Raw genomic sequence first — 288,358 nt, 5'->3', positions numbered from 1 at the left:
AGGAGGCTAAAAATGTCCTGTTACTGGGCAGACTTCAGGCGCAGCTAACAGGAAGGTAGGACAAAGCACATGGTGAGCACATGGCAGCACATGGCAGACAAGATGGCTGCCAGAAATACAAAATGGCTTCTGCTAACGCTAACCCATTGCTGCTAATTCACGACACATCTATCTGTTTCTGTGTTTCAAATCGGCAGATCATTTAAATCAAACACTGGCTGCGGCCCTGCACAAGCAAGTAAACTGTGTGTCGTAACCCCCCCACAAAACATTAACATTGTATGTAAAGGTTGAGTATGAATACAATTTAATCTCCTAATAAAAATAATCTATGTAAACACCTGACCCACCCCTCTCCCCAACCCCAACCAATGTCCACCAAGAAAAATTCCAACCAATGTCCAGTGAATAATAAAACCCCAACGCCGAATTCCCACCCAAAAAAAAGGAATAAAAAAGAGGCAATCCAACAGGGTATTTCTTTGCTGGATTTGGCGGGCTCTGAGTTGCTTGTCCACTAGGACCTTTACCTGCTCCTGTAGGGGCTCCTCTAGGCGTGCCATTCTTGAATGCCCTACTAATGCATCCACAGGGGGGGCAGCAGTGTTGGATATAGTGCAGCAGCGGGTGGCTGCCTGACTGCGGCTCTGTACCACTGGAGGGGACTGGGCCTTGCTGGGGGCCTGGGGCATTGGAGGCGGTTGCAGCTGCTGCCGCCTCCTCCTCCTCCTCCGCCAAAACCACCAGCCACTGGTATTGGTTTGTATGGCCTCCAGCTTCTGGCACCGGGCCATGGCTGCTAACTCCTTCCTGTCCAGTTTAGATTTTCCTTTGGAAGGAGTAGACATATCAAGAAGAAAAAAAAGACTATTGTAACAATATACTCTTTGCAAAACAGTAAGGCAAATTAATTCTACACATAGTGGCACAGTAGCACTAGCAAACACAGTACATAGCATTTGTGGTATGTATCTATCCTCCCACTACCTCAGCCTCTAACGTTTGTGGGAGGTTCAGGCATCATACTAGCACCATGGTCTCGAGTACACAGTACTCCAGTCTTCTTCTTCTCTCTTATTTAGCAAAATTACGGAGCCTTGTTGAAGCCGGCATGCCAGATCAGTCATCTTGCACCCAAGACAAACATACTTGTGACGCAGACTCAAGTTAGTTTTATTTACTACTGTATGCAGGTGGGGAAGCTGATTACACACTAATCGTATTTTTCTATTACGGGTGGCACTGGCCATACTCTGTTACATCAAGGGAAACTGCTCAATTTCACTTTCACCTTGCCTTGACTACTACAAAAAGGCAGATGATTGTTATTGTTATTGTTATTGTTAACCGAAGCTTGTATTGCGCCACCGTCAGGTCTCTAGGCACTCATGACAGATGGAGGTAACTGATATCTGATCCAAATGATCATTGCTTATATATGGGACAACATGAGGTACTTTGCTTTGATTGAGTGTGTAAACAATAAACATGCAGCTGTAACAGTCGAAAATAAATTAACCTAGGTAGGGAGTGGGCCTTGGAGTCAGAGGAAGGCGCTTGATACCAACATACATACACAATATATATGCTGTGCTTGCAAACTACTGTGAGTCAAGGGTGTATTCTGAAAATACAACTTCATTCTGTTCTCCTTGACTTTGCTACTTTGGTGCGATTTCTTTTACATTCTCTTCAAACTAGTATTGAAGGATTCGCGGACCGTCTATTTATTATTTATGAACACTAATCCAGTGTTCCATTCCAATTCCAGAATACTAACTAAGCCTAAGTACCATCTGACCTAGGCCACTATTCCAGACGGGCCAATTGTTCACTAAGTCTACATTTCCATTTATTTTAGTCCTCAAAAATGCCTAGATGGGGGACACATGCATACATTTTTACATACACCAAATTGTTGGTTGGTTGCTGCTGATGTTCTGCTAGTGCTAAGCCTATTACCACTCACTAAACAAACTACAAAAGATTTTACTGAGGACTGGGGTAGGCAGCACTCAGCAGCACGTGACATAACAGAGGCTGCATTACTCAGACCGCTACAAAATTACCAACTAATACTAATAAGTAACCAAACCTATCTATCCACCACTATCTCTTTGTGACAGGAGGACAAAGGAAGGACTAGAGTCTCTCTAGCATTACCTAACTTAAGTTCTCTAAAGTAAACTTGCAAACAAGTAAGATTAGTAGTGCTCAGCACCTGTGGCATAACAATCACAGAAGATTTTTAAACATAATTTACCTGCAATGTAAGCAGCAACATTCTTGCTATTCGGAAAAAAATTGTATTTGCAGTATATATAACAGAGCAGAAGAACACCAAGCTTTAATATTAAATAGCTTCTCACCAAGCCCAGGGCCCCCAACTCCTAGCAGGTTTAGCAGGTCCTGCTCCCGGTCCAGGATATCGGACCACCAGTGCGACAGCTGGTTTGGGGTGCGCCGGACCCAGGCCTACCCCCTGCTGCCAGGGTTAAGGGGAGGTGGCGCTGCCCAAAAAAACGAAGTGCGGCCACCTCTGCCTCTCCAAATACGGCCCTTGCCTGCGCCCCTTTTAAGCTCCACCTTCCGCAAGGATGGCGGTCGCGGCTCTGGCTGCGTCTAAGCGCCTTGCCCTTTGCCATGGTTCTGGTACACGACTGGCGGAAAAGAAAAGGTAGGAATTAATAAAGTAAGGTAAAGAAAATATAAAAGCAAGTAATAGAAAAAGAGTGAAAAACAAAAACATTAGAAAGAAACTCAAAATATAGAATCAGGAAAATAGGGAGATAGATAATAAATAAAAAAGATTAAAAAAAAGTTTCCAGAAACATAGCATTGAAAAGATAGAGGGAGGATAGAAAAGAAGGCCCAGAACCATAGCAAAAAAATTAAATAATACTATAGCTGCGCCCGTTGCGACCGCATAGGCAAGTTCACATGATATCCCCCCGAGCACGCAAAAAGTGCCGTGAATATACAAAACGCGTCTTGAACAGGAAATACGCATCACGAACGGGTGGGAACATGCAATACTTATTCTGAACAGGAAATATACATCGCTAATGGGCGGGACAAGTGAAAAAAAGATGGCAGCGCCCATTGGTGACCGCATGGGCAAGTTCGCGAGATATTTCTCCCTGAGCATGCAAACAGCATCCCGAACGCGCAATACACATTCCCGAAGAGGAAAAACACATGCCCGCGGAATTCTGCATAGCTCTCAGATTTTTTTTACCACTTTGCGGAACTCTGCGTAGCGCGACTACGTAAACTTCGCCCAGGGTTACTCGACACATCACTCACCATGAACCGACAGGTAAATGCTGTCACCTCCAGCTGCCTCAACACACTCCACATCCTCAGCAAGACCTTCAAATGGATCCCACTGAGTCAAAAAAGATGGTCACCCACGCACTCATCACCAGCAGACCGGACTATGGAAACACCCGCCAGATTCGTCCTAGACATCACCAGGCAAGAACATATCAGCCAACACCTATATAGACTCCACTGTCCCCCCTTGGAGAAAAGAATCACCTTCAAGATCTTCACCCATGCCTATACAACAATGGGCCAAAATACCTCAACAACAAAATGAACTTTCAAGTACCCAAAAGAAACCTCCGATCCACCAACCTCGCTCTGGCCGAAACCCTGAGCATCCACAGAGCCAGAGCAGGCGGAAGATCCTTCTCCCAAATTGCAGCCAAGACCCGGAACGAGCTACCAGCAGACATCAGGCGCGCCCCACTCCCTGAACACCTTCAGAAAGACCCTGAAGACCTATCTCTTCTGCTAAGCAGATCTGCATCCCCCCTCCCCTCTCCCCAAGCGCCTTGAGACCCTCACGGGTGAGTAGTGTGTTTACAATCCCCCTGATCGATTGATTGATTGATTGAGATAAAATATACTTGTTGCTGTAGCTCATCTTTATATTGAGGCTCTAAAGCATCAGCAAAATGCCACCAACCACAAGCCTAAGCTTAGCCTTAGTGAAACCAGGAAGAGAGATGCCAACTGAGCAACATGACAGCACTAATGCTTACTATAAATTGGGCAACACCCAAGCACCATTCACCTACCACAGAAGAGTGATGGATGTTGGTTTAGTCAGGTGAATGTGACCGTGGGCCAGCTGTGGAGTTGATTAAGAGCTCAGGTTAAAGTTTGAGTCCACTTTGACCACCGTCCCTTGCATTTTCTTCTCAAAATGACAGTCATCGAAGCAGCATGCTGCCATGTAACTTAACTCTTGGATTTGGCCTATATGGTTGAATCTCCATTTTTATAGCTAAAAAATATATATAAACTTAGTTGCCCGCTATTTGAAGTCTATAAAATTGGGATACATCAAGGTCAAGCACTCCCATCTTGTTGAATAATACCCCATTGTGGAGGCAATTCACTCTTGAGGTTTGAACCTACTTAACCTCTTTATAGTCGAATGAGAGAGGAGATTGAGTGTGTCTACCCATTGACTTCAAGAGAATCCCAGGTTAGTTGCTGTCTTGTTTTTAAATAATTGTTTTAATTTTTTTATTGATGGTAAATTCCATTGTATGGTACATTACATTCTACACTTTTTTCAACTCTTTAGCCTCAAAAAAGCCACAGGAAATACAGCCACACAGGAGGCGAAACACATCTCGGATGAATGCAATATACCAACAGTACAAGTTACATATCTGAATCAGGCTTCTCTGCAAAAATATACAATGAAAAGCATACAATGGAATTTATCATCACTAAGGAAAAATGAAAAAATAAAAATAAAAACAAGACAAAAACGAATCTGTGTTTCTCTTTAACTCAATAGGTAGGCTCACTCAATCTCTTCGCTATTTTCAGTCTATAGTTGATGTTTAATTCTTCTTTCAGGAGAAATTTGCTTTATGCCTGATGTTGTATTTCCAGGTAGCAAGTCACTTTTTTCCCATCCTCTCACAAAGCTTTCCTTTCTGTCTCTGCTGAAAGGAGACCTATTTTAATTTACCGCTTGACGTATAAAGCCGCTCTAGCAATTTGCTAAACCACAGATGCAGACTTGTCCAAAAATACCTACTTCCTTTTCAAATACAAAATTACCAACAGTTTGATGGATTGTTTCATCTATCTTATCATTTTAACAAAATAGGGGTTATCCTTCTATCATGTGAAATATGGCCAAGAGAGTATAGCAAAGTTTACAAACTTTGCAACTTCATAATGCTGGGAAGTCTGTGACCTTTGCAACAAACCCAAGGATAGGGAATTGTCGGAATGCCAGGGGTAGCGGGGGTGACATCATAGATGCTTGACCCTAATGATATCCCAGAAAGTGACATTTGAGCTTTGATCCTGAATCTTCTCAGAAAGTCATGTCACATCAACTTAACCATGAACACATCAAAATAAATAGCGTTGCTGAAGTTGGATAATAACTGCATGCTTAGTATAACAACACACCACAGACAAATGTCTATTTTAGACACCATCTATAGAAAGGTTCCCCCATAATATGTCAAAGGAACATTTACTTACTTTGTAGTAGGACACCAAAGTGTGTTAGTCTGACATCTTTTAGGGGGACGGAGTGATGGGGGAAAGGTTTCTCTTCCCTATAAAACATTTTAAAAAAAGAATTGTGAATTTTAAAGCACAATTTTCGCAAACATTGAAAAGTCATTCATTAAAAAGTCCTTTCATGGTGTGCTGAGTTAAGATACCTGACAGGCCCATTAGTTGACCCCATTTTGTTTTTAAAGTCCTATGTCCTATGTGTGCCCCATATGTCAACAATTAGCTCCAATTTGAGCACCAGATTTTACATTACATACAAAATACCAGTGTCAGAGCTGTGCCAATACTGATGTCCATGTACCATGGGTGACCCTTATATCAAAGTTATGTCTAGTATGCCAGGGACAGCATTTTGACATGGATGTACCCCATACATATCTCACGGTTCTCCTCTTATATGCCAAAAATTCCCTCCAATGTGCCAGAGTCAGAATGTTTCCACAGGTGCTACCCATATTAAGATTTTTCTAAAGTATGCCATGATTTTTCAACAGTTGTTCCATGCCTCTGCCCCGACATCACTCTCACAACGCTCAATGGCTACAAGATCACACCAACAAACAAGGAGGAGGCATCACCATCATACACTAAACAAAAATCTTCTGCACCACCACCAATGTCAACACCACAACAATCTCTACTTCCAACTCTACACTGATGACAGAACAACCGTCAGTCACCCTCACCTACAGACCCCCAGGACCACGCATTGGTATCTGCAATGCCATCACCAACTTCATTGTCGCACTAGCCATCAAGTTCAAGCACTACATCTTCCTCGGAGACCGCAACTTCTACCTTGACGGCCCCACAGACACCAACTCTGCCAATCTCCTGAAATGCATGGGCAACATCAGCCTGACCCAGTTGGTCACTACCCGATACACAGAGCAAGACACACACTGGACCCAATTTTTATAGCCAGCTACAGAGTAAAATATGTCTATGCCACAGAACTCACCTGGACCGAATACTCCTTCATCCACTTCACCATCGCAGGATCACCATGCACCAGCACCCCCATTATCCCCTTACACAGCTGGAACAAAGTAAAAAAGCCCCAGTAGATGGATGCCCACAACACCACCCAGCCCGATCATGCAACTTACCTGAAACAACCAGTCTAGAACCTCACCACTTGGATCACCAGTGCCGCTGTACGAGTCACCCCCATCAAACTAGTCAAGACCTGTGGAGCCATCAAAGAAGCCATCTGGTACACGCCAATACTAAGAACAATGAAACAGCAGGAGAGAAGATGGCCCACTAGCAGAGACACCACAGACCAAACAAATTTAAAGTCAGCCCTCAAGAAATTCCACCAGTGGCTGAAAGACGTGGAAAAAGATGCCCTTATGACATGCATCGAAGCAAGCGTCAACCACACCAAGTAACTCTTCAGCCTCATCAGAGAGTTCTCCTGCCCTATGGCCACAAAACACATGATCCCACCCTCACAACAACTCTGCAGCGCTCTGGTGGACAACTTCCACAAAAAGATAGCCCAAATCTATAAGAACTTCGAGCCCCAACCCACTGACCTCCACATCCTCTTTATTCCAATAGAAGCCTCTCCTGACCAGCCACTTACCACTTAGGAACAGCTCACCACACAGACCACCACAGCTATCATGAACTCCATTTACTCAGGATCACCCACATACCCCTGCCCCCACCACCTCTTTAACCTTGGAGGCAAGGCTATCAGCCACCAACTCACCACAATCCTCAATGCATCCATTGGCACAACCTCTTTTTCCAACATGCAGGAGTCAGACTACTCCTCAAGCAACCCTCCATCAACCCCAACGAACTCCAGAAATTCAGCCTCATTTTGCTTCTCCATTTCCCCCTCCAAAGTTCTTGAGTAGCTCACTGAATACCTGGAGAGAAACAACCGGCTCAACACCTCCCAATCCAGTTTCCATGCCAACCACAGCACTGAGACCACCCTGATCGGCACCACTCAAGACATCTGTACCCTGCTCAGTAGAGGAGAATCAGTGGTCCTGATCCTCCTTGACCTCATCGCAGCATTCAACACAGTATCCTACCACACACTCATCAGGAGACTGCACCACTTCCGGATCCAGGAAGATGCCCGCAGATGGATTGCATTGTTCCGCATGGGTCAAACTCAGCGAATTTGCCGCCCTCCATTTGACTCAGAACCCAAGAGCACCATCTGATGCATCCTTCGGGGTTCATCCCTCAGCCACACCCTCTTCAACACCAACATGACACCTCTAGCTGACATCATCAGAACCCATGACATCAACATCATATACTATGGCAACGCCCAGCTCATCCTCTCGCTCTCAGCAGACCCCACCACCATGAAGACCAACTTACACAACTGCATGAAGAATGTCACTGACTGGATGAAGACCAACTGTCTGAAGATCAACACTGACAAAACCGAAGTGCTGATCTTCGACAACAATGCCTCCCCTTGGAACGACACCTGGTGTCCTGCCAAACTCGGAAAGACCATGCTTACAACTACAGCATCAACCTGGACAGCAAGCTCACCATGAAGCGACAGATCAATGTAGTCTCCTTTCTCCTGCTTTCACTCTCCTGCATGCTCTAAAGAAACTTCAGATGACTTCCAATTGACTCGAAGAAAACCATCACTCAAGCCCTAGTCACCAGATGGCTGGACTACGGCAACACACTGTGCACAGGAACCACCTCAAAACAAATGAAGACTAGAGATCACACAGAACTCATCAGCCAGACTAATCCTCAACCTGCCAAATAGACCCATATGATCCCACACCTTAGGACCTCCACTGGCTCCCATTCCAGAAAAGATGCACATTCAAGATATTTACACACACATACAAAGCCCTCCACAACCTAAGGCCAGCAAAAATCAACCACCGCCTGAACTTCCATAACTCATCCAGGAACCTTCATTCTGCCATCTTCATCCTCACACAGACACTGCGATCCCTCATAGCCACAGTAAAGGCTATTCTGTCTCCGCCATTGAAGTCCTGAAATGGCCTTTCCCTTCATCTCTGGACATCACTCTCACTGTAAGAATTAAGGAAGGGACTCAAGACCTGGCTTTTTGACTTGCTACCTAGCACATGCAAACCCTCACAGGTGATTATCAGCAATATGCAAATACTGAATGATTGATGCCAAAAGATAAACCAAGGAGCCTGCCAGGTCCAACAGGAGACTTGCGAGCATAGCAGCACATCCTCACTATTGCACACTTGCATTCACTTACTCACACTCAATCACTCACATTTTTGCTCGCTAATCTGAGCCCACTCACATTTATTTTCACTCAGTCTCTTGCATTCACTCTTACCCTGATTCATTTATTCACAATCTCTGTGGATTACTCTTACTCTGATTCACTTATACTTTCAACCTTGCTCACTTTTAGTCACACACACATTCCACATACAGACATACATGCTCACACATACACACGCACTTACACCCAAACTTACTCTCATCCACATTGCACACAGATAACTTATATTTAAATGTATTTTATTTTTCTAACCAAAGAAGCCAGTGAAGTGTACAGGAACAAGATACTGCAGCTCCACTTTTAATTACACTAATAGTGAATGATAGACTATTGTTCACTTTCAATGTAAAGTCACAATTACCAGAAAATAACGAGGTTATTGTGGAAAAAAGGGTAGGGCTGATGGCCTGTTTCAAGATTGCCCGGCGTTAACCGCCTCTATACCACTCTAGTTACCAAACAAAGAGGCAGGCACTGGAGACTGGAAGGCAGGAAACAGAAGTTTTTATTCCGACGGATCAGAACACATCAGATCAGACAACAAGGTATCGTCTCGAGGTGCTCTAACAGCCTCTCTGAGGTCTGGCCTCTTATACCCTGGTTTATGACGTGTGAGCATTCTTTATTGCATAAAAAACTCTGTGAACTCACAAAAAGACATCCCCGTAATCCTCGTGTCAGACCCACCCCCACATGTATCCACAATAGAGGTCCTCACCCTGCTGATAATAAGAGGGGGCTATCACGCAGCTGAGTGTTCCGCCGATTCTTAGGATGTGTGCGCCTGATCGTATCCCAGGGGGTGGGGAGGCCAGGATCAATAGTGGGCCCTTTGAAGAGGAGCGATTCCATACAATAGGGGGCAGTAAACTGTATCTCCCGGCTAGGCGAAGGCCTCGGACCTGTGTGGACAATCGGACTCGGGGAAGGGGTCATCAAAGGAGAGGTATTCATGCCGCATGGACAATCAAGCGTGGAGGGAGAGTTTACCAACAGAGGGGTATTCATGGAAGGAAAGGAGGTGTTGGTCAGGTGCGAGCGTGACTCCCAAGGACAGAGTCATGCAGAAGAAGAAGGTTTATGACTTGCCCATGTGAGGAAGGGGGGGGGAAAGCCAGGGTGCGCGGAGGATGCTCGCAGGGTCAGGGGAGCACGCTGGCGATCGATCGTGGACAGGGAGACCATGATACCTAAAATGGCTGTCGTGCATGTTGTACGTGGGTGACAAGCTGGCACAGATGATGTTCAGCTTGTGTATTAAAATTCCACAGTCCTCCCTTTTAACATATCTCGCCAACTTGTCAGTTCGGATTTATCCCCAAAAGGCCACGTATTTCTACTTCATAGAGGGGACTCATGCGCTCATTTCTGAAGTCCAAAGTCTTTGAGCACATACAGTTAGTAACGAGTGCACACAAGGATGGCAGGCATTGGATACTTAAGCAACACACACATAGTATCACAATCGGTATCAATAAAAAGGTAAACAACCTCCAACCCCAGTCCTTCAAAGTGTCCCAGAACCAGCTCCCAAGCGACCATCCTTCTTGTTCTTGGTGAACCTCCGAGGAAAGTCTGTGGAGGTGTTCAATTGCTTTGTAGACTGAGGGCGAGTTATCTGGCACGTAGGTGCAACAGCTAGATCCGATGATGCGGCATGCTCCTCCTCGATCGGCTAGAACCACATCTAGAACAAGGCGGTTTTGAAGGCCCACAAGGCGGACCGCCTGAAGTTCAGCCGTGTTGTTAGCGAGGATGCCAGCCGTGATGTTGATCGTTGTTTCTACTGCCTGGGTCAGGTGTCGGATAGCGCGATTGTTCGCCATCGGGCCCCACAGAGGAACAAGTCCCTTTGCTGCATCCAGGAACTGTGCTCCAGTGGAGTCGGCTTGTCCAATGTCATTTGCGCGCCTCTGCCGGTGATGGTTAGCAGAGGCTACATATGTGGGAGGGAGAACGAAGGCGATGTAGCAGGTACCCTTCCAACCTTTCAGGAGCCAGGTGTAAGCTTTGGTGCCACAAACAAAGTACATATTTGGAGAAGCAACAAAGGAAGGGGGATCAACTGAGTCCAATGTTCTGGTGATGCGGCAAGAACTGTGACCCACCAGCTGCGTTCCCCGGCCTTCGAGGCACACAAGACCTGTGACATTGATAACGGACAGGGCCACAGTCAGAGTGGCGGCAGTCTGTTTCTGCAGATGAGAGAAGGTGGGTCTAGCTGGATTGTGGAGCACTTGCACTTCAACACGTTCTTTGGCTGGGATGTTCATAAGAAAGGCGGCACCCGAGGGCACAGGACACAGGGGAGCAGAGGTCCTTCCTGTTTTGTTCAGCCAAAACCCATAGTAGAAGTGTGATACTGTCTGGCCGGAAGAGGCGTTGTCCTTGTGGCTCTCTTGCATGAGGATCAACCGGGCGAGGCAGGAGCCGTGAACTGAAAAAGGAGAAGGGATGAAGGGGATGGAGTGTCCAGTGGCATGCGGGAGCAACCCGCAGATCCAGCAGTTCGTGGCATTTGCAGCAAGGTTGTGTTGGTGCAACAGTTGCGCGAAGGAATTGTTCCAGAATTCCCTGCGCCTTTCTCGGAGCTGAGGCGACAGGGAGATCAGGTGATGCTCTTTCATGGGGGTCGGTTGTGCAGTGGACAGCAATGCCTGATGAGCGGGTGTGCTTTCCTCCAGAATCCAGAAGGAGGTCATGAGGAGGAGGCAGAAGAGGAAGACAATGAAGAGGGCGATTGTCTTTGATTTGTGCAAATTGTCAGTCTTTGGGTTTCTATAGTGGGTATTTCCGGTTGCTTCCATCGTCTTCTTATCTGGCGCTTCCATCATCTTCTTATCTGGCGCTTCCATCATCTTCAAGGTGCTCGGTAGCGGGCAGAACCACAGACTTCGTTTAGCTTCTCTCCGGGTAACCCTTAGTTGTGCTTAGGTCACCGTTCTGAGATTTAACTTAGTCCGTGGCCTACTTAGCCGAAGCTCCCTCCTTTCGACGCAGGAAATACCCTTCTCTGGATGGCACAGTGGGATCAGGGAATTTTGCAAGTTCAAGTGCCTCGGTATCGGGATAACAGTTTAATGCTGGCCGGTCTTTGTTCAGGAGCTCTTCTTGGGTGTTGACGTTTTCTGTCGTGGCCAGGGTCGGGGAGACCCTCCTGCAGTGGTGCGCGTGCAGCCAGTGCCTCTTCCCCTCCACTCGAAGCGCCGTCCGGGTGGTGATCAGTACTTGCCAGGGGCCCGTCCACCGGGGTTCCAGACTCTTGGCCCGTTGAAAGTTCCGGACTAAGACGTAGTCCCCCGGTTGGATGTCGTGGCCTGGGCCCCTGGAAGCATCGGGGATGGCCTGCTGCACCTGTTGATGAATGACAGACAACATTTTAGTTAACTTGCCCAAATAATCAGACAGTAGGACGTCCGGGACGTCATGAATGGAGGTGGGTTTGGGGGCAGTCCAGAGGTTCATCGGTCGCCCGAATACGACCTCGTAGGGGGTCAAATGGTGTTTGGTGGGAGTGGAGCGCATCGACAGCAATGCCAGTGGGAGGGCATCTGGCCACTTAAGTCCAGTGTTGGCCACTATTTTTGACAGTTTCAGCTTCAATGTGGCATTATGTCTCTCCACCAAACCGGCGGATTGGGGGTGGAAGACTGCATGAAATCTCTGCTTCACCCCCAACCCTTTCAAGATTAGTTGGATAACCTCAGCTATGAAGTGGGGGCCATTGTCGCTCCATAAAATTCAACAAAGGCCATAGCGAGGGAAAAACTCTTTCAGTAGTACTTTGGCAGTAGTCATGGCAGTGTTGTCACGGGTTGGATAGGCCTCTACCCATTTGCTGAAGGCACATACAATGACTAGTACATACTTCAAGCCTTGGCATCTCTCTAGCTGGATGTAATCCATCTGGAGGACCTCAAAGGGGTGATCGGGGATCCCAAACCCTCCCCGGGGCACCACAGTTCCTTTCCCGGGGCTGTGTTGCAAACAGATAAGGCACTGCTGGACCAGGCGTTTGGCTGAGTCGGGGATTTTGTCGTTGTACCAGACTTTGGAAATGAGTTCGATCATGGGTGCAGATCCTATGTGTGCGGGGGAATGTGCCATAGTCAGTATCGGGATCAGGTATGAGTCAGGCAGCAGCCATCTGTTTGCATCTTTTGTCCGCCAGCAGCCCTCATCGTCCTTCAAACCCACCCGTGCCCACTCGGTCAGTTCGTGAGGGGTGCTGGCCGACTGGATGTCTCTAATCATTTCCCTATCGTCAGTCCATTTCTCTGCTTGTGACCTGGTCACATACATGCGTGTCACCGTTTTATTCTCAGCTGTGGTTCGTGCAGTGATGTCGGCCAGTGCGTTCCCTTGTCCGACTAAGTCTGTCACCTTCTTGTGTGCCTGGCATTTGATCACCGCTAATCGTTTGGGGAGGAGAACTGCTTCAATCAAAGCAGAAACCAGATCTCCGTGAAGGATGGGTGTGCCATGGGACGTCAGGAATCCCCTTTCCCTCCACAGGAGCCCAAAATGGTGAACCACCCCGAAGGCATACTGGCTGTCCGTGTATATGTTCGCGGTGGTTCCTGTTGCTATGATGCAAGCTCGTGTGAGGGCTATCAGCTCTGCCGCCTGTGCAGATCGTTGTGTGATGCGGGCTGTCTCAACTATTGTTCGGGCTGTCGTTACCGCATAGACAGCTGAAGTGGTGCCATCTGGGAGTTTGATGCATGAGCCGTCTACCCATAGCTCTCCATCAGGGTCTGTAAAAGCAGTGTCTCGGAGGTCAACTCTACTCCTAGTCTGTTCATCCGTGAGGGTCACACAGTCGTGTATGGGAGGCACGTCGGGGTCATTTCCAGGCAGGGGCAACAGTGTGGCAGGATTCAAAGTCGTGCATCTCTTTAGTGTGATGTGGGGTGCAAGTAGCGTCAATTCGTACCCTGTCAGTCGTGCGCTAGTTAGGTGTTGAGTCTTGGTTTGGTTCAAAAGGGTGTCGACCGCATGGGGTACTAACACGGTGAGGGAGTTTGAAAGTACGATTCCCTCGCTCTGATGGATAGAGACAGCAGCGGCAGCTACTGCTCGAAGGCAGGCAGGCAAAGCTCTGGCTACAGGGTCAAGAGTGGCAGAGAAGTAGGCACAAGGGCGCTGCTTAGGACCGATAGACTGTGTTAGGACAGACAATACACACCCCTCCCTTTCGTGGGTGAAGAGGGAAAAGGGCTTGGAGTAATCCGGTGTTCCCAGGACGGGAGCCGAGCAAAGGGCATCCCGTAACTCCTTAAAGGATGCTTGACACTCAGGGGTCCAAGGAAGCGGGAAGGGGGCATCTTTGGCCAGCAAGGCAAGTAGGGGGTTTTACAATGAGGCTGAAATTTGGTAACCATTGTCTGCAAAAAGAGGTAAGGCCAACCAAAGAGCGGACTTGCTTTTGTGTTTTTGGGATGGGGGTGTCTAGGATGGTTTGGATTCGATCGGGCGTAAGTTTCCTCCCTTCTTTGGACAGGAGATGGCCTAGGTATGTCACTTGTGGCTGGCAGAACTGTAATTTCTTTTTGGAGACTTTGTGGCCATTTTCTGCGAGAAAGTGTAGGAGTTGGACAGTGGCTGTGATTGCAAGTGGGGTGGTGTCAGCCGCCAAAAGGATATCATCGACATATTGGATCAACACCACTCCATCTGGTAGCTGGACGGCGTCCAGCTGTCTTTTGAGTGCCTGGCTGTAAATGCTGGGACTTTCAGTGTACCCCTGGGGAGCTCTACAAAATCGGTACGAGCAGGATTTTAGGGTGAAGCCGAAGAGATAGCGGCTGTCTGGATGGATGGGCATAGAGATAAACGCATTTTTGAGATCAATAACAGTGAAGGTGGTGGCAGTGGACGGGATGAGGGTCAGAATGGTGGTGATGTCTGAGACTACGGGGTATTGGGGTACAACCACTTTGTTAATCTCTCGCAGGTCGATGATGAAGCGGTACGCTTTCTCATCTCCCTCGCCTTGCTTCTTAACAATGGCTAGGATAGGGCTGTTTCAGACATTGCTAACCACTTCTTCGACCACTCCTGCATCTACCAGAGACTGAATGATCGCTACCAGTGCCTTCTCGCCCTCGGGCGATATCCGATACTGTGGGAGTTTCGGGAGCATGGCGTCCTGTCTTACAGTTATATGAATGGGGTCAATCATCATTCGTCCCACATCAGAGTCATTTTTGGCCCATAGGTACGGGGGCAGGGAGTCGAGCAAGGACAGATCACAGTCAGTCAGGGAGTACATGTGTCGTGTTAAGCAAGATTTAGGCACGCTCGGGTTGTCGTGCAGGATGACTCGGACTCCATCTGGGGAACACCTGATAGTAGCTCGAAAATGTTTCAGCAAATCAATGCCCATAATGGCGTCAGGGGAGTTGGAGGAGAGCAAAAATGTCGTGGCAGTGGTATTGTTATCTAGGTCAAAGGAGATAGGTACGGACAGGGGGTTAGTGGAGGGCGTCCCATCGAAACCTATCGATGTAATGTGTGAGCCAGACAAGGGTGCCCTTGGAATCAGTCGTTTCGATAACACACTACGTGTCGCCCCAGGGTCTACCAAAAATGGAGACTCTGTACCCAGGACCTTAGCAGTGACGTAAGGACCTTGCTGGTCAACACAGAGCTCGACTGGATCCCTCCCTTGCCCCTGGCAGTCCTATGCAAAATCGGGGGCATTCTCACCATCAGATAGTTGATACTGGTTCTGTCTAGGACGGTCAAATGTGTTCGATCTCCCTGGTCTGTCATTGTTGGTGTCGTTTGTGTACCCTCGTCCTTGTCCCCTATTTCTCGGCCCACCCGCTACGTCCTTGGGGTCCCTATTTCTGTTCATCTCTAACAGAACCGGACACTTGGATTTCCAATGACCGAATCCTTTGCAGAAGGCACACTGGTCCCCGCTAATGTCTCTACGTCCAATGTGGGGTGTCGGGGTGTGGTCTTTGGGAGGTGGATTTCTAGGGGTGGTCGATTGGTACTTCCCCCTGTGGGGTTCCCGTCCGACCGCTATACCTTGTATCTGGGCTATCATCACCCTCTCTTTCAAATCTTTCTTCTTCTTCTCGGATGCCCTATCACTCTCATTCTTCTGGTGCTCGTAATACTGAGCCATCTGAAGGATAGCTGCGGGTTTGGAGGGCCCCCAACTACTCTCACTCGTCTGCAGCTTTTGGGAGACCTCTTGCGATAAACCCTTTACATAATTTTGCACAAACAGGTGTTGTCCGGTTGCGGTGGTCATGTCTTGGCCACTGTAGTCGGAGAACACTGTCTCGAATCGGGAGAAGTATTCCGATACATCTTCCTGGGGTTTCTGACGACAGGCCGTGACTACCGACCAATCTACCTTTTTCTCTGGGATCAGTGTCTTTATTTTCTGAACTAATTTGTCTGGGAGTTCTAATATGTCCTTTACTGGTTTCCTTCCGGGCTCTCGCTGTCTATCTAGCTCACTGAGTTGCTTCCAGGTATGTCCGAACAGATCCGTGTGGTCAGCCTTCCGGATTTGCTTCCACACGTCAGCTGGCAGGCATAACCCGAAAAACAAGTCAATGTCCGCTAAAGTCATTATCGTCGAACCCAAGGCTGTGCCTAATTCGGTATAGAATGCTGTCGGGTTCTTTCTTAAATCGGGCAGAGTTTGTCTAAAGGTTAAGATATCTTGTCGGTCCCATGGTTGGTAAACGCAATTGTACACAACCCTCCCCTTTGCATCCTCATGGTTAATATCGTCGTTTGTTCCCTGACCACGTGGCGGAACCCAGTAAGGGGCCGCCTCTCTGATGGGCATCATAGTGTTGGCTACTTCTACTGAGGACTCGGTTGTTTCAGGGACTGTAACCTTGACTTCTGGTTTCTGTTCCGTGAGGTGGCGGAAGACCTCAAGCATTTGCATGAAGAGGTCCGTCGCATCACGTTCAGTCCCATCTCCAACATCAATCTTTCTATATAGCGCTGTCAGTTTAGCGGGGCCCTTACTCTGGTACCTATCCTCATATGCGTTCAGGGTGTGGTAGCTGAATCGTAAAACGAAATGCCGTCTGTGGTTGTCGGCATGTGAATTATACATGTTCATTGTGTATTCTTCGCTCTCCTTCCGTTCTACTAGTGTCTTTGCTATTTTGTCAATCCCATCCCGCTCATCTTTACTCAACCTATTTGGTCTGGCTGGTGGTTGCTTGCTATCCTCGGGGTCATCTGGCGGTGTTGCTAATGTGGCTGGTGCGGAGGCCGTGAGGGCTGGTGCACTAGCGCTAAGGTCGCTCTCGTTCGCACTCAGGGCTTGCAGGTGTCGTTGGCAGGGGGCATATGGAGGGGGCATGTAGATGATTGGGGGACCTAGCAGTAACTCATCGTTCGCCCGTTGTTTGGAGGGCAATTCAGGGTAGAGCGTAGAGGGGGTCCTAACAGGACATTGACCTGTCAACCCTGATTCTTGTTTTTGTGTAGCTTCCTTTCTTTCTTTTATTTCTTCTTCTAGTTGCTTAGCGGCTAGGTGGCCTGCCTTTCGTAATTCTTTCCCTATTTTTGCTTCTTCTCTTTTTCTTCGTTGTTCCGTTTCTTTGCGCCACATGCCGATACTATTGAGCATAGTGGGCGTAGTCTTATTTTTCTGGAGCGCTATTTCTAATGTTTTTATATTATGATCATCAAAGGAACCTATCAGTGGCCACTGACTTTCGGGGTTCTTCTTTGTATATTTATGCCATAACTTAGTATAATATTTACAACAAGGGGTGGTGAGGGACAGAGTCTCTGAATTAAACAGAATACTCTCACCCAGTCAAGAGATCAGGGCTAGATCCAACACCGTTTTTTAGCTCACTGCACCATCCCAGTTTCAGAACCTGGCTGTATGCAAATTAGTCTGTTACTGTCCCAGTGCATGATGGGAACAGGGCAAACCAAACTACAAAAGCCAATTCTTACACTGGGAAGGAAACAAGCTACCGGGCACCGGTTTCTGGCATTTCAGCCGTCTTCTGCCCGGCTTGCTTGAATACTGATGGTGCAATGAGCAAGGGACTCACATCTGAGTATACCCTTCCACGCTTAGGGTAGACAAAAATATTACAACAAGGGGTGGTGAGGGACAGAGTCTCTGAATTAAACAGAATACTCTCACCCAGTCAAGAGATCAGGGCTAGATCCAACACCGTTTTTTAGCTCACTGCACCATCCCAGTTTCAGAACCTGGCTGTATGCAAATTAGTCTGTTACTGTCCCAGTGCATGATGGGAACAGGGCAAACCAAACTACAAAAGCCAATTCTTATACTGGGAAGGAAACAAGCTACCGGGGACCGGTTTCTGGCATTTCAGCCGTCTTCGGCTCGGCTTGCTTGAATCCTGATGGTGCAATGAGCAAGGGACTCACATCTGAGTAAACCCTTCCACGCTTAGGGTGGACAAAAATATTTACAACAAGGGGTGGTGAGGGACAGAGTCTCTGAATTAAACAGAATACTCTCACCCAGTCAAGAGATCAGGGCTAGATCCAACACCGTTTTTTAGCTCACTGCACCATCCCAGTTTCAGAACCTGGCTGTATGCAAATTAGTCTGTTACTGTCCCAGTGCATGATGGGAACAGGGCAAACCAAACTACAAAAGCCAATTCTTACACTGGGAAGGAAACATGCTACCGGGGACCGGTTTCTGGCATTTCAGCCGTCTTCGGCCCGGCTTGCTTGAATCCTGATGGTGCAATGAGCAAGGGACTCACATCTAAGTATACCCTTCCACGCTTAGGGTGGACAAAAATATTTACAACTAGGGGTGGTGAGGGACAGAGTCTCTGAATTAAACAGAATACTCTCACCCAGTCAAGAGATCAGAGCTAGATCCAACACCATTTTTTAGCTCACTGCACCATCCCAGTTTCAGAACCTGGCTGTATGCAAATTAGTCTGTTACTGTCCCAGTGCATGATGGGAACAGGGCAAACCAAACTACAAAAGCCAATTCTTACACTGGGAAGGAAACAAGCTACCGGGGACCGGTTTCTGGCATTTCAGCCGTCTTCGGCCCGGCTTGCTTGAATCCTGATGGTGCAATGAGCAAGGGACTCACATCTGAGTATACCCTTCCACGCTTAGGGTGGACAAAAATATTTACAACAAGGGGTGGTGAGGGACAGAGTCTCTGAATTAAACAGAATACTCTCACCCAGTCAAGAGATCAGGGCTAGATCCAACACTGTTTTTTAGCTCACTGCACCATCCCAGTTTGAGAACCTGGCTGTATGCAAATTAGTCTGTTACTGTCCCAGTGCATGATGGGAACAGGGCAAACCAAACTACAAAAGCCAATTCTTACACTGGGAAGGAAACAAGCTACCGGGGACCGGGTTCTGGCATTTCAGCCGTCTTCGGCCCGGCTTGCTTGAATCCTGATGGTGCAATGAGCAAGGGACTCACATCTGAGTATACCCTTCCACGCTTAGGGTGGACAAAAATATTTACAACAAGGGGTGGTGAGGGACAGAGTCTCTGAATTAAACAGAATACTCTCACCCAGTCAAGAGATCAGGGCTAGATCCAACACCGTTTTTTAGCTCACTGCACCATCCCAGTTTCAGAAACTGGCTGTATGCAAATTAGTCTGTTACTGTCCCAGTGCATGATGGGAACAGGGCAAACCAAACTACAAAAGCCAATTCTTACACTGGGAAGGAAACAAGCTACCGGGGACCGGTTTCTGGCATTTCAGCCGTCTTCGGCCCGGCTTGCTTGAATCCTGATGGTGCAATGAGCAAGGGACTCACATCTGAGTATACCCTTCCACGCTTAGGGTGGACAAAAATATTTACAACAAGGGGTGGTGAGGGACAGAGTCTCTGAATTAAACAGAATACTCTCACCCAGTCAAGAGATCAGGGCTAGATCCAACACCGTTTTTTAGCTCACTGCACCATCCCAGTTTCAGAACCTGGCTGTATGCTATAGGTGTGGCAGGGTATACTCAGACATGAGTCCCTTTCTCACTGCTCCATCAGGATTCAAGCAAGCCGGGACGAAGACGGCTGAAATGCCAGAAACCGGTCCCCGGTAGCTTGTCTCCTTTCTGGTGAAGAATTGGCTTGGTAGTTTAGTCTGCCCTGTTCCCATGATGCACTGGGCCAGGGACAGACTGATTTGCATATAGCCAGGTTCTGAGCAGGGATGGGGCAGTGAGATAAATAACGGTGATGGATCAAGCCCTGATCTTTGGACTGGGTAAGAGTGGTCTGTTTAACTCAGACACTCTGTTCATCACCACCCCCCTTTTCTAAATCGTTTTTGGCCACTATAGGTGTGGCAGGGTATACTCAGACATGAGTCCCTTTCTCACTGCTCCATCAGGATTCAAGCAAGCTGGGCCGAAGAAGGCTGAAATGCCAGAAACCGGTCCCCGGTAGCTTGTCTCCTTTCTGGTGAAGAATTGGCTTGGTAGTTTAGTCTGCCCTGTTCCCATGATGCACTGGGCCAGGGACAGACTGATTTGCATATAGCCAGGTTCTGAGCTGGGATGGGGCAGTGAGATAAATAACGGTGATGGATCAAGCCCTGATCTTTGGACTGGGTAAGAGTGGTCTGTTTAACTCAGACACTTTGTTCATCACCACCCCCCTTTTCTAAATAACTTAGTATAAGCTATAGCGACTAGTCCATGCTTAGTAAACATGTCCTTATTAGGGGTACCCTCCAGTGGAGCTGGATGGTTTATCTCTAATAAGCGGTCCGGGCTAAACAGGCTACCAATCAGTGGGGAGAAGATAGGCATGACGGCTTACAACGGGGACAAAGGTCTGCACTACTTATCTTATCACGGCGTGCAAAGACTAGACAGAATATTTCTATTCTCCGTTGTTTGCAGGCGGTGAATACCTCAAAAGAACCAATACCGAACACTAAATGTACAGTCAATCAAACAATCAGTGGGGAGAATAAGTAGGTACGACAGGTTAAAAGTTTGCGTTACCTACTTTTTCTCTACCTGCAGAGAGAGACCTTGTTCTTCCCTGTTTGCAGACAGAGAATCTCCAGACAACAATCCGCGAACAACAGTTCGGGAAAACAGTGGGGGAGGAAGATAGGCACGACGGATTACAACGGGGTCAAAAGTCTGCGTTACCTATCCTTCACTGCTTGCAAAGGGAGAGCCTGTTGTTTCTCCGTTTGCAGATGGTGAATCTCCAGAAGAACCAACAAAAGAGTAATACTAGTATTATCCAAATCAAACAATCATTTCGTAATTTTGTCGCGTTTACACGACCTTACCCGGACCGCATGGACAGTTTCCTATCTTCCGAATCCAGCGCCCGATCGTCCTCTATTCTTCGTGATGTTCGCGGCACTCCTGATGGTTCCCAGTCAGGACCGTAGATCACTCGAGAGAGGTCTGTTCAGAACTAGTGAAGTTCGGATGATCGGCTGTCAGACGAGGGTCTATCAGACAGGAGCTCTCCCGATCGTTGCAGTCGTTCACTCTGTCGTCGGGACCTCTCCCACTGGATCCACGTGTCGCTGATGGGCCCCACGCTTTGGGACGCCAATTGTGGAAAAAAGGGTAGGGCTGATGGCCTGTTTCAAGATTGCCCGGCGTTAACCGCCTCTATACCACTCTAGTTACCAAACAAAGAGGCAGGCGCTGGAGACTGGAAGGCAGGAAACAGAAGTTTTTATTCTGACGGATCAGAACACATCAGATCAGACAACAAGGTATTGTCTCGAGGTGCTCTAACAGCCTCTCTGAGGTCTGGCCTCTTATACCCTGGTTTATGACGTGTGAGCATTCTTTATTGCATAAAAAACTCTGTGAACTCACAAAAAGACATCCCCGTAATCCTTGTGTCAGACCCACCCCCACATGTATCCACAATAGAGGTCCTCACCCTGCTGATAATAAGAGGGGGCTATCACGCAGCTGAGTGTTCCGCCGATTCTTAGGATGTGTGCGCCTGATCGTATCCCAGGGGGTGGGGAGGCCAGGATCAATAGTGGGCCCTTTGAAGAGGAGCGATTCCATACAATAGGGGGCAGTAAACTGTATCTCCCGGCTAGGCGATGGCCTCGGACCTGTGTGGACAATCGGACTCGGGGGAAGGGGTCATCAAAGGAGAGGTATTCATGCCGCGTGGACAATCAAGCGTGGAGGGAGAGTTTACCAACAGAGGGGTATTCATGGAAGGAAAGGAGGTGTTGGTCAGGCGCGAGCGTGACTCCCAAGGACAGAGTCATGCAGAAGAAGAAGGTTTATGACTTGCCCATGTGAGGGAGGGGGGGGGGAAAGCCAGGGTGCGCGGAGGATGCTCGCAGAGTCAGGGGAGCACGCTGGCGATCGATCGTGGACAGGGAGACCATGATACCTAAAATGGCTGTCGTGCATGTTGTACGTGGGTGACAAGCTGGCGCAGATGATGTTCAGCTCGTGTATTAAAATTCCACATTGGAGTCTGACTGATAATGAGACACCCCTCTGGTCTTGGCAGTGGTTTTTCCACCTCTCAGGCCAGGGGTCAAACAGACAGTGTCAGGGGTCATATGGAGCAAACCAGAGATTGCAGCTGCGACCACTGGGAACTGTCCATGATAAATATTACTGTATGACATTTTTGCTGCAAATACGTTTTGAGAAAGAGAATTTTCTAACAAAAAAACTATTTTGTTGATTCTGCCAGTAATTTAAACCAAAAAATGCTAGTTTCGTAATGTTGGCAAAATTGCTGTCGTTTTAAAAATAATCTTCAAGAAGTGAGCAAATGGCAACTTCATAAACTGTATAGTTCCCTCTGTAGCACCATCACCAAGGAGAAAGGTTCAGGTCAAATTAATGGTGTCTGTGAAAACAATATTTAGGACTGGAAGAGAATCCCACAGATGGCCCACTTTAAGGAGAGTCCTGGGCCTCAGGCAGCTGAGCTCTTTCTCTAGGGATGTAGATTTTATCTTGCAATTTATATGAGACTTTATTATGCACGCCAAGCACCAGAACAAATCTAGGCCATCTGGACAAAAGCATATTGCAGTCGAAATGGCCGATTTTCCAAATCAGGCCATTCCGACCACAAAAAATTGTTTTTCATATGTCGAAAGCATAAATTGTGATTCGGAAAGCGCAAATTGTGATTTGGTAACATGCTACTGAATCACAATTTGTGTTTAGCAATTTGGTATCTGGAAGGGGCATATGTAGGGCGTCCCTTCCAAAAACCCAATTGCAGTGCTATGCATGAATGTTTTCCAACCAATTTATGGTTGTAAAACATAAATGTTTTACCGACATCTCAAAGGTGGTGGTAACCATTCGCAAATGAGATGGCAGCCTCAGGGTGCCTGTTCCCTTTGTGAATGTTGAAATAAATATTTTTGCTGAGTTGCCAGTGGTCTCTTCAACCACTCTCTGGTTTTTAAAAGTGAAACCTAAATTTTTAATTTCATTTTTTAAAAAGCGTCGTATTTTTTAAGGAAAACAGGCTATCTTTAAAAACAAAGGGGCATATTATCAAGGAACTGCGATAATGGGCTTCATAATACACCCTTGAGAATTCCAATAGAAGCCCATGTTCTGGTGGGAACATGGGCTTCTATTGGTATTCTCAAGGGTGTATTATCAAGCCCATTATCGCCAGTCTTCTGCCGCTAAAGCAGTGATAATTTTAACTCCGTTCCTTGATAATATGCCCCAAATTGCTTTAATAAAAATCAGTCACAGATGTGTGGTCAGCTGATTCCAGCAGGCTATCATCCCTGTGATGGCTGCAGTTCCTAATAGGTCACAAAATGCGCCTTACCTCATTAATATTCATGCGGTAGCTCAATTTGCGGCCCACTAGGAATCACTATTCAGGTTAATACGTTTTTCGTATAAAAGGAATTGCGAATTCCGAATTGCTATTCTGTAAGGAGCGCAATTAGGCACAAGGGAGGTGTGAAGGAAGGGAGAGTGATGGCGATTGACAGGTATGGGAAAATAGTGAGAAAGAGAGGGAAACAAATTGATTTGGAAATCCTACTTCCTGGATGGTTTTGTGTGGCTTGGATAGTATAAACTGATTCGAGTTCGTGAGGTAACAAGAGAAAGGCTGATCTCTAAATGCGTTTCAAGCTTAATTTGGAAGGACTTTAGGGTCGGGGCAACTTTGCACGAACAACATTTAATAAACATTGTTATATGCTGCAGAAATAATGAAAGTCGTCTACCTAAACCCGACAGAGAAACTGGCGAGGGAAGAGGTGTTGAAGATAATTGGAGTGGCTTGAGGGAATGTTAATAAAGAGGATATTCTAGGACATAGATGAAATGGCACACAAAGATTGCAACACAGTGGCATACAAGGCTGCTGTAACTGGGGTGCTCGAATAGGATATCTTGATAGGACAAAAGATGTCCAAATGTTGCAAATGCTGGGTCCTTGATTACAAGTGGGACGGAGCAGTGTTTCTGAATGGGATACCGCTCTGTTCAATTATGACATCTAATCAGATAGGGCAGCCAAATATTCCCCCAGGAAACTGAGAGAAGTGTAAGCGCAGATTGTTATCTGCAAGGGCCCTTTTCATTGGAAGTGGCTTCATTTTCATTAATATTTGATTTGGCTTCGGCTTAGGCCTCCATATTTTTCTCAAATATCAGAACTAGAAACATTAAAGTGTACTGATGAGTATATTGCAAAAATAGCGGGTGGTCCAATTCTTCTTGGACAACAATAAAATCCTACAACCTATGCACAAAAAGGTTTCATTCTATAAATTTACACAAAAAATAGCAATATCTAAATTACATGCGAAATTTATTACAGATAGTTTACATGCTAATATTATTCCATTTGTCTCCAGGGGGCATATTATCAATGGATTTATCTCCGCTCTTTTGGCTTTAAAAGCCAAGAAAGCGGAGATAAAATTATCTCCCTATCAGCAACAGGGTGCTAACACGCAAATTCGCATGTTGGCACCCTTTTTCTCTATGCTTCCCCTTCCATCTCTAATGAGATGCAAAGGGGGCGTTCCAGGGAAAAATAATATGAGAAATGTTGTTAAGCGACATTTCTCCTATTATCAAGGATTTCACTAACCCTGTTAATAATAAAAAAACAGCGCTAACTGCGGTTAGCACTGCTTTTTTTACACCTGGTATTTTCCTGACTTAGCCATGATATCCTATGGAAGGTGGATATCATGGCTATGTTTGTGAGCCCCTATCATCAAGCTAACGCCAAACTTTGAGAGATTATCGTTAGTTTTCCAGCGATAATCTCTCAATTGCAGTTAGCGTGAGGATTTTTATCACTTCTGAGATAAACCTTGCTAATAGCAAGTTATCTCTGCGATAATTTCCGGCGATGCTTAGCGTTAAAAAATTCGTTGCTAAGCATTGTTAGCGATAAATATCGCTTAACATTGGTAATAAGCCCCCTGGTGCGCAATATACCAACTATCTTCTCAGATGACGAAGAATTTAAAACCAATTTTAGTTATGTAGTTAATACATGCTCATTTAGCTAGATGGTCTGGAGCATTGAGACTGTATTAAAACATATAGAAAGAATCAAGGCTGAAATTGCTGAATTGTAAAACAAACTATTGGAAGATCAGAATGTTACAAATGCTAAGGATTGTCGAAAAAAGTTTTAAGGCAACAATTACAGAGTTGAGGCAGAGAAACATTGTTAAAGAACAGATAAATTACAGAAAAATATATGGAAGTACAGCAAGGAAGGCACCTATCTATATCTTAGAAAAGATTAACATAATCTATTGGTTTGTTCAGGGAGGGTTGTTAGTGCTAGTGAAAGCTTGGTATGAGGAACCCTTCTTGTAAGTTGGAAATGTAATATATTGTGTTTTGTTACAAAGAAAAGAGAGAACGAAATAGAAAAAGGTAAGCATCTTTTCTGAGAAAAAGTAAAGGTTCGTGGTTGGCACACCTTATTACTTTCAGTGATTTAAGTTACACACTTGGATTAGAATCGCAACAAAATTAGAAGCATATTATAAGTGACTCCTTCAGGAACACTTTGCTATATATGCGGCCAATTATAACAAGCAAAGTTTTTTCCAGCATCCATATTTTTTGTGTGTGGTAACATTGGCTCGATCTTACAGTCTGGAAAATGCAACTGGAAAAATTGCTTTAGGCTTGGGCCTAAGTGCAGCTGGTCGTGGCCCACGGCCCAACCACGCCACCTCCCATGCTACAGGGAAAGCAGAAATGCTCCCCCTTCCAAGCCACATCCAACCCTGCCTACGTGTCCCGATTCAGAGTTTCAAAGTGTACCATAATATTCAAAGCTACATTTTCCACAGTGCTAACCACAACTCCCATAGCAAATGCCTTGTGCTGTTTTAATTGCACGTGCACTACATTTGGAAAATCTACTGGTTGCAAAGGCACTATCCTCAATTTAGAAACACATATCACTTGATGCACACACTGTGTAAACTATATCAGATTTCTCAGTCTTATTATTTATACCTCTGTTAGACCTGTCCTAATTAGGGTGGTAATCTAAATTGTACTAGTGGACCTGCAGCACTGGATGTGCAACCCAAACATGTAGCCTTTCAAACCTTCTTCAGGACTTGGCCACTGCAGGGCCTGTGTGTGCAGTTTATTACCAATTGGACTTGGCATTTTAAAGCATCCAGCCAAGCACATAAGTGACCCTAAGATAGACTCTAAGTGACCCTAAGGGCAGGGTACAACGTAATTAAAGGCAGGACATGTAGGCTTAAGTTTTAAATGTCCTGGCAGTGACAAACCGCTAACTTTGTTTTTCACTGCTGGGAGGCCTACTCTTTCCATACACCTGCATTGGGAATTCCCTCATATATACTTTTAAGTAGTAATTACTGACCAAAAAGGAGTAGATTGCCTATGTTTTGTATGGCTGGAATAGTAATGATAAATCCTCATTAATAGTAAAGTTGGATTTAGCCCTACTATTTTTGAAATGCCACTTTTAAAAAGTGCAAAATAGTAGACATGTCTCTGCTCTTACCATTGCTCTGTGCGCCTGCAGCCTGCAACCTGCAACCAATACACTTCTGGCCTGGGTGACAGCTACACTGAGTGCATACTCTTTAGACAGCCACACAACAGGAAAGGCTGGGTGTTACGGGGTATACATCTGCATTCATCAGCATACTGATAGTCTAACTGGGCAGGGAGAGGGAGAAGTGATTCATACTTATATCTAAAGATGTTATGTTCTGTCCTCACACAAAGGACTGATGTACCCCCTACTGATGGTCTGGAGCCAGGGCTGGGCTGAAAGGGATCCTTGTACACTTCTGAAGGCTCTTCTGTAGTCACCCACTATATCAGAGGCACATCAGGGTATAAGTATTAGGGCTATGGCCTATCAAATCACTGCACTAATGGCCCTGGGGTAAAGGCTGCATGCTGAAGGTTTGCCATCTTGCTGGGCCTGATTATCCAGAGTTACTGCTTCCCTGCTTCACTGAGCTGCCCTGCTGACCTCTGCTGTGCTGGAGGACTAAAGGACTAACAACCCCAGAGTGACCTCAAGGGCTTTTTGTCTTCGCACCTGTTCTGCTCCAGTACTCAGAGACATTAAAGACCTCATAAGCAACTCTATCTTATACTGTCAGTGCAAGTGCTTTGTGTCCTGGTAGTGTGTTTAATGCCAGCATCATTCCTGAGCACGGAGCCCAGTGTTTATTTTCTGTTCTTGGCACCATTCTGAATCCTGCAAATAATGCACCCTAGGGAAGCTAAGATCTCTTCTTGTGAAGACTTGTTGTGCTGGGCTCAGTGCACCGTGTGAGGTTCTGCATGGTTGCTCAACTACACCTCCTGTGGGCTTCCCTGATTCCTGCTGCACTGAGAGAACTCCCCTCAATGTGGTTCTTTCAATGTGCAGGTGTATTGACAGAATACTGCACCACAAGCCTCGCTCAACCAGCGGCACCCAAACTGACTTTCAACTCCAGCCCTGGGAAACCTGAGCGTAGCACCATGCCGGGAGTTTGGGAGCAACGCCGGCGGCAGAATCTACAGGCACTCGGTAAGTACTCCAGACTCGGGTAGGCTCTGGCCACTAGCGGTTGTCCCAGCTCCGTAGCGAGTTATAACTGAGCTTTTCTTTGTTGGGCTGACTTCAGTGGTCCAGGCAGTTGTGCGGTGCTCCTACCCGCAATATTGTGTGCCTCCGGCTCAGCTGGGCCCTGACTCCCAGTGTTTGGCCCTAGCCTAGCATGCCTGTACAGACATACTTTAAACTTACCAACAAGCAAACACGAGCAGTACCTGTTTGGGTGCAGAGCTCCTTGCGGTAAACAGCCCAAGTCTCTCTAGTTTTTACTGATCCCCAGTGAAACCGTAAATCGTACAATAGAAACGCGATGGCTTCTAAGACTCTGATGTTTCACGTGGATCCAAAGACATTCATATAACCTAAAGAACCACCTTTTCCTTAAAACATTTCAAAAGCATTATCTCTAAATCGGAATTTTATTGCTTTTGGTCTAATTTTATAGACACCACACCAGTTTAGGAAAATATGTAATCCTTACAGTATCTGTTTAAATTCTGTTTGTTTTTTCTTTTCTTTTGAAACAACCAATAAAAAACTTTTGAATTGAAGAAAAGTATGTAATTTTTTCTAAACCAAACAAGACCATAACGACAAAAAAATCCACAATACAGTTATCAAGATATCCTTAGAAATAGGTTGTTCACTCAAATGAAGTTTGTAGCAACAAATAACTCCACCTGGAGTTATTACGATGTCATGACAGATGAAAACCTCAAAGTACGGCACCAACCCTGAAGTGCGCGGCGTCATGTGTGGAGTCAAGCAGACTCATAAAGGACACTACCTTGGAAACGATAAAAGCAAAGATGGTCCACGGCGTTGGGGAGGTGATGATTAGTTGGCACCGGGCAGCATCAGTTCCTTACGACCTCAGGGAGGTGAAGCCTCTGTGCCTTACTGCTTTGCAGGGGAGGTGAGATGTTGGTTCCTTACTGTGTTGGGGAGGTGACGTCACGGTGGTGTCAAGGTGTCAGTTCCTTATGACGGTGTGGTGTCGATAGATTCAGGAGTCACCCATGTTGATTATCGACTCTGGGTTGATGAAGCAACAGCATTGGTGAAGTTGGTGCTGTGATGCAAGTTGGGACGGTGCATCGTGAACATAATGAGCGGTGTCCTCGACTCCAGTGCAGACAGTGGCCTCGGTGACTGCTTTGGAGTCGATGCAGCATGGCGTCAGCAGGTATTGGACCTATAGTATAAGTCGGGTGGTGCGTTATCCTCTTCACGAGCAGTGCCCATGGCTGCGGTGCAGGTTACAGCGTCACTCGTCGGTGTTGCCTTTTCCTTCTGTGGAAGCTGAAACAAAAGATTCCCAGAAGGGATCTAAAGTTCTGGGGTCTGGGCCCCAATATTTATACTACAAAATCCTTTGTCTCTGGTGGCAGAGCCCTGCGCTCAGTCAAAACCAGTCCTGTCCTCTCTGGTGCAGCTTCCTGGCAGGAGGTGGAGACAGCATTGTGGAAGGCAGACAAGGCTCATTCAGGTGAAAGTAAATCTCCTCCCCCTACTTTAAATGCAGCCCAGATCTATTCAGCCCAGCCCTGACTCATCAGGCTCTCTGGGGTCACTGCACCTCCCCAGCCCCTGATACTCCAAACTCAGACAGTCAATCCACATCCCAGCAAAGGCAAACTACGTGGCTAAGCAAAAAAATACCTACTTTCTAAAAGTGGTATTTTCAAACACAGAATGTAAAATTCGTCCACACTAAAACATGCATTTTAACCCCATGGCTGCTAAGGCAATTCCCCTCCTGTGCTGGGATTTGCTATATTTCATTGTTTTATGACGAGCTGGGCTCGTCATCAGTGTATGAGGAGGCTACACCATGACGAGCCCAGCTCGTCATCAGTGTGGAAGGGGTTAACATTCTGAGTTCAGGCATAGAAAACTTTATTTTCCTACCTTGTTCCCAGGGGTTGTTAGGTTTATAAGATGATATAAGCAAACTCCCCATTCAATCCTATGGGGACAAATACCCTTTCAAATTGTGAAACATGAAATTGGCAGTATTTCACTACCAGGACCTGCCACACACATTAGGACATGTCCTACCTTTCACATACACTGCACCCTGCCCACTGAAGTACCCTCGGCCTATTTTAGGGGTGACTAACATGTAGGAAAAGCAAAGGTTAGGGCCTGGCAAGTGGGTGCACTTGCCAAGTTGACATGGCACCCCTAGACTGCTCACTGGCTCTGCAATGGAAGATGAGTCACATTTACAGGCTGCTTATGTGGGTGGCACAATCAGTACTGCAATCCCCCTAACAGCATCTGATTTACAGGCCCTGGGCACACACAGTGCACTGTACTAGGGACTGACTAGCAAATCAAATATGCCATTCATGGAAACACCAATCCATAACAATAATTAGGTTGAGCATTCGAACCTCTTGTATATACTTTAGCATACACTTATATGTTTATACTTTGTGGGCTCTGGAGATAAGCCCTAGGACTTGTCTGCTTCCGATTAGGGACTTTGTTTCTGTTCAACTGCCTCTATTTAACTGTCTTGAGAGAAAACAACCAGTAGAGGTCATTAAAATACCAGAATTGCTTTTTGCTGAGGGACTTTTTATTTTTCTGCCTACTGCCTCTATTTAACTTTCTTGACAGAAAACGACCAGCAGAGGATCAGTAAAATACCAGAATCACTTTAGCATTCTCTAGATTCCAATCCATAGAAATTGTCTTCCACGAGCACCCTTAGACAACAATATTTTTTTCAAATACTGTATTTTCAGTAATATGACTACTGAAGGCCCTACCATTTCCAACTGAAAGGCACTATTTCTCTACATGTGTTCCCATACCTGGCATGTCACAAAGTTTGGTGCTTACTTTCCCACCAAGTTAAAGAACAGTAGATGTTTCAGCACCCAGGCTAATGTGCTGCATAGCTAAATACATATAAGGTCCCAAAGGCGAGACTCATTGCATTTCAAATGCTTGTTTACAAAGGGAGCACTTGCACTTTGGCACTGAACACCAGTGGCAAAGTGCCAAAAGCATCTAGAGCAGCAAAACCGAGTCCAACACACAGCAAAAACAGAGGAGGTCAAGGCACAAAATACAGAGGAAACCCACCCAATGATGCCAGCTCTAACATTTGGCCGAAGCAGTGACTGTGTTTTGGTCACTTGTGGAGGGGCCATGTCGTGTGTATGCACATATTGCACTCATGGATCACAAGCTGCACACGGGCCATGTGCATGTATGTATTGCACTCATGAGGGCACAAGCTGCACGCAGGGCATCTGCATGTATGTATTGTACTCATGGGGGCACGAGCTGTGCACAGGGCGTTTGCATGTATGCATTGCACTCATTGGGGCACAAGCTGCATGTGGGCTCTCGGCATCTGATTTCGCCCTTGGGGCACAAGCTGCACGAGGGCTGTTTGCATATATTGCCCTCGTGAGGCATGACCTTTGTGCAGGGGGTGTGTGTGTATGTATTGAACTCATCGGTCATGAGCTGCACAAATGGCATCTGCGTGTATATATTGCACTCATGGGGCACAAACTGTTTCAGGGTGTGTACATGCATGCACTGCACTCATGAGGGCACTAGCTGCATGCATGTTGTGTGTGCATGAACTGCACTCATGGAGGCATGAGCTGCACGCAGGGCTTGTGTGTGCAGCTATTGGTCTCAAAAGGAACGAGCTGCAAGCAGGGCGTGTGCATTTATGTACTGCACTCATGGGGCACGAGCTGCACACAAGGCTTGTGCATTTATGTATTACACACACGGGGGCACTAGCCGCATGCAATCCGCCTCTGCCATACGTGGAAGGCAGTGCCCAGTGCAAGAAAATGCTGATACATTTGTGACAGCATACAAGTCCTGATGTTATTCAGATGTGCACATGCGTGGCAGCTGCAAGACCCGGGAAGAGAAAGTAAGAAGCTTTGGTAAGGCATCCGTTTTGCCCATGTGATGAATAATAAGGTGTTTTTATCAATCACCGTCCAGGACGAAGGTAAGAGCTCCCTTACAATTATCACAGGAGTGGAAAGAATGTGGTGCAGAAGCCAGAGCTGCTGATTTAAGAGCTGGGGATCCCGGTTGAGTCTTAGCAGAGCAATATCCTGTGATTCTGGGCAAAGTACTTAATCCCTCCCGGTGGTAAATTGGGCTGTATATAGGAGAGTAGGATCTGCTTCTTACAGATACCCCCACTTTTTGCCGATGTTTCACTGTTTTTGACTTAGACTGACTGGCATCCTGCTATTCAGGACCCCAGTCAAGCTGCTTTCTCCTCTAAATTGTACTTTAGGTACACTCCAGATTAGATACTGGGGTACCCTTATCAGTCCTTAGTATATGGTGCACTACGTACCTAGGGCATAGGTACCCCAGAGGCCTCCCAGGGGCTGCAGCATGAATCATGTCACCTCTGAGAGACCCTTCAAACTGACACCACAGGTCTGCTACTGCAGCCTGTGTAAGATTGTGCATGCACCCCTTACATAGATATAGGTTCACTATATCTATCCTATATCACTTGACAAGGGGCGTGACCCTTGACCCTGTCACCAGGCAGGTCGCTCCCCTCACTGCCACACAGCCCCACCTGTGTGCCCTGAGCCCGCTGCTGTCACTCGCATTGGTATTGTGCCCCGCATATCTTTCACTTCTTGAATTCTGCTCTGTCATTTATTTAGTAGTGTGTTTAGCACTACTGTGTTCTTTTACCTCTGTGCCCTCTACTTTGCCTTCTGTAACCCCCGCCCGCTCCCCTCTCGTTTTTCCCGCCTCTGCGTCCCCTGCGGCCTGCCCTCCTAATCTCCCATTTGCCGCCCGCTCCCGCCTCCCAGCTGCTCCTCCCTTCCACATCCCCTCATATGGAGGCCGCGCAGCGGTGAAGAGAGTGACCGTTGACCCTGTCACCAGGCAGGTCGCTCCCCTCGCCACCACACAGCCCCACCTGTATGCCCTCAGCCCACTGCAGCCGCTCGCATTGGTATTGTGCCCCGCATATCTTTGACTGCTTGAATTCTGCTCTGTCTCTGCTCTGTCATTTATTTAGTACTTTGTTTAGCACTACTGTGTTCTTTTACCTCTGTGCCCTCTACTTTGCCTTCTCTAAACCCTGCCCACTCCCCCCCCTCATTTTTCCCACCGCTGCGTCCCCTGCGGCCCCTCCACCCTGATCTCCCATTCGCTGCTGCCTCCCAGCTGCGCCTCCCTCGCACATCTCCTCATATGGAGGCCGCGCAGCGGACACGCTGCTGGCGTGCAACAGGCGTGCCTAAGGCAAGCCTGACTGCACCTGGTCTGCGCCCAGCGTCAGGACCCCTGGATCCCTGCGAACATCACAACACCCGCCTACGCTACGATTTCAACACCGTAAACGCACTCAACATCGGACGATCACGCACCTGCTGGCTGGCCGCCCCGAAGAGCACCCAAGGATTCTTCTCCTGCCAGAACTGCAGCTTCACCAGCATCCGGCCTGCCAACTAAGTGTGGGCTGAAAATCCGTTCCGCTCGTGGAATTTGCGAATTTGTGGCAATTTTGCGGTCCGCGAAATGCGTAAAACTGTAAAAAATTCGCAGGCTGGTGGATTTCTTTGCTTGGTCTCGCTTCAAAAATACAATCTCGCACACGCGGCGTTGACTTACCGTGATTCTGAGTTCGCCGAGTTGTTTTTCCTCCCGGTTTGCGTGCGCTGCGCCATTTTGGATCTGACTGCGTGATCCCATGAGACTTTTCGACTGCGAGTACATCATAGCAGCCCGCCATCTTGCACTGCGAGAGTTTGAGAATGCGACTACGTCATAAGGGCCCGCGATCACACATTGCAGGAGTAAACAATTGCGAACACGTAGATGCGACGCGCAGCTGACTTCTGGCGGGAGATTTGAACACCTTGCTTTCTCGAACTTGCAAAAATTGCAATTCTGCACAAGAAATCTACCCCAGGCAGAATAAACCTTCTGAAAATGATGAGTTGAATCAGAATACCTCTTCAGATTGACATTTGGATGCACTTTTTTGTGCAAGGAGTCCATTTTTGGGGGGGGGGTGGGAGGAAGGAAGTGCCCCAGAGTCTCCAACTTCCTGTTCTGTCCGGCAGGCTCCTCTCAGTGCTTTGTCCATGTCCTGGTCACTTTTCATTTGGATCTGGAGCTGGAAGGATTACTTTTTTTGGCTGCTGCTGGATGTGTTTAAGGACTTTACTTTAGATCACTTTTGGATTACTTTTGGATTTGAGATTTTACAAGTAAGTTGGTGTTGTTTGTTTGGGGCATTGCAGTTGCTGCAACTACAATTTTTAAACTTTTTCACAACTTTTAAAAACATATATTGTGGGTAGACACAGTATCCAGTAGGCCCAGGGTTAGTCATGGGTGCATGATACAACTGTTTCTGTGAGTTTTGGTGAATGTAAATATCATTTATGTCATGAACTTGAATAGCTCACTGTTATATGTGGATTTTTTTTTATTTTGGGGTGCGTGTAAAGCCACACTAGCCAGTAGGCCCAGGGGTAGTCAGTGGTGCATGGACCAAGTCTTTCTGTGGGGTGTCTTGAATTTAAACATCATTTAGGGCATTAATGGGATTGGATTGTGGTGATTTTTGTGTTTTTTTGATTTTTTGGGGTGTTGTTGGGGCCTGGCCATGTGGGTGGTTGCCATTTTGAGGCCTGGTCCAGGCAGGGCCTGGGCATGTGGGCGGGGTCTAGTGGCCATTTTCAAGCCAGGCAGTGTGTTTTTTGCCATAGGCCTGCACCCAGTCTGCCTTGCTTTCATCCATTATGCCCAGGCGTACTCAGTTGTGCATGGACCAAGGCTTTCTGTGGGGTGTCTTGAATTTAAACATCATTTAGGGCTTGGATGGCATTGGATTGTGGTGATTTTTGTGTGTTTTTCGATTTTTTGAGGTGTTGTTGGGGCCTGGCCATGTGGGTGGGGGCCATTTTGAGGCCTGGTCCCAGCAGGGCCTGGCCATGTGGGTTGGGTTCTAGGGGCATTTTGAAGCCAGGCAGTGTGCTTTGTGCCATAGGCCAGCACCCAGTCTGCCTCCTTTCATCCATTATGCCCAGGGGTACTCAGTGGTGCATGAAACAACTCTCTCTGTGTGGTCTCTCTTCTATTATTGTAAACATCCATTTTTGATTAGAAAAAATTGCAATTATTATTTTTGGTCTTTCCGTTTTTGGGTGTGTTGTAATATTAATAAATGCCTAGTTGCAAATATTAATTGAAGCACGACATATGCAACATTTATTTAACTCATGTTCCTCTGGCTTCCTTTGCTTTTAGGTGCACAAAGAGAACCACGAATCATTCTCATCATTTATCATCAGTGCCAGGAAGAATTCCTGCTGCGGTTTGTGCAGCACAACGTCACGTGACGTCACGTGTGGCCACAGACAACTCTGCAACTCGTGCAACTGAGGCCTGCTGTTCTGACATCTGAAGAAGATGGGCCCAAAGAAAGGTGGCCGTAGCTCCTCTACCAAGAAAGTTGCCGGTACAACTGCCAGTAAGAAGGAACAAAAGAAGCAAGTGGCGCCACTTACCAAGGAGACTCGTGTGACCAAGGACACTTTTTTTTGGCAAAAAAAAACTACTCCTGCAGCAGCGGTGTCCGCCGGGGACCAAGCTCAGCTTCATTGGTCTCACCACGCCAAGTTAGGTCCAAGGCCATGAGTGCCGCAGAGACAGCCACTTTAATTGCTCAATCACCATCGACCAGTGATGTTGGCCTTGACTCATCGCAAGAAAGTAGCATCCAATAAACGCAGGGTGTAACTCATCTGACAAGTGTTCAACCACAGCCGCAACGACAACCACAGGTGCAACAAGGAGAGGCGCAAGGAGAGGTGCAAGGAGTGGCTCAAGGAGTGGCGCAAGTAGAGGCGCAAGAAGAGGTGCAAGTAGAGGCGCAAGGAGTGGCGCAAGTAGAGGCGCGAGTAGAGGCGCAAGGAGTAGCGCAAGTAGAGGCACACATAGAGGTGCATTTAGAGGTGCATGGAGAGGCACATGGAGAGGCGCATGGAGAGGCGCATGGAGAGGCACAACTGCCCACAATGCTTGTTCCTCCAGAAGTAGGGGCACATCAGGAAATCGAGATTCAAGCGGAGGTATCATCCGAGCAAGCCACTCCTCCTCCTAATGATCCATTGTCTTCCAGATCCCCAGCAAGAAAAAGGTCAAGGAGGACTAGTACAAGTTCTTCTTCAAGCCCCCTTCCTTCTGATGATCTAGATCTTGATTGGAACTCACCAATGCAGTCTGAGAGGGAGGCACGCCATGAGCCGACAAAGGTAGCTAAGCCTAAAAGGAAGGTTCCCGCAAGGCTTTCACGTATGGGTGATGACGACGAACACGAAGTAGAAGTGGTGGATTTGGCTGCTGATGAACAGTCTGACAATGACGACCAAGTCATCACAGTCGTCACTCCAGCCCCAGCGGGCATGCAACAGACAGACATTTTTACCCTTTTCCAACATGCTGCTGAGCCGGATGTGGGCGGGTAAAGGTAACTTGTTGGTGTAACTACTACACCAACACTACCTATAGCTTCCATATTTTCTCGTCATCCAGCTCGACCTCCATGACCTCAAGTAGTGGTGCTGTAAGTGCACAACAGAGTCAAATTCAGCCACACCCATCCTCCACTTCATCTGGCAATAAAAGTAGCACCCCCACCACCACCAGAAATCTCCAGTCCCCAGTTTGGGACTTCTTTAGTATTAGCAAAAAGGCAGAAAACCTACTCATTTGTTCGATTTGTAAATCAACTATGGTACCGGAGGCCAGAGAGGTCATCTCAAAAAACACCACATTATCCAGTGGGAGGCGCACCTAAGTAACATCTGGAAAGCCAAAAGTACAAATCCAAATGTAGACATTGATATTGCATCTGATGACGAAGAGGAGCTGATCGTGCAGGGGGGAGGTGAACAACCGAGAGACATTTTTTCTGGTACAAACAGTACCCCTGGCAGCAGCACTGCAGTGGTAGCGCCCACACCATCCTCTACCCCAACAACATCAAGGAGGCAGTGTAGTCTGGTAGAGACACCAATGCGAAAAAGTACATCAATGAGCCTAACTGGGTTGAAGAGGTCTGGATCCTCCTCATCACATATGAAAAGGGTCCAGACCCCCATTAAAAGCATGTTTTGGTTGGAGATGCCATTTGAACGCAACCACCCAACGGCCAATCTTTATAATGCAATGCTGGCTAAAATGTTAGCGCTGGACCATCTCCCTTTTTCTTTCATGGAAGAGGTGGATTTTCGATAATTTGTGGCAACAGTCTGCCCTAAATGAAAGGTTCCTAGCCAGTCCTATTTTGCCAGCATTGCGGTTCCAACACTACATCAAGATGTGCTGAAGGTGATTGGGGCAGCTTTGCAGAAGAGTGCTGTTCACACTATCCACCTGACAACAGACATGTAGACCAGTTGCCAAGCCCTTGATTACATGTTCATCACTGCACACTGGTTCTCTTTTGCAGGGGTTTGAGACAAGATATCTGCAGGTGTTGACACTGCCACACTCTTTCAAGCTAGTCGGAAACATGCAACAGTAGCCATGTTTGCCATGGAGAAATCTCATACTGCAGTAAACATTTTGGAGGAGTTTAACAGAAAGGTATTTAAATGGCTGCATCCAAGAAAGCGCATGATTGGTTATTTTTCCATGGATAATGACAGTAATATAGTTAGGGCCATGAAGGATGGTGGCTATTTCAGAGTGCTGTGTTTGGCGCACAGTATTAACATTGTTGTTCAAGATTTCTTGAAAAAAGAAAACAAAGTCAGCAAGTTATTGACCACCTGCCGAATAATCTGCACACATTTCAGCCCTTTTTTAATGCCCGGAAGCAGCTGAGGATCATTCAACGTGGCCGTAGAGTGCCAGCCAGAGGACTCATCCAGGAGGTGGTCACACGTTGGAACTCAACCTTCTACATGCTTGAGTGTCTCTCTGAGCAGTGCTTGATAATCAATGAGTATGTCTTTGCACAGGGTTCTTCTATGGAAGACATGAGGCTGAGGTTCCGTGACAATTATAAGTGATGTTTTCGACTCGCACGAATATGGTCGAGTCTGGTATCTATGAACCGCAAATGACGAGTTTAGTAAGTGTGTGCAGTTTCGCTGTGCTAACTTAAACCGTTCGTTTGTTATGTGGGTTTTTCATCTGTACCCACGGGTTCCATCTTAGATACGGCATCCATTTTGTCTCTTGCCCTCAAGTAGCCAGCGAAAGGACGATGTCCGCTTCGCGACCCTGGGACTCCCAAAATATTTGCGGAAGACACATGTTCTTTGTAAGTGTCTTTATGACGAGGGGGATGATACTGTAAGGCAGATGGCCCCGCTCGAGGCTCATCTTGCTGTGTTGGTTTATTGTCTCAGCCGTGCATCTCATTAGGCACGTCCCTTTGATGCCTGTATCTCGTGTTTCCCGATACCTCCCCTTTTACACCCTTTCCGATCTCCCCACTGTCTCCATCTTCCTCTGCACCTGTCTTTGTTCCTATTTCGATCTGTTTTACTGCCGATTGGAATGCACTAATGTTGGGAAGATGGGTTTTTACAGTTGGGAACCGCCAAATGTTTCCGCACTTATGTTCCGGACCTTATGTGTATCAAAGTGACCAAAGCGACCCCTCTGGGGGATAATTATGGGAACCGGGTTGTAAACTTTTGTGTACCATGTTGTCCTATGGGTAAATTCTGTATAAAAGGAGCGATCCACAGAACCAATTTGAAGCAGTCTCCCCAAGTTGCACGTGTTGTACTTGTCGTGACTTCTGTATTCCCTGTAGTAAATAAACCTTGAATCTTTGACGCCGAAGGAAGTGTCCCGTGTCTCTGTCATTCGTACGCCGGAGCAGGTTACCCACGAAGGTTTCAGGTGTTGTGCCCTGGCACCGCTGGGTCCTAAAGAACCCAGTCCTTCAGTTGGCGCCCAACGTGGGGCTGCATCAGTGGTACCGGTCCAAGCCCGACGATCGTGAGGAACTTCGTGTGAAATCTCCGAGGGAAGGTGCACTCCGCTTCATCGATCCTGTTGTCGAAACAAGTGGCCCGAAGACTTTTCCCGCGAAGATTCCCGCCTCCTGACGGCTGGAACGGACTGCTGCCCTGACTGTAGACCTGTTTTGGCGCCTGGCGTAGACCTTGGTATAGCGAGACGATTGACGGGCCTTCCTGGAGACGCCATCGATCTTTGAGTTAAGTATTTGTGGGTCGCTCCCAGAGTTCTTGGTTGTTGACACTTTAGCAAGTGTTTTTGTTGTTGACGCTGTGTGAGTGTTTTTGTCGGTGACACTTTGCTAGCGTACTTTGTTGTGTTGTTTGACGACTGCAGCCGCCAAAAACCGAGGGTTTTTGCTCTTTGCTGGGACTTGGTAAACCCCGTAACCCTTGAAGTTTGTGAAACTCGGCTAGTGTGCAAGATGCCTGGTCGTAGTACTTTGTTCAGTTGTTTCAGACCTTGTGGTGTGGATTCCCGACTGGAGGACTCGTGTCCGATACCTCCGGTTGGAACTCCGACTTATGAACTGTACAGTAAACATGGGCTAGGCTCGATTACTTTTAATGAATACTGGATCAAATACACGAAGAAGGATGGTGACCTTCGCTGGCCACCACATGGTAGCTTCGAGGCCCCGATCTTAGATAATCTAGAGGTTAAATTGTTCGAAAGAAAGTCAAGGCCGGCCATGTTTGATGCCTTTCGGTTGTGGCGTAAAGAAGCCCGACAGAAAGAAATCAGACAGACTAAACGAAATCAGAGAGATAATGTTGCTACTATTGTAAAGAAAGCAGAGCAGTTTCAGCATGATAAGGAGGTTAAGGAAAAGGAAGTGTTTGACAGATTGCAGCGTATGACTATAGATAAATGTTATCCTACTTTGCCTACGGAGTCGGAAAAGAAGGAAGAGGCAGTTGAGGATCCTTTAATGTCCTATCTTATGAAATCGCCACCTCCGTATGTACAAGGTACCACAGTCCCTGTGGTTCCCCCTGTACCTGTTCCTGCACCTATTCTTCCTTTGCCTGTTCCTCAACCTGCACCCGTTCTTCCGACTGTTCCTGCTCCTTCGTCTGTTGCTATTCCTACTGCTCCTCCGCTTCCACATACTCCTGCTCACGCTACTGCTCCTGCTTTATTAACCCCTGCTGTTGTTTCTGTCTCTACTCCTTCACTTGTTAGTCCTGTGTCCTATACTTCTCCCTCTACTCGTAGTCGTAATTCTCCTCTTGCGGCTAGTTTCTTTCACTCGCTCGGACCTGTTCTTGGGTCCGCTGGTTCCGATGGTCCTCAGAGACGTAGTCAGCTTCCTGGTAATAGGGAACGAGCTTCGCTATATAATATGGCGGTGGGTTGGGTGATGCACCCCCTTAGAAATCCTCCTCGTGTTGTACTCGACACGTTTTGTCAATTCAATATACCAACCCAGAGATTTGTGTTCGAAGAAATGTGTAAGGTCAGTCGCGATCAGATATCGGCCGACGCACCTGACGAGGTGCTGACCGCTTTGTCTGATCTACAGCTTCAGTTCTCGGCTGGACTGATAGTGGACACCAATGTTCGACGCGCTGTTGAACGATTGTTGTCTTTCCGTCCCACTCCTATACCTCAAGCCTTGTTTGTTGAGGATGTCGAAAGACAGCCAGATGAGTCTGGTCAATTTCCTATGCGCGAAGTTCCTCCGGTTTGGATGCCACCTAATCCTAATGCTGCTCCTCCGACACTGGGGCATTTCCAGAGAGTATGGATACATCTCCCATGGAAACGCTCGGAAGTGTTACAGGTGAAGCAATCTTTGCCTGACCCTCGCAAAAATCCTACAGGGTATTACAAAGAATTATCGCAGCTCGTAGATGCTACGATAATGAATCTTGCTGACATCGATATGTTGTTTGGTAATGTCGTACCGCAACCGGTATGGGCTAAGATTCGTCAGGAAAACCATCCGAATGAATTGGGTGGTGCTTGGGCTGCCATTGTAGCGGCAGATTCCGGACAAACTGGTGGTGCTAAACCCGACCAGCTGATTGTTGATCTTCCTCAAAGGATAATCACGTTAATGAAAACTCTTATGCCAGCTATGAGGGTGAATTGGGACAAATTGTCAGCTTGTAAACAGAAAAAGGACGAGAGTGTCTCCGACTTCTTTACGAGGTTCGAGGAAGCATTCATCGACCATAGTGGACAGGATATGAGCACTGAGGGTGGTCAAAGGTTGTTCGTGGATAAATTTGTTTCGAACTTATTGCCCGATTTGAGCAATAAACTAAAGAATTCAGAAAGTGCATGGGCCGTTTCTACTTCAGCTCAGATATTGGCTACGGCACAATATTAAGAGAAAGAAGAGAGCGACCGTGCTGATAAAAAGACGAAAGAGCTTAAAACTAAAGTGCTGCTTCAGCAAGCGTATCCTCCACGTTCAAATCAGAATACTTCGCAACAAAATAGATCGCAGCCGCAATCGAACAGATTACAATCTCGTAATGACTCCTCTTCCCAAAGATCATCGTTGGGGTACAATCAATGTGCCTATTGTAGACAGGAGGGTCATATCAAATTCAATTGTCCTGTTCTGAACGAACGTAATAGTGGTAACTCATCTAGAGGAGGTCGTGGTGGTTCGCATCAGGCACCACGTGGTAGAGGTCGTGGTGCTCAGAATGATCGTTCAGATAATTCATCAAATTCCGATAATTGTTTTGATCAACGTGGATCGTCGCAAGGACGATCTGCGCAGTACAATGTAGACGATTATTACGTCGATCAGGGAACTGACGACAGTAATTACTAGGACAGCCATAGACAAGGAGAGGGAGTGGTATCAGTTCCGGTTGATCAGAGAGGGCCTTACGTCGCAGTTGCTACATCGGGCGTCGTTGAGCCTTTTCTGTTGGACACTGGTGCAGCGAAAAGTTCCATTAAGCATTCGAAACTCCCTGGCGCACCTTTGTCTGGCTTAGCAAATGTTTCCGTTGGATTCTCTGGCGCCCCCGTTAGCAATCCAGTTTCGCGCCCTTTGCCCCTTACTATTGGGCCTCGTGAGCTAGAAGCTCCGTTGATTTTAACCACGGGTTGTGGTGAAAATCTTTTGGGCCTGGATCTGCTTAAACGTTTGTATGTGACTTTGTATTGTTCTCCTGCGGGTGTAAAGCTTACGTTGGGAGAGAGGGTTGTCTCTCCCATGTACTTGTCTCTCGATAAGCTTCCACCGGAATTGAGTTCTCTTCCTGCGTCTTTGTGGGCAACAGGTCCCAACGATGTGGGCCTACTTGATATCTCACCTTATGTTGTTCAGTTGAAATCCAATGTGCGATTGCCACGTATTCCCCAATATCGTATCTCTCTTGATGGTGAACGAGCATTGTTAGCGATCATCTATGATTTGATCGAGAAAGATGTTATTGAGGAAACACGGGGAAACGTGTGCAACAGCCCTGTATTACCCATTCTAAAACGTACTGATCCTTCAAAACCACCTGTTTATCGTTTTGTTATCGATTTACGGGAGGTGAATAAAATTGTGATTCCTCAGTTCCCTGTTGTGCCTGACATCACGGCATTACTGACTCTGATTCCAGCTTCTGCATCGTGGTTTTCGGTGATTGACTTGAAGAATGCGTTCTTCAGCATCCCGATTGCAGAAGAGAGCAGAGACCTTTTCGGTTTCTCTCTTGGTGGACGCAGCTTCCGGTTCAAACGCGCTCCTCAGGGCTACTGTGAAAGTCCGTCGATTTACAGTCAAGCCTTGAAGGGTCAACTGGATGCGTTTAGGTTGCCGGCTGGTGCGGCCTTAATCCAATACGTCGATGACCTATTGGTAGCTGCATATACTCAGGACATTTGCAAAATTGCTACGGTATCGTTGCTGCAACATCTCTGTGAGTTAAATCACAAGGTGTCACCTTCTAAACTCCAATATTGTTGTCAAGAAGTAACCTATCTAGGTCACTTATTGTCAAAGGAGGGAAGACGGTTGACCCCAGAGAGAATTGCAGCAATTGCGCGAATGGCTGTGCCACAAACCCAAAGAGATGTGCGTGCCTTTCTAGGTATCACGTCGTACTGTAGGCAATGGATTCCAAATTTTTCATTGCTAGCGAAACCATTAGTGGCTCTTACGTGCAAGGATGTTTCAACTCCTTTACCATGGACGGATGATTGTCAGAAAAGTTTTTCTGAACTGCGTGATTCACTGTGTTCGGCTCCTGTGTTAGGTACTCCTGACTATAGCAAGCCGTTTACATTATATGTTCACGAGAGAGAAGGTTGTGCGTTGAGTGTCCTAACGCAACCTTTTGGCGGTAAGCAACGTCCATGTGCATATTTTTCCTCGACCTTGGACCCGGTAGCTAGAGCATTGCCGAGTTGTTTGAGAGCAACAGCGGCAGCCGCGGTCTCCATCCGACAATCAGCAGGATTGGTCATGGATAATATGCTTACGGTGATGGTTCCGCATGCAGTCGATACTCTTTAAATCGTACGAAAACTCAGCACTTGACGAGTGCGAGGTTGTCTGGGTACGAGTTGACGCTGTTGGCAAGCCACATTCAAATAAAACGTTGTAATGTCCTGAACCCGGCAACTTTGTTACCAATTAGCTCAGAGTCAGATGAAGTAACAGAACACGATTGTTATTTGAGGACAGAGGAGGAAACGAAAGGTCGAGTGGACCTTAAAAACACCCCATTGGAAGACCCAGATGGTACACTGTATGTGGATGGTTCATGTTTCAAGTTGCCGAATGGTGATGTGACTACTTCTTATGCTGTTGTAACGTTGAATACTGTTGTTGAGACTGCACGACTAAATCAGAATTCTGCTCAAGCTGCAGAGCTGATCGCTCTTACTAGAGCGTGTGTGTTAGCGAAAGGGAAACGTGTGAATGTGTTTACTGACAGCCAATATGCATTTGGCATCGCCCATAGTTTTGGACGTTTGTGGAGAGAGAGAGGTTTTCTAACGTCGCATGGTACGAAGATTCAGCATGGCCAGCTCGTGAATGATCTTTTGGATGCACTTACGTTGCCTAAGCAAGTTGCGATTGTTAAATGTAGTGCGCATCGTAAGGTGACGGATGATGTTGGTCGTGGAAATGCGGTTGCGGATGAGACTGCTAAGGAGACTGCCCGGAACCTTAGCACTCGAATGTATGTGACGAGTTCGGTTAGGTGGCCTACAGAGTCGAGTATGTGTGAAGACACTATCGAGAGTGTAAAGGCAATTCAGAATGAGGCCACAGAGACTGAAAAGACGAAGTGGAAAGAAAGTACGGGAAAGTTGGATGCGAATGGTTGTTGGATTGATTTGTCGGAACAGAAAAGATGGATGTTACCGGATGCGTATGTGCTGGCCGTTGTGACAATGGCGCATGGGTTAGCACATATTAGCGCGAAAGGTATTTGTAAGTTGCTGTCCCCTGTGTGGAAGAATGATGGTATTACGAAATGTGCTGAACGCTTGGTTAAGAATTGTATGGTATGTATGTTGTACAATCCTGGCAAGGGAACCCCAACTCCTCCTGGCAGTTTTGCTCCCCCTTCATGTCCCTTTGAGGTGATTCAATTGGACTTCATCCATATGGAGCGATGCAATAACCTGAAATACGTTTTAGTTGTGGTTTGCGCATTCTCCCGATGGATTGAGGCCTATCCTCTCAAAGACAATACTGCTTTGTCTACTGCGAAAATCCTACTGAAGGAATACTTTCCTCGGTACGGAATGCCTAGAATCGTGTGGTCAGATAACGGAAGTGAGTTTGTGGGGAGTGTGATGAAGAGTGTATGCAAGGGCCTTGGAATTAATCAGAAATTCCATAGCGCCAATCATCCCCAGTCAGCTGGTTTGGTTGAAGGGTATAACGGCACCCTTAAACTAAAACTAGCAAAGATTCAGGCTACGACTGGTCTCTCGTGGCCTGACGCTTTACCCTTAGCATTACTGTCAACCAGGGCGACTGTACACTCCCGAGTAGGGCTTAGTCCCTACGAAATAGTGTTCGGTCGTCCTGCGAATGTTTGGGGGGTTCCTAGGCCGGGTATTTTTTGTGATCTTGAGTATCCAATGTTGATCGATTATCTTCATGACTTGACTGCTAAACTGAGGTTAATTCACCAACAGGTTCACGAAGCATTGCCGACGCAGACGGAGGGTCCAGGCCACCAGCTCCAGCCCGGAGATTGGGTGGTGACGCGGAACTTTTCGCGCAAGACTAACTTGGACCCGAGGTTTACTGGACCCTACCAGGTCCTCCTTGCCACGAGAACTGCAGTTCGTCTTGAGGGGCGGAAGAATTGGGTGCACGCCACCCACACGAAGAAAGTCCCTATCCCGTTGCCAGCAGACTCGTGGGTGAGGAAAGGCATTGCATCAACTGAAACCGAAGGATTGCCGGCGTTTGTACCTTTCAGCGACGCACAACCTGTCGGAGAATCCTCAGTGCAGCAGAGAGACACTGTTGAACATTTGTCAGCAAAAGACTCAAGACCAGAACATTCAGCTGATCAACAGGACGTTGCCCCTTCAACGGATCCTTTGTTTGACGAACAGACACGTCCTGTGAAAACCCGATACTTTTTGTGATCCAGCACTAAAGACTAATAAAAGATCCTGTTCTGTCCCTTGATAATTGCATTATCCCGTTTTCCACGATCAGTCTAAACATTCGTATCATTGTAATTGTTTTGTACATATTCATTGAGCTTCGTTCCTTACACTTTTGCTTCCACAGCTGAGAGACATTGTTTTCGCATATATACACTTGTGAAATAAAGGCCGTAGGGCCGCGCGCGTACTTCCTTCTGGTTAGTAGGTCTTGACGCTAGGTTAAAGACCGTCGGTTCCTGGGAACTCCTAGGGATTGACTGTTGCTACACAGAACGAAGTGCGCCAAGAAACGTTGCGGACGGTCATAGGGAATGGCATTCTCGAAGCTGATGAACTTGGAAGAAGCTCAGGCCCATAGATTCAAGCTGCAGCAATTCAGTCGTACCAAATGTTTTATATTCCAAATATTCGTGTTGTTTTTGACTGTTTCTGCATTATTGGCGGGTGGGGTGTATTACACAATGTTTTACTTCTTACCTTCTGCTATACCTACTCCTACCCCTGACCCTAAACTTACCTCCACTGCATCTCCTCATTCTTTTCATATCTTACCTGAACACGAGCAGGCTAGACGTGCAGAATTCCGCAACAATTCCTTTATTCAGCTCCTTCATCAGCATCAGTTAGTGGTTAACACTACTAATTGTTGGGTGTGTGGGTTGATGCCACATACTACGGATAAGGGAATTCCATATCTGGTGTTACCGTATAGTTCCCAAGGGTTCGCTCGAGCATTTCAGACAATGTTTCGAAGCGCACTGGGTTTCCACCCCATTCGAGAGCCACGTTCCCCCTACTCTGGTCCTACCTCGTATCAAAAACCTTTGTCTATAGCAATAGAGGATTTAGATAGCGATATCTATGATCCCTCGCTTATTCCTGAAGAAGAGGTACAAGCCTATAGGGTCTTAAGTAGAGGCGAATATAGTGTGTTCACCAGTGAAAAGCAGCTTAAAAGCTCGCCTCCGATATGGGTCGTACCCCACATTGGTAATTTTTGTCTCATAGGTCGCGGCCGAAGATCGAAAGCCCGACTTGGAGAGAGTGCTTGCACTGAAAATTACATTCTGCCGATGGTCTCGTCCCCTGTGTTCCTGGCCGCCAAGGGTACATACTTTATCTGTCATGATCGTGCATATGCATGGTTGCCCTCTGACTTCATGGGCTCATGTTTCATCGCAAACTTGTTGCCTCCGACGTTTACTGTAGATGCAGATTATCACAAGACTAGAGTCGTGAGAGGCGTAATTAGCGAAGAGGATACTGCCGGTCAAGAGGCAGGAGACTTTTTGAAGGGTTTCCTCCCGTTTTGGGGACCTATGGTTAATAGTAGGAACCTGAGACAGTTGACTCGAGTGGTAGAATCGACAGCTAATATTACTGCCAGTGCCCTTGGTAATATCACCACTGAACTTCAGGCGGATAGACTTATGACGTTACAAAACCGTATGGTTTTAGACGTGATCTTAGCAGATCGAGGTGGGGTATGTAAGGTGATCCATTCGAGCTGCTGTATTTTCATTCCTGGTAATGCTCCGACTGTCTATCAAGCCATCTCGAAGTTGCATAAGATCTCCGAATCCATACACGTGGATGTAGGGGATTGGACGCTACTTGGGTGGTTTTGGGGCCTAATGTCGACTTGGGGTTGGAAGATTCTGATGATCATCGGAGTCGTTGTGGTGTTCCTGTTCACGTGTTGCCTTTGTGAGCAGTGCGGTCCTGCCTTATGTGGCCTCTGTGCTACAACGTGTATGAGACAGCCACCTGTTACCAAGGGGACTCGGTTGGACAGAGCTATGCTACAGCAACATCTCGATGGTCTGATGAATATCGAATATGATTCCGACTAGTGCTTGCCTACATGAGGGCAAAAAGAGCGTCTGAGGTTCCGTGACAATTATAAGTGATGTTTTCGACTCGCACGAATATGGTCGAGTCTGGTATCTATGAACCGCAAATGACGAGTTTAGTAAGTGTGTGCAGTTTCGCTGTGCTAACTTAAACCGTTCGTTTGTTATGTGGGTTTTTCATCTGTACCCACGGGTTCCATCTTAGATACGGCATCCATTTTGTCTCTTGCCCTCAAGTAGCCAGTGAACGGACGATGTCCGCTTCGCGACCCTGGGACTCCCAAGATATTTGCGGAAGACACATGTTCTTTGTAAGTGTCTTTATGACGAGGGGGATGATACTGTAAGGCAGATGGCCCCGCTCGAGGCTCATCTTGCTGTGTTGGTTTATTGTCTCAGCCGTGCATCTCATTAGGCACGTCCCTTTGATGCCTGTATCTCGTGTTTCCCGATACCTCCCCTTTTACACCCTTTCCGATCTCCCCACTGTCTCCATCTTCCTCTGCACCTGTCTTTGTTCCTATTTCGATCTGTTTTACTGCCGATTGGAATGCACTAATGTTGGGAAGATGGGTTTTTACAGTTGGGAACCGCCAAATGTTTCCGCACTTATGTTCCGGACCTTATGTGTATCAAAGTGACCAAAGCGACCCCTCTGGGGGATAATTATGGGAACCGGGTTGTAAACTTTTGTGTACCATGTTGTCCTATGGGTAAATTCTGTATAAAAGGAGCGATCCACAGAACCAATTTGAAGCAGTCTCCCCAAGTTGCACGTGTTGTACTTGTCGTGACTTCTGTATTCCCTGCAGTAAATAAACCTTGAATCTTTGACGCCGAAGGAAGTGTCCCGTGTCTCTGTCATTCGTACGCCGGAGCAGGTTACCCACGAAGGTTTCAGGTGTTGTGCCCTGGCACCGCTGGGTCTTAAAGAACCCAGTCCTTCAAGGCTAGAGTTGGAGGAATGGGACCTAGTTAAAAGCCTGACAGACATGCTTCGTCCTTTTGAGGTCTCCACGCGTGAAGTCAGCAGGGAGGACTGTACTTTGGGCAAAGCTATCCCATTGTTGCGCATGCTAGAGCACCAACTGAAGGCCGAGTCTTCAACTTTAAAAGATGATAGTGACAAGCAAGATGCATATCAGTTGGCGGAGAGCTTATTAACCCATCTAGTTGACAATGAAAGGCTTAACAAAATAAATACAGAACAACATTACATTTGTGCCACTATTGTGGATCCACGGTACAAAAAGGCACTGGCCAGCAAAGCATTCATTCCTTTTAATGAAGCAGATGTTTCAGAGTACAAACATTGGCTAGCTCTGTCAGCTACTCGGTTCGGAAAAGAGCTGCAGGAAATTGAAGGAACCAGCAGAGGTACTACTGAATCAGCAGGCCATCCGGCGTCAAGGTCCACTTCTGAGGCCGAAGGCAGTCACTTTCCCTCACAGCCATTACCGACACCAGCAACCATATCATCATCCTCACCTGCATCAGGCCCAGCCATAATATTGTCGGAAGCAGATTGGATAACTCATCAAGGGTTTGCTCGTTCCAGTGGTGATGCAAAGCCTCAGATGATACTCAAAGTTCAGCACACCTGGATGACCTTGAGTGGATGGTGCAGGCCTATCTGGATGACCCAACAGAGGTCTACATTGATCACAACCCATTGCTGTATTGGTATGGGAAAAGGGGTCAATGGCCACTGATCACTGGCTCTAAATTATTTGTCTTGCCCACTCGCAAGCTTGTCTTCTGAACGTGTTTTCAGTAATGCTGGTGCCATTGTACCTTCAAAAAGGACCCGCCTCTCGCCCAAAAATGTAGAGAGGTTAACAATGATCTAGATGAATCAGCACTTCATACCACCAGATTACAAAATACGTGAATCCACGCAGGAAGAAGAGGACACCGACTCAGGTGACAGAAGTTCTTCTCTGTTAGCTGACCTACTCCCGTCTCAATTCACAGAGTTTGAGGATGAGCTCACAACTCCTCCAGACTCCCCCTATCAATTTCCCTCAAGGCAGATGGCTGGATTACGCAGAATGAAGAAAGTGTAGCTTCGTAGACGAGTCTCCTCAAAAGAAGTGGGACTGGAATTACTGACTATATGCTGATTGCTGACAATTACTTCTAAAATTGACACGAGAGGCTGCCCCGTGGGCCTTCACTTTAAGAACAAGATGCGGACAAAAAGTGGAACAGGTAATGAATAATGAGATGGCATGCAGTGGACAGCACTGGCTGTCTGGCTCTGATGAAAGCAATTGCTTTTGTTTGTTGTGCATGAAACAAATCATATATCTTCTGTTATTATTTAATACTTTACACACTAAATGTAACTAAAGTCTACTCTGTTTTTTTACCTTGTTTATTTCAAATTGTACTTCTACTGCAGGGGCCACTACGTTGAATTTTTTAATATGCAAAATGTCCTTGAACTCACTGTGTGTGTAGACTGCGACTGCATGAACAACATTGAGTTTGCCAATATACCATGATGATGATGAGTCTTGATGATCAAAGTTACATAATATCTTTTTTCTTTATAGTCACTAACTGGGATGCATGGATCATCATGGTCGGTTTACGGAAGAACTATGGCCCTTTCGTGAGTGGCAAACAGGTAAACCAGTCAACAACAACTACAGCAGAACTAAACATGTCTGTCTAGTGGTGGAATGGAGTGGTCGAGCCAGTGTTGTGTTGTTATGCCAGAGTCCAGACAGCAGTTCAAGTAAAATAGCGGTTATGTGGCTTGCTGCATACACTTAGATATGCTTTGTCTGTCTGTGTCAAAGAGGTTTGCTACATCAGGTTGCTTTACTCAGTGGAGCCTGCCTAGACTGTCTGCATGGCCCTGGCCTGCTGTGTGCTAATTACTATCCTTGAAAAGAAGACTCAGAGTACGCACTTTAGAAATGATGCTTGTATGTAATACTCTTGCCTCTGAAATTGAACGTGTTATTTTTGCACTACACACCGTACCTTATATTTTTTTGCTCCGTGGTGTTTTTTAATATCACTTCCTGTTTTTCCATCAACAATTACAGGCCGGCTTTTACCCTGGGCGATGGGAAAAATTATTTCTCAAGCTTACTATTAGCGACCCGCAATTCCGCATCAGCCAGGCAGGCAGTGGACAGTGTGTCTGTCTGGTCACCAAGATTGATCGACGGAGCGTCAGATGGAATGGAGGAGTTCCTCGAATAAGAGGAATGGCTGGGTGCATGCAACTTCCCAAATTTAACAGGACAACTACAACATAGTTACAGTATACTCTTCACTTCTCCTTATCTTTTAAATGATGTTATTGTTGTGAACTTCTATGAGTGTAACTCTGTTCGTTTGTTTACTCTCTACTTCAAATTCATCCCTCCAGCTATTTGATAAGTTTCTTTGCTTTTTTTAAAACAAATGTAATATACTAATAAGTGTTTATTCTCTCTGAGGGCAGATAGGCAAGTGAAATTACTGCAGCCCTGTACTGTCAAATTGTTTCTTCATAGTTAATAAGTTGTAGTAAGTACTACTTTTCGGTTACCTAACCATCCATTTAGCAAACAACTTCTTGATATGCATGCAGTAGTGCACTTCCTTTATGTCCCTTAAAAGATTTATGCATATCTTCGTATCTAAAGAATTGTTTTTCTTCCTTTGTTGTTTGTCCATGCTGTATTTTTTTCCTCTCTCCACAAAACTTTCCCAAAAACTCCCATCCAATTTCCAAACCCTAACCCTCTTCCCCCGGGCTTTGTGGTTTTCCTTGAGGTGTAACTAAATGACAACAATAATTCCACACACTTGCTGGGAAGGATAACTTCAAAGCAACAGAAAATCAATTTCAAGGCTGGTGAAGGAATCCGAGGATACATACTTATTCTTATTCTGCTTGACACACACCCACCATGAGTATTTGCAAATCAAATCAGAATTTCATGTGCGTCATCAAGTGGATTGATCATCAACAACATCCTCCTCCTGCACGTGACAAATCGAATGCTTACGCTGCTGTGTCCTTCACCTTCAGTACTATTTCTTGTAGTAGCCATACTCCATGCAACTAATACTTATATTTTGAATACTTTAGCATTGCTTAGGCTACAATGTATGGCACTGTTCTTGTGTACTTTACTATCAACCATACTGTTCAAATGCTACGCTCAGGCCACTCAATGTTTCATTTCCTTTTTTTATATGCTGCTACTGCCAGTGTGTACCACTACCATTACTACTACCACCACAACGATGACATTTCATATGTCCTGGATTCCATAGCAAACCTTAATCACCATTTGCCATGCACCCAGCCCTGTGCCTAGCTCTATTCTCAAACACAAATCACAGGTAAGATAAGCATTTTGGGGGAGGAAGAATAATGGAATAGGAGGGGAGGAGAGACTGACGGTAGTACTAGTAAAGTAGTAGGACAATGGAATTTACTAACTCTGTCAGTGGCACTTTTGTACAAATGTAGGCGATTAGACAATTTGAATCAACCAGCCAGTTAAGTTTCAGGAGAACAAACATACAGTTAAGTTAACCCCCCGCCTCCCCCACAAAACAGTAAAAAAAAACGTGTATGCTATGTTTAAGTAGAGAAATAAATAATTATTGGAGCCCTAACAAAAATAAACTATCCCACAAGAAGACCCGACCTACCCCCTCCCTAACTCCAACCAATGTCCATGAATCAAATCAGTACCCAAAAGTCCAAAACCCCCAACGCCCAAATCCCACCCCCCCAAAAGACTTTAAAAAAGGGTCAAGGGACAGTCTCTCTACATCCGCCGGCGGTGTCCTTTGGCCAGGTGGTCACGTAACTCTCTCCGGAGGTCCTTGAGCAGTGCTTTCTGCCTCGCCACCTCCTGCTCAAGGTGGGACACTCTCAGGGTCAAGCGGTGCACACGACCCTTACACTTGCAGGTACTGTAGGGGGCAGCTGTTGTTTTTGCTGCTCTGCTGTGGCGGGTGGCTGCCGGACCGCGGCTCCGTACCACTGGAGGTTTGCGCTGGCAGTATAACCAGGGGCAGCGGAGGAGGATGCAGCTGTCGTGGATGTTGTTGTTGACTGAGACTGCGTGTCCTCCTCCTCCTGGGCCACCAGCCGCCGATATTCGGCGACAATTGCCTCCAGCTTCCGTTGCCGGGCCCGTCTAACCAACTTCTTCCTGGTTAGTTTAGAAGGAGTATCTATATGAAGAAAGAAAAACATACTCTAACCAATGCTCTTTAAGATTAACACAAAATAATTCAGCCGAAAGATGTGTCACAGTAGCAGTAGCAACTTGCAAGCACAGCACATAACATTTGTGGCATGTATCTATCTAACCTCCCAGTTCGTCGGCCTCTGCTATAACATTAGTGGGAGTTTCAGGAATTTTACTAACACCATATGGACTCACTACATTAGACTCAGACAGTACACCAGTCTTCTTCTCTCTTGTTTAGCGAAATTGGTACGTAAACTTGTGGAAGCCGGCATAATGCCAGCGCAGTCAACTTGCACCTGAAAAACAGATGCAAGCCATGGTGACACAGACTTGCGTTACTGTTACCAGTCCAGTACATGCAGGGGGTGAAGCTCTTACTTTTGTATTACGGGTGGCGCTGGTATACATGTTACAAGGGCTACTGCTCAATTAATTTAACTTTCACCCTGGCCTGCCCCTGACTACTACAAAAGGAAAATGAAGAAGATAATATGATCATCTATCCCTTCACAGGATATTTGCTTACATATGGGATGACTTTAGGTGCTTTGTTTTTGATTGACTGAACACCGATAGGCCACACATCAATGTCAATGACAGAGTTGTAAAAAAAAAATTAACAGAGGTAGTGAGAGGTGCCCGTAATCGCCGGATATATGCTGTGCTTGCAAACTACTGTTACTAGTCTTGGTAGTATTCTGAAAAATTACAACTTCTTTCCTCGGCTTTGCTACTCCGGCACGGAGGTGCAGTGTTACATGCTCTTCAAAGTAACACTCTTCATCCAGTGACCGTCTACTCTGTCTACATATACCTATGCTATCTATGAGGAAGATACCATCCCGGCATCCATCCATTCAAAGTAAATGTCAATCACTCTTCAGAATGTCTCAACTTGACAAACCTTACTTTTTCTCACCAAAACAACCTTTTTAATTTATTTTGTAAATCGCCATCCATGCATCCGTGCTTGACTTGCATTTGAATTTGAACCAAAGGATATATTGTGCACACATACAGTTTCTGTTTCACCCACCCAGGTAGTCCTCTTTTCTTTCTCCTTCCACCCATCCTTGCTTCAGCCTTCAACCGGCCAGGCATCAGATTCCCAGCCACCTCAGGCACCATTCCAAAACATGTATCATTCTTTGCCAGTCATTAATTTTAACTCGCTCGCCCTTCGTTACACCCTTCCTTCCCTTTTGGTTCATCCCATCCATCAAGTTCATCTCTGTTCTGACTTGGCTTCTCGATAAAACTGTCACAGCTGAGTGGAAGTCAAATTTAGAGGAGGCCATTGGTTACTGGTCAACTCCCGCCGCTAATGCTATTGCTAATGAGAAGTCAAGGATAACAACCTGGTTGACAACAACTTCGTTCTAAATTTGTAAGTCTTCTTAACAGTAAAGGGTACTTGTACTGTACAACATATACACCCCTGCAGAGAGCCCACTCTGCAATCTCAATAAGTAAGGAATATAATAGCTTACCACTGCCCGCCACTACCGTGGCACCCCCACAGCACTTCCTGCTGGCTGTGGCACCACATCCGCCCCTGGAGTGCCAACCTCCGCGCTGGCCCCAGCACTTGTGGATGGCTATGCCGATGGTGTTATGCCTAGAAAATACATTTAATATTTTTAGATGCCATATACACCACTCCCTATTTGTCTAGGAATAAAAAAATGTTACTAGTACTTCATAAACATATTTATTAACTTGTGACTCTCTAGTCTAAACTAAAATGTTCCCTTTCTTCAGGTAAGAGTGTTTTTTTATTCATGCTTAGCCATAAAATGTGATGCTACACTTTTTGGCACAACTGATGAATGCCTGCTTTTTAAAATGCACCTTTTTTCTCCTAACAGGCAGAAGCTTCCCTTCTATGAACAAGAGCAAGATCATGATTAGTCGGAGTCATCAACGATTCATCCCCACCAAGACTTTAAGTTCCAAACAGGTGAGGGCTCTCCCACAATTAATGTGTGAAATCAGCCACTTTTCAGTCGTTCACTGTTTATCTTTTATAAGTTGATTTTCATAAATGTTTTTATATAATGCACAATTTGAAATTTTACAGAGTACACACAGAGCTATTTGTTTTACTTCTAATAAAGCTTTAAAACTTACATAGACTCTGTGGTTTTTGGTCATGAGTGAGTGAGCGAAAGGGTTTGCAATTTTGCAATCATGAGTCCGTGAGTCTGAGAGGTCAGGACTCTGACTCAGTAGTCTTATGTTCTGGGTTGTATAATCATTGGGGATCATCGCTGCATTCGTGAGCTAAATAAGGACTCTGACACACTAGCTAGTCAGTAAGGAGATTAAGGGTTCAACTTCTGTTATGACCAAGGTATGTGGAAAGTCTAACTGCGCCTTTTATCACCAATGCCCTATTTCTTGTCCATAGTTCTGTATGTGCAGAATAGTCCCTGCAACAGTAGTAGTATGTCCTCCTATCAAATCAAAAAGTAAACCAGTATCTTATTCTTGGTGGCCATTGAAATGTTATTGTTGGGAATCGTCAAAGCATAAACATTTAGAAGACTTCAATAGACATTATGAACAACCCAGAGGACTACACTCAGTTCCTAGAGCTACTGCTGAATAGGAGTTTTGTTTAACATCTTTTGACAATTGTGCAAGCTTAGCTAGCTACACAGACAGACTAATAATACTCTAGTAGTAGCACAGACAGTCATAGTAGAGGCAGGATAAGAATTTAGAAACAGTCTACAAGAAGATCAAAGATGATTTAGGAAAAAATAGAATTTTGAGGAAAGTTTGGAATAAATAGGTGCTGTAAAAGATAGGGAAGTATAATTAATAATATTAACAGGAAAACTTACTAGGGCCAGCAGAGGAGCCCTCGGCGGACCTATCCTGACCTTCCTGTTGTTCCTGCTCCGCCGGTGCTGCTACCTCCTCCTCTGTCCTCTTGCCCCTGCGGGAGCTGATGTAGAACATGAAAGACACAAACATGGATGATTGTTGTCAACCAATTCGAACATTTAAAAAAAACAATAACAAAATATTTTGGGGAATAGACAACAATTGCACTAAATTTATTGACTTATCTGATGTGGTCTACTAGGATATTAGTATTGCTGGATTCGCGGACCGTCTAGTTGGACACGTCCTCTCTCCCGTGGATGGAGAGAAGAATTATTTTGAGCATATGTTTGTAAGAAACGTCATGTAATAATGAATTTAAAATTATTTTAACGTTATGAGAATACAAATTTGAGAGACATAAGTAATCCCAGTGTTGTGCAGAAATATTTACCCGTGTCACTATTGAACACTAGAAAAGTGAGATTAGTGTGTGGGCCCGTCGGTCACAAATAGAAAGTCAGTAACACAGAAAGGAATTCTTTTTGATACTGTTTGATACCCAGTCCTTTCTGGTTCTCTGGGAAACTCTCTTTTTTGAAAGCAGGAGGAGGAATCGCCATTGTCCACAGGAACACTCTCAAAATCTCGACAAACACCGACGACACCCTCAGCACCGCCGAACACCTGCACTTCCAGATCCACACTGACCCCAAAACCACCGTCAGAGGAACCCTCTTCTACAGACACCCCCGGACCCTGACCACAGTTCAGCGACTCCATCGCCGACTTCATCAGCACACACGCCCTTGCCTCCACGGGCTACAATCTCCTTGGGGACCTGAACTTCCACCTTGAGAACAACAAAGACTCCAACTCTTCAACCCTGATCGACAACCTCGCCGACTTAGGAATCAGACAACTCGTCACAGCACCCACCTACTCCACTGGCCACTCGCTGGACCCCATCTTCTCTGCAAGCCCCCACGTCTCCTTCAACCACACCACCGAACTCCATTGGATCGACCCTTGCTGCATCTACTTCACCTTCTGGAAGCCCACCACGCACCACCACGCTCAACAGATCCCCCACTGCTGCTGGAGCAAAGTCACCAAAGACCAGCTAACGCCCACCCTCGCCCGGAGCCCAGCTGCAGACCCGACCGACCCTTACGCCGCCACCTGCCTACTCAGACAGTGGATCGACAACTGCGCCAACACCCTTGCCCCGCTCAAGAAACCCTCCAACAGTCACACCAGAAGGAAAGCAAGCTGGTTCTATGAAGACCTCCAGGCCTCCAAGCAAACCAGCCGGAAGCTAGAGAAGACCTGGATCCGTGAGCGAACACCGGAAAGCCACTCAGCCCACAAGAACACCACCACCTCATCAGATCCGCCAAACGGGCCTCCTTCAAAGACCGCCTAGAAAACAATGCACACAACAGCAAAGAGCTCTTCAACATCGTGAAGGAACTCTCCAACCTCAGCTCCAACACCGCAAGAACGCAGACATCCACAACAGTTTCAACGCCGCGATTGCCCCAGCAACCACCGAGACACCTGCCCCCACGGCCACCACCCGCACCAACCGCCTGATCTCCTGGACCAACATTAACGACGACGACACCATCAAGATCATGAACTCCGTCCACCTCGGATCCCCGTCTGACCCATGCCCACACCACATTTTCTGGGAAATATTAAAGGGGTTCTGCCCACATCACCCTCCCATACCAGAGCGGGGGTCATCGAAAAGATAAGGAAAGTAGAAAAAATTGTATTAAGTGATAAATTTCACATTTAATATTTGGAACCAAGAAAAATTTAATTATCTTGTTCTTTACAGCTTAATGTAAACACATATAATTATACATAATTTGATATGGACATACAAGCGTATCACAAGAAAAAGTGGCACAAGAAATTAATCTGAGGGAAAACACATAACAAATTATACATATATACAACATCTATATACAACATATGCAATATACGAAGAACAGCGTACCCTAAGAAAGGCAATAGATACCTTTCTCAAAAATATATACACTCCCACTTATGAGTGATATAGATCAAAAAGGGAATCCTATTGGCGCCTGAGAAGAAAATTCTCTCACAAAACTAACTTAATGTAGGGCGCAAAAGGATAAAACAAAAAAAAATCAAGATAAGGGGACTCCTTCAACACAGAAATGTTGACGCAGTCGCGGTCGCGTTTCCGCCAGTGGTCTCTTTATGGCTTCATCAGGACATGGGTACTTGTAGGCAAACTATCGAAGAATACGCCACTCCCACAGAGGGAGGGCAAAGAGGCAAAAATCCTCTCACGCTAATGCCCAAGGTTCTACAGGGCAGTCACAGGCATGTAGTGTCCAATAATCCAAACGAATGGAGTGACAATTACGTCGAAATCGTAGCGCGGCAAAATATGGCAGTGCGAAGAAATTACGCTCCTACAGCTCCATCTACTGGAGTCACACTTGCACACAAAGCCGGAATCCAAAGTCCACCAGCAACCGACTCGTCAAGTTCATCTGCACATCTTCAACAAAGCCAGCACCACCATCGCCCTCCATCTCCAGAAAGCCATTGACATCTCCTTTAAGACAGCAAACTTTCCGGAGAGTTGAAAGCTTGCCAAGGTCAACGCTTTACTCAAGTAACCCAAGGCGGACCCCAGGGATCTCAAGAACTTCCGACCCATCTCCCTGCTCCTGTTTCTCGGCAAAAGTCATTGAGAAGGCTGTCAACAAACAACTGACCAGATTCCTAGAGGAGAACAGCATCCAGGACCCTTCCCAGTCTGGGTTCCGCAGAAACCATAGCACCGAAACTGCTCTCAGGACCCTGCTAGACAATGGGAAACCGCAGCCCTCATCCTCCTGGACCTGTCAGTCGCCTTCGACACGGTCTGCCACTGCACACTATGAAGACGCCTCCATAACCCCGGGATCCAAGAGAAGGCCCTGGACTGGACAACCTCCTTCCTCTCCGGCAGAACACAGAGTGTCCGCCTGCCCCCCTTCTGCTCCGAAGCCATTGAGAACATCTGCGGCATACCCCAGGGCTCATGCCTCAGCCCAACACTGTTCAACATCTACATGACACCGCTCACCCACATCGCCTGACTTCACAACCTCACCATAATCTCTTACGCCGATGACACCTAGCTGATCCTTTCCCTAACCAAAGACCTCCTCACCGCCAAAACCAACCTCCATGAAGGAATGAAGGCCGTCGCCGAATGGATGAGAAACCGCCAACTGAAACTGAACTCGGACAAGACAGAGGTCCTCAGAGGTCCTCATCCTCGAATCCACGCCCTCGGCCTGGGATGACTCCTGGTGGCTGACCGCACTAGGCACAGCTCCAATGCCCACCGACAACGCATGCAACTCTATCCATGACGAAGCAGGTCAACGCCGTCTCTTCCTCCTGCTTCAACACCCTCTGCATGCTCCACAGGATCTACAAGTGGATCCCCACCGAAACAAGAAGGACGGTCACCCAGGCCCTCGTCAGCTGCAGACTGGACTACGGAAACGCCTTCTACTCAGGAGCCTCTGCCAAACTCCTGAAACGGCTCCAACACATCCAGAGCACCTCTGCACACCTAATCCTCAACATCCCTCACCTCAGCCACATCACACCCCACCTGACATACCTGCACTGGCTCCCCGTCAGCAGAGGATAACCTTCAAGCTCCTCACCCAAGCACACAAAGCACTCCACAACACCAGACCAGCATACCTCAACAGCCGACTCAGCTTCTACAACCCCACCAGCCAGCTCCGCTGACCACATCCTCGCCACTGTCCCCCGCATCCAAGAAATGACCGGCGGTGGCAGATCATTCGTCCACCTCGCTGCCAAGACATGGAACACCCTCCCCATCCGCCTATGGCAGACCCAAGACATATTGATCTTCATAAGACTCCTCAAAACCTGGCTTTTTGAACAGTCAGCATCCACCCACCCCTTAGAGCCTTGAGACCCTCACGAGTAAGTAGTGTGCTTTACAAATGCTTTGATTGATTGATTGATTGATTGATTGATATCACTGCACATATAAACCTATCAGTCACCCCTATGGCAGGCATTATCAATCCTGAAGGCAGGGTGCCGGGTTTTATGTGACAGGGTGCTCCTGCATGAGCAGAGCCCCTCTGCAGCCTTTGGAACCTATTTTTCGGGGTTGTTTATGATGCAGCCAACCATATATATTTAAGTGAATAATAACCTTGCTGTAAATGCTGACTTTAAAACGACTGCTTGCAAACATGTTGTGTTTGGTTTTAAACACCTTGGAATCAAACCTCCCCACCAGTAACTGGCAGGGGAGGTATGATTACACCCTCCTAAAGGGACATATGCGATAGCAGGTACACCAGGTACCAGCTTTCTCGACCTGGGCATCGCAAAATGGATGCTGCCAGCCACAGACACAAGTCTGCCCTCGTGCTGCTGAGCCAAGCTCGAGCAGGGGAAGGGTGGAGAATAGGTTTCCTGTCACAGGGAGGTGTGACCACCTCCCAGACAGGATTTACTGTATTGGGGACTTGGTGGGTGCACTCTGAGAGTGCCTGACAGTCTGCACTGGGGGCACATTTGGTGTCCCTGTGCATAGTCCAGTTCAAACCGGTTGCAGGAGCCATTTGCTCCTGCTCTGGTGCAAAACTGGAAATAGGACATAGGACATAGAACATGACTGTAACCTCCTCTCTGTCCTGACTCTCCGCAGAGTTTGTCCCACCCCTTCCTAAGGTATAAAGTAGGAACCCTGATTACAGGACTTCAGATTTCACCTAGACTAAACTCTGCAAGCAGAAGCCAAGTACTTCGAGGATCTACACTACGCTGGATGACTGAAGAATCTCCCTTGGAGTAAAGGAGTTACTCCCCTGTGCTGCAGGCACCTTTAATGCATCTGATCTTCAAATGGATCCCTCCGATACGAGAAAAACCATCACCCAGGACCTCATCACCAGCAGACTCGACTACGGGAATGCCCTCTACTCAGGAACAACAGCGAAGCTCCTGAGACGACTTCAACGAATCCAGAACACCTCGGCACGACTGATCCTGTACGCCCCCCAAACGCAGCCACATCACACCCCACCTGAGAGGCCTGCACTGACTCCCCGTCAACAAGAGGATCACCTTCAAACTCCTCATCCACGTGCACAAAGCCCTACACAACACCCGACCCACATACCTCAACAACCGTCTCATCTTCCACACCCCCACCCGAAACCTCCGCTCCGCTAACCTCGCCCTCGCCACAGTTCCTCATATCCGGAAAACGACCGTTGGTGGCAGATCCTTCTGCTACCTCGCCGCCAAGACCTGGAACACTCTACCCACCAGCCTACGACAGACTCAGGACCTGCTGGCCTTCAGAAGACTCCTTAAGACCTGGCTCTTTGACCAGTAGCGGCCCCCCTCCCCCCAAGCGCCTTGAGACCTTCATGGGTATGTAGCGCGCTTTATAAATATAGTGATCGATTGATTGATTGATTGATTGATTGACTGGTTTGCATCTCCCAAGCTCCTGAGGACTCAGAAGATTTCTGCAACACAGGAGGTGGGTTCCCGAGCGTCCCTGAGGTCGATCTGCCCTCTTAGCAATTCTAAGACCAGTATCCCTGCAACCCGAACCCCTGTACACTGTGTACTTTTTCAGTAATGTATGCTTTTTGACAATCCTTGAGGCTGTGCTTTGGAATACATGTAGTCCTGACCCCTGGGCAGTAATTGCACTGAGGAATTCCGGCCTACACTCCACGAGTGTTCCTTGGGCTGGTATTTGGTGATTCAGCTTGAGGTCCCTTTGCGATCCCTGGTCTGTTGGCCTGTGGGTCCCTGTGAAGGTAACTCTGACTTCTGTTGGGCTTTTCTGGTTGCTTCAGACGCACCCTGACTCCCCATAGCTTGGAGAGTCTCCTGGACCTTGCTGGTTCACACCAGGCATGCTTTCCTCTGCCGGCATGGGTTGCACTTGCCAAGGCTTGTCAGTGTTCAATCAAGACACTGACTCCTAAACACTTGACATCCTTTGTGGAACAGCTCACCACTGGACTTTGTTTGTTGTTGAAGTCTCCTGTTCCCCGTGGCTGCAGAGTCAAGCTCCCCGTCATCTCACCTGAAGCACCCGACATCGGTGAGCATTCATCTACCAAGTCCCTGGTCACCCTGAAGTGACCCAAACTCTGTCCCCTCTGCTTTCAGGTCCTTCTTACCTCAGATCGTGGCTTGGATTCCACCAGACACTTTTCATCTTCCCGGCAGCAGCACTTCTTTGAGTCACGCCATTGAAAATGACGAAGGTTTCCAACATCACTTGACACCTATACACCCGAGTCCCCTGGGATAGGTGACATGGGTACTCCAGTACTCACAAGGGTGCTGGCCTTAGCACCTTCTATGTTCCAAAGGGTTTGCTTGAAGTCCTCTCCAAAGTGTCTTTAATCTTTCGTTTTCCAACCATGACTTTCTCATAGATTTGTACGGAGTTCGCGTCTGTGTTCTCACACTGCACCCGTCCTCCGTGGGTCCCCTGTGTAACTACTTTGGATGGTTCCTTGGGGTCCCAGCGATTCTACGTGCTCTAGGCACTGTGTCTAGTTAAGTCGTAGTACCACTTTCTGAGTATATCATTTAGTCTACCCCTGGAGCCCACTGTGTATTGTGCTATTTAGTGCCGTTCTAGTGATTTAATATTGTGTGCTTTGTGCTCTAACCTCATATAGAGGTTAGTAGAGAGTGTTTAGTAATAGATACATATATTTTATATATCTCTTGTGCCGTTCTCCTTTCATTTGGTTATTCATGAGGTTCTAATCTGGTAAAACAAGCTGCTTTACATTTTTTCGAGACTTAGCCTAAAGGCTGCTCCCCACAACTACCACTTGGATCGCTTTCTTTAAAGGCTGTCTTTGACCTAAATATCAATAAGGGTCGTTTGGACTGGTGCAAGGTGTCCACTTTAATTAGTGGACAGCATATACCAGGCCAACTACTCACAGTATATAACTCTGCTGCAAGCTGATAAAGCAGAAAGAGGTGAAACTTCATGAAAAGATAGTTGCACCATAGCAGATGTTACAAGTATTTCGGCTATAGGTAACAGATAAGAGAAGCAGATAGGGAACAAGCATTGGTAAATGCATGAAAAATATGCTTGCTACAGCCAATGGCAATTGAGGAAAAGTGGCAAGCACAGAAATCAATAAAAAGCCAGGAAAGAGAGGGGACAGGATGTTTATAATAAAAACAATGGATTTCACAAGCACAGCATAACCGCTGTGCAGGTGAAACCTAAAATTGATGAAGTCCAACATCCATGTGCTCACCCAGCCAAGTCAAAGTTTCATTAATCACTATGGCCATGTTCATTGTTGTGATCAAGCAGAAAAATGGGAGAGCCATCAGGAAAAGGATTTAAAATTTCCACAAAAATAAGCACCATAGTGTAAACATTTGTAGTGGTGTTCAATTGATTTACATCATATCAGATTCTCAGAGAAAATGGTGGAATCCATGTCCTTATTTAATCCAAGTTCTACTGTACGCAAGTACGAAATCCAATACGCCTCGCATTGCCTAAGTAAACCTTCCCTATCACCGCCCCAGGCATTTAGTGTTACAACATCAATCCCATGAAACTGGAAGGGGCATGCAGTGTCTCTATTGTATGTTGTTAGATTTGGGAGTCCTAGTTGGCAGAGGTAGGTACCTTTGACCAAGTAGGGACCCTTGCGTCTAGTAGGGAGTACACTCCTAAAATAACCCCTGCTCACCCCTTTGGTACCTTGGCACGAGCAGACAGGCTTATCTCAGAGGCAGTTTGTAAATCATTTGTGAACACATACAGTAACCCAGTGACAACACTAGAGATGGACACCACACAAGTTGTAGTATAAAAATAAGTAGTTGTATATAAACTTAATACAAGACCACAAACGACAAAAATCCACAATACTGTACTTCAAAAACTGTAGAAATAGCTTAGTTCTCTCTCTTTAGATGTAAAATGCGACAAATTGAGTTCAATGTACCTTTGGATGCCTAACGCTATACAATGAAACTGTTGCAGGGAAGGTGATGCGTCGGTTCCTTACACGCAGCAACGGTGATGTGTCTGGTCCACTCAGCTGAGTAGGGGATGCGTTAGTTCTTCACCGCGTGGAAAGGTGAAGCGTTGGTTTCTTACTGCGCTTCCTTTGCGATGCGACCAGCAGCGCCGTGATGCGAAAAAGATCTGATGCAATAAAGCAAAATGGCATCTTCCTCTTGATGCCCTGCATGCCCAACGGCCGTGTGGTGACTCAACGATTCCTCTGAGCCTCGATAGGCCCTGCAACATGCTTCTCCAGTGATGCGACGGCGTCTGCTGCAACGGCGACACTCTTCTCCAGTGATCCGATGACAGCAGCTGCAGCGGTGACACGCTTCTTCGTCTTGAGCCGTGCTTCCAGCTCCCAGCAACACGCAGTCTCTCAGCTCAACAGCAGGCACTTCAATTCTCAGCAAGGAAAGGCAGGGGAGCTGGTTGGTTTAGTCTGTTGTCCATGAGACTTCAGCAGGAGGCAAGCTCTATCTCAAGCCCTTGGAGATCTTTTAAAAGTTGAGTTGAAAGTAGCACAAAGTCTTTTCTCCTTTTTTTGGCAGTCAGACAACCACTGTAGGCCAATCCCCCAAACAGCACTCAGCTTAGGGATAGTCTCCTCCTCAGTTTCTCTAGTTCCTCTCCTCAGCAAAGGTTCTTCTTGTTTCCCAAAGTGATCTTAAGTTCCAGGGGTCCAAGTCCCCATATTTATACTAGCAAATCCAATGTCCTCTGAAGGCAGAGGGTCCTGTACCCAGTCCAAACCTGTTCTGTGCAGTCCTGGAGCACTTTGTTGACAAGACTCCTTCTTTCCTTTGACAGTGTGGGCCAGGGACATCAGTCGCACCACAGGAGGTGGAGCGAGGATTGTGGAAGGCAGGCAAAGCCCCATTCAGGGCCCAGGTGCACTCCTCCGATCCATCTAAATTAAGTATGGGTGAAATTTGCGAATTTGCGTTCCACGAATTCACGCGAAAGCGAACTCTCAATTCGCAAAATCCGCGAATTCATGCGAATTTGCGAATTAGGGTTTTTTTGCGTTTTCGCAAGGGTTTTTGCCAGTTCACGAGGGTTTTTTACAAGTTCGGGAACACAAACTTACTTGTGTGGTCGCAACGGTCGCGACCATGTTGTTTCCACATGTCCAGCCTGTTTGCGACCCTGTGGTTCATCGCGGCCACCCTCCGGTACATAACTGCCACCCTCTGGTTCACCACTGCCACCCTCTGGTTCATCACTATCACCCTCTTGTTCACCACTACCAACCTCTAGTTCATCACAGCACCCTCTGGTTCACCACGGCCACTCTCTGGTTCACCACTGTCACTCTCTGGTTCACCACTGTCACCCTCTGGTTCACCACTACCACCCTCTGGTTCACCACTGCCACCCTCTGGTTCATCACAGCACCCTCTGGTTTACCACTGTAGATTATGGGGGGAAAGCACACCTGCCCAGCCTCATCTAAGATGAATTAATTTGGAGCTGGTTAATGTGTCACTGAATTTGAGATTCAAGTCTGGCACCTGCTTGCTTAGCTGTAAGTGCTTCCTGTTACAGTTTTTTTTTTTTTTACAGGAGCATTGTGCCTAAGCATGGGCGAATTTTGCGAATTCGCGATCTGCAAATTTGCGGATTTGTGAATTCGCGATCCGCAAAATTGCGAATTTGTACGAATTTGCGGATTTTGTTTTTTTGCGTGTTTGCAGGGTTTTTTGCGTGTTCGCGGGGTTTTTTGCGTGTTCGCGGGGCTTTTTGCATCTTCGCGAGCCATAGCGAAGTTACCCATGCAGTCGTTTATGGGAGAGGGAGAGAGAAATAGATAGATAGATAGATAGATAGATAGATAGATAGATAGATAGATAGATAGATAGATAGATAGATAGATAGATAGATAGATAGATAGATAGATAGAAAGAGAGAGAAAGAGAGGGAAAGAGAGAGGGAGAGAGAGAACGAGAGAAAGAAAGAGAGGCCGGATCTCTGAAGGGCCAGATTCCTGAGTTGCCCCTACAGAACATACAGCATTTTATTTTTAGCAAAATGCATTTGAAAATTGTGCTGTAAAGGTTAGTTTAACCCCTCCTGACAAGTCAAAATCGGTGTATTTGCCATCCTCTCCCTTCTTCCTGTTTTTTATATCTGTAAGTGCTTCCTGATGAAGTTTAATTCCTTGGACAGGTGCCTCGTTGCCTACTTGTAACTATTCTCTGACCCTGCTTCAAGGGTCAGAGCAGGGTCAGAGAATAGTTGCAAGTAGGCAACGAGGCGCCAGGAAGCAATTAGCAGCAGGTGTCCAAGTTGAAGTTAATTTGTTTGTAACCCTTTTGTAAAAGGTTACAAAGAAATTAGGTTCAACTTTTGCACCTGCTGCTGTAACCCTTGCTTGGCTGAAAATTCGTCCCCGCTGAATCGCGGATTTTACCGCGATTTCGCGAGATTCGCGGATCGCGAAATCGCGGAAAATCCGCAAATTCGCCCGCGAAACGGATTTTACGCCCACCATTAATTGTGCCATACTCGTAACTATTCTCTGACCCTGCTTTGAGGGTCAGAGCAGGGTCAGAGAATAGTTGCAAGTAGGCAACTGAACTTTGGAGGGGCCCCTCAGGAAGCACTACAGGGAATGGTTACAAATTAGCTTGAACTTTTGCACCTGCTGAGTACTTTCAGTTTTGCAAAAAAAAAAATCTACAATTTCGCTAGATTCGCGGGGCGCGAATTCGCGCTAAATCGAACTCGCAATCCGCGAATTCGTGCAAATTAGTGGATTGGTTTTTGTTGTGTGTTCACATGGTTTTTTGCATCTTCGCAAATCGCTTGCAGCGCACCGACCGAGAAGTTACCCATGCGGTCGTACATGGGCGCGGCCATCTTGTGCCCGTGGCGTATTTCTGGTTCCGGGCGCTATTGGCAATCTCGCGTTGTGTGCGGCGCGCCATTACGAGTTCCCCTGTGTTTTTGCGTGCTCGCGGGGAAAATATCGCGCAAACTTACCCACGTGGTCCTCTATGGGCGCGGCCATCTTGTTTTTCATTCATTGCTATGGTTTTTGGGCATGCTACCTTTCTATCCATCTTACATCTTTGTAATTCTCTGTTTTTCTGAATTTTATTTTCTTTTTTTGCTTATTATCTATCTTTACAATTTCCTACATCTATATTTTGTGTTTTTTTTAACTTTTTGTTACTTTATTACCTACTTTATTTCTTTCGCCCATCTCTCTTATTTATTTTCACACTATTCTTCTTTCCTTTTTCTTGGGCCCAGGACCAGGGCAAAGGGAGCCGACAAGGGCAAGGAGAAGGGCCCAGCACCCCGTACCCGGCTCCCTTGCGGGCGTTTGAGGGGGTAGCAAGTCCAGGCCAGGGAGATCTTCTCTGCGGTGGAGGTGGCCGCCTTGATGGTTTTTGTCCAAGTCCACCTCCATAAGACCGTGAAAGCAGGGGGGCGGATTGATTCCGGTTACGGCCTCCGGGAGCGTCGCCAGCTGTGGGAGAAGGTGTGCCGGGTCATGTGGAAGGAGTCTGGCGTCCGGCGCACCTACCAGCAAGCAACGCACCAGTGGACTGACATCCTGGACCGGGAGCATGACATGCTCGACCTGCTTGGATTCAAGATCCCTGGCCTTGGTAAGTAGCTATTTAATAACTACTTTTTTTTCTTTTGCTCTGTTATAATGCTAATCTATTTTTTTCCTGAAGATTCGATTCGATGCTGATTTGATTACATTGCAGGTAAATTCATCTTTAAATAGCTTCTGTCATAGCAGGTGCTCGCCTGCTTATTGGCGTTTCTACTATGCTTACTTGTTTGCAACTTTTTACTCATTTGAGAGCATTACTGCGCATGGTAGAGACAGTAGACTCAAGTCTAGTCATTCTTTGTACTCCTGCTGCTGCCACTTTGAAGAGATAGTGGTGGATTGATACGTTGAGTATATTATTTATTACTTGTTATAGGACATTTGTTAGTGGTCTGCAATCATGATGACGGACTGTGTCTGTCACGCGACGTCTCGGGCTGCTGAGTGATGGCAGTCGTAGTAGAACCTTTTTGTTGTTGGTGTAGTTAGTGAGTAACATAACTTTCCTATTAGACGGTCTGCAAATCCTGCAATACTGTACTACTATACTCCTAGTTGACCAGATCAGATTCAATTTTTGTTAATTTGTTTCCCCAACATAATTTTAGATTGTGTTCAAAGAAATCAAATATTTCCAAAAACAATCATCCATGTTGATCAGTCGCAGATGTCTCTCTTGTTCGCTGCTGTGGGTCCAGCGATGGCTGGCGCCAAAGAAAGAAAGGACAGGTCTGTGTGGGATCTCCTACTGAAAGCCGCTGGGGACACGTCGGGCCCTGAGGTGGCGCCAGTGGGGGTCAGTTCGGACAGCGCCGTAACGAGGGAATTTCTGGAGTTTCTCTTTGCCTCTTAAAAGGAGGACATCTTGGCTGTCAAGACAGACCTGCAGGCGGATCTCTAAGTGGTAAGGCGCGATGTGGATGCAGCATGGGAACGCGTTGCAGCCTTAAAGACTCCACAGCAGCGAGGGATGAGGAGATTGCGATGCTTCCTCAGGAGGTCCTGAGACTACAGGAACACCACTTGGGTCTTCAAACGCACGCCGAAGATTTGGAGAATAGGTCGCGGAGGAACAAAATTTGCATCTGGGCGGTCCCTACGGGGCGCAGGGTGAGGACCTCGGGGATATGTGCAAGATCTTTTACGCACTATACTGGGCACTTCGCCGGATTCCTTCGTTAAGATTGACCAATGCCATCCATCGGGTTGGCCCCCCCGTCAGTTGAACCGTCCCCCGGCGGACTTCCTGATTTGCGTCCATAACTACACGGTGAAGGAGGAGATTCTCAAAGCGGCCCGTACCATTCAATCTCTCCATTTCAGGGATCATACTCAGCAGCTCTTCCAGGATCTGACGTCGAGCACGCTCCAGAAGAGAAAGTACTTTCGTCCAATAACAAATCATCTTCGCTCACAGAACATTTGTTATGCTTGGGGCCATTCTTTTTGCCTCATCTTTCGTTTCGACGGAAAGCTTATGCAGGTCCCTTGCATTTCTGAAGCTTGCAGAGTGCTGAAGTTATCCCCCGATGACCTCCCCTCCCCTCCGGATGCTGCGGCGCAGGTTTCACAACGCTCTCGAAACCGCGGCCCTCGGAACGCCTGGTCCAAGGGCCGTCTTCGCCCTGAAACGGCCACCATCCTCAAGGAGCTCTCTGCTGTTCTTTAAACCTTGGCAGGCGCAGAGGGGGACTAGCTGGATGCTAATGACTGAGGGTAATGTGCCTGCGGGTTTGTACCACTTTGGTGGGCCTGGGGCGGCAGACGGGAGACTTGGTTTTCCTGCTGTGGATGACTCTTACTCCCTTGGCAGTCTCCTCTGAATACTGCCCAACCTTCACTTTGGACTATGTGCTGTTTTGTTGTTCTGGGGTTTGTTCTTTTTGTTGTTTGGGGGTGGGTAGGGTCCTTCCTTTGGTGAGCTTTTTAACCATGCACACTGCGATATGCTCTAATTGTGAACACATACTCACTCTGTCCTTGCAGTTCCCAACTCCCTGTTTGGTCACCTGGGACTTAGCTATAGCGCCTAACGGTCTTTTCCTTCCTGATGGCAGTCAAGGTCGTTAGTTACAATGTCAAGGGCCTCAATAATCTCACTAAGAGGAAAGCTGTGTTATCTTTACTTGAGAACACACAGGCTGATGTGTGCCTACTTCAAGAGATGCACCTCCTTCACAGTGATACACACCGCATGCAACATAGAGCATTTCCGGTGCAAATCTGGTCCTCGGGGAAAAGGAAAATGGGAGGGGTGGCCATCTTAATTTCCACACATTTTAGAGGCTCAGTTGTGAGTACGATGGCAGAGATACTGGGGCGCTTACTTGCAGTGCGACTTCATTTAGGGTCCACCACTATCACACTAGCCTCCCTCTAGTCGCCCAATGACCATCAAGAGGATTTTCTGCTTAATGCCCTGGCTGAAGTGTTGCTCAGACCTGACTCCATGGTGGTGACTGGGGGGGGACCTGGACATGGTTATGGATTCACGGATAGACCGCTCTTGCTCAAGAACAGGCCGAGCAGGCACCCTATCGGGGGTGGGGAGGGCCTGTCTGGACGATTGTGGGATTAGAGATGCATAGCGGTGTTTGCATCCTGATGAAAGGGACTATACGTTCTACTCCGCGGCTCATAAGATGTATGCCCGACTGGACCACTTCCTTGTCACCCGAGCGGCATGGAACTGTACTCAGCCCTCCTCTATAGAAGCCTGATCTCTTTCGGACCATGCTCATATCACACTCACGCTATGTCTCCCGCACACACCATTGTCCTCCCCTTCATGGCACCTGCGGGACTCACTCCTGCGGTCCCCGTCTGTGGTGGAGGGTCTCCGCAGTACCTTGACGGATTACCTGAAGCTTAATGATGAAAGCTCCACTCCCCTGGCATCTGTGTGGGAGGCGCTTAAGTTGGTCACACGGGGAGCTCTTATCTCCAGGGCAACTTAAGATAATAAAATTAGGCACGAGAATCGTCATGAACTCGAGGGCCGGGTGAGGGAACTGGAAGCCATCCATAAGCGCACTGGTGCGGAATAGGAGGTGGGGAAGCCTGGGCTGGAATTGCTTAGGATTACTAACTATGAAACATATATTGACAAAAAGTAAAGATCTTTAGCCATATTTTGCTTTAGTGTATTTGAATCACGGATTGAATAGTTGTCTTTTTGCAATATTAGTTACTTGTGTTAAATTGGAATTATTGTGTCTTTATTTTTGACTGAAGACCACAATGAAATCTGTCTTAAATGTCATATGTGCAGAAATGTGATTTCATTTTTAAGAAACATAATTTTCTTTTCAACTATAAGTTAATTGTTTTATAGAAATAGGTTAATATTTAGCTAATAGGATCAGTTTAATTGTTTGTGTACACTTTAACAAAGGTATTTTTCAGCTGAACTGTGGGAAATAATTTCTGATATCGGATACTAAACCTTCTACTGATCTGTCAATTTTTAGGGATATGTTTGATGACCAAACCAGGAAAGGTTGAAGACCTTGGGTCAGCAATATATTGCTTAAAGATTAAGGATGTGACATATGACGTCAGAGATCATATTGCCTCTCATGTTTAGCAGCTGGTGTTCTTCAGTAGAAGCCTGAGGATCTATGTCTTCTTTCATCACCACCTGAGTCGGGAAGGTCGCGTTGGAAATACACTTTAAACATTGTTTATGTTATTGGAATTTTGTCATTTTAGGAGGAGGACAAAACAGCATCTTCACAGACCCTACATGTTGTCCTATTTATTTGGTAAAACGCACATTTAGATGATATTTGACCCTGAAACAAACAATGCTACTAATGCTCAGCAAGGGTGAACAGATGATGAAAGATGAGTCAGACCCTTTACTATTCTTAAAATGCACATGTTAAGAACAGCTTGGAATTATTCTGTTCTATGGTGTGATTGTTAAAATGTTAGCTTGGCTTTGATGATATATGGGTTTTGAGGAAGCAATCTCCACACGCTGGTTTATTTTATTCTCTAGAAAGATGGCCCTTGAATTGGTATCGAGTGAATAATTTAAGTCGAATTTAAGACATATATCTACAATAACAAGACCAACAGTCAGACAGAAAAGCATTCCTAATGATCCAGGGGAACAACTGGTGAGGAACTAAAAATGCAATATTGATAGGCATTGATCTTCCCCAGGTCTGGTCTGCCAATTTTAACAAGACAAACAGATGTCTACTGCATGAACATGACAATGTCTGTCTTATTAGCAGGTCATCCTTACAAGGAGTCTTATGAACCCCTTGCTATCATGCAGTTTCCATCGCTGTTTCATGGCACACCTAGCCCTACATGGGATGGTCCAGTCACAAGGGTATTTCCTATATGTTTAGGGACCCAGTGGGCTTAACTACTTATGCACATTTCACACCCAAACATGAGACGCCTGAAGCAGGAATGAATGTGACTGCAGCCAGTGGCAAGCCTGCTCCCTTGACTGAGGAATGAGAATAGGCGGGCGGCTCTGCGTGCTGAGCATCCTAATGAAGCTCAGAATAATGTACCTGCAAAAAGGAATACGCATCCATGTTTGGCATTTTTAACTGGGATCTTACTTGCCTTCTTTTGTTACTCCCGCATTTTATCAACAGGCACAATCTCTTGTATAATGAGGGCAAAAGAGGAGGAAGGCTGACTGAAGTCCGCACTGGTGAAGTGTGACCTTTTGTTCTAAAGGTCACTTGCAGCTGCAGCGGGAAACCATTCTTCTCTCACGCATTTCTTTCCCAATGTTTTGCGTTCCCTGCACAGTGATTGGATCAGTTGTCCATATTTTTCACAGCCTCCTGACGTTATTTTTCGATGCAATTTGAAATGCTGATTCCAACAACAGACTCGGTGAGAACTGCGGCAATCATTAGCCAGTAGAAATAAACCTGACATGATTGACACTTTGCAAAGAAAACTCTGCTTCCCCTGCAAACGACAAAGAAACAGGTTTATATTTGATTTCCGTGATTCTACTGTAAGCTTTATACGACATTAGCATGCCTGGCGTGGAAAAACATTAATTTGCACTTACTGGCTGGGGCAAAGAAACATTTTCCACCTGTTACTCTCCAACTGTAAGGCAAAATTGCACCATCACCAATGAAACATGCCTACTCAAGAAAGTCCGTGTAAGTGAGCGTAATGGGTCCAATGGCATGGAGAGCACAGGACTCACGTCTGGGCATACCCGTCCCACTCGGGGTGACAAATGAAAAGAACAATTGATGGACAGAATGATGAACAATATCAGACATTCATCCCTGGTGAGGGGTATACCCAGAAACCGGTCCCAGGAGGCTTGCTTCGGGTCCAGGGAAGACCTGAATTCAGCAGTTCAGGCTGGACTGTTCCCATGAGGATCAGGGTCAAGACTCATTTGCATATAGCTGTGTCTGAACTGGAGTGGCGAGTGAGCTAAAGAAGGATTCAGTCCAGATCTGTGATTGGTGTTGAGTGTCTGAAAAATGCCAGTGCTCCATCCATCATCGCCATGTGTTTGCTTTGTTCGCCCTAAGGTGGCAGGGTATGCCCAGATGTGGAGCTCTTGCTCACTGGATTCAAGCTAGCCTGGCTGATGAGGGTTGTTACCCTGAAACCGGTCCCAGGATGCTTGTTGCTGGTCCAGGGAAGACCAGGCTCGTCAGTTTGGTGGTCAAGACTGATTTGCATATAGCTGGGTTTGAACTGGGGTCGCAAAAGAGCTAAAGAATCATGATGGATTCAACGCAGATCTGTGACGGGGGTGAGTGTCTGTAAAGTTTCAGCTCTCTGTCCATCATCTTCTTGTGTTTCCTTTGTCTACATTGCTTTAGCACTTGACAAACAATGCCACAACAATGTTTTGAAGTATGCCATTCAGAACATGGTCACTTCAAAACCATTTCTTTTTGGATTTAGATATTTTCTGTCTGCAGGGGTCTGCTTTTGCCTGGCTGAGAGAGTCCTGTACATTTATGAGAAAGACTCTTCAAAATTCAAAACAGTGTATTTCTTTATACGTGGCCATAGCAACGCATTTCAGTTTAGTATATTGACTCTACTACTGCACTGAGGGAAAGTTAGAAGGGATTCTAATCATTCCTGGAACCGACCCTTTCTGCTGGGGCATAACAGATTTGTGGCTTCCTATACTAAACCAGTTTTTGTTGGCTTTTGGGATGCTGCATGCTTTACTGTTTCTATCTGGTGTTTAAAGTGCTTGTGCTTTCCCTTATAAGCAAGGACAAATTGGTTTACACCTAATTGGCACATTCAATTTCCCTATATGCCCCTAGTAAATGGTTCTAAATGCCTGTAAATTAAATGTTACAAACGGGCTGCAGCACTCATTGTGCCACCCACTAAAGTAGCACTGTAAAACATTTCTCAAACCTGTCAGTGCAGTCTGCAGTGCAATTTGAAAACTGTTATTTTATCCTGGCAAAACAACCTTTTGACAGGCTTAAACCAACCTTCATAATACTTATAAGTCACTCTAATGTAAGTCTTAAAAGCTCATAGGGCACGGTGTAGGGTATTTAAAAAGTAGGACAGGTGTACTTAGGTTTTACGTGCCCTCCCAAAGTTGTGTTTCACTGCAGCACGTTTAGCTCTCCTATAGAATAACACTTAGGCCTAGATGTAGGTAATAGCAAATTACCGAATGGTAAATACCGAATTTTACCGATTCGGTATTCACTATTCGGTAATTGCTATGTAGATAAAATATTCGGTAAAAATACCGAATCTGTAAGATTCGTTAATTACCGATTCTGTAATTACAGAATCAGTATTTGCCATTGATTCCTATGGGCCTTGAAGCCCATAGGAATCAATGGCAAATACCGATTCTGTAATTACAGAATCGGTAAACTTACCGAATTTGCAAGGGTGACAGGGTGTCACTTTGACACCCTGTTGCACCCCTGTTTCTGGCTTGTGTGCCATGTGACACACAGCCATGCCCTTAGGGCATGTCTGTGTGCCACATGGCACAGGTGTACATGCACAAATGTGCATGTACACTGGAATTCGTTATTTACCATGGAATAGTATTCCATGGTAAATAACGAATCGGTAAGGGCCTGTGGCACTGATTACAGTGCCACCTACATCTTGATTTACAGAATCGGTAAATTTACCGATTCGGTATTTTACAGATTCTGTTAATTTACCGAATCGGTAAATATACCAATTCTGTAAATAAAATGCCCCCTACATGCCAAATCCCATTTACCGGTCGGTAACGGCCGAAATCGGCCGTTACCGGCCGGTAAATGGCCACCTACATCTGGCCCCTAGTTACCTTATTACATTTAATAAGTAAAAACTTCAGTTTGGCAACAGCTAGAGGATTACTACTTTCACTCATGTGAACTCTAATTTGAAATCATCTTTAATGGTAAAGTCACATTTTAACTTACTATTTTGAAAGTGTATTTGAATAAAGTTGGCATTTTTATGCCTTAACCAAATGTGCCCTTCTGCTGGTGTCTAGGGTTAGATAACTGGCAATGGCTCCCCTGTGGTGTGCTGTGTATTAATTCCAGACAGGGGACAAAGGGGCCTATGGTGTGGAAGGGTGTTCCTCTCCTTAGCAGGATTGCCTGGGTGTTGTACAACGCCCTTCCTGAACTTCAAAGAGGGCTGTTCCAAGCTCCATTCTGACTTTACGAGATACCTGCCCTGTCACTGGCAAACTGAACCTTCACCTGGACCTGCCTCCCATTATTCCCCTAGACAGTTTGGAAAAACCAAGGGGAAAGGAGGACCTGACCAAACACAGTTTAGGGTTGGACCAAGGGGTTGTCACCTCCACACAGGCTGGCACGGGATATAAAAGACAAACCCTCAAGTCCTCTAATCAGAACACTCCTGGACCTGTGGAGTCACAGAAAAAGGTCTACCCTACAGTCCGATGCCTGAAGGAAGACTGGGCCTGATTTTCTTGAACCCACAAGTGACTCCAAGGTTCAATTAGTTGTCCTTGGGTTTCAGCTACAGGGAAACAACAAGCTTCCAGATGTCATTCATTCAACTGCCCAGCTGGCCAGTAGCAACTGGACCTGCCTGAACCCTGCTTCTGGCCTCTGATGGAGTGAGTCCATACACCCAGAGGAGCCCCACAGGTCCCGGAACCTAGGCTGTACTCCTCAAGCCCCAAAACTGCCCGAACCAGAGTTCAGGTGAAAAAAACTAGAGGTTCTGGTCTCTTTGCATCTAAAAGAACCATTCAAGTCCTTCGGGCAAACACATTGGGGAAACATCCTTTACAATGCAACTTTTACCACGCAGTGCCTTTATGACGCAACTTTTACAACGCAAACCATTACAACGCATTGCGCTGGGGGGGCGCTCTAGGATAGGGAATAGGTTTAATTTACTATCCAACACCTTCCCTACTATCCACGGGGACTGGAGTTGGAATAGTAAATTAAACTATTCACTATCCAGTGCCCCAAAGCACTATGCGTTGTAAAGGCATGCGTTGTAAAAACTGCGTTGTAAAGGCATGCGTGGTAAAAGCATGTGTTGTAATGTCATACATCCAAGACATTGTACTGAGGCCAGCACAGGATCTGCATCCATCTGACGATGCAGCCTTTTTGGAAACAGAGCCCAGACTTCACTGCCCAGAGCTCTTCACGTCGATACCTGCCCTACATTTCTCACCAACTTCAAGTTGCGATTGTTCACTTGCTTTGACAGCGCAAAGTGCCAACCGAGGCTGAAACGTAAGCAGGCCACCATCAACAAGCTTGTCTCCAGTTCCTACTTGCAGCTTGACCACCGATGACCTCATCCACAAGTGCTTCTAATTTGAAAACTGGGCTAAGTTAAAAATTAAACTTTCCACCGGGATGATTGTGGTCCCTGTAACCGGCTGGCACTCCATTGCAGTGAGTCTGAACATTTGTGCAGAGCACACACTAAACTGATGTATTTTAAGGTGCTCTCATGATATAATGAAAGAATGAAATGGAGACACTGGCAAAAACATACATGCCTAGGATCACACAACGTGGTCAAGTGGAACCCGGGATTGATGCAAGTTTACCTGGTTCCACAGTATCCAAGTCGGCCATGACACAACTATCTCTTTACTTTTTCTGTTTTAGATTGAAGTCTAATTATCTGTGTTTAATTCTTGAAGGCGCTCAATCAGTGCAATGTGTTAAATATATCCGGGCTATGCATGTTTCACAAGGAGTGATGATGGTAGGATGATGTTTTAATGCAAAGCTAAAATAAAAAGCAGAACACCCACCATTGCTCACCACATTGATACATTTTGCTCCACATAATTAAAAGGCTTCATTCATTGTCATTCATTCTTGAGTTAAGTCAATCACCCACTCCACAAACGTCCAACTATTCATTCATGTATTGAGACATGCAACCATGTCTCTAATCTCCATCCATCTGGTCAATGATTGGACAAGGTTCTACAATGAAAAATGTGTTGTGAAATGAACTATATTCGCTATTTTTTAAAAAGGTTTGTGAGAACCCCCCCCATGCCCTCCTGCTGTGGAGAGGATTGCTGCACTTGCTACACAAAGTATGATAGTCGGTCTGATTAAATTTGCCAAGCCTGGTTTTGGTTCCAGCCCAGGCCTGAAAGGGTCACTTCTCTCACCTGAGAAAGTTCATGTGGACAGGCATTACTATGGAAAAAAGAACATAGAAAGAAAAGGAAACATTTACAATGCCCCATGTAAACAGCAAAATCTGTGTATAAGGGACTACAAAAAGTATACATTATTTGTATTCTTTATTATTATTTCCTACATATGCTGCCTGTTAGAAATGGGTATCTCTAGTTGGCTGTGGCTGGCGCCTAGGTCCAAATAGGGATCCTTCTTCCTAAGTCAGAGGAAGGGGGCTTTACCCTTTGATAACCCCTGCTCAATCATTTGGTAACGTAGCACAAACTGACAGGCCTCTCTCAGAGTCAGTGTGTGAAGCATTGATGACCATACACAATAAGGCAGGGAAGACGCTACAAACGAACATCACATGCAGTTATAGAAAAATAGTTATCTTTATATAGACTGGACACAAGGCTTAAAAGCGCTCAATGAGCCACAATGTACATAATTACAGATTCATTTCAAAAGCAATGAAGGCACTTAAAAAGCGTGTGGAATGAACTTAGTTTGAGGCCGGGGTCCACGCGACCTGGTGGTGCACAATGTACCCGAGATTTAAAGGGGCACGGCTCGCAGCCTCACAAGGAAGCCGCAGTGATGACAGGTGGACTCACAGCTGCCACAGCTCCCAGCTGTAGCGTCATGCGCCGTGCACTCACAATAATCCTGGGATGGGGCTTAAAGGCAGGCACACAGCGGCACTCGCAGGTGGTAACAAGATCCACAAAGTGGGGACTAGTGCGGGCACTCAGCGGCACAGCTCCTCAGCTGTAGCGGCCCACATTAGCGAATGTGATGATTCTCGTAGGACAGCAAAGGCGGGCACTCAGCGGCACAGCCCCTCAGCTGCAGCAGTCCACAATAGTAAATGCAATTATTCTCGTAGGTTGGCAAATGAGGGCACTCAGCAGCACAGCTCATCAGCTGTAGCGGCCCACAATAGCGAATGCGATGATTTTTGTAGGACAGCACAAGCGGGCACTCAGCAGCACAGCTCATCAGTTGTAGCGGCCCACAATAGCTTTAGTGATGCTTTTGGTAACACAGGCAAATGCAGGCTCTCAGTGGCCACAGCACCTCAGCTTCAGAGGCCCACAATAGCGATCACAATGACTTTGGTAACAGAGACAAATGCGGGCTCTCATCAGCAACAGCTCCTCAGCTGCGGTGGGCCACAATAGCGATAACAATGACTTTGGTAACACAGGCAAATGCGGGCTCTCAGAGGCAACAGCTCCTCAGCTGCGGCGGTCCACAATGGCGATAACGATGCCTTTGGTAACCAGGGCCGGACTGAGACCAGCAACCAGCCCTGGCAGGTTGCTTCTCCACCGGCTCTGGTATTGGGAGGGGAGGGGGTTGTTACCCGCAAAGCACTGCAGTAGAACCCGAGGCTATGGAATTCTCAACAGAGGCCTCGCCTGCGAGTAGAATCCCCCTCACATAGGAATACGGCTGGCTGATGGGTGAAGTCTAATGTCCCTGAGTTTTCGGTAGGAGGCAAGCTCAAATCAGGTCCTTGGGAAGTTGCTTCAGCAAGAAGGATGAAAGTTTCAGAGTCCTTTCCCTCTAGTTAAACGGACAGAGGTTCGTCTTGATATCCAGAAGTAACACACCCTGTAGGGGTTTTAGTACAGTTCTTTATACCCCAAAAGTCTTTGTTCTCAAAGAGTCAAAAGTCACTGAACATAGCCAGAACCAGTTTGGTGTCGTCCTGGAGCACTTTGTTTACAAGGCTGCATACTGCCTTTCAGGAAGAGGGGGTCTACCATCAGATGCACAGTGGGATGTGGAGCCATCATTCACCTTGCCAGGCACAGCCCTGCTCAGATTAAAGGGTAACCCCTTCCCATACTTCACTGCAGATCTCTCTATTCAATCCAGGTTGGGCTCATCCTGCCCTGACCCTCCAAAACCAGACAGCCAATACACATAAAGTAGAGCAGGCTGGAAGGTTTAGGCAAGAAAATACCTACTTCCTAAAAGTGGTATTTTCAATCAACGAATATAAAAATAATCGTCACTAAAAGATGCACTTTAATAGTCGGAGATCAGAGATACTAAATTCGACTTTCCTGTCATGTTCCTTGGGTCAATTAGGATTATACCAATTCATAGAGTCAATTTACAATAGGGAGCATTTGCGCTGTGACACTGAATGGCAGTGGCACAGCGCCCAGAGCAACTAACACCAGCAAACACAGAGGGGACAAAAGCGAAAAAAGGAAGGGAGACCCATGCCAACGGTGCCAGGTCTAACACTGCCTATCTAAAACTCACTTTCAGTGTTCCAATAGTGCAGAAACAAGCTCTAAGAAAAAAGGTGCTTCATGTGTGCTAGAAAAAACAGAGGTTTAATGCAGATGCCATAGAATGTGTGAATGCTGTCACTTTTGACTGACCTGCATCTAGTTGGTGTTGTGGAATCTTTATACTTTTGCCCTAAAATCCAATAACAACTACATCATTGCTAAAGCTCTAGTGCGATCTTCATTACTTTATAATGACATTGTGTATGACTATTAACAATGCCACTTTCAGCATTACCATTTCCAGTAATGTCGGAGCAAAAATTGACCAAGCACTTGTGTCTCCTCCTCATGTGTGGTGTTCCACTCTGGCTCAAGTCTGATGCACAACCTGGCTAGTGCTTGCACGACTAGTGTTTGTCTGACTTGAACAGTGTTGTCATCAATGATGACATTTTAGATGTTGCAGTGATGTTATGGGGGATTATCATAGAACATATGGAGTGATGTACTGAGGGGGTACTTAGTAGTGCATGGTGATGGCTTGGGTTATAGTTACTTTAGAGCATGAGTTAGAGTTCCCTGAGGGAACTAGTACTACTGAATTTCAGTGGTTTTGTTAATTTGGAAAGGTATTGTTTAACTGACACATACCCCTCATCATTAGGCACCACCATGATCCTAAATTATAAACAAAAAGCCCTCACAAGGCATTAAGTCACTAACCTGTTTATCCTGCAAGGGATGCATGTCCTGGGCACTAACTCCATCTAAATAATGCTGTTTAATGTGCTCCTAATGGTTTGCATGTGTTTAGGTTTCCAGAGAAGTTCTGGCAGCTCAAGGCGGCAGAGAAGAACGTGGGGTAGATCGGTAACCCAAGTGTGGATTCTACTCAAGTGAGTTGAATAACAGCAAGCAGGTTCCTGAAGGTGGGCCCAGTAGAGTTACTGTTTTTTGTTTTTTTACATTGGTGGGGTACTTCTACACTATACTTCTTGCAGCCTCCACAACATTAAGAACAACGCTTGGTTGTGCCTCTGCCCCTTGTATGGACACCATCAAGCAAATACAAAAAATAAATAGTGCTTGCAGAGCATTATGGGGTACTCCTTTAAGGCCCAATCAATTAATATCCATTTTCTTATATTTTCACATTTTTGTGGGTGTTATGTGCCAACTGTGGAACCCACATGTTTCATTGCAGTTTGAGGGTCTTGAGGAGGAACCCCAGGGCCTCAGCAGCCCCAGACGGCTCCCCTGCTTGCACACATTGTATGTGCTGACAGGAGCTGGCATATTTTATTTATAGTTGGGGGCCATAGGGAGAGCCCAAGTGCCCCCACTGACCCGACCAGCTCCTTTTGTGGGACCCATCCTGTTTTTTAACTTGTTGGTGTACAATGTAGGGGGTGTTGTGAGCCTTAGGGTTTCTTTCCACAGCTACCGCAGCCCAACTGGCTCCCCTTGCAGGAGTCGTCCACTTTGTAAATTGTTTGTGGATGCCCAAGTGTTCACCCAGAACACCTACAATGTAGGGCACATTAGGGGCCGTAGGGGAAACTCCGAGACCCCCGTAGACTCAGCTGGCTCCGCAGCCAGCAACATACTCATTGTTGAGAGGAGCTGGCACATTTCCTTTTTCCCCATGCACCTTGGGAATTGGGTTCCCTTGGCTAAACAGAGGCAGGGTGTGTTTACACAGTGGTGAAGGGAGGGGACAAGGCCTGAGATGACTTGTGCAAACACGCCCTGTGGCACGTTTTAAGTCGGGGAAATAATTCTACTTCAATCTGGAGGGACCCTGGGGGCCAACAAACCCACCAGGTGCTTCCAGTAAGCGCCACTGTGCTGCATTACAGAGAGATGGTGCAGGCCATGCCCCTTTTTACACCTCTCTGCAATGGCGCTTACTGGACATACCTAGTGGGCTTATTTGCCCCTAGGGATCCTCAGGATTCAAGGGGACTTAATCTCCCAACTTAAAACGGCCACGGGCCGTGTTTGCACAGTTGGGAAGGAAGGGGACGGGGCCTGAGGTAACGTGTGCAAACACGCCCTAAGGCGCTTTTTAAGTTGGGAAAATAATTCCCCTTCAATCCTGAGGGCCCCTGGGGGCTAACTAGTCCACCAGTAAGTAATATGTTATTGCATATGGTTAGTTAAAACCTTTACAAAATTGGGTACTAAACAGTATACGAACTAGCTTTGGTTAAAATACATTTACACTCTTTAAAAAACAAGTTCTGTTTAAAAACAATATTACATCGTCTGCGGCCTGAGCCTCTCCTAACGTATCAGTCCTTCGGACTAGGTCTGCACCATTTTTTCAGTTTTCTGGATTAGGAGGCTCGCCTTCTGTAAGAATTTGGAGGCCCTACAGGCCGTTTGCAACTGGAAACTGTTCAGTGCTAACATAACAGCAGGCCTGCATGTTCTGATTTGATAAAAATGAAATATTTGTAATAGGTAGTAACGTCTCAGACTAGCCAATGATGGACAAATGCACAGAATGTGAGTCAGTGTTTCTTCCGAACGGCCACACAGTCTGCATAGCGATGTTGGCCATGTTTGCTTCCATGCTGGGGTCTGATCCTTTGTGATGTAGGTGCCCAGGCGTATGCGTAGGAGCATTTGTTGTGTGGACGGTGTTATATAGTTGACTAGGTATGGTTGTGGGGCACTTCTCTCATACGTGGCTAGCACCGTCCAGCCATGTTTTTTCTTTGCGAGGGCGGCTTTGTCAACAATCCTGGATTTTTGTTTTGCTGTACTGTTGGCTATTTTTTTGAAGGCCATGAAGGGGTGGTTTGTATTCCATGCCTCTCGCAAGTTAAGTTGTGTCAGTGCGTCGTCCAAAGATGTTTTCCATACGTTTTTTGCATTTGTTCGGTTGTTAATTTCGCACCAACAATGGCCCATCAGTGTGTCCTCACTTGCTGCCCTTAATTTCTAGCACATTTTTAGTATCCCGGCTTGCCTGACTTGATACTGGTTTAAAAGCCCGAATTCCAGGCATACTTGCGCTTGTGATACAGACCTCGGTATGTGAAAGATGTATTTGAACAGATTTGACTGTTGTAAGTTCAAGAAGTTTGCGTCTTTGCCTCTGAATAGCTCTGAACCATATCTAAGGGAAGGTAAAACTTTGCCTCAATCACTTTCAAGAGAAAAAGGTTGGATGGGCATTTCAATTTTGTTTTCAGTAACATTAGAGCAAACCGTAGTTTATTAGACTGCGCTTTTCTATGCAGTTGGTGAGTTTTTAGTGACCATCTTGAGTTGACCACTACCCCCAGGTACTTGTAAGAAGTACTTGACTCTATAGTGTTGCCCGCAATGTGCCATTTGAAGGGTTGCCGCCCTTGCCGGGATGTGAAGCAGACGATCTTTGTTTTATTGTAGTTAATTTGCAAGCCATTCGTGGAGATGTATTCATGCAATCTTGTGATGGAGCGTTGTAGACCAAAGGGGGTCTGGCTGCAGAGAACTATGTCGTTGACGTACTGTAAGCTCCTTATTTTGTATTGAACTTGCTTTGGCGGGTCCCTTTGTGTCTCAGCGATGCACTTGTCAAGGTCGGCGGTGAAGATGTTGAAATGGGTTGGGGCTAATATGCATCCCTGCTTCAGGCCGATTAGGGTGGGGATTATTTTTGTTGTTCTATCTCCATTGCCTAATTTGATCTTGACCCAGGTGGATGAGTATAGTTCTATTATTGCTCATAACAAGTTTGGAGGAGTGTCCCAATTGTCCATCTTTTGCCATAGGATCTCCCTTGGGACAGTGTCGAACACTGCCTTTAGGTCTACGAAACAGATGTACAATTTTGTTGACCTTTCCTTTGCTCTTTCGACGAGGAGGTTTAATGCTAGAAGATTACATGTGGTGTTGGTTCCGGGCCTAAACCCCGTCTGGGTGATTGGGAGGATATGTTTGGAACTAACCCAGTCTTCCAGATCTCTCAGGAGATTAGATGCATAAAATTTTGCATCCACGTCGATTAGTGCGATCAGCCTATAATTGGCTGGGTCTGTTCTTGCACCTGCTTTAAATATTGGGTGTAAAATGCTCCCTCTCCATGATGTAGGAATGTTTCCTGTTTGAAAGGCGTTGTTGAACAAGGGAGTGAGGTATTCCGCCCAAAAGGATTCGTCAAATTTGAAGAGGCCGTTTGGCAAACCGTTTGGGCCTGGCGCACCTTTTGACCTTCGTTTATTGATGACCATAAGAACTTGGGATGGCGTGATCCGATGTTCTTCGCAGTTTTGAGCCGCTTCTTGATTTTCATATTGTTGATACGAGAAATTATTTGGATCCCATGATTGAAGTTTGGTCTGTTGTGTTAGCTCCAAATGCTGGATCCAGTCTTCCTGTAGAATGTTTGAATTATTGTCTGTGCGGCTCCGTTTGTAACTTTGTTGATGTCTTCCCAAAATTTCCTGTTGTGTGATTTGCTTGATTCTAATAATTGTTGCCAAGTTTCTGTTTGTTGTTTTGATTTTTTTAGCCAAACGTCTTTTTTGTATTTTTGCCGTAGGTTGTAGATTTGACGCTTGGTGTCTCCACCCTTTATCATGCCATTTCTTGATAACTTTCTTATTTCTTGATTTAGAATCCTTTTTTTGCTCAGTATTGAGCCCAAGGGCGCCTGGAATGCCTTGCATGGTTTCATTTTGTTTGTGTGTGTTTGGTGGCCAAATCTTTCCGTTAGGGTGATGATGATCTTTACCCACTTGTCCTGAAGAGACGTTTGACTGTTCCCGGTAACCTCCGCATGCACTCTTTTCGCATGTGCCGTAATTTCTTCAGCATTCTTTCCGTTCCACTAGTCCACCAGGTGCTTCCAGTAAGTGCCACTGTGCTGCGTAGCAGAGAGGTGGTCCAGGTCGTGCCACTTTTTACACCTCTCTGCAACGCAGCTCTGTGGCGCTTACTGGAGGACCTAGTGAATTAGTTGGACCCTAGGGACCCTCAGGATTCAAATGAACCTAATCTCCCAACTTAAAACGGCCACAGGATGTATTTACACAGTGGTGAAGGGAGGAGACGGGGCCTGAGGTGACATGTGCAAACCCGGCATGTGGTGGGTTTTAAGTTGGGGAAACAATTCCCCTTCAATCCTGAGGGCACCGGGGGGGCCAACTAGCCCACCAGTTCTTCCAGTAAGCACCACTGCGCTGCGTTGCGGAGAGGTGGTCTAGGCCGTGCCCCTTTTTACACCTCTCTGCAAAGGCAGCTATGTGGCGCATACTGGAGGTACCTAGTGGGCTAGTTGGACCCTAGGGATCTTCAGGATTCATGGGGACTTAATCTCCCAAATTAAAACGGCCACTGGGCACGTTTACACAGTGGTGAATGGAGGGGACGGGGCCTGAGGTGACGTGTGCAAACATGCACTGTGGCACGTTTTAAGTTGGGGAAATAATTCCCCTTCAATCCTGAGCGACCCTGGGGGCCAACTAGCCCACCAGGTGCTTCCAGTAAGCGCCACTACGCTGCTTTGCAGAGACATGGATAGGCCGTGCCCCTTTTGACATCTCTGCAATGCAGCTCTCTGGAGCTTACTGGAGGTACCTAGTGGGCTAGTTGAATCCTAGGGACCCTCATGATTCAAGGGGACTTAATCTCCAAATTAAAACGTCCACAGAGTATGTTTGCACAGTGGTGAAGGGAGGGGACGGGGCCTGAGGTGACGTGTGCAAACATGCACTGTGACACATTTGAAGAGGTAGTTTTAATCCCCCTGCCCTATTATATACTAGGGGCTTACAGAGGAGGTCATGCTAATCACAGGGGGACCCCAACGCAAAGCGTTCCATAGTGTATCTAGGTGTTTCACTGTATTCTAAGTGTCTTTTAATATAGCACTGGATCTAGGACTGGTTAGTCATACTCAGTTACCACCAGAATCCATTTGAAAAAGTTGAGGGTACAGGATGATTTTGCAACAAGGCTTCTTTCTGCTCTTCTGTTTGTTCTCTCAGGACGTTTTCCTTCTTCCTGCACTTTTCTTCATCTTTGAGGACTTCCGTTGCTTCTTTCTGCATTTCTTTTTTTTCTTTCTGTGCGTTTTCCTTCTTTCTTCACATGTCCTATCTCTGTAGACATAGTTAGAAATTATCATTTAAAAAACCATTGAAATTCACTGAAAAAACCATAGGTTTCAGGAACGTTATACTTAGGAATTAGCATTTTAAAAAAAAAATTGAAATTCACTGAAAAAAACATAGGTTTCAGGGGCGTTATAGTTAGCTGGACATTTCACTCATACAAAACCATTGAAATTCCCCCGTTATAGTTAGTTCAGCTATCTATAACTCGCACACCCGCAATGCACTGCTGATGACGTCACATATTACATCACTCATGACATGGTCAGTGACATCACTCATGAAATCACTGATGACATGTCAAATGACATCACTGATGACATCATCCTTGTGATCGAGTGGCAGACCTCCTCTACCCTAATGTAACCTTTGATACACACATACAAAAATAGAAACTAAAATTTTCAAAACAATGAACAAACCAATACCAGTTACAACAACCTATTCAGTAATTCTAAGATCTACATACACATCCACTCATTCACCAACAGTCCTATATAGTCACTCATATATGTACTCACTCATCATATGGACAAGGCGCTGGAATGGATCATCTCCTTCCTCGACGGAAGAACACAGAGAGTCCGTCTACCACCGTACAAGTCAGAGGCCACCGATGTCATCTGCGGCGTCCCTCAAGGATCCTCTCTGAGCCCCACCCTCTTCAACGTCTACATGAGCCCCCTCGCGGCCATCGCACGGCAACACAACCTCAACATAATCTCCTACGCCGACGATACCCAGCTGATCCTCTCCCTGACCAACGACCCCGCCGCCGCAGAGCCAACCTACACGAAGGGATGAAAGACGTAGCCGAGTGGATGACGACCAGCCGCCTGAAGCTGAACTCGGACAAGACGGAGGTCCTCATCCTGGGCTCCTCACCCTCCGCCTGGGACGACTCCTGGTGGCCTCCCGCCCTGGGCACCGCACCCAAACCGACAGACCATGCACGCAACCTGGGCTGCATCCTGGACTCCTCCCTCTCCATGACCAGGCAAGTCAACGCCGTCTCCTCGGCGTGCTTCAACATCCTACGCATGCTACGGAAGATCTTCTGGTGGATCCCCACCGAGACCAGGAGGACCGTCACCCAGGCCCTCGTCACCAGCCGACTGGACTACGGCAACGCCCTCTAAGCCGGTACCACCGCCAAGCTCCAGAAGAGACTCCAGCGGATCCAGAACGCCTCAGCCAGACTCATCCTCGACATCCCACGAACCAGCCACATCTCAGAACATCTGAGAGACCTGCACTGGCTCCCCGTCAACAAAAGAATCACCTTCCGCCTCCTCACCCACGCACACAAAGCCCTACACGACCAAGGCCCGAGCTACCTCAACAGCCGAGTCAACTTCTACGCTCCCAAACGCCACCTCCGATCAGCCAACCTCGCCCTCGCCGCCGTCCCCCGCATCCGAAGAGCGACTACAGGAGGAAGGTCCTTCTCCTACCTGGCCGCCAAGACCTGGAACTCCCTCCCGACCGACCTGCGCCTGACCCAAGACCACCTCTCCTTCAGGAAGAAGCTGAAGACATGGCTGTTCGAGCAGTAGCGGCACCCCCCCACCCCCAGCGCCTTGAGACCCTACGGGTATGTAGTGCGCTCTATAAATGTCACTAATTGATTGATTGATGTACTCATACACCTATACATCCTGTTACACACCGCCACTCATCCATAAAGTTACTCACACACATACTCACTCATGCTAATAAAGAATCAAACATCCATTTACTTGCATATACAGCTATACACATACCACTACTCTTACTTCTACAGAAACGTACACATACTTACTCTCTTAAACAATCACCTATAGAAACACATACTTATTTATTCCAATCTCTCACTCTCACTCTCACATATACTCACTTATAGACATCAATACTCACATATACTAGTTTAAAACATATGTAGTTACTCATGAAGATACTATTGAGGCAGTCATTCACTCACTAACACACAAAATCTAATTTAAACGTGTACATTCAAACATTAGCTGTATACCATAAGGCTGTTTCAAGGTTTTACAAAAAAATTGGAAAATCTTGATGACAATAATCTTCAATTTCTCTTTTATCTCAATTACTCCTATTGTTTACTCATTTTAGTAGTTGAGGGCCAACTTCTGGCTTCTTAACTGAGGCTGTAAGTATTGTTCTTCCAAAACATAACACAGATCATATCAAAGTTTCAAATGTTCAACCAACAACTTTAATTTATCAAGATTGTAAGCTTTATGAAAAAATTCTAGCTACCAGATTATCATCTATAATTGATAATCTGATTCATATAGAACAAATTAGTTTCTTGAAAAACATATACTCTGGTATTAACACTAGGGGGGGCGATTACGATGTCGTCCGGAAACTCTTCAAACCAACATCTGTTTCGGAATCGCTTCTGACAGAATCGTGTTTTGCAAGTCCTCCCGACTGATTACGATACTTGAGGACATTATTTTATCGGAATAGCTTTGAATTCAATGGGAGCCTGTTTTTGGAATGAAAACACAGGCTCCCATTGATAAAAGAGGTGGTTAGGGAAAACCTTGTACCCTGCTTGCCACACTGTGCATGCATGGAAAGGGGGAGCTCATGGGTAACCCACTAGCCCGATTCAGAGAGCCCCTAAACTCAGATTCTGACAGATGATCCATGTCGGAACAACCGATTCGGAAAGGGTGTTCGAATCTGACATCCTAAACGTTTGCCTGGAAATGTGGCCCGTAGATCTCTGCAATTCGTCTCTGACCAACTTGGTTATTCCAAATGCCTTTTGGAACCAAGTCAAAAAGTCTGAACGGATTCCAGCCGTCATAATCGGTTGTTCGGAAAAGTGGCTGAGTGGTCAGAAAGGCGGGTTCCTAAGCATTTGGAGCTTTTCTGAATGACATCGTAATTGTTAATCCATGCTATTGAGGTTAGTCCATCTTTCTGACTCGCATCAGGCCTCCTGGCACTTGATGCTGAAAAAACATTTGATAAAGTCTATTTGCATTATTTATTTTGTCCCCTAATTACTGTCAATTGTGCTCGTTCATATAATATCAGCTCCCTATTCAGGCCCTTTTGCCAGGGTTTATATTAACATGGAATTTTCCAGCCCTTTTCACCTTTTTAAAGGCACTAGAGAAGGGTGTCCCGTATCACCATTGTTGTTTTTACTTGCTATTGTACCATTACTTTCAGCCATCGGGAATTCTAATGAAGTTCAAGCCTTACTATTAACAACGCGACCATTAAAACCTCAGCGTATGTAGACAATGTTCTCTTGTATATTCGTATTCTCGACTGCTCTATTTCCCCGCTCCTTAATTTAATACAAACCAACTCTCAAGTCTCAGAATACACATTAAAGACTAATAAAACAGAATGTTTTCCTTTGAATGTTCACTTTAACCTAGATATGCTTACCAACAATGAAATAATTTGGTAAAAACAAAAAATAATATTATGTATTCTATCCTCTCACTCTATTAAACAATCACTTACTTTGAATTGTGACCACATTCTTAACTACATTAAAGATAAATGTCACATTTGTTCTCCTCACATTTATCTCGGCGGGGGAAAATTGAATCTGTCACAATGGTTATTGTACCACAAACTCTTTACTTTTTATCAATGCTACCAACTGAATTACCTCTTCACTTTTATATTTTAAAAAATTGATAAACTCAGCTATACATGTATTTGGAATAATAAAACACCTCATTTAAGCTATAAAAATGTAAAACTTGCAAACATTAATGGGGATTAGGCTTGCAGAATTTTCTTAAATATCATAGAGCTTTTATTTGAAAACAAGAATCTTTTGGTTTAGTCATACTAACTTTAAATCACCCATGTGACTTCTTATTGAACAAGGATTGATCTCACCCTTTCCTTTACCTACATTAACTATGTCTAATTCTAACATATTACTAAAATCGTCTGCTATTCTCAGATCCACTAAACTAATTTTGCAAGATTTTGACTCTCTTTATCAATCTTGTATTTCAAATTCCTTGAAGCTATCAATGTGGTATAACCCATTAATTAAACGAAATCATACCACAACATTTGGCTATCTTTGATTAAAGCAGGTATTTTTTTACTTAAACGATATCTATCTTAGTAGCACACTTTTAACTTTTGCAGAATTGAAGCAATAGGTTTTTTACCTTCCTCTGAGAGTTATAAATAGGATGTTTTGTGCAATCCCATTCTTAATTAATTTCCTAGCTAACTACCTGAGATTATCACATCTGATTTAGACATTTACATTGGCTGTATACCATAAGGCTGTTTAATGGTTTTACAAACAAATTGAAAAATCCAGATGACAATAATCTTCAGTTTCTATATACCTTTTGAAACTATAAACTTCGCACATCTGTTTTCCTCGATACAAGGAAGAAAATATGAATGATTAATATCTCTGGTTGGCTTCCTGTCACTTTGTATCAAACCAACTTGTTTATTTTGTTTAATTGTTTATGAACTCCTTTCACATTATACACTTCAAAGTTTTACATTCTCCAAATTGTTGGCATTATAACCTGATTCCTGGCATTTTTTAAGACTCATTTTCTAAGAGCGCCCTATTCTTTTCAAATTTCTGAAAGAGGTCTGGGATATCCTTAGGAACATTTTTTAAATATCTGATAATCTCTCTTTTGACATCCTGATCTATTTCATTATCAACAACTATTTCAGACTTGCATATCAAATTATTGGATTTTTTGCTGTCTGCTGCTCAAAACTCAATCACCACAAACTGGAAAAATGCATCTTTATTATCAATGCATACAGGGTGGTCTTGCATAATTTTTCCTAGACGAAGAGACAATTTAACTCTTCTGGGTGTTGTTCCTGATACTTCTACCTAGCAACTGTTTTGGAAACTCATTGATGATTATATTGCAGTATATTCATAAGATATGTTATTATTATGTAGGTTATAGGTCTACATAAATTATTAGCTCTGCTATGTTTTTATTTTGTTAGTTTTTCCTGTTTTCTTTTTCCCCCTTTTTTCGATTCTTTTCAAATTTGGTATCTTATGCATCATTCTTTTTAAAGGTGTAATTCTCATATTACTCTCTATTTCATGGGTTAGAACCTATTATGTACAATTTTGATGCTCTTCTATGTATTGTCTTTTCATTGAAAATAAAAGTCAGTTAACTATTTTCAACACAAAAAATGCACCCACAGGCTGCAATGGCAGGCCTGATACATGTTTAACGGGCTGCTTAAGTGGGTGGCATGATCAATTCTGCTGCCCCACAATTAGCATACATTTACACCCCCTGTGCACATGTAGTACCACACTACTGAGGACCTACAAGTATATTAAATAAGCCGAATGGTTGTGAGTTTATTTAATCATGTTTTAAAGGGAGAGTACACATGATTTAGCACTGGTTAGCAGTGGTTAAGTGTGTGGAATTTTAAACCAAGCAAAAAGTAAGTCAGTAAAACAGGAGTGTTGAAGGCAAAAAGTTAGGCAAGAATCACAACAAGGATGCTAGGTCTAACAATGCTAGTGTCAGCTTAAAGTGCAGAAGCCACGTTTCAATGTTTTGTTTTGTAATATGGAATAGTACTAGGCATCACTCTGTAAAGTTAGCATCTTAAGGGGCTTGTGATACATCAGAACCCCATTCTTTGTACTGAACAAGTAAAGCAGAACCCCATGAATGGCACACACTATTGTGACACACTATTTTTCAGTGGCAACCCATTTCTGCTCTGCAGGCAGTAACCTTTGGCTGAAGAAGGCAGCTGAGTTTCCATAGGCCGGATCACTTTTCAGGGGCTTCTTCCTGGCAGTCAGGTATGGTAAATGGGAAAATAGTTAACCTCAAAGTTTCTGCAGTATCTGGTTAGGCCTAAGAACATCCTCATTTGGGTCTGAAGGAACCTCACAATCAAGTACTGCCTTTCTTTGCCTCCAATGGATGAATCATCCCATTCATTCTGCATTTGGTGCCTGATAAAGAGCAGAGTGAACTATCTGGCACTTCACAGCCTTGATGGCCGATGTAGCCCTCTGCATCCTGATCCGACCCTGCTCCAATTGGTTCCTTCAACAAACTGTGAAGACAGCAATGTGGCCACAAATGACCCCTCCCCACTAGACAACTCATGGTTGACCAGTCACAGGAAGGTGAAGGGAGTATTCATAATCCTGATAGGCACAACCTTCAACTGGTAGATGCCCTGCAGGGTAAAGAATGCAGGACTTTCCTTGGCACAAGTCCCCCAGGGTAATCTCTCAATAATCACTGGTCAAATCAAAGGTACTTAGGTAGTTGGCTGCACCCCATATGTCAAATCACTCATCATGATGGGGGACAGGGTGGATATCCATCATTGTGATGGTGTTCTTACCCTAAAAAAGCCGTACAAAAATAAAGTGCCTGGCAAAGATTACTGGTGCTAAGGTACCAGTACCACACTACTGATCCATGGCCTATCGAAGTGCTCAATCACTTTCAGGCCCAATATCTTGGCAACAGTAGCCTTGATACGACCCGTACCCCTGTGATATCCTGTAAATCTATCTTTTCACATGCAATCTATTCCTGTGTCCATTTTATGGACACAGGCAGAGCTAACCCTAGAGTAAATAGAGGTGGAAAAACTGCCCCGCTATCTCTCTGCAACACAAATGCTGCTCAGATCAAGGATGAGGATTACCCCATCTACTGAGCCATCTTTTTTATTGACATGAAACAGGTCCCTCTCCTTCCTGACTTCTTCTGCCATTGCCATGAGGCAGATTGCATAATCTCTCTGGAACAATCTTTGAGTTTCCAGTTTGATACCTGTACTAACCAAGTAGCTGACCACACAGATTCCTTTGTAGGGCCCACTTAATTTCATCTTTAATGCCCGAGGGTTTCAGCACTGAAACCTTCTGACATTTTTGATAGTCAGCTATTACTGCCTTCTTGCCATGCCAAGGTCCAGGGGGTCCCCTCAGCACAGCACTCAGACTTCAGAGCTCCTGATTGAGCCCCGAGGTCCCCCCCATGTGCCTTGCAGGGAGGCCCCCTCAAGTTTCCTAACTCCAATGGGTCCCACTTTCTCTTAACGGTCTCTGCTGGAGTTCCCATCATGAACTTGACAGCCTTTCTTAATTTAATCAATGTGTTAATGATTCATAATTGGTTATCTCTTCTTGCGTTGTTTTATCTTTACATATTCACCATGTATTTTGTGGCCTAATTATCTTATATTATTTCTACTCTTTTATTTCCTTATCTTCCTCGGCTCCATTCTCTCTTGTTTGCTGTTCTTGTTCTTGAGTACTAACAAGTCCAATTCAGTTTTTTTTTATCTCTTTTCATCTCATATCTGGCTTTTTGCCCTTGATCTGTTTCTGTGTTTCCTTCTACTTCTCACTACCTTTCCATCTTCTCTTCCTATGTATATTTTCTCTCTTTCTCTCCCTCTTTACCTGCTGCCCCTCCCCTTTTTTATCATCTCCATGAGTGACCATTTTATTTGTTCCCTTATGTATAAATGAATGTTAGTATATTCCCTGATTTTTAAGATTTGTGTGTTCTGTGTTTTTTGTTGTTTTATTCAGTTTGTCTTCAATGTGATCATTCCCCTATGCCTAAAACATTACCATGTTTAATGTTGTATTGTGAAACGTCAATGGGCTTGGCATCCTGTTAAGTGTCAAAAGGTACTTTCTCATTTATAAAAACTTAACTGTCAGCTTGCTTTTTAACAGGAACCTCACTGTAATGATGTTGAATCTCTTAAACTCAAACATCACTGGGAGGTCAGATTGTTTTTTCTCCAGCTGTTACGCGTGAAGGTGGCATTGCCATTTTGGGTCATAAGTCTCTGAAATTACAAATTGTATCAACTGAGACGAATATGAGTGGACGATGGGTAATACTTCATGCCACGGTCTATAATAAACCTGTCACCTTTTTTAATATATATAGATCAGTGAAACCTGACCCAGATTTTTGGCACAATATTAAACTAAAAATATCCTTAATCACTGATCCCAATATTATTGTTGCTGGAGACTTTAATAATCGGATTGACCCCTTTTCTGATAGAAAATCACACTGTAAATTTAAACCTGATGAAACACATCAAGCATTTCAATCTACTATTGCTTCTCGTCCACTCTATGATGCTTGGAGAAGCAGTAATCCTGATTGTTACAAATTCACATTCTTTTCCAATGTTCACCATACTATGTCTCGCATTGATTATGTATTGATTTCAAAAACTATTAGCCTCACTTTAATCTGCTGAGATTGGCTCTATTTTTATTTCTGACCATGCCTCAGTCTCAGTTTCTTTTGATTTATCTCTTGCCACTTCCAAACACAATAGGTGGAGATTTAACAACTCCCTCTTAGCGGATCAAACTTTTTTTTTAGAGGCTACTTCCTTTATACAGGAGTTTACTAAGTGACACCTCTATGCATAATAATTGAGATGCCTTCAAAGCCTCGTTTCAGACTTTTACCATCGCCTATACTGCTACAAAGAAAAAGTTATTAATACCTTTCTTCTCCTAATCATATTAAAACCCTTGAATATTCTTATTACACTTCCAAATTTCCTGCTCACCTCCGTAATCTAATTAAGGTTAAATCTGACCTAAATAAATTGGCCACAACCGATGCTTGTAATATTTTACTTAAAATAAAATCCAAATACCATGTGTGACAAAATAAAGTGGGTAAAATGCTGGCTAATTATTTAAATGTTCAATCAGAAAAGAAAGCCATTGGACCTATTTGTAATATTCCTACGAATACTTTCTTACACTCTGATTCAGACATTTTTAAGGTATTTGATTCCTATTACCATTCATTGTATATGGAAGACACCCATCCTACTCCAATCAATACACAATAATTTTTTGACGGTCTCCCTTCTCCCTGCTTGATTCCAGATTCCATGGCTCTTTTGGAAAAATATATAACTCTTCAGGAGATATTGGATGCAATTAAATCTTTTAAAAGAGCTAAGGCCAATGTTCCTGACGATTTTTCTATTGAACGTATTTCTTCCTTAAGGCTCCTTTCTCAAAGCTCTTATAGTACTTTTCCCCAAACCCGATATAGATCTCTCCCTATCTCAAAATTATCACTCAATCTCCTTAGTCAACTATGATTACAAAATCTTAGCAATTATTCTCTCTTCTAGATTGAAAGGGGGTATTCTCCTATGTATTAAACCTGATCAATCCAGTTTTCTTAAAGGTAGACTCTCCTCCAATAACGCTAGGACTCTCTCCAATATTATCATGCTGGGGAGGAACTACTCTGAACTGCCAGCCGCATTATCTCTCGATGCTGAAGAAACTTTTGACTTCATGAATTGGTAATTCATGTTCAAAACTCTCCAATGGTTTGGTTTTGGCCCCATATGTATGTCACTTATTCAATTATTATACTCTGACCCTCGTCCATGTGTGTTTGTCAATGGTCTTTTATCTCCTTATTTTAACTTACAAAGTGGTACACGACAAAGATGTTCCCTGTCTCCACTTTTATTTCTTTTATGTCATGAACCCTTTCTTGAACGCATTCGTAAAAACACGTTGATAACTGGCTTTCTCTGTAATTCCTGTGAAATTAAGTTATCTGCCTATGCAGATAACATCCTAATTTACCATTCAAAACAATCAACTTCTGTACCTCCTTTTTTTACAGGAGTTTGATTTATATTCTAAAGAATCTGGATACAAATAAAATTTCTCTAAAACTGAAGTTTTACCCTTAAACCCTTTATGTTACCAATTCATGTTTTCTGATACCAACTTCAAAAGCGGCGGACGGTCTTTCCGTCCGCCGCGGCACAGATGGCGGGCGGTAAACCCCCGGCAGGCCGGTGGTGGCTACCGTCGGCCTGGCGGGTGGGATCCGCCCTCCATCCTAATGGGCCTCCAAGTTCGGTTTTAAAAAATGTCTAATCATTACGAAAAGGCGAGGAATTGTCCGCTGAAAAGTTCATAGGCAATGTGTACGATTCTAAATCCAAATATTGTAGGCAAAGTTCTCATTGTTCTGTCAATCAAATAAATCAGCGATCTCAACGCTCCAATCTGACAGAAAGGTCAAAAGGTCCACTTTGTTCCCCCAGCTTTTCTCCCTACGCAAAGGAAACCCCATCTGCAGCCCAACAGCATCCTTCCTCAGCGCGGGTCAATGATCATGGAGAGCCGTGCTCTTGTGCTGCCTACGTGGACCTGCCCCTGGCGGAACCGCACTCTGGCTGCAAGAACTTCTGTTCCAAGAATGCAACTCAAGAAAGATAGCACCACCAATAAGATGTGTGCCTGTAGTCCTTGAAATGTCTTTTGTCACACAACGCTTTCTTCTCCTTCTCAAAACTTCCAATTAACAGGAATGAAAAAGCAAAGTAATGGAATGACGATCTCCAGATTCCTACCTATGCAACGAAGGGCTTCGTCCTTGATTCCTGACACCTATATGCACAATGTAGTCAAATGTCATTACATTTGTATATCAGAAAAATATAATGTATTGAGAATAAGCTGATTAAAAATATATGAAATAAAAACCTTCTGTGAGTCAATTCAAATAATACTCTTATAGATAAGACTATGTATCTCACAATATATTGTTTATACTTCCTTCTAAAACACATCTAAATATTCACTCACTTTTCAGAGATTATTTTAATATACATCAGTGCACACTAGTGCACATCTTATTCATCACAAATATATTGTATAGTGTAAACTGTAATTTGTTACAAATCCGTCACAAATTGTGTCTTGGTTTGGCCTCCAGGTTTGCTACCACATGACAGGTTAGGCAGGTTCAGCAGAAACTCTGTACATCGTGGCCCATTCCTGGTCGGTACAACAAAGTACCTGTCTTTGGTCTTTTTGGTGTCCAGGTACCCATCTTAGATCTCCTGATGGGCCAATGACAATGAGAAGTTTGCATGTTGTTGTGGGAGGACCAGTGTTATGCTGGTACTGGGTTTTGTGTCCATGGATGGTATGGTTTGTGTTGCAAAAATATTGTATCAAAAAGATCAATGACCAAATATCACCAAGGTGAGCATATTTAGATAAATATAGTTTTACTGAAATCCACATTTATATTCCCTAACAAATATATACATCTTGAAGGTACACACAATTTGGAGGTAATCATAATAAATCTATGTATAGCAATATATACTTGTCGGCATTTGGTTTCCATTATTCTTGCAACCTTATTCATATAGCACAATATTTCTGTGGTCAACATTTTGATATTTACTCAATTGACTCCTTGTACAGAAGCCCATTCTCCCAGTCGCACTGTGCCTGCTGACCACTTAAGTGCACCACCATATGTATGCCGACTAGAGTTGGGCACTCAACCTACGCCTGGCAGACGTTCACCTGGGGCACTCCTGCAGCTTTGCCACCATACTCAATCTGCTTCTAAAACCTTATTATTTTCTCTATATCGAGCAAGTTGGATGGGTACCCTGCTTCTTGCCATACTCTGCAACACACTACTGTCCCCAGATCCCTCATCCGTAGATGTTATGACAGCCTCCTCCATATGCTGATATGCAGCCTGTAACCATGTCAATACAGGGTATGCCATACAATCATAGTGGCCTCCAACCCAGGAGTTAACCCATACACAATCATGTTATTGGCCATCACATACAAAGCACCCTATTTCTCCACCATCTCTATGTCCCTATAGCTGTGTTGATAGTTCCAGTATCCGTCAGGGCAGAAACCTTCTTTCCATTGATACCCACTTCCTTTAGAAAGTACATGATGTTTTAGTGAATCTGCCTGTGTGCATCTGGGTTTCTTCCCAATATGTCTTAGTGACTAGGTGCCACCTGGCTCTCACTGGTATTCATCTTCATTGATAGCATTTCGCTTACCTGGAGCGTGGCTGACAGTGGGTCCTCAACTGGACTGTCCATTTTAACTGAGGCACCCAAAGGATTTTGCAACTTCAGTGGTGAGGGGGTCTGTTTTCTCTTTGTGGCTCTGACCAGGAATAAAATGACCCTCAAGATTCTGTCCTGGCGTGGAGGAACAGTAAACATCAAGGCCCTTCCCTTCTGCTTTGGAGTTGATATGCTACAGCACCTTTTTCATCCAGTAGGCTGACCATTTTTAGACCACAAAGAAAGTTTGAACGTATCATTTTCAGTCATATCAATTAAGTGCTGTCAGAATGGAATGGATCATTACTTCCTAAGCTGATTCAGCACCATCAACTTGATAAGGGTCTGGTAAATCTTCGCTTCCATCCCTCTCACCCACTCATTCCAAACATGCCTTCTATTGCACACCTTGTCCTAAAGTGGAACCTCCTGCACCATCTTTTTCTCACATAGTCTCTGAAGGTACTAAAGGTACCCAAACCTCCTAATCAGAATGCGCATCATGCACACAGGGTGTCATTCCCAGGCATCATTGCAGTGACCTCAGTTCCTTCCACATAGAGATTTCTTTATAAAGCATCTGCCTTGGGATTGTCATTAAAATCTTGCCTTGCATCCAATCACAAAACTGTGGCACAACACAGGATATCAGTGCTTGGCACATAAGGGAGTAGCCAGAAATATAACATACTTCCTATTTTGAACTACAGCTCTGTTGGCACCAAGTGAGCCTGACCCGTCTTAGAAGAGCTCTCTTGTCTTTAACATCAAAGCATCTATCCTTTCCTCCCTTCACCCATCTACCTAACCACTGATATCCACTATTTCACCTTTGTGTCATCGTTAATTATTTAATCCATCATTCAGTCTTTCCCTATTGCATCCGTCCACTAAGCCATCAATCCATCCACTCTGCCATCTACCGACCAACTTTGTCATTCATTCACACTCTCATCCATCCAACCACACTGCCATCTATCTATCAATCCACCCATCCACTCTTCTATTAACCCTCTGACATCTAGCCATCCTCTACTTTGCCATTAATCTATCCTCCCTGCCATCCATCATGTACTCTGCAATATCTTCATTCACTCTGGGATCTATCCATCTATTCACCCACTTTTTTATACATCCTCTTCCATCTATCCATCCAGACACCAATCCAGCCACTCTGCCACACATTCATTCATCCATACATCCATTGATCCACTCGTTCTCGCTGCCAATCATCAAGAAAACCATACATCATCATCTATCAATCCATTTTCTCTTTTCATCCATCCACTCTGCCATCCATGCACCCATCCATCCACTGTGCCACCCATTCACTTATCATTATACCACTGATACAGTCATCCACCCATTCACTCTGCCATCCTTTCACCTGTCTATCCACACCTATCCATCCATCCCTTTACTCTTCCATCCCTTTCACCAATCCATCCATCCATCATTCAACTCTGCCATCCTTTCACCTGTTCATCCACTTATCTATTCCTTTATCCTTTCACTCACTCATCTTTCTACCGACTTATTCATCCACCGACTCATACTTCCTTAGTTCCTTTCACACTTCCGTTAAATATTCCTCCCTTCTTTCCCTTTTTTGTTTACCCATCTTTCATTTGTCCCTGCTTCTGCATATTCTTTAAAAACGGAGCACAGGCTTTGTAGCATGTTTAGCAGGCAACCACTGAGGAGGTGAAAGCACCACAGGTCCTGAACAAGAAAATGATAGACAATTTCAAAAGGTTTGATTTCCTTACATTTTAGACCCTGTTTAAAATACTTTGCCAGTAGATATTATACATATTTTTGTTTCTGCCCAGATGCCAGGATGAGCGCTTTAGCAAGTAGGGCTTGGTAGGCATGGAGCTGTAATACACCCAACCTAGGCACATAAAGTTATTTTCATGAAAGGAAAGACTGGCAGAACTCAAAGAATGTTGATGCTAAATGGCGTAGTGCTTTACGTCTGTGGAGAATGCACAATGCACCAGGGTCTGACAATAAAACTATATTTCCCAGGAATTCCTTCCATCACATTGTTTGCAGATGCTGCAAAGATCTTGGATCAAACGGTGTACCTTTCCACATGTCTCACCGCACCCTAGAGACAGACAATTGTACTACAATGTTGGTTCAGCCAGGACCTTGACATTAGATTCGTGTATCTTCTTGGAGAATTTGGCTTTCACGGGAGATTACTGAAAGCTGTGGCGTAACAATAGCCCCTCCAGCTCTGCCGTATGAGGTGTGGAGGGAGGTGGGGCGAGCTCCAGGGGGTCCCCTCAAGCACCGCCGTGAGAGCTCCTCACTGGGTCCCGAGTGTGGGGTGGGGGGTTAGAGGGGGGCCTCCAGTTTCAGTACGGTACGCCGCTGACTGATAGTTTAGAACTCGGAGACATGTTCAGAAATCAAGTTGTGTTGGAATAAAATAAACTTTAAACTATTTTTAACATTTGATTTAACAAGTATAGATTGTTTACAAGAATACTGAGTTACTTCTCCTGTAAGAATAGAAAGAATTATCACACTAAAAGCTTTTTGAATGTTCATGATATGTACATGTGATTATGAACAAGGTAGAGTAGGTGTCCATCAAGCAGTGCATACATTCATTAGCTGATGGTCATAGGAGCCACAGAATATTGATGACTGCTGAACAGCTGCGATAACAAGTTTTCCTTTTTTTATTTTTTTTTTTTTTTTATTAGCAACACAAGAACCAACAGTATACAAAAATGAGTCAAACTAAAAGAAATAATCAAGACGTCTACAAGGTTAACGTTAGGTTGGCATTAGATCATTTGACAAATTTCTTGTTAGATCCAAACAAAATATATACATGTATACATGTATCTTGACACATATAAAACAGAAGACAATAGTGATCTAGATTAAACATGATTTTTTAAACTAAAATATGAGAGACCTCCAGATTTTATTGAATTTAGCTAGAGATTTGGTACCCCTAAGCCTAGCCAGCGCTAATTCCATACTATGAATTTCATTAAGGAGAGACCACCATTCCAATATATGTGGGGGATTAGGGGAGATCCAAGCGCGAGCAATTATAAATTTAGCACAAGTTACCATAATAGTAATTAAGGATTTGTGTTGGATATTCCTACCATTAGTGTCTAACATAACTAACGCAGAATCTTAGGGTGTATTCCCTAATTTCAGTGTTATTATAGTCTGAAAAGATGTCCAAAATTCTAAAAGTTTGGGGCAGGTGTAGAATATGTGCACCAAATCTGCTGCAACCAACGCACATTTGGGGCACTTAGTTTGTTCACTATATATGCTATTCGAGGCCCATTTGGTTATTCTTTCTGGGGTATGGTAAAGCATACAGGTTAATTTAAATTGCAGCAATCTTAAACTTGACGATGAGACCAAATTATTAATATTACGTAGAGATGAACTTATTACAGCCGGAGTAATATTGGTCCCTAACATCCTGCTCCACTTATCTGATATTATATTGCCGTCTATGTTTCTATAAGTGTTGAGAGATTTATAACAACCACTAAATAATGATTTAGTTTCCTGTGAATAGAAATTATCCCATATGCTTGAATAAGAAATATTCTTTAGTTTCATTTTTCGAGAAAAAAAGTCAAATAGCTGCAGGTACTTGAACTTCGTAGAGTCAGGGATATTATATAGTATTTTAAGTGTTTCAAAACTTAGGAGCCCTTGTGCTCCTTACAAATCCCCTAGTTTTTTTATTCAATGTGTTCCCCATATGTTAGTTAATCCATCGTTGAATATTCCCAGTAAGCCGGGGTTTCCCCACAAAATCAAATTATGATGGAAAAAATTCACGTTACAGAAGGCCTGGATATTACGCCAAATTTTAACTAGATCCCTCGCTATCTTAAAGCGAACTCTTTTGTAATAGTTGGGGTCATTAATTCTTCATAAGAACATTTTTGCATCTAGATCAAACATAAATGTAAGGAAATAAGGTTGCTTTTCTGTACCTTCAGAGTTAATTAAGTATCGTAAGCGTCCAACGAATGCTGCCCAGAAGTACAACTTAAAGTCCGGGAAGTTCAACCCTCCCATATCGATAGTGCCTTTTAATAATGTCATCGATCTGCGGGCTTTGCGATATCCACAAATGAAACTACTGAATACCCCGTCTAATTTTTAAAAAAAGGAATTGCATAATGCCAAGGGAATAGAACGAAAAAAGTACAGAAATTTAGGTAAAATTATCATACGAATCAAGTTGATTCTGCCAATGATATTTAATGAAAGTTTATGCCATTTTTTTTAGCAAAATTATAGTATTTTTAACTAGGTCATCGTAATTTAGTTTAATTAAATCCTTAATATTTGCAGATAGTTTAACCCCTAAGTAAGTAGCTGCCGAACACAGTCCAATAGTTAGTCCTTCTGGTTTGTAATTAGCAATTATTTGGGTTTTGTTTAGATTTAATTTATAGCCAGAGACGTCCCCAAATCTATTGGCTTCTAGTATGATGCCCTGCATCGCCTCACCGATATCGGTTGAATATATGGCGACGTTGTCAGCATAAGCTGTAAGATTCAATAAGTGAGGACCGAACTTAAAAGGGATAATGAGTGGTTGTATTGGTAAAGCATAAAGAAATGGTTCTATTGATAAGGCAAATAAGAGAGGTGATAGGGGACACCCCTGGCGGGTTCCCCGAGCTATACTAAATGAAGCTGATAATAGGCCAGCATAGCTGATCCTAGCCATGGGATTATCATACAGTGACTGTATCCAGTTCAGAAATGTGCCCCCAAAACCAAGACCAGTCATAACTAGCCACAGGTAATCCCACCCCACTCGGTCAAAAGCCTTTTCTGCGTCGAGCATAATCATACCGAGTGGGGTGGATTCCTTTTCATACATTATTTAGCTGATGGTCATAGGAGCCACAGAATATTGATGACTGCTGAACAGCTGCGATAACAAGTTAGTGAGAAACGAATCCTATTATCTCCAGCGAGGGCACATTAGTAAAGTTGAAGGTAGTTGCAGGGGGTTTATTCGATATCCATGAATAATTCAAACATGTTAGGCTTCAGTTTTAGAAATATCAGCTTCACTTTCAAAACACACAAAGCTAATTAGAGATACTGAAGCTATATATTCTATATTGTGAAGATTAAATATATTTTTGTCATGGATAATAGAAAACCAGCTGAGGTTAGGGTGACAATGGATGAGGTAGAGGAGGATCTAACACAAAGTATGGTAGGCAAGGCTCCGGGCCCTGATGGCGTACCGATTAATTTATTCAAACTTAATATCCATCCAGATGTTCCTGATTCCTGGTGCACTTCTATTATCATCCCTATATTTAAGAAAGGTAATCATGAAGATCCCAGTTGTCATAGACTAATTTTGTTGATCGATAAAACTGTCAGAATTTTGGGACAAGTAATTTACAACAGAATTCAGGAGTGGGCCCAAGCAGAATCTATTTGAAATTCCACTCAGCATTAACGCAGAAGCAAGATAGGGACAATTAGGCAATGTGCCTATTCTAACCTGATAATAGGTAAATTCACTGTTGCAAAACGTGTGCCTTTATACATGGCTTTCATAGACCTAAGCGCGACTTTAGAATGTGTGAATCGAACCAAATTATGGCACAAGGTGATGCTTATGGTGCTAGATGCCTCTCTTGTCTTATTTCTTGACTATCTACAAAGGAACATGAAAGCCAGAGTTAGATTAAAAGAAAATGGAAATGTGTCAAAGGATAGTGAGATTGGCATGGGAGTACCACAAGGGTGTGTGCTTGCTCCACTTGTATTCATATTATATATTAATCATTTGCACCCCACCATAGCTTTGATAACTAGTGATGTTCTAACTGTGAAAGAGAATCCCATACCCACACTTTTATATGTCGAAGACGCAGTGCTAATGGCTCGGATCCCCAAAGCATTACACCATTTAGTATCTTTGTTCACTGATTTTATGACCAATCTAGATCTTCGAACCAATTTACAAAATCCCATATTATGGCTTGTGATCCGCAGTGCATTCAACTGTCTAATATGTAAGTAGGTGGACACTCCCTAACTAGGGTCAAGACTTTCTTATGCCTTGGAATGATGTTTTCTGCTTCTGTAGATTGGTCACCTAATAGTGCACACATCAGAATACAATTTTCACAGGTGATTGGCTCGTTACTCTGTCTCTCCCAACCGAGTGGTGGGGGGCAAGTCAAAGCCATGTTGTTAATTTATAAATCTCAATGCATTCCCACTGCCACCAATGGTTCTGATATTTGGGGGATTGCAAAATGTGAAACATTACAAAATGAAGAAAATAGGTCACGTAGGAGACTCTAGGGAGTACCAATATCCTCCCCCCATATTATTTGCCACAAAGAATTATCTCTTCTGTATATAATTGATTTGATTAGAGTGAGGCCTTTGTTATTTTGGATATTCATTTGGAGTAGTGAGAAGGCTGTACTCACAAGAGAAATAATAACTGATTGTTTGTCTTGTGATAATGGCCTCTGAATTCAGTGGTTGGCATACATTAATTCTGAACTGAGAAAAAATTGGCATGCCAAGGGCTTTAAAAAAGACACACTTGTGCCCAGGTTTTCATAAAAGGGAAGTAGCCACAGCTTTTTATGAATCAGTGCAGGAAAGTCTCCTTAAACATTCAGAAAAAAAACCTAAAATCACAGACTATCTCTCTCAGTGTGTCTTCAAGGCACCTTCTGTGTATTTCTGACAGCCACTTGGGAGATGGGAACGTTCCTTGTTATTTAGATTTCGCGCTGACACTGAAATACTTGTTATGTTTCCCACTTTGGCATCAACCAATCTTGCTGCTATTCACTGCCCATGTGATAATAAGACTGGCCAAACTATGTCTCACTTTTTATTGTCCTGTAGATTTTATGAACTTTACACAAGACTATTTTTGGTTCCGCTTTTTAACCCGTTGCGTGCTAATGACGAGCTCAGCTCGTCATGTGGCACGGTTGAGCTGCACTCATGACGAGCTGAGCTCGTCACGGCTGTTGGAACGTTCGCACGCGGGGATAATTTCCCTGCTGTGCTGAATGTTCGAAAAATGGGTGTGGCCGTGACGAGCTCAGCTCGTCATGAGTGCAGCTCCACTGTGCCTCATGACGAGCTCAGCTCGTCACCAGCACGGTGGTGCCGCGCGCCCCCCCCCCCACCCCCGCACAGGAGGTGAAAAACACCCGCAGGGAAGGGGTTAAAAGGAAATATTGAGACACAAGGCAGTCTAGAGCTCTGTTCTCAGCCATCATTCAATTGGCTGACAGCTAAACATGTTTATATAGATTCATTCTTAAAACATGCTGTAAGGGCACGTGGCTCTTTACCTATTTAGCATGTTGATGCTATTTGTTTACTGTGTTTTATGATATTTAATGTGGTGTTAAAATCTTTCTTCGGTTACTAAATTGTTGACAAATGAATTTCGTTAATATGAAGGATCACTCCAAAACTGCCACTTTATCTTTTAATTAATTATTGCTATTTGTAGCCACCCTCTTGTTAGTACTTAATTATGTTTTAATATTACGTAATGTACATTATTCTATGTGTGATACTGTTATGGAAGGAAAACCTTCAGAATAAAGTGTTGATTGATTTAATTGATTGATTAATGCCACTATCTCTAGCAAGTGCACATTAGTAAAGTAGAAGGTAGTTGGAGAAGGTTTATTCGATATTCATGAATATTTAAAACTTCTTCTGCTTCAGTTTTAGAAATATCAGCTTCATTTTCAAAACACAGCTCATTGGAGATACTCAAGCTGTCTCTTCTATATTGTGAAGATTAAATGCCATGGCCTTATGACTTATTACTAGAGCTGCATTATTTTTCTTCAGATATCCACTTCGACTTACAGATACCATTGCAGAGTACATAAGAATGACTAGTCAGCATGAATATATCTCTGTTTTTTTCCGGTAAGTAGACAGAACATTGAGTTAGAAATGTTGACTTACACAAATATCAAGTTGGAAATATCGTGACAGAAATATGGACAGCAAGAATATTGTGGTCAAGAATATCGAATTTAAGGTAAGAAATATCATTTTCAAAAATATAGAAGTCATTAATATTGTTTGCAAAAATATAGTTGTTTAATATACTGATTTTTTTATTATTGTTATGTATTTTAGTCTATATTTTAAATGTATGTAATCTATTTTTTGTATAAGTATTGTTCATGTTTTTTAATATATGTGCTACATTTTTAGTAGCTAGCAATTTTATTTTAATTACATTTGTGTTTTTTTGTTTGGTGGAGGGTTGTGGGTTTATAGGGGAATAGGATGGAAAGTAAATATAATAAATTAAAGATTCTTTTTTATTTATTCATATTGATTTAATTTATATTTTATAGTGTTAATTGTGAGAAGTAATTTATTTGTAATTCATAATTAATACCATCGCTGCTGCAGCAATTCCCCTCCTGTGCTGCAGATCCTTCATTCCCATTGTTCATTACGAGCTCAGCCCGTCATCAGCACAGCTCAACCGTGCCTCATGACGAGCTGAGCTCGTCATGAGCATCGAAGGGGTTAAGTGGTTGTTAATTAATATTTATTAACTGGAAATCAATTATGGTAATTGTGTAATTTTTTTAGGTGCAGGTTGGGGGGTTTACAGGGGTAATTGATTGTAGATTAATTACGGAAATTGTGTAAATAATTTTAGGTGCGAGTTGTGGGGTTCATAGGGTAAAGTTTCGGAAGCAATTTATGTTTAATACATTTCCCTACTGTTGCACTGACTGGTGTGGGAATAGTATTTTTTACTCCTCTGCTATCCAACACTTCCCCTACTGTTGCACTGATTGGAGTGGGAATAGTAAATGTTATACCACCACTATCCAACACATTCCCTACTGGTCCATTCACTCGAGTGGGAATAATAATTGTTATCACTCTGCTATCCGACATTTACCCAACTGTTGCACTAACTGGAGGGGAAAATTAAAGTTTACATTTTTAAATAGTTTAATGTTTTAAATGATAATGGAATGTTTTTTAAATGAGATTTTCCATTATTGCCACATGTATATATATATTTTTTTACCAATCCTGGCAACGGCGACAGACAGGAACCGACTCCGTGAGATGACAATGAAGAGAAGTTTAATCCAACAACAACCTATATATCCACAAACTTCCCTCTAGGGGAACAAATGGAGTGCACTCACGGAAAAAGGCTTAATCAGCTTTAATTCAGTTCTCCGATTTACGAGCAAATACCACAAAATAAACCAACGCACTTCAGTCTCCCTGAGACCTTGGTCACGGTTCAACTGTGCGTTTTTTATGAGTCAATACATTTCAAATTCACAATTATGTGACTTCCTGTTTATTCAAACAGCTAAGCAATGTGCTTTAAACTGAACTAATCCATTAAGTTTTCATTAACTTCCTCCAATATATACAAATATGTATACATCATATACATCATATACATTGCAAATCGATAGCTATTGAGGCTTCGTTTCCCTTCAATCATACTACAATTGGATATTGAGTTGCGCTTACTCTCTCCAGTAGGTAAATGTTACTAACTTTCAATTCAGATTATAGTATCTTCTATTTTTTTCATTAACCTTTCCTGTTGATATTTAACAAAGGATACCTCGTTCTATTCATTGATGCACCTCAAATGCCCTCCTGTGTGGTTTTTTTTTCGCCATTTATTTTTCAATTGTGAACTACTCAATACTGACATGGTATAGCACAATGTGAAAAAAAAGTGTTACCAAAAACCCTCCACAAAAAAAATTAATTAATGCAGGTTAAAACAATTTCTTCTTTAGAAGCGTTCTAGTGGAATCTGTTCATTATAAATGAACAAACAGTTCTTCGCCCTCATTTAGGCCGTATGGAGTAAATATCCGCAATACCAGGAGTTGGCCTGATTCTCTCTGGTGCAGCTTTCTTTCCCTATTTCTGCCTTGTACATGTTGTTATACAGTATCAATTCCATAAAATTTCAGCAATTTCCAGTCACCGTTATGTTCCAGTTCCATATGCTTTGCCACTGCATTGCTGCTGTCCTTGTTGATGGTAGGCCTTACATGTTCTAAAGTAAGCATGGGCGAATTTTGCGAATTCGCGGTTCGCGAATTTGCATATTCACGAATTCGCAATCCGCAAAATCCGCGAACTCTCACGAATTTGTGGATTTTTTCTTTTTTTTTGTGTTCGCAAGGGTTTCTGCCAGTTCGCAAGGGTTTTGTACCAGTTCGCAATTGCGCGACTATGTTGTTTCTACGTCTGGTTCATCATCACAGGTTCACAGCACCCTCTGTTTCACCACTGCCACCCTCTGGTGCACCCATGCCACCCACTGGTACATCACTGCCACCCTCTGGTTCATCACTGTAGATTATGGGGGAAAATCAAGCACACCTGCCCTGCTTCAACTGACATGAATTAATTTGGGGTTGATTAATGTGTCACTGAATTTAAACTTCCAGTCTGGCACCTGCTTCCTTATCTGTAATTTGCTTTCTGTTGCAGTGCAATTTTTTTCACAGGACCTTTCTGGCCTACTTGTAGCCATTCTATGAGCCTGCTGTGAGGGTCAGAGCATGGTCATAGAATAGTTGCAAGTAGGCAACTGAACTCTGGAGGGGCCCCTCAGGAAGCACTACAGGGAATGGTTACTAATGATGAGTTTGAACTTTTGCACCGGCTGAGTGCTTTCAGTTTTGCAAACCTCGTTTGTCTGCAATTTCGCCGGATTCGCGTGGCGCAAATTTGCGCGAGATCGAATTTGGAAGCCGCAAATTCGTGCGAATATGCGATTTGTTTTGTTGCGGCGTGTTAGTTCGCAAGGTTTTGTGCGTTTTAGCGAGCCGCTTGTAGCGCAACGGCGCGAAGTTACCCTCGCGGTCGTTCATGGGCGCGGCCATCTTGTTTGCATGATGTATTTCCATTTCCGGGCGCGATGTGTAATCTCGCAAAGTGTGCGGCTCGCTAGTACAAGTTCGCCTGTGATCGCGAGGGAAATCTCGCTCAAACTTACCCACGCGGTCGTGAACGGGCGCGGCCATCTTGTTTCTCATTCATTGCTATGGTTCTGGGCATGCTTTCTGTATCCTCTCTGAATCTCTGCCATCCTTTGCTTGTTTGAAGATTTTTTTAATCTATTTTACTTATTATCTATCCCTCTATTTTTCTAGCTCTATATTTTTGTGTTTTCTGCTACTTTTGGTTAATTTTAAACTACTTTTTTAAACTCTTTTCTTTTCTTCTTCCCTATTCTATTTCTTCTTTATTATTTAGCTTCCTTTCTGCCTAGACCATGGTAAAGGGAGCCGGGAAGCATCCTGAGAAGGGGAAGGGTCCCGCACCCCGTGCCCGGCTCCCGTGCGGGTGTTTGAGGGGGGAGACAGTCACAGCCCAGGAGATCTTCAGCGCGGAGGAGGTGGCCGCACTAGTTTTTTATGTTCAGCGCCGCCTCCCAAGGACCATCATGGCAGGCGGCAAGATCGCTAGCGGGTACAGGATCCGGGAGCGCCGGAAGCAGTGGGAAAAGGTGTGCTGGGCCATGTACCAACACTCTCGGGTCCGGCGCACCTACAACCAGGCAACCCACCGTTGGACGGATCTCCTGGACCGGGAACGCGACTTGATCGACCTGCTCGGCCTTGAGATCCCCGGGCTTGGTGAGTAGTAGTAGCTATTTCTTCACTACTCTGCTTTCTCCTGCTCTGTGTGTTATTATGTTGCAAATTTTTGTTTTTTACCAAGAGCAATAATGCTGCTGATTACATTGTAGGTAAATTATATTTCAAAATCTTCTGTGCATTTCAGGTGCACTGCTCTCCTTCTCAATAGCCTTGCTACTATGCTTATTTGTTTTCGATGTTGTGTTCATTTCATTGGCCTGAGAAATTATGTATGAGTGCAGTTTAAAGAACTGCGTAATGCTAGACACTAAGGGTCATATTTTTAATTACCGGCGCATCCCTGCAAAGTAGCAGGGATGCACCAGTAATTGTGCGCCACGCCACCACCACCCATGGTGCGCCGTATTTACAATGCGGTGCACCAAGGGCCCAAAACGTCACTGAAGCGTTACGCATCTGTCCCCTAAAGGCGGTGCATTGCTGGAGTCGCGTCGCAACGATGGCGCAGCTCCAGCAATGCTCTGGGGTGCCCTATTCCCCAATGCTGCGTCAAGCCGTACGTCTGCTTCAAGCAGGCGCAGGGTTTGAGACACGCATCATTGTCCTAAAAGTGACTGATTGAAATCTTGCAGATTTCCCTCAGCCACATTTAGGATGCGTTCCTGCGCAGGAACGCCCCCTGACGCAGGGCTTTACAACGTGATGCATCTCCCATATGCGTCACGTTGTTAATATACGCCGCACCATGGCGCCTCTTTTGTTCTGCCGCTGCGTCACAAAAGTCACGCAACAATGGAGCAAAAGAGCCGCAAGGGTCTTCTAAATCTGCCCCTACGGACTCAAGTCCAGTCCTTCCTTTGTACACCTGGCAATAAGAAGAAATAGTGGTGGTGGATTAATAGTTTGAGTATTTTAATGACTGGTTAATGTAGTAGGAAACCTTTTAGTGTTGTCGCTGATCTGCAATCACAATGGACTTTGTCACTTCGCGTGCTGCGGACTGCTGCCTGCCAGTCCTAGGCGAACCTTTTTAGTAGTTTGTTTAGTGAGTTACATAACTTTCCAAGTCGACAGTCCGCAAATCAAGCAATACTAATATCGTAGTAGACCACATGAGATAGGTCAATATATCCCATGGAATAGTTGTCTATTTGCTATGTCGCCTAAATATTTTGTTATTGTTCTTTTGAAATGTTTGATTTGGTTGACAAATATCATCCATGTTTTCTGGTCTTTCTTTCTTTCATGTTGTATATCAGCTCCCCCCAGGGGCAAGAGGGCATTGGAGGAGGCTGTTGCTGCTGCTGAACAAGGCCAGGATCGGTCAGGCGAGGGCTCCTTTGCTGGCCCTGGTAAGTTTTAATTTTAATATAGAGTACCTATTTTTTCCTAGCGTTCCTCATTCGATTTTTTCTAAATCGTATTTGATCTTCTTGTAGACTGTATCTAAATTCTTATCCTGCCTCGACTATGACTCCCTGTGGTATTACTTGATTATTCTTATTAGTCTGTCTGTGTAGCTAACTAAGATTGCACAATTGGCAAAAGGTGTAAAATGAAACTCCCATTCTAGTCAGCAATAGCTCTATGCACTGAGTGCAGTCCTCTGGGATTGTCCATAATGTCTTTTCAAATCTTCTAAATGTTTATGCTTTGACAATTACCAACAATAAAAAGGTGAATGACCACCAAGAAAGAATAAGATACTACTTTACTTTTGGTTTGGATAGGAGGAAAATCCATGCTACTACTGTTGCAGGGACAAATCTGCAAAAAAAGAACTATGGACACTAAATAGTGCATTGTTTATCAATTATAATAGGCGCAGGTAGACTTTCCACATACCTCAGTGATATCAGACTTTGAAGAACTCTCAATCTCCTTACTAACTAGATAGTGTGGCAGAGTCATTTAGCTCCCGAATTCATCAATGATTGATCCCCAATGATGATTATCCAACGCAGGACCAGAGTACGGAGTCAGAGTCCAGAAGTGTCAGAGGCACGGACTCATGCTTGCAAATTGCAAAACCTTTTGCTCATTCACTCATGACCAAAAACCACAGTCTATTTAAGTTTTAAAGCTTTATTAAAAGTAAAAATATTTATTAAAATCAAGCTTGTCATAAAACATAAACAGTTGATTAAAAATGGAAAAGTGCTTATAGTGATTTATTTCACACATTTATTGTGGGCCAGCCGAGACCTCACCTGGTTTGAACTTTCATTATTCTTTTTGGTGCTGAATCATTGGTCCCTTCGTACTAGTTATGATGATGTGTTCTTAGAAGTGAAGCTTCTGTCTGTTATGAGAAAAATGGTGTGTGTTAAAAAGCAAGCATTCATCAGTTGTGCCAAAAAGTGCAGCAAGACAACTCCCTTCCCTAGAAAAAGGGACATTTTTACTTTAGAGAAGACAGTCACAAATTATTAGATTGGTTTCTGTATTCACATTTCTTCATTCCTAGACAAAATACTAGTGAGTGGTGTATGTCTATGAAATCTAACATTCTTAAATGTACTTTGTAGGTGGAACACCTGGTGCTGGGCCCAGCGCGGAGATGGAGGAGGAATGCTCTGGGGAGGAGGTGGTGGAAGTGCCGGACCAAACTGCTGTGCGGGTTGCCACGGTAGTGGCGGGCAGTGGTAAGCTCTTATATTCCTTACTTATTGAGCTAGCAGACTGCATAGTGTGCTCCCCGTGATAAAACGTAAGGTTTGTCCAGATGAGAGACATGAAGAAGAATGTTTGACATATAGTTTGAATGGATGGATGATGGAATCATGGTACTATCTGACTCTTAGATAGCATATGTGTATCTAGAGAGAGTAGACGGTCACTGGAGGAACTAAGTGTTACTTTGAAGAGCATGTAACACGGCACCCGCACGTCCGTCCCAGTGTAGGAAAGGCAAGGAAAAGAAGTTGTGATTTTGTCTGAATACTACCATGAATAGTAGCAGTAGTTTGTATTGCAAGCACAGCATATATCCGGCTTTTACGATGGCCACTCACTACCTCTGTTAATAAGTTTAGTAGAACTCGGTCATTCATGTGTGGATATATCACTGTTCACTCAATAAAAAGCAAAGCACCTAAAGTCATCCCATATGTAAGCAAATGCATACCATGTGCAGTGATAGATAATCAGATTATTTATCTTCTTCATTTTCCTTTTCTAGTATTCATTGGCACTGTAGGGTGAAAGTTAAATTAATTAAGCAGTAGCCCTTGTAACAGAGTATTCTCAGTGCCACCCACAATAGAAAAGTAAGAGCATCACCACCTGCATTTACTGGACTGGTACAGTAACACATCTCTGTCTCACTCATCATGACGGGTGTCTGTTTTTCTCGGGTGCAAGTTGACTGCGCTGGCATTATGCAGGCTTGCAGAAGTTAACATACCAATTTTGCTAAACAAGCGAGAAGAAGAAGAATAAGACTGGTGTACTGTCATAGTCGACTCAAATGGTATGAGTCCATAGTGCTCGTAGAATTGATTCCTTAAACTCCCACTAATGTTAGAGCAAGGATGAAGAAGTGGGAGGTTAGATAGATACTGGCCACAATAGTTATGTACTGCGCATGCAAGTTGCTAGTGCTACTGTGACACAACGTTCTGCTGAATCATTTTGTGTTAATCTTAAAGAGCATTGGTTACAGACTATGTATTTTTCTTTCTTCATATAGATGCTCCCTCCAAACCAACACGGAAGGAGCTGGCTTGACGGGCCCGGTAACGGAGGCTGGAGGCCACTGTCGCCGAATATCGGCGTCTGGTGGCCCAGGAGGAGGAGGACACGCAGAGTACGTCTACAACATCTACAGCGACACCTGCATCCTCCTCCGTGCTCCCTGGGTCAGCCAGTCAGCGCAGCAGGTCTCCAGCGGTACGGAGCCAGGGTACCGCAGGCACCCGCCACCACAGAGCAGCAAAGAAATCAGCTGCCCCCACAGCAGTTACAAAAAAAGGATGCACCGCCTTTCCCTGAGGGTCTCCTGAGGGTCTCCTACCTCGAGCAGGAGCTCATCAACACTAAAACCCTGCTCGAGACACTCCGCAAGGAGCATACCGACCTGGCCCGGAAAGTCAACAGCAGCAGCCAGCAGTAGGAGGAGACTGTCCCTTGCCCCTTTTTTAAAGACTTTTGAGGGGTGGGAATTGGGAGTTGGGTTTTTTGGACTTTTCACAGACATTTGTTGGGGTTAGGGAGTGGGGGTGGGTTGGGTCTTGCGGAAGATTATTTTTGTTAGGGATATAAATATACTTTAAACTTTATCTTAGCATACGTGTTTTTTCACTGCTTTTGAGGCTGGTGAGTGGGGGTTTAACAGTAAGTTTGTTTTCCTGAAACTTAAGTGGCATCTTGATTCAAGTTGTGTAATTAATTGCCCAAATGTTTTCAAAATTAGTGCCTCTCACAGAGTAAGTGAATTAAATAGTCCTCGGACTTTACTAGTACTAGCGTCAGTCTCTCGTCTCTCCTAATACTCCATTATACTTCCATCTTACCTCTAATTTGTGTTTGGAAATAGGGCTAGGCACAGGGCTGGCTGCACGTCAAATGGCAATTAAGGTTGGCAATCCTGGGCGGATGAAATGTCATCATTGCGGTGGTACTAGTGGTGTTACACAGTGGCAGTTGCAGCATCTGAAAAAAAAATGAAACCTTGCTTGTCCTTAACGTAGCATTAGAATGGTACAATAGAGAATAGCAGGTGACAGTACACTAGAACAGTGCCACAATGTAGCCTAACAAATGGTAAAGTATTGAAAGTATAACTAGTACTTGCGTTGAATTTCTTTGACATTGGCTACTACTACAAGAAATAGTACCGAAGGTGAAGGACACAGCAGCATAATAATTTGCCACGTCTAGGAGGAGGATGTTCTTGATGACCAATCAAGTTGATGGCACACATGAAAATCTGCTTTCATTTGCCAATAGTGACTGAGTGTCAAGCTGAGTAAGAATAGAATATATCCTCGGATTGCTTCACCAGCCTGTTGCTATGACCTTATCCTCCCCATCAAATGTGTGGAATTATTGCTGTCATTTAGTCACACATCAATCAAAACCACACTGCCCGGGGGAAAAGGGTTAGGGTTTGGAAAATGGATGGGAATGGGGGATTTTGGGAAAGTTTTGTTGAGAGGAAAAAAAAACACAGCATGGACAAACAATAATTGAAGATAAAGAAATCTTTGGGTACAAAGCTAACCATAAATCTTTTAAGTGACATAAAGGAAGTGCATGCACTACTGCATGCATGGTTACTGAAAATTAAGTAGTACTTTCGACATCTGTGAATGGAAGACTGAAACAGTACAGGGCTGCAGTACTAATTATGCGTTTTCACTTGCCGTACTCTGCACTCAGAGAAACACTTCTTACAATAAATTAGATTTAAAAAATAGCACAAGTAAAACCTATAGAATGGCTGTAGGGATGCATTTAGAAGCAGAGATCAAAGAAATGCAGAGTCACACTCATAGAAGTTCACAGCAATAACATTACTTAAAAGATAATTAGAAAAGAACAGATACTGTATCTGTATGTTGTTGTAGTTGTCCTGTTGAATTTGATAAGTTGCATGCATCAAACCATTCCTCTTATTAGCGGGACTCCCCATTCCAGCTGATGCTCCTACCATCAATGTTGGTGACCAGAAGACACCCTGTCCACTGCCTGCCTGGCGGATGCTGAATTGCGGCTCGCTTTTTTTTCCTATTGCACAGACTGAAACCCGGCCTATTGATGGAAAAACAGGAAGTGATATTAGAACACCACTGACAAATAAATATAAGGTATGTACGCTGTGTAGTGCAAAAAGTCACACTTTGAGTTTCCTAATAGACAGTACAATATTTTTGAAAGTGCGTACTCTGTCTGAGTCTCCTTTTGAAGGATAAATAATAATGGGCGAATTAATTTAGCGGATCTTTCCCCTCAAGCTAGGTGTACTGTAAACTGTTTTTAGAACAAAATTAGACCTTCCCAGCAGTGCTCCCAGACCCTTACTAAACCCAGTCGCAAAAATGTAGAAGACCCCCAATCAGATCTCAAAAAACAAGGTCTAGTAGGAAAATGGTGACAAAACGTACTTTGAAAGTAAAGTAGGGCCAAATCCCCCCTTAACCACCGTGGATTGTATTCAAACTACTTGCAAGCAAGCAAAAGTATCCATACCCAGCGTCGCTTCAAGACTCGCAAACCCCCCCACAAACAGCCCCCCGCCCAAACACATGCAATACAATACTGCTAACCCTAACGAGCCCAAAGTTAAGAATAGTGGCAAACGCTTTCTTTAACTAGGCCAAATCCCCCCTTTCCCACCATGGATTTTATTCAAACCACTTGCAACCAAGATTACACATTCCCACAAGTGCTGTAAGACCCCAGAACCCAGTTGCAAAAATCTAGAACACCCCCAAACACATGGAATACTGCTGCTAGTGCTAACCCTATTGAACCCTAAGTTACAAAAAATGCCGAAAGGCTTTTCAGTATGAATTTTGTCCAAACCACGTTTATCCGGTATTAGACCTTCCCAGCAATGCCCCAAGACCCGCCAACCCACCCGCAAAAAAGCACAACACCCCCAAACAGCCAAAAAGCAAAAATGGAAAATCTCATACTTACTATATTTTTTGGCCTTCTTTCAATTCTGTCCATACGCGCTTTGCAGCTAGGCCATAACTCCCGTTTTCCACCATGGATTTCCTGAAAAACAAATGCAGTAAAAATTAGACTGTTCCAGCAGTGCTCCCAGACCCCAAAACCCACCCACAAACACCCGGAAGCCCGCCAAACAGGCCCCCGAAAACATGATAGTGAGCAAAAAGGCAAAAACTTTTTCAAGTCTGATTTTCGCCAAACCACTTTTATCCGGTATTAGACCTTCCCAGCAATGACCCCAGATCCGTCAACTCACCCGCAAAGAACTAGAACACCCCCACAAGTGCAAAGTCTTTCTTCATTGGGCGTAATCCAGCCCTCTGCTTTGAGGGAAATAGGAGTCTGGAAGAGGAGCACCTCAAAGACAAGCAAGTCAGCAAAAACCCAAAAAAGATTTCGCTTCTGATTTTGTCCAAACCACTTTTATCCTGTATTAGACCTTCCCAGCAATGGCCCCAGAGCCGTCAACCCAGGCGAAAACAAGTAGAAGACCCCCAAACAGCCAGGAACCCCCCCAAAGAGCACCTCAAAGACAAGCAAGTCAGCAAAAACGCAAAAAAGATTTCGCCTCCGATTTTGTCCAAACCATTTTTATTCGGTATTAGACCTTCCCAGCAATGCCCCAAGACCTGCCAACCCACCCGCAAAAGAGCACAACACCCCCAAACAGCGAAAAAGCAAAAATGGAAAATCTCATACTTACAATATTTTTCGGCCTTCTGTCCAAACGCACTGTGCAGCTAGGTCATGACTCCACTTTTCCACTGTGGATGTCCTAGAAAACAAATGCAATCAACATTAGACTGTGCCAGCAGTGCTCCCAGACTCTAAAACCCACCCACAAACACCAGGAAGCCCCCCAAACAGGCCCCCGAAAACATGTTAGTGAGCAAAAAGGCAAAAACTTTTTCAAGTCTGATTTTCGCCAAACCACTTTTATCCGGTATTAGACCTTCCCAGCAATGACCCCAGATCCGTCAACTCACCCGCAAAGAACTAGAACACCCCCACAAGTGCAAAGTCTTTCTTCATTGGGCGTAATCCAGCCCTCTGCTTTGAGGGAAATAGGAGTCTGGAAGAGGAGCACCTCAAAGACAAGCAAGTCAGCAAAAACCCAAAAAAGATTTCGCTTCTGATTTTGTCCAAACCACTTTTATCCTGTATTAGACCTTCCCAGCAATGGCCCCAGAGCCGTCAACCCAGGCGAAAGCAAGTAGAAGACCCCCAAACAGCCAGGAACCCCCCCAAAGAGCACCTCAAAGACAAGCAAGTCAGCAAAAACGCAAAAAAGATTTCGCCTCCGATTTTGTCCAAACCATTTTTATTCGGTATTAGACCTTCCCAGCAATGCCCCAAGACCTGCCAACCCACCCGCAAAAGAGCACAACACCCCCAAACAGCGAAAAAGCAAAAATGGAAAATCTCATACTTACAATATTTTTCGACCTTCTGTCCAAACGCACTGTGCAGCTAGGTCATGACTCCACTTTTCCACTGTGGATGTCCTAGAAAACAAATGCAATCAACATTAGACTGTGCCAGCAGTGCTCCCAGACTCTAAAACCCACCCACAAACACCAGGAAGCCCCCCAAACAGGCCCCCGAAAACATGTTAGTGAGCAAAAAGGCAAAAACTTTTTCAAGTCTGATTTTCGCCAAACCACTTTTATCCAGTATTAGACCTTCCCATCAATGGCCCCAGAGCCGTCAACTCACCCGCAAAGAAGTAGAACACCCCCACAAGTGCAGAGTCTTTCTTCATTGGGCTTAATCCAGCCCTCCGCTTTGAAGGAAATAGGAGTCTGGAAGAGGAGGATAGAGGAGCATGTTCTTGTGAACCTGAGGAATGCAGACTGCGGCACCTTCAAATCAATAAGAAAATAAGTGAAGACAGTTCTGCTGATGGGCTTGTTTTTGTGATTAGGTGATTAAAGTTTTTATTTATATTGACTTTGCAAAACAAAGAAAGACATACACACAGGAATAAAAGTTAATAAGGACGAAAAAGAAAGTTATTGATTCATTGGCTCATTTTCAGGGCTCGGTGTCAGGGAAGAAGAGTTCGTCCTCATGCTCTGCGAATTCAGGCGGGAATAGGTCACCTAACAGAAAAGAAATTCCCTCATCTAAATTGGTGTCCTCCTCGTCTTCTTCCGGCGTGTATTCTCGTACTTTGTAATCTGGTGGTATGAGGTGCTGATTCATCTTGATCATTATTAACCTCTCCACATTTTTGGGCAAGAGGCGGGTCCTTTTGCAAGTTACAATGCCACCAGCAGCACTGCAGCACTGAAAACACATTCAGAAGACACGCTTGCGGGTGGGCAAGACAAGTAGTTTATAGCCAGGTTGGAGATCTCTGGCCACAATTCTTTTTTCCTATGCCAATACGCCAATGGGTCATCATGAACATAGACCTCTGTTGAGTCATTCAGATAGTCCTGCACCATCGACTCAAGGTTCTCCACGGTTCCTCCACTTCGCTTACTTTTTGCTGGGACCTTTTGAGAAGCAAACCCAAGCTCAGTTAGCCAATGCTCTTCTTCACACAATGTTACTGTTGTGTCTGGTGCAGATGATCCGGTTGCTGGTGTCTTTAACGGCTGAGAGGTCACTTCTGCCACAGGTGCAGAAGTGGATTCTTTTGACTCGGGATGGCCTGCTGATGCTGATGTACTGCCTTTTCCTTCAATTCCCTGCCGTTCTCTTTCAAACCGAGTGGCTGACACAGCTAGCCAATGTTTGTACTTTGTAACTTCTGCGTCATTAAAAGGAAAGAATACTCTGCCTGCCAGTGCCTTTTTGTACCGTGGATCGAGAATAGTAGCACAAATGTAATGCTGTTCTAAGTGGATCATTTGAAGACGTTCATCGCCAAATAGGCGCTGTAATAATTTCTCCGCCAAATCAAAAGCTTCTTGCTTTTCTTTGTCTTTTTGAAACATAGAAGACACCGCCTTCAGTTGGTGCTCTAGCATGCGCAACAATGGGATAGCTTTTCCCAAATTCAGTCCTCCCTGCTGACTGCACGTGTGAAGACCTCAAAAGGATGAAGCATGTCTGTCAGGCTTTTAACTAGCTCCCATTGCTCTGCATCTAGCCTCAGGTCCTTCATAGCTGTACTTAGTGTTAAGAAATACTGATCGACTACCGTAAACTGCTCATACAAACGCCCAAGCATGTAGAAGTTTGAGTTCCAACGTGTTACCACCTCCTGGATGAGTGCTTTCACTGGCAGTCGACATTCATGTAGCAGGCCCCTCAGATGGTTCAGGGCCTTAAAAGAATGGCTGAAATGTGTGCACATTCTTCGGTAAGTGGTCAGTAACTCGCACACTGGACTTTCTTCACTCAAGAATTTTTTAACAACCAGGTTTATACAGTGCGCCAAACACGGCACTCTGAAATATTTACCCAGTTCCATATCCTTAACTACATTGGCGCCATTATCCGTGGAAACATAACCAATCTTGCATTTTTTTGGGGACAGCCATTGAAAGACCTTTGTGTTAAACTCCTTCAAAATGTTTTCTCCTGTATGACTTGTCTCCATGCCAAACATGGCTAGTGTTGCATGTTTCCGAGCAGCTTTAAAAACGTTGTCCGGGTCAACACCTGCCCTTAGCTTTGCTGTAACTCCTGAAAAAGAGACCCAGCGATGCACATGTAATCAGTGCCTGCGCCACTGGTCCACATGTCTGTTGTCAGATGTATAGTGTGAACAGCACTCTTCTGCAAAGCTGCCCCAATCACCTCCAGCACATCTTTATGTAGTGCTGGAACCGCAACTCTGGAAAAATAGAACCGGCTAGGAACATTCAATTTAGGGCTGAGCGTTGCCACTAAGAAAACTAACCGCTTCCACAAAAGAAAAAGAGAGAAGGTCCAGAGCTAGCATTTTAGCCAGCTTAGTGTTATACAGACGCGTCAGTGGGTGGTTTCGTTCAAATGGCGCTTCTGAAAACAACATGCTTCTAATGGTGGGCTGGACCATGATTTTACGGGATGATGATGATGACTTCTTTGACCCAGTTACGCTCTGTGATGATGAACTTTTTCGCATTGGTGTCTCACTCTCTCCCACACTCTTAGTGTGGCTCACAGGGGGCGTGCTGCTGACAGGGGTACTGGGTGTAAGTGAAAAAATGTTTGACGCTTCTTCCTCCTCGTCATCATCAGATGAAACATCAATGTATACAGTTTGTTGACTTCCAATTTGGGCTTCCTTTCTCTCCTTTAAGTGCGCATGCCATTGGACAGTGTGCTGTCTCTCAAGATGACCTCTCTGGCCTCCGGTACCATAGTTGGTACCAAGCTTACCATGACTAACTGTAAGCTTACAAATGCTACAAATGGCAATGTTTTCCCTTGTTGTGCAAACACTACAGAAGTCCCAAACTGCGGACTTAAAATGTCTGTGGGGGGTGGAGGAGGCGATACTAGTGGTCATGCTGCTAATGCCAGAATAAGTGGAGGATGTGTGTTGCCGAACTTTACGACGTTGTGCACTTGCACCACCACTAATTGAGGTCTAGTTGGATGGAGGTCCCTTCTGGCGAGAAACAAATATGGAAGCGGTAGGTGGTGGTGTACTAGTTAACTCCAATGATGGTGTTCCCATTGCCTCCTCGTCGACAACATCACGCTCAGCAGCTTTTTGGGCTAGGGTAAAAATGTTTGTTTGCTGCATGCCCGCTGAGCCTGTAGTGGCGTTTATGATGACTGCGTCATCGTCGTGAGAGTCTTCATCAGCAGGAGTAGTATACGCCACTTCTTCTTCAGCATGACACTCCATAAGTACGAGAGTTTCGGGGACCTTCCTTTTACGCTTAGCTACCTTTGTCAGATCATGGTGTGCCTCACTCTCAGACGGCAGTGGTGGTTCCCAAGTTAGATCCATATCATCAGAAGGAACGGGGCTTGAAGAAGATGTAGACACCATCCTTGATCTTTTCCTTGCTAGGGATGTGGAAGACAATGAATGATCAGGAGGAGTGGCTTCCTCAAATGATAGCTCGGCTTGAATGTCGATTTCCTGATATGCCCCTACTTTGGGAGGAATAACTATTGTGGGCACTTGTGCCCCTCCATGCACCTCTGCTTGCGCATCTCCTTGCGCTGCTTCTCCTTCCACATGTACTTGGGCTTGTACTTGCACATGTGGTTGTTGTTGCGGCTGTGGTTGATGAGTTACAACAACCTGTGTTGATTGAGGGACATTGCTGCTACTTTCTTGCGATGAGCCAACATCACTGGTCGATGGGGATTGAACAACTATACTAAGTGCCTCTGCAGCACTCAAGGGCTTGGACTTAAGTTGGCATGGTGGTGGTGGCACTGAGCCCAATGGAGCTGGGGTGCTACTCCCAGCTTGGTCCCCAGCAGATCCCGCTGCTGCTGCAGGCGTACTTTTTTTTATTCCCAAAAAATGTGGCGGGCGGCACACCAGTCTCCTTGGTAAATTGCATCTTCTGCTCCTTACTGGCAACTTTCTTGCTAGAGGAGCTACGGGGAACTTTTTTGGGGGCTATCTTCTTCAGATGTCAGAACAGCAGGCCGCAGTTGCACGAGTTGCAGAGTGTTCTTGTCTGTGGCCACACCTGACATCGCGTGATGTTATGCTGCACACACACTGCAGGACTTCTTCCTGGCACTGGTGGTTCTCTTGTGCACCTAAAAGCAATGGAAGACAGAGGAACATCAGTTATACACCCCAAAAAGTCGAAAAACACATAGAAATCAGCACAATCCCATGCCATCCATGCCCTCAATGATGTTTAAATTCAAGACACCCCACAGAAAGTCTAGGCCCATGCACCATTGAGTACCCCTGGGCATAATGGATGAAAGCTAGGCAAAATGGGTGCAGGCCTGAGAACACTGCCTGCCTTCAAAATGGCCCCTTGCCCCCCAGCACATGGCCTGCCTGTACCAGCACTCAAAATGGCCCCTACCCACATGGCCAGTCCCAACAACACCCCCAAAAAGTCGAAAAACCCATAAAAAACAGCACAATCCCATGCCATCCATGCCCTCAATGATGTTTACAATAAAGAGACCCCACAGAAAGACTCAGTCCATGCACCACTCACTAGCCCTGGGCAAAAGGCCCCAACAGCAGCCAAAAAAATAGAAAAACACAGAAAAATCAGCACAATCCCATGCCATCCATGCCCTCATGATGTTTAAATTCAAGACACCCCACAGAAAGACTAGGCCCATGCACCACTCACTACCCCTGGGCATAATGGATGAAAGCTAGGCAAAATGGGTGCAGGCCTGAGAACACTGCCTGCCTTCAAAATGGCCCCTTGCCCCCCAGCACAAGGCCAGGGCCAGCCTGTACCAGCACTCAAAATGGCCCCCACCCACATGGCCAGTCCCAACAACACCCCCAAAAAGTAAAAAAACACATAAAAAACAGCACATCCCATGCCATCCATGCCCTCAATGATGTTTAAATTCAAGACACCCCACAGAAAGACTAGGCCCATGCACCACTCACTACCCCTGGGCAAAAAGCCCCAACAGCCGCCCAAAAAATCGAAAAACACAGAAAAATCAGCACAATCCCATGCCATCCATGCCCTCAATGATGTTTAAATTCAAGACACCCCACAGAAAGACTAGGCCCATGCACCACTCACTACCCCTGGGCAAAAAGCCCAAACAGCAGCCAAAAAAAATCGAAAAACACAGAAAAATCAGCACAATCCCATGCCATCCATGCCCTCATGATATTTAAATTCAAGACACCCCGCAGAAAGACTAGGCCCATGCACCACTCACTACCCCTGGGCATAATGGATGAAAGCTAGGCAAAATGGGTGGAGGCCTGAGAACACCGCCTGCCTTCAAAATGGCCCCTTGCCCCCCAGCACACGGCCAGGGCCTGCCTGTACCAGCACTCAAAATGGCCCCCACCCACATGGCCAGTCCCAACAACACCCCCAAAAAGTCGAAAAACACATAAAAAACAGGACAATCCCAAGCCATCCATGCCCTCAATGATGTTTACATTAAAGAGACCCCACAGAAAGACTCAGTCCATGCACCACTCACTAGCCCTGGGCAAAAGGCCCCAACAGCAGCCAAAAAAGTAGAAAAACACAGAAAAATCAGCACAATCCCATGCCATCCATGCCCTCAATGATGTTTAAATTCAAGACACCCAACAACAGAAAGACTAGGCCCATGCACCACTCACTACCCCTGGGCAAAAGGCCCCAACAGCAGCCAAAAAAATCAAAAAACACACACAAATCAGCACAATCCCATGCCATCCATGCCCTCAATGATGTTTAAATTCAAGACACCACACAGAAAGACTAGGCCCATGCACCACTCACTACCCCTGGGCAAAAGGCCCCAACAGCACCCAAAAAAATCGAAAAACACAGAAAAATCAGCACAATCTCATGCCATCCATGCGCTCCATGATGTTTAAATTCAAGACACCCCACAGAAAGACTAGACCCATGCACCACTAACTACCCCTGGGCATAATGGATGAAAGCTAGGCAAAATGGGTGCAGGCCTGGGAACACTGCCTGCATTCAAAATGGCCCCTTGCCCCCCAGCACTTGGCCAGGGCCTGACTGTACCAGCACTCAAAATGGCCCCCACCCACATGGCCAGTCCCCATCAACACCCCAAAAAATCAAAAAACACACAAAAATCACCACAATCCAATGCCATCCATGCCCTCCATGATGTTTACATTAAAGAGACCCCACAGAAAGACTCAGTCCATGCACCACTCACTAGCCCTGGGCAAAAGGCCCCAACAGCAGCCAAACAAATCGAAAAAAACACAAAAATCAGCATAATCCCATGCCATCCATGCCCTCAATGATGTTTAAATTCAAGACACCCCACAGAAAGACTAGGCCCATGCACACCTCACTACCCCTGGGCATAATGGATGAAAGCTTGGCAAAATGGGTGCTGGCCTGAGAACACTGCCTGTATTCAAAATGGCCCTTTGCCCCACAGCACATGGCCAGGGCCTGCCTGTACCAGCACTCAAAATGGCCCCCACCCACATGGCCAGTCCCCATCAACACCCCAAAAAATAAAAAAACACACAAAAATTACCACAATCCAATGCCATCCATGCCCTCCATGATGTTTACATTAAAGAGACCCCACAGAAAGACTCAGTCCATGCACCACTCACTAGCCCTGGGCAAAAGGCCCCAACAGCAGCCCAAAAAATCGAAAAACACACAAAAATAAGCACAATCCCATGCCATCCATGCCCTCAATGATGTTTAAATTCAAGACACCCCACAGAAAGACTAGGCCCATGCACCACTCACTACCCCTGGGCAAAAGGCCCCAACAGCAGCCAAAAAATCGAAAAACACACAAAAATCAGCACAATCCCATGCCATCCATGCCCTCCTTGATGTTTACATGAAAGAGACCCCACAGAAAGACTCAGTCCATGCACCACTCACTACCCCTGGGCAAAAGGCCTCAACAACAGCCCTGAAATCGAAAATTCCAAAATTGTAGTTGCAGCAACTGTAATGCCCCAAACAAACTTACTTGTGAAAAAAAGTGCAGGCAAATCTCAACCTGAGGAGATATTCTGATAAAAATCATAATTTTCAGAAGGTTTGTGCTGCTTGCTGGTGGATTTCTTGTGCAGAATTGCAAATTTTGCAATTTCGCGAGTGCGAGATTGTTGCTGCCCGCCGCATCTAAGTGTTCGCAATTGCAAACTCCCGCGATACGTGATAACGGCGTACTCTCACTGTGCAAGGTGGCAAGCCGCGATTACGTAATCGCGGTCGCCAAACTCCAGCGGGATCCCACAGCAAGATCCAAAATGGCGCAGCACACGCAAAATATCGTGAAAAACAAATCGGCAAACGCTGAATGACGGTAAGTGAACGCCGCGCGCCGCAATATTGTATCACCAAGCAAAAAAATCAGCTGCGTGCGAATTTGCGGATTTTCGGCAAATTCGAGAGTGTTCGCGGATTGCGAATGTACCGAAAATCTGCAAATTCCACGAGCGGAACGGATTTTACACCCATGCTTATTCTAAAGTACGTTTTTTTCAGTTCGCAGATTGTACTTCCGACATATTTTAGGGTACATGGGCACTCAATCACGTATACCACATATTGCGCTTTACATGTGACTAAGTTTTGGATTTTTTATGCTTTCTTGCTTGCCAATGTTACTGCTTTTGTGTTTTTCGCTATTTGACAAACTTTACAGTTGTGGCACTTCACGAAACCTGTTGTGCATAGCCATTGTCTTGTTTTCCTCGTTTCAATACAAAAATGGCAGTGTACTAGGGTATCCTTCAGATTTTTCGCCCTTCTGAATGTAACATTTGGATAATTGCCCATGATTGCTGCTAATATTGGGTCCAATTGTAATATTTTCCAATGCTTTTTCAAAATGTCTTTGATTTTTTTGGAGTCCTTCAAGTATGTCATTATTAGCTGGATAGTTTCAGGTTTTTTCTCGGGGGTTTTTAATTTGATAGTTTCCTCTCTTTCTTTCTGTTCAGATCTTACTTTACCCCTCTTTATCATTTCTGTTGAGTATCCTCTGCGTTTAAATCTTCGAGCAATCCACTCACAGTGTTTATTCCATTCTTCCTTATCAGAGCATATCCTACTAACTCTTAAGAATTCTCCGTATGGTATGGTATGGATCAGAGTATTTTGATGAAAGCTATTCGGATGCATTTATGCATTTGTTGCTGTCTTTTTTCAATGTAATGTTGTTTGGACTTTGCCTTCATTTATGTATATTTCAGTGTCTAAGAATGTCACCCTTTCCTGGCTGATATTATATGTGAACTTTAAGTTTATTTCAGACACATTCAGAATTTTAAAGTATTTCTCAAATTCTTCCTTTGTTTCGTCCCATATTATCAGAAGGTCGTCAATAAATCTCAACCAGATAACTGTTTATTTGATATATTCATCATTGTTTGAGTGCCAGGCAAGGTGCTGCTCCCACCAGCCCATTGCTATGCATGCATAACAAGGACTAAGAAAAAGCCCATTGCTTTGCCTTTAGTTTAGATGTATATTTCTTCTCCAAACTAAAAAACGTTTTTTGTCAAGAAATGTTCAATCAACTCTAACAGCATATGATTGTGTTGGTCAATCAATCAATCAATCAACCATAGCATTTGTAAAGAGCACTACTCATCCGTGAGGGTCTTAAGGTGCTGGGTTGTGGGGAATGCTGCTACCACTCAAAAAGCTATGTTTTGAGGAGTCTTCTAAAGGTCTGCTGCTGTACGTCGCTCTTTGAATGCGGGGACTGTGGCAAGGGCGAGGTCGGCGGAGCGGAGCTGGTGGGTGGGGGTGTAGAAGCTGAGTCGGCTGTTGAGGTATGCTGGTCCGGTGTTGTGGAGAGCCTTGTGTGAGTGGGTGAGGAGCTTGAAGGGTATCCTCTTGTTGATGGGGAGCCAGTGCAGGTCTCTCAGGTGGGATGTGATGTGGCTGCAGTAAGGGATGTTGAGGATCAGGCATGCAGAGGCGTTCTGGATGCATTGAAGGTGTTTCAGCAGTTTGGCCAAGGCTCCTGCATAGAGGGTATTTCCGTAGTCCAACCTGCTACTGACGAAAGCCTGGGTGACCGCACTTCTCATTTCAGTGGGGATCCACTTGTAGATCTTGCGGAGCATGCAGAGGGTGTTGAAGCAGGAAGAAGAGACAGCATCGAGCTGCTTAGTCATGGAGAGGGTGAAGTTGAGGATGACCCCTAGGTTGCTTGCGTGGCGGGTGGGTGTTGGAGCGGTTCGCCCACCAGGAGTCATTCCAGGCCAAAGGGGTGGATATGAGGATGAGGACCTCCGTCTTGTCCAAGTTCAGCTTCAGTCGGCTGTACCTCATCCATTCGGTGGCAGACTTCATTACTTCGTGGAGGTTGGTTTTGGCGGTGTTGGAGTCCTTGGTGAGGGAGAGGATCAGCTGGGTGTCATCAGCGTAGGAGATGATGTTGAGGTCGTGTAGTCGGGCGATGTGGGCGACGGTGCCATGTAGATGTTAAACAGCGTTGGGCTGAGGGATGAGCCCTGGGGTACCCCGAAGAAGATCTTGTGGCTTTGGAGCAGAAGGGGTGGGGCAGACGCTCTGTGCTGTGTTCTGCCAGAGAGGAAGGTGGTGGTCCAGTCGAGGGCCTTCTCTTGGATGCCGGCGTTGTGGATGCGTGTTCGTAGTGTGTGGTGGCAGGCCATGTCGAAGGCGGCTGACAGGTCCAGGAGGATGAGGGCTGCAGTTTCTCCATTGTCCAGCAGGGTCCTGATGTCATCAGTGGCGGCGAGTAGAGCAGTTTCGCTGCTGTGGTTGCTGCAGAACCGGGACAGGGATGGGTCCAGGATGCTGTTCTCCTTGAAGTAGCGGGTTAGTTGTTTGTTGACGGTCTTCTCAATGACCTTCGCCAGGAACGGGAGCAGGGAGATGGGCCGGAAGTTCTTGAGATCCTTGGGGTCCGCCTTAGGTTTCTTGAGTAAGGCATTTATCTAGGCGTGCTTCCAGCTCTCCGGGAAGGTTGCTGTCTCGAAGGAGATGTTGATGGTTTTCTGTAGATGGGCTGCGATGGCGGTGCTGGCTTTGTTGAAGATGTGGTGTGAGCAAGGGTCTGACGGAGATCCAGAGTGGATGGTGCTCATGATCTCTATGGTGTTGTTGCTGGTAATGTTGTTCCAGGAGAGCAGGCGGTTGGTGTGGATAGTGGTCATGGGGGCGGAGGTGACAGTGGTTGTCGGGGCGGTCATGGGGTTAAAGCTGTCGTGGATGTCTGCGATCTTGCGATGGAAGAAGGTGGCCAGCGAGTGAGTCGCACAGGTCTTGCGAAGGTGGGATGTCGTTGGTGTTGGAGCTGGGGTTGGAGAGTTCCTTCACGATGTTGAAGAGCTCTTTGCTGTTGTGTGCAGTTGTTGTCTAGGCGGTCTTTGAAGGAGGCATTTTTGGCTGATCTGATGCGGTGATCGTGTTTGCGGGTGGCGTTCCTGTGGGCTACGGCGCTGTCCAGTGTTCGTTCATGCAACCAGTTCTTCTCCAGCTTTCGGCAGGTTTGCTTGGAGGCCTGGAGGTCTTCAGTGAACCAGCTGGCTTTCTTGTTGGTGTGAGTGTCGAAGGTTTTCTTGAACGGGCGAGGGTGTTGGTGTCGGTGGGTGGGCTCTGGGCGAGGGTGATGGTTAGCTGGTCTTTGGTGATTTTGCTCAAGCAGTGGCGGGGCATCTGTTCGGTGCAATAGTGCATGGTGGGTTTCTGGAAGGTGAAGTGGGTACAGTGATGGTCGGCCCAGTGGAGTTCGTTGCTGTGGTTGAAGGAGACATGGGGGCTTGCGGAGAAGATGGGGTCGATATTGTGGCCGGTGGAGTGGTTGGGTGTTGTGATGAGTTGTCTGAGTTCGAGGTTGGCTAGGTTGTCGATCAGGGTGGTGGAGTTGGTGTCATTGTTGTTCTCGAGGTGGAAGTTCAGGTACCCGAGGAGGATATAGTCCGTAGAGGCGAGGGTGTGTGTGCAGATGAAATCGGTGATGGAGTCGCTGAACCGTGGTCAGGGTCTAGGGGGTCTGTAGACAAGGGTTCCTCTGAGGGTGGTGTTGGGGTTGGTGTGAATCTGGAAGTGCAGGTGTTAAGCTCTGCTGAGGGTGTTGTCAGTGTTGGTTGCAACTCTGAGGGTGTTCTTATGGACAATGGCAATTCCTCCTCCTATTCCAATGGTGCGGTCCCTGCGGGTGATCTTGTAGCCTTCTGGGAAAGCTCTAGTGATGTTGTGTGCCAAGTAGGGGTTCAGCCAGGCCTCCGTCAGGAAGGCGACGTCTGGGGAGGCAAAGTCGAATAGGTCCCAGAGTTCAACGGCGTGTTTGTGGGCGGAGCAGGTGTGGAGAAGGATGCATCTGAGGTAGTTGGGTTCTTGAATGGACGGTGGGTTGGTGGGTCGGATGCTGGTGAAGCTACAATTCTGGCAGGAGAAGGGTCCTTGGGTTCACTTCAGGGCGGCCAGGAAGCAGGTGCGCGATCGTCCGCATTGAGTGCGTGGAGGGTGCTGAAGTTGTAGCGAAGACGGGCGTTGTGTAGTTCATGGGGCCAGGGGTTCTGGCACTGGGTGAGGGCCAGGTGCGGAAGGGCACGGACGGGTTTGCCTTAGGTGCGCCTTTGGCCTCCATATAAGGGAAGTAGTTAGGGAGGAGCAGCTGGGAAATGGGGCGGTGAAGGGTGAGCAGGGGGGCAGGGACGCAGTGGTGGGAAGAGCGGGGAAAAATGGTTGACGGACGGTGCGGGAAACAAAACGCAAAGCAGGGCACAGAACTAGCAGGAGGGAGAAAAGGAAAATAGGCAAGCTACGATGAGACAGGAACAATCAAGCAGTGCAGCAGTAATGAAAAAACCAGTACAACAGAAGCAGTACAGCAGCGTGAGGAGGGACCTCCCTGCAAGCAGGGTCAAAGGTTTGTTATATTGAATATTTTCTTTCTTCAGAAAATATTCACACTATGTTATACCAATCCTGTTCCCAATGTCTCTATAAAGGGAAATCACGTCCATCATGATTAGCTTGTAGGATTCTTGCCATGGTGTATCTTGCAGGTGTCTGAGTTGATCACTTGTGTCTTTTATGTATGAAGTTACATTTTACACAAAAGGCATCCGAAAAAAAATCCCAACAAAGTTTGCCACTGGTTCGTATAATGAGACTTTCGCTGCAATTAAAGGTCGGCCCAGCGGTCTTGTAGAATGTTTAATGATTTTCTGCAAAAAATAGATGTTTGCCATGATTGGATGTTCAACTTTAAAAAATTTGACTTCATCCTCATCTAGAAGATTCATATTTACCTACCCTTTTTAAATTTAGTGTCAGGTTCATCTTTAACTTGGCATAGTATTCCAGGTTATTTAGCTGTGAATGAGCATTTTTTATGTATTCTTTTTTATCCCAGATAATGATATTTCCTCCTTTATCTGCAATTTTTATTACAATTTGATTCTCCTGGGTTAGTTCAACTAATGCAAACAAAACAGGTGATGGACCGAATGTGGATCAATGTCACACATTCACCCCAGTCAAAAGATCTGGGCCCAAATCCATCGTTTTTTTGCACTCCACACCACCCTGGGCTAGACAATGGCGATATGCAAATCAGCTCTGACCCTGTGCCCCATGGGAACAGTCCAGTCCGAACTACAAAAGCCATGTCCTTCCCAGAACGGAATCAAGCATCCGAGGACCGGACCGGTTTCGAGGTAACACCTCTCATCAGCCCGGCTACCTTGACTCCAGTGGTGTGGAGTGCCTGGGACCCACGTCTGGGCATCCCCAGCGCACTTTTAGTTCAACTAATGCCTTTCTTTCTTTTTCATTGAAATTATCTATGTATTTAGATGTTTTGCTATTATAGATGAATTGTGTCACCGCCTCATGAAAAGTATCTATTTTATTTCCAGGCGCAAGTTGTGGATAAAAGCGGGATTTAAGTTTTATTCCACTCAAATTGTTCCTAATTGTAGACATATTGTGTGAAGGTCCACACCAACATTATTGTTTGTTGTGTCCAGGGTGAGCAAAGGTGTTGCATCATTTGCAATGAGTTCAGAAGTTTGTTGTTTTACTTTTTTTTATATTCTCGCATTTTTGGGTTTTCTGAGAATCTTTTAGCCAGTTTGATCTTTCTAATATATTGATATAAATCAATTTGTGTTTGGGCTACATCCATTTAGCCTATGAGGCAAACATTTAAACCACGCTTTAGTAGTGATATTTCCGCATATGACATAGTTCTCTTTGACAGATTCACAGTTTGCAATTCACTTTCTACAACCTCTTCTGTCTCATGCTCCTGGTCAGAGTCCTGACTTTTTCTTGTCCCTCTGTTTCTTTTTCCTCTCCTTCTTTGTTTCCTCGTTGTCCCCGTTGCCCTCGTTGTTGACCTCTTCCTTTTCCTCTGTAAGATTGTGGCTGGCTGCTCATAGTCTGTTCCCACTGCCGCTGTTGGAGCACCAACCGCATATCCCCTAAAAAAGTTTTTTGCTTTCTTGCCTCTTGGGTCAGTTACCCTCTCACTTACATACATTGATGTTAAGGAAGACTGGCTTGTTGATACATTTGTCGCACTGTCCACTTTCTCTTGTTGCTTTAACATATCTAACTGTTTTGCATAAGTAAAAATTCTCCCGTCCAAATAATCCTCTTTATCACATTGAAATTTCAATTGTTTTCGTAGTTGTATGCTTTATTCATGTTTATCTATCTATCTTTCCAATTCCTCTTTAAATTTTGTCACAGGATTTTATTCCATTTTTGTTAACTCAATTTACAAGTTTTTTAACTATTCTCTGTTTTTTTTCCAAAGCAATCTCCAAGTGTTTGACTAACATTACCATCAGGCCCATGGATGAATTTAAAATATATTCACCCCATTCCTGCAGTAGTTCATTGCTTGTATCTTGATGACTAGGCATCAAGCTTATCCTTAGTCCTCTAGGCACTCGTACCTCTAGACATTTTTCATAGACACTACTTCCCACCATTTGTTTATTTCTTTTTTGGACATTATTTCCCACAGCCTTAATTTACCTTCATTTGCTTCTCACATGCTGGACTTGATCTTTACCAACATAGACCAGTTAATGGTTCATTCCCCTCTTACCCGGACTGCCAAGCCATGTCTTCCCTGGACCGGAAACAAGCTTCCGAGGACCGGTTTCTGGCATTCCAGCCGTCTTAAGCCCGGCTTGCTTGAATCCAGTGGCAAAGTGAGCAAAGGACTCACGTCTGAGCATACCCTGCCACACTTATAGCGGCCAAAAGTGGTAGAAAAGATTAAACCCAGATCTCTTGACTGGGTGTGAGTGTTTGATTGATTCAGATGCTCCGTCCATCACCACCCCATTTTGCACCGCTTTTGGCCGCCATAAGTGTGGCAGGGTATGCTCAGACATGAGTCCCTTGCTCACTTTGCCACTGGATTCAAGCAAGCCGGGCTGAAGACAGCTGGAATGCCAGAAACCGGTCTTTGGAAGCTTGTTTCCGGTCCAAGGAAGACATGCCTTGGCAGTTCGGGCTGGACTGTTCCCATGAGGCACAGGGTCAGACTGATTTGCATATAGCCATGTCTGAACTGGGGTGGCAGAGTGGGCTAAAGAACGGTGATGGATTAAACCCAGATCTTTTGACTGGGTGTGAGTGTTTGATTGATTCAGATGCTCCGTCCTTCACCACCCTCTTTTGTACCACTTTTGGCCGCCATAAGTGTGGCAGGGTATGCTCAGACGTGAGTCCCTTGCTCACTTTGCCACTGGATTCAAGCAAGCCGGGCTGAAGACGGCTGGAATGCCAGAAAACGGTCCTCTGAAGCTTGTTTCCGGTCCAGGGAAGACATGGCTTGGCAGTTCGGACTGGACTGTTCCCATGAGACACAGGGTCAGACTGATTTGAATATAGCCATGTCTGAACTGGGGTGGCAGAGTGGGCTAAAGAACGGTGATAAATTAAACCCAGATCTTTTGACTGGGTGTGAGTGTTTGATTGATTCAGATGCTCCGTCCTTCACCACCCTCTTTTGTACCACATGTGGGTGGGGGGGCATATTGAGGCCAGGCAGTTTTTGCCATAGGCCGGCAAGCTTGCGGGCCAGTTGGCCTAGGGTTTTGAATGGGTGCATGAAACAACTCTCTCTGTGTGTTCTCTCTTCTATTAATTTAAACATCCATTTTTGATTAGAATTGCAATTTTTATTTTGGGACTTTCCGTTTTTGGGTGTGCTAATAATAAATGCCGAGTTGTAATAGTATTAATTGAAGCACGACATATGCAACATTTATTTAACTGATGTTCCTCTGGCTTCTTTGCTTTTAGGTGCACAAAGACTGAGACCCAGGAATCATCCTCATCCTCATCCTCATCACTTATTGTAGTGCCAGGAAGACGTCCTGCTGCAGTGTGTGCACAACGTCATGTTACGTCACGTGTGGCCACAGACAACTCTGCAACTCATGCAACTGCGTCCTGCTGTTCTAACATCTGAAGAAGATAGGCCCAAAGAAAGGTGCCGTAGCTCCTCTACCAAGAAAGTTACCAGTGCCACTGCCAGTAAGAAGGAGCAGAAGAAACAAGTGGCTTACCTAGAAAACTGGTGTGCCGATCGACACGTTTTTGGGGATAAAAACCTACGCCTGCAGCAGCAGTGTCCGCCGGGGACCAAGCTCGGAGCAGCGCCTCCGCTTCATTGGTCTCAGTGCCACCACGTCAAGTTAGACCCAAGCCTATGAATGCCGCAGAGACAGCCACTTTAATTGCTCTTTCACCATTGACCAGTGATTTTGGCGTTGACTCATCGCAAAGTAGCATCCAATCAACGCAGGGTGTAACTCATCTGACGAGTGTTCAACGACAACCACAGGTGCTACAAGGAGAGGCGCAAGGAGAGGCGCAAGGAGAGGCACAAGGAGAGGCAAAAGGAGAGGCATAACTGTCCACAATACTTGATCCTCCAGAAGTAGCGGCACATCAGGAAATCAAGATTCATGCGGAGGTATCAGCCGAGCAAGCCACTCCTGATGATCCATTGTCTTTCAGATCCACAGCAAGGAAAAGTAGGGCTAGTACAACTTCTTTTTCAAGCCCCCTTACTTCTGATGATCTAGATCTTGATTGGCACCCACCAATTCAGTCTGAGAGGGAGGCACGCCATGAGTTGACAAAGCTAGGTAAAAGGAAGGTTCCTGCAAGGCTCGAAGAAGAAGTAGAAGTAGTATATTCTGCTGCTGATAAAGAGTCTGACGATTACGACCCAGTCATCACAGTTGTCACTCCAGCCCCAGCGGGTATGCAGCAGAAAGACACTTTTACCCTATCCCGAAATGCTGAGCGGGATGTGGGCGGCGTGGCAATGGTACCACCACCAACACAGGTAATTTCTACACCAACATGACCTACAGCTTCCATATTTTCTCTTCAGAAGGGCCGGCAGGGACCTCCATCCAGCTTGACCTCCATTACCTAAAGTAGTGGTGCTGTATGTGCACAACAGAGTCGAATTCAGCCAGGCCCATCCTCCACTTCATCTGGCATTGAAAGTGGCACCTCCACCACCACCAGAAATCTCAACTTCTTTAGTATTAGCAAAAAGGCAGAAAATCAAGTTATTTGTTCGATTTGTAAATAAGTAGTTAGTCAGGGTAAGCTTGGTACCAACTATGGTACCGGTGGCCAGAGAGGTCATCTCCAAAAACTCCACAGCATCCTGTGGGAGGTGCACCTAAGTAACATCCGGAAAGCCAAAAGTACAAATCCAAATGTAGCCATTGATATTGCATCTGATGATGAGGAGCTGATCGTGCAGGGAGGAGGTGAAGAAGCGAGATGCATTTTTTCTGGTACACACAGTACCCCTGGCAGTAGCACTGCAGTGGTAGCGCCCACACCCTCTACCCCAGTGTTAGACCTGCCACCTTGCCGTGAGTCTCCCTTCCACTTTTTGCTGATGTGCCTCAGATGTTTTTGCTGGTGTTCGATGCTCAGGGCACTGCGCCACGGCCAATCCGTGCCGCAGTGCAAGTGCTCGCTATATAAAGTGTATCCGTAATTGATTTCCATGATTGGATTATTTGGTTTACTGTCAGTCCCCAGTAACGTGCACCAGGAGTGCCGGGGCTTGTAGATACAAATGCTGCTAGTGGGCCTGCAGCGCTGGTTGCGCCACCCACCGAAGAGGCCTCGGAAAAGATGTCTCGGGTCCTCCATTGCAGACCCTGCGTACAGTCTGGTACTGTCACGCTGACTGTGCAAGTGCCCACACTTGCCAGTCCCTAAACTTTCCCTAACCTTCATATCAGTCACCCCTATGGTAGGCCCAAGGGCAGGGTGCATTTTAAGCGTAAGGTAGGACAAGCCCTGTTGTGTGTGGCATGTCCTAGTAGTGAATTACCGCACTTTTTCAGTCTTCACTATTGAAGGGCTGCCTGTTCTCTTAGGCCATGGTGAGCGGCTGGAGCTATTACACGCTATAGTCCCGGCGGAACACGGTGGCATGTCGAGTTTGGTATGCCTGAACTCAAAATAATAAAAAACTTCCTCTAGCAAGGTTTATTTTAATATCCTGGGTTTGCAACTGCTACTTTTAGAAAGTGAGCATTTGCTCGCCTGACTATTTCAGGCCACCTCTGGTAGGATGTGTATCTGCTGTCTGGGTTTGTGTGAGTGACAGGGCTGGGGAATTCCTAGGGACAGTCGAGGTGACCAGGTGGTGAATAGAGTGCTTATACCAGGATGGGTGGGCAGAGTAGTCCTTGACTCTGAATAGGGTTGTGCTCCACCACCACAATGCTGGCTCCACCCCCTGCAGAGCGTCTGATGTCCCTGCCCTGCAGCCCGAAAGAAGACGGCAGCGTCCTGTCAACAGAGTACTCCAAAACCGGGTTGAACCAGGCTCAGGTCCCCTGGCCTGCCAAGACAAAAGAAACCGAGTATAAAGGTAGGAGCACTGCTCCTATGAAATTAGATCCAGTTTTGACCACGATAAACCTCTGCCCGACTAGAAGGACCAAGAGAAGCTGAGGAGAAGGAATCCTGCAGTGGTGCCTTGCTGAGGACGGAGAGGAAAAGACCAGAAAGGACTTTGAAGACTTGTGCCTGAAACTATCTCCAAGGGCTTGATCATGAGCTTGCCCCCTGAACGGAACCCCAGGACCATTGGGTTCTATTCTGCCTATGCCCGTTTACTGTTGGGCCTTTAGTTCTTACTCCCTCGCCGGAGTGGTGACTCGGGTGGCTTCGCCCTCCAAGGTCGTGGCAGCTCGGAGCCTGGTCGCCCCGCCGCAGAGAGCCCCGCTCAAGCTTGAGTCGCTCTTCACTTCAGTGCCGAGCCGCCCGCTCTCCTGTCACCTCGCCTGCTATGGAGCACGCTGTGCGCCTCTCACCTCTCCCGCCGGAATCTGCACGGAGCGCATCTAATAGCCTCGACGGTCCGTACGTCGTAACGTACTCAACTGTCTCGCTTTGCCCTCCTGCATACCAAGGCTGTGCCGCACCTCAAGAAGGCCTTCCGTACTGTGGTACCGAAGGTCCGGTGCTGCACCCGTCTGCCCAAGAATGCGATGCCCCACACAGATCCACAGGTACGAACTGGTGTGCTAAGAAGTAGTACGCCCGCAGGCCTGAACTGCGCCTCGCCCCGTGAGCTGCATCAGATCCCGGATCGCCACAACTCTCCATACCGTCCCACTCACCCGCCTCGCACCTCGAGGGGCCTCCGAGCCGGATAGATCCTTTGGAGAACCGTTGGCCTCGACCAGGGTCCGCCCTCACCAGTAGCCACGCCTGAAACGCCTCTATCCCGAGTTCGCATCGGATACAGTGTCCGCAATGTTTGTTTTCCCTGTCATCGTACCTTGCTAACCAAGAACACTTAAGAACAATTGCCTATTTAAATCTGGTGGCCTTCATTCGCTAAACGTTATATGGTCTTGTGATAATTCTGCATATATTTTTACATAAAGTCTATGTATTTTTTGTTACAATCCTACGACTGGTGTCTGTTTGTGGTGGGTCAGTGGGTTTCCTGTATGTGATCATAAATGCTTAACTAACTATCGCCCTGAAGATTAGCCTTGTCTGCTCTCGCCACACTACCTAGAGGGTGAGCAAGGGTTATTTCTAAAGGAGTAGTCCTCTTACCCTGACTAGAGGAGAGGGTCCCTGTTTGTCACAAGTGCATACCTGTGCCAACCAGAGACCCCCGATTCTAACACCCAGCAACATCTAGGAGGCACAGTAAGAGTCTGGTAAAGACACCAATGCAAACAAAGTACACCAATGAGCCTAACTGGGTTGAAGAAGTCTGGATCCTCATCACATATGAAAACGGTCCAGACCACCATTAAAAGCTTGTTTTGGTCGGAGGTGCCATTTGAATGCAACAACCCAACGGCACGTCTGTATAATACAATGCTGGCTAAAATGTTAGCGCTGGACCTTCTCCCTTTTTCTTTCTTGGAAGGGGTGGGTTGTCTAGAATTTGTGACAACAGTCTGCCCTAAATGGAAGGTTCCTAGCCGGTCCTATTTTGCCAGAGTTGTCGTTCCAGCACTACATCAAGATGTGCTGGACGTGATTGGGGCAGCTTTGCAGAAGAGTGCAGTTTACACTATTCACCTGACAACAGACATGGAGAAATACTGCAGTAAACATTTTGGAGGATTTTAACAGTGAGGTCTTTCAATGGCTGCAGCCAAGAAGGTGCATGATTGGTTATGTTTCCACAGATAATGGCAGTAATATAGTTAAGGCCATGGCTGATGGCGGCTATTTGAGAGTGCCGTGTTTGGCGCACAGCATTAACATTATTGTTCAAGATTTCTTGAAAAAAGAAAACACAGTCAGCAAGTTACTGACCACCTGCCAAAGAATCTGCACACATTTCAGCCATTCTTTTAAGGCCCGGAAGCAGCTGAGGATCATTCAACATGAACGTAGAGTGCCAGTCAGAGGACTCATCCAGGAGGTGGAAACACGTTGGAACTAAACCTTCTACATGCTTGAGCGTCTGTTTGAGCAGTAATTGGTAATCAATGAGTATGTCTTTCATGCACGGGGTGCTTCTATGAAAGACATGAGGCTAGAGGTGGAGGAATGGACCTAGTTAAAAGCCTGACAGATATGCTTTGTCCTTTTGAGGTCTTCACGCGTGAAGTCAGCAGGGAGCACTGTACTTTGGGCAAAGCTATCCCATTGTTGCGCATGCTAGAGCACCAACTGAAGGCGGTGTCTTCAACGTTCTGAGTTGATGCTGAAAAACAAGACACATATCGGTTGGCGGAGAGCTTATTAAGCCGCCTAGTTGACAATGCAAGGCTTAAAGCAATACATTCAGAACAACATTACATTTGTGCCACTATTCTGGATCTAAAGGTACAAAATGGCACTGGCCAGCAATACATTCATTCCTTTTTCTGAAGCGGATGTTTCCAAGTACAAACATTGGCTAGCTCTGTCAGCCACTCAGTTCGAAAAAGAGCTGCAGGAAATTGAAGGAACCACCACAAGTACTACTGAAGCAGCAGGCCATCCGGCCTCAAGGTCCACTTCTGTGACCAAAGGCAGTCACTTTCCCTCAGAGCCGTTACTGACACCAGCAACCGTATCATCATCACCTGCACCAGGCCCAGCCATAATATTGTCGGAAGCAGATTGGATAACTCATCAAGGGTTTGCTAGTTCCAGTGTTGATGCAAAGGCAACAGATGGTACGCAAAGTGGAGCACCCCTGGAGGACCTTGAGTGGATGGTGCAGGCCATTATGGATGACCCAACAGAGGTCTTCTTTGATCAGAACCCATTGGTGTATTGGTATAGGAAAAGACTTCAATGGCCACTGATCACCAAGCTGATTACATTATTTGGCTTGCCCACTCGCAAGCGTGTCTTCTGAACGTGTTTTTAGTGCTGCTGGTGCCATTGTAACTTCAAAAAGGACCCGCCTCTCGCCCAAAAATGTGGAGAGGTTAACAATGATCAAGATGAATAAGCACTTCATACCACCAGATTACAAAATACGTGAATCCATGCAGGAAGAGGAGGACACCGATTTAGGTGACGGAAGTTCTTCTCTGTTAGCTGACCTACTCCCGTTTCAATTCACAGAGTTTGAGGATGAGCTCTACTTCCCTGACACCTAGGCTTGAAATACTTTTTTTTTTCGTCCTTATTCACTTTTATTTCTGTGTGTCTTTCTTTGTTTTGCAACTTTTAGCACAACAAATTTCTAATCACAACAAATCCATCAGCAGCACTGTCTTCGTCTTACTTCCCTATTGAAGGTTTCTCTGTCTGCATTCCTGAAGTTCACAAGTTTACAACTCAATCATGCTCCTCAATCTTCCTCCTCCAGACTCCCCCTATCCATTTCCCTCAAGGCAGATGGCTGGATTACCCAGAATCAAGAAACTGTCACTTCGTAGACAAGTCCCCTAAAAAGAAGTGGGACTGGAATGACTGACTATGCTGATGGTTACTTCTGAAATTGACATGAAAGGCTGCCCTGCGGCCCTTCACTTAAGAATAAGATGCTGACAAAAAGTGGAACAGGTAAGGAATGATGAGATGGCATGCAGTGGACAACACTGGCTGTCTTCCTCTGATGAAAGCAATTGCTGTTTGTTTGTTGTGCATAAAATTAATCCTATGTGTTCTGTTATTATTTCATCTTTTACACACTAAATGTTATTCAAGTCTACTCTGTTTACCTTGATTACTGCAAATTGTACTTCTACTGCAGGGGCCACTACGTTGGATAATGTTTTAATATGGAAAATGTCCTTGGACTTACTGTTTGTGAACTGTGACTGCATGAACAACAGTGAGTTTACCAACACCATGATGATTGATGATGAGTCATGATGACCAAAGTTACATAATATATTTACAGTCACTCACTGGGATGGATGGATCATCATCAGAGGTTTACGGAAGAAACTTGGCCATTTCGTGAGTGGCAAACAGGTAAACAAGTCAACAATCACCACAGCAGAACTACATGTCTGTCTAGTCGTGGTATGGAGTGGTCGAGCCAGTGTAGTGTTATGACAGAGTCCAGACAGCGGTTCATGTAAAATTGCCGCTATGTGGCTTGCTGTATAAAATTAGATCTGCTTTGTCTGTCTGTGTCAAAGAGGTATGCTACATGGAGGTTGGTTCACTCAGTGCTGCCTGCCTTGACCGTCTGCATGGCCCTGGCCTGCTGTATGCTAATTATTATCCTGGAAAAAGAGACTCAGAGTAGGCACTTTAGAAATGATGCATGTATGTAATACTGTCGCCTCTGAAAGTGAAAGTGTTATTTTTGCACTATACACCGTACCTTATATTTTTCCTCCGGGGTGTTTTAATATCCCTTTCTGTTTTTCCATCGACAATTACAGGCCGGCACTTACCCTGCGCAATGGGAGAAACATTAACTCAGGCTTATCTTAGCAATCCGCAATCCGCATCCACCAGGCAGGCAGTGGTTAATGTGGTCACCCAGATTGATGAACGGAGTGCTCGACAGAAAGGAGGAGTACTGCGAATAAGAGGAATGGCTGGATGCATGCAACTTCCCAATTTGACCAGGACCACTACAACATACAGTTACAGTATCCACTTCACTTGTCCTTATCTTTTAAATAATGTTATTGCTGTGAACTTCTATAAGTGCGACTCTGTGCGTTTGCTCTCTGCTTCAAATTCATCCCTACAGCTATTTGATAAGTTTCTTTGCTATTTTTAAAACTAATGTAATGTACTACTAGGGGGCCGATTCCGATTCGGGAAAAAACACTCCAAATAGCCGTTCGGAGCGTTTTTCCCATACGAATCGTACCCTGCAATGTCCCCCGTACGTACGACGAAGTACAATTCGTACCAGGAGCCGTACTCCGTACGAGTTGTACAGAGACCGTACGACTCTAATCTCTGTATGATTCTCCATCGGAACCCTCTGTATGCAACATCTGTACGGTTCGCGGCTGGTTTTTACAACCCAGAAAGTACGATACGTGTCGGGTATGCACTGTACGACCCATTTTGTACGGGAGCTGAAAAGTGCTGTAAAAGCAGAGTGTGTGCCAAAACAGGTACGGAACGGCCCCCCCGGTACAGTGCATACCCCCCATGATTGCTGGGATACGCACCGTACCCCTGCGATCATTGGGTGTATGAGCCGTACCCCATGTATGATGGGTGTACGAGCCGTACCCCATGTACGATGGGTGTACGAGCCGTACCCCATATACGAAGGGTGTACGAGCCGTACCCCATGTACGATGGGTGTACGAGCCGTACCCAATGTACGATCGGTGTGAAAACCGTACCCCATATACCATGGGTGTACAAGCCGTACCCCATGTACGATGGGTGTACGAGCCGTACCCCATGTACGATGGGTATACCCATTGTACATGGGGTATGGCTCATACACCCATCGTACATGGGGTACGGCTCGTACACCCATCGTATATGGGGTACAGCTCGTACACCCATCGTATATGGGGTACGGCTCATACACCCCATGATCGCTGGGGTACGCACCGTACCCCTGCGATCATGGGGTGTACGGACCGTATGGTGTGTATGTGTTTGTGTGCTTTTCCGTATGACTTGCCCTTACCTGACGTGGACTGTACGAATCGCGTCCTCATACCCCGGTCCGGATCGTACTCGTCGGGTCGTACGGCATGTATACGAGTCATACGACATGTGTACGAGTCGTACGTTCACGGTTTTAGCCTTGCAATACGTACGGATCATGATAATTCGGACGGATTCACGGAATACGGATCGTACTACACGACTCGGACGGACGGGTACGATTCATACGGAGAGGGCTTCGGATACAAATCGTACGGACGTTTTTTTATCGGAATCAACCCCTACGTGTTTATTCTCTCTGAGGGCAGATAGGCAAGTGAAATTGTGTAATTACTGTAGCCCTGTATTGTCCAATTGATTAGTACTAGTTAGCAAGTTGTAGTAAGTACTACTTTTCAGTAACCTAACCTTTCATTTAGCAAACAACTTCATGCATGCACTTCTTTTATGTCCCTTAAAAGATTTATGGATATCTTCGTATCCAAACATTTGTTTTTTCTTCATTTGTTGTTTGCCCATGCTGTGTTTTTTTCTCTCTCCAAAAAACTTTCTCAAAAACCCCATTCCCATCCATTTTTCAAACCCTAACACTCTTACCCCGGGCTGTGTGCTTTTCATTGAGGTGTGACTAAATGACACCAATAATTCCACACACTTGCTGATAAGGTCAAAATTAACAGAAAATCAATTTCCTAGGCAGATCAAGGAATCCGACGATATATTCTAATTCTGCTGACACACACCCATGAGTAATTGCAAATCAATTAAGAATTTCAAGTCTGCCATCGGGTAGATTCATCATCAACAACATCCTCCTACATGTGATGAAAGCTTACGCTGCTGTGTCCTTCAGTACTAGTTCTTGTAGTAGCCATAATCCACGTAACTAGTAGTTAACTTTTGATTGAATACTTTAGCATTGCTTAGGCTACAATTTATGGCACTGTTCTTGTGTACTGTACTATCGTACTGTTTTAATGCTCCTCTCAGGCCACTCAATGTCTCATTTCCTTTTTTGTTCATATGCTGCTACTACCAGTGTGTACCTCTACTACTACCACCACAACGTGCCATTTCATCTGTCCAGGATTCCATAGCCAACCTTAATCGCCATTTGCCATGCAGCCAGCCCTGTCCCTAGTCCTATTCTCAAACACGAATCACAGGTATTATAAGCATTTTGGGGGAGGAAGAAAAATAAAGTAGGAGGAGAGGAGAGACTGACGGTAGTACTAGTAATATAGTAGGACAATTGAATTCACTAACTCTGTCAGTGGCACTTTGGTACAAATTTGGGGTGATTACTTAGACAATTTGAATCAACCAGCCAGTTAAGTTTCAGGAAAACAAAGTCACAGTTAACCCCCCTGCCTCCCCCAGAAAACATAAATGCGTATGCTATGTTTAAGTGGTAAATAAATAATTATTTCAACCCTAACACAAATAAACTATCCCACAAGACCCTACCCACCCTCCTCCCTAACCCCAACCAATGTCCAGGAAATGTCCCCAAAAGTTCCAAAACCCCAATGCCCAATTCCCACCCCCCAAAAGTCTTTAAAAAAGGGGCAAGGGTCGGTCTCTCTCTCTACTTTGGCCGGCGGTGTTCTGTGCCCAGGTGGTCACGCAGCTCTCTCCGGAGAGCCTTGAGCAGGACTTTCTGCCTCTCCACCTCCTGCTCAAGGTAGGCCACTCACAGGGTTAGGCGGTGCACACGCATCTTGCAAGTACTGTGGGGGGCAGCTGTTGGTTTTGCTGTTCGGCGGCAGCGGGTAGCTGCCGGACCATGGCACCGTACCGCTGGAGGATTGCACTGGTGTATGACTCAGGGGCAGTGGAGGAGGATGCAGCTGTTGTTGTTGACTGAGAGTCATCCTCCTAAGCCACCAGCCGCTGATATTCGGTGACAATTACAGATTCGCATTACTGTTACCAGTACATTCAGGTGGGGAAGCTCTTACTTTTCTATTACGGGTAGCACCGGCCATACTCTGTTACAAGGGCTACTGCTCAATTAATTTAACTTTCACCCTGCCCTGCCCCTGACTTCTACAAAAGGAAAATGAAGAAGATAATATGATCATCTATCCCTTCACATGATATTTGCTTATATAAGGGATGACTTTAGGTGCTTTGTTTTTATTGATTGAGTGAACACCGATAGGCCACACATGAATGACAGAGTTGAAAAAAAATTATTAACATAGGTAGTGAGTGGTCCCCGTAATCGCCGGAGGAAGGCACTTGTGACTTGATAATGTGAACTATACAATATAGATACACAATATATGCTGTGCTTGCGAACTACTGTTAGTCAAGGGAGCAATCTGAAAAATTACAACTTCTACTTTCCTCGGCTTTGCTACTCTGGCACGGACGTGCGGTGTTACATGCTCTTCAAACTAACAATCTTCATACAGTGACTGTCTACTCTGTCTACTCTACATACACCTATGCTATCTATGAGGAAGGTACCATCCAGGCATACATCCATTCAAAGTAAATGTCAATCATTCTTCTTAATGTCTCAATTGGACAAATCTTACTTTTTCTCACCAAAAAACACCCTTTTTACTTTATTTTATAAACCGCCACCCATGGATCTGTGCTTGACTTGCATTTGAATTTAACCCAAAAGTTATATTGCGCACACATACAGTTTCTGTTTCACCCACCCAGGCAGTCCTCTTTTCTTTCTTGTTCCACCCATCCTTGCTTCAACCGGTCATGCATCAGATTCCTACCAGCCACCTCTGCCTGCATTCTAAAACACGTATCATTCTTTGCCAGTCATTAATTTTACTCGCTCGTCCTTACTCCTTCCTTACACCCTTCTTTCCCTTTTCGCTCATCCCATCCATCAAGTTCATCTCTGATCTGACTTGGCTTCTTGATAAAACTTTCACAGCTGAGTTGAAGTCAAATTTAGAGGAGGCCATTGATTACTCGTCAACTCCCACCGCTAATGCTATTGCTAATGCAAAGTCCAGGGTGACTGTCTTCTACCTGGTTAACAAAAACTTAGTTCTAAATTTGTAAGTCTTCTTAACAGTAAAGTGTACTTGTACTGTACAACATACACCCCTGCAGCGAGCCTACTCTGCAATCTCAATAAGTAAGGAATATAATAGCTTACCACTGCCCACCACTACCGAGGCATCCCCCACAGCAGTTCCTGCGGCCAATGGTGGCACGGCAACCGCCCCTGGAGTGACCATCTGCGCACTGGTGTTTGTCTTTGCCGATGGTGTTCCGCCTAGAAAAAACATTTTATATTTTTAGATGCCATATACACCACTCCCTATTTTGTCTAGGAATGAAAAAAAATGATACTACATAAAGAAATTTAATTATTTGTGACTCTCTAGTCTAAATAAAAATTCCCTTTTCAGAAGGGGAGAGTGTTTTTATTTATGCTTAGCCATAACATGCTGCACTTTTTGACACAACTGATGAATGGTTGCTTTTTAATGCGCACCTTTTTTCTCATAACAGACAGAAGATTCCCTTCTACGAACAAGAGCATTATGTTACTCATCATCATCACCACCAGTACTTTAAGTTCCAGCCAGGTGAGGGGTCTCCCACAATTAATGTGTAAATCAGCCACTGTTCAGTTTTCATGAGTTCACTGTTTCTCTACTATGAAGTTGATTTTAATAAATGTTTTTATATAATGCACAATTGAAAATTAATATACAGAGTACACACAGAGCTAGTTGTTTTACTTTTAATAAAGCTTTAAAACTTACATAGACTCTGTGGTTTTTGGTCATGAGTGAGTGGGCTAAAGGGTTTGCAATTTGCAAGCATGATTCCGTGATTCTGAGTGGTCGGGGCTCTGACTCTGTACTCTTATGTTCTGGGTTGTATAATCATTGGGGATCATCGCTGCATTCGGGAGAAAAATAATGACTCTGACACACTAGCTAGTCAGTAAGGAGATTGGGGGGTTCAACTTCTGTAATGACTGAGGTATGTGGAAAGTCTAACTGAGCCTATTATCCCCAATGCCCATTTTCTTGCCCATAGTTCTGCATGTGCAGAATAGTTCCTGCAACGGTAGTAGTATGTCCTCCTATCCAATCAAAAAGTAAACTAGTATCTTATTCTTGGTGGCCATTGACATTTTATTGTTGGGAATTGTCAAAGCATAAACCTTAAGAAGACTTCAATAGACATTATGGACAACCCAGAGGACTGCACTCAGTGCCTAGAGCTATTGCTGAATAGGAGTTTTGTTTAACACCTTTTGCCAACTGTGCAAGCTTAGCTAGCTACACAGACAGACTAATTATAAAAAATAGTAGTAGCACAGAGAATCATAGTAGAGGCAGGATAAGAATTTAGAAACAGTCTACAAGAAAATCAAAGACGATTTAGGAAAAAATAGAATTATGATGAACATTTGGAATAAATAGGTGCTGTAAAAGTTAGGGAAGTATAAATATTAATATTAACAGGAAAACTTACTGAGGCCAGCAGAAGAGCCCTCGGCGGACTGATCCTGGCCTTCCTGCTCCGCCGGCGCCACCACCGCCACCTCTGTCCTCTTGCCCCTGGGAGGAGCTGATGTACATGAAAGAAAGACAGAAACATGGATGATTGTTGTCAACAAAATCAAACATTTCAAAAAAACAATAACAAATTATTTCGGGGAAATAAACAACAATTGCACTAAATGTATTGACCTATCTGATGTGGTCTACTAGGATATTAGTATTGCTGGATTCGCGGACCGTCTACTTGGAAAGTTATGTAACTCACTAAACCAACTACAAAAAGGTTCTACTAGGACTGGCAGCACTCAGCAGCACGCGAAGTGACAGACACAGTCCGTCATGATTGCAGACCACTAAAATATTTCCTACTAAACAACAAGTCATAATATACTCAACCTATCAATCCACCACCACTACCTCTTCTTAGTGGCAGGAGTACAAAGGAAGGACTGGACTTGAGTCTCTAGTCTCTCTAGCATTACGCAGTTCTGTAAAGTACACTCATACATAATCACTCAGGCCAAATGAACACGAAATTTAAAGCAAGTAAGCATAGGTTTTTAACCCACTTACTTGCACTATAATATTTGGAAACCCACCGCTCTTTGCGGGTCCTTCTCCTTGCCTTCCTGATTCTGGCGGCCATATTGGGGGTAAGCGGGACGCCATCCCTCGCACGGTCTAGTCATCACAAGGACGCTAGACCTTCTACAAAAGGCGGACAAACTAGGTGCTCAGCCGTGTTCATAATTTGGGGGCAATGGCAGTAGTGCAAGTGCACTGCAGTAGTTTAAAGCGTGCTGCGCTCATTAGTGCGAATTGCGAGTTGTATATCGGCATCAGTTTTAAAACGCCCGTTTTTAACCAACTTACTTGCACTATAATATTTGGAAACCCACCGCTCTTTGCGGGTCCTTCTCCTTGCCTTCCTGATTCCGGCGGCCATATTGGGGGTAAGCGGGACGCCATTTCTCGCACGGTCTAGTCGTCATAAGGATGCTAGACTTTCTACAAAAGGCGACCATGCAAACACGCAGCAAGCACGCGCAGCGGGTCCGCCGCCATTCCGGCGGAGTTACGCCAGAGTTCAGCCCGTCTGTGCCCGTCCGGGCCCAGACGGGCTCAGGGCTAGATCCACTGGCAAATTTTCCAGAGGTCGGTATCAGGTATACTAGAAATGACCTTATACTACTACGACCCCCAAAAGATGCGACCTGCTATTACATCCACAAAGGAGAGAAACCTTTTTTAAGTTGCAGGATATGCAGGATGGGCCAGAGAGTAAAGGGAAAAAATGCCTTGCTAATGGCTTTGCTGAATTGTAGGTCACTTCCTAGTCATTCCATAGAAATTAATTCACTCGTGCAAGATCACGAGTTGGATATTCTGTTTTTAACAGAAACCTGGACCACAACCTGTTCAGGGCCAGATATGGTGCAAGCACTCCCCCCTGGCTATCTAATATACCATTTGGATAGGCCTGTGGGGCGGGGAGGTGGTATTGCCATCCTCTATATTATTATTATTATTACATTTCTTATATAGCGCCAGAATCGACCCCCGAAGGGGTATCTCCGCGCTTGCCTTGGGAACCCGTCCTGGTTTTTTCCCGTAAGATAGCCCCTACAGGGCATCCCCAAGGTGAAAGCCAGGCATCCCGCCGCGGGGGGCCGTTGTGGAGATTAAGCAAGCTTAATGCCCAGAGTTGCAGAGTGTGAACCCATGATTAGGTCAGGCACCGAAGCGAGAATTATCGAGTCCGTGGACATTTGAGCTCAACACCCTGCCGCGTCGGGAATTGAACCCTGGTCCCGGGTCTGACCTCTGCTTCAGGGTCTGCCTGCTCTAACCAGGGAGCCACACTTCTCCACGTTTGCCTGTAGAGCCCAGGATGGGAGGGTTTATGACTTTGAGAGCTGTCAATTTTCATTACGGATGTCGTCCACGACCTCGGTATGAGGCCTTCTGGTGTATCGCCCACCGGGGTGTGTGGGCAATTTTGTCAGCTCGCTCATGGAAACTGTTACGCTTTTGGCATCATCGACAGCCAATTTTGTGGCACTTGGAGATTTTAATCTCCATTTTGACGATCCAGCATTGGCTGTTGACCTGCAGTGCGATCTAAAAGCTTTCGAGATGAGGCTAATTAACTCAGGGGCCACGCACAGTAAGGGCCATTTACTCGACCCAGTCTTTTCTAATATTGACTGCTTTAAAGCCCTGCCCTCCTTGGCTTTGCCTTGGTCAGACCATTTTCTGGTTCCTCTCACTTGGCAGTGTGAACTAAAGGACGCAGCTACCCCAAGGATCTATACTGTTGAAAGGGCCTGGTCTAGGCTGCCAGTAGATAGCTGGACCACTAACCTTGAAGCTACGTGCCCCTGCCCAGTGTTGGATCCAATAATCGCAGATGTGAACCTGGAAAATTGGCTGACCAGCTCCCTGGACGCCATTCTCCCTAAAAAGAGAATGCTGAAGAGGGAGAAGAGAGTGGGCTCAGCCCCTTGGTACACCCAGGAATTGAGAACTCTTAGGAAAGGCTGCAAGAGGTTGGAGCGGATTTGGAGAAAGGATTGGGGGGAGGTAAGCCGGAAAGAGTATCGCGCAGCAATTAGAGGATATAAAGCCACTCTTCGGGACGCCAGAGGTAGGTTCTTTGAGGAGAGAATTGGCAATTCTGCTAACTCCTCTAGAGAGTCCTTTAAAGTTTTCAGAGATCTCCTGAAACCCCCTGAACCTCCGGTTAACCATGATAGTCCCAGAGAGAAATGTAAGGAACTGGCCAACTATTTCCACATGAAAGTAGAAAATATCTTAAGCTCCCTACCTCGACCGGCCCAGGAATTAGATATAGGTAACCAGCTGGGTTCTGTGGAAATTGAGCTTGAAGCCTTTGGACCAGTGACCACCGACAAAGTTCTTAAGGTGCTAGGGGTCATAAAGAGTGGCTCGCCTAGGGATCCTGTTCCGATGAGAGTTCTGAAACAGGTAGCAACTACCATCGCCGCCCCAGTAACTGATCTCATCAATTCATCTTTTATGCAGGGGGTGGTGCCACCCAGTTGGAAAAAAGCAGTAGTAAAGGCCCTCCTGAAAAAGCCTGGTCTGGATCCATCTGACCTGGCAAAATTCAGGCCGATTTCCTTGCTTCCCGGGCTCGGTAAGATCGCGGACTGGTGAACCGTCGACTGTCATATTTCCTGGAGTCTAATGGCTTGCTGCGGGACTCCCAAACGGGATTCAGGCCAGGCCAGGGCACTGACACCACCTTTCTGGCAGTCGTGGAAGAAGCCAGGAGCATTTTGGATTCAGGAGGATCGGTGCAGTGATCCTCCTGGACCTCAGTGCGGCTTTTGACACCGTGAACCATCAGGTGCTGCTCCAGCGGCTGTCAGATGTAGGCATTACAGGGATGGCCCTGAAGTGGCTCGCGTCTTTCCTGAGCGACTGGACTTATCAAGTCTGGGAAGGTAGTTAACAGTCAGCATCGATCCCCCTCCAGTGTGGTGTGCCCCAGGGCTCCTCCTTGAGCCCTACATTGTTTAATGTTTATTATTATTATTATTATTATTATTAATAGAATTTTTAGAGCGCGAACAATGGCCCATGGGCGTCTCGGCGCTAGAATATCTGCAGAATTTAACCGGTGAGGGGAAGAGTAGGTCTACTGATTAAAAAGCCAGGTCTTAAGTTGTTTATGGAAAGACCAGAGTGAACGGCTTGATTTGATTGAGGGAGGCAAAGTATTCCAAAGTTTGGGGGCTGAAACAAGAAATCTTCTGTCTCCCCATAAAACAGATCTACTGCGAGGAACCACGAGATCATTTAGACTGGAGGAACGTAAGGTTCTAGAAGGACAGTAAGGAATCAAATTTTGAGTGAAGAAAGCAGGTCCCATGTTGTGCAAGGCCTTGAACACTATACAGAGAGCTTTGAATTTTATCCTATTCCTGATAGGTAGCCAGTGTAATTCTCTAATGGTTGCAGAAGCAGAATGGTATTTGGGGATTCTGCCCAGAAGCCTGGCGGCTGAGTTTTGGATTATTTGCATTTTATTCAAAACTCTTTCTTGTGCATTCAAGAACAGAGCATTGCAATAATCCAGGGTCGACAGTACCAGTGAGGTGACCAAGGTTTTGCCAGCTGAATCGGGAAGGAAAGGAAGGATTTTCTTGATTAGCCTCAATTTATGAAAAGCGGCGGACGTGATCTGGTTAGCATGTGAGAGAAAGACGGTCATCAAAAATGACTCCCAGATTCCTCACCTTGCTAACAGGCTCAGGGGGAGGGCCTAATGATGAGGGCCACCAACAAGAGGACCATTCCGGGGTCAGATGACCGAAAATAACTACTTCCGTCTTGCCGGAATTTAATTTTAGGCAATTGGAAGCCATCCAGTTCCCAATTGCCAACATGCCCTGATTGAGATCATCGGCTTTTTTGTGGCCGTCATTCTTAATGGCATTGTATGGCCCCGCTTGAGGGTGTGGTGGCACCATTCGGTATTAAAACTATCAGTTATGCAGACGACACCCAGCTGGTGGTGGCTCTTTCCCAGCTGGTGAATCAACCTGACTTACTTCACTTATGCTTGTCCAAGGTGCACACATGGATGTGCAACTCAGCATTAAAACTGAATGGCTCCAAAACAGAGATGATGCTGTTGGGCCATTATGTGCTCTCCTTGCCGCCAAGCAGCTGGCCTAGTTGTCTTGGCGATCCCCCAAACCCCAAAAATGAGATCAAGAGCCAGGGGGTGTGGCTGGAACAGGAGTTAACTTTTAAGACCCATGCCAAAAAAAATGCAGGAGTCTGTTTCAGCCTTCTTCAGTCAGCCCGTAAGGTCCTGCCTCTTCTTCCACCTGTTTCCAGGAAATTACTCATCAAGGGACTAATTGTATCGAGGCTGGATTATAGTAATGCGATTTTTCTGGGTGCTCCGGAAGCAATGCTCAATAAACTCCAGCAGGTGCAAAACGCAGCAGCAAGGCTGCTGATGATCATCCCTAGGAGGCAGTCAGCTAAACTGGCATTAAGAGCACTGCACTGGCTTCCGGTGCGGGAGAGGGTAAAATTTAAATCCCTCTGTACGGCTCACAAAATCCTTCAGGGGAAGGGACTTCCCATCTTGGGGAGTATGGTGCTCCCCTATATAGCTACCAGAGCCTTGCGCTCGGATCATAAATATCTGTTGCAAACTGTCAGAGTGAAAAGAGCCCGGACGGGTGGCAGAAGATTCTCAGTGAACGCGGCCAATTTGTGGAATGCGCTTCCTTTGAATCTACGTTCTGAGACCTGCACTATGCGGTTCCGGAAACTACTCAAGACCCACCTGTTCCCCGCTTAATGTTTCCTTTCTATTACTAGCCTCTGGAGCCTTGGACAAGCGCTGGGATGCCCGAGGGTAACCGCGCGCTATACAAAATTCCAAATAATAATAACAGTAGCACCGCCACTGACTGAGCAGGCGAGCACCTGCAATCAAAGAAGTTTTAGAAACATTAGAAACATAATTTACCTGCAATGTAATCGGCAGCATTCTTGCACTTCCGAAAAACATGTATTTGCAATATAACACAGACCAGAAGAAAACAAAGTAGTTATTAAATAGCTACTAGTACTCACCAAGCCCAAGGATCTTGACGCCAAGCAGGTCGAGCAGGTCTTGTTCCCGGCCCAGTATGTCGGACCACCGGTGCGTCAACTGGCTGTAGGTGCGCTGGACCCCTGACTCTCGATACATGGCCCGGCACACCTTACCCCATAGCTGGCGATGCTCCCGGAGGCCGTATCCAGTACCGGGCCTGCCGCCTGCTGCGATGGTCTTGGGGAGGTGGCGCTGCACAATAAAGACCACGCTGAAGACCTCCCTGGGACTTGCAGAGTCCCCCCTTAAATGCCCGCAAGGGAGCCGGCTGCGGGGTGTGGGACTCTTTCCCTTGGACTTGCTGGCTCCCTTTGATTGGTCCTGGGTTAAAGAAAGGAAAAATAGAAAATTGGGAAAAAAATGTAAATAAAAGAAAGAAGATAGCTAAAACAAAAAGTAGTTATTAAAGTAACAAAAAGTTGAAAAAACACAACATATAGAGAGATAGATGATGAGTACAAAAGAAAAAAAAAGTTCAAACAAACAAAGGATTACAAAGATTGAAGCAGGATAGAAAAGGCATGCCCAGAACCATAGCAATGAATGAAAAACAAGATGGCCGCGCCCATAGCAATCAAGTGGGTAAGTTTGCGCGATATTTTCCCTGCGAGCACGAAAAAACGGAAACATGCACACAATTGGGCCCCAGAACAGGAAATGCACAACGCGAGCATGCAACTAGTGCCCGGAAATGGAAATATGCAACGCGAACAGTGAAAACAAGATGGCCACGCACATATACGACCGCATGGGTAACTTTGCGGTAGCCGCGGGGAAAAAAAATCCTGCGAACTCGCAAAAATAAAAAAATCCGCAATCTCACGAAAGTTCGCGTATTTTGCGGACCACTAGTACGCTTTCGCACAAATTTTCATACCGCAAATTTGCAAAATTTGACCATAATACATTAGGAAGATTAAACTTTAAAGTGGCAAAATCTTTCTCGAAAAACCTAAAAATGCGAGAATATAAAAAAAACAGTAAAACAACCAACTTCTGAACTCACTGCAAATGATGAACACCTTTGCTCACCCTATTCAATCTGGACGCAACAAACAATGATGATGGTGTGGACCTTAACACAATATGCCCACAATTAGGATAAAGTTTGTATGGAACAAAACCTAAATCCCGCTTTTATCCACACCTTGCGACTGGCATTAAAGTAGGTACCTTTCACGAGGCGGTAATACACAACATCTATAATATCAAAACATCTAGACACATGGATAATCTCAATGAACAAGAAAGAAAAGCATTAGTAGACCTAACAGAGGACGATCAAATTGTAAAATAAATCACAGACAAAGAAGGAAATATCATTATCTCGGATAAAAGAGAATACATAAAAGAATCTCATTCACAGCTAAATAATCTGGAATACTATGCCAAGTTAAAGATGAACCCAACACCAAATTTCAAAAGAGAGTGGGACGTACAACTCGGTAGTGGTTAAATATGAATCTTCTAGATGAGGATGAAGCCAAATATTTAACAGTTGAACATCCAATCATGTCAACAATCTATTTTTTGCCAAAGATCCATAAACATTCCACAAGACCGCCAGGTCTACCTATAATTGCAGTGAAAGGCTCCTTATTCCAACCACTGGCAAACTGTGTGGATTTTTTTCTGATGGCTTTTTTGCACAATTTTACATCATACATGAAAGCACAAGTGATCTACTCAGACACTTGCAAAATACACCATGGCAAGAATCCTAACAGCTAATAACAATGGATGTGATTTCCCTTCATACCAACATTGAGAACAGGATTGATATAACAGCAGGTGAATATTTTCTGAAGAAACAAAATATTCAATATGACCAACACAATCATATGCTGTTAGAGATGATTAAACGTTGCTTGAAAAAAAATGTTTTTTGTTTGGAGAACAAATATACATCCAAACTAATGGCACAGCGATGAGCTTCTCCTTTAGTCCTAGTTATGCATGCCTGGCAATGAACTAGTGGCAGCAGAACCTTGCCAAGCACTCACACAATGCTCAATATGTCAACAAAACAGTTATCGGGTTGAGGTTTATTGACAAACGTCTGATAATTTGGAACGGTACAGAGGAAGAATTTGAGAAATACTTTAAAATTCTGAATGCAACGCAAGCAAACTTAAAGTTCACATATAATATCAGCCAGGAAAGGGTGACATTATTACACACTGAAATATACATAAATGAATGCAAAATCCAAACAACATAACATTAAAAAAAGACAGCAACAAAAGGCGTTCTGCTTGCGAACAGCTTTCATCAAAATACTCTAATCTATAACATCCCGTATGGAGAATTCTTATGGGTTAGAAGGATATGCTCTGAGAAGGAAGAATGGAAGAAACACAGTGAGTGTACTGCTCAAAGATTTAAATGCAGAGGATACTTAATAGGAATGAAAAAGAGGGGTAAAGAGAGATCTGAACAGAAAAAAAGAGAGGAAATTATCAAATTTAAACCCCAGAGAAAAAACCTACAACTATCCGGCTAATAACGCCATACTCCAAGGACTTCCAAAGAAACAACGACATTTTAAAAAAGCATTGGAAAATATTACAATTGGACCCAACAGTAGCGACAATCATGGGCAATCATCCAAATGTTACATTCAGAAGGGCGAAAAATCTGAAGGATACCCTAGTACTCAGCCATTTTTGGAAAAAAAAGAGGAAAACAACAAAATGGCTGTCCACAACACGTTTCAGGAAGTACCAAAACTGTAAAGTTTGTCAAATAGCGAAAATCACAAAAGAAGTAAAATGGGCAAACAAAGTGTAGAAAATCCAAAAACGAATCACATGCAAAATGCAATATGTGGTATACGTGATTGTGTGCCCATGTACCCTAAAATATGTCGGAAGTACAATATGCGAATTGAAAAAACTTATTTTAGGACATGTAAGAGCAATCATCAACAAGGACTGCAGCAATGCAGTGTCAAAGCATATGGAACTGGAACATAACGGTGACTGGAAATTGCTTACATTTTCATGGAATTGATACTGTGGAACAACATGCATGAGGCGGAAATGGGGATAGAAAGCTTCGCCGGAGAGATTCATGCCAAATCATGGTTATGCCCACATACACTACGTATGGCCTAAATCAGGATGAAGAATTGTTTGTTCATTTATAATGAACAGATTGCATTAGAACACTTCTAGAGAAGAAATTGTTTTAACCTACATTAATTAATTTGTGTTTGTGGAGGGTTATTGTTAACACTTGTTTTCAATTTGTGCTAAACCATGTCAGTCTTGAGTAGTTCTCAATTGAAAAATAACAAGGGAAAAATAGCTATCGATTTGCAATGTACATGATGATTATGATGTATATGTATTTGTACATTGTGAAGGAAGTGAATGAAAACCTAATGGATTAGTTTAGTTTAAAGCACATTGGTTTGAAATGAACTTTTATTTTGAGTGTGCATTCTATATTCCAAACAAACTGCATATTCCATAATGCTTAGCGATTTGAACAAACATGAAGTCACATGATTGTGAGTTTGAAATGTATTGACTCCCCAAAAAACGCAGTTGAACCGTGTCCAAGGTCTCAGGGAGACAGAAACACATTGGTTTGTTTTGTGGTAATTGCTCGTAAATAGGAAAGCTGAATTAAATTTGCTGATTAAAAAGCTGATTAAACTTTTACTCTCCATTTGATTCCCTGGCAGTCTCCAGTAGGTAGTTATAGTTAGGACCTAGTTTCCATAGGAAATCCGCAACATTCTATTGGGAATAACTTTGGCGCCTGTTTATGAATCTTCGCAAATTTCTCAAAGAAACACCCCATGATCGCTGGGGTACGCACCGTACCCCTGCGATCATGGGGTATACGGACCGTATGGTGTGTATGTGTTTGTGTGCTTTTCCGTACGATTCGCCCTTACCTGACGTGGACTGTATGAATCGCGTCCTCATACCCCGGTCCGGATCGTACTCGTCGGGTTGTACGGCATGTGACCGAGTCATACGGCATGCGTACGAGTCGTACGGTTCATGGTTTCAGCCTTGCAATACGTACGGATCACGTTGATTCGGGCGGATTCACGGAATACGGATCGTACTACGCGACTCGGACGGACGGGTACGATTCATACGGAGAGGGCTTTGGATACAAATCATACGGACGGCTTTTTATTGGAATCGACCCCTAAGTGTTTGTTCTCTCTGAGGGCAGATAGGCAAGTGAAATTGTGTAATTACTGTAGCCCTGTATTGTCTAATTGATTAGTACTAGTTAGCAAGTTGTAGTAAGTACTACTTTTCAGTAACCTAACCTTCCATTTAGCAAACAACTTCATGCATGCACTTCTTTTATGTCCCTTAAAAGATTTGTTGTTTGCCCATGCTGTGTTTTTTCACTCTCCAAAAAACTTTCCCAAAAACCCCATTCCCATCCATTTTTCAAACCCTAACCCTCTTACCCCGGGCTGTGTGCTTTTCATTGAGGTGTGACTAAATGACACCAATAATTCCACACACTTGCTGATAAGGTCCAAATTAACAGAAAAGCAATTTCCTAGGCAGATCAAGGAATCCGACGATATATTCTAATTCTGCTGACACACACCCATGAGTAATTGCTAATAAATTCAGAATTTCAAGTCTGCCATCGAGTGGATTTATCATTAACAACATCCTCCTACATGTGACGAAAGCTTACGCTGCTGTGTCCTTCCATACTAGTTCTTGTAGTAGCCATAATCCACGCAACTAGTAGTTAACTTTTGATTGAATACTTTAGCATTGCTTTGGCTACAATTTATGGCACTGTTCTTGTGTACTTTACTATCGTACTGTTCTAATGCTCCTCTCAGGCCACTCAATGTCTCATTTCCTTTTTTGTTCATATGCTGCTACTGCCAGTGTGTACCACTACTACTACCACCACAACGTGCCATTTCATCCGTCCAGGATTCCATAGCCAACCTTAATCTCCATTTGCCATGCAGCCAGCCCTGTGCCTAGTCCTATTCTCAAACACGAATCACAGGTATTATAAGCATTTTGGGGGAGGAAGAAAAATAAAGTAGGAGGAGAGGAGAGACTGACGGTAGTGCTAGTAAAGTAGTAGGACAATTGAATTCACTAACTCTGTCAGTGGCACTTTGGTACAAATTTGGGTGATTACTTTGACAATTTGAATCAACCAGCCAGTTAAGTTTCAGGAAAACAAAGTCACAGTTAACCCCCCTGCGTCCCCCAGAAAACATAAATGCGTATGCTATGTTGAAGTGGTAAATAAATAATTATTTCAACCCTAACACAAATAAACTATCCCACAAGACCCTACCCACCCCCCTCCCTAACCCCAACCAATGTCCAGGAAATGTCCCCAAAAGTTCCAAAACCCCAATGCCCAATTCCCACCCCCCAAAAGTCTTTAAAAAAGGGCCAAGGGTCGGTCTCTCTCTACTTTGGCCGGCGGTGTTCTGTGGCCAGGTGGTCACGCGGCTCTCTCCGGAGGGCCTTGAGCAGGACTTTCTGCCTCTCCACCTCCTGCTCAAGGTAGGCCACTCACAGGGTTAGGCGGTGCACACGCACCTTGCAAGTACTATGGGGGGCAGCTGTTGGTTTTGCTGCTCGACGGCAGCGGGTGGCTGCCGGACCATGGCGCCGTACCACTGGAGGATTGCACTAGTGTATGACTCAGGGGCAGTGGAGGAGGATGCAGCTGTTGTTGTTGACTGAGAGACATCCTCCTCCTCCTCCTGAGCCACCAGCCGCTGATATTCGGCGACAATTACCTCCAGCTTCCGTTACCTGGCCCAGATAGTCAACTCCTTCCTTGATAGTTTAGAAGGAGTATCTATATGAAGAAAGAAAAAAATACTGTAACCAATACTCTTTAAAATTAACACAAAATGATTCAACAGAAAGTTGTGTCACAGTAGCACTAGCAACTTGCAAGCACAGTACATAACATTTGTGGCATGTATCTATCTAACCTCCCACCTGGTCTGCCTCTGCTCTAACATTAGTGGGAGTTTCAGGAATTCTACTAGCTCTATGGACTCACTAACTTAGACTCAGACAGTACACCAGTCTTCTTCTTCTCTCTTGTTTAGCGAAATTAGTATGTAAAACTGTGGAAGCCGGCATAATGCCAGCGCAGTTAGCTTGCACCCAAGAAAAACAGACTCAAGCCATGATGACGCAGACTCGCATTACTGTTACCAGTACATTCAGGTGGGGAAGCTCTTACTTTTCTATTACGGGTAGCACCGGCCATACTCTGTTACAAGGGCTACTGCTCAATTAATTTAACTTTCACCCTGCCCTGCCCCTGACTACTACAAAAGGAAAATGAAGAAGATAATATGATCATCTATCCCTTCACATGATATTTGCTTATATAAGGGATGACTTTAGGTGCTTTGTTTTTATTGATTGAGTGAACACCGATAGGCCACACATGAATGACAGAGTAGAAAAAAAACTTATTAACATAGGTAGTGAGTGGGCCCCGTAATCGCCGGAGGAAGGCACTTGTGACTTGACTTGATAATGTGAACTATACAATATAGATACACAATATATGCTGTGCTTGCGAACTACTGTTAGTCAAGGGAGCATTCTGAAAAATTACAACTTCTACTTTCCTCGGCTATGCTACTCTGGCACGGACGTGCGGTGTTACATTCTCTTCAAACTAACACTCTTCATCCATGACTGTCTACTCTGTCTACTCTACATACACCTATGCTATCTATGAGGAAGGTACCATTCAGGCATACATCCATTCAAAGTAAATGCCAATCATTCTTCTTAATGTCTCAATTGGACAAATCTTACTTTTTCTCACCAAAAAACACCCTTTTTATTTTATTTTATAAACCGCCACCCATGCATCTGTGCTTGACTTGCATTTGAATTTGACCCAAAGGATATATTGCACACACATACAGTTTCTGTTTCACCCACCCAGGCAGTCCTCTTTTCTTTCTCCTTCCACCCATCCTTGCTTCAACCGGCCATGCACCAGATTCCTACCAGCCACCTCTGGCTGCATTCTAAAATACGTATCATTCTTTGCCAGTCATTAATTTAACTTGCTCGTCCTTACTCCTTCCTTACACCCTTCTTTCCCTTTTCGTTCATCCCATCCATCAAGTTCATCTCTGATCTGACTTGGCTTCTTGATAAAACTTTCACAGCTGAGTTGAAGTCAAATTTAGAGGAGGCCATTGGTTACTCGTCAACTCCCACCGCTAATGCTATTGCTAATGCAAAGTCCAGGGTCACTGTCTTCTACCTGGTTAACAAAAACTTAGTTCTAAATTTGTAAGTCTTCTTAACAGTAAAGTGTACTTGTACTGTACAACATACACCCCTGCAGCGAGCCTACTCTGCAATCTCAATAATTAAGTAATATAATAGCTTACCACTGCCCACCACTACCGAGGCATCCCCCACAGCAGTTCCTGCGGCCAATGGTGGCACGGCAACTGCCCCTGGAGTGACCACCTCCGCGCTGGCCCCGGCACTGGTGTTTGTCTTTGCCGATGGTGTTCCGCCTAGAAAAAACATTTTATATTTTTAGATGCCATATACACCACTCCCTATTTTGTCTAGGAATGAAAAAAAATGATACTACATAAAGAAATTTAATTATTTGTGACTCTCTAGTCTAAACTAAAAATTCCCCTTTTATTTATGCTTAGCCATAACATGCTGCACTTTTTGACACAACTGATGAATGGTTGCTTTTTAACGCGCACCTTTTTTCTCATAACAGACAGAAGATTCCCTTCTATGAACAAGAGCAATATGTTACTCATCATCATCACCAACAGTACTTTAAGTTCCAGCCAGGTGAGGGGTCTCCCACAATTAATCTGTAAATCAGCCACTGTTCAGTTTTCGTGAGTTCACTGTTTCTCTTCTATGAAGTTGATTTTAATAAATGTTTTTATATAATGCACAATTGAAAATTAATATACAGAGTACACACAGAGCTAGTTGTTTTACTTTTAATAAAGCTTTAAAACTTACATAGACTCTGTGGTTTTTGGTCATGAGTGAGTGAGCGAAAGGGTTTGCAATTTGCAAGCATGATTCCGTGATTCTGAGAGGTCGGGACTCTGACTCTGTAGTGTTATGTTCTGGGTTGTATAATCATTGGGGATCATCGCTGCATTCGGGAGCAAAATAATGACTCTGACACACTAGCTAGTCAGTAAGGAGATTGGGGGTTCAACTTCTGTAATGACTGAGGTATGTGGAAAGTCTAACTGAGCTTATTATCCCCAATGCCCTATTTCTTGCCCATAGTTCTGTATGTGCAGAATAAATCCTGCAACAGTAGTAGTATGTCCTCCTATCCAATAAAAAAAAGTAAACTAGTATCTTATTCTTGGTGGCCATTGACATTTTATTGTTGGGAATTGTCAAAGCATAAACCTTATGAAGACTTCAATAGACATTATGGACAACCCAGAGGACTGCACTCAGTGCCTAGAGCTATTGCTGAATAGGAGTTTTGTTTAACACCTTTTTCACACTGTGCAAGCTTAGCTAGCTACACAGACAGGCTAATTATAATAAATAGTAGTAGCACAGAGAATCATAGTAGAGGCAGGATAAGAATTTAGAAACAGTCTACAAGAAGATCAAAGACGATTTAGGAAAAAATAGAATTATGATGAACATTTGGAATAAATAGGTGCTGTAAAAGTTAGGGAAGTATAATTATTAATATTAACAGGAAAACTTACTGAGGCCAGCAGAAGAGCCCTCGGCAGACCGATTCTGGCCTTCCTGCTCCGCCGGCGCCACCACCACCACCTCTGTCCTCTTGCCCCTGGGAGGAGCTGATGTACATGAAAGAAAGACACAAACATGGATGACTGTTGTCAACGAAATCAAACATTTCAAAAAAACAATAACAAATTATTTCGGGGAAATAAACAACAATTGCACTTAATGTATTGACCTATCTGATGTGGTCTACTAGGATATTAGTATTGCTGGATTCGCTGACCGTCTACTTGGAAAGTTATGTAACTCACTAAACCAACTACAAAAAGGTTCTACTAGGACTGGCAGCACTCAGCAGCACGCGAAGTGACAGACACAGTCCGTCATGATTGCAGACCACTAAAATATTTCCTACTAAATAACAAGTCATAATATACTCAACCTATCAATCCACCACCACTAGCTCTTCTTAGTGGCAGGAGTACAAAGGAAGGACTGGACTTGAGTCTCTAGTCTCTCTAGCATTACGCAGTTCTGTAAAGTACACTCATACATAATCACTCAGGCAAAATGAGCAAAAAATTTAAAGCAAGTAAGCAAAGTAGCACCGCCACTGACTGAGCAGGCGAGCACCTGCAATCAAAGAAGTTTTAGAAACATAATCTACCTGCAATGTAATCGGCAGCATTCTTGCTCTTCCGAAAAACATGTATTCGCAATATAACACAGACCAGAAGAAAACAAAGTAGTTATTAAATAGCTACTAGTACTCACCAAGCCCAAGGATCTTGACGCCAAGCAGGTTGAGCAGGTCTTCTTCCCGGTCCAGTATGTCGGACCACCGGTGCGTCACCTGGCTGTAGGTGCGCCGGACCCCTGACTCCGGATACCTGGCCCGGCACACCTTACCCCATAGCTGGTGATGCTCCCGGACGCCGTATCCGGTACCAGGCCTACCGCCTGCTGCGATGGTCTTGGGGAGGTGGCGCTGCACAAAGAAGACCAGTGCGGCCACCTCCACCGCGCTGAAGATCTCCCTGGGACTTACAGACTCCCCCCTTAAATGCCCGCAAGGGAGCCGGCTGCGGGGTGCGGGACTCTTTATCTTAGCTAAAACAAAAAGTGGTTATTAAAGTAACAAAAAGTTGAAAAAAACACAACATATAGAGAGATAGATAATGAGTAAAAAAAGAAAGAAAAAGTTCAAACAAACAAAGGATTACAAAGATTGAAGCAGGATAGAAAAGGCATGCCCAGAACCATAGCAATGAATGAAAAACAAGATGGCCGCGCCCATAGCAATCAAGTGGGTAAGTTTGCGCTATCTTTTCCCTGCGAGCACGCAAAAACGGACACGAGCACGCAATTGCGCCCCGGAACAGGAAATGCACAACGCGAGCATGCAACTAGTGCCCGGAAATGTAAATATGCAACGCGAACAGTGAAAACAAGATGCCCACGCACATATACGACCGCATGGGTAACTTCGCGGTAGCCACGGGGAAAAAAAATCCTGCGAACTCGCAAAAATAAAAAAATCCGCAATCTCACGAAAGTTCGCGTATTTTGCGGACCACGAGTACGCTTTCACACAAATTTTCATACCGCAAATTTGCAAAATTTGACCATAATACATTAGGAAGATTAAAGTTAAAAAAGTGGCAAAATCTTTCTCGAAAAACCTAAAAAAGCGAGAATATAAAAAAACCTTAAAACAACCAACTTCTGAACTCACTGCAAATGATGAACACCTTTGCTCACCCTATTCAATCTGGACGCAACAAACAATGATGATGGTGTGGACCTTAACACAATATGCCCACAATTAGGATCAAGTTTGTATGGAACAAAACCTAAATCCCGCTTTTATCCACAACTTGCGACTGGCAATAAAGTAGATACCTTTCATGAGGCGGTAATACACAACATCTATAATATCAAAACATCTAAACACATGAATAATCTCAATGAACAAGAAAGAAAAGCATTAGTAGACCTAACGCAGGACGATCAAATTGTAATAAAAATCACAGACAAAGGAGGAAATATCATTATCGCGGATAAAAAAGAATACTTAAAAGAATCTCATTCACAGCTAAAACATCTGGAATACTATGCCAAGTTAAAGATGAACCCAACACCAAATTTCAAAAGAGAGTGGGATGTACAACTCGGTAGTGGTTAAATATGAATCTTCTAGATGAGGATGAAGCCAAAAATTTAACAGTTGAACATCCAATCATGGCAACAATCTATTTTTTGCCAAAGATCCATAAACATTCTACAAGACCGCCAGGTCGACCTATAATTGCAGTGAAAGGCTTTTTATTCGAACCACTGGCAAACTGTGTGGATTTTTTTCTGATTGCTTTTGTGCACAATTTTACATCATACATGAAAGACACAAGTGATCTACTCAGACACTTGCAAGATACACCATGGCAAGAATCCTAACAGCTAATAACAATGGATGTGATTTCCCTTCATACCAACATTGAGAACAGGATTGGTATAACAGCATGTGAATATTTTCTGAAGAAACAAAATATTCAATATGACAAACATAATCATATGCTGTTAGAGATGATTAAACGTTGCTTGATAAAAAATGTTTTTTGTTTGGAGAACAAATATACATCCAAACTAATGGCACAGCGATGAGCTTCTCCTTTAGTCCTAGTTATGCATGCCTGGCAATGAACTAGTGGCAGCAGAACCTTGCCTAGCACTCACATAATGATCAATATGTCAACAAAACAGTTATCGGGTTGAGGTTTATTGACAACCGGCTGATAATTTGGGACGGTACAGAGGAAGAATTTGAGAAATACTTTAAAATTCTGAATGCGACGCAAGCAAACTTAAAGTCCACATATAATATCAGCCAGGAAAGGGTGACATTATTACACACTGAAATATACATAAATTAATGCAAAATCCAAACAACATTACATTAAAAAAAGACAGTAACAAAAGGCGTTCTGCATGCGAACAGCTTTCATCAAAATACTCTAATCTATAACATCCTGTATGGAGAATTCTTAAGGGTTAGAAGGATATGCTCTGAGAAGGAAGAATGGAAGAAACACAGTGAGTGGACTGCTCAAAGATTTAAATGCAGAGGATACTTAATAGGAATGAAAAAGAGGGGTAAAGAAAGATCGGAACGGAAAAAAAGAGAGGAAATTATCAAATTTAAACCCCAGAGAAAAAACCTACAACCATCCGGCTAATAACGCCATACTCAAAGGACTTCAAAAAAATCAACGACATTTAAAAAAAGCATTGGAAAATATTACAATTGGACCCAACAGTAGCGACAATCATGGGCAATCATCCAAATGTTACATTCAGAAGGGCGAAAAATCTGAAGGATACCCTAGTAGTCAGCCATTTTTGGAAAAAAAAGAGGAAAATAACACAATGGCTGTCCACAACACGTTTCAGGAAGTACCAAAACTGTAAAGTTTGTCAAATAGCGAAAATCACAAAAGAAGTAAAATGGGCAAACAAAGTGTAGAAAATCCAAAAACGAATCACATGCAGAATGCAATATGTGGTATACATAATTGAGTGCTCATGTACCCTAAAATATGTCGGAAGTACAATATGCTAATTGAAAAAACTTATTTTAGAACATGTAAGAGCAATCATCAACAAGGACTGCAGCAATGCAGTGTCAAAGCATATGGAACTGGAACATAACGGTGACTGGAAATTGCTTAAATTTTCATGGAATTGATACTGTGGAACAACATGCATGAGGCGGAAATGGGGAAAAAAAGCTTCGCCGGAGAGATTCATGCCAAATCCTGGTTATGCCCACATACACTACGTATGGCCTAAATCAGGATGAAGAATTGTTTGTTCATTTTAATGAACATATTGCATTAGAACACTTCTAGAGAAGAAATTGTTTTAACCTACATTAATTAATTTGTGTTTGTGGAGGGTTATTGTTAACACTTGTTTTCAATTTGTGCTAAACCATGTCAGTATTGAGTAGCTCTCAATTGAAAAATAATAAGGGAAAAATAGCTATCGATTTGCAATGTACATGATGATTATGATGTATATGTATTTGTAAATAGTGAATGAAAACTTAATGGATTAGTTTAGTTTAAAGCACATTGGTTTGAATTGAACTTTTATTTTGAGTGTGCATTCTATATTCCAAACAAACTGCATATTCCATAATGCTTAGCGGTTTGAACAAACATGAAGTCACATGATTGTGAGTTTGAAATGTATTGACTCCCAAAAAAACGCGCAGTTGAACCGTGTCCAAGGTCTCAGAGAGACAGAAACGCATTGGTTTGTTTTGTGGTAATTACTCGTAAATAGGAAAGCTGAATTAAATTTGCTGATTAAAAAGCAGATTAAACTTTTTTTCATGAGTACTCTCCATTTGATTCCCTGGCGGTCTCCAGTAGGTAGTTATAGTTAGGACCTAGTTTCCATAGGAAATCCGCAACATTCTATTGGGAATAACTTTGGTGCCTGTTGATGAATCTTTGCGAATTTCTCAAAGAAGATGGCCCGCTCCGCTCTTTCCCTGAAAGTTTTGGAGTGATTCGTCAAGTGGGGGCTTAAAAAGGGGGTCCCAAAATGTGTTTTCCCCATGTTATTTTCCATAGGACGATTAAACACGGCTACATCCCGAACGGCTGAACGGAATTGCTAGAAATTTGGCATAATGGTAGAGTCTGATTCACAGATCACGCTTTTGCTTAAATGGTGTAAATCCCTCCAGTAGTTCCTAAGAAAATTAAAAGAAAAATATATATATATCTATAAGCGCCCACCCGTGCGCCCACCTTGCGCGCATCGGCTGTGCGCTAGCGGAATTCTGATTTGCTGTTTGACGTCTGTTAACATTCTCATCGGTCGAAATCAGGAAGTGTTGGCCGCCATTTTGTGTCCGAGGCAGAAGAGAGCCAAAAACAGAAGTGGAAAATGTGAAAAGGGGGCAGGGTAGAGACTTTCTGACCCCCTAGGCCTTCTCAGGGGGTCCCTGAAGGACCCTGAAAGCCCCCAAAAAATATTTATTTTTTAAATATTCGCGAGGTGCGTGCACCGTGCACGCACCCCCGAGGCAGAAGAGAGTCAAAAACAAAAGTAGAGAATGTGAAAAGGGGGTAGGGTAGAGACTCCTTTTCCCCCTAGGCCTTCTCAGGGGGTCCCTGAGGGACCCAGAAGGTAAAAAAAAAATCCAAAAAAAAATCGCAAGGTGCGGGCACATTGCGCGCACGTCAGAAAAAAAAAGAAAAAAAATACAGTTAAATAACAAGTTTGAGTGTTTAGATGTTGGTTGGCTCTAAAAATAGCCGTTGTGTTCATTGAGTGTTTTTTGTACCTACAAGTAAGTACCGATGCAGAGTCTAAAGTTCAAGAGGAAGACTCTGTTCCCCTCATCTGTGAAATGTACACCGTCTCTTCTATAAATGCCTTGCTTGTTGTAACGCAAGTTGTTGTGGTATATAGAACCCATAACATCGTCTCTGAGGAAAGCAGAAACAGACTTATTCACATGTTTCCTTGCTTTCTCAATCTGCGGACAATATTGGTTGGACCAGTTCCATTTTTGCCTTTGGCATATATTAGAATATACAAAGGCAGTTTGTGGAAAAAGTGACATCAATTGCCAAAAGGTGTCCTTTAAAAGCATTTAAAAGCATTTCCAGATCTACCAGCCCAACCCCAGTCAAAGTGTCTAGGTCATTGCCAACATGATTATGAGGTCAGGTTGTGGGAGATGCAAAACGGATTTTACCAAAGGCATCAATTGGTGACATCTCAATCCTCTCTGGCCAATCCACAGAATATCCACATTTGGCAAATCAAGGTTGAGAAAGCATCTATTTGCTGCATACCTTTCAGTCCAGAAAATATAGCTGTGTCCTACAATCCACACTCCAAGCATTTTGAAGGGAGACCTGGTTGTACTCAGATGGGCTCTGGAAATGAAATGGCAGTTTGAAAAGCAGGATTTAAAAAATAAATGTAGATGAGATTCAGTGCACATGAAAAAAAATGATTGGTGGTTTCTGAAAATTCAACATTAAAAACTAGGGTGCATGGTACTGTTTTTTAAAAGGAGAAATGCTATTGGTTGAGAAAAAGTAATTGAAAGGAACATTGCACAGGATAAGCTGGTGTATTGAGAAGTCAAACACCCCTGCTGGTTTGGTTTGCAACATTTGGTGATGAATGTTTCCCCTGTGTGTTCAGTTAGGTATTCTATGGAGTGTTACCATGGTAACAGGCAGAGAGAGCAGTGGGGGAAGGTTGAACATTATGTGAGTTTGAAAGTGTAGAAATGTATAACCAATTAAAATGTTAGTTTGGTTTTGAATTCGTGTGGGTTGAAATTTCATTGGTTATCTACATGAATATGTATGGAAAATGAGAGGGAAGCAATACCATTCTATGGTTCAAGTGACTGCTGCACAATTCAGAGATTCTGCTTAAGAAAATGATTGACACTGTTCTAAATCTACAAAAGGATTATTAAAGGTGAGTTGTAAATTGGTAAAGGGATCTATGTTGTGTACTTTAATTTAATAAGAAAAATGTGTTCTAATGTAGAAGAAGGAGTTTATTTATATAGAGTCTGATTCTGAAATTGTCTGCTTTGGGAAAACATTGTGATAGGAGCATTTGGTATGTTAATGTGTTTGAGGAGATTTATTTTCAGTACAGTGCTGTTGTTAAAAATGTAGATTGTGTACATGAATTGGTCTAACCACTTATACACTTGCATATCAGGGTTAGAATTGTCAGATAGTCTCCTTGTAGTCTAGTAAACATTCTGGGTGTGCTGCACAAATACCATAGAAAATCTTTCAGTAGCATGTTGCTGAATAATGTGCTTAGTTAATGTGTTTAAAAATATAGGTATACATGTACTCATGGAGTGAGTAAGGCCTTAGGACATTTAGTGCTATAAAGTCCTATGCAGCATGTGTGTCAGGCCTCTTAATGTTCAAATCGTCTCCATGCTGTGTAATGAAGATCCTGGGTGTGCTGTAGAAATGCCATAACAACTCTCTCTGTAGCATGTAGTAATCATTTCAGTGAATTCTCATTTCTACATTCTCAGTCCCACCTTGACCCCCTACACTGCCTGAACACTATTGCACTGTCCTAAACCCTGAAACACCACTCCCAACAAGACTCTTTTTCACTTTAGTAATCATTTTCCTTAATTGCAAGGCATACTGTCATGTGTCTAAGATCACAGTGTGAGTCAGTCTTCATTTCACAAAATTGTTGCAGAATAATTTGCTTAGTTGATGTGTTTAAAAATCTGGGTATACATGTACTCATGGAGTGAGTCAAGCCTTAGGACATTTAATGCTATAAAGTCCTATGCAGCATGTGCGTCCGGCCTCTCAATGCCCAAATAGTCTCCATGCTGTGTAATAAAGATCCTGGGTGTGCTGTACAAATGCACTTCTAATTATTCAGTAAGTGTCTGTACTTGCACGCCATGCCCGTGCTTCGGCATTTCGTAATCGGCACTCGCCCTGATCATTTTCGTATAATTCCCCGTATTTCCCCCCCCCCAACAGAATCCGGGACAAGGGCATCGTTCCTGCTGATCCTCCCGTCAATCTTGTTGTCTCTACCGGTTGGTAAGCCCTTCCTGTACCAGCAATAATTGTCCTGTGGTCATTATGACGGTCTTGAATTCATTGTTCTAACTGGCTAATTCTTTCTTTCCCAGCAATTCCCTCATTCAGCATATTGCGCTGAACCTGAATCCATTTCACCTCAATCCCCTTGGTAAGCCCTGTGCTACCGCTTATTGTGTTCAATACCTCACAGCCCCTCACTTTAGCACTCCTCCACAGCCTATCTCCCCTTGCCGTGTGTGATAGAGATTGATTCTGTATATCTTCCTCACTGTAATGACACGATCAACCTTCACTACCGCCAGTCCGAGCCACAAGCGTGACCTACTCACCTTGCTTCCCTTAACTGCCTTGTGAAATATAGACTTATATTGCAATTCTCCTCTACTATAGTGACACGATTCACCCCTTTATACCACTAGTATGAGCCACAACTTTGACGCCCTCTCCAACTGTACTCACCGCGCTCCTTTAACTCGAAGTTTACAACAAACATTCTGCATGCACTGCACTCCGCTGCCGTTGACACCATGGCATGGTATGAATCCTGCACAGTATATGCAGTTATTATATGGGCCTGATTAACTGACTTGTTTTATCTTTTTATGTTTCTTTTTTATGTTTCCCTCTCCATCTTTATTTCCCCGTTTATTCCAATTGTGATTGTATGTCAATTTGATTCCTACATAGTGGGTTTTACTGAAATTGTGACTTCTTTAGGCAATCATTTATTTTCTGTCCTGAGGATGAACCAATATTACGTATGGTTCGAAACGTGGTCGACCTAAATGCACTAAATGCATAGTTGATATGATTTGTTCATGCATATGTGTATACTGCGGATTATCTGTTTATGATTTATGATACTCGGATGACCTGTTTTTGCCTACTATTTTTTCTCCCCTGTTTGTGTCCCTCCAATGTGTTAGTCGGACATCGGCTGGTGTCCCACGTCCATCACACTCGGTGCCTTATTTGTTTGTGATTATTATTTTTATCAAGTTATTAAACTGTCCAGCAGGACATTTCATAACAATATAGTTCTATTTAGTCTATATTTATTCTTTCAATATTCTTTCCCTTGTCTAAGGACCATTGTTCTTAAATATAAGTACAAATGCCATAGCAACTCTCTCTGTAGCATGTAGTAATCATTTCAGTGAATTCTCATTTCTTCATTCTCAGTCCCACCTTAACCCCCTACACTGCCTGAACACCACTGCACTGCCATAAACCCTAAAACAGCACTCCCTGCATGATCTTTAACACTGCCTAAACACTGCTGCTGTGGCTTAAACTCTCAAAGAACACCCCCTTGTATACACCTTCACTGGGTGAATACTACTGTAGTTTTCTAAACCCTGAAACAGCACTCCCAGCAAGACCCCCTTATACTGTTGTAATCATTTTACTGAATTGCAAGGGATACTGTCCTGTGTCTAAGATCACAGTGTGAGTCAGTATTCATATCAGAAAAATGTGGCAGAATGATTTGCTTAGTTGATGTGTTTAAAATTTTTTGAATACATATAGTCATGAAGTTGATAAAGCTAGTTTTGTATTATCTATTAGTGAAAATGATAAAATGAAGTGTTTGTATCTTTCTGCAAGGTACAGCAACATAATAAAATGTATTATGGATCAAAATCAGAAGAACATTGAAGTCACTTTCAAAATTTCTAACACTCTGATAGAGGACTTAAATTTACCTTTTGTGAACAGCAGCAATGAAGAAGAACCTATTGACGCAGGAGATGTAACTTGTGATTTTTTGGATGAAAGTCTGGACAATGACTTCATTGAACCACTAGATGATATCGAGTTTAATGTCATAATTTTTGAAGTTACTGAAGAACCTAATAAAATTCCTGATGAAATCATGCTAGATCTTCTATTACAATATGAAATGTTACAAGAATAAATTCATGATTAAAAATTAAAAATGATTTGAGAGAGTCTTCTTGTACAATTGTAATCTTTGAGCTAGTAGCCAAGTTATTGTGGTATGAACTGAGTCTTACCGCATAGTTTTTTATTCCAGGTGTATATCTTTTGACTTTTAGTAAAGTCTCTGTGATTGTCGATTTTTGTATTGTACAGATCTATTCAACAGAATGTATTTTTGTATGCACTGTGGAAAAAAATGAAGCGATTTAAAATTCAGTAGGCACTCTCCTTGCAGTACTTTAATCAATCAGTTAGTACCCAAGTACTCATGCAGTGAACCAGGCCTTAACACATAGACTGCTACAAACCGATCTCCAAATTCACATGCAGTTCTTTAACCACCTTCCCACTTGTGTTTCACACTTTTAATTCCCCAGTCAGTATCTTAACACTCCAGCAAACATCCTGTCACTCTTCTTGCACTCCTTCAGTTCATTTTACTGAATTGCAAGGGATACTGTCATTTGTCTAAGATCACAGTGTGAGTCAGACTTCATTTCACAAAATGGGGGCAGAATAATTTGCTTAGTTGATGTTTTTTAAATTATGGCAATGTTTGTAGTCATGGAGTGAGTCAGGCCTTAGGACATTTAGTGCTATAAAGTCCTATGCAGCATGTGTGTCAGGTCTCTTAATGCCAAAATAGTCTCCATGCTGTGTAATTAAGATCCTGAGTGTGCTGTACAAATGCCATAGTAACTCTCTCTCTAGCATGTAGTAGTCATTTCAGTGAATTCTCCTTTTTACATTCTGAGTCCCACCTTGACCCCCTACACTGTCTGAACACCACTGCATTGTCCTAAACCCTGAAACAGCACTCCCAGCAAGACTCTCTTTCACTGTAGTAATCATTTTACTGAATTGCATGGCATAATGTCATGTGTCTAAGATCACAGTGTGAGTCAGTCTTCATTTCGCAAAATTGTGGCAGAATAATTTGCTTAGTTGATGTGTTTAAAAATGTGGGTATACATGTACTCATGGAGTGAGTCAGGCCTTGGGACATTTAGTGTTAGAAAATCCTATGCAGCATGTGTGTAAGGCCTCTTAATGCCCAAATAGTCTCCATGCAGTGTAATAAAGATCCTGGGTGTGCTGTAGAAATGCCATAGCAACTCTCTCTGTAGCACGTCGTAATCATTTCAGTGAATTCTCATTTCTACATTCGCAGTCCCACCTTTACCTCCTACACTGCCTGAACACCACTGCACTGCTCTAAACCCAGAAACACCATCCTCAGCGAATGCCCCTATAATGTTGAAACACCACTGCACTGCCCTAAACCCTGAAACAGCACTCTCTGCATGATCTCCTTCACTGTCTGTACACTGCTGCTGTGCCTTAAACTTACTTATGGAGTGAACCACACTTTAGAACATATAGTGCTTCTAATTGTTATGTAGTATGCTAGTAGTGGTCTATAATTGTAAAAAAAAACATGTTTTTTTTCTTCACAACAGATTTTAATTATCTTCAGAAAGAAAAACCATTATGCCTTCGAAGACTGAGAAAAGAAAAAGATATAAACAGGCTTAAATTTCCAAGAAAAAAGGAGTACAAGATTTATCTTAACAACAATGTGTGGAAAAAACAAAGTAAGCTCCTCGTAAGACAACAAAGGATTTTATAAGGAAAATAACACAAACTAAAAAAAAGTGTGGAGAATCGGGAAAAAAAATCTGTAACTACAAAAAAAAACACACAAAAAAGAAAAATGATCGAAAACTATGTGGTAAAGATATAGTGTATAGTAATCAACGAAAAAATCAGTTTGTTGAAATTCGCAAGCAAATGTTTTATAACAGAGTTGTTTTAAATTTATTGAAAAATATAAAGAATTGTAAAAGAAAAACAGCTTTTTATAAGAAAAAGAAACATGTTGAAACAATTGTCAAGAAGGCTTTTGAATTACAAAAAATATATTTATTTTAGTAATCAATATTATTCGAACACTAGATAAGCCAATCAATGTTATGAAGGCCAAAAGTAAGTGGAAAAGACTAATTAATAGAACTAATTTTTGTAATGTTTTTTCTGGAGAATGGAAACATAGTTTAAGTTATGAGCAGTATTTTAATGAAGAGAGTTACCTTCAGAGTAATGATTTGGTGCATGCAGTTGACACGATTGGTCGAGCTTAAGAGGTTAAGAATGGTTGCCCGATTGAAAAAGAGAAAATTGTCTCTAGAAATGCAGAAGAGGTGTTAGCTGATGAAGTTTTAGGGAGACGTCCTAAGGAATTGTACTAGTATTTGTAGTGTACGACAGGATTCAATTGATTTTATTTGCAATTTCTTACGTAAGTATAGTAAGAAAAGTGTTAAACAAAAGATTAAGATGTTGCAAGAATTAGACCCTTGCAGAGTGAGAGAAAAAATGGGTTTGCAAGGTCATTCTCTGGCTTGTCTTTCTAAAAAAGTATGTCAGAGTCTTTTTCACCATTTCAGGATGTTAGCAGTGCATCATACTCAAGTGAGGAAATTAGTGAGAATGTAGTATTATTCAAAAAGTCCAGCGCTTAAGCTAAAAGAGTTAAACAGTGCTCTTTTGCATGGATCTTTATTAGATGTAATCAACATTTGTGAAGAAATTGAGGTTAGTTACTTTGGTCCTGAAGAAGACAGTGCAGAAACAGATACATTAATAGAAGGCAATGTGGAAGAAAATGTACAGAATTTTAGTACAGAAATTTTTGAGCGAGAAATTACAAGGTTTAAGGTCATTTCAGGTGAAAAGCCAAAATGTTCTTGTATTTGTTGTAGACAAATTCATTATAAAAATCAGACCAGGTTAGTTGATCTATATTTAAAAAGTCAAAAGGAGAATAATAATGAGTGGAAGGAATTTGCAACTTATTTGTTGGTAGAGAATTGTTTTGATTTGGGTTCTGATCAACGTATTTGTAAATATTGTTATAATAAATTAAATGAAAAGAAAATGCCTGCTAGAGCTGTACATAATAATCTTGAGTTGGGAAATATTCCTTCTGAACTGATGGATTTAAATACTTATGAGTCTATTCTTATTCAATGTGTGCATCCATTTCAGGCTATTGTCCGTATGGAGCCTAAGACAGGGAAATTGCCTTCTTCAGATTTACATAGAGGATTAAAGGAAAGAGTTGTTTATTTGCCTCTAGATTTAAAGAAAAATATTGAAACAATTGGTGTAGAAATTGTGGAAGAGGAACCTCTAGTTATTCTAGTTAATGGCATCCTACGAAGAGTAAGAACATCTGGCAAGAATTAGTGGATGTTAGGAAAGTGAAAAAGGCAACGTTGTATTTGGTAAAAAATAATCAATACTATAAAAATGGATATGTAGGAGAAGAGGAAAAAACTGTAGAAGAGGACAGTGATTTGTCAACTGGACAAATTGAAAAAGTGGATGTGTCCAGAACAGAAGAAATTTATGAACATTATAGTGTGATTCCACTTCACTCTAAAGAAGTGATGGGGAATACTAAAGAAGTGATGGGGAATACTATTGAGTTATTTCAAATGAAAGAAGCGAAAGGAATTCCCATTAGTGTATGGGAAGAAAGCTTGGAAGCTCGTTGTTTCCCTCAGTTATTTCCAACTGGCAAAGGTGGACAAAATGATGAACGACCTGTGCAGATTCCTGCATCTGAATACCGGACATCAAGATTATATGCAGAAGATCCAAGGTTTCACCAATGTATTCCATATTTGTTTCATCTTCTGTTTGAGAGTGACTTGTCTGGACGTTCTTATGCAGTGAACCATATACTAAAAAGTGGAGTACATTTGCAAAATGTTTCGACAAAGGACTTTACAAATAAAGTCCAACAGAAAGATACTGTTTTAGAATCTCAGCTAATTAATCTCATGGCATGTCAGCGTGGTACTAATGAGTATTGGTACCGTCGTCATGGGGAATTGAAATGTATGCCTAGAAACTTAGGAACTCCTACATTGTTCTTTACTCTAAGCTGTGCATAGTATGCTTGGAAAGATTTACTTAAATTTCTTCGAGAGGCAAATGCAAACATAGAAAATATAGAAAACAAGAGACCTGAAGAACTGTGTTCTTTGGATCCAGTTAATGTATGCAGGTATTTTAATCATAGATTTGAAGCTATGATGTCTTTTATCACAAACAAAAAAATCCTCCTCTTGGAGAGGTTCTGGATTTCTTTTGGAGAAAGGAGTATCAAGCAAGAGGTGCTCCTCACATGCATGTGATGCTGTGGATCAAAGATGCCCCAAATTTTGAACAGATTCAGATGACACTGTGATGAGTTTTATTGAACAATATTCTACATGTGCTGTACCAAAAAGTACAGAACAAAAGAATTTAAGGCATCAAGTCTCACGGTTTCAAACCCATCGTTGTGGAAAATACTATTGTCGAAAGTACACATCCAAGGATAAGTTCTACACAAAATGTCGATTTGCTTTTCCACGTCCAGTATTATCAAAAGGAAGAGTGAACAATTTTATGTCACCTTTGCGACATATTGTCACAAGCAAATCTCCGAAAAATACCTACAACTTAAGAAGAAATGAAGAGTCAAAATACATAAAAGGCTATAACCCAGTCATTTTATCCATGTGGAATGCTAACATGGATATTCAATATGTTGCAGACAACTCCATTGCTGTGGCTCGATATGTAACGTCTTACATTACTAAATCTGAAAAAACTGAACTAAAGGAAATGTGGGAAGAAATGTCTCATGAAAAGAGCCTAAGTAAGAAATTGTACAGCTACAGTTTGAAGATGTTGTCTCATGAGAAATCAGAGCATATGAATGTTCAGATCGCTTTTCATCTGCAAATCTATACTCCAAATCGAGAACAATCATTTGGGTGAGTTTAGGTCTTGCAAGAACACGAAACCGAGTTTTGAAATCTGTACAAGAAATTGAGTATTTAGCAGAGAGAGAACCAGAAAGTACAGATATTTTGAAGACAAATATGTTGGATACATACTATCCAAATAGAAGTAATCATCTTGAGAACGTTTGTCTCTATGAAGTACTGCAAAGCTGTACTTTCAAGAGGAATATTACAGAAGATATCAATAAAGGAGTTGATAAAAGCACTCAATTCAGAAGAAGTAAGAGTTGAAGAGTAGCTTTGACCCCTTCACTGCGGGGCTAATTTCCCGCGGCGCGGGGGGAGGGGGGCCGCGCACGGCACCGCTGTGCTCATGACGAGCCCAGGCTCGTCATGCAGCACGGTGCTCGTGTGCTCATGACGAGCCTGGGCTCGTCATGAACCCACCCGCGCAATGGAACGCTCAGCACAGCGGGGAAATTAGCCCCGCGTGTGAGCGTTCCACGGCTCATGACGAGCCTAGGCTCGTCATGAGCCTAGGCTCGTCATGAGCACTGAAGGGGTTAATGTACAACCATCAACCATCAACCATCAAGGAAAAGCAACAGTAAACTGAATCCTGAGCAACTGGAATATAATAAATCCATTAATTAAGTAATCAACCAAGTCACTCTTAAAGAGACAGTAAACATAACACATCCCCTATACACAGTAAAAGAAATAAAAATAAAGCTTGAAGAGAAAATGTATAACATCAAACTAGAAGAGAGGATGTATAACAATAAAATAATTTAACGCATAATATAATCATTGAATTTCCTAGGAAGCTGTAAAGACCTTCTAGGAGTATCTCTCTGGCCACTTGTAGGAGAAGCAACACTAGGATTGCTGGAGATTCTGGAACCCCTATTAGAGTGATTCCTGACATCATTGCACTTAGCTAATTTAGACATATTCCAAGTGCAACCATTATCCAAAGTGACAACATTTTTCTTTATAGAAACAATGGTGAAAGGACCACTGAAATTTGAACCACCTTTGTGACCAAATTTCGGTTTCTTCACCAGAATACTGTCACCCACATTCCATTTCCTAAGTTTGACAGCCATCTTAGCATCATAACATTGTTTATATTTCTGCTGATAATTTGTCAAAACTTCTCTCCTTTTCACCTCTTCCTCAACACTATCACAACAAACCTTCTCCGGAAGCCAAGTTGGGTTGAGATTAGAACTTGATAATCTTCCCCTCAAAGCCTCAAAAGGAGATCCCTGCATGACAGCATTAGGAGTCGTGCGATGTGCCCACCACATCTCCCTCAACACACTGCTAAAAGAGACTTTAGACTCCAGAGCCCTCTGTGCACAACTCTTCACAACTCTATTCATCCTCTCTGTGAGACCATTCACTTGTGGAGAATAAAGAGCTGTTTTCTGGAGAGTAATTCCAAGGCTTCTCAAGAAACTATCCATCTCATTGGAGGTGAATTGCACCCCGTTATCAGTGAGCAGATACTTAGGCACTCCTTATGACACAAACACATCCCTTAAGAACTCAATCACAGTTCTAGAATTTACAACACTCATGCATTTGGAAACCACCCATTTAGAGGTATAATCCACCAACTATCCAACAAATCTCTCATGTGAGGGCATAAGCTCAAAAGGACCTGCAATATCCAACCCCAACTTTGTCCAAACTGCAACAGGAACTTCAACAAGTGAAAGTGGAGACTGACTAGTAGTACGTGATTTGTCATTGACCGCACACAAATGACAATCTTTGACAACAGCTTCCACATGCGATCCATTCCAGGCCACCAGTATCTCTCTCTAATCCGAGCCTTCGTGAGGTTTCTACCCAAATGCTTTTCATGAGCGAGATTAACAACTCTTTCTCTTAAATCACCCGGGGGCACAACTCTGTCACCTCTCATCAAATAATTTTGGACGAAAGTTAAATCATCCCTCACCGTGCAAAAAGGCTTCAATTCACACTGAAGAACATAATAATTTGGCCACCCGTTTCTGATGACATTACTTAACAATTGAAAAGCGGCATCATCCTTAACACACTGTAACCATTCTTCCTTGGATATGCTAGACTCCAATACCCAATTTATACATGTAGCAACACCATCTGCAACACAATCTCTTTTGATAGGTAGACGTGATAAACAATCAGCAGGCTTATTGTTCTGTCCTGGAATATACTGTACAAAAAAGTTGAATTCTTGCAAACCTTCACTCCTTCTTTTAAACCTTGGCGTCATATGATCACTCTGATGACACGAACAAATTTGAACCAGGGGACGATGATCAGATTTAACAACAAACAGGATGCCCCACAAATAAAATTTGAAGTGAAGTACAGACCAAAATACTGCCAACGCCTCTCTTTCAATACAAGAATAATTAAACTCTGCTTCCTTTAAGGCCCTTGAAGCGAAAGCAACAACAACTTCTTCCCCATTCACAACCTGGGAAAGTACAGCACCCAAACCTTTAAGACTGGCATCAGTTGTCAGGATGGTGTTAAGTTTGGAGTCAAAATGACCCAAAGTTGGCATTTTACCAATCTCCATTTTAACCGATTCAAAAGCTTTCTCACAATCATCAGACCAAGTAAAGCGCACACCCTTCTTTAAAAGAGATCGAATGGGCTCAACAAGACTGGCAAGTCCCCTTAACAAACTTGGAATAAAATTCCGCCATTCCCAAAAATGACTTAACTTGGTCTTTATCTACAGGAGTCGGTGCCTTTACAATGCTCTCAGCCAATTCCAATTTGGGCTGAATTCCACTCCCAGAAATAACATGTCCTAAATATGTGACAGACTCTAAACCAATCCGACATTTTTCCTTTTTAACTGTAAGTCCACCATCATTTAACTTGTCCAAAACTGATCTCAGTACTTTTTCATGCTCACAAACATCTGCACCATGAACTAAAATATCGTCTTGAAAAAACATCACATTGCGAAGACTACCAAGGACCATTTTCATCACTCTTTGAAAACACGCAGCAGCCGAAGCTAAACCAAATGGCATTCTTAGAAACTGATAAACACCTAAAGGTGTAACAAAAGATGTTAAATGTCTGGAATCCTTATGTAACACAATTTGGTGGTAAGCTGAAGAAAGATCAAGTACACTGAAAATTTTTGCCCCTTTCAAAATACTAATACTCTCAGCTATATTGGGCAATGGCTGTCGATCAACCCAGATCCATTCATTCAATCCACGCAGATCCACACACATCCTAATCGATTTCCCACCATCCTTGGGTGCTAAAACCAACTGACTTAACCATTCTGAAGATTCAATCTCTTCAATCACACCTAAATTCAAAAATCTTTCAATCTCATGTCTCAGTGGCTCAAGCATCACGTTAGGCGCTTTCCTAACTTTGGGCCTCATTAGGATCGCGGACGGACTTGCGTCCGTCCGCGACCCCAGAGGATGAGGGAACGTCCGCATGGGCTGCGGCGTTCCCTCATGTGCGATTAGGATGTGACCGCCACCCTGGCGGTCACATCCTGGATATTTAACATTGCGGCGGGTGCTGCTTCAAGCAGCTCCTGCCACAATGTTAAAAGTGCATGTTTAACATTTATATGCACAAAGCGCAGGCACCGCGCGGTGCCTGCCGCTTTGTGCAAGTAAATGCTGGGGGGTACCATAGGTACCCCCCATGTGCACCCCCCACCCGCCAACACCCTGGGGGCCCGCAACGGGCCCCCAAAATCAAAAGTACACATGCTTTTCCACGGCGGAAAAACCGCCGCGGAAAAGCATGTTTACAAATGCTTCCTAATTTGGCTGGCGGTGTCTGATAGACACCGCCAGCCAAATGAGAGCTTTTCCGCCGCGGTTGTAATCTGACCGCGGCGGAAAAGCAGCGGACAGTAACCAAGACCCACCAGCCATCGTAATGCGGCGGTGGGTCTTTGGTGAGTCCGCAGAGGATTTTCCGCCTCCTCTGGGCCGGAGGTGGCTTTCCCCGGCCCGGAGGAGGCGAAAAATCCTCCATCATAATGAGGCCCTTAGTGTGTGCACACATGGGGGCTGATTAGGATGGAGGATTTTCCGCATCCTCCGGGCCGGCGCAAGCCACCGCCGGCCTGGAGGATGCGGAAAATCCTCTGCGGACCCACCAAGACCCACCGCCACATTAGGATGGCTGGTGGGTCCTGGTTTCCGTCCGCAGCTTTTCCGCTGCGGTTGGCTTACAACCGCAGCGGAAAAGCACTAATATGGTGACGGTGTCTCTTAGACACCGTCAGCCAGATTAGGATGTGCTCGGAAACATGCTTTTCCGCGGCGGCTTTTCCGCCGTGGAAAAGCATGTTTGCGGGCCTCCTAGGTGAAGGGGGGGTGGGGGGTGCACATGGGGGGTTCCTATGGTACCCCTGCATTTGTATGCAGTAAGCGGCAGGCACCGCGCGGTGCCTGCCACTTTCTACATACAAATGCAATGCGTGCACTTTTAACATTGTTGCGGATGCAGCTTGAAGCTCCACCCGCTGCAATGTTAAACATGGAGGATGTGACCGCCACCCTGGCGGTCACATCCTAATCAGCACAGAGGGAGCGCCGCAGCCCATGCGGACGTTCCCTCCTCCTCTGGGGTCGCGAATGGACTCAAGTCCATCCGCGATCCTAATGACCCCCATGGTTTGGCAGATTTCTTAAGAATAATTACGTGTTCAAATCCCTTTAAACACCCTAAAGTGTCAGAAAAAACTTTAGGATAATCTGCAAAATATTTGTCAGACCCACACACAAAATCCACCTTAGCTGGAAGGAAACTGGAGAGAAAATCTTCCATCAACATGACTTGGTTCTTAGGATCTTTGGCTCCAGGAATTAAGAATTATGCCCAAATCGTGCTGATGTCGCCATCCAAGAAGATTGTCTCCTCTGACAGCAACATAAACCTTGCCACAAATGTTCTTACTTCTAAAAGTGATATTGGCTACAGTGTATCCCAAAATCACTATTTTTGATCCAGCATAACTCAACGGAGCAATGTCAGGAGGTAAAAGTTGAACATTTTCTAAACCTACAACTTCATCCCAAATCTTGTTCCCAATTAAGGTAAAAGGAGACCCAGAGTCTGCCATGAGCTTAAATACAAATTTGTCAATTCCTATATCACAAAACGGCATAAATATATGTTCTGTGTCAACAATTTCACCTTTAACATTGGATACCACAACTGTACGTACAATGTCAGAGACAGATTCATTACTATCTCTTTTCTTACCAGACCTACACACGCGAGCATAATGTCCTTTAATTCCACAGTTATTACAAATGCTGTCTTTAGCAAAACAATTAGGAAAATTAGAAGTGTGGGAGAAACTTCCACACCTAAAACAATGTATTTTCTGGTTGCTAAATGGGCGTTGTTGACGAAAATCACGTTCTTTAGACAAAAGGGACTCTTTAGTAGAAGAAGGACGATTTTCAAAGGTGTTTTTCTGAGAAGATGGAGGCTTTCGAATAGATTTGTTCTTCGGACCTACACTGACTTTAGCAACTTCTTCATGACACTCTCCAACAAGGTCATCTTCTTCCAGCATGTGTACTGTGTCAAGGGCTTTCTTTTTATTATCACTAATGGTGTGACTTTCGTCCTCTTTATTTTTCCTTATTTCTTTGACCCATGTAGAGGTATTCTCCATCCCCTCAACAATGGCTACAGCTTATTTTAATGTAGGGTTCTTTACAATAACTTCTCTTGGACCCTAGAACTATTCGTACATCGAACAAGTTGGTCTCTAACAAGAGATTCAGATAGGTCTCCAAAATCACATGTACGTGAAAGAGTTTTTAAAGCAGCAACATATGTTCCAACACGTTCACGTGGACCCTGAACATGAGTAAAAAATCTATGTGGTTCTAAAACAACATTAATTCTTGGACCAAAATACTGTTCTAGCATAGTCATTGACATTTCAAAAACGTCTGCAGGTCATCAGCCCCACCAACAGGTATACTGTCCATACTGTCATATGTGTGTCTGCCTTCAACCCCTAAATTGTGTAACAAAATGGCTTGTTTCCTAAAAGCTGAAAATTTCTCTCCACCAATTGCAACCAAATACAAATCAAATACATTTCTCCATCACTTCCAGGGAAGAATGGGTTCACCTTCCTCTGAAAGAAATGGTGGTGGTTGTGACATGCTAGATGTGGTAGCCATATTGAAATAATAAATAAATAAGAAACATAAATACCAAAACGTGTTTCTAGGTTATATGCAAAAACTCACAACACAAAAAGAAATAAATAAGCAGTAGCACACATAAATAAATGCTGATATCAATTTAAAAAATACCCCAATTTTCCAATTTTCCAATGTACAGCTGTGCACATCAGCGTAGAAAAAAGCAATGTATAGTTTTAAATGTTGAAATTCACTGATGCACAGCCGTGCACATCGGCGTTGAAACGGTAACCAAATGTTGAAATGAATCGAAGCACAGCCGTGCGCATCGGCGTTGAAACAATAATCCAAATGTAGAAATAAATTGATGCACAGCCGTATGCATCGGCGTTGAAAGCGTAGTCAAGGAAACCACAAAATGGCCGCTTACGCGATGACGCGGAACGTTGCGTAATGACGTGGACATCAGGTCAAAGTTCTCAGCACCACATCATCATAACATCGGAACAAAGAAGTTGCCAAATGGAGTCACTGACAAAGAACTCAAGCGTTGCACGCGATGTGTAAAGTGAGGCAATTTCAAAGAAAAACAAGGTCAGTAGACATCGGTGAATCCGAATTTAAGAGAATACATTTTAAATTGGATTTTCTGTATACCTTTATCTGGTACACGGAAATTACTTCTCCATGCAGCCACTTTGACGGCAAACAAAGTCCAAAAAACAGCAACAGCAAAGAAACGTTGCGAAGTTGCGAACTTTAAATTCTCGAAAATGTAGTAAGGTGAAATCCAAGGTAGAACTGCAGTAGTTCAAATTCAATAAATTAGCATTATTAGTGGGGAAAAATGCTATAGTAAATCCAGAAGAATGCAGTGCCTGTAGAGTATCCAAGTAGTAGTTGGTTTAAAATTTGTCCAAACCAAGTCCAAAACCAAAATTCCAATTCTCGGGGAATTGATGGTTGTAGGTGCTTGTCCCCAATCAAGCCTTGACCCTCGTCGCCAGTGATAAAAGCACTCAATCCAGAAGAAGTAAGAGTTGAAGAGTAGCTTTAATGTACAACCATCAACAAGGAAAAGCAACAGCAAACTGAATCCTGAGCAATTGGAATATAATCATTCCATTAATGATGTAATCAACCAAGTCACTCTTAAAGAGACAGTAAACATAACACATACCCTATACACAGTAAAAGAAATAAAAATAAAGCTTGAAGAGAAAATGTATAACATCAACCTAGAAGTGAGGATGTATAACAATAAAATAATTTAACGCATAATATAATCATTGAATTTCCTAGGAAGCTGTAAAGACCTTCTAGGAGTATCTCTCTGGCCACTTGTAGGAGAAGCAACACTAGGATTGCTGGAGATTCTCGAACCCCTACTAAAGTGATTCCTGACATCATTGCACTTAGCTAATTTAGACATATTCCAAGTGCAACCATTATCCAAAGTGACAACATTTTTCTTTATAGAAACAATGGTGAAAGGACCACTGAAATTCGAAACACCTTTGTGACCAAATTTCGGTTTCTTCACCAGAACACTGTCACCCACATTCCATTTCCTAAGTTTGACAACCATCTTAGCATCATAACGTTGTTTATATTTCTGCTGATAATTTGTCAAAACTTCTCTCCTTTTCACCTCTTCCTCAACACTATCACCACAAACCTTCTCCAGAAGCCAAGTTGGGTTGAGATTAGAACTTGCTAATCTCCCCCTCAAAGCCTCAAAAGGAGATCTCTGCATGACAGAATTAGGAGTCGTGCGATGTGCCCACCACGTCTCCCTCAAAACACTGCTAAAAGAGACTTTAGACTCCAGAGCCCTCTGTGCACAACTCTATTCATCCTCTCTGTGAGACCATTCACTTGTGGAGAATAAAGAGCTGTTTTCTGGTGAGTAATTCCAAGGCTTCTCAAGAAACTATCCATCTCATTGGAGGTGAATTGCACCCCGTTATCAGTGAGCAGATACTTAGGCACTCCTTATGACACAAACACATCCCTTAAGAACTCAATCACAGTTCTAGAATTTACAACACTCATGCATTTGGAAACCACCCATTTAGAGGTATAATCCATCAACAATACAACAAATCTCTCATGTGAGGGCATAAGCTCAAAAGGACCTGCAATATCCAACCCCAACTTAGTCCAAACTACAACAGGAACTTCAACAGGTGAAAGTGGAGACTGACTAGTAGTACGTGATTTGTCATTGACTGCACACAAATGACAATCTTTGACAACAGCTTCCACCATGCGATCCATACCAGGCCACCAGTATCTCTCTCTAATCCGAGCCTTCGTGAGGTTTCTACCCAATTGCCCTTCATGAGCGAGATTAACAACTCTTTCTCTTAAATCACCTGGGGGCACAACTCTGTCACCTCTCATCAAAATATTTTGGAAGAAAGTTAAATCATCCCTCACCGTCCAAAAAGGCTTCAATTCACACTGAAGAACATCATAATTTGGCCACCCGCTTCTGATGACATTGCTTAACAATTGAAAAGCGGCATCATCCTTAACACACTGTAACCATTCTTCCTTGGATATGCTAGACTCCAATACCCAATTTATACATGTAGCAACACCATCTGCAACACAATCTCTTTCGATAGGAAGACGTGATAAACAATCAGCAGGCTTGTTGTTCTGTCCTGGAATATACCGTACAAAAAAGTTAAATTCTTGCAAACCTTCACTCCATCTTTTAAACCTTTGCGTCATATGATCACTCTGATGACACGAAGAAAATTTGAACCAGGGGACGATGATCAGATTTAACAACAAATGGGATGCCCCACAAATAAAATTTGAAGTGAAGTACAGACCAAAATACTGCCAACGCCTCTCTTTCAATACAAGAATAATTAAACTCTGCTTCCTTTAAGGCCCTTGAAGCGAAAGCAAATACAACTTCTTCCCCATTCACAACCTGGGAAAGTACAGCACCCAAACCTTAAAGACTGGCATCAGTTGTCAGGATGGTCTTAAGTTTGGAGTCAAAATAACCCAAAGTTGGCATTTTACCAATCTCCATTTTAACCGATTCAAAAGCTTTCTCACTATCATCAGACCAAGTAAAGCGCACACCCTTCTTTAAAAGAGACCTTATGGGCTCAACAAGACTGGCAAAACCCTTAACAAACTTGGAATAAAATTCCGCCATTCCCAAAAATGACTTAACTTGGTCTTTATCTACAGGAGTTGGCGCCTTTACAATGCTCTCAGCCAATTCCAATTTGGGCTGAATTCCACTCCCAGAAATAACATGTCCTAAATATGTGACAGACTCTAAACCAATCCGACATTTTTCCTTTTTAACTGTAAGTCCACCATCATTTAACTTGTCCAAAACTGATCTCAGTACTTTTTCATGTTCACAAACATCTGCACCATGAACTAAAATATCGTCTTGAAAAAACATCCCATTGCGAAGACTACCAAGGACCATTTTCATCACTCTTTGAAAACACGCAGCAGCCGAAGCTAAACCAAATGGCATTCTTAGAAACTGATAAGCACCTAAAGGTGTAACAAAAGATGTTAAATGTCTGGAATCCTTATGTAACACAATTTGGTGGTAAGCTGAAGAAAGATCCAGTGCATGAAAATCTTTGCCCCTTTCAAAATACTAATTCTCTCAGCTATATTAGGCAATGGCTGTCGATCAACCCAGATCCATTCATTCAATCCGCGCAGATCCACACACATCCTAATCGATTTCCCACCATCCTTGGGTGCTAAAACCACTGCAAAAACAACAAGTGATGGACTGAATGTTGATCAATGTCACACACTCCCCCAGTCAAAAGATCTGGGCCCAAATCCATCGTTTTTTTGCACTCCACACCACCCTGGGTTAGACAATGGCGATATGCAAATCAGCTCTGACCCTGTTGCCCCATGGGAACAGTCCAGTCTGAACTACAAAAGCCATGTCCTTCCCAGAACGGAATCAGGCATCCGAGGACCGGACCGGTTTCGAGGTAACACCTCTCATCAGCCCGGCTAGCTTGACTCCAAGTGGTGTGGAGTGCCTGGGACCCACGTCTGGGCATCCCCAGCGCACTTAGGGCGGCAATTGCAAAAACAACAAGTGATGGACTGAATGTTGATCAATGTCACACACTCCCCCAGTCAAAAGATCTGGGCCCAAATCCATCGTTTTTTTGCACTCCACACCACCCTGGGTTAGACAATGGCGATATGCAAATCAGCTCTGACCCTGTTGCCCCCATGGGAACAGTCCAGTCTGAACTACAAAAGCCATGTCCTTCCCAGAACGGAATCAAGCATCCGAGGACCGGACCGGTTTCGAGGTAACACCTCTCATCAGCCCGGCTAGCTTGACTCCAAGTGGTGTGGAGTGCCTGGGACCCACGTCTGGGCATCCCCAGCGCACTTAGGGCGGCAATTGCAAAAACAACAAGTGATGGACTGAATGTTGATCAATGTCACACACTCCCCCAGTCAAAAGATCTGGGCCCAAATCCATCGTTTTTTTGCACTCCACACCACCCTGGGTTAGACAATGGCGATATGCAAATCAGCTCTGACCCTGTTGCCCCCATGGGAACAGTCCAGTCTGAACTACAAAAGCCATGTCCTTCCCAGAACGGAATCAAGCATCCGAGGACCGGACCGGTTTCGAGGTAACACCTCTCATCAGCCCGGCTAGCTTGACTCCAAGTGGTGTGGAGTGCCTGGGACCCACGTCTGGGCATCCCCAGCGCACTTAGGGCGGCAATTGCAAAAACAACAAGTGATGGACTGAATGTTGATCAATGTCACACACTCCCCCAGTCAAAAGATCTGGGCCCAAATCCATCGTTTTTTTGCACTCCACACCACCCTGGGTTAGACAATGGCGAAAACCACTGGACTTAACCATTCTGAAGATTCAATCTCTTCAATCACACCTGAATTCAACAATCTTTCAATCTCATATCTCAGTGGCTCAAGCATCATGTTAGACACTTTCCTAACTTTGTGTACACATGGGGGCTGATTAGGATGGAGGATTTTCCGCATCCTCCGGGCCGGCGGAAGCCACCGCCGGCCTGGAGGATGTGGAAAATCCTCTGCGGACCCACCAAGACCCACCGCCACATTAGGATGGCTGGTGGGTCCTGGTTTCCGTCCGCAGCTTTTCCGCCGCGGTTGGCTTACAACCGCAGCAGAAAAGCACTAATATTGTGACGGTGTCTCTCAGACACCATCAGCCAGATTAGGATGTGCTCGGAAACATGCTTTTCCGCTGCAGCTTTTCCGCCGTGGAAAAGCATGTTTGCAGGCCTCCTAGGTGAAGGGGGAAGTGGGGGGTGCACATGGGGGGTACCTATGGTACCCCCCTGCATTTGTATGCAGTAAGCGGCAGGCACCGCGCGGTGCCTGCCACTTTCTACATACAAATGCAATGCGTCTATTTTTAAAATTGCTGTGGGTGCAGCTTAAAGCTCCACCCGCCACAATGTTAAACATAGAGGATGTGACTGCCACCCTAGCGGTCACATACTAATCTGCACAGAGGGAACGCCGCAGCCCATGCGGACGTTCCCTCCTCCTCTGGGGTCGCGAATGGACTCAAGTCCGTCCGCGATCCTAATGACCCCCATGGTTTGGCAGATTTCTTAAGAATAATTCTGTGTTCAAATCCCTTTAAACACCCTAAAGTGTCAGAAAAAACTTTAGGATAATCTGCAAAATATTTGTCAGACCCACATACAAAATCCACCTTAGCTGGAAGGAAACTGGAAAGAAAATCTTCCATCAACATGACTTGGTTCTTAGGATCTTTGGCTCCAGGATTAAGAATTATGCCCAAATCGTGCTGATGTCGCCATCCAAGAAGATTGTCTCCTCTGACAGCAACATAAACCTTGCCACAAATTTTCTTACTTCTTAAAGTGATATTGGCTACAGTGTATCCCAAAATCACTATTTTTGATCCAGCATAACTCAACTGAGCAATGTCAGGAGGTAAAAGTTGAACATTTTCTAAACCTACAACTTCATCCCAAATCTTGTTCCCAATTAAGGTAAAAGGAGACCCAGAGTCTGCCATGAGCTTAAATACAAATTTGTCAATTCCTATATCACAAAACGACATAAATATATGTTCTGTGTCAACCATTTCACCTTTAACATTGGATACCACAACTGTACGTACAATGTCAGAGACAGATTCATTACTATCTCTTTTCTTACCAGACCTACAAACGCGAGCATAATGTCCTTTAATTCCACAGTTATTACAAATGCTGTCTTTAGCAAAACAATTAGGAAAATTAGAAGTGTGGGAGAAACTTCCACACCTAAAACAACGTATCCTCTGGTTGCTAAATGGGCGCTGTTGACGAAAATCACGTTCTTTACACAAAAGGGACTCTTTAGTAGAAGAAGGACGATTTTCAAAGGTGTTTTTCTGAGAAGATGGAGTCTTTTGAATAGATTTGTTCTTTGGACCTACACTGACTTTAGCAACTTCTTCATGACACTCTCCAACAAGTTCATCTTCTTCCAGCATGTGTACTGTGTCAAGGGCTTTCTTTTTATTATCACTAATGGTGTGACTTTCGTCCTCTTTATTTTTCCTTATTTCTTTGACCCATGTAGAGGTATTCTCCATCCCCTCTACAATGGCTACAGCTTATTTTAATGTAGGGTTCTTTGACAATAACTTCTCCTGGACCCTAGAACTATTCGTACATCGAACTAGTTGGTCTCTAACAAGAGATTCAGATAGGTCTCCAAAATCACACGTACGTGAAAGAGTTTTTAAAGCAGCAACATATGTTCCAACACGTTCACGTGGACCCTGAACACGAGTAAAAAATCTGTCGTTCTAAAACAACATGTTTCTAGGTTATATGCAAAAACTCACAACACAAAAAGAAATAAGTAAGCAGTAGCACACATAAATAAACGCTGATATCAATTTAAAAAATACCCCAATTTTCCAATGTGCAGCTGTGCACATCAGCGCAGAAAATAGCAATGTATAGTTTTAAATGTTGAAATTCACTGATGCACAGCCGTGCGCATCGGCGTTGAAATGGTTAACTGAATCCTGAGCAACTTAAATATAATCATTCCATTAATGATGTAATCAACCAAGTCACTCTTAAAGAGACAGTAAACATAACAGGAGTATATGCTGTGATTGGATCTGAAGGATGTTTAGTGAAACAAGGAAAAGGACATTTGATTAATCACCAAAAACTGAGTTGCGAACCTCCTGACAAAAGGGAATTTTACTATTTAGCTCTTTTGCAACTCTTTAAGCCATGGCGTACAGAACTGGAACTACTTGGAGATTTTGACAGTTATGAAGATTCATTCAACGCAACAAAAAATACTATAGAATGTCCTGTTTTTACTACTGGTCTGAAAATATTGAACGACAAAATACAGCAAGAAGCTACAATTGCAGCAGAGATTGCTAGAGACAGTTCTCAAGACAGTCAAAGTTCTGCTTTGTTGAGTCAGAATCCACTAGGAGAACCAATTATTCAAAATGAAGCAGCAACTGCCATGGATGAGGTGGAAAGAGCAATGTAACAAGCTCAAGAGGATGTAATAAACTTAGAAGAATTAGAAAAATAACTAAATGTTGAGCAAAAACAAATATACTATCAAGTGACAGAGCAGATTGAACATGGTTTATATCATGAGAAAAAAGAGTGCTCATGTACCTCATTTAAACCTGTCCGACTGTACGTGAGTGGAGAAGCAGGAACTGGAAAAAGTTTTCTAATTAAAGGAATTGCAACTTATCTACAGAAAAGAACGGAGTCGTCACTCTCTTGTGTTGTTACTGCTCCAACTGGGTTGGCAGCACATAACATTATAGGGATTACTTTACATCGTTTATTGATGCTGCTAGTAGAGCATGATAATAAATTAGAATACCACACGCTATCTGGAGAAGCTTGTTGTGAAGTTTCTAGAGTCTTGAAAAAATGAAACTTCTCATTATTGAAGAGGTAAGCATGGTATCAAATTTAATGCTTGCCTTTGTGCATTTAAGAATGCAACAAATCCTTACAATAGAGTATGATGTGTTATTTGGAGGCAAACACGTCATAGTTTTTGGAGATCTACTACAACTAACTCCTGTGAAAGTACAGCCAGTATTTGAAACAGTTACACATGAAGACACCAGATAGTGCCTGGGGAGCATTTGAAATGTTAATATTTGGCCATATTTCGAATATTCAGAACTCATTATAAATATGCGACAGGCAAAGGACACTGATTATAAAAGTATTCTTGAAGATATAAGAATTGGAAAAGTGAGTGAACATGGCAAAGAAGCTTTACAGGCACGATTACTTACAAATTTGTTTGTAAACAAAAATATTCTTCCACAGAATATATATAGAAAAATTGCAGAAAAGAAATCAGTGATATGCTCGATGACAACTCTGCAAGAATGTTCCATATTCACTGAGAAAATGTTAAAGTTCGAAAATCAAGAAATTATAAAACTGGAAGCTATTGATAGAATAGAGCATGAAGGAGCTACTATTATTTTGTCAGAAAAGTTGAAGTCAAAATTGGATTCTTTAGAGAAATCAATATCTAAAACTGCTGGTTTAGAAAAGAATCTATATGCATGTATAAATTGTCAGACAATTTTACAATGTAATTTACATGTGGAAAGAGGTTTAGTAAATGGAGTAATGGGTAATGTTGTTGATTTTGTTAATTACCCAAATAGAGATGGCATTGAATTTTTGAAAATCAAAGTTGATGAAATTGAAGAAGTACAACAATTGAGTCTTTATTCAGCTCGATTTTTGCTTGTAAAATATTTATATGTCCGCCGAAAACAGTTTCCTGTTTGTTTGGCATATGCGGTAACAATTCATGAATCTCAAGGTTTAAGTGTAGATTGTGCTTTGGTGAATATTGGAAGTACTGTGTTTAAAGATGGTATGGCATATGTTGCTTTATCTCAAGTCAGAACTATATCTGGATTATACCTGATTGATTTTGATGACACAAAGATTAGTGCAGATGTAAATTGTGTAAAAGAGTATAATGGGTTAAGAAGAGAACATGCTCCCAATTTACCTCAATATCCAGTATTTGAAAAGCGTGTGGGTAGTCGAAAAAGAAGATATGAGAAAAATTGTAGCGAAGTTGCAGAGAAATGAAAGAAACTAGATGAACCAGTGATAGTAACCAAAAAGAAAAAGGATTTTATTGAAGAGGGTTGTTGGTTTTCAGTTTGAAACATTTCTGGTGGCAACTGCTATGCTAACGTAGTGGTTAATGTAGTTTTTTTTCTTGAAACTTTACTACAACAAATTGTTGAAAATCAGGACAAAAGATTTTGTTGTTTGTTGATTTCTGTGTTTGAGAAATATAGTAGTGATTAAACTAACATAGAAAGTGTTTCCGATATTCGAAATGTTTTAGACATATGTTCTGGTTTAAATCAATTTTCACAGAATCTTTAGCAAGATTGTCAGGAATTTCTAATGTATATGCTTGTTGTATTGCAAGATGAAGGTATAGATATTGAACATCTTTTTGGCCTTTCTTAGAAATGGCAACATGACTGTGACAATTGTTCGTTTTCAAGTACTACTAATATAGACACTGAAAGATTTATATATTTGACTTTACCAGACTGCAAATCAGTGTCTTCTAATAATCTACTTAGATAAGCCAATCAAAACATGGTCTGTACACAATGTAACTCACAAATGTTATCAATATTATTTAAACAAAGATATGGACAGTATGTAATTTTAATGCTGCAATGATGCAGACATGATGGAAGAAAACTGACAACTTTAATAAAAAATGTTGTGGCTTCTCAACTATCAATATCAGGAAGAACTTTTGTAACTGTTAAAATGTTCAAAAGGCTGGACTCATTGTAATGATACTCAATTGATTTTTAAACAACGTTTGCCTTGTGACTTACCAAAATTCTTACCTAGTGTTTTTACAACCCAAATTTTAGGGAAAATAATTGCACTGGGAAAATTACTGCTGTTAAGAAAGGGTAGTCTGGTGTTGAAAAGTACTTTGTGAATGAGGGTGATCAGGTTCAAAAAATTCTTGTAGTTGACGTAGAGGTAGTGTAAGTGTATCAGATACTAGGTGATGTGGCTATCACAGGAGATGTTGATCATCAGTGAGGCACAGGTGTTTTAGATTTGTTGTAGTTGTTGGAGATGTTGGTGACATTTTTCATTCCCTTGTAGAGTTTCTTTTAATGGTATACAGCTCCTTGCTAAGATAAAGGATGAGCAGAGTGTCATCTGCATACCAGATGATGTTGAGGTTCTGATAGCATGCTAGTTGTTTAAGGTTCTATGTACATGATAAATAGCATCAGTGGAGGTATAACCATTGTTAGATGGTACAAAAGATGTTGGTGCGTTTGATTCAGAAGGTTGGGAAACGGACGCTTAAAAGCACTATTAAGTATCTTCCAAACTAAGGATTTCACACATACTATTTGGCCATGAGGAATGGTATTTGAAACAAAAAATGATTATTTCGAGTAAATGTTGTTAGCATATGTTTGTACATAACTTTATTTAGAGTATATAAAAAAGAAGTAATAATGTTTTGTTACTTTGTGATTGTGGGAAATATCCCATACTTACGTAAGAAATTGCTGTTCGAAAAAAACATTTAAGATATGTTTTTTTCTAATTTTTACATTCTTAATTAAAGTGTTGAATGGGTTTTTTAAAGACAATCTTATTGATTGTCTTTTTTTGCCCGCTGTAATATAATGAGTACTATTGAACTCACTGTTTTCAGTGAAATTCATTATAATCTGAGAACAGCAAAATAAAATACATAACATATGGTACAAATTATTTTGTATTGTGAAATATATATTATAACTCAATTTTTCTTCTCTTTAACAGATATTATATTTATAAAAAATATATTATTAACTTTTCATTACTGATAAGGTAAGTATGACAAACAAGAAATACTTTGTCATCACTCTCTTACTTCTCTTTCCCTTTTTCACTTTCTAGACTCTGTCTCTTACTCCACTTCCTTTGCTCATTTTACTCCCCTTCCCTCCCTCTCTTTACTCCCCTTAATTCACCTTTACACTCCTTCTCTCACCATCAGTACCCTTCCCTCACCCTCACTTACCTTTTCCTACTCCCCCTTTCCTCTCTGTGTCCCTCACTTCTCTTTTCTTTCTTCCTCCATAACTACTGTTCTTTTGCTCTATCCCTCACTCTTTTCTCTCTCTCCCTTACTCTCTTTCCTTCACACCATCCTTCACTCACTTTCAGTCATTCCCCTTCTCTATTCCCTCACTTCCTTTTGCTCACTCCCCTTCCTTTATTCCCTCCCTCACTCCCCTTTCCTCCATCCGTCTCTAAGTCTCTTCCTCTGTCTCAGTCACTATAACTGCCTCACTACCTCACAGTCCCTCACTCTCCCTCTATTTCTCTCTCTCACTGTCTCCCTCTCTCTCCACCAATCTTCACATGCTTATTTTTCCCTCACTCCTTTTCCCTTACCCTCATATCCCTTCCCTCACTGTCACGGCCCTTCATTCAATCTCACTCCTCTTCTCCTACTTCATATTCTCCTCTCTGTGCGTCACTCCTATTCCCTTTCTACTGCTCCCATTCCCTCCCTCCCCCTCACTCTCTTTCCCTCACTCCATCCGTCAGTCCCCTTCCCTTATTCCCCATTCCTCATTCACTTTTGCTAACTCCCATTTTTTTTAGTCCCTCACTCCCCTTCACTCCATTTCTCTCTCCCTCTGTCTCACTTAGTCTAACCGCCTCACTCCCTCTCAGTCATTATGTGGTAAATAAAGATTTACCGGCTGAATTTCTATGCGGTAAAGTTCAATAAAATAGCTCAATCAAAAATAAGAGGCAGAGTCCGTGGCATCTGAGTGTATAAGGGTTTTATTCAATAAAATGGAATTGGTTCGAACCAGGTATCATGTTCCATCACCACGGAGGTTCAGGAAGGGATAGACAATGCTTTATTAACAGAGTACAATATATATAGTAAATGCATATAATGGTGATGGATACAGAAGGCGTAACAGCTGAAAGAAACGAGATAAGAACACATGTGCGTAACAGAAGGCGTGCACGAGGGCGTACACGGAGGTGTGTGCTAGAAACGTCACAGAAAAGTGTCACAGGTGGGTGGATCCATAGAAGAATCCTGCAGTGTCAGCAGAAATGTTGGGCTAGATGCGCGCGCAGGCAACATGACGTGTGATTGACGTGGAACTGGCGGGTGAAGGGGACTTGACATTTAGCATTATATGTGGAGACAGAAGTCTGGCGTGTCAGAACAACCTAATCCCAAATCATATCTGGTATCTTGTGTTTGAGGAACTGTATTATCTAGAAGGAAAGGTCTCTCGGGCAGAGGCTATTCTATACTGACTGCTAGTGCATGCATATGCGACTACGTGTCTACGTGTAATGCGAGGGGGCCATGGGCCTACCATGGTAACGGGAGCAATGAATTACTTGCACAGAGACGGAAAGGCCGGGCCCTTTGCTCTGCAGCTGGGGGGATGTTTACCTAAACCACTAGACAGGAATGTATTTTCGAGGAGCGGAGCAGATAACTTGAAGGCAAAATACAGTTTTGGCAGGCAAGCAGGCCGAGCCGGGCACCGCTCGCCGCACAGGGAGTAAGGCAAGGGTCATGGATGCAGATCCAGACTGCAGCTTTCAGAGGCAGAAGGCAGAAAGGGCTCAATGGCAGAAATCATGGCCTAGCTCGCCAGAGCCAGGAAAACGTGAAAATGCACCATGTAAAGACGTTGGCAAGGCATACTTAGGAACTGAATTATCGATCCATTCATGGTGGATCTGAAAGAGGACATGTTAACGTTGGACGCAAATGTATTTGCGTCTTCATAGCTGGTTGTGGAGGGAACATACATGTACTTGAAGCACGTACATGGAGCCGTTGGGGTCTACGTTAGGGGACACAATTGACCATAAAAATTCATATTACCTCAACTCGCTCTCCCTCTCTCTCTTTGTCACTTTCTCCCTCTCTCTCTCTCCCTCACCCTTCCTCTCTTTCCCTTTCTGTTTCCTTCACTCCTACTTTATCCCTCAGTCTCCTTTCCTGTCTCTTAATCTCCTTCCTTCTCTCTCATTCCCCTTTCATCACCATCATATCCCTTCTCTCACTGTTTCTGCCTTTCACTCGCCCTCAGTACTTTTCCCTCACTCCCCTTCCCTCACTCCCCTTCCTTCACTCCTCTTTCCACACTCCCTCACTCCATCTCACTTATTCCCCCTTCGTTCACTCCCTCCCTCACTTTTTTTTCCTCCATGTTTCTCTCCCTGTCTCCCTCTGTCTCACTCACTCTAACTGCCTCACTCCTTCTCAGTTCCTTGCTCTCCCTCTCTCTCACTCTCTCCCTCTCTCTCCCTTATCCTTAATCACGTCTCCTTTCTCTTTCTATCACTCCTCCTCTCTTCCTCACTCACTTTGCCTCTCTCTTAATTTTCTTCCTTCTCGTTCATTCCCCTTCCTTCACCCTCACCATACTGTCACTGCCCTTCACTCACCGTCACTCCTCTTCCCCCTCTCCACTTCCTCCTATCTGTATCTCTCACCCCTTCCCATTCCCGCTCCCTTTCCCTCAATTCCTGTCGCTCTCCTTCTCTCACTCCATTCCTTACTCCCCTTCCCTCATTCCCCTTCCCTAACTCTCTCCATCCCCTCACTCCCCTTCTCTCTCCCTCACTCCCATTCCCTCACTTTCCCTTACCCCCCTTTTGTCATCCTTGTACCCCTTCTCTCACTGTTACTCCACTTCCCTTACCTTTACTCCTCTTACCCTGCTCTACGTCCCCCTCTCCGTCCCTTACTCCCCTTCCCTGTCTCCATCCCCCACTCCCCTTCTCTCACTCCCCCTCCCTCACTCTCCTTTCCTTACTGCCCTTCCCTTACTATTTCACTCCGCTTACCTCACTCCTCTACCCTTAGTCCACTTCTTTCAGTCACTCTTTGACTTCCCTTTCCTCACTCACCATACTCCCCTTTCCTCACTCATTCCCTCTGTCTCTTCCTCCCATTCACTCAGTCATATCAGTCATTCATTTATACAGTACACATTCATTCAAAAAAACTATGACACAGTATATTAGAAATATAGCTCTTCTTGGAGAAGTGAAGTTAGTTCTGAAAAGAACAGTTTTTTTGTCTTTTTAACGAAAAAGTAAACAGGTAATGAAAAACTACTCAACAGAAACAGGAACAAAAATAATAAAAGAAAAAAATTAACGACGAGAGAATCTGTGCTGCCTCTTCTTTTGCACAATTAAATCAATACTCGGTTCACCATAACATAACAATTCATTGCAAAATTTGCAATGAATTATAAGATTTCCGAATTCTGGACAGATGTCTGGCCCAGCAGTTGATGGAGATACACCCGGTGCAGATGAAGATGTGCTGGGGACAGCAGCTGCAGGATTTTCTCTCATATGCTGAGTCGATGCCCGAGCATAGTTGTGAATGTTTTTGACATGACGGAGCATAGTGTGTATACTAAACAAATAATGTTTAGTGGGATCTCCTCCTGACAGAATCAAGCCACGGATTTTACATGTAACTTTTGGGGCATTTACTTTTTTTGCCCTTCTGGATAGGAAAAGAATTTCCAAATAAAAGAGTATTTGGTCTTTTTCACCTTAGGTTCCTCAGGTACAAACTGCACATCACTATCTGAAGTTTCCAGTGGCTGCTGCTGTTCAGCCATGTTGAAGCCTTGAAGAAAACACTGAAGATCCTTCTCCAAAGAAAGTGAAACAGATTATGATGGAAGTGGGTGGGGTTTTTGAAGATTTGGAAAAGAAACTACTATGAACCAATCAAAAGTGTTGTTTTCAAGTCACATGACTTTTACGTGCACGCAAGGTGCGAGCACGCATGTGCGCACGGTTTTCGTACGTCGCATATGAATGACGCACCCTCGAGGCAAAAGTGGATAACGTGAAAAGAGGGCAGGGTAGAGTTTCCCTGACTGCCTAGGCCTTCTCAGGGAGTCCCCGAAGTACCCCGAAGGGCAAAAAAAAACTTGAAAAAATAAAAAATCGCATGGGTTCCCGCGCTTCATTTTAATGAGGCATCTGGGTGGGCCAGGTCCCGGGGCAATGCCAACATGAAATAGTAGGGGCCAATGGAGGCCTTCCCAGCCTCTGGAACCGTCAACTCCTCAGAGCTATGCCATTTATGTGCTGGGGCATGCGGCCTCCCCCAAAGCCCCGGGGAACACCACCTCCCCGAGGCTTCTTTCAAAATGAATGTGTCGGGGGTTCCTGACCTCCCCATGCTGCCCCTGGGACCGCCACCTCCCTGGGGATTTTTTAATTTTATGCGGGGGCATGCAGTCACCCCACAGCCCCGGGGACTGCCACGTCCCCGGGGGCTTTGAAAATGAAGGGAGTAGGGCTGAGTGGCCCCCCTCCAGGAGCCCTTGATGGCACTGGGGATGCCACACCCCAGGGCCGGCTCCTGCAATGTACGGGGGTTCCCACCCCAGGGACATTGCTGTTTGCTATAGCAGGGCAGGGGCACGGTTCCTGCCCTGTCATAGCAAACTCTGCTTTGGTTTTTGGAAGCGAGAGCAGGAAATCAGCTCTTGTTTCCAAACACCAAAGCAGGATTGTTTTTGGGCAAGGGGAGCTGCATGTCAGCAGCTCCCTTTGCTCAAAAGCAATGCTGGCTTCCGCAGAAAGCGGGGAGCTGACTGGACTGTGGGGGCATTGGGGCTCCTCCCACGGTCCCCAATGGAGAGGTCAGGCCCCGGGGGATGGAATCCCTGGGGCCAGAAGTAGCCCAGGAGGGGGGACACATGGCCCCGTCACTTTTGTTTAAAAAAATTAATGGCTGGGCCCCAGGACCCGAAATCAGCCTGGGGAGGGGAGACACATGTCCCCCTCCTTAAAAATAAAAAAATAAATAAACAATGGGCAAGTCCCAGGGGATGGGGTCTCCAGGGCAGATAAAAGCCTCAGGAGGGGGCCACAAGTCCCTTCATTAAAAAAGAAACAAAAAAGTGTTTCTGGCCATGCCTCTAAGGAATGGGGTCTGCTGGGCTGAAATTGGCCTTGGGAGGGGGAGCTGCACTACCCACTTCCTATTTTTTTTTAAAAAACTATTTTTAATAAAAAGAGGTTAGGCACTGGGTGATGGGGTCCCCAGGGCCACAAATATGGCAGAAGAAGGGGGTCACACAGCCCCCTTCTAAACATTTTTTATTTTTTACAAATGCATCTCACCTGTAGGCCACGCTCCCTTTCTCCACCACTCTGCAAACGCGCCCCCTAGCTCATTGGAAGTTGGGGAATTAATTCCCCTTGAATACTGAGGGTCCCTGGGGGCCACCTTGCCCACCAGGTACCTTCAGTAAGCACCACAGAGGTGGATTGCAGAGAGGTGGTTCAAGGCCACGCCCCTTTTTACTCCACTCTGCAAACACAGCTCATGGGACACTGCGGCTCGGAGGATGAAGTCCACTTGTGTCCAGAGGACCTCAGGACACAAGTTAACTTCATCTTCATCCTACTGGAGGTACCTAGTGGGCTATTTGTCCCACAGGGACCCTCAGTATTCAAGGGTACTTAATCCCCAACTTAGAATGCACCAGGGGAGCATTGGCAGAGTGGTAGAGAAAGGGGGCATGGCCGTTGTCCACCTCTCAGCAATCCCACTGTGTGGGGTTTACTGGAGGTAAGAGGTAGGCTAGTTGGCCCCTAAAGGACCGCCCAGCAGCAAAGCAGACTTCAATACCCATCCAAGATCCCACCAGGGAGCACGCTTGAAGAGTGGTGGGAAAAGGGGGCGTGGTCTGCTATTCAAACTTAACTATGCTGCTGTGCTGGACTTAATGGAGGTAATAGGAGGGGTAGTTGGCCCACAAGGATGTCCTTGGGGGCCAACTACCCCTCTTGTTACCTCCAGTAAGACCTACTCAGTGGAATTTCTATGACATCTTCGGAGGCTATGCCGCCCTTTCTCCACCATTCTGCAGACAAGCCTCCTGGCAGACTACGGGTTGGGGAATGAAGTCCAATTTACTCCTGAGGGACTTTGGGGGCCAAGTAGCTCTACTGGTACCTCCTGTAAGCCCTATGTGTCGGAATTCCTGATCGCTGGTCGGAGGACGAGCACCCTTCCTGCACGACTCTGCAAACGTGACTACTAGTTAAAGAAGTGTTGGCAATGTAATAGGTTTTGTATTTGCTAGAATTAGAGCTATTGGCCTTGTAAATGCAAAAGGTATTTACTAATAGCTTTTGGAGTAAAGCGGATGTACATTGTGTGCAGCGGAATTATGTGTTATGTTGTGGAGTGAAATTATGTGGATAGAAAGTATGTGGTATTTAGTGTATAGGAATTATATAGATTGGGTGTATGTGTTATAGAGAGTAAATGTGTGGTATGGTAGTCGGTGTTGTGGAGTGGTAACCTCAGGTTTAGTCTTCATCGTTTCCATAGAAGCTCAATTATGAACTCAGTGAGACAAAAAAATGGAATCACTGAGGAGCACTTGTGGACCTAGTCCGAGGTATGAGCAGGACCACTGGAATTATGTGACTATTTGACTGCAATGACCTTCGCACAATGATACATTTTGTGCATTATCAAAATAATTCATCATCTGCACCCTAATCTTCAGAGTTGAACAAAAAAAGCCTTGTTTCTAGCTGAAAAGGGTCAAATGTGACCAAAAATGCAGCGACAATTTTTACAGCATGGTGGAGGGCCTTTGCAACCCTAGAATGGTCACCTGTTACTTATTGCTAAATGTGGGTGTTAAATTGGTACTAATGGTGTGCAAGCCACTCTTGCTTCCCTCTGCGCTTCTCTTGTATCTTTCTGCATTTCTGTTGCTTCTTTATGCACGTTTCTTTCTGTTTCTGCACTTCTCTTGACCTCATTCTGCAAATCTCTTGTACTTTCTGCACCTCTCTGCCCTCTTCCTGCACATCCGTTGCCTCTTTCTGCACCTCATTTGCTTCTTTTCGCACCTCTGTTGTCTCTTTCTGCACTCGTCTTCTTTCTTTCTGTACCTTTCCTACCTGTTTTTGCATCTCACTTGCCTCTTTCTGCTCTTTTCTTGCTTCTTTCTACACCCCTGTTACTTCTTTCAGCAATTCTCTCGCCTCTTTGTGAACTTCTCTTGCCTGTTTCTGCACCTCTATTGCCTCTTTTTGCAACTCTGTTGGCTCTTTCTGTACCTCACTTCCTCCTTTCTACACTTCTCTTGCCTCTTTCTGCTCCCCTGTTGCATCATTCTGCACTTTCCATGGTTCTTTCTGCACCTGTCTTACTTCTTTCTGCACCCATGTTGTCTCTTTATGTACCTCTTTTGCCTCTTTTTGCACTTCTCTTGCCTTTTTCTGCACCTCTCTTCCCTCTTTCTGCATGTCTGTTTCTTTTTTCTGCACCTCGTTTGCTTCTTTATGCACCCCTATTGACTCTTTTTGCACTCGTCTTCCCTCTTTCTGTACCTTTCCTGCCAGTTATTGCATCCCACTTGCCTCTTTCTGCACATTTCTTTCTCCTTTCTACACCTGTTGCTTCTTTCAGCAATTCTCTTTCCTCTTTTGCACTTCTCTTGCCTGTTCCTGTATCTCTCTTGCCTCTTTTTGCACCTCTGTCGGCTCTCTCTGCATCTCACTTGCTTTTTTCTATACTTCCCTTGCCTCTTTCTGCACCTCTCTTGCTTCATTCTACACTTTCCATGCTTCTTTCTGCACCTGTCCTGCTTCTTTCTGCACCCCTGTTGTCTCCTTATGTGCCTTTTTTGCCTCTTTTTGTACTTTTCCTGCATTTCTCTGCAGTTTTCTTGCCTCTTTCTGTTCCACTGTTGCTTCTTTCTGCACTTCTCTTGCCTCTTTCTGCACCCTTGTTGCTTAATTCTGCACTTTCCATGCTTCTAGCTGCACCTGTCTTGCTTCTTCCTGCACCCCTGTTGTCTCCTTATGTAACTCACTTGCCTCTTTTGGCACTTCACTTGCTTTTTTCTACACCTCTCTTGCCTCTTTTGGCAGCTCAGTTGCTTCTTTCTGTACTTCTCCTGCCTCCTTCTGCACCTCTTAGTTAGAAGTAGTTTTAATCCTCCTTCCCTATTATGTACTAGGGCCATGCAGGGTAGGTCATGCTAATCGCAGGGGTACCCCATCCCCAACCCTTAGTGTACCCCCTGTGTATGAAAGAAAAGGAGTACTCCCAGTTAAACCGCACTTGTGGCAGGTGAGTGAAAGTCAGGAGGGGGCTTACTGAGCGCTCGCGTCTATGCCAGTTCTGATGCATTTCGAGCATGCGCTCTTCATCATAGGTACGCTGCACAAAGACCACCAGCAATTCTTGGATCCAGTATCTTCCCTTTATTAGCAGAAACCTACACATACTTACTCTTAAACAATCACTTATAGAAACCCTTACTTATTTGTAACAGGAACTCTTCCAATCTCCCACTCTCACATATACTAACTTGTATACACCAATACTCACATATACTAGTTTAAAACATATGTAGTTACTCATAAAGACACCAATGAGACAGTCATTCACTCACTAACACACCCAGACACACACTCATCCACCTATACAGTCCTGCACACATGCTGTCTTCAACACATACAGTGAGTCACTCATTCATGCATCTATGCACTAAGTAATACCCCCCCAGTGAACCATAGAGACACTCAGACACTCATACTGATACTCTAAAACCAAGTAATAACCCACATAGACACTTATACACAAAATGAGAGACTGATACAGATATTTTCATATTTAAACATTACTCACTAACCCATGTATTCACTAACATACACTTAATCAGTCAGTTATACAATCAATTTTACAAACAAATCATCCATTTAGATATTTATATACCCATTTATTCTTCCATCACCTTGACATATGCATATATAAAACATATTTATTTTCAGAAAAACATACATTCACTGGATGATGTCATCTGTGATGTCATGAGTGTCATTTGAGAAGTCAACAGTGATGTCATGAGTGATGTCACTGAACATGTCAGGAGTGTAATATGTGAAGTCATCAGCAGTGCATTGCGGGCGCGTGAGTTAGAGTTATAGTTAGCTGAACTAACTATAACAGGGAAATTTCTATGGTTTTGGACAAGTGAAAGGTCAACTAACTCTAACGCCCCTGAAACCTAAGGTTTTTTCAGTAAATTTCTAAGGTTTTTTAAAGGCTAATTTCTAACTATAACGTGCCTGAAACCTATGTTTTTTTCAGTGAATTTTTAAGTTTTTTTATGCTAATTTCTAACTATATTGTGCCTGAAACCTATGTTTTTTTCAGTGAATATATATATTTATTATACTATGTATACATGTGAAAATGTTTAGGGCCGCCTGTTTGCCACGGTGGCATGGAAAAAATGGGTGTAACGCCGACGAGGTCCTCTTATGGCTCTGATGACGTCATACGGTGTCGCGAGCGGAACCGTGCTATTATGACATCCTCATTGACGTGGGAGAGCTAGGAAATAATTTCTGTGGAAAGCTGGTGCAGGGGATATTCACCTAAGTGTTCAGGCTAGTCCTTAGGGAGCAACTGTTGATGTTGTCACTCCAGACACCGTAACCAGTGATCCAAGGGCAGAGGCCCTGCAGAAGGCACACGAGGTGGGGTACCCAGTCGTGTGCACTGGTGGGGCAGCGAAGTGACAAGCACCACAACCCACAGAAAAGGTAACAAGAGCACTATATAACACAGGATCTTCTCTTTGTATCTGGCAGGAACAACAACGTCAAAATGCCCTAGTACCAAAAGGTAGAATTAGTTCTATAACGGTCCTCAAGAGGACCTGTAATGCTGCTTCTGCCTCCCATACCCTTGAAGCAGCACATGGGTCACGCGGTACGGTCATACTGCGGTGGGACGCACTCTCGTTGACCTCTCATGGCACTGCTCCACACTTCAGGGAGGACGCTTTCCATTAGCTATGTTTTCTGATGACATGTTGCGCCGGGCCTGCCCAGCAACAGAACTCCTTTACATCCATACAGACTCTTCCACTCTTTCACCAGAAGTGAAACCAGGCCATGCAAACACTTTCACAATCCAACAGCCGGGAATGCATTTTTCTGTAAAAAATAGATTCCTTCCTCCTTATTAATCAAATAAATGTCTCACTGAAGAATATGGGCCAGCTAAGATTGGTAAACAGCTGTTACAATGACTTTTTTACTTTGCGATACTCAACAACACATGCGCTGTACATCACAAAGTCATTACTGCGCATTTTTTTAGAATGCATGGTCATTTACCACGCATGCCTTTACAACAAATTTGGTTTTAAAGCTATGTAGAGTAAATGACCATGCGTTCTAAAAAACATGTAGATGATCCATGTCATTGTAAGGAAATAAAGAGTGTTTCGTTTCCTCACAACGATATGCACCACTCCTTAGAGACGACGGGAAGCAGGAATCACGAGGAGAGAGGAACCACGAGGAATGAGAGGTAAGGGGGATTGGGCATGGGGTGGGGATTTCTTTTCTAGGGTTTAGGTTAGTGCAGTGTTTTTTGGGTAGTGTAGTGGGTCATGCTGGGGGTATTGTTTTAGGGTTTAGGGTAGTGCAGTGGTATTTGAGTACTGTAGGGGGTCGTGCTGGGGTAGTGTGTTAGAGTTTAGGGTAGTGCAGTAGCATAGGAGGTCATGTTGGTGGTAGTGCTTTAGGGTTTAGGGTAGTGCAGTGGTGTATGGGTAGTGTAGGGGGTCGTGCTGGGGTAGTGTTTTAGGGTTTAGGGTAGTGCAGTGGTGTTTGTGTAGTGTAGGGGGGCGTGCTGGGGTAGTGTTTTACTGTTTAGGGTAGTGTATTGGTGTTTGGGTAGTGTAGGGGGTCGTACTGGGGTAGATTTAGGGTTTAGGGTAGTGCAGTGGTGTTTGGGTAGTGTAGGGAGTCATGCTGGGGTAGTGGCTTAGGATAGTACAGTGGTGTTTGTGTAGTGTAGGGGGTTGTGCTGTGGGTAGTGTTTTAGGGTTTATGTTAGTGCAGTGGTGTTTGGGTAGTGTAGGGGGTAGTGCTGGGGTAGTGTTTTAGGGTTTAGGGTAGTGCAGCGGTGTTTGTGTAGGGGGTAGTGCTGGGGGTAGTGTTTTAGGTTTTAGGGTAGTGCAGTGGTGTTTGAGTAGTGTAGGGGTTCATACTGGGGGTAGTGTTTTGAGGTTTATGGTAGTGCAGTGGTGATTGTGTAGTGTAGGGGGTCGTGCTGGGATAGTGTTTTAGGATTTAGGGTAGCGCAGGGGTATTTGGGTAGTGTAGGGGGCAGCCGCGGCCCGTGGAGGGAGTTCCGTGGGGCAGACATGCGGGGCGGGGGAGGGGCAGGGTGGGCGGTGGTAAACACCGGAATATGTATGCTTACAGGTAAGTAAACAACTAAATGTAAAAAACGAATTTCGTTGCGCGGCCTGCAATGCAAAAGGTGATGCAGGGCACGCAACAAAATTGGTTTTATTAAATTAATGGTTTACTTACATGTAATCATCCATATTCCGGTGTTTACCACCCCCACACTATCCATACCCCGCCCCGCCTGTCTGCCCCACGAAACTCCCTCCACGGGCCGGGGCTGGTAGGGGGTCATGCTGGGGTAGTATTTTAGGGATTAGGGTAAGACAATGGTATTTGGGTAGTGTAGGGGGTAGTGTTTTAGGATTTATGGTAGTGCAGTGGTATATGTGTAGTATAAGGTGTCATGCTGGGGGTAGTGTTTTAGGATTAAGAGTAGTACCATGGTGTTTGTGTAGTGTGGGGGGAATTATTTTAGGGTTTAGTGTAGAGCAGTGGTGTTTGGGTAGTGTAGGGGGTCATTCTAGGGGTCAATTTAGGGTTTAGGGTAGTGCAGTGGTGTTTGGGTAGTGCAGGGGGTCGTGATGTGGTAGTGTATTAGGGTTTAGGTAGTACAGATGTGTTTAGGTAGTGTAGGGGGTCGTGCTGGGGTAGTGTTTTACTGTTTAGGGTGGCGCAGTGATGTTTGTGTTGTATGGGGGTCAAGCTGGGGGTAGTGTTTTAGGGTTTAGGGAAGCGCAGTGGTGTTTGTGTACTGTAGGGGGTAGTATTTTAGGGTTTAGGGTAGTGCAGTGATGTTTGTGTAGTGTAGGAGGTCGTGCTGGGGGTAGTGTTTTAGGGTTTAAGGTTAGCACAGTGGTGATTGAGTAGTGTAGGGTGTAGTGCTCACCAGGGAGTTAACTGGAAGTTTACTGCTGATATTGAAAGTGATTGTTCAGACTGCATGTCAGAATTCTCAAATTAGATAGAAGAGTATTTGAGATCTCTCTTAAAACATGCCCTCATTTTTCTTTCTACAACACTTACCTTATTTTTTATGACAAAATTAACCCCTTCATTTTGCTCCTTTTTAAATTAAATGTTTTAAGTGTTACCAGTATATTCCAATCAGGATGGCTTCAGGTGTGCCATAATTTTGTCATAAGTAAGACTGTTAGCGCTCTACCTGTTCTTTAGATCACTCTGGGTAGCTGCAGTAGAACACAAAGGAATCAACTGCCAGGCTGCTCTTCTTGAAATATAATAGGAAGATATTTGAGATCTCACTTAAAACATGTTCTAATTTTCCTTTCTACAGCACTAACCATAATTTCTAGTACAAAATGAATCCCCCTCAGTGTATTCCTTTTTAAATGAAATGTTTTAAGTGTTACCAGTTTATTCCAATCAAGATGGCTTCAGGTGTGCCATACTTTTGTCTTAAGTAAGGCTGTTAGCGCTCCAGTTGTTCTTTAGAACACTCCTGGAAGCTGCAATAGAACACAAAGGAATCAACTGACAGTCTCTGCCCTTGTTGGATGTACATGTTTTACTGAGATTGTCAGACTTTATTCTTACATGACTGAGAAAGATGAGGTGATTTTACAGAAAATATGCTCTCATTTTGGCTTCTGGAGCACCTTCCAAAACTCTATGGGACAAGCATGTGAAAATAGTTTTCTCTTGAACATGATTCATGATATCCCAGCAGAAGGTTTTTCACAGGGTAAAATCACCTTAGAACACAGCACAATTCCTGAAATTAGTATGGTACCAACAACAAACGAATTCTAATGTAACTAAAATCTGTTGTCCCCTATGTAGTTCTCCTTTTGGTAACCCTCAAAATCTTCTATTCACTACAATGCATTTCAATGGGGTAGTATCATGTATATTGGTCCCAATATGGCTGCCAGCAATTCCAGGATGAAGTGGTGACAGCCAATCAGATCTCACAATGACAGTTGTGGTTAGGCTCCACCCAGATATCGATATTTTTTCTTTTTCAAATTTCTCAGGAGCCACTGAACGGATTTACACCATTTAACAAATAGAGTTCTTTCTGAAACAAGGACTACCTTTTTGCTAAATTTGGTGTAATTCCGATCAACAAATTGGGCTGTAGCCGCAGAAAAAGTTTCCTATGGGAAATTGCACGCGGAAAGCATGTTTTGGGAACCCCCTTTTTTCTCATTCCCGCTTGCCGAATCACCCCAATTTGGCAAAAAGGCAGAGAATGATTCGCATATCACGCTTTTTGTTAAATCGTGTAAATCCATTCAGTAGTTCCTGAGAATGAGAAAATAAAAAGTAAAATCATAGATCTATCTAAAGACAAAGTACAGTATGCGTACAGTACGCGTACCCACCTGCGCACAAGCTTTATGCTAATTGGCTGTCAACACTCCAAACCAGGAAGGGTTGGCAGCCATCTTGTGCCTCGAAAACATAAAAAGAAACTCAGAAAATGCAAAAAGGAGGCAGGGTAGAAACACCCTAACCCCCTAGGCCTGCTTAGGGGCTCCCACAAGAACCTCAAAGCCAAATAAAATTAAAAAAAATGTTTTTTAAATCGCGGTATACGCGTAGGGTACGCGTACTCTGCCTGTGTAAAAAAAAATGAAGCCCAGCTCCCGTGGTTTAATGTAAATTAGTCCCCGGGGGGCCAAATTCCAGGGGCTTTATACAAAGAAAGTGTAGGGGCCCAATCCCCCCACGCTGCCCCTGGGACTGCCACCCCCGGTGCAAAGTACGTATAATAGCGGGGGCACACGGCCCCCCCGCAGCCCCGGGAACCACTACTACCTGGGCGTCTTTATCAAATAATTTTTTTTTTAAACCTGTGCAGAGGTTAAAGCCCCCCACATGCCCTGGGGACCTCCACTTCCCCGGGGCTCTAATATTTAAAATAGGAGTGTCCATGACGGACCCCCAACCCCGCGGACCACCACCCCCCGGGGCTTTACAAATGATGGGAGGGGGGCCATGTGGCCCCCCTCCTGGAGCCTGTGATGGCCTTGGGGACCGACACCCCCCAGGGCCAGCTCCTGCAGTGTCCCGGGGTGCCCACCCCCGGCACACTGCTGTTTGCCCGCAGGATGTGGGGAACCGGCAGGGACTGTGGGAGGCTTGGGGACCGCCCCATGACCCCCAACGAGGAGGGCCAGGCCCCATAGGATGGGTTCCCCGGGGCCAAAAGTGGCCAAGGAGGGGTGCCACGCGGCCCCCCTTCCCCAAGTAATAAGTGTTTTTGTTTTTTAAAAGAAGGCAGGCCGGCCCCGGGGGATGGGTCTCCGGGGCCTTAAGTGGCCTGAGGAGGGGGGCCTGAATGCCCCCCTCCTTAAAAAATGTTTTTAAAATGAGGCATCTCCCAGGGATGGGGTCCCCGGGGCCTGGATTAGCCACGGAAGGGGGGCCGCGTGGCCCCATTCCTGTTAAAAAAAAATTTGGGGGCCCTGGGGGATGTGGTCCCGAGGGCCCAAAAAAAAAGAAAAAGAAGGGTGTAGCCCCCCTTTCTTAAACACAAAAAAAATACCAAAAAAATGGGCACGTTTGCAGAGGGGGAAGTAATTCCCCTTGAATACTGGGAGTCCCTGGGTGCCAAGTAGCCGACCAGGAACCTCCAGTATGCGCCAGGGGGCTGCGTTGCAGAGTGCTGTGAAAAGGATGCGTGGCCTCTGAACATCTCTCTGCAACGCAGCTCCCTGGCGCATACTGGAGGTACCTGGTGGGCTAGGTGGCCCACAGGGGACCTCAGGATTGAAGAGAAATTAATTCTCCAACTTAAAACGCGCCATAGGGCGTGTTTGCACACATGTCACTACAGGCGCACCCCCTTCCTACACTATTAAGCAAAATGTTCCTCTAAAATCAGCCGAACTACGAATTCTGATTTACTCACCTGTTATCACGAGAGACATCTGTGCTGCATCTTTGAGCCCAGTATGGACCCTGAAAAGTAAATCTAAGCGTACTTACCAGTAACTTGTATTTCCTTCCATAGGAATCTATTGGGTTGTTTTCACCAGAAAAGTTTCTAAGTGTCTATTTTTGAAACGTACAAATATTCCTCTAAAATCAGCCGAACTACGAATTCCGATTTACTCTCCTGTTATCAGGAGAGACCTCAGGGCTGCATCTTTCAGCCCACTACTGATCCTGAAAAGTAATTCTAACCATACTCACAGTAACTTGAATTTCCTTCCATAGGCTAACATATACTGGTTTCACTTGGAAATGCTTCTAAGCGTGGAGTTTTGGAACTTTAAAAAATGCCTCCAAAGTCAGCCGAACTACGAATTCCGATTTACTCACCTGTTATCAGGAGAGACCTCAGTGCTGCATCTTTCAGATCACTACTGATCCTGAAAAGTAATTCTACCCATACTTACAGTAACTTGAATTTCCTTCCATAGGCTAACATATACTGGTTTAACTTGGAAATTCTTCTAAGTGTGGAGTTTTGGAACTTTGAAAAATTCCTCCAAAATCAGCCGAACTACAAATTCCGATTTACTCACCTGTTATCAAGAGAGACATCAGTGCTGCATCTTTCAGACCACTATTGATCATGAAAAGTAATTCTAACCATACTTACAGTAACTTGAATTTCCTTCCTTAGGCTAACATAGACAGGTTTCACTTGGAAATTCTTCTAAGTATGGAGTTTTGGAACTTTAAAAAATTCCTCTAAAATCAGCCGAATTACGAATTCCTATTTACTCACCTGTTATCAGGAGAGGCCTCAGTGCTGCATCTTTCAGACCACTACTGATCCTGAAAAGTAATTCTAACCATACTTACAGTAACTTGAATTTCTTTCCACAGGCTAACATATACTGGTTTCACTTGGAAATTCTTCTAAGTGCGGAGTTTTGGAACTTAAAAAAATTCCTCTAAAATCAGCCAAAGTACAAATTCAGATTTACTCACCTGTTATCAGGAGAGACCTCAGTGCTGCATCTTTCAGCCCAGTACTGATCCTGAAAAGTAATTTTAACCGTACTTACCAGTAACTTGAATTTCCTTCCATAGGATATCATTGCCTGCTATGTAAAAGTTATATAAATTAACAAAAAATGTAAAATAAAAAATAAATATTACAATTTCAATATTTTAAAAAACATTTTTCTTTCAATTTATATTAAAAATAAGTAATGTAATTTAAAAAATAAAATATCTAAAAATAAATACTTTAAAACAATGTAGTAAATCAGTATAAAAAAATATATCAATTAGTACATTTAAAAATTATCATTTACAAAACCTTTGAAATTCACTGAAATAACTATAGGTTTCAGCCACGTTATGGTTAGGAATTAGCATTTAAAAAACCTTAGAAATTCACTGAAAAAACCAAAGGTTTCAGCCACTTTATAGTTAGGAATTTGCATTTAAAAAACCTTAGAAATTTACTGAAAAAACCATAGGTTTCACACGTTATAGTTAGCTGGACCTTTCACTCATACAAAACCATTGAAATGCCCCAGTTATAGTTAGTTCTGCTAACTATAACTTGCGTGCCCGCAATGCACTTCTGATGATGTCACATATTACATCACTCATTACATGGTCAGTGACATCACTGATGACATCTCAAATGACATCACTGATCTGGCAATCATTTTTTTGAGGCAAAAATCAAAATCACTGTTGGGCCTGGATATACGTTTTAGCCTCAAAATCTCCTTGTAAGGAATACTGGCTATTAATTTTTCGGATGGTAACTGGTGGTGTGAAGAGTGGCATTTCCAGCTGTGGGCTTTCTATACAATGTAGTTTTTATGCGTGCCTCTTTTATGTAGACCTTTACATTTAGGAATTCCACACTGCTTTTGTTAATATGTGATGTAAAGTGGAGATTCAGGTGGTTCTGATTTATTTCATCTACAAAAGTGAGGGCCTCAGATTTGTCCCCTTGCCACAAGATTAATATATCATCTATTTAGCAAAGGTAACTAATTATCTTCTTGTTAACCCATGTCCCGTGCTGTTGATTAAGCACCTGTTCCTCCTATCAGCCCACATGTAAACATGCGTAGCTGGGGGAGAAACAAGATCCCATTGCCACGCCTCTTAACTGTTTGTACAAATCCTTGCCAAACAGGAAAAAGTTGTTGTTCAAACACCACTCAATTAATTTAATAATTGCCTTATTGTGTTCATGGTATTCACATGGTCGATTTGACAGGAAATGTTTGGCAACAGCCACACCCTGATCATGATTAGTGCGCGTATAGAGAGACTCTACATCAAGTATAATGAGCCACATGTCATCACTCCACTCTAAATTACTGATTGTCTGCAAAAAGTCACCTGTATCTTTTACATAACTAGGCAGTTGTTTGACCAAGTCCTGTAAAAAGAAGTCAATATATTGACTAACTTGTTCTCTGGCACTCTTTATTGCAGATATTATCGGTCTCCCTGGTACAAGCGATATCTCTTTGTGAATTTTTGGTATCAGATATAAAATGGGGATGAATGGAAACTCATTATTCATAAAGTTGAATTTGGCTTTCGAAATCAAACCTTCCCTCTGCCACAAGGCTGGTAATTTGTGTAGAGTCTCTTTTGCATTAGAGTATTCTTTGGTGTTGTTTTTTCATAACAGATGCTGTCATGCGCCTCTTGTATATAATCCTTTTTCGGCCTGATAACTAAATTACCTCCTTTCTCTGAGTTTTTAATAACAATTTCATTATTTTCACAAAGTTTTTTCATCAGTTTTGCATATTCCAATCTAGTGTATTCAATTTTCTTTCTTGTTCGGCTGTTTTTGCCCGTCGTCTGTTGATATAGTTTTTTAATATCATTGATTATGCAATCGTGGAACGTGTCCAATGCGTCCTTGGGCATTAGAGGAATAAACTTAGACTTTGTTCTGAATGGACTAAGCCCTGATCCTTTTTGAGTCATATTTATTTTTTTTAGTCTTTGTTGCGTTAATAAGTTAGCATCAGGCCTTTCTGGCTGAGAACTAGTAGCATCCTGTAGGTCATGCATCATGAGAAGAGTTGACATATCTGATGAAAGTAATCTGTTACTTTCAAGGTCATTGTCGCAATCTATTTTTTCTTTAGCAGATTTAAGGGCAATTTGTAATTTGAGTTTCCTAATAAAGCAGAAAACATCTATCCGTGAGTTGGCATAATTGAAACTCTGACCCGGACAGTAGTTTAAGCCCAATGATAACAATTGCTCTTCTGCCTTAGTTACAACGACTGTTGATAAATTAATAATGCTGTTGCTTTCTGTTATTATTTCTTCTGCCAAGTGTTTTTTTTCTTTTTCTGTGTTGAATTTTCGTTTGCACTTGCGTCTCCTCTCTCTCCTGCATTTATTTCTACTTTTCCTTGTTGCTGCTTTTGTTGTCTTGGCCTTAATGTCTGCAGCCTCTCCTCCACTAAAAAATCAATTTCCTATTCAAGACTTAATTTAGTTGGAGCAGGTTGTCTAGAGGAATCTGAATCCAAACTCGAGTCACTTGTTAGGGATATTGTATCAGAGTTGGTTAATTCATTATTGTTGCATGTTTGCGAGCTACTTACTGTGGCTGTTTGTGCTGTCGATTTTTTGCCCCTGTTGCTGAATTCTTGTCTTTTAACAGCATTATATTTTCTCGCAAAAGTAAAGATTTGTCCAATATTGTAATCGGACAAATCCCGGGTAAACTTATGAGCTTCGCGTAATTTTATTTTATCTTCATGTTTACCCAAACGCTCATTCATTGTTTCCAACAATTTTTTGATACTGTCCAAGCGAGAAACTGTGTGTTTGTCAATTTCTTCCTCTAACTTTTCTATTTCATCCAATGTTATGGCACGATCAATTGTTGCATATTTTATTAAAATATGAACCAGGTTCATTGATGCTGTCAAATTGCTTTCGCCCCATTCCTTAAGCATGGCGGGATTAGGTTTGTCAAAACTCGGGGCAAGTAAAATACATAGTCCTCGAGGAACTCTTCCAACTTCTGCATATTTGCCCAGAGACTGATGCTCCACCATTTTGTTATTTCAGATTTTTTCTTTTTCTCCAACTCCCTGATTAGTGACTTGATGTCAGTTTCTCCCTCATTAAGGATTTCGGGCGGTTTGCTAGCAATTTTTACCGCCGTAGGCACATTTGCAAATAACTCGTCCGCAGCCTCCTCCCACTTCCGGACAGTTTCTGCTGATATGCTGCAACTCGGAACAATGTGTTTGTTGGCAGTCACCGCAGATAACGGCGACGTATCTTAAAATGCTCAAACAGGTAGCTCCCGACCTATGGTCGTGCTTATGTCCACTCACCAATAACATGGGCTAGCGATCCCCGATGATCCTCCGACCGACTCGGCGTCCACTTTCCCGGTTATGGTGTTCTTGTGACTTTCAGCAGCATTAGGGGGCGGCCGCCAAAATTTCCACCATAGAATTTTCACGAAGAGCAAGGTTTGAGGGTGGCCGCCGACTTGTGGCGAGGGAGTCCGTCACCCCGAAGCAAACCAACTTCCGCAATTGAATCTGAAGCAACACTCTAAACCACTTCCAGCACACTCGCCGGCGAAGGAGAACGGACCACTCCAAATGAGACAAGTTCTTATTTTATTAACCAACTGCATTTTCTTTTCATGCAGGAGGAAAGGAAGGGTTACTTCAGTTGCGGACTGTCTCATCCGTTCCGGATAACCTACCCCTTTCTTCCACTCTATGGGTCCATTTCCAGATAAGATCTCTAATTTTAATTTATCACATAATTTTTTGTGCACTTTTTTTCTTCCTTTTTCCTTTTTTCATGTACTACAAGGAAGACTACATGGGTTATTAGTTATTGTAATTTTACCAACATGTACATATAAAAATGTGAATGCCCTTTTTGGTTGCCAAAGGCACTATGCTGTACAGAGTTGTATATATAATTATATATATATACTAATCTCCTCCTTTTTTTCTTAAAATTACACTATGTCTAATGAATGTTATTGATGCAGAGAGAATCTTCAATACTTATCAAATTGCACGCGCGAACATTGTTTATTTATATTGTATATAAAGTAATCGAAGTGTGCAATTCTAGTGAAAATGGAGGATTTTATACACACTTGATTTGTGCCACTATGGCTGTGCATTTCAACTTCATTTATGGCACCAAATGTATTAACAACGAATAGAGGCATTCTTTAACATGTATTTTTTACCACCTTAAGATGGTTGCTATGTTAGCAGGACACCATTTACCCAACAATAGTCCTTCGTTGGTGTACATTCCTATGTAAAGACTTCCTGTATCACTAGGCAAATGGTGTAGCACTTGAAAAATAACAATTTTGGCAACTATATTTTTGACATCAATATTTTTGTTTTCAATAATTGTGTATTTACCTATTTAAGTACAGGGAGTTGATATTTTTGCATTCTATATTTATTCCTCAATATTTTTACATCTTTATTTTTTACATCCACTGTTATTTAGATGCCAGAACATTAAATACCACCAGCATTGCTATCAGATGTCCATGTACTCTCAAGTCCTTATGTAATGTAATTGGTTCTATTGTAAAGTGTTCTGACACCTCGGATAAATTGCACACTATTTGAAAATGCATAAATAAATAAATTCTGATTCGTGCTATTGCTTACATATTAATGGATGCACACACTAATATGAGGGTTCTGCCTAGGAATTGAGGATGTCAATGATGATCTGATGCTTAGTATACCAGTGAGTGAGAATTCTGCCTTAACTTCATTGCCAAGTTTAAATATTTCAAATTATCTTTTCAAACCTGAGTTTCCACAAACCAGATAGTTTCCACAATGTCATGCAAGGTTACATGTTCTAATCCCAGTTTCTACATACCCTCATAAAATTCACAATGCTTCTTTTCAGGTGAACCAGGAAATGTTAGAAATACTCATTCAGCAAACATTGCCATGCTGGTTTCGATATCACCCCTTAATCATGAATTATTTTGATCCCATTGCAATGCCAGTCACAAGAAGCCATAGATAAGAACGCAAAGCCTTGCCTATGCAGGCCATTCTTGATCATCCTATGTTAATTTTGCACATTTTTGTCACCAAAAGACCAGACGGATAATCTCAATAATGCGCAAGATTTTTCAATCATATGACAATATTTAAACATCATGTTACAGGTGTTGCAATTATATTCCATATTTTCTCAGCCTTTGCCCGCTATTACCACACTATGGGGCCCATTAGCATAGCGGGCAGATTGGGAGTGACTACTGCCAGCCCGGCGGGGGTGTTCCGCCCGCCATCCACACATCAAAGACTCCCCGCCATATTGTGATGGCTGGGGGGTCTACGGCGGACTGTCTGCCGCTTTTCCCCCGGTCGGCAAGTCGACCGTGCAGAAGAGGGTTTAATATGGTGGCGGTGCCTACGGGACACCACCAGACATATTAGAATGTGGGCAGAAACATGTCTTTCTGTGGTGGCATTGCCGCCACAGAAAGGCATGCAGAGCTTTCCTACGGGCGCCCGTGTCGGGCCCCCAGGGACTCTGGGGGGTTGGGGTGCACATTAGGGTACCTATGGTACCCCCCCTGCAGTTCCATGCACAACATGGCAGGCACCGCGAGGTGCCTGCCACTTTGTGCATGGAAGTGCAAAACATGCCTTCTTGGCATTGCGGCGGGCGGTGCAGAGAGCACCACCCAGCGCAAAGTCAAGAACGCAGGAAGCAGCCGCCACTGTGGCGGGCGCATCCTAATATCACCAACAGGACCCCCGCACCAATGGCCGGCGGTCCCAATCCGCAACAGGATGGCGGGGGGACGAAGTCCGCCCGCCATCCTAATGACCCCTATGCCTTTTATTCTAAGTATTGTCACCTTGTACTTGCTTTATCATCCTATACCAGGTTTTGACATCACTTGCCAGGATTGAGGGATCACTGACAAAATATCAAAGGTCAAAAAATCGACCTACAAAAATATAGGAGCTAGACTATCGATGTAAAAAATATCGATATCCTATCTACAACATGGTAAGTACAAAAATAGAGAAAAAAAATATTGGCCTCAAACATATCGTTAGTAAAAATATGGTTTGTTTCAGTTAAAAAAATATGTAAAAGATACTAAATAATACTTATAAATAAAATAAGCAATATTTTATAAAGTTTAAAATTATTAAGTAACATATATAATTTATTAAAACATTAATTAAACATATACATATAATGTATATATACTTACGTAATATTCAGTTTGAATAACAATTAGAATAACTTATAAATTATAAAAAAATATTAAAATTACTAATAAATCTATACACATAAAACAATACCATAATCAAAAAATTAATAATTATGCATAACAAATTAATAAAATTAAATGTTCTTTTAATATTTTTAAAATGAGTTATATACTACATTAACTAAAATAATAAAAAAATATTAAATAGCAAGGAAATAAAACTACTATTTCAACTCCCAAAAAAACAACAGTAAGGAAAATGTTGGATAGCATAGGGCTTAAAATTACTATTTCCACTCCAGAGAATGCAACAGAAGACAAAGCGTTGGATAGCGTAGGGGTAGAAATTACTATTCCCACTCCAGAGAATGCAACAGTAGACAAAGCGTTGGATAGCGTAGGGGTAAAAATTACTATTCCCACTCCAGGGAGTGCAACAGTAGGAAAAGCGTTGGATAGCATAGGGGTGTAAATTACTATTCCCACTCCAGAGAGTGCAACAGTAAGGAAAGCTTTGGATAGCGTAGGGTTAAAAATTACTATTCCCACTTCAGGGAGTGCCACAGTAGGGAAAGCGTTGGATAGCGTAGGGGTACTGAAACAGTGGATTACAGGTGTGGGTAGGTCTTGCAATTTATTATTGGTATGTAAACACCTGCCTACTTCACCTATATCTTGTGTAGGTTGCGCCTTTTCCTTGCCACCCCCACAGCACGCGACAAACACCACATCCTACTCTGAGGAAACCCCCAGCGCTTCTACATCAACTAACCAATATGTTAAAGCTGCATTAATTAATGTACGCTCCCTCCCCCAACACAGTCTGGTAATAAGGGAGACTATTATTAACCAAGAACTGGATATACTTCTTATTACCGAGTCATGGAGAAACGAAGCATCTGGCCCTGATTTTGTACTAGCTACCCCAGAAAGCTACTGTGTAGCTAGACAAGATAGGATTTCAGGCCGAGGTGGAGGTTTAGCCATCATTTACAGGGACATTTATCGAATAAAATGTGATCCTAGCCACAGCAATAACTGCGAAGCTATTACTTTTACTATTAATCTTACCCAGAAACAAGCTTTTAATGGGACACTTGTGTACAGACCTCCAGGAACGCGCACTAAATTTTTAGCCGCTCTTACTGATATCACGGAATCAGTAATAGGTTCACCAAACTATACCATTCTTGGGGACTTCAATTTTCCGCTTGAAAACATGGAAAATTATGATACAGCCCAACTTATCGCTGACATGCAGGCAATAGGACTGCAGCAGATAGTGAGGGGCCCCACGCACAATGCTGGGCATACACTGGATGGATTATTTACCAACGACCCCAACATTGAGACACCAGTAGTACTTCCTTTGATATGGTCTGACCATCAAGCCATAATTTTTAGGATTAAACTGTTACCTCTTAAACCTTCCCAGACTAAAGTCTGTCAGTTGGTGGGAGCACGGATGTGGAATAAAGCAGATATGCCGCATTTTACTAATCTCTTGATATCATCTACTCCAGAAAACATAGGTGATACTGAGACTATGTCCACGACTTTTCAGGAATGGATTTTAAAGGCAGCCAACCAAGTTGCACCTGAAAAATGTTATCGCCCCAATAGAGCTACCCCATCTGCTCAATGGTATACAGAGGAACTGCGCCTCCAGCGTCAGTACTGTAGAAACCTTGAAAGGCGATGGAGGAAACAATACAGTCCCTCTGCTAATCAAGAGTATAAGAGCTCTCTAGCAATTTACAAAAAAGCTATTAACACGCAAAATAATCTCTTTTACACTGGCCAAATTGAGCAAGCACACAACTCAGCTAGGGTGCTCTTTCAAGTGGTAAATTCTCTTTCCAATCCAAGTGGACCCATGATTGAGAACTCGCAGGAATTATGTGACTCATTAGCCACTTTTTTTAAAACCAAGGTGATGGACATCTACTCTACTTTTTCTAATGAACAGGCAGGAAAAACTGATGCTATACCCATCGTTTATCCAGTACTCAATCATACCTCCTTTGATCAGTTTCAACCAGCTACTGAAGATCAGATCAGTGCACTGATTTGTAAGATCAAATCAGGTTCCCCTCTTGATCCTTGCCCTCCCACTATAATGAATAAATTACAGAATGTTATTACACAGCCGTTAACTGAAATAAGTGTCACTGATTGAAATATGCAACTCCATATTTAAATCAGGTGTCTATCCAGCAAGCTGGAAGAAGGCCATTGTTAAACCTTTAATTAAAAAGCCTTCCTTAGACCCCACTATTTCGTCCAACTACAGGCCTATTGCCTGCCTTCCCTTCACGTCCAAAGTCATAGAGGCAACCATGAATATACAGCTCTCAGAGTTTATTGAACATCATAAACTCTTAGATGACACTCAGTTCGGGTTCCGGAGGGAACACGGAACTGAGACAGCATTAATAAAAGCCTCGGACGAAATTAGAGAGATTATGGACTCAGGAGGAGCTGCAGTTCTTATATTATTGGACCTGTCGGCGGCCTTTGACACGGTCGACCACACCATCTTGGTCGACCGTGTCGCGACCCTTGGAATCAATCATCTGGCCAAAGACCTTATAGCCTCTTTTTTAGCCAACCGTAGACAGGCAGTAAAGCTGGGCAATTACTACTCGCCCACCACAGAATTGCCTTGTGGGGTTCCTCAAGGATCCTCGCTAAGTCCTACACTTTTTAACATTTATGTTTCGGACTTGGCGAGGGTCATTAAATCGCATGGGATGCGTGTAACCACCTACGCCGATGATACCCAGCTTGTGTTGGCGGTGCACAAGAATTGCCCTGTGGTAGCAGCTAAGTTTCAGGAGGGATTACTGGATGTACAATCATGGATGCACAGTAATTGCCTGAAACTTAACGCGGAGAAGACTGAGGTTATGACCTTTGGCACAATCTCCCCAGAATGGTCACACACATGGTGGCCCAGTCAGATGGGCCCCCCTCCGGTGCCAGCCACTAAGGTCAGAAATCTTGGAGTGATTTTTGATAACAGGTTATCTTTTGGATGCCATGTTAACAAGGTGGTATCGGCTGCTTTCTTTGTACTGAAAAAAATTAAAAAACTCCTGCCGTATCTACCAGTATCTGCAGGAAAAACGCTAGTTACCACCCTAGTATTTTCAAAATTAGATTATGGAAATGCTCTCTTTCTTGGTACACACAAATATATCTTAAACAAACTTCAGTCCGTCCAAAATATGGCAGCACGGATCCTGCTTAACATCCCTAGACGACATTCCACTTCTGCAGCCATCCGCCATCTTCATTGGTTAAGGGTCGAAAGCAGGATCAAATTTAAAGCTCTTTGCATAGCCTATAAGGCCATTCACCAGACTGGACCGAAGTTTTTAAAAGAGGCTTTCCAGGTGTACATCCCCAAAAAGAATCTAAGATCAGCAGCCTGCTATCTTCTGACCGTCCCCCGGACAAGAACGGCTACTTGGGGTGACAGGCGATTCTTGGTAACAACTCCATTGCTTTGGAACTCACTCCCTTTGCACATTAAAACTGCTCCCACCCTTATTAATTTTTGCAAATCACTGAAGACTTGGCTTTTTAATCAATGAGAACGTGCTCTGATTGGTGCTGTAATCCTGAGTATTTGCTGCGCCTAGACACCTTAGGGTATTAGTTGCACACTAAAAATTCTATAAATAAATAAATATAAATTACTATTCCCACTCCAGAGAGTGCTACCGTAGAGAAAACGTTGTATAGCGTAGGGGTAAAAATGACTACTCCCACTCCAGAGAGTGAAACAGTATTTTGTTGGATAGTGTAGGAGTGAAACATGTGTTGGATAGTGTAGGGGTAAAAATTACTATTCCCACTCCAGTGAGTGCAACAGTAGGGAAAATGTTGAGTAGTGTAGGGATAAAAATTTCTACTCCCTCTCCTGAGAGTGGAAAAGTATGGAAAGTGTTGGATAGCGTAGGGGTAAAAAGTACTACTCCCACTCCAGAGAGTGGAACAGTAGGGAAAGTGTTGGATAGCGTAGGGGTAAAAATTACTATTCCCACTCCAGTGAGTGCAACAGTAGGGAAAGCGTTGGATAGCGCTGTGGTAAAAGTTACTATTCCAACTCCAAAGAGTGCAACAGTAGGAAAGCGTTGGATAGTGTAGAAGTTCAAAGTAACATACTTATAAATAAAATAAAAAAATTGTGAATGTGTGAATTCATTATTAAATAACTAATACATAATTATTAAAAACATAATTACCAATAATACAAATTAATTAACAATAAAGTATTAATAAATGCCAATAAATATTAAATAATAAATATTAATTACCAAATAATAAATATTGAACAATAAAATTATTTTAATACCAAAAACATATTAATTAATACAACTTAATTACCAATTAAAAAAGATTGAACAATTGAATGATTTTTTACACCAAAAATAATTATTATTACACATTATTTACCAATTCATAATTACTTATTAGTATATTAATTGCAATTATCAATAAATAATATTTAATAATATGTAATTACCAATTAATGATAAGACAACAATAAATTAATTTTCATAACCAAAAAATTCACATTTAAAATAATTACCAATTAATAAATAATGTCCAATAAATTATTATCATTACCCAACACTAAATTTAATATTTCCTTAATTCAATTTCAATTACTTCCAACACTATTCCCCTATAATTGCACAACACACTCCATTAGTAAAATAATACATTTAACATAATTATCAATTAATAACAACATAATTTCCAATTAATAGAACATATTTACCAATTAATAAAACATATTTACCAATTAATATTTAATTAACAATAATATAATTATCAATACCAATTAATTGAAGATAAATTATTACTTAATTAAAGTTAAATTACTTCCCACCCTATTCCCCTATAAACCCACAAAACGCTACAGAATTTAAACGCAAAAAATAATTTAAATTAATTAATAATTCCTAAAAATTAATAATTAACTTAGTATAATTAAATTACTTACCATCCTGTTCCCCTATAAACCGACAACTCGCTACGGTACTAAAAAACTAAAATAACTTAAAAAAACATTATTAACATATAAAAATTGTATACATATATTTTAAAACAAACTTAACAAAACAGATATAACACAGACATAATAAATACATATTAAAATACATAACAATAATTTATATATCGTTATTAGTAACATCGATATAAGTAACATCAATATATTTGATATCGATATTACTAACTTTGATATTACTTACATCGATATAAAAAAATCTATATTACTTACCTTAGGGCCGATATTCTGACCATCGATATTCTTAACATCAAAATGTTGTCCCTTCGATATTGTCATCTCGATATTAGTGTAGGTCGATATTTAATTTTCGATATTTTGACTGCTCACCAGGATTGAGATCTCGTGCTTGATATTACCACTGCATTCATGTTACTGCTCTCCTATGCCTGGCAATGACACTGTATCATCACTACACATACATACATAACAGTATGCAGGCATTTCAAGCCTTTATGAACATGTCTACCAGTGGAGTAACAATTGCCCCCTCAGCCCCTGTGGTGTGGTGGGGCCCTCCAAGCGGCCCCCTCTGGCACTGTCCCCTGGCAGCCCTGAGAGCTCCTGACAGGTTCTCTGGCATGGGGGTTGCCTTCCATGAACTTTGCAGGGGGGGCTCACGTTTCATTATGCCACTGATGTGTACTCCATGCGACAGTCAAGCACGTGTAGGGCCAAACGTACACACCTGTTCTTCTCTAGCTCTTCTGACCTTTTCTACTTTTCACTTAAGCAATCAGCAGCAGGACCATTGACACTTTGCAGCTCTGCTCTACCTCCTCCTACAGTCCAGACACTGCAAAGGCCAGTGAGGGGGAACCCAATTAGCTCTTTGGCTGGAGGGCCATGATAAAATCCTTCCTTGTTAAAGCATGACGGCTGCTTAAAGGGGATCAACCCCTGATTGAGCAGGTTACTGGTTCAAGCACAGTGTCACAAAGTCCCTGCATTTGCCAACACAATATTGTCCAGCAAGCTAAAGTGAATTGGTCCATGCTTTATCCCGTCTCCTGAGCGCTTGATGTCATCAGTTCTTAGATATCCTTCCACCAAAACCTGCATTCACAACTTTGGAAAACCATATCCTTAAACACAATTTATTAACGTGATGAAAACGTGTTTCAAGGTTGTTTCCTCTCCACAAACTCATTCTATTTTGTGAGTTTGTTTGTCCTAAAGTCCATGTAGCCATCTACTCACTGAAGTACTGATGCATAACCTGGCCTCCACAGTTACTCTCTCAAAGATGGTAATTCCAATGGCAGAGAATTAATGTTTGGTGCATGGTGCAGCATCTCCTATCGGCGTTTGTGACAGTCCTGGGTGGTGTCAAGAAAAACCGTGAAACTATTTCCCTTTCCACGACATTCCAGCTTCCTACAAACTAGTGCCAGAAATACCTTGAAGACAGATATATCATCAAGGTTCAACAATGTGTAGTTACGATTATTATATATGCACTTACCTATATATAGCTATATTCACGATATTGTGGTAGGTAATATTTTAGTGACAATATATCAGAAGCTTGATATTTAAAACTTGATATTCCTGTAGAAAGGCAGTTTGGGATTTGTTTAAATATGATTTGTGGGGCTGCACTGATTTTGCTAAAAGCCCTCTGAAGCATTGCAAATGTTTTCACAGCCTCGCACATGGCTCCAATTTATGTCCTATGCGTATACTTTGTCACTTCTTGATGCTGACAAAGATTTTTTTAACTGTGCTCAGGGTTCAGAATGCTGAAATTCACAACTTCTCACTGCCATGGGCAGAACAGAAGTGCAAAGTGAGAGCAGAGTGGATAGATGTCTTTGCAGGTTTGCAACATTACCATGCGGCACCCTAACAGGTGCAGATATCTGCATTTTTTTGAAATTTTTCAAAGCATTCTTAAATCCTCTCAGACAATATTTCCACTTCGTATACCTCTACTTAATTTCATTACTGGCATGCCTCCTTCTGTGACTCAATTGTTCCTAACAGCAAGACATTTGCCAAACATTTTCCCTGCTGATCTAGGCTTTCCAAAGAGACGAGGATATGGAATACTTTTACCTTTTCAAATAAAGTAACAAGAGAAAAACACCAAGACTTTCAAACAGCTCAGCCTTCTCGTCAGTGCTGGAATCAAATCTCACCAGTGCGTTAGAAATTGGGGTCTCTAGTTGGCAGAGGTATATACTGTGTCCATTGTGGGACCCTCCCTTCTAGTCAGGATAAGGGGATTGCATTTCTAAAGTAGACCCTGCTTACCCCCTTGGTAGCTTAGCACAAGCAGTCAGGCTTATCTCAGAGGGAATGTGCAAAGCATTTGCATTTAACACACCACACAGAACAAAAGGACACCAAGCTAGTTTTAGAAAAGTAGCAAATATTTATCTGTGTTAAAGAAGACCAATATGATGAAAATCCAACATACAGTAATCAAAATAATATATTGAAAAAATCAATTTAAAATACAGTCCCTTAAAGTCGATAGCTCTCTCGAGGCTATCATCGCATTGTGAACAAACAAATTCAACAGTTCAGGCTAACTGCAGTGCTGCTATCCATCTACGATGTCAGGCGGACCGCAAACAGTACCTTGGAAATGCAGGGCATTGTGGACCTTGCGATGAGCTCCGTAGAGGCAGTGTCAGTGAGCGTTGGTCCCAAAGGTCAGTATAGCAGTCGATAGTCCCTTAAAGTCACATGCATTGCAGATTGAACCCCATGAGGTTAAAGTTAGGTGCGCCGGTGTCAGCAAGTGACAGTGCTGCGGTGCAAAGTGGAGTGGTGCACGTTGAGGTGCCCTCAGGTCCAATTGCTCACAGCGGCTCAGTGACAGCCTTCAGTGGCAGCACTGGAACCAGGACTGCGATGCAAAGTGGGAACGTGCTTGTCGTGGTGCTGGCAGGACACAGAGCAAGCAGTGTTGTCATCGTTGCTGAAGCGCTGTCATCAAGAGTCGGTGGCAAAGAAATAAATGGGCCAAGGCTGCGGTGTCGGACAGGCTGTGCATTGAGTAACTTACAAGCGGTGCCCCAGGGTCACTTTTCAGACAGCGGCATCAATGTCAACGTGCAGCAACGTCATTGGGGATACCAGGATGGCGATGTGAAGCAAGGCAGTATGAAGTGAGACGCCCTCAGGTCATGTTGCAAGCAGCGGCTCAGTGGCGGAGTCCGGTGGCATCATCGGTTAAACCATGGCTGTGGTGCAAAGTGGGAGGTGCTCTCCGGGGTGCCAACAGGTCACAGAGCTGGCAGCAGCATTGGCAACAGAGTTGGATTTCTTTTTCCTCTGTGGCAGCTGAAACATGCAGTTCCTGGTGCGGATACCCAAAGGATGGTGAAGTCTTTGTTGTGCCTGAAATTTCCAACAGGAGGCAAGCTCTATTCCAAGTCCTTGTACAACCTTTAACAGCAGGATTCAAGAAAGTTCAGTCCAGTCATTTCACTGCCCTAGACAGAAGCAGCAACTGCAGGCCAACCCAACAAAGAAACCACAACAAAGGGGCAGTACTCCTCCTGGCAGCTCTTCCATCTCTTCTTCTTGGCAGGGTCCTTAGTCCAAAAGTGCTCTGAATTTCTGGGGTCAGAGTCCCAATATTCATACTATGTTTTCCTATGAAGTTTTAGGCAGCTAGTCCCTCTTGTGCAGTAGAAACCAGTTATGTTCTCTCTAGTGCAAATTCACTGCAGTCACCCTAGAAAGGAAGGACACACCTCAACCCCCTTTGTGACTGTCTAGAGTGAATGCACATCCCCAGCTCCTGTCTCTCCAAAATCAGATGGTGAATTCACAAACAGGCAGAGTTACATAGAATGGTTAAACAATGCCCACTTTCATAAATTGAAACTCAACAGTAGGGGGTTGGGCCCTTACCTGCAACCACCATGGACCTCTATATACAATCAAAAAACCAAAACAGTTGGTGGTTGTGTTTCTTTTCATGCATGATTATTCTATTTAATAAACATGACCAGTAAATCAGTCATAACATTGTATCATCCTACCATAACTTGCTCAATATTTAAGAACAGAGAGTGATAAAAAAAGAATCACAAACCTATACAAACTTATTCCATATCCCCAAATAAATCATGCATTTAAAAACAAGATGACATGAATCAAAAATAGCACCAATCAGTGCTCAACTAGTCCAAAGTTATAAACCTGTCAAGATTCACCATTGAAACCTCAGGGTTGCACTGATGATCAAAAGGGTCCACCTCTCAACTGCTCCAAGTCTGGAATAAAAATATTAACACTGACAAGTGAGATAGTCAAGCGAGGGAAGGAAAGGGTAGGAATTGCCGGGAGGGAGATCTGTGAATGACAAGAATAGCTGTAAATTATATTATTCTTCTAAAAGGTTTCTCTACAAATCATATAAACAATTAGCATTGCCGTATGTGGATTGCATGAAAAAGAATACCTGTAAAAGAAATCAGAAGTTCTATACCAGGAGAGATGAGAGGGTGGTTTCAGGATGGGGAACAGACTTTACAACGCGGGTATTACCACGCGCTACCATTACAACACTGCTATTACAACTCAAGTCGTTACAACGACTTGTGCTGGAGGGCGCTGTTGGATAGGAAATAGTTTCATTTTCTATTCCAGCACCTTCCCTACTTTAACGTGGGCTGGAGTTCGAATAAAAAATTAAACTATTCCCCTATCCAGCGCTTACAGCACAAGTCGTTGTAATGACTTGCGTTGTAAAAACAGCGTTGTAATGGCACTCGTGGTAAAAGCCTGCGTTGTAATGCCATACAACCTTTCTGGATACAAACACAAATACTGTCGTGAAGAAATAACAGCCACAGTGATAACTTTCAATTAACAATGTCATCTTTTAAGAAACATAACAAACACATATATACCTACCTATTCTAAGTGTTGAAAGGTTCTATAAGACAGAAGCATCCGTCTTCCTGGTCACCCCCTACTATACTCACCTGCAATGATATGTGAGAACAATAGAAAGATATTGACTTAACCTCTCCATGAAATGGTTCCAAAAAACAACGGTACTGCAATGTCCTGACATAACTTTGTGACTTGTGAAGTAGGAACTACCAGTAGTCCAACATACATAACGATAAAGTATCTGGAAGTTCAATCACTCCACATCCACAAGGGGAGTAGACGAAGCAATGGACAAAGAAATATGTTGTAACTGATATGTTCTCCAAACTGTTAACAAAAACAATCCCCACTCATGTTCCACATGTAAGGGTAGATTAACAACAAGATGTTGAGCGCTCCCCACTCTTTCAGAAAAACCAAAAGTGAGATCACCTTCCAAAAAATCAGCCCCTCAATTGCCCTATAGAGCCACTCAGCATGAGACAGCCGAAAATGCATGTCTCGCCAACAGAGAAGCCAATACACTACTACACAAACACTCTCTCCCACATGAGATCAAATCCAAGGCAGATTTGGCCAACGGGGGAGAGAGTACGGGCTTTACGAAAGCTGCATGTATCCTGCTCACATCCGGGCGGAATAGTAAATAGAACGGGTGGTGCTTAGTGCTCTCATACCGACTGAAGACCGCGGACCAAGAAACTCTGAGGCCGAACTTCGTGCACAGAATAATAAGCACTGCCCCAGACACCAGCACCCGGAAAGATGATGAGAGTTGTAGTTCTCGTGGCCCCCCGGCTCTGTTTCAGAATTGGTTGCATGTTGTCAGTGTAAACTAGGCTGGTGCGCTCTTACAAAACCAGAGCGACCCCTTTTAAAGCTCTTGGTGTCAATAATGGGTTCCAAAATCATCAAATATGGAAAATGAAATACAAATAATTGCTTTTCATTGAAAGTCCTTAGTCGTCCTCCATATTAGTGTAGTTTGAACATGAAAACACAAAATTAATAGTCTCTTAATTTGGGGTATTCATGTTCAAACTACACTAATATGGAGGATGACTAATGTCTTTCTATGAAAAGCAATTATTAGTCTCTCATTTTCCATATTTGATGATTTTTTAACCCATTATTGATACAAAGTGCTTTAAAAGGGGTCGCTCTGGCTTATAACTTTGGACTGGTTGAACACTGCTTAGTGCTATTTTGAATTAGTGTCATCTTGTTTATTAATGTGTGATTTATTTTGGGATATGGAAAAAGTTTGTATAGGTTTGCAATTCTTTTTGTTATCACTCTCTGTTCTTAAATATTGAGCAAACGTTCTTAAATTGGCCTTTTCAAACACCAATTTTAAAACCTCCTTTATAAAAAGATGTGCTATTAAATTCGGAGCTCAGGGAGCCTAAACTCAATTTTTCGATCTTTTACTAATTGAAAATTACACTTGGACAATGTTACAAGGCAGCTCCAATGATCACCTATGGGAAAGACAGCCTTTCAATAGGGAAAAACGAAATGGACAGTATTTCACTATCGGGACATGTAAAACACGCTACTACACATCCTACCTTTCACATACACTGACCACTGCCCATGGGGCTACCTTGGGCCTACCTTAGGGATGAATTACCCTTAGAACAAGGGAAGGTTAGGGCCTGGCAAGTGGGTGCACTTGCTAGGTGGACATGGCAGTAAATACTGCATGCAGACACTGCAGTGGTAGGACTCATACACCTTTAAAAGGCTACTGGTGTGGATGGCACAACCAGTGATGCAGGTCCACTAGTAGCATTTGATTTACAGGCCCCGGGCACATGCAGAGAACTGTACTAGGGACTTATTAGTAAACAAATATACCAATCATGGAGGGCCAGTCATTGTATAAATTATTGTAGGAGCACTTGCACTTTAGCACTGCATAGCAGTGAAAAGGTTCATAGAGACAGTAAACCAGCAGAAAGGAAGCCCAGCATACCATCAAAACAGGAAGTCTGAAAGCAAACAGACCGGGAAATCATGACAAACTATGCCACGTCTAACAAAGCGTCTCTCCCTTTTTACTTTTCGGCTATAGACAGTTACATGCAATGCCTCAAAGAGACATGTTGTATATACTGTGTAGGCTTCAGCTCGATCATTGGCTTCCCATTTGCTGTCTTTATTTTCACTCTTATATTCTTTATCCACATATGTCCTTGGCATGCAGGTGTCATGCCTCTTTCTGTGTTTAGCCCTCCTTGAGAGCATGGACCTATCGGACTATGCATCAAATGCTACCATTTTGCAACTGTTTTAGGAATTACTTATTTATTTAATTTTGAACACTTCACACGAACGCTCATATTTTCACTAACTCTGAGAAATGTTTCTTAAAACAGGCCTGCAAAGCTTCTCCTTATCTCGTCACATTTGCTGTGCTTTCAAAGGCTGAGATCAAATGGCAAATGCTGCTTTCCCAAGGGCACCTGCTCTGTACCTCAAACCACTCCTGCTTCACAGTTTGACCCATGCCCCAACCCCCTCCCTCATTGCAGCTTGACCCCTCTTTGCTTGCTTGTCCGTTAAGATGATTTAAAGTATAAGGGCACCAATAAACAGAATAATTGGTGTCTCGCAGTGCTTCTGTTTGGACAGCAAAACAAGAGGCCTTATTGCAGGTCTAACCAGCAACACATGGGACGATGGCCACTCCACTGAGTTGTACTTATTTTTTCTCGGTAGTTGAGTTGCTCTTATATGATGATTGCACAGCTCTCATATGTCATTAAAACAACTTAAGTCCCTGCACAATTCCCTCCCCAAAGGCCATTACCTGCTCGCTGTCCTCAGCACAACAGAGAGTTCTTCTGTGCCATTGTGTAAACATAGTGTCTCAGTGAGAAACAGCCAATCAGAAGGCTCCTGTTCCATGATTTCTGTAGCTGGCTTGATCTGCAAGGCTGCATATACATCCTGGATGCAGTAGTAAGGAACCGATAATAAAATACACGGAGTATGTAATCACACTTTATTTAATACATTTTTCTTCCTTGCTTCTCCAGCACCTCCTCGTGTGTTATGTATAATTAGGGTGATGGGCATGTTCACTCTCATCAGGTGGAAAACAAACTGCTTGAATTAAGCTTCCATTAGTTCCCTTACTCTTAAACACACACTTTTGCTACAACACATTGGACTTCACCATCAATTATCAACTGCTATTTGTATATTAAGGGACTTAGACTCCCACTCCATGTCCCTACAGTCCAGCCTTATCAGCCTCCCCAGCATCCTCTCGCCTCAGTGGTTGCTCTCTAGCATGGAAGTCTTCTACTGTTGCAAGGATTTCTGTTCATACACAGAGCTGTGCACAGAGACCAAGGACATTAGTGAATTGTGGTGTATAAGAAACTCACCTCAGTACCTAGAAAACCCCAACCAGCTAGCATCAGTGTCACATTAGCTCTTCATCCTAAAGCAAAGTAACCAATGATTAGACAACCTAGAACATGCGACTTAGGACCATCTCAGGAATGGTGGGAAGTGAGAACACTCTTTTGTTATACTCTCATACCAGTTCACCACAGGAGTAAAAAAGAGACACTGTAAGGTTAAAATATTTATTTTAAGAACGTGATCTCATGTGCAGTATTTTAGTCAACATAAGCAGACATATGATTAGAAATAATATGGTCAGCATGGTTACAACTCAATAAAATACAAAAGGAGGAATCATATTACAATGATAGGGCAAACAGGTGATATAGCTCCTAGTTTAAACACCCTCCCTATATAGGAACTGTGTATGTTAAACTAAAGAAGGTCTCTTGAGCTTGTTTTGGGGGACCCCATTACCTGTCCACGTCGTAAGTGTAAATTACGTCTGGATCTGGTAGTCTCTCTGCATCCCTGGAATCTTTCAAGTGTGTGAAATTATGGCAAGTGTGCTATGATAAAGGCGCCAGAATCTTGCTCGGCTCGCAGCTGACAAAATGTTGTGTCTAGAATGTGTTACACGGACATGCCGATAAACAGGCTCACATGTTATGATAACCTTGGCAGCTCAGCACCCACTGTCCAGACTGGGGGCATGACGTATGTCTAGAGATGTCAAAAAACAAACCTTTTATCATGTATAGACCTTTGTGAAAGCTAACTTGCAAAAACAGCTAAGCAGTGTTGTGTGCAAAAAGCAGCAAAAGATAAAATGGCATTTAAACTTCTGAAAAGCCATGCTAACATAACATGCACGCAAAAAAGAGGCCCTAAACCATGCTACACTTCGTTCTATGCTTACCATGGTCACCTCCATTTCATTCAGTCAACGTATTCATTTGGGTGCAGGTGGCGCTTGAGGTAGTAACCACATGAGTGCACATAAGCCTTGGTTCCCCCTCCAACAGCACCTTGCTAACTGCACGTAGGTGAGCCAAAGGTAATTATCATACCAGTAGGCTGTCATGCTTTGTGCAGGAACTCATGCCCGATCAATAAGCTAGAAAATGTTGGCATAGGAGACTGGCAGCCTGAATGCAACAAACCTGGCAGGGTTTGTTGCATGCAGATTCACCCTACACCCTTCACCCTACAGCCCCCCCCCCTTTGTCTGTTTGCTTGTTTTTATGTGTTTGGGGAGTAGCTTTGTTTCTTAAATACAATGGCAATTGTATGCTGTACTTGTAGTCCACCGAGTTGTTGCATCCCACAGGCGTCAACTGAGTTGGATGCCATGGAACAGTGCAATTATGTAATTTATGTATTAAATGCCACTGTTGTCACTGCCTTAACTATGACACTGTGTTCCTTGATTTGTAATTCCTATATACCCATTCCCTCTCCCACAAATGAGTCCATCAAGTCAATGCATTCTCTTTTAAAGCTGGTGGGAACAATCAATCCACTCTTATGTAGCTTTTATAAAGTTGATGGACAACATTTTTCACACCTACCCCAATACAGATGGTGGATGCCATTGTTGCATTGTACTAAATCCTATTGTCAACCAAAGGGCTCTATTACCCCGTTCGAGTCTATTTATTACAGAGCTGTCTGTTTTGCTCCATTACTCTGATCTATTCTTTTGCATATAAAATTGAGAGGTCTCATCACTCAGATCTAGTCTATACTGGGGGGCTCCATCACTCAGCTCTCTTCTATAATTGATGGCCTCCACCAGTCTGATCTATTTTATTAGTTTTGGGCTCCATCACTCTGATCTTCTTTTTTTTTTTTATTTAAAAAAGTTTTGTATAGCTTGAACAAGACCCAATTGGGTATCAGAGCGCTTTACATAGGTAAGTTGACAAACAAAACAGGGTAACAGTAGGGGCAAAGCAATAATCAATTACAGTAACAGTAATGTACAACAGGAATAACATGAATGTAGAGAAGGATGTCAGAGCCATGCCATTTCAGAATATCATAGGTTGTCAGTGGTCCAAACAGGTTGGCCGGGTCTGTACTTTATCCCAGAGAGGATGTCATAAGTAAAGTTTTCACTTACCTATTGAAGGACTCTGTTGGTGGAATCAGTCTAATTTCCATAGATAGGGAGTTCCAGATTCTTGGGGCTATACCTGAGAAGGCACGATTGTAGGTTATTTTTTTTTTTACATTTATTAGATTTCAACAGCAAGGTGCCGGAGCTCCTAGAGGAGCGGGTACCTCCCGAAAGGACTAGCTTATTTGCAAAGTGTAGAGAAGTGTTGAAATGAAGTGCTTTGTGGGTCATGCATGCTAATTTTAGTTGTATCCTTGCCTCGTATGGTATCCAATTTAGAGCTTTCAAAATCTGGGAAATGTGGCTGGATTTCTTGGAGCCCATGATGATCCTTGCTGCAGCGTTCAGTGAGGCCTTGAGAGGGGCCAGTCTGTATCTCGGTAGACCACAAAGAGTTGCACTGCCATAGTCGAGTCGGGAGAGCACTAGAGCTTGCACAGCAGAATTGAAGTCCTCTGGGGCAGAAAGGGTTTGAGTTTCCTAAGAATGCTCAGATGAAAGATCGCTCCTTAGGTAGCAGCGATGATGTGCTTGCATGTTCAAGTTTTTATCCAGCACTATTTCCAGGGATCTCATAGAGTCTATGATATGTGGTGTGCAGTTGAGAGCGGAGAGACTGTTAATAAATTTCTTCACGATGAGGTCTTGCTTAGGCGGGTTGATAAGGAGGAATTTTGTTTTGAGGGCATTCTGTTTGAGATAGTGGAAGGTTAACCAGATTTGGGTTTTGTGCAGTGTTCCATTGAGTGTTGTGATTTTCACGTATAACTGCGTATCATCTGCATACATGTGGTAATGTATGTTAGATGCTTTGAGGATTTCAGTATGAGGCTCAATGAAAAGGTTGAACAGGGTGGGGGAGAGAGATGACCCGTGGGGTACACCCAGAGTGCAAGGACTGGGATTGGAGAGGGTTTAATTGGTTTTGACTCTGTGAGATCTGTAATGCAGAAACAAGGCACACCATTTTACAACTGTGATAGAGAACCCCATCCTATGTTCCAAAAGGTTTAGGAGGTTATCATGTTTTTTGGTGTCAAAAGCTGATGAGAGGTCAAGTAATAATAAAAGGCAGGATTTGTTCTGGTCAATCATAGTAAGAGCGTCGTCCACTATGTGTGATGGTCGTTCCGGTGCTGTGACCCTGACAGAAGGCCGATTGGAATTGATCCAGTAGTTGGAATTCTTCAATGTGGTTACATAGTTGTACCTGAACGCATTTCTCAAGGAGTTTTGCCAAAGTGGGGGTGTTTGTGATAGGTCGGATTACATTACTGGTGGGCCCAATCACTATGATCTATTGTATTAGCAGTCGTTCCCATCACTGTGTTTTAACTGTGGTCTATTATATTACTATACCATCACTCATATCTATTTTATTACTGATGAGGTCCATCACTCTGATTTAGTCTAATACTGGTGACTCCATAAATCTAATCTTTTTTATTGTTGGTGGAGGGATCTATCACTGTGATCTTTTATATTACTGGTGGATCTACCCCATTCTACTTTGCCCCAATCCAATCTACTCCACTCTACACAGCACCACTTAAGTTTAGCCATGCTGAACCCAGCCACACTGGCGCACAGCATGGCTAAAACACATTGCCAAAGCCAATAACTCTCACACAGATGAGACCTTTGAGGTTTCTCAATGTTTGTTTTTCTTTGTTTGGAGCTTACTAGGTGGGGTTCTTTAATCCCTTCTGGGGTATAAAATATTGGGCCTCTTGTACCATCGAGGCTGCGGGAGCCTCTGCTAGTGCATAGGACTGATGCTCGTTCTGTAGATAAATAAACAGACATTGTGCAAGTGTGATAGAGACAGCCTGCTTTTGAAGTTGCCCTTAGCACAAATACATAGTGCACAATGCTGCAGCTGCGTGATTCTTCCTCACTCCTATCTGTCGGAATCAGATTCGGGAAGACATCATTTACAGCTGGCTAGGACACTGACCCTATTGGGTCAGCTGCCAGAGACAGGATGACCTTCAGAAACAAATGACCCCTCATACAAAATACAGAGGACATATATGAGTAAAAGTTGTGAGGTGAGCTCATTTAGGGCCTCTGTACGAGAGCACTATGCCCGAGGGGGACCCTCTGTGGACCATTCTCAATAGCCCAGTTTCTCCATACCCCAAATTATAGGGTTTACAGATGAAGGATCTACTAAGCACAAGCCCGGAGAGAATGGGCACAGTGTCACCTAGTGCGCATGCACATCTGGTGACAGTCTTGCAGGCAGGGGCACAACTGTCTAGCTTCTCGACTGCTGCAGTACCATGGAGGAAGCATACTGTGTTGCCCTGGCCCAACAAGAGGACTTTAAGTGGGTCTCTCAATGGGGCGTAACCTACGTAATGAAGGGCATAGCTTAAAAATGTAAGATAATTTTAAGCCTGAGCCTGTGCTATGACGTTCACTCCTCCTTCCCCGATGTGGATCCCACTGCATACACTTTTAGATCAGTAGCTGGTGATCCTATCTTCAGATTGGTTCCTTGGTGGCAGCATGCATAACAAAGAAGTCTCTCCAGGGTTACATCAAAGGCTGCTGATGATCAGCAGCCTTTGATGTAACCCTGGAGAGACTCTGATGGCTGGCAGTGCGCCTGTCTGAGTGGAGATGTCTTTCCATGGACCCGACTCATCACATATTTTTACAACTGCCTGTCGAAACCCTGCTTAACCCTACCCTGCCATGACCCCCCCTGACCTCAAGCACCTAGCACACAGCCCCCCTCCCACCCACAGCATTTCCACTTTCTCTAAGAATAAAGAAAATGTCAGCAGATTTGTCCCTTGAATCAGGGGAAAAAACATAAGAAAATGGGACTATTCCTGAGACCATTCTGGGGGCAAATCAGGTAACTGCCGGATTTTGGTAAAGAGAATCGAGCTGCAATCGGAGATTCCAGTCCCTCAGTACTCCTACACCAAAATCCATCAAAGCTGATGATAAGGTCTAGATTATTTTACCAAATTTGGAAATAATACGGTAAAAGCGTTGCTTGACTATACCTCCAAATGTGTCGTTTCAAATGGAGAATAACATGCGTAACGTGCGAAACAGTGTTACGGCACCACCAAAACATCAGGCTCTAACAAACATCTGGAGAAAATACCTCTGTGCGCTAAACGTTGGCACTGAGAGGCATCAGCGGAACAGGGGGCATATTACCAAGCAATACCGATAATTATCGCTATTGCTTGGTTAGAGACAAAAATTTACCGCAGAGCTGCGGCGATTTTTATCGCAGATGAACCTTGGTATTACCAAGGTTTACCGCAAATGTGATAAAAATCATCTGCAATGCATGAATATCGCTGAAAAGTCAGCGATATGCATGCATTACCGAGCTAATGCTCTTAGCCATGTTATCCACCTCCCATTGGATAACATGGCTAAGAACTGTTCAGGGCAGGTGTTAGCTTTTGGAGATATTCGCGCTTAGCGCGAATATCTCCAAAAGTTGGTAATAGGAGATAGCGATGTTAGCGACTGTTTCCAGTCCCTAACATCTTGGCACGCCCACTTTGCATGTCTTTAGTGATGAATATCACTGACATGCAAAGTGGGGCCCAAGATGGTCGCTATCTCCTACTAGCTGTCGCTAACTGGTGTTAGCGACAGCTAGGTAATAGGGAGATAATTTTATCTCCGCTTTCTTGGCTTTTAAAGCCAAAAAAGCGGAGATAAACCCCCTTGATAATATGCCCCCACATTCGCAGACGGTTCATTGCAGTCCATTAATTTGACAGTTTCTTGCATGACAAATACTTCTCTTTTTTGTGTTACAGTCTTCCACCTGCGCTCCCCGTCTTTATTCTTTTCTTTTTAATATCGGTAGGGAAGGTTGCCTGGACTAGGAGAATTCTGCAGCGCACAAAGGAGGCAACTTGCAGAACATGGGAATGTGGAAACACAGGGACGTGGGGCGTGCACGGCAGTAAAAACACACTGGTTATAGCCACTGCCAGATGGGCAATAAACATACCCCAAAAGTATTTACGCACAGCCCCGGAAAATAAATGTAAAAGAGGAGGGCGGTGGACTCCCAAGGTTAACGACCGTGAAAATAAAGAAAAGTTGACGTAAATGCTGTTGTTCCATCAGGGAAAGTCCCACAGCCTCTGGTGCACACGAAAATGCATTGCGCGCATGGGTACACTACAGACATGCCCACATTTCCACACTTTCTGCAAAGTACTGGAAGGGTCCCGAAAACTCACTTTCCCAAATGTTGAAGGACTGGGGTTAGAAGTTAGAACAGTACATTTTGCCTCCTACAAATATTTGGGGGTTATGTGCCCTTACCCAGTCATGAGGGGAAGCATAGAAACAGCGACTTTTGGGAGGCACAACAAACCGAGGAGCTTCAGCAATTTGAACACCTGGCTAAGGCTTGGGCTAATTGGCACTGATGTCTCAGCATCAAAATATGTGCTTCAGAGAACGCTATGAAGTGCTGGGAGCTGAAGATGGCGATCAATGAGAAGTCGCATCAAGTATTTAGGAGAGTCTGGGACCTGGGTAAGAAATACTCGGAGTGCTAACATCACGCTTTATCTTTAATTAAAGCAAACTGTGCCTTTCACTTTCTCACTTCTCTTAAAAATTGTGGGCAAAGCATATAAGGGATTCTTGCTGCATGATGTCCCGCAATAATGTGCAGTTAGGAGCATCATGGGGCACCGGGCCAGACCATCACGGGACCTTTCTCACTCAGAGTTGCTACAACTAGAAGTGACAAAAGGATTATGGGCCCAATTCACAGAACTAACAAGACAAAATCCTAAACTTCCAACCATTTTCGTATTCACAGAACGCACTTACTCATTTTGGTATTCACAGAAGACACTTACTCATTTCGGTATTCACAGAAGTTAGCAGTCCTAACTTTAGGACTCCTAAATGCCTTCTGTGAATACCGAAAGTCTTAAAATTAGGATTTTTCTCAGTTTAGTAGTAGTAAAGTTAGGATTCCTAACTTTCGGACTCCTAAATGCCTTCTGTGAATACCAAAAGTCTTAAAATTAGGATTTTTCTCAGTTTAGCAGTATAGTAGTTCAACAAGATTTTATTGAGAGAAATAAGGATCCAAATAATAGCAGTCAAAATACAAAGAGGTGATACATTCCAATATGAGTAGAACGTGAAAAAACAAACATGGATATCATTTGATCAGTAACTCAATTATATGTAAATAAAATTAGAAAGAAGGGAATCAATATGGAGTTACCAATATAAGTCAATAATGGGTATATCGTGCAGAACGTGGAACATATCAGCCTCTGAGATGAGGGTAGGGACAGGGGAAGAAACAAGAGCAAAAGGAGGAAGGAAGGAAAGAAAGGAAAAATAGCAGTAGAAAGAAAGAACGGGATGAGAGGACAGGAAAGAGGGAAAAAGAGAGAAGGAATCCCACAGGAATAGCCCAATGCAACGTAACTAGCAGACCAAACATTAAGTAGACAAACCAACAGGAAATCGAGGGACTACACCTTGCGAGGAGAGTTCCATGTATTTATCCAGGGATGCCCAAACCCCACTCGAAATGGAAGGCGATAGGTGTGCTAGATCTACTGAGGTGTGAGCACTGCGTAAGAAGGAAACCCATGCCCACCACGTATGGTAAGAGACTGACGAGAAAGATTTCCAGTCCATAAGGATAACCTTGACCGCAATAGATAAAAGAAGATCTAACAGCTGTAATTGCAACAAATCAAGGGGAAGGGGCGTAGGAGCAGCCCAGGGACCTAATATAACTAGAGGAAAAGAGAGCTGGAGCTGAATGTCAAAGATAAGAGATAAATGTTGCTGAATAAGGTCCCAGAAAGGTTTAAGTAAGGAACAATTATAGAACATATGAGGGAAATCCCCCGCCTCCAGGCCACAACTCCAACAGAGATCATCTTCTTTAAGGTTGAGAGAATGAAGACGTACAGGTGTCCAGTGGAGTAAGTTAATCGAGAAAAACTTGGACTGTATTAGGGAAGGAGCTATTTTGTTACGAAGCGCAAATTTGCTAATGGATTGCCAAGCTTCAGATGATAAATGATCTGTAATATTGTGATCAAAATGACGCATCCATTTTTGTTGTGCAACCGTCTGGTCAGGAAGCGAAGTAGAAGATAGAAACTTATATATGTGGGAGGCAACATGCCCAGCTTTGAGCCAAATACAAAATAGCGAAATGGTCGGGGAGGAGGGGTGAAGACGAGTTTTTGAGATGGCAACCTTGATTTTAAGAAAGGTATAGAAGTCTAGATTAGTTAGAGAGTGTTTGAGCGCTAAGGTAGAAAAAGGTAAGGGCTCCCCAGAGTCACTATATAGATGTTGTACAAGAGAGACACCTTTCGTAGCCCAATATGACATGAGGGTGGGAGTGATATTAAGTTTAATTTTGGAATTACGCCAAATGGAAGACCATCTAGTTTTGTGCAGAGGAAATGCCAGCTTCCTGTCTACTTTCTTAATTGCGGTAATTGTATCAATAATTATAGAGCGGGAAAACAGAATGTGCAAAGTGGAAGTAGTACAGAGAGAGGCAATTGGTAGAGGTGCAGCTAAGTCCTGTTCTATGAGTAGCCATAAAGGAATATGATGAGATGGGGGAGAAAACCATAAGGCCCCCTGAGAGGCCAAGAAAGCCGTCTGGTATTTTTCCCAGTCCGGGAAATTACAACCCCCCATATCACAGGGTCTACGTAAATATTTATATGCTAATCGAGCGCGTTTACCATTCCAAAGAAATTTGGCGGTGATACCATCGATTTCCCGAAAAAAAGAGTCGGATAATTTCATCGGAATCATGGATGAGACAAAATTAATAATCGGCGTGATCATCATTTTTAGGGTTTGTAGGCGACCCCACCACGAAATATGTTTCGGAGACCATGTATCCAGAAGACGACGAACCTTAGTAAGAGTTTGAGATTCATTATAGGCAACCGTGGTATGTAGCGTGGAACAGAAATAGATGCCTAGATATTTGAGATGGGTAGATTGCCACTTAAAGCCAGCCGAACCCATATGAGCAGGAAAACAGTAGGCATTTAAAGGGAACATTTCTGTCTTATCTCTGTTTAGAGTGTAGCCGGATACTTTAGAGAACAAAGAAATGGTGTCAGAGATAGCAGGGATGGCCAACGCTATATCATCTGAGAAAATGAGAACATCGTCAGCGTAGGCAGCGGTTTTAAGACAATGAGGGCCAAAAGAAAATCCTTTGATATCAGGATGTAAATCAATCAGCCGAAGGAGAGGATCAATAGATAACAGAAACAAGAGAGGGGATAAGGGACACCCTTGCCTCGTGCCCTGGCAAAGATTAAAAGAAGAGGATGTAGCACCATTAACCCTAATAGTAGCTTGAGGTTGGGAGTATAAAGACATTACCATGTTAATAAAAGAGTCTCCGAGGTTATGTGCACATAAGACAGCTCGAAGGAAAGGCCAAGAGACCTTATCGAAGGCCTTTTCCGCATCGAGGGCTAAGGCAGCGGCAGGTAGTTGGGATCGCTTAGCCGCTCCAATAATATGACAGAAAGTGCGGATATTGTCTCTTGCCAGTCTACCCTTAACAAATCCAGTTTGGGAGGGATGGACTAGATGAGGAATAAAAGATTCTAGACGTTTAGCCAAGATTTTAGCAAAAATCTTCGCTTCCATATTAAGAAGCGAAATAGGGCGGAAATTCTTAGGATCTGAATGATCCTTACCTTCTTTCGGGATCACTACAATTGTGGCATCAGCAGCTGTACCAGAAACAGAACCATTACGAACGAAAGTGTCAAAGACAGCTTGTAGCTTAGGAACAAGTAGCGGAAGAAAGGTTTTATAAAATAAGATCGGGTATCCGTCTGGACCAGGAGCTTTCCCCGAGCGGGTGGCCTTGATAGCAGCCGCTATTTCCTCCGGTGAGATAGGAGCATTCAGAGTAGAGCGATCACCTTCTGAGACTGATTGAATCGGAATTGATTTTAAAAAGTCTTGGCACTTGTCAAAAGAAGCCTGGTTAGAGGGGGTGTATAGTTTGTTGTAGAAATCGCGAAAGACTTCAAGAATTTCCTCAGTTTGGAATTTGGTAGAGCCAGTGTGATCTTTAATAGAAGAGATCTGGGAGGACTTATAGGAAGAATCTTGGAATTTTAATGTGGCAGCCAAGAGTTTCCCAGCGCGATTCTTTAAAAGTAACTTCTTGGACTTTTGCGCCTGGAAACCAATATGAGCTCTTTTAGTGACAATAGTATTATATTTGTATTTTAGGAGCTTAATTTGTTGTAGGATAGTCGGATCTTTGGTATGTCTAAAGGAGGCCTCCAGAGTTTTGATGTTAGAAGATAAGTCAGTAAGTTCCCCCTTAATCGCCAAGTTACGTTTGGACATGCATGCTATAACTTGGCCCCGAAAAGTACACTTAAAAGAGTCCCATAAAGTTATTGGAGAAGATACAGAGTCCTCATTTTCACGGAAAAAAGTGTTTATTTCCGTGGAGAATTTATCCACCTGGGCAGAGTCATGTAACACTTCCGTATTAAGTCTCCAGGAACGACCACGCGGTTTCGGCGCAAAGGACGTAAGCGTAAAAGTGACCGCAGCATGATCAGAAATGACAATGGGATGAATCAGCGGAGAGGAAGAAGCTGAGACAAGAGAGGAGTGAACCAGGAGATAGTCAATACGAGAGAATGAGGAATGAGGGGAAGAAAAGAAAGAAAAGTCACTGCCAGTGGGATTATGGAGACGCCAAATATCATGCAAGTGAGCAGTGGAACACATGTTAATCATCTGTTTATGTGCTTTAGGCGGACGAAACTGGAATGCAGAGTTCCTGTCTAATAAAGGATCCATTGGTAAGTTAAAATCGCCACCAACAATGAGATTACCAGCATGAGGGGTGTCATGCAATTTTTTAGAAATGGATTTCCAAAAGGCTGGATTATCAACATTCGGGGCATATATATTCATAACAAACAAGTCATGTTGTCCATCCGACAATTTAGATAGAAGCCAGCGACCCTCAGAATCATGCTCAGAAGAGATGATTGATAATCCTGAATTCCTCGAAACTAACATAAGCACACCATTGCGTTTACCAGAAGCATCAGAACAAGACACATCCGACACCCATTCTTTCTTTAAAAATAAAGCTTCTCTACTGGTAATTTTAGATTCTTGAAAGAGGACTAAGTCTGCCGAGAGCGACTTACAGTAATCCAGGATTTTAGATCGTTTCACTGGATGATTTAATCCCTTAACATTAAGGGATAATACATTTAAACCTGGCATGGAACAAAGGGGGATACAAACGGAGACAGCATTGATGACAGAGAAAGAACGGGGTGCAAACAAACAGTGGACCAGCTATTAAGCAAAATAGATGTTACGGGAGCAACCATGTGGGAAAACCAGGAAAAAAGAAAGGGCAGAAGAGAAGAAAGACAAGAAGAGAAAAAGAAAAGAGGCAGAGGGGGAGGTCTAAAAGAGACCCATATCATGCAAGGGAGAACGTGGAAAGGGCGAGTAGGGGAACCGTATTAAGAGCAAAAATTGGTAAGGAGAAACAGCCCATTATTAGAAAAAATCTCATGAAAATAAATAAACCATATGAGAAACAGCCGAACTCAGTACACATACATTTTGAAAATGAGGAGCTGAGACGCTATAAGAGGAATAATACATTTCAGGGTAGATTAGCGATATCATAACATGAACAAGATCATATAATGAAGAACAATTGAATAAAAAATGCAAAAAAAGCTTAATTATGCAATAAACAACCTAAATAATATGTAACATTTCATAAATATAGTGACGAATATGCAGCGAAATCACATATTAATAATAACAACAATTACATAACTATACTATAGAGTGGAATCGTAGAAGGAAAAAAGATAAGTGCCAGAGAGGAGCATGTAGAGACAAGGAAGAGACAGAGATGGAAGAGGAAAAGGAGCAGAAACCGTAAGGAGAAATCTACTCCGCTATACTAGAACGATACCTAGCATAAGGTAAAGATGAGAAAAAAAAAAAAAAAAAGTGCTAGTGAAAATAGAAATAGTATAATAATTACAACCAAGAAATCTGCACCCAATAACTATAACAAGGCAAGTACCATGCAAAGGATAGACCAGAAAAAGAGGCTGAGAGGACGGAATTGAGAAGGAAGAAGAGATTCAAGAGTAGTATGGAGAAGAGAAAGAAAAGAAAGAAAGTACAATAGCAGAGGAGTAAATTAGCGTGTAAACACTACTAGAAAGAAAGAAGAGGAATTCATCCTGAAAACAGCACAACCACAAGTATAGAGATAAACAAATCAGGTCCCTGAGGCCCCAGGAGCCTGCGTCGTTGCTCTTTGAATCTCCATCTCTATCTCCTCCTGGTTGTCTAAGAACGTTGTCAAGTCTGCCGGTTCATCGAAGATCCTGGGACGTCCTTTATAAGTGATGCGAAACTTGGATGGACCTGAAAAGGAAAAAGGAATGCCCAAATCGGTGAGACGTTTCCGAAGGTTCAAGAAGCCTTTCCGTCTTATGACTGTGTCTCTGGCAAAGTCTTGAGAGATGGAAATGCGATGACCCTCCCAGTTGAGTTGTTTAATCTTGCGCATATGAGACAGAATCAGTTCAGTGTGTTGATGTCGTAAGGGCTTAAAAATGATTGCTCTTGGCTGGGTGGCTGCCTTGGAACGAAACGTTGGAACACGGTGTGCTCTTTCAATCTCAAAATCTCTGTGAAAAGATAGCTGGAGTGTATCCGGAATCCAATGAGATAGGAACTCAATCATAGAGGAGGATGATTTCTCTGAGTCCTCCGGCAGGCCAAAAATACGGAGATTGGATCTCCTATTACGGTCTTCCTGCTCCGTGAGGTCTCTGCGCAACGCCACCATAGAACGCTCCAGTTGAGAAAGGGACCTGGATTGCTTTTGCATCCCATCCTCTGCAGAACTTATTCGTGTTTCTGTCGCTGATACACGAAGAGAAAGGGCTTTAAAGTCATTCCGGATAGCAGACACTTCTACTTGCAGTAAGTCAGTGTTAGTTTTTGTTGACTGCGCAATTTCATGAACTTCATTGAGGCGCGCCAAAATGGTGTCCAATGTGGAAGCATTGTCTGCCTGAGGAGATTCAGGCGTCGGAGAGACTGACTTAAGTCTTTTTAAAGATGCGCCCAGGTCCTTAGAGTCTTTGGTGTTCAATGACCGACTCATAATGACAAGTGACGTAGCAGGAGCGTGAGAGAATACACTGGAATAGGCTGGAACACCAAAGTTGCGCAAAATATGTAGACTCAGTGTAAAACAGTGGCAGTTTACGCACAAAACACGCAAAGCAAGAGTAGCTGTTCAAGTATGAGGAAAGTTGCGTAGGAAATCTCTTCAATAAAGCAAAACGGACACCTCCATGAAAAATGTGAGAGAAAAAATAAAAGCGAGCAGCTCAAAAAACCAGCCAAGAAGCAAGAAAGTAACATTAAGGAAAAAGCATAAATGTTACCATTTCAGCCGTCGTGTGTAGAAACCCTCAGCCGAGCGCTGAATACCGCAAGTTTGTATCCGCTGCGGCGCCTCAGAAGTCCGATGACAGGAACGTCATGCGCGACAAAATGGCGGTCGCTCTTCAGGAATGCGAGCGCCTGTGAGGGATAATTCAGGAAACATCTCCTCGGGGGCAGAGAACGCGGAAAAAACAGCGTTGTGAAGGTCACCGCATGTTCCGCCGCTGGTGAGTGATGTTGCAGGTCAAAAGGGCACGAAGAAGCGGAAAGAAACGCTCTACGGGACCAACTCACCCCGGAGCTCAAGCGCGACACGCCATGCTACAGCGGCGCGCAAGCCACGCACCTCAGTTTAGCAGTATAAAGTTGAGAAAAATCCTAATTATAAGACTTTCAGTATTCACAGAAGGCATTTTGGAGTCCGAAAGTTAGGAGTCCTAACTTTACTACTACTAAACTGAGAAAAATGCTAATTTTAAGTCTTTCGGTATTCACAGAAGGCATTTAGGAGTTCGAAAGTTAGGGGTCCTAACTTTACTACTACTAAATTGAGAAAAAATCCTAATTTTAAGACTTTCGGTATTCACAGAAGGCATTTAGGAGTCCTAAAGTTAGGAGTCCTAACTTTACTACTACTAAATTGAGAAAAATCCTAACTTTAAGACTTTCGGTATTCACAGAAGGCATTTAGGAGTCCTACAGTTAGGACTCCTAACTTCTGTGAATACCGAAATGAGTAAGTGCCTTCTGTGAATACCAAAATGAGCAAGCGCCTTCTGTGAATACCGAAATGGTAGTAAGTTTAGGATTTTGTCTTAGGTTAGTTCTGTGAATCGGGCCCTATGTCTTTATATGAATTAAACACTATGGGGCAGATTTATGATAACTGGCGCATCCCCAGGGATGAGCCAGTTATGTTGCGACGCAGCTCCGCCACCCATGGTTCGCCGCATTTACAATGCGGCGCACCATGGTAGAAAAACGGTACAGATGCGTGACGCATCTGTGCCGTAAAGGTGGTGCATTGCTGGAGTTGCGTCGCAAGCACGACGCAGCTCCAGCAAGGCTCGGGGGTGCCCTATCTGTCCATTGCTGCGTCAAGCCTTACGCCTGCTTCAAGCAGGCGCAGGGTTTTGACGCAGCATTGGCCTGAAAGTGACTGAGTGAAATCTTATAGATTTCACTCAGCCACTTTTGCGAGGCGCACCTGCCCCGGAATGCCCACCCTGCGCCGGAACGCCCACATGTGGCGCAGGGCTTTACAACTTGACACCTCTGCCTAGATGCGTCACATTGTAAATTGGTCGTAGGGATGCGCCACGTTTATGCCGCAGTTGCGTGACGCAAACGTGGCGCATTACCAACATAAATCTGCCCCATGGTCTTTATTAGAAATGGTGTGAGTTGTGCCAATTCAATTGCGGCACTACACTCTGAGTTGTGACCTGATGTAAGAGTCTAGCCACTATGTCATCTTTATCCACTCTCATCTAAGAGCTCAGTAGTTGACAGGTCGGATATGATTCAAAGAGGTCTCCTTCTAGGAGATATCAAATTACATTAAACAAAGCCAACAAGCAGGTATAGATTCTAGTTAGAAAGAAAACTGCAAAGGGTCAGAGCTGTGCAAGACCAGCACTAAACATCACTCTTGGTATAAGCCTGTCCTCTTTTAGTCCCTGTGCGCTGGGTCTGGGATGTGACCCATATACATCCCACAATGGTGATTATTAATCACCTCTAACCAAAAAGCAGAATTGACCCCGCACCAGAGTAAGCAAATGTATAATGTATATCTATATGTCCTAGTGCATCAAGTCATAGCAGAAAACACAATATAACAATAAGTAGCTTCCCAAAGGATAAGCAATCTCAGAAACTTGATTAAAGATATTTTGTTCTTTTTATTCAAACACTTTATTTCTTTAAAACATCACAGAATTGCTTGCCGCCAACGCGTTTCATCCCTCTTGGGACTTCTTCAGTACTTGATCATTGTATTTTGACAGATGTTCACGGCACTTTTGAAATGCAGCAGCAGTGATGAGAACCGTGTATTAATCATAAAATTGTCGTCATCTTCAAGATAAGGCAGTTACATGTAAAAACCTGCATTTCTAGTTACTCAAATCCCTCCGCTACATAGAATGACATGTGGCTACAAATGTTGATAAGCATAGAAAAAACTATCTTCTGCTCATTATGTGATTTTCGGCCAATGATACCAGAGAATATTTACAAAACCTATCAGCTCATTAGTTTTTATCATCCAAGTCAGTTTATGTATTAAGTTTATGAATATTTGCCATCTTCAAAAGAATAGATCAAATGGTAGTGTTCTTGCAGGCTATTTTTTTCAGTTTTATGTAGCATGAACTCGAACTTAAGGTATTGGAAAGCTTTACATGAGCACCAATCACATTAAACAAGGAGATATCATTTTTTTGTATGTAAGGGGAGATAAGCGATGAGCTAACACCGAAACTCGAGCCTAGTTCACCGCTCCCATAGTCAGCAGCTATGGCCATTATGCCACATCTTCTTTGAGGTGAAGGACCATATCAAATGTTTAAAGCAATTTCCCAGCAGTTTACTACTTGTCTCTTGAGGTCCTCCAACATGCCAGGCTGGCAACCAATTCAGTGAAAAATTCTGTCAGTCATGTGATCGCTTTGCTATTCATTGTTTCAGTGCTGTCACACCTGAAGCTCAGCTTGTGCTTTGTTATTCAATAAGATGATATTCAAATACCACAGACTTCTCCTGTGTGTAGTCAAAAACATAGGGCCTTATTAAGAGTTTGGTGGTGCAGGAGTGGGACCACCCTGCTCCTGCACCACCAAATCCTGGCTGGTGGGTGGGTGTTTGGCGTTCCCAGGGCAGTGCCTATGAAATAGGCACTGCAATGAGAATGTCAAAGACAGTACCTGCACTTTATGGACTGCTCCAGTTCATGCTATGCAGATACTGGTGTACATGCACACAGGAGGGCACATGTTGTGACCCCTGTGTATCCACCTGGCATGATGCACAAGTTCCTCACCGACATGAAAAATGTGGCAGTGAGTAAACTCGTAATAGGATTATTGCGGGCTCTGAACCGCTGCACACCGCCAGGGAAGGGCGGTTGCGCAGCGGATGCGGTCGTCCCAGGGCGGCCCAACCACCCTAATTGCAATAGGGAAGTCAGAAGACCACCACCATGAGGTTGGCGTTCTGTGGACTGCCAGACTCTAAGCCCCATAGAAACTAATTAGACATCACACCAGAAGTAGCTGGACTCGTAGACAAAACCGAATGATTTTCATAAAGGAATACAACTGACTCTATTACAAAAGCAAATTTTCTCCATTTGTGGAATATTTGGACCTTGACACTCACACAATTGGCAGCTGGACGCTCATGCAAGACACTGCTGTATACTCCGTAACACTGTGTAGCAGTCTAATGAATGGGTCAGTTTGACTTATATGCAAGGATCAGTCTGGCTCTCTAATAAAGGCCAGTTATGCTGTCATGCAAGAATAGAATACACTCACAAATAGAAAGTAGATTGGGACAAAAATAAACACATGCTTGTTCTATTCTAATAAGAACAGTTGTGGTCTGATATAGGAAGCCACTGGATTATTCCATAAGGAATTAATTAATTTTTATGACTGGAGAAGTTGGACCATACTCTAAATAACATTTGGCCTCTATTTTAAGAAGCTGTTAGACTCTTATGTAAGAAAAAGTGAAAGGGTGATATTAGAAGCAGGTGGACTCTTACGTAAGGAGGTCTTAGACTTGTATATAAAATGTAGATGGACTTTCATTGAAGGGCCATTGGATGTCTTTGCAAGAAACAATTTGACACTCAAAATAAGTTGTGATGTTCTCTCATAAAAGGTATTTTCTCTTTTATATGAGGAGGAGTCATATTCTTGTAGAAAAAGCACCTTGCTTGACTCTATCATCAAGAGACTACTTGTCTTATAAGACCTAGTTGGTCCTGTATAAGGAAAAGCTGAACTTGTTTGTAATACAAAATTAGACTCCGTTGTTAAACAATATACGAGCTAGTTGAACTATTTTTTAAGAAATAGACTGTCCTGTAACAATATACTTGATTCGCCAAAAAAAGAAATTGAATTATTGTACATCAAACAGTTGAATAAAAACATTTGAATTGTCTCATGTTATCCCAGTGTCACTAAGGTGACTTCTTACAGTGCTCTTACATTGCAGCTTGAGCATGTGCCAGGCAGTCCGGTACCATTTTTAGGTCTTGCGTGGAATTGCAGCGCAAAGTCTTGCTCGCCTCAGCGAGAGATTTTGTGGGAGAGGACTTTGAGAAGAGGGCCTGAAGCCCCGCCCCTCATTTCCGTTGGCTGGCGTCACCGTTTATGCTAAACGGTGGCCTGCCATTGGAAATTAGGGTTTTTAGTTCATGCCTTTTCGCCTCCGATCCAACTGGGTCACCTGCTTTGCTGCTGTCGCAAAGCACTTGCTTATCTTTATGGGGCCATGCATTTCTAATTAGTAACACATGGCCCCATAAAGACAAGAGATCGTTGCTTGTTTTTATTCCACCCAGGCGCAGCAGCCGGTCACGTGCGCCACACTAATATTAAAATAATATTTGTAACCACTGGACGCCTGGAAGGATACTCTTAGGGAAGATTTATCTGCATAAAGAAAAAAACGGTCTTTAAGGAAACCCAAACCACTCCCGTGGTCACCTCCCCATTAAGCAGCCCTGTTGAGAGCCCATCCTGAACCCTCTCTACCTCATCCTCCATGACACTTCCGGGTCACAAGGCCGCCCCGCCTGTCCCCTTTTTTATGAACTCACATAGGCATAAGAGCGCTCTTGCCCCACCACCTATTATAATATTTATTCACATCACTAAAGTTCCACTTGGCAGGCCTGAGTACCTGATGGACCCCGTATATTTCCTTTGCATTTCGGGACTTGTAGTCCTGGGTTGGTGATGGAATAGGTGAAACTGACCCACAAACCTCTGAATACAGCCCCTTCCAATGCAATAATGACTTCAACTGACATGACGTACCAAGCAGCCCGTTCGTTTAGAGATCGCCCAGTGAGCAATGCCAATATGATGCCCCTCTACAACCCCCCTTTACAGAATGTGGTAAGGGGCCCCAAATCTCAAAACAATTGCAAATATTTATAGGGATTTGGCTGAATGGGGCCCTTAAAAGATTACCCCTCCCCTTTAAGATGTAGATGTCGAAAAAACACAATATATCAAAAGGAGCACCGGACCCCTCCCTTGAGGGTGCTCACTGATTATTGGGGAATTCTCTGGCCAAATGTTCACAGTAAATGTCAAGAGTGGTCACCGCGTTTGGCAATTATGACAACTGCTAAAGTCATAAGGCGGGATAAGAGTGGTAGAAAGTGGGGGGCGAGGGGTCTGTTGGAAAGAGCACAGGGCCAGTGTTGGAAGATTGAGGAGGGGTCTCTGGTAGAAAGAGGAGGACGTGGCATCTGTGGTAGAAAGTGGGGGGGCGAGGGGTCTGTTGTTGAGAGCAGGGGGCCAGTGATGGAAGGTTATGGAGGGGTCTCTGGTAGAAAGAGGAGGACAAGACGTCTGTGGTAGATTGTGGAAGACTGGGGTGTGTGGTAGAAGGTGGACGGCAATGGGCCAGTGGTAGCAGGCCCGGACTGGCCTTTGGTGCAATTAGGCAGTGCCCGATGGTTTGATCTGATAGATCAGGGCGTGGTACAGTTTTTTGAGGGTTGCCGGTCTGGTATGCCAGCTTTTACTTTAGCTTTTCCTGATATTAACAAAAACATTGCCTGCAGCAAGCACAAATGCATACAATTCCATCATGCCTTGCAAAACACATACACAACGCCTACAAGTTCAAAACGGACTTGTTCGCAAACGTGGGATGAGTTTGTAGCTATCTGTTTCACTAACAGGGGCCTCTTCTATTTGGGAGCTGGTGTCCACCGCCCGGGCCTATTTCTTGTCCCAGTCTGACCCGAAGTGGTAAAAAGCGGAGACGAGGGAGGGGTCTGTGGTGGGAAGTAGAAGACTATGGGCCAGTGGAAGAGAGCGGAAGTCGAGAGGCGAGAGCAGAGGGTGAGTGGCAGTGTCAGAAAATGGAGAGAGCAGTGGGTGGCATTGAGCTGAAGGTATCGCAATCTCCTGGTGGTGAAATCTGCACGAAGCGAGCAATGGAGGCCTGCTTAAAACAGTCTGTCAGAGAAAATTCCACACCCAAAACAAACCGTCTTTTCTAAGGGAGATGCGCATCTACAGGACTACACACTAGAGGTCGACAGAGCGCTTTCCAAATGGACATTTTTGCAACATCACAAAAGGTCAGCCTTAGGCATCAAACCTCAAACAGCGCCACCTACTGACGCCTCTCTTCGAACACTTCCCTCCAGACCCTCTTGGATGTCAGGTTTTCAGACCGGTGCTTCCTGCACTGAGCCCCCGTCGTCTGTCTCTCCTCAAACCCTCAATACACTCTCCTGCAAGGAAGGGGACGCATCATTTATTGAGGGGGGCATGTTTGATTACCAGCCCTGGCACAGTGCATCCCTGATCCTCAGTGCACGGCTACACTGTCCCCGTTCCCAAAGAGCACCCTCTCCTTGTGTCATTACATGATCGCCTGCCCCTCTGCACAGGGCCCGGCCTACTAATCCTCACAGGCACACTTCATACTCAACCAATCTAATCACACTGCGAGAAAAGTCTATGGTGAGAGATGCTAAACACATTGATGGTGGAGTCTGGTGAGAGATGCTGAACACATTGATGGTGGAGTCTGCCTGGCGCTGTTCCACCCACCCCCAAGGCCCATCTCAACAGAGCAGCTCAAGGCCATCATCCCACAGAGATGACACACGGCCCATTAGCATGTGTGACACACTGGCCCCTTCTAATACTTCTATTGCATTGTGGGATTTGCAGTTTTATGTGAAGTGCATATGGCTCTCCCAGGATAGAAAGTTCATTTCCCCAAAAAGGCAAGATATGCCGAGTGTGTCAGACATGAGGGTGGGTATTTGATGGCTAAAAGCCTTTGCCACCCAACACAACGTGCCAGAAAGTCCAATTGATTCAAAGGCCCACAGATGGCATTAAAGCATCTGGCTAAACCTGCTCCAGCTCAATTCCACTCCGGGGTAGGAAGGTCTGCAAGGAAACACCGGTGACTGTTCTAAAAAGAAATGCGGACCAGTGGTACTTGTGTAAGGCCAAAAACCAGGTGCGACCGACTACCAAAGCCCTATTGGCCTCTCAGAGGCACCGGACTCAGTTTCGCTTAAATCTGTACTTCCTGTACCGGACACGTGCTCCCACAGTAAGGGTCATTCCTTGGGCAAACACGAACTCCATGGGAGTCGGTTTCCAAGCATGTCAAAAGTTGTGGCAATGCCCCTCCCTGCCCCTAGATGGCCACCAATGCCAATGAACGACAATACCGCCTGGCTAGATATAAACATGCCCGCGGTTTCTGGCCAAGGACGTTCCCTGTGACCCCCCTCCTCCCTGTAACCCGGGCTGCAGAAACAGACCATGTTCACTCCTATCCAGTGTCCATAGATCAGATAGAGAGGTTAAGATGTGAGTAGGGCATGCACCAAACCACTCTCCGACAATCTGATCCCCAGTGCCTATTCCCTGACTTCTCAAGTCTCCTCTGCCCCATGACTAGGAAATTCACAAAGTTAAGGATTTCTCTTTGCATTCTACGACTTATAGTTCTGTTAATTTCATTATAAAATCACAACTACAAGTACTACAATGCAAAGACGAGCCCTCCATTGGGCAACTGCTCGCCCATGGGCCTGGGGACATAGAGAACTCTGTTCTCAAACTCTTACCCACTGGCCTCAGTGGGCGACACTCCTTCTGGAGATGCAGCCATTAGTTAAACATCATTGCATTATTAGCTGAATGCGCCCATCTAGTCATTACTCACACAGCAGTCAGACAATGGAGACCTGTGATCCTCAGTGGAGACCTGTAGGCCACAAAAGTGCCTTATTGTGTAGCCCCATATATATATTTTTTTTACTACCAATTTTATTGAGTTTTGGATGTACAACAAACAGCACAGTGATAGCAGGATTGCATAAAGAAATCAATAATAGCTTATCCACATGAATCCAAAGAGCGGACCACGTCATCTCAATCATCGAGTACACCGACTCATTTACTCCACATGCGGTGAAATTGTTCAGGGCACCCCCTGGCGACATATAAAGGCCGCTCCTGAGCAGTGCACCAATCCACCCCGATGCCAGTGTCCTAGAGTGGGAGAAGCAGTGTCCAGCCAATGCATGGCAATTTCAATCTTGGCGACCATCAATGCCCTGATGAGGAAGAGCTTCTCAGCCCTGGAGATGTCTAATCCATTGGTGACGCCCAGCAGAACATGGATGGGATCAAGAGGCACCTCCCAGCCCAGGACCCCATCAGCTCTTGCTTTAAAGATAACTAATATCTCTGAATCACAGCACACAACCAAACCATATGGTAAAAATCTGAGTGGGGTTGGGAGCAGCGGGGGCAGTGGGAGTCAGGCCAGAGCCCAGCACGGTGGATACGCAGGGGTGTAAGGTATGCAGCATGCAGCAAGTAGACTTGGACCAGGCGGAGTCTCGCAGATACCCCAATCGTCCTGGGGGCCATTAGGGCATCCTGCCAGTCTTCATCCTCCAGAGCCACAAACTTACCCTCCCACTTCTCACAGAGTAGGGAAAGGGAATTAGGGGTATTGTTAGTGAGGGAACGATACATCTGAGAGACTCCACTCCTCCCCAAAATCCCCAGTCAGAACTTGCGCCTCAGGCGGGCTATATTCGGGCAGGGACGTGCCATCTGTAATGTGGGAGCGAAGGAAGTGACGCAAACTGACTTGTAGAGGCGGAGCTGACCAATAGCCCATCCTCTACGAAAGTCCTTGAACTGTCACTAGCCTTCTGTTGACACTGACGAAAGAAGGTTAATGCTGAAAGATTATGCTGAAAGATTATGTTAAAAACCAGCTGCGTGACTGAATGCAAGTGACGCTGCTTCTCCTGTATTTTAATAACTTTGATCTTCGATCTATGACCGAGCAGCGCAGAATACCGAACACATGTTCGAGCGCCACACTCTTTTATCTCACTGCGCCGATTTGATTTTAAGAAACTGCACCGTGTGATTTAAATTGTGTAAACCCACCTTCTACATAGCTTTCTGAAAATATCTGTGTCCCCTGTAGCCCCGGTCCTCCGCAAGCGCTAGGCTTGTTTGTGGGGAGGGCGCAGGGCGGTACATTCTTCCGGCCTCCTGGCTGGGGCAGGCACTGATTGGGCAAACTGACTTGTAGAGGCGGAGCTGACCAATAGCCCGTCCTCTACAAAAGCCCTTGAACTGTCACTAGCCTTCTGTTGACACTGACAAAAGAAGGTTAATGCTGAAAGATTATGCTGAAAGATTATGTTAAAAACCAGCTGCGTGACTGAATGCAAGTGACGCCGCTTCTCCTGTATTTTAATAACTTTGATCTTCGATCTATGACCGAGCAGCGCTGAATACCGAACACATGTTCGAGCGCCACACTCTTTTATCTCACTGCGCCGATTTGATTTTAAGAAACTGCACTGTGTGATTTAAATTGTGTAAACCCACCTTCTACATAGCTTTCTGAAAATATCTGTGTCCCCTGTAGCCCCGGTCCTCCGCAAGCGCTAGGCTTGTTTGTGGGGAGGGCGCAGGGCGGTACCTTCTTCCAGCCTCCTGGCTGGGGCAAGCACTGATTGGGCAAACTGACTTGTAGAGGCGGAGCTGACCAATAGCCCGTCCTCTACAAAAATCAGTCTCACCGGATGACGCGCAGCGAATACGCGCAGCAACCGCGCCAAAAACTGCGCCAAAGACTAGCCTAAGACATGCCCGTCTGGGCCCGTCCGGGACGGGACGGGGCATGGGGCAGGACACCCTACCCCTACCACCATTCAGGTATGAGCTCCTTGCAATTAAAAGCTTTACACCCCGCAATACATCGCGACTGTATAGGACTCTCGCCATTAGGTGTTTCACACTGCATCAATTGCAATTTCCAACTCACAAATATTCAACCTTACCAGGACTCGACACCTTCACCCCAAATCCCCATCAAACGTCCAAAACGCACCAGCTGCAATTACTCCTTTTTTAGCATAAATTGCAGATCCTTGCCACAGCACAAACTGGACATTCTTACCCTTCTATTAGAAGAGGCGCCAAGTGCCCTCTTCCTCACAGAAACTTGGCTACACGAAAGCTCTGGACTGGATGTAACAACTGCCCTCCCTGCCAACTATGCTATCACAAGACGAGATAGGCAAGGCCAAGTGGAGGGAGGAATTGCCATTATATATTGCAAAGATTTTACCTGCAATTTGCTCCCAGTCAATATCCCAGACTGTGAAGCCTCCTCTTTCCAAATTACCCTTAACCCCAATTTTACTCTGTCTGGACTCCTAATATATAGACCGCCTGGGAATGCAAATACTTGGACAGCCAACCTAGCAAACCACATCGCTCCATTCCTGCTAGATTTCAAAAAATTTACACTCCTAGGAGACCTAAATCTGCATCTTGAGGACCAGACAAATGTGGCCTGCTGCAATCTAATAGATGATCTTACTGCCCTAAACCTATCTCTCCTCAATTCCGGCCCTACGCACAAGGCAGGACATTTATTAGACCCTATTATTACGAACATCCCTGACTTAAAATGGACCCAAACCAGCCCTATATGCTGGTCAGATCACCATCTCATCAATTTCAGTCTGACGAGACCATTCTCCCCCAGTAATACCACCTGGCCTACACAATCCATGAGAAACTGGAAATTACTAGACGTGAACAAACTGAACCACGCACATACAAGTAGCACCCCCTTCCATGACCAAAATATGGAAAGTTTAGCCCACGACCAAAATATGGAAAATTTAGCCAAAGCTACCAACCAGTGGTTAGAAACGGCAGTAAATCAATGCCTTCCTCTCACGGAGGTAAAAAGAAACTTTCACCGCCCCCTGTCCCCTGGTTTAATGATCTTCTCAAAACTGAAAAATCTAAATGTAAAGCCCTAGAAAGGAAGTGGCGCAAAGATTATAACCACAAAAATAAGAAAATATACAACAAGGCAAGAAACGCATATCACTCCTCCTGTACGAAAGCCGGGGCCCTTTACGTGGCCAACACAATTAACAATGCCACAAACAAAGCAAGGACCTTATTCAATACAGTAAAGGACCTAGCAGGTGTCAAACAACTGCTACCAATCGCCCGTTAACAAAAAAACAATGTCAAGACCTTGCAACATTCTTTAATGATAAAATAGAAAATATTATCATCAACATCTCTACTAGACCCCATGAAAACTGCTCACAGCAGAAGATCTTGAAACTACCGGAGAAAATGAACTCTCTTGAGAAATGGCCCCCTGTAACCTTGGACTCCCAAAAACGTCCCTGAAGTCCATTTCGTCTGGCTCCCCCTGCGATCCTCTCCCTGTCCGGATTCTAAGGCAACTTGACACCCCCCCCCCTGACTACGATAGCAGACACACTAAATGCTTCCCTCCTTTCCTCCACTGTCCCGTCAAGTTGGAAGCACACCATGGTAACTCCACTACTAAAAAAACCATCAGCCGACCCCACGGTCTTATCGAACTACCGACCTATATCTTGTCTCCCTGCATTTTCCAAACTCATGGAAAGGCATATCCATTCCGCCCTCACTACTTTCACAGAGGAAAACAACCTCCTCCACCCATCGCAATCTGGCTTCCGAGCAGGATACTCCACGGAGACCGCTCTACTAGGTGTGATGGAAAAATCTGAAAGCTTCTGGATGAGGGTCAAACAGTCGCACTCATTCTTTTAGATTTGAGTGCGGCGTTTGATACCATATCGCACAAAACTCTTCTGGCCACTCTAGAGAGAAACTGCATCCGCAAGGATGCTCTACTGTGGATAAAGTCCTTTCTCACCGAAAGAACCTTCCAGATAAATCCAGTATTGCATGCTCAGATACGTTTCCCGCCCCACATGGTGTCCCACAGGGCTCCATCCTGAGCCCGTTGTTTTTTAATCTATACCTTAGACCATTGGCCGATCTAGCTGACTGCGCAGGCCTAACGTTAATGTCTTATGCGGACGACTCTCAAATCATCTTTTCCCTATCTGAGTCAAACCCCTCAGCCCCATCTCTACTTAAAACTGGCCTTCAGGAAATTTTCAACTGGATGACCACCAACCAGTTGAAATTAAATGGGGATAAAACTGAGGTCCTCCTATTAGGAAGGAATAAAGAGCTCTGGAACCCCTTACATTGGCCACCAGAACTGGGAAATCTTCCCTCCCCAGCTACACAGGTAAAAAACCTAGGAGTCATTATTGACAACACTTTGTCAATGAAACAGCAGGCAAATAAAGTTGCGGGCCTCTGCTTCACCATAATAAAATGGTTGAAGAAAATCATTTGGATGCTGCCCCAAAACACACAAAAAACCGTAGTCAACGCATTAATAACATCGCATATTGACTACGGAAACATTCTCTACCTAAGCTCAAACCTAGCAGTGATCAAACGACCCCAAATGGTACAAAACGTGGCTGCACGACTCCTGTGCAGGATACCAAAGTCTGAAAGAGTATCTAAACATCTGAACGATTTACACTGGCTCAGGATGGAACATCGGATCAGCTTCAAAACCCTGAGCTACATGTTTAAAATCAAAACTAAAACAGCACCCAGCTACCTACAAGCCTTGGCCTCCCCCTACCTTCCAACACGAAACCTTCGCTCTCAAACTGCAGCGAATTTCGCTGTACCCAGATTCAAATTGCAAAGAACTGGAGGACGATCGTTTGCTGTCAGAGGGCCTATTCTATGTAATCTGCTCCCCCCGCATATCCGGAAAGAAAGCTACATGAAATTCCGTAAACATGTAAAAACCTGGTTGTTCCAGAAACAACTGTGTTAAAATTACCACTCAGCAGATTTTCCTTCAATCTAACTGTATGTCATAGGCGCCGGGAAACCCTTTTTGGGTAGCTGAGCGCCATACAAATGGAAAAAATAAATAAATAAATAATTTGCAAATATTGAAAGAATTGAGAGGAATGGAGGGAGTGTCTGGTCTGTAAGTCTTGAAAGGATCGGATGTGAGTACCACTCCAGAGTCACCCAACAAGGTTAACCCAATGAGATCCCACTGCCGGAACCCTGATAGGGAAGCAACTTTACAAAGCCTAGTGCCACACTACAAGGGAGTGTAGCTAGTCATTCCGCCCACCCATTGAGTATGATGAAGTGATGCATGCCAAGCCAGGAATACGCCGCGCGTGACCTCAGGAAGAGTTCGGGGAATTGTCGTCCCATAAAGCCTCCCTTGGATAGAGGAGAAGCCCAAGATGTGAAGTTCCAAGCGATACGCAGGGTCGGACCAGCCGCTATTGAACCAGTTATGAATCGTGAGGAGACGAGTCTCTAAGTAGTAGAGGTAAAGTTTCGTCATTCCGAGACCTCCATCAAAAGGTTGGATTCGGCATTGGGTCAGGGCCAGCCTGGACCTTTGACCCCCCAAAGGAATTTAATGGCCATGCCATCCATGTCCCAGGACCAGGATCAGGCAAAGGAGAGGTGAGTGTTCTGGAGCATGTACAAAAAAAGGGGCAAGATCATCATTTTGTACAGGGCAATCCTGCCCAGAGGGTTGAGAGGCAACGTGCGCCATTTAAGTAGGTCGGTGCGGACCCGCCTAACCAGGGGGATGACATTGAGTTCCCATGCAAGGTCAGGGAGGAGGGAGACCCTGATCCCCAACTACTTGAAAGACAGCTGCCGAAGCGGAATCGACGACTGCCAGTCAAAACATTAGCGCAATAAATGTAAGGGGGCAAGGACGACTTGGCCGGGTAAAGCCGAAAGCCGGAGGCCCGTTCAAAAGTAGCCAATGCCTGAAGGCAGAGAGGTCCCGTTCGGGATGGGTCCGCCAGGAACAGCAACACATCATCCACGTATAACGCAATTTTATCCTCCGCTAGGCCGGGCCACCTCCAGTCAGTCAAGGAATGGTCACTGTTGACAAGGCACGCAAACGGCTCCATAGCCAGAGGGAAAAGGATCGGGGCCCTGGAGTCACAGCAGCCCTGGGGGGGCCACAGGAGCAATGCGGCGGCGCCTCCATCAGGGCAACAATACCACGACCCCTCCGGGGACAATGAAGATTGTTCAGCTCCTCCCCCGGCCAAACGTCAGGAGCTTGAGGAAAGCAGCAGACAGGTCCGGGCTCCCGGAATGCAGGGGGAGCCAGAGAAGGCAGGCAGGTGTCACGTAGGCCCCCATGGTGTCAGCCGCACCAACACCAGAAAGGAAGGTCAAGCCCGCAGTCCCTCCGGCCGAGCACAGGAGGCCGGCGGGTCAGCCCCGGAGTCACGGCTGCCCGGGGGGGGGGAGCCACAGGAGCGATGCGGTGGCCCCTCCAGCGGGGCAACAATACCATGAACCCGCCGAGGGCAATGAATATTGTCAGTTCCTCTCCTGGCCAAACGTCAGGAGCTTGAGGGCAACAGCAGACAGGTCCCGGCTCCTGAACGGCAGAGGGAGCCAGGGAAAGCAGGCAGATGTCCTCACAGCCCCGTCAGCATCAGCCACAGCAATGCCAGGAGAAGGGGGGAGTCCTCTGTCTCGCCAGCCGACCCCAGAAGGCCAGCGACGAGGCACCTCACAGCCACGCAGTCAGGGCATCGGACCAAGCAGGGGGCCAACGGCCACGGCCACCATCTTGAGGGAGGCCGCGAGGATGTACACAAAGGAAATGCGTCTGCAGCCCCAAGGATCCAAGTCAAGCTCTACCGCATGAACCTCCGGATCTCCAGGTGAGTGGGTGAAAGAAAGCAGGGTCACTAGGGTCCCGATGGCGGGCGGATTCAGAGCGGATGACGGAGGGGTCCGGAGCACTCCTAAAGTGCGACCGCCATCTCGACGCTCTTGGCCACGCCCCCCCCCCATATTTTTGTTACTTATAGAACAAGCATTAAAATACAATAGATCTTGCCTTTCATTAAGTTAAAGCCATTTGCTTTGCTATATAATACCATTAGCAAAGCAAATGGCTTTAACTTAATCAAAGGCGAGACCTATTGCATTTTCACTGCTTGATTCTTTTAGCCAATGAAGAAGTGGAACAGAGGCCCCAAAGACTTTGGTCGCCCATCATTTTATAGTGTTAGATGTTTAATGGAACTTGCACTATTCATGGCAAACATATTATATTCAATACTCATTTTATACATACAAAAATGAGCTTCAGGTCACCTTCCTTAACTATTGTCATCAATTGCGCAGGACAAGTCATCAATTGGCTTGAGACAAGCTAAATCTCATCTTGGATCAACCCACAGGAACATTTTTGTTTCACATCTTTCTATTGGCTGTGATTCCTTCTGCCTTCATTTGGATTTAGGAGAGACTATTTTACTGAAAAGTAAACTCAAATTATACTCAAGCATCAGGCATTATTTTCTTTATCTCTTATATGCACTGGATTTAGAAATATCTGCAACGCAAAGATCATCAGCATGCACGTTTTTAAGTGAAAGCAAGAATTATGCTTTCATACAAATATTTATATTTTGATTCAGGGCTAGTCTGTTTTGTAATAAGTTAGAAACGGACAAGTTCTTGTTTGCTTTGTCTGCTACAATAATGTATATCCGCCTTTCGTTAGCCTGTCTCTTTTGAAAAAGCTCTGATGAAAGAGCTACTATTGATAATCAAGCCTGCCCTGTCCTGAGCCTAGGTCACTACCCTACACTTGCACTTTAATTACTATTCTCACGAACAACAAGCTGTTAATAACCACTGATACCTCTAGATTTACTCACACTAATTTCTCATTGCTCTGGATATACACGCCGGCTATGCATATTGTTATGTTATGTTATGTTAAAAAATTTGTACCGCGCACGTACACCGAGACGGTTTCTTGGCGCTCATAACAGACATAACAAACTGAGGCAGGGAGCATTACTCAAAGGCCAACTTAAAAAGGTGAGTTTTCAGGGTTTTTCTGAACAATTCGTAGGTGGGGCAGTGACGAAAGGAAGCAGGGAGGGAGTTCCAAAAAGTGGGACCTAGAAAAGAAAACCGGAGGCCACCGTGTTTTTTCGACGGATCAGTGGAATGCAGAGAAGATTGTCGGCAGAAGATCGAAGGTTGCGGGATGGAAGGTATCGCTTGAGTTTGGAAGAAATGAACTCAGGGGCGTGGTTGTGAAGGGATTTGAATAAGGTGCAACCGAGTTTAAAGGAGCACCGTTTGGCCACAGGGAGCCAATGAAGGCTCTTCAGAAGAGGGGAAACATGCTGATGTTTGGGTTGACGAAACACCAGGCGGGCAGCCTGGTTCTGAATTAGCTGGAGTTTTTGAAGCTGGTAGGCGGGAATTCCCGCATACAGGATGTTAGAGAAGTCAACCCTGGAGATGACCACGGCCAAGATGGTTAGGATGAGTGCCTCTCTGGTTAAGAATCTGCAGATCTTGCGAATCCTGCGCAGCTGGAAAAAGCAGGATGATGTGACTGCAGAGATCTGAGGTTTCATAGATAGATCCTCCGAGATGATCACTCCTAGACTTTTCACGGTACTGACTGGGCGAGGGGGGGCGCCAAGGGAAGGTGGCCAGAAGTTATCATCCCAAGGGTTGGTGGGGCCGCCCACCAGGACGAGTTCCGTTTTGGACGGATTCAACTTGAGTTGGCTATGAGCCATCCAGTCAGAAATAAGTAGCATTGTGGTTTGGATGTTAAGACGGGAGGTGGGGGAAGTGTCCAGGGGAAAAATCAGTTGCAGATCATCTGCATAGTTGTATATGGTGGCTGGGGAGTGACGAAGGGATGCCAGGAGTGGTTGCATATATAAATTGAAGAGAAGCGGGGAAAGGGCTGAGCCTTGGGGAACACCACAGGTGAGGGGGGAGAAAGGGGCGGAGAAAGTGGAGAGGTGGACAGCCTGAGAGCGGCCTTGTAAGAAGGATCGAACCCAATCAAGGGCGACCCCACAGATCCCGGCGTTGTAGACACGGTCGATCAAGATGGTGTGATCGACCGTGTCAAAAGCCGCCGACAGATCTAGCAATACAAGTGCCTGGGGGATGTTATTGTTGGCGCCGGTTCTGAGAGTGTCCATTACTGCCGCAATCACCGTCTCTGTGGAATGTAGTGGGCGGAAGCCAGCCTGATGAGGGTCCAAGAAAGAGGACATTTCCATAAAGGAGCTGAGGCACTTGGTTACATATGTCTCCAAGATCTTCCCCAGAAAGGGGAGGAGAGAGATGGGTCTATAATTACTCATCACAAGAGGGTCTGCGCTAGGCTTCTTCAAGATGGGTAACACAATGGCCTGCTTAAAAGCCTCAGGAACAACCCCTGATGTCAACGAGGAGTTGAGAAGGGCCAGGGCAGGATCGGGGCAGAGCCTAAAGATTTCTTTGAAGATGTGAGGAGGGCAGCAGTCCCTAGGGGAGCCAGAGCTAACTTTATGGAGAAGACTGTGAAATTCAGTGATAGAAATAGGAGGGAAGGTGTGGAAATTCTGGGCATTTTCAGAAGGGAGAGGGAAAGAATTAGAGGGAGAGGGTGGGGAGATGTTGTTTTTGATTGTGGAAATCTTGTCTAGGAAAAAGGAGTTGAGTTCATCACACAGAGCCTGGGTGGGAGCAGGCGGGAGGGTGATGCGATCAGGGAGGGAGAGCTCATTGACGATAGAGAAGATGTCCTTAGCTTTTGAAGCCGACTCTAGAATCTTACGTGAAAAGTAAGAAGTTTTAGCCTCAAGAATAGAGGATTTATATTTACTTAGTAGAGTAGTAAATTCAGTCTTGAGTACAGGGTCGTACTTCTGGCGCCAGCGACGTTCCGCCTGGCGAAGGGCCAGTTTATCAAGTTTGAGCTGGTCCGTGAACCATCGCTGGGCGTCATGGGGTCGAGAGATTTTAATGGACTTTAGAGGGGCTACAACATCGGCAGCTGCCTTCAGCCAGAGCTCAAGAGTGGAGGCTTGGTGGGATACAGATTCAAGAGCAGGGGGAGTTGAGGCTGCCAAGAGAGAATGGAAAGTAGTCATATTGGCGTTTTTCCAATTACGGGCCATAATGCCAGCAGGGCGCGAAGGACGGTGAAACCTGGGCAGGTTGACAGAAAAGGAGACAAGATAATGGTCGGACCAGGTACAAGGGGTGATCAGAGGAGGCGAAGAGTCAACATTGGCCAGCCAGACCTGATCGAGTATATGGCCTTTACAATGAGTGGGAGTGGAGATCAACTGCTGATAATTCAGGCTGGTAAGAGTTTCCGTAAACAGTTCAGACAAACGGCTCTCTTGGGGATCAGAAGGCCAGTAATTAAAGTCACCCAGAAAAAGAATTCTGGAGTGATTTATAAGAAGCTGGGAAAGGAGTTCTCCGACTGAAAGAGCAAAGGAGGGCATATAGGTAGGGGGTCTGTACATAAGGACACAGACAAGTGAAGTGGAGGGTGAGCGAAGCAGAATAGCAAGGGTTTGAGATTGAGGGATAGGGGTGCAATCTAGGATGGAAAAGACGATACAAACCGCATGGATACAGATTACAGACTCATTTGTTTTTGTGAATAGGAGTCCTCCCTTATGCACACAATTCTTGAGGACATGGATCTATCCAAGTTGTCTATCTTAACTGGGGCTAGGATTGTTCTGGTCATATTTTCAAGGGGATTTGCGCTTGTCTTCCATTTCCGACCTTGATAATCTCTGTCCACCTTTGTGAGCAAGCTCTAATTAAACAGTAGCCTTCCTGTGCTTGAACTTGTCTTTGAACCTCACTCTCACTTTCTACAGTTGTCTCTGATAAAAATATAGAACCTTTCCCCAATCTCTGAACAGGTACAATAGTTTAATATGTTGAAAAATGGTAAAACCACCCGATCTATTTGGTTCCTTTTGTAGCAACAATGTTTGGGACCTAGAGTTTCTTTAAATATATTTGTCACTTTTTCGTTGGTTCTTTGCTTTTTTTTTGCTCTTTGGAAAAGCGGTTTCTGTTCTGCCAAATTGAAGCTGAGACAGCACCAGCAGTTACAGTAAGTGCCAGGACACCTTCCGGGTGACATATTTCGCTATACAAATAAACACAACACAACACCTTTTTGGTGTGTTCATGAAGAGAAGTGAAAAAGATGCTGGCTCATTGAACCAACATCTGGGTCTAATATGAGTTCCAGCTATGTCCAAACTTTTGCTTCTCTGTAGTTGCCCGGGGCCACCGCAGGGGGACATAAGGAGGGCGGCACCCTTAGTGGCATTGGGCTCCCCCCTCGCCCCATCTCCTTCCACCCCCTCCCTGTCCCTGTGGGAGGGTGGGGTTAGCAGCCTGCCTGGCCGGCTTGCTGTGGCGTTGAGTCCGGGGCTGCCGGTCGGCAGGGTTATGGGGTACTTAAGTCCCAACCGCCATCTTCCCTGCCTCTTTGCTGCCCAGGATGCGCCGCGCAGGGGCGAAACTAGGTCTCAATTTCGGGGGGGGGGCTAACATGGCAAATGAAGGGGCGTGGCTAACGTTAATCAATGGGGCGGGGCAAAAATGGCAGATAATCAGGATCGATTAATGCTCAGGTCAAGCGGAGAAAACATGTGATGAAATCTGCATTTGAAACTGGACAACAATTAGAGCACACATTTGCTAGTCAAACAATGGGCATGGGATGCTCTATATTATTCTTTGTTTTGCAGGTAACCTCCTCTAGCTCCAATAGCTCACACTTACAGTAATGCAAAACCTATTGCATTACAAATGCTTCTTTTAAAAAGGCATCAAAGTATAACATATCATATACAGTGATGAAAAACTATTGGGGGAATTGCTGTGAGCTCTACTTCATGCAAAGGATGTTGTTTGACTACAATGAGCATGTAGTCAAACAGCTTCACAAGCCCGAAGATGAATGCTGTAAGAAAAAAAGTATGTCTTGTTATGTAACATGGCACAGTTCCTTTTGCAAGTATGTGGTTCTCTCCCCTGGCAGAATGACACACTTTTGGCCCAATTATGATGTTGGTCAGAGTTACCTCCAACGGACAACATCCCGGATTTGGGACTGACAGACCTCCAGTTGGCAGTCCCGACCGCATAATTACGATGCGACCACACATGGTGCGGCCACATACTCCCATTTCTCTATGGGAGCTTGTGCTGTGGCCGTAAACCTGACGTAGCACAAGCTCCCATAAAGAAATGGTTTGTGCAAATCCCTAAACCGAACGGCAGGCACCTCCCGGCAAATCCCTGCACCAAAAGGTGCCTGCCACACTGTGCAGGGATTTACAGGCCGCTATACCAAGCAGACTCTGGCCACAAGGTCAGGCCCTTGGGTCTTTCACTGATCCCAAAGTAACTTTAGTCATATCATCAATGATGTTAATAGAGACTTTATATATTGTATCATTGAGGATTTATTTGTGCTGTAATGTGTCAGGTCATGAGGAATGCATTTCAGGGGTGGGAGGTAAAATAGTGTGGGTTCCTTTAAAGGAGAATTCCAAGCGTTTTGGATTTTAGCCATATATGTTAAGTCAAGACAAGCTGATTGCTTATGTTGTCAGTCTACATTCAACACATCCTTAACCTTCACAATGTTTTTACTTTTTTACGAATGTCTATGGTTTTTGCAGGGTATACTCTTTTATGAGCCCACTTAATACTCTGGGCAGGACCTTTGTTCTGAACCTACTGTGTAGGGCCTTTGGACATTCGCAGCAGGCCCTGGATGTCAGATGTTGCCTTGTTTGAGTGCAGAGGCCATTGCAAAGAGGGTATGATTTTCGGCCCCCATTATTGATTCACAAAAAAGGAGCTCAGCAAATATACACAAAGGCATAAAAAAGAACTTTCTTTTTTATTTGTGTGTTTGCACTCATCAGAGACAATGTAGGCAGAAGCTCAATAGGGTAGTTGGGAGAAACTGTAGGAAAAAGGGAGTGAGATGGACTCAATGAGGGATATGGAGTCAGTAACTCAGTGCAGTGTGCCTGGGAGGTGCTCTTGGGAGGGACTGGCTCTATCTTTTAGTGCAGCACTTGCTTATTGCTGAAAGCATAAGAGGCATAGAAAGAGAACATGAGTCTGCAAGGCGCAAGTGAGAGCCACAAGAAAAAGTTAGAAAGGATAGTGATTGTGGCCCTAACCTCCAGTATAGTAGAGTTTGTGGCCCCCACTGTTTTAGCTTCTAAACTGGAATGAAGGGGGCAATGGGAGAAAAGTAAAAAGAGGAGCAGCAGAAATGTATCTATACAGGTTAGTGATGTTGGAGAGAAATATTAGCAAGTGATATTTTGTGTGTGTGAGAATGAATCCATTTGGTTCCCTAATCCAATTGCCAACATTCCGCCTATTTAGAGACCTGGTGTTTCTCTCTCTCTCTCTTCTCCCCCTCTTGCCCTTCTCTCTCTCACCCTCTTTCTCTCTCTCTCTCTCTTTTTCACTTCCCTCCCTCTCCCCCCCCCACCTCCCTCCCAGATACCTGGACGTGCATCAAATTGATTTAGTGCATTGAAGCCACGTGGATGCTCCAGTACAGATACCAGTGTGCACTGCGACATGTGCACGCAAACATAACTCCACTGCCATCGCAGCCTGTAATTAGTTCCTGCGAAAGTCCCTATGCTGACACATTGACACCCGAATACAACCTCTTCTTAACACAAACATTCATTTCCAAGCCTAATACCGCACCCATGTCTATTTTCAACATACACAACAATGACATCACTACTGCTCAGCCACAGACCTCATTAGTCGTGTCGGCTTAAGCAGCACACCTCAGTGGAGCGTCAACTCTTTGCTCCTGGCCTTCGGGCTATGCTTAAATTACTCTTGGATGAGACGTCTGTCCCCATTGCATCCACTAACCTGGGCCCCAGCAGCAGAGGAAGGCAGCTGGGTAAAGCACAACTCGCCGCTCGGACACTCTAATCAGATGACAAGAGGTGGGGGCAGGGGGTTCACTGAAACTGTTCAGAGGCTGGCTGGCTCCGGCTGCTGGGCCTGCCTCTCAGAAAGCCTCATGAAAATGACTTTCTCAGCTACGATGCGCTGCCTTCTTTCATCATTTCAGTGCGTGTCAACTTAGCGCGGGCTGGAGAAGACGACGGGGGGGGGGGCTGAAGCCCAGTGAGCCCAATGGGTGTTGCGCGCCTGGCGCCGCAGCCAGTGTCCCTGCCTCTTTGCTGCCCAGGACGCGCCGCAGTCAGTGTCAGGATCTCACCCCATCTTTCTGGTGAGTCCTATAATATTTCTGCCCCCTCCCCACCGCTCGCTCCCCCACTCTGGGGGTGAAGCAGGGCTCGGCGCTGGTGGGGCGGGCCATCGGGCAGATAACATGCGGGCCGCCGCTTTCCCTGCTCTGGGGATCGCGTCTTGCAGAGGCGTAGCCCTCCTGTGGCATGGCAGAAAGCCCATCTGGATCGGTCGGTGCAAGTGGGGGCCGCCTGCGGGCCAGGGGTGGCAGTATGGGTCTGGGTGCCGGCATGCGCGGCCCCAGGCAGGCTTGGCGGCCTGGGGAGCGGGCTGGTGTCGGCTGTGTTGCGGGCCCAAAGACACGGCGGGTCACACTCCCATGCATGAATTGTGCTTGGGGATTATCGCAGCTCCCGCATGGCCCTCCCACCCCCCCTTCTACTGGTCAGCCTGCGGCCGCTGTTCACCACTGCTTTTGTTGGGTTGGACGCGCCGGAGGGGCCGCGTGGGGATGAGCAGGCACAGGGCCTCCCCTACGCGGCTTGTAGTGGCTCTGTTATGCCTCCAACCGCCCCCCCCTTTCCGACGGACTCACTCTGCACCTTTGGGGGTGGGGAGTGTGGCACTGTGGCCACGAGTTGAGCAAGGGCCACCGAGGGCACCCGGTCATGCGTTGCGCGCTGCAACGGGACACGGTTAGGGCACTACAGCCCTTCGCGCAATAACCACTCCACGCATCAGTTTGCGTAAAAGGCCATTTATTAGGACAGGCATGACATCTTACAATAAACATAACATCATTAACTTAACAATCCCCCCAACATCCTGCCTTTCAACCGTCATCCACTCACGTGCTCCAGCAGCCATTCCCAAATCACACCACAACCTCTTTGCATCTCATTCACTTCCCCTTTCCACTTTCCAACTCCTCGGTCATTTCCATCCATCGCACTCCCATCTACCACTCTCTCCCATCCTGCACCTGTAACCCCCTCCTTGGAAGGGTGATTCTGCCCGTCATGGACTCCCCACCCCTCCCAGTTCCCAGAAACACCCCCTAACGTGCCATCTTGTCCTAAACTGGCGTGTTGCCCAACATGGCAACTACAACAACACCCAACTACCCCTTTCAACCATGTAGCGTGGGTGGGTGGCAAGACTAACTTCTCCCTGAGGCACCGGGGACAGGAAAAGGAAGTTGTTCCCCTCCTGTCCCCCTAAATAGCCTCCTACCTAACCCCTCCCACCCCTGACCTAACCCCCTACCTAACTTTCTGCCTGTCCTAGCCTCGCGCGAACACCCTGGGGAAAAGGCTGGTCTGCCGACCTGCATTCCCCCGGGGGCCGCATCGCGCAATAACCACTCCACGCATCAGTTTGCGTAAAAGGCTATTTATTAGGACAGGCATGACATCTTACAATAAACATAACATCATTAACTTAACAATCCCCCCAACATCCTGCCTTTCAACGGTCATCCACTCACATGCTCCACCAGCCATTCCCAAATCACACCACAACCTCTTTGCATCTCATTCACTTCCCCTTTCCACTTTCCAACTCCTCTGTCATTTCCATCCATCCATCGCACTCCCGTCTACCACTCTCTCCCATCCTGCACCTGTAACCCCCTCCCTGGAAGGGTGATTCTGCCTGTCATGGACTCCCCACCCCTCCCAGTTCCCGTCACCCAGGGAACCCCCGGAGGGCGGTTACTGCCCCACCAAGCGTGCACCTTTCGAACTAAGTCCCTCTTACACCAGATTGATTCATTCCATAAAAAGCTAATCAGATCCCGCAGCTCCATCAGGTAAAATGCATTTCCCATGTGAGAAAGGTGCACGCCGTCGTCCCTGAAAAGAAGAGGTTGTTCCAGCTGAAGCCCAACATGAGCCAGCACTTTGATACCCCGATCCGCACAAAAGAGTCTCATCGCCCTATTCAGTTTCCTGCGAGCCCTTTCAACGGCCGCAGGCTTGAGTGCACCCCTCCAGATCCTCCGTGGCACAAATTCAGTCCACACAATGCAGGCGCCAGCCAGATTGCGTTTCATCACCTCCAAGCCCCTCTGCATCAAATGCAACAGTGACAGCCCCGATTGTTTCACCAAGTCATTTTCCCCCAGGTGGACGATAAGCATGTCTGGGCAGCCCAGCTGCGACACTTTCCTTGTTAGCCACGGCAACAGTTCACCCCATCTCATTCCTCTCTTACCCCACCATTGTACTTCGTGATGGCTGCTCCTCAGGCCCAGGCTACGGCCGTACACCTACCTGTCAGCGTATTTCGAAGCCCAGTGCACAAAAGAATGCCCAACGACCCAAGTGACCGTCTTAGCCCCCGGTCCACGAACACAACCTACGAAGAAAAAGATATTAGTACCAAGGCATGACAAGAAAAACGCCAAGCAGCGCAGCCGTCCAAGCATTGCGGCCCACGCCCTCACTTGCGCACATAGCGCTCACAGTAACCGCGACCGCCAGCGACCAATCCTCCTGATCTCCTCCCACGACCAACCCAAACCCGCCGCCGCCGTAGCCGCCCCAATTCGAAAGGAATGCGTGCCAAAACGAGCCGGATCCCTGCCGAGCCTCCTCAAAGCCATCCCCAAGACAACTGGAATGACGTCATACACTTCTATGACGCGTGCACAAAAATTTCCCCCTCCGACCTCCGCACTTGCCCACCAAAACTCAGCCACTCACGCAACGGGCACATACTTGCACACCCACTCTCCAACAACCAAACCCACTTGCCCCACCCCAGCTGGTCAGTCTTGGAACGCCCAAACCAAATGCCCAATCACGACCCATCCACACGCACATCAGCTAACAACCGACCCGGCGCCCCCCGAGTCCCCAGCAATTCCGACACACAAAACGCTCCAAAGACCATCCAGATCATGCACAGGCAAAACAGCGCCACCTCCTCCCCGTCGTAACAACAGAAATGCAATTCCTGCAAAACCTTCTTCAATAAGTCAAACGTGACAGCCTCCCGTGGCAACGCCCCCCCACCCAACTCCGCCCGCACCCGCCCCCAACTCTTCAACATTCAGCTCAGCAGATCCGATCTAGCCGGGTTAAAACCCAAATACACCATGCAGTAGAAAGAAACTCCTGCCAACTTGCCAGCGATCGTCGTCTGCAACAACCCCCTATCCATGCAGTCCAACACAAAGCGCACCACCCTCTGTTCACACTCCTCTTTCGGCAGCCTGCCCACGTCCGTCCCCAGGCCCGCAAAGTCCCTAAACTAAGTCCAAGCCAATCTGTATACCCGCCTAGTAGACTCCGCCAAAGACCTCTCAACCAAACCAACCACTCTCACTCCCCCCATGCCCAGATACCCTCTGGCACCTTGGTCTTGCAAGCCTCTGCTCCCGGCGCCAGCTCCCTGAAGCACTGCCACTGCGAACGAGATAACGCATCCGCAATTTCGTTACTCGCGCCAGGCACATGTTGCGCGCGAAACAGCACATTGTAACGCAGACACAGCAGCATGAAACTTCGCAGCAAGCACAGCACTCGCAGATCCCTAGCTTTCTGGTTGTTAACCAAGTCCACCACCGTCATGTTGTCCACATGAAACAACACCGACCTGTTCTTGAATTCTGGGCCCCACACCAGAAGCGTAACCAACAAGGGAAAAAACTCCAAGAACGCAATGCTCCTGCCCTGGCGCAGTCAGTGAGCCGGCCACTCCTCCGCACACCAGCGACCGTCCCAGAAGATCCCGAAACCTGCCGCCCCCGCTGCATCCGAGTAGAATTGAACCTGCCACACCATCCTGTCCCGCGCAAAATCCAAGGACACGCCGTTGAAGTCTTCCAGGAACACCAGCCACACTCGCAAGTCCGACCGGACTCCCAGCGTGATCCTGACCCTGTGATGTGGGAGGGCCACGCCCGACATGGCAATGCCGAGCTGCCTAGAAAACGTCCTCCCAGCCCTCACCACTCTGCAGGCAAAGTTCAACAAGCCCAGCAAATGCTGCACCGACCTCAAATCCAGTTTCCGAACCTCCAGTGCGCCTCTCAAAGCATCCTGCATCTCAGCCACCTTCGTCACCGGCAAACGCGCCTGCCAAGTCACCGGATCCAATTCAATACCAAGGAACGTCAAGCAACAACTGGGCCCTTCCGTCTTCTCCGGTGCCAATGGCACCCCAAAATCCTGCGCCAACAACTGAAACTGCCGCAGAGCCATTCCACATTCACCAGAGCGCCCCGTTCCCACAAACAGAAAGTCATCCAAATAGTGAGACACCAGCCGGTGCCCACTGCGGTCCACGAAGGCCCAATGCAAAAAGGAGCTGAAAGTCTTGAAGAGCGCGCAGGAATTTTTGCGTAAGCATTAAGGTGTAACCGTACAACCCATTATATAGGGAGACCATATCCGTACATGAACTCCAATTTTTAGGTCAAGCATTCGAGACCTCTTGTATATACTTTAGTATATACTTATATGTGTATGTACTTTGTGGGCTCTGGATATCAGCCCTAGGACTTGTCTGCTTTTGCTTAGGGACCTTTTTTTCTGTTCAACTGCCTCTATTCAACTCTCTTGATAGAAAACGACCTGTAGAGGTCAGTAAAATACTAGAATTGCTTTCTCCTGAGGGACTTTCTTTTTTATATTTTTCTGGCAACTGCCTCTATTTAACTTTCTTGTTATAAAACGACCAGCAGAGGTCAGTAAAATATCACAATCACTTTAGCATTCTTTAGAATTCAGTCCATAGAATGTGTCTTCCACAAGCAGCCGTAGACAATATTTTTTTCAAAGTTTGTATTTTCAATGACATGATCGCCAAAGGCCCTGATTTTATATTAAAAACAAAGCTTTGGACTATACCATTTCCCGCTGAAAGGCAATATTTCTCTCCATGTGTTACCATACCTGGCATGTCACACAGTTTGGTGCTTACTTTCCCTAAATGTTAAAGAACAGTAGATGTTTCAGCACCCAGGCTAATGTGCTGCAGAGCTAAATACATTTAAGGTCCCAAAGGTAAGACCGATTGCATTGCAAATGCTTGTTTTTATATTCTTAGCATCAGTGTACTAAGACTTCTGAGGCTGAAAACTGTCATTCATTCTTCTGCACACCACACTGATAACCTGAGTGTCACATGACCGCAGCCAACCAAATTATCTGTACAAAGACTTTTCATTTTTTAGAGATCATGCTATAATTTGGATTAATATGACCTTTGTAAGGCACATGCAATTGACAACGAATGTCTGAGTTCTAAAACTATTTTTGTCAAGATCTTTCTTCTGAAATGTATTTTTACCAGAGACATGTTTGCTACTGATTGCCATGTCTGTGTTTGACCCGAATAGAGGTTTTTATATGCTGATGGACATTCTTTGAAGGGATAAAGGGATAGCTCATGTTAGCCCTGCTCAGTATACGTTGGTTGTAAATATAATATCCGTTCTCGGACAGGGGCAAATATTCTCCTGCCTTTCCTACATTCTGTTTGAATAGAGGTTAGAGAAGAACAAAGCCACTGATATCTTGTAAATAAGGGGAAGTTATTTAGGGGATTTGGGGGATGGGCTGAATCAACTACCAAAGACTTTAAAGGATGTAGGTTTGTTAATGCACAACTCTTAATTGGTGCAGTTTAGGATTAATATTTGCAGCAACAGAAACAGAAATAATACTTTTCTATTGTCCTATCTACAGGGTACTCTGACATTTCAATGGCTTTGTTTTAGCGTGCAGTTTTTGCAAGGCGTTCCTAATACTTGAATAAAGAAGAGGAAATGTACTGTCCGTTGTTTCAATTTCCAGTTAAGGAAACAGGTCTGCTTCTCACATATCCCTGGAAGCAGTGAGACACTCTTCCAATCACTTAATGCAACTGTTTGGAGCGAGCAAGTGAGTGGAAATCTTTGTGACCTGGAAGTAGTGGGAACCAAAAAAGAACAGATAGGACTTGTCTGCCTCAACTTTCTTCTTGAACATTTTATGGATTGTTCAGTTTGGTTTTCTACATGGATGCCTATGACTAGATTCGTTTAGACACTCTGTCCCTCATTACGATGGCAGTCGAACACATCGCTGCGGGATGGACACTGCCCGACATGTAGTCGGCAGTTCCATCCTTCATATTTAGATATGACTGCCGTGTAGGGGTTTGGAAACATGCAGTTTTCTATTGCAACTTGTGCTGCTGTCTGGAAAAGGTGCATAGCACAAGCCACAGTAGAGAATTGTATGTTTGCAAACATCCATGCACCGTGTGCCTGGAACACGGTGCATGGATGTTGGGGGGCACATTTGCCACACTAGCCACATAGTTTTGGTCCACGGGGGAATGGGGCCCTGCTAGGGGCTCCCAAAGTCCCTTCCAGATAGCCTTTACACAGTGGTGGGACTGCCATCCACGAAAAGGCTGTGGGAAATGGACTTAATAATCCACAGGCACTGCCGTAATTGTAGGGATTACTGTCCGACCGCCCCCCAGATGGGCTCCTTGAGCCTGTCAGAGGCGGCCGTCTTTCCCTCCACCTGCTGCGCTCCAACTGCAGGTATCTTAATCCAGATGTTAGAATGTTGTTCTGGATGTCGGGCAGATTGCCACTGATGGCCTGTCCATGGTAGTCCACTTGACATCATAAGGAGGACCTCTGTGTGTTGTACTTTGTTGAGACATAGCGCTCTTCCTCTTGCCCTACAACAAAAAGACATTTCAAGTTCTACCACAATTACACCGACACATTTTTCAACAGACTTTATTTACCTCATGAAATTTAAGAGCAGAAATAGAGCAATATTACAGCTTTATTTGTAAAATTGACTGGAATGAAGGCCATAAAGAAAGGTTTATTAGAACCCTTCTCCCACAAAATGTACTTTGAGTGTAACTTAACTTTATTTTTATTTTTTTAGAGTTTTATATAGCGCATACTAGACCCGAAGATATCAGGTATCAGAGAGCTTTTCATGAGCACCAGTTTCGTTAAAGATTGACAAATTTATTATGGTTATGCAGAGGGAGATTAAGTGATTCACAGGATGTTGAGTATCCTTCCCCAGCTTCGAGGTCGACCATTCCAGCTGTAAGGCTACATCCTCTCTCCAAATGAATTTGTGAACTTTGTACAACTCCATTGTTGCAATTCATATTAGGTCACCCATTGACATTTTGGAGTGCACTAGCAAAGGCAATAAAGAAGAGCACGCTAGGGCACCAGTTATTGAAGTCTTAGGAGGCTGTCTGATTGTTCCTCTTTATTTCCTACCTATATTCCCACATGAACCTTTGTCAGGGATTGTACCACATATCCACATATCACTCGTTCTCTCTCTCTCTCTCTCTCTCTCTCTCTCTCTCTCTCTCCAACTCTGGGCCTTATTTATGAAGGCCTTGCGTCAGTTTTGCGCCGCCGGTGCGTCACTTTTTGTGACGCACCAGCGGTGTAAAAAATGCGCCTTGTTGCGCCATATTTAAAAAGTGACGCATCTAGGTAGATGCGTCACTTTTTAAACCCCTGCGCCACATTATACCTGCCTCAGGTATATTGTATGCAGAGGGGGCGTTCCCCCGCAAAAAGCCTCGAAATCTATGAGATTTCACTGCGTCACTTTTAGGACGCTGTTGCATCAAAATCTTGCGCCTGCCTCACAGCAGGCGTAAGACTGACGCAAGCCCTTTCACATGGGGCTTTCCCCATGTGAAAGGACGCATTGCTGAGTTGCGTCACTTTTGTGACACACTCCAGCAATGCGTCACTTTTGCGCTTACAGATACGTCAGAAATACTGACTTATCTGTAACTCCTTGCGACATGATGCGTCATACATTAAATATGACGCATCAGGAATGTCGTATGGAGTGCGCAGTGAAAAGTGACGCATCGCTGTTTTCACACAGCGATGCGTTACTTTTCATAAATGAGGCCCTCTATCTCTTTCTCTTACTCTCTCTTTCTCTCTCTCCCTCTCTCTCTCTCACACACGCGCACACACACTATAGACAAGGGAAAAATACCAACTTGACCCTTTCAAAATTGGATCTCAGCATTGAATGAGCAATCTCATTCATGTGATTAGTTATTATGTTATGATTATTTAAGTGTATATGTTGAGCACATTGTATGCTAGACTTCTTAGTGCTTTAGATACAGCTAAGCAGCTACCACATAAGAGTAAGAAACTAAATAGGAGTATAAAAGACTGACACCAATTTGGGTGGGCATAATGTCCGAGGTCCTATGGAGGACAACAGGAGAAATCAGTGGCACTCTTACAATAGGAAACTAGGCCATTATTTGTTATACAGGAAAGTTTCTGATGGATACATCTTTGCACAGATTCCTTACTTTATGCCTGTTACTCTAGGTACCAGACAGGTCTGGAAACGTTTCCCCAGCTCTTCAGCTGCGTCAGATAGTGCCCTAAGTTTTCTGCGGCAACTCAGCCGACTAGATGTGACAACATTAGACTATATCAGTTGCCAAATTAGAGTGCTGGTGTTGGTTACTGTTTTTCTATTCCTCATGGTTAACAGCTCTCTCAGTACAAATTAAATTCTTCCGCAGTTTGAGAGGAACTAAGTCAAATATCTTCTCCGAAATTTTCAGGTTTTAAGCCCTTTCCGCAGATGGTTCAAGAAATGTCCTTGTAAAATCCACATTACATCTGCACTTGGTGTTTAGACTCAGAACATGATGTTGTGATCTACAATTTCCATTTTTTATGAAAGTCATCAGGAAAGAGAGAAGGCCAAGCTAGACCAAGGACTGCAGGGATATGCCAATGTTCACCATCAGGTCAGTCTCCAGGCAGAGCATGATTTTCCAAAAGATGTTCAGGTATATAAGATATAAAAAGTGCCATAGGAAGGAGAAATGTTCTCCTTCGAGGAAATAGTTCCACTCACAGGATTCTTCAAAGTCTCCAAACCATTCTCTAGTGCTGACTTTTCTTCATCATTGCAAAAACTCTACACACTGACGAAGCTAGAATTCTCAGCTGTAAGGAAATGTCTATTTTTGTATGGTCACCAGCAGTTTTCTTTAACTTAATATGCTTATTTTTTCAACTCTAAGAGTGCCTGGAGACCTACTAACCAGATCTTGGTGATAGTGCCCTGACCCAAAAATGTTTTAAGTTACATTGGCTATACCCAATTGGCATAGGGCAGGCTAACTTACCTGTAAATCCCTAACCTATGACGGACTGGGCCTGCAAGTTAGAGAGTCATTCCAGGGATTGCAGTACTGGTTGTGTCACCCTTGGTGTGATAAAGGTAAAACAAGAGTCTTCCGGGCTGCCATTGCAGATTGGAAGAGCAGTTTTGAAGTGCTAGCCCAGCTTTGCATTTAAGGCCATGGCAAACTCGATTATTGCCCTGAATCATGTGAATCCCCCTATGACAGCCCTACCAAGCCTAAGGCAGGGTGCAGCATATATAATGGTTGGAAATGTATTTTACATGTTCTGGCAGTAAAAATGCAAAACTGACATTTTTACTGTGGAAATACTTGGTCGCTCCATTGGCAAGTACAAGGCTAGTACAGGGTTACATGCTGACCCCTTCAGCTGTGCTAATTCCTAAGTGTTGAGACCAAAGTTGATAATCCAAGGTATTAAACAGCTTGTTACATTTAGCCCAGCATAATTTTCAAGTCAAAATGAATGTAGTAAGTTATAGTGTGCATTTTTTACAAATCTGCCACTGTGTTGCCTTCAATCTTCTGTGCCCCTAATGGTTACATAAGGAGCTTGAATCAGAGACAGCTTTCTGCCCTCCTAAGGAGATATGCTAATGACTCCCAGGAAAGGGGACAATTGGAACCTGCACTGGAGAGAGATTTTACATCCCTCCTGCAAGGATTCACATCGGTGTTGTCCCAAAAGGCAAGCTTGAAAGCAGAAGCTGCCTTTAAAATGCAAATGGGAATCACTTAGGAGAGGGGCAGTATGATTTTTAAGGAGACTAGCTGGCACCTGGGAAGGAGATTTGAAACCTGTTGTCAAACCGGTTTTTAGGGTGTGTAGCTCCCTTGGTGGCCACACCTCTGGGTTGATTCAGAGAGCTCTTGACACTGAGAATGAGGTTGTGCCATATTGGGAGTAGGCAGAATGGTGCATCTTGGGATAGCTAGATGCCACACATCCCAGGAAGTGGTCATCAGGAGGGAGGGAACTTGGTAGCTCATTGGCTACCAACAGCATCTTCTCTGATGGCACTTTCTGAACTAAAATAGGACACCCAGAACTCAGATCTCATTTGGATTTGAAGACCGGCCAAAAAAGAACTACTCTGCTGTACCGTGGAATGGGCAAAGAGAGGCTGCACCAGCGTATACTGCACTTGTTGAACCTGGTAGCTAACAAAAAAGAGGGACTGTGCCTGCTGTGTCCTGCTCGGGGAGAAGTCATCTCTAATGCCCAGACGAAGCAAAGTGAATCCAAGGGTCAGTTGGCTGACCTCCTGCTCATAGGACAGGGCCACAACACCTTGGGTAGCCCAAAACCTTCAGTTCACCACTAAGCGCCAATGTGCAGCACCAGAGACCAGGACCCGATGCTCAAAGTTGCACCCAAGATCTCTGAGCCAGGAAGAGTCACTGCCATGCAGCTTGATTGCCTAGAATCCACGTTTTTGCCCAGGGAAGGATTTGGCTGTGACTGCAATCCTGGGAAAACTGGTAATCCAGTGGCGCCTCGATTTCTACCATCATCTAGAAGGCTTTAAGGGATGTCTACCAGGACTGCCCCACACCATTCATGGACCAAGAAGTAGCCACAGGAAGACCCCTGTCAACCAAATCACAACTACAGTATCCTTGAGGGTCTTCAGCATCCTCCATCCCTTGCATCAGCTCCACTTCCATGGGAATCCATTACAAATGAGATACCATGCCTGGAACTGCATGAAGACTACATCCTCCATAAAGGTAGCTTATTCTGAGGACCTTGCTGGTCCCCCTGACTGGCTCCTTACTGGATTTAGGGGCATATGTATCAAAACTCCGATTAGCGATTCTCAAAATGCGTTTTTATGAGAATCACATTTTGAGAATCGCAAATTGTGATGTAAATAAAAAGTCGTTAACTGCTTGCGATTCCTTAAAAATCACAAACATTTCTGAGAATACCTACTTGCGATTCCTTATTTGCGAATTTCGCAAATAAGAAATCACAATTTTAGGGAATCTGCAATTCAGGTGCAGCTTGATTACATCACATCCAGGAAGTGGGAGTGATTAGCTGCACCTGATTGCCTGAGGAAGAATTAGAGGCTGTGAGGAGGGGCAGTAGAGTGAGCACACCAGTAAAACTGTTACAATGGAGTCCCATGACAAACAGAAGGACAAGGAAGGTTCAGGAAGAAAAAGAAACTGAAATTCAGTGAAAGGGAGCAGGAGGTGCTCATTGAGGAGATGGTGGGCAGCCATGAACTTTAATCTAGCAAGAAGGCACTCCGGGTACCTGAGTCCAGGAAAAGGAGGATCTGGCTGTAGATCCAGTAAAAGGTGAATACAGTAGGTGTGACCCAGCACACAGTGGAGGAGTTAAGAAAGCGCTGGTATGACATGCGCCAAAGGGCGAAGGAGAAGGTGGCAGCCAGGCTGGCGGAGGCCAACAAGACCGGGGGTGGAACATCTACTGCCACAGACTCAACACCCCATGAGGAGTTGGTGGAGTCAACCCTCCTGCCCGAGAGTGTCAGTGGTGTGGCTGACATAGACAGCTTTGACCTTGCATCCACCAGCCAAGATAAGATGCATGCCAAATGCAGCCGCACACATCACCATCTTATTCACACAGTCAGGAATGAACCAAACACAAACTACACATGTCACTCCGGTCCACTTTTTCCAGCACATACAGCAATGCATCATGGGAGATGTAGTCAGATGCATAACAGTTGGGCAATGAGACCTAGCAATGTTACTGCAGTACGTGAATTCATGTACAGGGGAAAAGTGAGAGATATCAGTTAGCCAATACAAATGCAGAAAACTTTATTGAGTGAGAAATGCAGACAAAGTCACAAAATCAAATATTCCCCTTTCCATCCACAGCACAAGACAGGACACAGGAAAACAGCACAGGCTGCAAGGAGTCTGAAAATATGGATGACCAGGCAGGTCAATGGGTCCTCAGACACAGAGGCAACACCTGTCCCACGTAGGAAGCGCACCACTGTGCCACCACTGCCACCACTGGAGGATGAACCACAGTCCACAGGGGAAGAGGATGGAAAGGCAGAGCCAGGGCAGCATGTCATCCAGGTGCTTGAGCAGCACACACCCCAACATAGGGAGTCAGGAGCAGTCAGATGCAGGTCAAGGTCCAGGACCAGCTGTACCACTGATGAAGATGCCACAGTGTTTGCAAAACTGGAGGGCACATGCTGCAGATTCAGCACCTGCAACACAAATCCATGAGGTCCTTTAACTGTCAGCTATGCAGAATGAACAAGAGCCTGCGCTACATGCGGAGGGCATGATGGGCATCGGAGGTGCCATCTGTGAACTTTGTGCAACATTAAACAGGGACCAGGCAGCCAGGTCTACACCAAGGCAGTGAACCGCCTGTGCACTGCCAATAGCCAGCTGACACGTCGCAGCATCAGCATGCAAGTGGAGATATCCCACTGCTGCCACAACATTGCAAAAGGCCTGGCGCAGGTCACCACTGCGGTTGAGCAACTGCAGATGGAAAAAGCAGGTGGCACAGCACTCATGGCCACAGGGGAGAGTGAGGAGACATCCAGTAGGAGCAGTATCAACCCACCAGTGCCAGATCCAATAAGGCGCAGTGGGAGACAGGGTGCAGCACCTGTGGACCCAAGGGAGGGCAATCAGCCCCCAGAATTGCCTGCAGCAGCCCGTCCAAGGAGGAGGTGAATTTGGAACAATGATTCAAACAAATGGGTGAGACAACGCATTCCTACAAGACTCAAAACTTGCCTGACTACCTGCACTGTGGAACTAACATGTGCTAAGGACAATGACACTCATTGTGTTGGTCAGACTGTGTGACAAACTTCGATCCTGCAGTTAAAGGTGTGAATAAACACAGAGCTGCTACAAAATGTATGTTACCTCATGTCATCATTACTTACCTAGAAGTAGTTCTGTGTGATCTCAGCCCATTTCTGCTGTCCAGCAGCTGCCAAAACTCCAACTGTTGGTCTGCCATGGGGAGCTGGACCTATGATTTCCGGTTTCTGAATACATATTCATTGGTTGCTGGGGTCTGAGGGCCACATGAGTCCCATCTATGCAGCCAATTATGTGGGGGAATCGTGCAGTCTGGTAAAAGTCCAGTTGTGTTTGCTGTAATGCCTGTTGAGTGCTGAGGAATTGTATGTGATGTTGTAGGCAATGTAGCATTGCATCTAATAATGAATGGAAGAAGCGCGACAGGCAACCCTGTGAGACCCCACCTGCCACTGCTATCACCCCTTGAAAACTGCCTGAGGCCAGTAGGTGCCGGGAGCACAGGACTTGCACATGGGTGGGAATGGTTTGGGTCCTGCGTGTTGGATGTTCCAGATAGGGTTTCAGCTCCCCTATCAGGTCTAAAATGGTATTTGTGTCCAGCCTGTACTTCTCATGGATCTCCTTCTCAGTCTGCTGGAACAGAGTGACGCGCACTCTGAAGATCCGTTCCTGTCGTCTCCTCCTCTGTGCTGGTGCCTGAATTCTCAGCCTCCTGGCTATCACATATAGCGCTGCCATTGTGGAAGTCCCTATTGCATTGTGGGCCTGTTTATTTAGCTTGCACCTGGTTACCACCTGCATTCACTTGGTGGTAATTTTGCAGTGCAAATTTGAGAATTTTCGTAATACGCAATCTGGGAATTTTTGATACATTCCTTAGCGACTTCAGGACAGCTCCTGTGCTCTCTTGGCCAAACCACAAAGGTGAGTGCAATTCTGTGAGCTTGGTGATTCTCGGATAGCTGCCCCCGAATCCATGCACCAGCCATGGCACATACGAAAAAATGAAAAGCCTGTCAAGACATATTCACCCTCTGGGTTAGTGCCATCTTTTGCGCTGACAGAGATGCCTTCCTGAAAACCAAGTCCCCTGCCACTTTTGAGGTCCTCAAAGTCATCTGAAATTATCTGAGTCTCTAGACAAAAAGTCAAACATGTTTTGATGACAAGCCCTTGGCAAAGTCTCTTCCCAGGGCTCACAAATTGTCATTGATGAAAGAAATGTTTGGATCTGACTCCAAGGCCCTTGCTTTGCTTGAAAAGGATTACAGGCACTTGAAAGACAATGATTTAGGAGCTTGGAACCTTCTTTCTTCGTATAATACTGATGCCGGCTTTCATCTTGACTTACAACATGTAAGTGGCTCAAATAAGGGGTGCCCAAACTTTTAGAAACAGAAGCCACTTTTTTAGAAAAAAAACTTTGCAAGCCACCTAGCTTTAATGGCCAGGAGGCAGGTGATTTTGTAATGTAACTAAAGCATCTTTGGGAAGCACACTGTCATTTACAGATAGCACATTTTCAATTGAAATGGCCACTAAATCTGGACAGACATAGGACCTGATTACGACATTGGTGGTGCTGCGCTGGCTTTGTGCCGGCCCAGCACCACCAAAGCTGTGCATGGTACGCCCAACAGATAACAAGTTTAACTTGGGTCTGGTGGGTTTTTCTTTTGCTGTTCCCACAGCGGTGTCCTGAAAACGGGCACAGCTTTGGGAATGCAAATGCAGTTCCAGCGTAGCATGGACTGTGAAGTCCATGCTGTGCTGGAACTTGGGGTGCATGCAAACAGGGGGCACATGTAGGGCCCCCATGAATGAATTCCCATGGCAGCGTGTGCATGGGGACCCTGTAGGGCCTTCTTTGTTTCCCCACCACAATCCTTTTCGTATCCGGCTCAACGCCATAAAAAGGCTGGCAGTGGGGAAACTCAAAATATGCTCAGCGAACCATGGCAGTCCTGCCTTGCATATTGCACACCCCTGTCTGCTGCACTGCCACCGGGGAATGGCAGAGGCTGTCCAAATGGCCGCATTGGAATACAGAGACAGCAGGACCATCACCTTTGTGCCCCCAATAGTCTGGAGATCAAAGACAACCAAGCTTGTAATTTGGCCCATAGTGTTTTATTGTTAAAACTATACAGCACACAAATGATCTAGGGCCAGATGTAGGTAGCCCTTTACCGATCGTAATCGGCCGAAAATACCGATTTTCGGTCGTTTCCGATCGGTAAAGGGCTAGGGAGATGTAGGTGCACATATTCAGTAATTTTACCGAATCGTTATTATTACTGAATCGGTAATAAGTACCGATTCGGTAATAATTACCGAATCGGTAATATTTACCCATTCGGTAATATTTACCGATTCGGTAAAATTACCGAAAATGCTATGTGGGTAGCCAATTTTCCATTGGCACATGGCATACAGAATCGGTATTTTTCCATGGAATACAAATCCATGGTAAAATACAGATTCCTGTGTACATGCACATCTGTGCATGTACACATATGCCATGTGACAGACAGACGTGCCCTTAGGGCATGTCTGTGTGCCACATTGCACACATGCCCGTTTTGGGGGTGCTAGAGGGTGTCAAAGTGACACCCCCTGCACCCTTGTGAATTCATTAATTACCGATTCGGTAAATACCGAATCGGTAATGCCTAATCATTCCTATGGGCTTCAAAGCCCATAGGAATGAATGGGCATTACCTATTTGGTATTTACCGAATCGGTAATTAATGAATTGTTAAGGATTCGGTAACGAATCCAGATGTTGGGAACTACATCCCATTTACCGATTTTGAAATACCGAATCAGTAAATGTTGGTATTTCAAAATCGGTAAATGGGATTTACCTACATCGGGCCCCTAGTCTGGAAATTGGATTTCTGTGAATATTTATTGTTTGTGCATTACCAAGCAAAATGTCTCAATATTTCTGATCGTCTTAAAATCTGTTTCTGGCACATTTCTGAATTACAAAAAATGTGCTTTATTTTTGCTTTTGTAACTGCAGAAGCTGAATGCATACAGTTCCTTTACAGGTACACGTATTTGCATTTTGTTGTGTTAAAAAAAAGTGACATCCTATGGCCTTTACATTCACACACCTATACTCCACAAGATTGTCACATAATTCATTTGACTTTTCCTCCTCTAATTTCAATGTCAATCAATCAATACATCAGGGTTTGTAAAGTGCCCCATCTCACTCGAGAGGGTCTCTAGGCCCTTGGGGGGGAGGGGGAGGGGGGGGTAACTGGTTTGTCTGCACTCAGGTGTTCAGTCGAAGAGCCAGGTATTGAGGTCCTTCCTGAATTGGGTCTACGATGGGGATTGTCTGAGGTGGGTAGGCAGGGTCTTCCAGGTCTTGGCGGCGAGGTAGGAGAAGGATTTGCCTCCAGCTCTAGACTTGTAGATCTGAGGGACAGTGGCCAGAGACAGCTGGGCAAAGGTGTCTGGTGGGGACGTGGAATGAGAGGCAGTGGTTCAGGTATCTGGTCCTGCATCATGGAGGAATTTGTAGGCGTGAGTGAGGAGCTTGAAGTTGATTCATTTGTTGACTGGGAGCCCTTGGTGTTCTTGGAGGTGTTCGGAGATGTGGCTGTGGCAAGGGATTTCAAGGACCAGTCTGGCTGTGGTGTTGTGAACATTCTAAAGTTGCCTGAGGAGTTTCTGGATGAACCAGTGTAGAGTGCATTGCTGTAGTCAGGTCTGCTGCTGAGTGCGTGGGTGACTGTTTTATTTATTTGGTGGAGATCCATCTGAATGTCTTTTGAAGAAGGTGAAGCATGTGCAAGCATGATGAGGCGACGGCAATGATCTGATTATTCATTGTGAGCGAGGAGTCCAGTATGGCATTACATGCATGGTCGTCGAGCCCGGGTGGGGTTCCTACTGTGGAGGGCCACTGGGAGTCGTTTCATGCTGAGGGTGAGGGTCCTGGGATGAGGTTTTGGGTCTTTTCCAAATTTAGTTTGAGGCAGCTGTTCTTCATCTAGGTGAGAACAGCCTTCATTCCACTGTGCAAGTTGTTTCTGGCGATTGTTAGTTCGCTGGTGATGGAGAGGATCAGTGTGGTATCGTCGATGTAGGAGAATATGTTGAGTCCGTGGTTCCTAACGATTGTTGCGAGAGGGGCCATGAGGACGTTGAAAATGGTAGGGCTCAGGGAGGAGCCCTCAGGAACCTTGCACCTGATCTCTGTGGGTTCGGAGAGGATCAGAGGTAGTCTGGCTTGCTGAGTTTGCCCAGTGAGGAAGGAGTGGATCCAGTCCAGGACCTTGTCGCAGATGTCAGTGTTGTGGAGTCTCTTGATTAGGATGTGGTGGGAGATGGTGTCAAAGGTGACTAAGAGGTCCATGAGGATGAGGGCTGTGGTTTTACCTAGGTTGAGGAGGGAGCAGATGTTGTTGGTGGTGGCAAGAAGTGCGGTTGCAGTGCTGTGGTTGCTCCTGAAGCCAGATTGGGATATGTCAAGTACATGGTTTGCTTCAATGAACTTGGAGAGTTGAGCATTAGTGGCCTTCTTGATTGCCTTGCATGGGAAGGGGAGCAGGGAGTTTGGTTGAAGTTCTTGAGGTCGGTCGGGACTGCAGATGGTTTCTTTAGCAGAGGATTGATCTCAGAATTTTTAGAGTCATCAGGGAAGGCAGCTGTCTTTATGGAGCAGTTGATGGCTTGGCTGAGCTCAGGGGTGATGGTGGTGGCTGTTCTGTGGAAGATGTGGTGTGGATATGGGTTGAGAGGGCTCCAGAATGGATGCTGTTCATGGTCTTAAGAGTGTTGCCAGTGGTGAGCAGGGTTCAGTTGGACAGGATCTGTTGGGGGTGGTGTGGTTGGTTGCAGTGGTGTTGGGCTTGGTGGGAGGGTCTTGGGTGTCGAAACTGTCATAGATCTGCCTGATCTTGTGGTGGAAGAAGCTGCAGAGTTTGTTGCAGAGGTCTTGGAGGTTGGTCTGTCCATTGTCTCACTGTTGGGCCTGGCAAACTCCTTGACCATGGTGAAGAGTTCTTTACTGTTGTGTGCATTGGTGTTTATTTTGTCCTGGAGGGCTGTTTTCTTAGTGGTTTTGAGAAGGTGGTTTTGTGCAGTGGTTGCGGCTTTGAAGGTTGTTTGGGTTCTATGTTTTTTTGTTTCCTTCATATCTTGTCTAGTCATCTGCAGGTGTGTCTGGACTCTTGAAGGGTAGCGTGAACCAGGTGGCTCTCTTGGAGTGTTGCTTGCCGGGTGCCTTCTTATAAATTGTAAATTGATACTTGTATAGCGCACTACTCACCCACAAGGGTCTCAAGGCGCTTTTACGAATACCGCTGTGGAACCCATCCTGGCTTTCCCTGTGAGGCGTCCACTCCTTGGCACCCCCAAGGTGGAGGCCAGGCTTCCTTAGCGTTGTGGGGGCCGTTGTGGAGATTAAGCAAGCTATTGCCAAAGTTGCAGAGTGGGACTCCATGATTGGAGTAGGCACTGAGGCGAGAATTATCAGGTCCGTGGAATTTTTGAGGGGTGCCAGCGTGCTGGCGCAATTGAGATCCATTGGTGGAGGTTGCATGCTGTGGTATTGGCATCTGTCAGCAGTGTGGTAGTGCTGAGGGAGGCGGTGAGGTGTTCTTCAGTAAACTTGGTCCAGCTATGGCCAGTAGAGGGCGGGGCAGTGGGGGCATTGGTGTACAGTGGGTTTAGTGAAGGCAAAGTGCACGCAGTGAAAGGAATATGTAAACACCAATCCATGTTTTAAAAAAGAGCAATTTGTCAAAAGAAATAGGCTGACATTTGTCCTCCTTCTTTGAAGCTCAGCAAATGTAACAAGACAAGTACAGAATTGAAAGGCTTCTTTATTTAATGCTTGGAATTTCACGACCCACCATACATTGTCTCACGACCTATCAGTGGATCACGACCCACCGTTTGGGAAACACTTGCTTGGATACTTCACCTGAAGGGGGCATTTTTTTCCCTCTGGCCCTGTTTTAGAAGAAATTTCTTCATTGATTACAAGGGAATGAAAAGCAGCAAACACTTGGAGTTGGTAATTCCCTACCCCTGTTATTTTCTATGAAAAGGGTGTTGCAGTACCAGTGGACAGCCACAAGTGATGCTGCGCTTACTACTGTATTTTTCTTTAATAGTAACTTGCACTCGAATTTTGTGAATAGCTAAAAGTAGTAAACTCACTCAAAACTGTAAATTAGCACCAGGTGTAAGAATTCAAGTGCACATGTGAAATGCTTGTAAAATTGACTTGTGTGGCATTCAAATTTGCACTTGCCAAAATTCATGTTTCTACCATAAATTGCTGGGGGTACAGTTTCATCTAGGGTCACTCAGGTAAGAAATACTATGGAGATAGATAAGGGGTGTAGTGACAAAAGAGAGCCTTGGCCTGGATCATCACCCTGTATATTGAACTGAATTGTACAGTACTGGGTATTGCTATGCGATTTAAAGAAATATGGGGCATATTATCAAGGGGGTTTATCTCCGCTTCTTTGGTTTAAAAAGCCAAGAAAGCGGAGATAAAATTATCTCCCTATTACCTAGCTGTCGCTAACACCAGTTAGCGACAGCTAGTAGGAGATAGCGACCATCTTGGGCCCCACTTTGCATGTCAGTGATATTTATCACTAATGACATGCAAAGTGGGCGTGCCAAGATGTTAGAGTTGCTAACATCGCTATCTCCTATTACCAACTTTTGGAGATATTCGCGCTAAGCGCGAATATCTCCAAAAGCTAACACCTGCCCTGAGCAGTTCTTAGCCATGTTATCCAATGGGAGGTGGATAACATGGCTAAGAGCATTAGCTCGGTAATGCATGAATATCGCTGACTTTTCAGCGATATTCATGCATTGCGGCGATTTTTATCGCATTTGTGGTAAACCTTGGTAATACCAAGGTTTATTTGCGGTACAAATTGCCGCAGCTCAGCGATATATTTTTGTCTCTACCCAAGCAATAGCGATAATTATCGCTATTGCTTGGTAATATGCCCCTATATTTTCAAAAAGTACAAGCACTGGGCTTGCCATTGAAGTTGTGGTGTCTGTTGGTTGACTGTTGAGTGTTGAGCTCAGGCTCCCACACTACCTAGCTGGGAAGCATGTGACTGCTCGCACTTGCTACCCTGATACTCAAGCACAGTACTTGGCTTAGGGACCTACTTGGATGGTGGGAGGACTCATCCTCGCTGTGTTGGGACCTTCCGCCAGACATGCGGTTGTCCCGCACCGCAAATGAGGATGCGACCGCCACACTGGCAGTCGCATTCTGCATTTTAACTTTGTGGCAGGTGCTGCTTATAGCAGAACCCGCCGCGATGTCAAAATCTTATGCCTGGCATTTTCCCGCACCACGTGGCAGGCACCACGTTGGGCCTGCCAATTGGTGGAGGGAACTGCAGGGGGGTATACCCAAGTGCACCACTCCACCCACTAGGGGCCTGCAACGGGCCCCCAAAGCCAATCCCCGCCAACCCTTCCATGGCGGCATCGCCGCCATGGAAGGGCCTGTATGAAACCCACATCGTATTATCGCTGGCGGTGCCTGCTGTGCACCACCAACATATTAGTGCCTCAGCACCGCCCGTCTGTCAATCGGCGGAAAAGCGGCAGTCAGACTTTGCGTCCGCCGCAATACCCCACACCATCATAATAAGGCGGGGGTATTTTTCACGTTACGATGGCAGAAAATAACTTACAAATATAGATGTCCTCACCTGCACCAGTCTGCAGAACACCTCCTCCTCACCTCCTCAAGAATTCAAGTCAGGTTAGTCGCTCCGGTAGGTGAATGAAACACAGGCACGCGTGGACATCTTGAAGGAGGGTACATCATTGCCAGAGGAAAGAAGCAGGTAGGCAGGTAGGCAGATTGACTTAAATTCTTTATTTTATATCTCTCCAACAAGACAGGAGCAACGACCGCAGGTCTCAACAGCTCCTCATCTCAACTGTCACTGTACACCGCCGTACCTTCCGTTCTGGAGCTCCACAGGGGTGGAAATTCATTTAGGTAAAAGGCACAGCATTTAAGAAATACATGTACATATACAACCCACATAAAAATACATATGAAACCCAACAGCCTCTTGCATCTTTTCCAGGCCAGAGGTGAGAACTTCAACACAAGTGTGGGACACACTGCCCTCTTCTCAGCCTGGGACCCTCGCCATAGCTGGGGCCCAGGCAGCTGAATTACTGGGGCAGACTGAGTCCCTTCGCTGAGTATGGTAAGACGTCTGGGGATGACTTTTGAGAATTTAGAACTGGAACAGGAAGAAACAGGATGAATGGTGGGTTGATGAATGTCTTACCTCACCTAATGGCAGCATTATCAAGGAATTACACGAGTTTTAATCAACATACGTTCCCGTTTCATGGGTATTACTGTACCAGTCATGACAGGTATTGGGAAAAGGGGGCATGGCCATGAGTAATGGGTTGTATTTGACGATAAGACACACACCTGAATTAATGTTATGTGTTTTAGCCTTTTTCTAGCACATCCTCAGAAATCAGCTATCAAAATGCTCTATGAAATTACCAGTGGCACTTCAAAGAATAAGAAATTGTTCACCGCATACTGCATCCGACTTTTTAAAAGAAATTCCCAAGGTGCATTTTCTGTCTGTGAAAAAGGTAGAGATGAGGGAGAGAGAGAACGATTGACGAGAGGTGCAAAATCTACGAAAATGAATAGGGAAGTGCTGAAAGAGAAGTAAAGGGCAGCAAAATGCATTAAGTGCAAAGGGGGAGAATGGTGAATATTAGAACAGCAGTAGAGAGAAACGTGTTAAAGGGCAAGGAGTGAAGGAGATTTGCTGAATGGGAAAGAGGCTAGAGGGAGAGAATTAGAAGAAAGAAAAGCAGCAGAGAGGGGAGTACCAGTGAGAGAGAATCAGAGAAACGTAATGATAGAGAGAAAAGAAGAAGTAAAGAGGAAATTAATGAGCTAGAGAAACATACACACACCAACAGCAATCACAAACAGATTTACTGTGAGACAGGTGGTGATGTAGCATCGCCTTTGTTATGTCTGCTCATGAAAGGGGTCATACCACAGTAGTCTCCATTTCTGTCACTGAGATTTAACCATTAGATTATATCACACTTCAAGCTGAGGCACACAACAGTGTATGGTATGACAAGAAAAATTCAAAGTAGGCCAGCTTCCTTATACCATATTTGGGAACTTTTTATGGAAACTTTGTCAAATTGCTACATTTTTTGCAGTTGGTGAGGTTATGAAAAAGAGGAGTTACAACTCCCACAAAATGTGATTTTCCTGACAAACTAATGGAAACTCTACATTTAGTGGAGAAATTCTCAAATGAAGGCACTCTTTCTGAGCTGCCTTTTATTGTAGGTGGTGATACCATACCTGGTAAAGAGCAAAACTTCTGTGAGGTAATACTGCACTTCTTTCATGCCAATGTTTCTCATACATTTGGAAGCTGCTGGTGTGCTCCAAGTTGCATTGATGCTGATAGACCGCTTACAGCACTCTCAATTGTATGGGTGCATTATACTCATGGTTTAAACGCACTCATATGTATTTTATTGTTTGCAGTGTTTTATGCTTATTAAGATGCACTTATTCACGCTATATAAGTATTGAAATGTAGTGTACACATTCAAGCAGGATTTTACATGCATTAGAGACACTTATAACTCCTGTATGCATAATGTACAGGATGACATTATACCCATATAACTGTAACTTTGTGTCGTTTAAGTTACCTGCACTGTAGGCCCAGAACTACGGGTTGTTGTTGGTTTCGAATCCTTGATTGCTCAAGAAATAATTAAATGAATCATTTTTGTGTTCGAAGACAGTATGTTCTTATCCTTCTGCAGGTGCAGGAATTTGACCTCGTAATTCTTAGATTTAGATTTAAGGAGATACCCGGAATGTCTTTGAAGAAGACTGAAAGGCGGGAAGGGAGGATGCCTTCCCTGCCTGGCCTATCTGAAACTCAAGGCCACTGGAAGAGAAGAAAAACTTAATTAAAGCTTCTATGAAAATCTTCTGGAAAATATTACAAGTGACACAGTTCATCGTGTGATGCATTTGGGGGGGCTGAACTTTGTCTTTTTGTATGATGCACAGGGACAAAGTAAGAAGGACTTCTGCATTTTTCGAAGGAGAAGGAGCATCTTAGAACAAGCTCCATAGCCTTAAGCTATCTGACCCATTTGACGTGAGTACTTCTTAGGAAATCAACACATGCTGACACCTTTGGGGTATGATAAAAGGGGACTAGGCAGGACCCTCAGTGAGAGCAGTGTAGGGAAAGATTACCTTTGTTTTTCTTCCTCATGAAAAAGAATTTGGATTCAGCTTCAATTCTGGGTTGCATTTTGATTTTGGAGTTCATCACATTATGCCTTATTTGCCGAATTAATTGTATTTGTAGATTCGGCTCTGTAATAATTTTCATGTATCTATATTCTCTGATATTAAGCTGTGTTTATATTCAATTATTTTTGGCCTTATAATAAAATCCATAAATGTAAATTTGAAATCTGTGGTCATTTAGGCATGACTACATTGTAATAATAATCCTGAATTGTTTGCTCCCCTCAACCACTTTCAGCAGGCAAATGAAAGACCATCATTGCTGAATTTAGTAGAGAAGGCAAGGACTAAAGTTAGCGTAATCAAATGGTAGCAGAGGATGGTTTGCCTCTAAAGTGAGGGAAGAATGAAGGATTAGAGTAAAACCCGGAGGAAAAGTGGGCTAAGGACTTGGAGTAGACGACGGCGAAAAACGAAGATTGATGGAGGTCGGCGGATGCTGATGTTGTGGCGGAAATGGTGGTGGCATGAGTATGAATTTGTGTGGTGTGCTAGATTGCGGTGATGCATTAATTGTGTGATGTCTTGTGGAGTTGGGATGCAAGTTGAATGATTGTGGGTTAATCGGTTTACTCGTCCGGACAAGTGCAGATCAGGATATTTTGGTGAGCGGACTCAAGAGAAGTCCAAGATCCCGGGATAGTTTTGTATGTGAGAAGTGTGGCTCAGGGGTTAGAGGTGGCAGACCCGGAAGCTGAGATCGGCCCTGGACCAGGGTTCAATTCCCCGCCTCGGCGGGTCTTGAACTAAAAATTCCACGGACTCGATAATTCTTGCTCCGGTGCCTTCTCGACTCACGGGTTCACACTCTGCGACTCTGGGCAATGGCTTGCTTAATCTCCACAACGGCCCATCGCGGCGGGATGCATGACTTTCACCTTGTGGATACCCTGCTGGGGTTATCTCACAGGGGAATACCAGGACGGGTTCCCTAAGCAAGCGCCGGGAAACCCTTTGTGGGTAGCTGTGCGCTATATAAGCTCAAATACATTCACATTTACATTTACATTGTCCGATCAAAAATCGTGGGTGTCGTGAAGCGCTATCGGTGACCCACTTGTGATAGGGAACTTTGTGTGAATGTAAGAGTACGTCACAGCAGAACATCTTGGGTACCGGGGATTGACTATGGCGATTGAGTGACCAACGCAGGTCGGGGGTCTAAGTGGATGAATTTTCTCGTAAATGTGTTCTATCGATCTTTTAGTGGACTGACAATTACTTGTTTTATGTACCTGTACGTTATTGTGGCTGTGTTAGGAAGCAGTTACTTGGTTAATAACTTTTGATTATACAGTTACTTGAGCGAGTGAGCGACAGTGTATTCAGTGAAATTGTAAAGGAGGGTGAGCCGCTGCAAAGAGGGAGTTGTGACTCCACGCTGGGACAGGTCAGGTTGGTGTAACGCCGCAATAGGGTTGGTGGAAGTTCGTCCAGAGTTGAATAGTGAAGTTTGGATTGCAAAGAACTGATTTTCACAATGAGAGGTTTTAAGGTGTTGCGTGATTTGTGTAGCGCTGACACAGGGGTGGTAACCCGGGTGGGAGAAGAAGCTCCACCAGAGGATACCCTGGCACATTACATGGCAACCAATGTAGGACTCCAAACTATAGTGTAGCTGCAAAAATGGCATTAAATCACAGAGAAAGAGGCAGAATTGGCTTTCCCTTGTATGGGTCATTTCGGATGGAGGTGCTGTACCAGCTGAGGGGGTGATGTCTTCTCTGAAACCTCAGCCAAGTCCAATGCAATTTGAGGCATTAGATGCATGGATGAGAGCAGCAATGGCAAAGAGAAGAGAAGAGAAGCTTCACAAGGAAGAATGAAGAAAGCAATGAGGGCATATCAGGATGCTAGGTGGGATGCACAATTGAAGAGGTGGAGAGTAGATACCATAGAGGGAGAGGTGTGGTATGATTAAAAGCTGAAGTAGACGAATTGATAAAAGGGAGTCTGCCATTGGGCAGGATTGAAACATATGGCCAAAGCCAGTTGCTATTTGTAGCTAAGGATGCTACTAAAAAGGCAAAGCGAGCTCATGATGCATTGGTACAGTTGGCAGGATGGTATGAGGTGAATTTGACTAAGACAAAATTTGATTCAAGGAAGCTGCAGATTGAATTATACTGATCAAGATTTAGAAGAAAAGCGAACAACAGGAATAAAGGCACAAATTAGAGACTTGATAATAGCAGTGCGACCATGGAGAGAATTAGACAAATGGGAAGAAAGGTGGTTGAAAAAGAAAAGTGCCAAGAAAGTGATAGGAGATACTCTTCCTTCGGGTAGAG

The sequence above is a fragment of the Lissotriton vulgaris genome, chromosome 7 (genome assembly GCF_964263255.1).
Source record: "Lissotriton vulgaris chromosome 7, aLisVul1.2, whole genome shotgun sequence".
Lineage (NCBI taxonomy): Eukaryota > Metazoa > Chordata > Amphibia > Caudata > Salamandridae > Lissotriton > Lissotriton vulgaris.
Note: the sequence above shows the minus strand (reverse complement) of the source record.